This window comes from Pteronotus mesoamericanus, unplaced genomic scaffold (assembly GCF_021234165.1).
Source record: "Pteronotus mesoamericanus isolate MK-2021 breed Mesoamerican mustached bat unplaced genomic scaffold, CSHL_Meso_final contig_25, whole genome shotgun sequence".
Classification (NCBI taxonomy): domain Eukaryota; kingdom Metazoa; phylum Chordata; class Mammalia; order Chiroptera; family Mormoopidae; genus Pteronotus; species Pteronotus mesoamericanus.
In genome coordinates this window covers 40,595,213-40,883,570 of record NW_026555105.1, presented here as the reverse complement: position 1 = coordinate 40,883,570, position 288,358 = coordinate 40,595,213, and the positions used below count along the sequence as shown (strand labels likewise).

General features: G+C 39.0%; 3 protein-coding genes and 1 pseudogene across 4 annotated transcripts; 2 read left to right on the top strand and 2 right to left on the bottom strand.

The window, feature by feature from the left end:
- The first annotated feature begins 51,995 nt into the window (after positions 1-51,995).
- On the top strand, positions 51,996-53,773 carry NKX2-2 (NK2 homeobox 2). Its single transcript, XM_054573527.1, has 2 exons — positions 51,996-52,254; positions 53,211-53,773. The coding sequence occupies exons 1-2, from the start codon at positions 51,996-51,998 to the stop codon at positions 53,771-53,773; spliced, it is 822 nt and encodes a 273-aa protein (XP_054429502.1).
- Positions 53,774-86,496: 32,723 nt separating this feature from the next.
- LOC129070986 (60S ribosomal protein L6-like) lies at positions 86,497-87,382 on the bottom strand (annotated as a pseudogene).
- Positions 87,383-167,195: 79,813 nt separating this feature from the next.
- Positions 167,196-168,574, top strand: NKX2-4 (NK2 homeobox 4). The gene is made up of 2 exons (XM_054573526.1): positions 167,196-167,646; positions 167,900-168,574. The coding sequence occupies exons 1-2, from the start codon at positions 167,196-167,198 to the stop codon at positions 168,517-168,519; spliced, it is 1,071 nt and encodes a 356-aa protein (XP_054429501.1). The 3' UTR covers positions 168,520-168,574.
- A 6,478-nt stretch (positions 168,575-175,052) lies between these two features.
- Positions 175,053-276,940, bottom strand: XRN2 (5'-3' exoribonuclease 2). Of its 2 annotated transcripts, XM_054574138.1 has the most exons (30): positions 276,768-276,940; positions 255,989-256,116; positions 255,800-255,911; positions 253,609-253,720; positions 252,069-252,127; positions 251,903-251,992; positions 248,949-249,021; positions 248,759-248,809; positions 248,120-248,277; positions 243,724-243,798; positions 243,504-243,637; positions 243,347-243,404; positions 243,156-243,263; positions 238,748-238,792; positions 232,251-232,382; positions 228,332-228,450; positions 226,135-226,270; positions 224,801-224,908; positions 224,608-224,697; positions 223,878-223,950; positions 218,277-218,360; positions 217,239-217,336; positions 216,532-216,611; positions 215,225-215,281; positions 204,879-204,947; positions 204,646-204,777; positions 202,231-202,358; positions 182,986-183,049; positions 177,701-177,839; positions 175,053-175,592 (listed from the first exon to the last, which is right to left on the bottom strand). In XM_054574138.1, exons 1-30 carry the CDS (start codon positions 276,840-276,842, stop codon positions 175,527-175,529), a joined length of 2,853 nt encoding a protein of 950 aa, XP_054430113.1. In that variant the 5' UTR covers positions 276,843-276,940; the 3' UTR covers positions 175,053-175,526. The 2 variants fall into 2 exon arrangements, with proteins under 2 accessions (XP_054430113.1, XP_054430114.1); XM_054574139.1 differs by lacking the exon at positions 243,156-243,263.
- Between the last annotated feature and the right edge of the window lie 11,418 nt (positions 276,941-288,358).

Below are 288,358 nucleotides of genomic sequence, written 5' to 3'. Positions count from 1 at the left end.
ACCCTGGAAAAGGACATAGAAACTATCAAGAAGACACAAGAGGATATGAAGAATACCATTTCGGAATTGAAGAACACAGTAGAAGGAATACGCAGCAGGCTGGATGAAGCCGAAGATTGAATTAGGGAGATGGAGGACATGGTAGAAAAAAGCTCCCAGAAAGAACAAGAAATGGAAACATGGCTCAAAAAGAATGAAGATGCATTGAGGGAAATGCAGGACAACCTGAAATGCAATATCTGTATAATAGGGATACCAGAAGGAGAAGAAGAGGAGCAAGGAATAGAGAACCTCCTCGAAAAAGTAATGATGGAAAATTTGCCTAATGTGAGGAGAGAAAGGCTCTCATGGATCCAGGACGCACAGAGGACCCCACTCAAGAGGGACTCAAGTAGGTCCACTTCAAGACACATCATCATTAAAATCGCAAATGTCAAAGACAAAGAGAGAATCCTCAAGGCAGCAAGGGAGAAGGAGAAAGTAACATTCAAGGGGGCCCCGATATGCCTAGGAGCTGACTTCTCAACAGAAACACTACAAGCCAGAAGGGAATGGCAACAAATATTCCAAGCCATGAAAAGCAAGGGCCTACAGCCAAGGCTGCTCTACCCAGCTAGGCTCTCCATTAAAATAGAAGGGTAAATACGGAGTTTCCCAGACAAGAGAAGACTAAAAGAATACATCTCTACCAAACCAGCACTCTGAGATACGCTAAGGGGACTGGTTTAAGCAGATGAAGGAAAAGAATGAGACAGAGAGGAACACAGGTATATAGAGAAAAGATGAGTAAGTTTCTATCAGTAATATCTCTCAGTGTGAATGGACTAAATGCCCCAATCAAAAGACACAGGGTAGCTGAATGGATAAGAAAACATGACCCACACATATGCTGCCTACAAGAGACCCACCGCAGAGCAAGAGACCTACACAGATTGAAAGTAAAGGGATGGAAAATAATATTCCAAGAAAATGGGCATGAGAAAAGCCTGGCGTTGCCATACTTGTATCAGACAAAGTAGGTTTCAAAACAAAGGCCATAAAGAGAGACCCAGAGGGACACTTTATCATACCTAAAGAAGACCCTATGAAGAGGACATCTACATTGTAAACTTATATGCTCCCAATGTAGGAGCCCCCAAGTTTATAAGGAAATTGTTGGATGACTTCAAAAAAGATATAACAACAACACACTGATAGTAGGATATTTCAACACCCCACTGTCAAAAATGGACAGATCTTCCAAACAAAACATTAATAAACATATCGTGGCGCTGAATGGCACACTGAATCAAAGAGACTTAACTGACATATATAGGACCTGACATCCCAAAGAAGAAAAATACACATTCTTTTCAAACGCTCATGGCAGTTTTTCAAAGATGGACCACATGATAACACAAGCAAGCCTCTGCAAATTCAGGAAAATTGAAATAATACCAAACTTTTTCTCAGACCACAAGGCCTTGAAACTCGAAATCAACCTCCAAGAGAAACTTCAAAAACTTGCAAACTCTCGGAGACTGAACAGTACACTATTAAACAATGAATGGGTTAATAATGAGATAAGAGAAGAGATCAAGCAATTTCTGGAAACAAATGAAAATGAACAGACAACTGTCCAAAACCTATGGGACACAGCAAAGGCGGTCCTGAGAGGGAAGTTCATAGCAATACAGGCTTACCTAAAAAAGATAGAAACATTTCAAATAAAAGACCTAACACTACAAGTTCAGGAAGTGGAGAAACAACAGCAAACAAATCCCAGAGCAAGCAGAAGGAAGGAAATAGTCAAGAGTAGAGCAGAACTGAATGACATAGAGACAAAAAGAACAATTCAGAGGATCAAGCAATCCAGAAGCTGGTTCTTTGAAAAGATAAATAAAATTGACAAGCCTTTAAGAAGACTCATCAAGAAAAAAAAGGAGAGGACCCAAATTAATAATACCAGAAATGAAAGAGGAGAAATAACAACGGATACCACAGAAATACAAATGATCATCAGAATCTACTATGAACAATTATATGCCAAGAAATTTGAAAATCTTGATGAAATAGACAAATTTTTAGAAAAGTATAATCTTCCAACACTGTAGGAGGAAGAAACAGAAAGCTTGAACAGACCGATAATAGCTGGGGAAATTGAAGCAGTAATCAAGAAACTCCCAGCACAGAAAAGCCCAGGGCCAGACGGTTTCCCAGGAGAATTTTACAAACATTTAAAGAAGAGCTAACCCCTGTCCTTCTCAGACTATTCCAAAAAATCCAAGAGGAGGGAAGACTCCCAGACTCTTTCTATGAGGCCAGCATCACTCTGATCCCAAAACCAGATAAAGACCCTACGAAGAAAGAAAACTGTCGGCCCATTTCACTGATGAACATATATGCTAAAATCCTCAACAAATTAATGGCACACTGCATCCAGCAATACATTCAAAAGATTATCCACCACGATCAAGTGGGATTCATCCCAGGCATGCAGGGATGGCTCAATATACGCAAATCAGTAAAAGTGATATATCACATAAATAAAAGAAAAGACAAAAACCACATGATCATCTCAATAGATGCAGAAAAAGCATTCAATAAGGTACAGCACCCATTTATGATCAAAACACTCAGCAAAATGGGAATAAATGGGGCATTCCTCAACATAAAAGGCCATATATGAAAAACCTACAGCCAATATCATACTCAACGGCCAAAAACTGAAAGCTTTCCCACTAAGATCGGGAACACGCCAAGGATGTCCGCTCTCACTGCTTCTTTTCAACATCATATTGGAAGTCCTAGCCACAGTGGTCAGACAAGAGAAAGAGATAAAAGGCATCCAAATAGGAAAGGAGGAAGTAAAGCTATCATTGTTTGCAGATGACATGATAGTGTACAAAGAGAACCCTGTAGACTCTACCAAAAAACTCCTCAACCTAATAAGTGAATTGGGCAAAACTGCAGGATACAAAGTCAACATTCAGAAATCAAAGGTTTTTTGTACACCAGCAATGCAATAGAAGAAGAAGAAATCAGAAAAAAAATACCATTCGATATAGCAAGAAGAAAAATAAAGTACCTAGGCATAAATTTAACCAAAGACGTAAAAGACCTGTATGCAGAAAACTATACAACATTGAAAAAAGAAATTAAGGAAGCCACAAATAAATGGAAGCACATACCGTGCTCATGGATGGGAAGAATTAATATCATCAAAATGTCCATACTACCCAAAGCAATTTATAGATTCAACAGAATCCCTATTAAGATACCAATGACGTATTTCAGAGATAGAACAGACATTTCAAAAATTTATATGGAACCATAAATGACCCCTAATAGCCGCAGCAATTTTGAGAAAGAAACACAAAGTGGGAGGGATCACAATACCGGACATCAAACTACAAAACAACCATACTCAAAACAATCTGGTACTGGCACAAGACAGACCCATAGACCAGTGGAACAGAATAGAAAGCCCAGAAATAAGCCCAGGTCTCTATGGGCATCTAATATTTGACAAAGGGGGCAGAAGCATAAAATGGAGCAATAACAGCCTCTTCAACAAATGGTGTTGAGAGAGCTGGATGGCTACATGCAAAAAATTGAAATTGGATCATCAGCTGACACCATACACAAAAATAAACTCAAGATGGATAAAAGACTTAAATATAAGTCACAACACCATCACAGTCCTAGAGGAGAAAATTGGCAGGAAACTCTCAGATATCCCACGCAGCAATTTTTTCACTCATATGTCTCCTAAAGCAAGGGACATAAAGGAAAGAATAAACAAGTGGGACCTCATCAAAATAAGAAGCTTCTGCATGGCAAAAGAAAACATCAGCAAAAAGAAAAGGGAGCCAACCGTATGGGAAAATATATTTGCTAATGATACATCAAATAGAGGTTTGATCTCCAAGATATATAAAGAACTCACTCGACTCCACTCCAAGAAGACAAATGATCCAATCAAAAAATGGGCAATGGACCTGAGCAGATGCTTTCCTAAGGAGGAGATACAGAGGGCCCAGAGGCATTTGAAAGGATGCTGAGCATCACTAGCCATCAGAGAAATGCAGATCAAAACCACCATGAGGTACCACCTCACACCCGTCAGAATGGCCATCTTAAACAGATCAACAAACAACAGGTGCTGGTGATGCTGTGGAGAAAAGGGAACCCTAATACCTGTTGGTGGAAATGCAGACTGGTGCAGCAACTATGGAAAGCAGTGTGGAATTTCCTCAGAAAGCTGAAAATGGAACTGCCTTTTGATCCAGTGATTCCCCTGCTGGGACTATAGCCTAAGAACACCAAAACGCCAATACAAAAGAATCTATGCACCCCAATGTTCATAGCAGTACAATTTACCATAGCCAAGTGTTGGAAGGAACCTAAATGCCCATCAGTAGATGATGGATCAAAAAGTATGGTACATATACACAATGGAATACTACGCAGCAGAAAGAAAAAAGAACTACTTAACTTCGCGACAGCTTGGATGGAACTGGAGAGCATCATGCTAAGCGAAATAAGCCGGGGGGGGGAAGACAAATGCCATATGATCTAACCTATAAGCGGAACCTAACCAACAATGCAAAGATACAAGGAAAATATGACCAGCTACACTGAAAGGAAAAGAAATCAACAGAGACAAGAGGGAAGGGGGGCCAGGGAAAAGGAAGGGAAGGGGAAAGTCAAGGAACATATAGCAAGGACTCATGGACAAAGCCAAAGGGGAAGAGCTGAGGGAGGGAAGGAGGGAGGGGGCAGGGGAATGTGGTGGGGGGGCGGAGGCAGAGACAAATGTATTTAAAAAGTAAATAAATTTTAAAAATAAATAAATAAATAAATAAATAAATAAAATGAAAGGCAAAATAAGGAGTTTTCCAGACCAAAAAAAAAAGAAAAAGGCTAAAAAAATACACCTCCACCAAACCAGCATTTCAAGGGGTGTTAAAGGGACTGCTTTACGAAGATGGAGAGAGAGAGAGTGAGTGAGAGAGAAACACAAGAACAAAGGGAAAAATGGCAATGAATAAATACCTGTCAATAATAACCTTAAATGTAACTGAATTCAATGCTCCAATCAAAAGACAGAGTACATGTATAAAAGACACATGGACAAAGCCAAAGAGGGTAGGTTTGAGCGTGGGAGGAGGGGAAGTGGGGAGTGGATGGGGAAGAGTTATGGAGGAAAAATGAGACAACTCTAATTGAATAACAATTAAAAAAACGACATAGGTTAGCTGACTGGATAAGAAAACATGACCCACATATATGCTGTTTACAAGAGACCCACCACAGAACAAAAGTTCTACACAGACTAAAAGTGAGGGAATAGAAAAAATTATTCCAAGCAAAAGGACATGAAAAAGAGCTGGGGTAGCAATACTTACACCAGAAAAAGACAGATTTCAAAACAAAGGTCATAAAAAAAGATACAAAGGATGATACTATATAATACTTAAGGGAACAATCCATCAAGGAGCTATAACCCTTATAAAAATATATGTACCCAACATAGGAGCACCAAAATATGTAAGGAAAACCTTGGAAGATCTCAAGAAAGATATTGACAGCAACACACCCACAGTAGGGGATTTTAATGCCCCATTGTCAACAATGGATAGATCTTCCCAGCAAAGAATCAACAAGGGCCCTGGCTGGTGTGGCTCAGTGGACTGAGGGCCCACCTGCAAACCAAAGAGTAACCACCTCAATTCCCAGTCTAGGACACATGATGACTGGATGCAGGCCAGGTTGACAGTAGGGAACACGTGAGAGGCAACTACACATTGATATTTCTCTCCCTCTCTTTCCCCCTCCTTTCCTCTCTCAAAAAGATAAATAAATAAGATCTCTTAAAAACAAAAAAGAATCAATGAGGATATTGTGGCATTGAACAACACTCTAGGTCAAGTGGAATTAATTAATACATAGAGGATATTTCAACCTAAAGAAGCAAAAAATACAGTCTTTTCAAATGCACATGCAACATTTTGAAAGATAGACCACATGGTAGCTCACAGAGCAAGCCTCAACAAATTAAAGAAAATTGAAATCATATCAAGCATTATCTCAGATCACAATGCCTTAAAACCAGAAATCAACTTTAAGGAAAAAACTCAAAAACACTCAAATTCATGGAGACTGAATAATATGCTATTAAACAGTGACGGGGTTAACAATGATATCAAGGATGAAGTCAAAAAGTCTCTGGAAACAAATGAAAATGAATACACAACAGCTCAAAACCTATGGGATACAGCAAAGACTGTCCTGATAGGGAAGTTCATAGAATACAGGCCTACATAAAAAAGATAGAAACATTTCAAATAAATAACCTAACCCTGCATCAACAAGAACTGCAGCAACAACAAAGAACAGGGCTCAAAGTGAGTAGGAAAAAAAGGAATAATCAAGATCAGAGCAGAATTAAATGACACAAAGATTAAAAAGAACAATTCAAAGAATCAATAAATCCAAGAGCTGGTTCTTTGAAGAGATAAACAAAATTGACAAGCCTTTAACCAAGCTAATCAAGAAAAAAAGAGAGAAGACTCAAACAAATTAAATCAGAAATGAAAAAGGAGAGATTACAACCAATACCAGAGAACGATGAAGGATTGTAAGAAATTACTATGAACAACTATATGCCAAGAAATTTGACACCCTGGATGAAATGGACAACTTTCTAGAAATATATAATCTTCCAAAACTGAATCAAGAAGAAACAAAAAGCCTGAATATACCACTAACAATTAATGAAATTGAAGCAGTAATCACAAAACTCTTGGCACACAAAAGCCCTGGACCAGATGGCTTCACAGGCAAAATTTACCAAACATTTAGGGAAGAGTCAAATCCTATCCTCAAACTATTCCAAAATATTCAAGAAGAGGAAAGATGCCCAAACTGTTTTTATGAGGCTAGTATTATCTTATTCCAAAACCAGGTAAAGACACAACAAAGAAAGAAAACTACAGGCCAACACTGTTGATGAACAGAGATGCGAAAATCCTCAACAAAATACTGGCAAGCTGCAGCCAGTAATACATTAAAAAGATCATACACCATGATCAAGTGGGATTCATCCCAGGGATGCAAAAATGGTATAATATTCACAAATCAATAAAAGTAATACATTGCATAAACAAAATGAAAGACAAAAATCACATGATCATATCAATAGATGTAGAAAAAGCATTTGATAAGGTACAGCATCCATTTATGATAAAAAAAAAAACACTCAGCAAAGTGAGAATAGAGGGAGCATACCTCCACATAATAAAGGCCATATATGAAAAATCTACAGCCAACATCATACTCAAAAACTAAAATCTCTCCCTCTAAGATCAGGAACACAACAAGGATGTCCACTTTCACCACTTCTATTCAACGTAGTATTGAAAGTTCAAGCCACAGTGATCAGAGAAGAAAAAGAAATAAAAAGCATCCAAATTGGAAAGAATGAAATAAAACTGTCACTATTTGCAGATGAGATGAGAGTGTACATAGAAAACCCTATAGGTGCCACCAAAAAACTACTCGACCTAATAAGTGAATTTGTCAAAATAGTGGATACAAAGTCAATATTCAGAAATTTAAAACATTTTTGTACACCAAAAATGAATATCAGAAACAGAAACTAGGGGGAAAAAAATACCATTCGATATAGCAACAAGAAAAATAAAGTACCTAGGAATAAACTTAACCAAGGAGGTAAAAGACTTGTACTTGGAAAACTGCAGAAAACTGAAGAAAGAAATTAAGGATGATACGAACAAATGGAAACATACATTGTGTTAATAGATGGGAAGAATCAACATCATTAAAATGTCCATATTATACAAAGTAATCAAATCCTATCCTTCAGATTCATTGAAACACCTATTAAAATACCAATGACATATTTCACAGAAATAGAACAAATATATCAAAAATTTATATGGAAATAAATGACCCCAAATAGCCACAACAATCTTGAGAGAGAAGAACAAAGTAGGAGGGATTACAATACCTGATATCGAACTATACAACAAGGCCACTGTAATCAAAACAGTCTGGTACTGACATAAGAACAGACACATAGATCAATGGAACCAAATAGAGAGCCCAGAAATAAACCCATGTCACTATGATCAATTAATATCTGAAAAAGGCAGGAACATAAAATGGAGTAAAAATAACTTTCAACAAATGGTGCTGGGAGATCTGGAATGAGACATGTAAAAAAATGAAACTAGACCACCAACTTACACCATACGCCAGAATAAACTCAAAATGGATAAAACACTTAAACATAAGCTGTGACACCATAAAAGTCTTAACGGAAAACATAGGCAGTAAAATTTCAGATTCCCATGCAGCAATATTTTTGCCAATACATCCTGTAGGGAAAAGAAAATAAAGGAAAGAATAAACAAGTGGGACTACATTACCTCTAAAAGTTTATGTATGGCTAAGGAAAACATCACCAAATTGAAAAGGGAACCAATCGTATGGGAAAATATATTTGCCAACTCTACCACGGACATGAGTTTGATCTCCAAAATATATGAAAAACTCATATGACTCAATACCAGGAAAACAAACCATCTAATTAAAAAATGGGCAAAGAACCTGAACAGACACTTCTCCAAGCAGGACATACAGAGGGCCTAAATACATATGAAAGGATGCTCAACATCATTAGCCATCAGAGAGATGCAAATGAAAACCATGATGAGATACCACCTCATGGTTAGAATAGCCATGATTAACAAATCAACAAACAACAAGTGCTAGGAAGGATGCAGAGAAAAGGGAACCCTAGTACACTGTCAGTGAGAATGGAGACTGGCGCAGCCACTGTGGAAAACAGAGTGGAATTTCCTAAAAAATCTAAAAATGGAACTGCCTTTTGAGTCAGTGATCCCACTGCTGGGATTATACCCCAAGAATCCTGAAACAACAATTCAAAAGAACCTATGCACCCCAATGTTCATAGCAGCATTATTTACAATAGCCAAGTGCTGGAAGCAGCATAAGTGCCCATAGGTAAATGAGTGGATCAAAAAACTGTGGTACAATTACACAATGGAATATTATGCAGCAGAAAGAAGGGACTCCTACCCTTCACAATAGCATGGATGGAACTAGAGGATATTATACTAAGTGAAATGAGCAGGCAGAAAAAGGCAAATACCTTAGGATATCACCTATAACAGGAACCTAGTGAACAAAACAAACAAATGAGCAAAATAGAACCAGAGACATGGAAACAAAGAACAGACTGGCAGGGACCAGAGGAGGCATCAGGAGGAAGGGAGGAAAGAAGGGGAATGGTCTAGTTAAAGAACAAGTATAAATAATCCATGGACATGGTCAGCAGGGTGGGGATAAACTGTAGAAACAGGTGGGCAGGTCAGGGGAGAACAAGGGGGGGAAATTCAATCAACTGTAATAGAACAATAATAATAAAAAAAATGGAGAGACATACAAAGATCTTTAAGATATATTAATAAGTTTAAAATAGACAAAGTGATGATGTTATAAGCTATAATGTATAAAATATTATATAGGTATAATAGATGTGAATATATGTTCATAATAAGTATGTATAAATGTAAACCCAGCACTATCTATATGGGATTTTATGTAAATTAGAAAAGCCATTCTGTTCAAAGCACTCTACTTCCACCTTTTGGGGGAAATGTCACAATAAATTTAATAATCTGAATAGAAAAGTGCATTTTTCTTTTAAGACTATTTGGGAAGTGGTATCCTAAACAACAGTCATGGCTTCTTTAAGAAGTGATATCCTAAATGATAGTCATGGTTCAATGAAGCTTTAATTGAGTAGAACTAAACTAATCAGAACCCCAGTCAATTTCAACATGCCACCCCTTAAAGAAATGTGGCAGTCCATCAAAGGGATGGACTTGCTCGAATAAGGAATAAAGAATCACTTCCCCCACTCCAAGAAGGGAGTTCAGATTGCTCCCTAGTATTAGAACACAGTCTAACTGCCCACAATATTTGTCTTCCAAAATTGTACAACTCCAGAAATTTCAAGATCCTAGGATACACTAAAATTATCAATTATCTTTAGTATACTATAATGACTTTGGAAGATGGACAAATATTTTCTAGAAATACTTCCAACTACAGATTGAAACCAAAAAATTGTATTAGCTCTAAATTAAATTTTAATTGTTATAACCATAAAACCTGATTCCTCAAGGATTTGTTATTATATAAATTTTTACTATTAAGGTATTATTGGCTAGAAGTGAATAAAATAAATATTTGGTCCAAAATACCAATAATTATTTATAGTGTGGGTTTAAAAAAACATTTTTAAAAGGTTTGAACATTTTAAAAAGTAGTTGGTGTTGGCAAACTTCCTACCATCTTTCTTCAGAATAGTCAATAAGTGGGCTTCAAAGATTCATAATTCATTAACCACCACAGAGTGTTCTCCCCTGCCCTCATTGTCTCACACGAAATCTCAGATTCTTCTGCTATCATTTTCAAAACCAGTATGTATTAACCACCCAGAGGAAAAGGCCATGGGTACACATTTCAATATTTATCAGCCTTTGCTGTTGGAACATCTCGTCACTACACATCCTTCATGTTGCCACAAAACAAATTTCTTTTCCTTCTGATCACATCAGAGGTGGAAAGCCAAGTCCCACTCTTCCTGCTGGTGGTCTTTCATATACTTGAAAATCATTAATAAGTCTCTTTCTCCCCCAGGAAATAAATGCTTGTCATAATAAGGGGAACAAGGGTACATTTTACATTTTCTGTGTATGCTCAAGAGTATAAGATGGGAAGAGTAACCCAGCTCCACCCTCCATAACAGAAGTAAGAGGCATCTGTCATGTCCAGCTGGAATGAATAGTGCTGGATGTTCGCCTGGACAAACAGTCCCTGTAAATCCCAAGGGACATTCTGCATATGCATCCTTTTGAGGTTTATCAATATTGATGGTGTGTTTACAAAGTCTCTCTTTCCACCTGTAGTCTGCCATATATAAACACTTCTGCGATCCTAAGTGTGGGCTTTCCAGAAAGCAGTATATCTAGTTTTCTCCTTATACATAGCAAACATTCATTGCTGCCATGAAGAGGCCCAGGGAAGGAAGTACAAGACTATCATCATACGTTTTCCACATGAAAACCTTGGCACTTCACCTAAACAATCTTCCAGTTCTGCAGACCTGGAACAAGAGAAAAAGCATGTTCAACATCTGGCTACAGATAACTCCTCTGCTCTAACAATGAAGTGGTATTTCCCACAGGATGGAAACACATGCTCAGGAGAATAAACAAACCTCTGAATGCTATCTGTAACAGCTCCATCTGCTGGTTCCCAGATAATGTTACAGGTCTGACAGGTGGACATCGATCATATTGATCCAATAATAAACAGTGCATTATAATAGAAGTCTTGTCATTTTTCTTCTCAATTCATCCAGAACTGCTCCTGCCCCAGACACCAAGCAGCATACACAAACAGCAATTGAGGATGCTAAAATAAAGCATAAGGATTGTTTTGGAAAACAGTCTTGATAGAGAACTCTCCAGAATAAAGGATATGACAAAGGGACGGTGCGGTCCTTACTACCCTTTTTGTGGTGTTAAACAATACACTTTCCTATTTTGTTGCTTGGGTTTTCCTCACCAAGATGAAAGTAGTGATACTTGCAACTTAGGTCCAAGTGATGGTAAAAGGATTCTGTAATCCTCTGTAGCGGGGCCGTGCTGGATATGCTGAAAGCACCTGAAAGTCATAAGTCATAAAAACATCAAGGCACTATAATTGCATCTTAATATTAACTGGTAGTTATTGGGAAGGCCTAAAGTCTCTGATTAACTCAGTGAGAATTAGATGTCTGGAGACATAAAGTTAGGTACTTCAATATTTAAAAATAGGGGTGAGAAAAAAGATGTGACAGGGAGATAGTAGGCAGAGTTCAAATATCCAAAATCTATAGTTGCTTCATCATGAGGAAGAATAGTCCTCGGTAACTTGCTTATTTTTCCTAAGCTATTTAATACATCTATGCCCATTTTCCTAATGAGATTATTATTCTAAATTATTTTCACTCATTTAAAAGTCATATATCTCTAGCACGAAAAAAGATAAAGTACCTAGGGATAAATTTAACCAAAGACACAAAAGACCTGTATGCAGAAAACTATACAACATTGAAAAAAGAAATTAAGGAAGACACAAATAAATGGAAGCATATACCGTGCTCATGGATTGGAAGAATTAATATCCTCAAAATGTCCATACTACCAAAAGCAATTTATAGATTCAACGCAATCCCTATTAAGATACCAATGACGTATTTCACAGAAATAGAACAGACATTTCAAAAATTTATATGGAACCATAAACGACCTCGAATAGCTGCAGCAATTTTGAGAAAGAAACACAAAGTAGGAGGGATCACAATACCGGACATCAAACTGTACTACAAAGCCACTATACTCAAAACAATCTGGTACTGGCACAAGAACAGACCCATAGACCAGTGGAACAGAATAGAAAGCCCAGAAATAAGCCCAGGTCTCTATGGACATCTAATATTTGACAAAGGGGGCAGAAGCATAAAATGGAGCAATAACAGCCTCTTCAACAAATGGTGTTGGGAGAGCTGGATGGCTACATGCAAAAAATTGAAATTGGATCATCAGCTGACACCATACACAAAAATAAACTCAAGATGGATAAAAGACTTAAATATAAGTCGCAACACCATCAAAGTCCTAGAGGAGAACATTGGCAGGAAACTCTCAGATATCCCACGCAGCAATTTTTTCACTGATATGTCTCCTAAAGCAAGGGACATAAAGGAAAGAATAAATAAGTGGGACCTCATCAAAATAAGAAGCTTCTGCACGGCTAAAGAAAACATCAGCAAAATGAAAAGGGAGCCAACCATTTGGGAAAATATATTTGCTAATGATACATCAGATAGAGGTTTGATCTCCAAGATATACAAAGAACTCACTCGACTTTACTCCAAGAAGACAAACGATCCAATCAAAAAATGGGCAAAGGACCTGGGCAGATGCTTTTCTAAGGAGGAGATACAGAGGGCCCAGAGGCATTTGAAAGGATGCTCTGCATCACTAGCCATTAGAGAAATGCAGATCAAAACCACCATGAGGTACCACCTCACACCGGTCAGAATGGCCATCATAAACAGATCCACAAACAACAGGTGCTGGCGAGGCTGTGGAGAAAAGGGAACTCTAGTCCACTGTTGGTGGGAATGCAGACTGGTGCAGCCACTATGGAAAGCAGTGTGGAATTTCCTCAGAAAGCTGAAAATGGAACTGCCTTTTGATCCAGCGATTCCCCTGCTGGGACTATACCCTGAGAACACCAAAACGCCAATACAAAAGAACCTATGCACCCCAATGTTCATAGCAGCACAATTTACAATAGCCAAGTGTTGGAAGCAACCTAAATGCCCATCAGTAGATGATTGGATCAAAAAATTATGGTACATATACACAATGGAATACTACGTAGCAGAAAGAAAAAAGAAGTACTAAACTTCGCAACAGCATGGATGGAACTGGAGAGCATCATGCTAAGCGAAATAAGCCAGGGGGCGAAAGACAAATACCATATGATATCACCTATAAGCGGAACCTAACCAAGAATGCAAAGAAGCAAGGCAAATATGGCCAGCAACACTGAAAGGAAAAGAAATCAACAGAGACAAGAGGGAAGGGGGGGCAGGGAAAGGGAAGGGAAGGGGAAAGTCAAGGAACATATAGCAAGGACTCATGGACAAAACCAAAGGGGAAGAGCTGAGGGAGGGAAGGTGGGAGGGGGCAAGGGAAAGGGGGGGGGAAGGCAGAGACAAATGTATTTAAAAAGTAAATAAATTAATAAAAAAAAAAAATAAATAAATAAAAGGGAAAAAAAAAATAAAAGTCATATATCTCAAAAAAAATCATATACTATACCTTGAACAGCAAATGCCCTTCATCAACTGCACACCCAACCCCAAGGCCTTTCTACTCAGAGTGAAGCACTAGAATTAGATTAAATTTTGGCATAACAGGGCATGGCTTGGGACTTTGGGACTTCTGTGATCTTCATCACTCCCACCCTAAACCCATCCTAAATGTTGCAAGTTGAATTGTGTCTTTTATGAAAGAAGATATGCTAAGATCATAACTAGAGAATGTGACTGTATTAGATAAGGTCTTTAGAGAGCTAATCACATTAAATGAGATCATTAGGATGGGCCTTAATCCAATATTATTAGTGTTCTTATAAAAAGAGGAAATTTGGAAACTTGGGAGTACAGGCACACATAGAACACAATGTGAAGAGATACATGGAGAAGACAGCCATCCACAAGCCAAGGAGAGAGGACTGGAAGAGATCCTTCTCTAAAACCCTTTGAAGGAATCAACCCCACTGACACCCTGATTTTGGACTTGTAGTCTCCAAAACTGTGAAACAAACTTTTATTGTTTTAGTTACCCATTTTGTGATATTTGTTACTGCAGCCCTTGCCAACTAATACACCAAGTAAACATATAGCCAATGCAAAAACAAGCTTTAATTGATTGATTGATTGACTGACTGATTGATTGTTTGAATAATTTTAGGAGAAATGCATCATTCTATTCCCTCTGTGAATGAGAAAATGGTCATGCCATTTCCACTGAAGCACAATCCTCATGATATAAAAAGTTCATATGCAAACAATTTTAAACCTTAAGCCCAACAAGATTTATAAATTCTCAGACAATCTTTATTTTTTTAATTTTTTTAAAAATTATTTATTTATCTTTAGAGACAGGGGAAGAGGGGGAGAAAGAGAGGGAGAGAAACATCTATTTATGGTTGTCTCTTCCTCACTCCCCATTGGGGACCTGGCCCACAACCCAAGCATGTGTCCTGACTGGGAATCGAACCAACAACTATTTGGTTTGCAGACCAGCACTCAATCCACTGAGCCACACCAGCCAGAGCTCAGATGATTTTTAAATTGACCAGAGAAAAAAGGAAATGTTTTCTTCATTGCCAAGTCCTTTATCAAATTCACTTTCATTATGCTTCTCATTGAAATTGAAAACTGTCAAGGAATCACTGAGATTTATGATGAGCTTTTTTTCCCCCAACATCAACATCTACATGGGTTAAAATCTGACAACCATAATCTAGATGACAATTTTGTGATTGAGTCTGAAAGTAATTTATTCTTCCTCCACTGCTGTAATTGCTCAGACCCTATTATTTATTTTACTTTGATATCAACCATGGTACCTTTTTCCCCAAAAGATCACCCAAAGAGCTAAACTCACCAAAATCAGATAAATATTGACTCCTAAAAAAAAAAAAAAAAAACCTTGGAGAGCTTGAAAGCAAACTTGTAATTCAGCCAATGGACTGACTATCACCTATGGAAAGCTGCTCAGGATGAGAAAGTATAACCTAGTATAATTTCTTACCTTTATTCCCCTATTCCTAACATGTTAACATGTCAGAGAACCAGAGACCATGTACCCAGAATAATTAGAGGAAATGCCAATTCACTCACTCTCTGTGTCTTGTTCTAAACTGTTTTGCTTGCAATATTGCAGTGAGGGCAAATACCATCTAGGACAATCAAAGCCAGTTGTTTCTTATTCAAGTAGTACTAAGATAGTAACTTCCTTACTGCCTTCCTTACTGTCTTTGGGAGTGGGAACCTCATCACCCCCAAAAAGGATAAAATACAAAGAAGTGAGTGGGAGTGTGGACTATGATCCATGCGGTAGGGGAGATAAGGAGTTAACCCAGGGTGATAAGAACTGCCCCCATCTAACCACTGGATTTGATTCAACCAAGTCTTACTCTTGCCTAGTGGTCCCCTATACATTAAAAAAAAAAAATACATGTAACAGGGAAAATAGATACACACACACAAAGACAGAGAACAAGATGACAACTAAGGGGCAAGGGAGAGGTTAGAGCATGGAGGGACTGAGCAAAAAAGAAAAAGGACTCATGGGCATGGACAACAGTGTGGTGATTGTAGGGTGAGAGGCAGTATAAGGGGACAAAATGGTAATGGAAAAAAATACAATAAAAATTTTTCTTTACAAAATACACAATGGATACTTGTAAGATGGCAGAGGAGTGAACGGGAGTCATGCTGACCCCCTCCCAAGACCAAACTGGAATTGCGACTAAATAGTGGAGAAATCACCTGGAAAACAATGGAACAATAGAGAGAGAGGAGCCTTGGAGCCGCGGACAGACAGTGGATTCAACTCTCAAACATCCCAACAGGTGAGAAGTGCGGTAGAGTCTCAAGAGGGTGGGCTGGGCATCCACAGGCACCAGCACCAGAGGGACATTGAAACAGCCACTTAGATCCCTCTGAGAAGAACAGGGTCTGAACCATAAACAGGGACCCCTAGACTACAGCAGCTGAAATTAGGAAAACACGCAGACAAAACGCAACCCCAAAAAGCTTAGGGGCGCTCTCTGCCAGGCAGGCAGCTGGAGATGCAAAGAGACATTTAAAGGGCCAACACAATAATTTGCAGTGGCAGCTGCCTTCCTTGATCTCTGGGTAAAGGTGGCAGGAGAGTGGGCTGGTACCTGAGGAAATATTGGTGAGGAAAACTTTTTGAAGAGAACAGAGATGGTGGCCAGGAGAGCCCCGGCTATAACTCACCTCCCACTCTGCAGCTACCATCTCGCTCAAGCATAAGAGAATCAATTAAGCTGCCTTTTGTGTGCTCCGCACACAGCTTGTATGCATGTGGGCTAGAGTATGAGTGCAGACTAGCTGGAGGAAATAGAGGATCCCTGGCCAAAGGGGACACACAGCTGCATAGAGACCCTTGAGGAGATACTGGAGACAGGATTAATGGGAGAGTCCCGGACCTGACTTCTTCCCATTTCCCTAGTCTCCACTTTGCATGGGCAGGCCACGACCCCAAAGGGCCAAAAGTGGGGAAAGCACACAGTGGAAGACCCTAAAGTGACCAGTGACAAGGGCGCATGCACGAGGTCGGGGGAGTACACCCCAGGCGTGGGCTCACCCACCGACAAGCATGCCCAAGGAGCTGGCATGAGAGTGCAGAGCGATCCACAGAAATAGTGGATCCCTGGCCAAAGCAGTCACAGAGCTGCCCACAGACCCTTGGGGACAGGCTGGAGACAGGATTAACCAGAGAGTCCCAGAGCTGACTTCCTCCCATTTCTGTAGTCTTCATTTTGTGTGGGCAGGTCATGCCACCAAAGAACCAAAAGCAGGAAAAGCACAAAATAGAAGACCCTAAAGTGACCACTGCCAGGGCGCGCTCCATGTGCAAGCGCCAGACCAGTGCATGAGGTTGGGAGAATAAGCCCCCCGACCCGACCCCGGGCTGGGGCAAGTGCATGTGCCCAGGCAGGCAGGGGATCCTGCCAGGCCAGGAAGCGTGCTCGAGGAGCTGGCGTGAGAGTGCAGAGCGAACCACAGAAATAGTGGATCCCAGGTTGAACGGGTCACACAGCTGCCCAAGCAGGAGTCAGACACATACAGTAGATTCATGGAAGACTCAAAAAAAGGACCCAAGGTCAGATAAGGTAAACAACTGACATCATCAGAGGCTGACGCAGAAAGAAAAGAACAAATAAATAAAAAAATAAAACACCTGCTACTACCATAGAATTATAATCCACAAAGTCAGGAAATCTAGATGGATCAATTGAGGCAGAAGCAAAAATAAATAAATAAATAAATAAATAATGGACTCTCACAGAAATGGGAAGAAAAAGAAGTTCCCCCCAAATGAGTGGAAAAGGGGAATCCCCACAGAGAGAGCTAAATGAAATAGAGGCAACGGAACTATCAGATATTGAAATTCAAAACAATGGCTCTAAGGAAGCTCAATGAGCTCAGCCAGCTCAAAGAGAACTATGAGAACCTGCAGAGAAACTATCAGGATCTTACAGCAAACTATATCAGCCTGGAAAAGGACATAGAAACTATCAAGAAGACACAAGAGAATATGAAGACTACCATTTCTGAATTGAAGAACACAGTAGAAGGAATCCAAAGCAGGCTAGATGAAGACGAGGATCGAACCAGTGAGATGGAGGATAAGGTAGAAAAAAGCTCCCAGAAAGAACAAGAAATGGAAAAAAGAATCAAAAAGAATGAAGAGGCTTTTAGGAAAATGTGGGACAACCTGAAACACAATAATATCTGCAAAATAGGAATACCAGAAGGAGAAGAAGAGGAGCAAAGGATGGAGAACCTCCTCAAAAAAGTAATTATGGAAAATTTCCCCAATTTGAGAAGAGAAAAAGTCTCATGGATCCAGGAGGCACAGAGGGCCCCACTCAAGAGGGACCCAAGGAGGCCCACTCCAAGACACATCATCATTAAAATGGCAAATGTCAAAGAAAAAGAGAGAATCCTCAAGGCAGCAAGGGAGAAGGAGAAAGTAAAATACAAGGGGGCCCCCGATACCAGTAAGAGCTGACTTCTCAACAAAAAGATTACAAACCAGAAGGGAATGGCAACAAATATTCCAAGTAATGAAAAGCGAGGGCCTACAACCAAAGCGGCTCTACCCAGCAAGGCTCTCAATAATATAGAAGGGGGAATAAAAGTTTCCCAGACAAAAGAAGGCTAAAAGAATATACCTCCACCAAACAGCACTACAAGATGCTAAAGGCACTGATTAAGAAGATGAAGAAAAAGAGTGAGAAAGAGAGGATCACAGATGCAAAGGGAAAAATGAATAAATACCTATCAATAATAACTTTCAGTGTAAATGGACTAAATGTCCCAATCAAAAGACACAGGATAGCTGAATGGATAAGAAAACATGACCCACACATATGCTGCCTACAAGAGACGCACCTCAGAGCAAAAGACCTACACAGATTGAACATAATGGAATGGAATAAAATATTCCAAGCAAATGGGCAAGAGAAAAAAACAGTAGTGGCAGTACTTAGACAAAATAGATTTCAAAACAAAGGCCATAAAAAGAGACCCAGAGGGACACTTTATAATACTTAAAGGAAGACTCTATCAAGAAGACATAAACATTGTAAATTTATACACATCCAACATAGAGGCACCCAAGTATATAAGGAAAATGTTGGAGGACTTCAAAAAAGATATAGACAGCAACACACTGATAGTCTGGGATTTCAACACCCCACTGTCAAAAATGGACAGATCTTCCAAACAAAACATCAATAAGGATATTGTAGAGCTGAATGATGCACTGAATCAAGTAGTCTTAACAGACAAACATAGAACCTTACATCCCAAAGAAGAAAAATGCACATTCTTTTCAAAGTCTCAAGGAAGTTTTTCAAAGAGACACCACATGATAGGACACAAAGCAAGCTTCAGCAAATTCAGGAAAACTGAAATACTACGAAGCTTTTTCTCGGATCAGAAGGGCTTGAAAATGGAAATCAACCTCAAATAGAAACTTCAAAAATTTGCAAACTCATGGAGACTGAACAGTAGACTATTAACCAGTGAATGGGTCAATACTGAGATAAAAGAAGAAATCAAAAAATTTCTTTAAACCAATGAAAATGAACAGACACAGTCCAAAACCTATGGGACACAGCAAAGGCAGTCCTGAGAGGAAAGTTCATAGCAATACAGGCTTACCTAAAAAGATAGAAACATTTCAAATAAAAGCCCTAACACTACAAGTTCAAGAACTGGAGAAACAACAAATAACTCCCAGAGCAAGTAGAAAGACAGAAATAGTCAAGATTAGAGCAGAACTGAATGACATAGAGACCAAGAGAATAATTCAAAGGATCAACCAATCCAGGAGCTTGTTGTTTGAAAAGATAAATTAAATCGACACGGCCTTAAGCAGACTCATCAAGAATAAAAGGGAGAGGACCCAAATTAATAATATCAGAAATGAAAGAGGAGAAATAACAACTGATACTACAGAAATACAAAGGATTCTCAGAAACTACTATGAACAATTATATGCCAAGAAATTTGAAAACCTGGATGAAATGGACACATTTCTAGAAAAGTATAATCTTCCAACACTGAAGGAAGAAGAAACAGAAAGCTTGAACAGACCGATAACAGCTGGGGAAATTAACAGTAATCAAGAGAACTCCCGGCACACAAAAGCCCAGGGCCAGATTCACAGGAGAATTTTACAAAACATTTAAGGAAGTGCTAACCCCTGTCCTTCTCAGACTATTCCAAAAAATCCAAGAGGAGGGAAAACTCTCACTCTTTTTATGAGGCCAGCATCACCCTAACCCCTAAATCAGATAAAGACCCTACAAAGAAAGAAAACTACAGGCCAATTTCACTGATGAACATAGATGCTAAAATCCTCAAGAAAATATTGGCAAACCGCATCAAGCAATACATTCAAAAGATTATCCACCACGATCAAGTGGGATTCATCCCAAGCATGCAGGGATGGTTCATTATACACAAGTCAATAAACATAATACATCACATAAAAAAAGGAAAGACAAAAACCACATGATCATCTCGATAGACGCAGAAAAAGCATTCTATAAGATACAGCACCCATTTATGATCGAAACACTCAGGAAAATGGGAATAAATGGAGGATTTCTCAATGTAATAAAGGCCATATATGAAACACCTACAGCCAACATCATACTCAATGGGAAAACACTAAAAGCTTTCCCACTAAGATTGGGAAAACGACAAGGATGTTCGCTTTCACCACTTCTCTTCAACATTGTAGTGGAAGTCCTAGCCACAGTGGTCACACAAGAAAAAGAAATAAAAGGCATCCAAATAGGTAAGGAGGAAGTAAAACAATCATTGTTTGCAGATGACATGATAGTGTACATAGAAAACCCGGTATACTCTACCAAAAGACTCCTCAACCTAATAACTGAGTTTGGCAACACAGCAGGATACAAAGTCAACATTCAGAAATCAAAGGCATTTTTGTACACCAGCAATGATAATAGAAGAAGAAGAAATCAGAAAAAATATGCCATTCAATATAGCAGCCAGAACAATAAAGTACCTAGGAATAAATTTAATCTGTATGCAGAAAACTATACAACATTGAAGAAAGAAATTAAGGAAGACACAAATAAATGGAAGCATACATCGTGCTCATGGATTGAAAGAATAATATCATCAAAATGTCCACACTACCCTAAGCAATTTATAGATTCAATGCAATCCCTATTAAGATACCAGTGACATATTTCACAGAAATAGAACAGACATTTCAAAAATTTATATGGAACCACAAACAACCCCAAATAGTCACAGCAATTTTGAGAAAGGAACACAAAATAGGAGGGATCACAACACTGGACATCAAATTATACTACAAAGCCACTATACTCAAAACAGTCTGGTACTGGAACAAGAATAGATCCATAGACCAGTGGAAGAGTATAGAAAGCCCAGAAATAAGCTCAGGTCTCAATGGGCATCTAATATTTAACAAAGGGGGCAGATGCATAAAATGGAACAATAACAGCCTCTTCAACTAATGTTTTGGGAGAGCTGGACAGCTACATGCAAAAAATTGAAATTGGATCATCAGCTGACACCATACACAAAAATAAACTCAAGATGGATAAAAGACTTAAATATAAGTCACAACACCATCAAAGTCCTAGAGGAGAACATTGGCAGGAAACTCAGATATCCCACGCAGAAATTTTCTCACCGATATGTCTCCTAAAGCAAGGGACATAAAGGAAAGAATAAACAAGTGGGACCTCATCAAAATAAGAAGCTTCTGCATGGCAAAAGAAAACATCAGCAAAACGAAAAGGGAGCCAACCTTATGGGAAAATATATTTGCTAATGATACATCAGATAGAGGTTTGATCTCCAAGATATATAAAGAACTCACTCGACTCCACTCCAAGAAGACAAACGATCCAATCAAAAAATGGCCAAAGGGCCTGGGCAGACGCTTTTCCAAGGAAGAGTTACAGAGGGCCCAGAGACACTTGAAAGGATGCTCAGCATCACTAGCCATCAGAGAAATGCAGATCAAAACCACCATGAGATACCACCTCCCATCGGTCAGAATGGCCATCATAAAGAGGTCAACAAATAACAGGTGCTGGCTGTGGAGAAAAGGGAACCCTAGTACACTGTTGGTGGGAATGCAGACTGGTGCAGCCATTGTGGAAGGCCATGTAGAATTTCCTCAAAAAGCTAAAAATGGAACTGCCTTTTGATCCATTGATTCCTCTGCTGTGACTATACACTAAGAATCCCAAAACGCCAATTCAAAAGAATCTATGCACCCCAATGTTCATAGCAGCACAATTAACAATAGTCAGGTGTTGGAAGCAACCTAAATGCTCATCAGAAGATGATTGAATCAAAAAATTATGGTACATTTACACAATGGAATACTACGCAGCAGAAAGACAAAAAGACAGCACACTTCGCGGCAGCATGGATGAAACTAGAGAGCATCATGCTAAGCGAAATAAGACAGGGGACAAAAGACAAATACCATATGATCTCACCTATAAACGGAACCTAACCAGCAATACAAAGATGCAAGGAAAATAAGACCAGCAACACTGAAAGGAAAAGAAACCAACAGAGACAAGAGGGAGGGGTGGGCGGGGGGAAAAAGAAGGGAAGGGGAAAGTCAAGGAACTATAGCAAGGACTCATGGACAAAACCAAAGGGGAAGGATTGAGGGAGGGAGTGGGGACAGGGAAAGGGAAAGTGGTGAGGGGAAGGCAGAGACAAATGTATTTGAAAAACAAGTCAGAATTTAACTCTTAAAAAAATAAATAAAAAATATACACAATGGAGACAAACCCTCCAACCAGAAACCAAAGAATCACACTTAGCTACATTTAAAATGCAGTACTCCTCTAAACTGATGTTACCTGAAAGTGACATGATTTTCCATCTCTAACTTCCAGAGTCTTCTGCTGCATCCTTTCAACCGGAAAGCAATAAAACCATCCATGAGTCCATTGTTTATCTAGTCTTGAATGCCGCCAGTCAAGACAGAGTCCTTCCATTGCTACCAGTAAAACGGACTATGAATCAAAAAGAAAGGAAATATTATAAAGGGAAATAATTAAAAGAAAAAGGAATGGATGATGCCCTGGCTGGTGTGGCTCAGTGGATTGAGTGCCGGCTTGCAAACCATTGAGGTCACCAGTTGGATTCCCAGTCAGGGCACATGCCTGGATTGCGGACCAGGTTCCCGTGGTGGGGATTGTGAGAGGCAACCATACATTGATATTTCTCCCCTTCTCTTTCTCCCTCCCTTCCCCTCTCTCTAAAAAAATTAATAAATAGAATCATTTTTAAAAAAGAAAAAGGAATGGATGAGAAAAACCAAGAAAGCACCCTTCTAGGAAAGGAATCATTGTCTAAAATATCTCTAGCTGCCACCCAGTGGCAAAGTCCTGTGACTTTGGGGTTAGGTAAATCTAGATTAAGCAGAGCTAATACTGATAGTAACTAAAGCAAGAAGTTATAGAGTGTCTACTATGCTCCAGGCACTAGCAAACTCTGCACTTTATTTATATTATATTATCTCATCTCATCCTCAAGACACTCAGAGAAGGTTCTGTTATGAGCTCCATTTTACACAAGAGGAAAATGAGGCTCAAAGAGGTTATGTTATTTCCTGAGGTTATAAGAAAGAGAAGAGATTTAGGCCCATGCACTCTGACTTGGGAATCTGTGTGTAATGTCTTTAAACATCAGTTTCCTTATCTTTAAAATAAAAGTAATATTTGATATTCCCTAACTCATGGGAAGTTGTAAAAATTAAGTAAAATGATACATATAAGGAGCCTTGGAACAGTGAGAGGGACATAGTAAGTGTATAACAAAATACATACTGCCAATATCCAATCCCCTACACTGGCTAGAAGTTAAATGGTAACCACTCAATATGGCCTAAATTTGTAGTTGATTTCCATTTCGTAGCGCTCATAATTCTCTTCCAAAACTTAGCTCACTATTAACCATGGCTCATCTCACATTTGCATGGTTCTTGGAATCTAATATCCCTATTTGGAAAGAACACAGTCATATGACCTTTAAAATGTTGTCAGTCCTCCTAATTCATTCAGAGAATAGAGACTGAGACCAACATTGTTTCAAAGTACAATGCAAGGGATAATTAAAGATTTAGGGACCCATAAAAAAAAAGACTTAGGGGTCTTGTCCATTCAGCCTCCCAAGGACTAATTTTGCACTCCAAACTCAAAACAAGTTCCTAATCTTCCTCCCAACCACAAATAACTAGGTATTTTTATGGGCTACAAAATGTCTTGGTCAAATGGATTTTTCTCATAGGAAGTGCATCCAATGTCTGATTCAAAAGTATGAATTATAATGAAGAGTATTTACCAAGAATGTCACAGTGAATGTCCAGGTCAATGTTAGGAAACAGGAAGAGCAAGATTTGGAGCAGAGGACAAGGCATTGAGTACCATTGTGTGACTGTAACTGCTCAGAAACTTCAATCAATACTTTCCACAAACACTCTTGGATTTGGAGCAGAATTTCCAACATCAGTTAATCAGTGGGTATGATGATTAATTTTATGTGTCAGATTGGCTGGGTCACAGCTCACATATGTGGGCAAACATTATTCTGGATGTTTCTTTGAAGATGTTTTTGATTGAAATTAACATTTAAATTAGTGGGATTTCAGTAAAGCAGATTACCTTCCATAATATGGGTGGGTTTCACCATTCAGTTGAAAGATTGAGTGAAAAAAAAAGATGGGTATTCCTCCCATAAGCAAGAAGGAATTCTCTAGCCTGATGGTCTTCAGACTTGAACTGCAACATTGAACTTGAACTGCTGGCCCATAGCAGATTTGCCAGCCTCTGTAATCACATGGGCCAGTTTCTTAAAATCAATCTCTTTTGTTTTGTCTTATTTTAATGGTACAATACTTGATAAACATTCCATATGTTAATTGTTTTTAATCTGTAACACATTTGAGCACCCTGGAAATGTGAAATAAGAGCTTTTTTGAGGTTGGTGATGAGCCATTCATTGTTGGTTGGAAATGTAAACAGAAGTCTTTTGTGATAATTAGAGTTCCTGAGAACCACTAAGAATTGCTAATTCCATAGGTTCATGAGCTCTTCTGTCTTTCATCATTTTCTATGTTTGACTTTTCCCTTATCACTTTCTATTGCATTGCTCTGCACTGACCAATTGGGATAATTTGAGCATCAAAAGAATGGTGTTAATTGATTGTAACATAGTACACATTTTTAATTTTATGAGCCCATGATGAGGGCTCAGGGAAAGGAAACTGTGAAGAAAAATACCAGCAAGTCATGAGGAATGAACAGCAGAATTCAGGCAATGCATGCTAGAAACCACGTGATGAAAATTTATTGGAGGATATGGGGGGGAGGATATGTGCACAGTGACAAAGAATATTGAAACAATGTCAAAGCATTGCTTACACCTCCAATTACTTACTAATTATTTACTAATTCACATGGGATGATCTAGCAGTTACCACCTTAACCAAATGATCAAACTCAGATTCATTAATAGGGGTAGATTTGTTTCTTAATGAGATATCATGTGACATATCACACATGTGGCATTCCTATCATGAATGTGTAGCACAGGCCAATGCAGACTCTAGACATAACATCCAGCTTGTGACTATGCAGGGGTTAGAGGAGCAAGGGCAATCAAACCAGGAGAAAACAGTTTGGCAAATCCCGAAGTGGGAGAGTATTCTGCAAATGGTCTGGGTTCTCAAAAGTAAATGCCAAAAAGGAGAGAAGGAATGCAGGCAGGCAGGAAGGAAAGAAGGAAAGAAGGAAGTAAGGAGGGCAGCAAGGACAGTCATGGTTATAAAGTAATAGAATATGGACATAAAAAAAATCAACAAAATAATAATAATGAAATGTAGCAGTGCAGTGAATAAACTTTAAGTAGGTTCTGGGTCTGGAAAAAATTAACTGCCTATAAAAATACATCTCGAGGGGTAAAACTGAGAGATTTGAATAAGGAATGAATATCAGATAAATTAAGGAATTATTGGTAATTTTCTAAAGTGTGATAATAGTGTGTAATTATGTTAAAGAATTTCTAAAAGAAGGCACATGCTGAAATATTCAGTGGGGAAATATGATTTCTACAATCTTAATACCAAATACTTTAATAAAAAGAATATGCATTTATATATAGTGATAAAGCATATGTGACAAAAGTTAACAACTGTTGAATCCAAGTAGAGGGTATACAAATGTTCATTCTACTATTCTTTCAACTTTTCTATGTGTTTGAAAATACTCAAAATAAAAATTGGAAAAATGAAAAACAACTTTTAGGATCACTTGTCTTCCCCCAACTCCTCCATCCCCTCCTAGCTTATACCCCAGCATCTTCTAGCCCAGATGAAAAAACAAATGTTTTTGATTGCTTTAGTTTTTCTTTAATTTTCTTTTTTTTTTAGTTTATAAATCATATTTATTCTATTATGGTTGTCTTTTTTACCCCTTTACCCCCCTCTATCCATGCCTCCCCACTCCCCCCACTCCCAGAGTCAATTCCGACTCTGTTGTCCAAATCCATGGGTCATTCATACATGTTATTTGTCTCATCCCTTCCCCTTCTTTCTACCATTGTCCTCTTTCCCCTCCCCTCTGGGCACTTTCAGTTTGCTCCATGTCTCCGTGCCTGTGGTTTATTTTGTTTGTTAGTTTATTTTGTTGAATAGAGTCCACTTATAGGTGAGATCATATGGTATTTGTCTTTCATCAACTGGCTTATTTCAATTAGCTTAATATTCTAAAGTTCCATCCATGTTGTTGCAAAAGGTAAAAGTTCCATCTCTCTCTCTTTCTTCCTTAAATGCAGATTGATTTTATTTATTTTTTAAATGTCAAAGTTAATTATAAAATACTTAGAAAATATTTAAACCATTATAAAGTCTCAGCAATTAAACCAACATGACACCTGCACACAAATAATCATGTAGATCAATGAAATATAATGAGTATTCTACAGACAAATGCATATATCTGACAATGTAATATATGATTAAGTTGATATTTCAAATCAATAGGGAAAATAAGGCTTATTCAACAAATAAGGTGCATGGACCACTTTTTACTTGAAATAAAACAAATATAGAACCCTATTTCACACATTATACAAGAAATATTCAGGTGAGTTAAAAATCAATATGTAGAATTTAAGGAGATTTAGAAGAAAATAGAACTAATATTTTTCATGGCTTGAAGTAAAATATTCAAACTCAGAAGCTATAAAGTAAATATTGACAATATGACGATATTAAACATTTAATTATATAGTAATATACATATTAAAAAACTAAAGAAAAGGAATAGAAAAGAAAAATATTTGCAACACACCTAAAACATGATTAACATGTTTTCTTTCTTTTTTGTTTGTTTGTTTTTTTAGGGAAAAAAGTTCTACAAACATTTAATCGATAAATGGATAAAAATACCAAAAAGTCTTTTTTGTTTTGTTTTGTTTTGTTTTGTTTTTTTAATTTATTTATTTTTAAATACATTTGTCTCTGCCTCACCACCCACCACTTTCCCTTGCCCCTCCCTCCTTCCCTCCCTCAGCTCTTCCCCTTTGTTTTTTTTCATGAGTCCTTGCTATATGTTCCTTGACTTTCCCCTTCCCTCCCCTTTCCCTGCTCCCCCCCCCTTCCCTCTTGTCTCTGTTGATTTCTTTTCCTTTCAGTGTTGCTGGACTTATTTTCCTTACATCTTTGCATTATTGGTTAGATTCCGCTTATAGGTGAGATCATATGCTATTTGTCTTTCGCCCCCTGGCTTATTTCGCTTAGCATGATGCTCTCCAGTTCCATCCATGCTCTCGCGAAGTTTAGTAGTTCTTTTTTTCTTTCTGCTGCGTACTATTCCATTGTGTATATGTACCATCATTTTTTGATCCAATCATCTACTGATGGGAATTTAGGTTGCTTCCAACACTTGGCTATTGTAAACTGTGCTGCTATGAACATTGGGGTGCATAGGTTCTTTTGTATTGGCGTTTTGGTGTTCTCAGGGTATAGTCCCAGCAGGGGAATCACTGGATCAAACGGCAGTTCCATTTTCAGCTTTCTGAGGAAATTCCACACTGCTTTCCATAGTGGCTGCACCAGTCTGCATTCCCACCAGCAGTGTACTAGCGTTCCCTTTTCTCCACAGCCCCGCCAGCACCTGTTGTTTGTTGATCTGTTTATGATGGCCATTCTGACGGGTGTGAGGTGGTACCTCATGGTGGTTTTGATCTGCATTTCTCTGATGGCTAGTGATGCTGAGCATCCTTTCAAATGCCTCTGAGCCCTCTGTATCTCCTCCTTAGAAAAGCATCTGCCCAGGTCCTTTGCCCATTTTTTGATTGGATCGTTTGTCTTCTTGGCGTGGAGTCGAGTGAGTTCTTTATATATCTTGGAGATCAAACCTCTATCTGATGTATCATTAGCAAATATATTTTCCCATACGGTTGGCTCCCTTTTCATTTGCTGATGCTTTCTTTAGCCATGCAGAAGCTTCTTATTTTGATGAGGTCCCACTTGTTTATTCTTTCCTTTATGTCCCTTGCTTTAGGAGACATATCGGTGAAAAAATTGCTGCGTGGGATATCTGAGAGTTTCCTGCCAATGTTTTCCTCTAGGACTTTGATGGTGTTGTGACTTATATTTAAGTCTTTTATCCATCTTGAGTTTATTTTTGTGTATGGTGTCAGCTGATGATCCAATTTCAATTTTTTGCATGTAGCCGTCCAGCTCTCCCAACACCATTTGTTGAAGAGGCTGTTATTGCTCCATTTTATGCTTCTGCCCCCTTTGACAAATATTAGATGCCCATAAAGACCTGGGCTTATTTCTGGGCTTTCTATTCTGTTCCACTGGTCTATGGGTCTGTCTTGTGCCAGTACCAGATTGTTTTGAATATGCTGGCTTTGTAGTAGAGTTTGATGTCCGGTATTGTGATCCCTCCTACATTGTGTTTCTTTCTCAAAATTGCTGCGGCTATTCGGGGTCGTTTATAGTTCCATATAAATTTTTGAAATGTCTGTTCTATTTCTGTGAAATACATCATTGGTATCTTAATAGGGATTGCATTGAATCTATAAATCGCTTTGGGTAGTATGGACATTTTGAGGATATTAATTCTTCCAATCCATGAGCACGGTATATGCTTCCATTTATTTGTGGCTTCCTTAATTTCTTTTTTCAATGTTGTATAGTTTTCTGCGTACAGGTCTTTTACCTCTTTGGTTAAATTGATGCCTAGGTACTTTTTTTTTCTTGCTATATCTAATGGTATTTTTTTCCTGATTTCTTCTTCTTCTATTGCATTGCTGGTTTACAAAAACGCTTTTGATTTCTGAATGTTGACTTTCTATCCTGCTGTTTTGCCAAATTCACTTATTAGGTTGAGGAGTTTTGTGGTAGAGTCTACAGGTTTCTCTATGTACACTATCATGTCATCTGCAAACAATGATAGTTTTACTTTCCTCCTTTCCTATTTGGATACCTTTTATCTCTTTCTCTTGTCTGACCACTGTGGCTAGGACTTCCAATACAAAGTTGAAAAGAAGCGGTGAGAGTGGACATCCTTGGCGTGTTCCCGATCTTAGTGGGAAAGCTTTCAGTTTTTGGCCGTTGAGTATGATATTGGCTGAAGGTTTTTCATATATGGCCTTTATTACGTTGAGGAATGCCCCATTTGTTCCCATTTTGCTGAGTGTTTTGATCATAAATGGGTGCTGTACCTTATCAAATGCTTTTTCTGCATCTATCGAGATGATCATGTGGTTTTTGTCTTTTCTTTTATATATGTGAAGTATCACGTTTACTGATTTGCGTATATTTAAGCATCCCTGCATGCCTAGGATGAATGCCACTTGATTGTGGTGGATAATCTTTTGAATGTATTGCTGGATGCAGTGTGCCAATATTTTGTTCAGGATTTTAGCATCTATGTTCATCGGTGAAACTGGCCTGTAGTTTTCTTTCTTTCTAGGGTCTTTATCTCGTTTTGGGATCAGGGAGATGCTGGCCTCATAGAAGGAGTCTGGGAGTCTTCCCTCCTCTTGGATTTTTTGGAATAGTCTGAGAAGGACAGGGGTTAGCTCTTCCTTAAATGTTTTGTAAAATTCTCCTGGGAAACCGTCTGGCCCTGGGCTTTTGTGTGCCGGGAGTTTCTTGATTACCGCTTCAATTTCCCCAGATGTTATCGGTCTGTTCAAGCTTTCTGTTTCTTCCTCCTCAGTGTTGGAAGATTATACTTTTCTAAAAACTTGTCCATTTCATCAAGATTTTCAAATTTCTTGGCATATAATTGTTCATAGTAGATTCTGATGATCATTTGTATTTCTGTGGTATCCGTTGTTATTTCTCCTCTTTCATTTCTGATATTATTACTTTGGGTCCTCTCCCTTTTTTTCTTGATGAGTCTGCTTAAAGGCTTGTCAATTTTATTTATCTTTTCAAAGAACCAGCTTCTGGATTGGTTGAATCTCTGAATTGTTCTTTTCTTCTCTGTGTTATTCAGTTCTGCTCTAATCTTGACTATTTCCTTCCTTCTACTGGCTCTGGGATTTATTTGTTGTTGTTTCTCCAGTTCTTGAAGTTGTAGTGTTCGATCCTGTATTTGAAATGTTTCTATCTTTTTTAGGTAAGCCTGTATTGCTATGAACTTCCCTCTCAAGACCGCCTTTGCTGTGTCCCATAGGTTTTGGACAGTTGTCTGTTCATTTTCATTTGTTTCCAGAAATTTTTTGATCTCTTCTCTTATCTCATTATTGACCCATTCATTGTTTAATAGTGTACTGTTCAGTCTCCGAGAGTTTGCAAGTTTTTGAAGTTTCTCTTGGAGGTTGATTTCGAGTTTCAAGGCGTTGTGGTCTGAGAAAAAGTTTGGTATTATTTCAATTTTCCTGAATTTGCTGAGGCTTGTTTTGTGTCCTATCATGTGGTCCATCTTTGAAAAACTGCCATGAGCATTTGAAAAGAATGTGTATTTTTCTTCTTTGGGATGTAAGGTTCTATATATGTCAGTTAAGTCTCTTTGATTCAGTGTGCCATTCAGCACCACGATATGTTTATTAATGTTTTGTTTGGAAGATCTGTCCCTTTTTGACAGCGGGGTGTTGAAATCCCCTACTATCAGTGTGTTGCTGTCTATATCATTTTTGAAGTCATCCAACAATTTCCTTATAAACTTGGGGGCTCCTATATTGGGAGCATATAAGTTTACATGTAGATATCCTCTTCATAGGGTCTTCTTTAAGTATGATAAAGTGTCCCTCTGGGTCTCTCTTTATGGCCTTTGTTTTGAAATCTACTTTGTCTGATACAAGTATGGCAACGCCAGGCTTTTTCTCATGCCCATTTGCTTGGAATATTATTTTCCATCCCTTTACTTTCAATCTGTGTAGGTCTTTTACTCTGAGGTGGGTCTCTTGTAGGCAGCATATGTGTGGGTCATGTTTTCTTATCCATTCAGGTGCCCTGTGTCTTTTGATTGGGGCATTTAGTCCATTCTCATTGAGAGATATTACTGATAGAAACTTACTCATCTTTTCTCTATGTACCTGTGTTCCTCTCTGTCTCATTCTTTTCCTTCATCTGCTTAAACCAGTCCCCTTAGCATATCTTGGAGTGCTGGTTTGGTAGAGAAGTATTCTTTTAGCCTTCTTTTGTCTGGGAAACTCCGTATTTCTCCTTCTATTTTAATGGAGAGCCTAGCTGGGTAGAGCATCCTTGGCTGTAGGCCCTTCCTTTTCATGGCTTGGAATATTTGTTGCCATTCCCTTCTGGCTTGTAGTGTTTCTGTTGAGAAGTCAGCTCCTAGGCGTACTGAGGCCCCGTTGTATGTTACTTTCTCCTTCTCCCTTGCTGTCTTGAGGATTCTCTCTTTGTCTTTGATATTTTCCATTTTAATGATGATGTGACTTGGAGTTGACCTCCTTGAGTCCTCTTGAGTGGGGTCCTATGTGCCTCCTGGTACCATGAGAGCCTTTCTCTCCTCAAAGTAGGGAAATTTTCCATCATTACTTTTTCGAGGAGGTTCTCTATTCCTTGCTCTTCTTTCTCCTTCTGGTATCCCTATTATACGGATATTATTGCGTTTCAGGTTTTCCTGCATTTCCCTAAATGCCTCTTCATTCTTTTTGAGCCGTTTTTCCATTTCTTGTTCTTCTGGGAGCTTTTTTCTACCTTGTCCTCCATCTCACTGATTCGATCCTCGGCTTCATCCAGCCTGCTGCGGATTCCTTCTACTGTGTTCTTCAATTCAGAAGTGGTATTCTTCATATCCTCTTGTGTCTTCTTGATAGTTTCTATGTCCTTTTCCAGGCTGATATAGTTTGCTGTAAGATCCTGATAGTTTCTCTCCGGTTTCTCATAGTTCTCTTTGAGCTGGCTGAGCTCATTGAGCTTCCTTAGAACCATTGTTTTGAATTCCATATCTGATAGTTCCCTTGTCTCTATTTCATTTAGCTCTCTTTGTGGGGAGTCCCGTTTCCACTCATTTGAGGGGAACTTCTTTTTCTTCCCATTTTGTGAGAGTCTGTTAAGTATTTTTGTCCTTTACTTTTCTTTCTGGGCTTGCCTCTGATGATGTCAGTTGTTGACCGTATAGGGCCTTGGGTTGTTTGTTTGAGCCTTTCAGGAGTCTAATGCCTGTGTCTGACTCCTGCTTGGAGCAGCTCTGTGACCCCTTCGGTCAGGGCTGGGGTGTTTTTTGGGATCTCTCTGCACTCTCATGCAGGTTGCTTGAGCGGGCTTCCAGCGCGGCAGGATCCCCTACCTGCCTGGGCTTGCCTGTGCTTGCCCCAGACCAGGGGGCTTATTCGGGACTTCGCATACTCATCTGGCCCTCTGGCCTGCGAGCTCCATGGCACTGGTCAGTTTAGGGTCTTCTATTGTGTATTTTCTCTGCTTTTGGCTCTTTGGGTGCGTTTTCCTGCCCTCATCAAATGGGGACTATGGAAATGGGAGGAAATCAGCTCTAGGACTCTCCGGTTATTCCTGTTTCTGGTCTCTCCTCCAGGGACTCTGGGCAGCTCTACTAATTTTGTGGACTGCTCCGCAATCGCGGCGGGCAGGTCAATTTACACCTGCCCTTGCTTTTCTGCGCACTCCCTCCAGGCCGTATTGGTGCCAGTTTGTGTGAGGCCTTGCTGGCCGGTGCAAGCGTTCGCCAGCCCACGTGGGTCACACACACGCTCGCCAACCCTCGCCGGTCACTCGGCGCAAGTGTGCGCGCCTGTTCTGGGTGTTTTGGGGGTGTCTGTGGGTGCTTTTCGGCTTTTGGCTCTTTGGGGGTGTGGCCTCTTCTCGCACAATGGAGACTACGGCAAGGAGAAGGAGTCGGGACTCCCCAGTTCCTCCTCCCTTTCTTTCCACAATGCCTCCGTTTCTAGTCTCCCGTCAGGGGACTCTGGGCACTTCTGTGACCCCTTCGGCCAAGGATCCACCCCCTGTGCGGACTGCGTTTCAATTGCAGGCAGTCTGGTTCTTGCACGCCCTGCTTCTGCCTCTTTGGGGTCGTGCCTTTCCAACCCACAATGGAGACTACCAAACGGGGAGGGAGTCGGGACTCCCCGGTTCCTCCTCCAGTTCTTTCCCCAACGCCTCCATCTACAGTCTCTCCTCAAGGCTCTCCCAGCCAGTCTGCACTCAGCCCCCCAGCTCATACACTTACAAGCTGTGTGCAGAGCGCACAAAAGGCAGGTTAATTGATTCCCTTATGCCTGAGCGAGATGGTAGCTGCAGAGTGGGAAGTGTGTTATCACCCGGGCTCCACTGGCCGCCGTGTCAGTTCTCTTCACAAAGTTTTCCTCACCATTGTTTTCCTAGGCACCAGGACACCCTGCTGCCGCCTCTACCCAGCGATCAAGGAGGGTGGCTGCCGCTGCAACTTTTGTGTTTGCCCTTTAAATGTCTTTTTGCATCCCCAGACACCTGTCTCTGGCAGAGAGCGCCCCTAAGCTTTTCCAGGTTGTGTTTTGTCTGTATTTTCTTGGCTTTAGCTGCTGTAGTTTAGGGGTTCCTGTTTATGATTAGGACCCCGTTCTTCTCAGGGGGAGCTAACTGGCCATTTCAATGTCCCTCTGGTGCCAGTGCCTGTGGGCACCCAGCCCACCCTCTCGAGCCTCCACCGCAATTCTCACCCGTTGGGATGTGTGAGAGTAGAATCCACTGTCCGCGCACCAAGGCTCCTCTCCCACTATCACTCCACTGCTTTCCAGGTGATTACTCCGTTATTTAGTTGCAATTCCAGTTTGGTTTTCGGAGGAGGTCAGCGTGACTCCCATTCTATCCTCCGCCATCTTCTCTCTCTTGTCCCAAAAAGTCTTTTAAAGCTTTTTTTTAAATAATAGAAATAGGCAAGAATTATACTAAAACAGGATTAGTTTCAACAAATAGTAAAGGAATAATTAAAATAACATCATTGTCACAATCAGATTAATGAGTATTAAAAATATTGGTAATATCGAGTATTGGCAGCTCTGAAAGGAACTGGGTATTCATAGAAACTTTTTCTTTATCTTAAAACAGTCCCTTTAGCATATTTTGCAGTGCTGATTTGGTGAAGGTGTATTCTTTCAGCCTTCTTTTGCCTTGGAAACTCCTTATTTTGCCTTCCATTTTAATTGAGAGCCTTGCTGGGTAGACCAGTCTTGGTTGCAGGCCTTTGCTTTTCATTCCTTGGAATATTTCTTGCCATTCTCTCTGGCTTGCAGTGTATCTGTTAAGAAGTCAACTGCTAGCTGTATCGGGGCTCCCTTGTATGTTACTACCTCTTTCTCCCTTACTGCCTTTTGGATTCTGTTTGTCTTTGATATTTGCCATTTTAATGATGATGTGTCTTGGAGTGGGCCTCATTGTTTACTCTTGAATGTGACCCTCTGTGTTTCCTGGACTTGTGTGACTTTTTCTCTCCTCCACTTAGGGAAGTTTTCCATCACGACTTTTTCAAATAGGTTCTCTATCCTATCCTCATCCTCTTCTCCTTCTGGTATCCCTATTATATGGATATTATTATGTTTCAGGTTGTCCTGCATTTCCCTCAATGCCTCTTCAGTCTTTTCGAGTCTTTTTTCATTTCTTGCTCTTTCAGGAAGCTTTTTTCTACCTTGGCCTCCAGCACACTGATTTGATCCTCAGCTTCTTTTAGTCTGCTTTTGATTCCTTCTACAGTGTTCTTCATTTCAGAAATTGTATTCTTCATTTCCTCTTGCCTCTTATTGATAGTTTCTATGGCCTTTTTCATGCTAATATAGTTTTCAATTCGTTCCTCATAGTTTCCCTGTAGTTTTTGGTAATTCTCTCTGAGCTCACTGAGCTCACTGAGCTCATTGAGCTTCCTTAGAACCATTGTTTGGAACTCAATATCTGATAGTTTACTTGCCTCTATTTCATTTAGTTCTCTTTCTGGGGAGTCCTCCTTTCCCTTTGAGTGGGGCGTATTTCTTTGTCTTCCTATTATTTGTGAGATTCTTCTCTTTTGCTTCTGCTTCTTAAGTTGATCTGTCTTGATTTCCTGACTTTGTGACGTGAACTTCTATGGTTGGAGACCACTGTTTTACTTTATGGATCTGCCCCTGATAATGTCAGAAGTCATCCCTGACTGATGTTAGGTAGTCTGTTCGAGATGTCCAGGAATCTACTCTTTTTGGCTGTCTCCTTCAGCTGTTAATCTATTCACTCTGCACTCAGCAGGCTGACTTAGACAGCTCAGGGTGGGACAGAGTCCCTCCTGGGGGCAGGGTTATTGGGTCCTCTCTAGATGCAGCTTATGGGGGAGGAGTCAGCACTGGAATCCCACCAGCTACTCCATTCTCTCCCCAAAGCCTCCATCTTCATTCTCTCCTCAGGTGTCTCCAGACCACTCTTCACCCACTTTAGAGAGGGATCTACTATCTGTGGCTGCCACTCTGCACTCAGCAGGCTGCTTAGACAGCACAGGGTGGGGTGGAATCCCAGCTGGGGGCGGGGCTATTGGGTCCTTTGACGCTGGTTTTGCTCAGGGGGAGTGGTCTCTGCCTGAGCAAGATGGCTGCTGCCACATGGGAGCTGAGTCAACACCAAGATCCTGCTGGCTACTCTCCCAGTTCTCTCCCCAAAGCCTCCTTCCCTGGTCTCTCCCCAGCTGTCTCTAGCCCACCCTGCCCCTGTCTTTGCCAGAGACCAGAGTAAGTGACTGCAAATAAAAATTTATGAGTTGGCCCTTTAAACAGTTCTTTGCATCTCCAACTGCCTGTCTCTGGCAGAGAGCAACCCTGCAGCTTTTTGCAGCTCGCTGCTTTCTGTGTACTTTTTGGGCTCTGGTGCTGTGGGCTAGAGATCCCCACTTTTGGTTTAGACCCTGCTCTTCTCAGGGTGATCCAACTGGCCATTTCAGTATCCTTCTGGTGCTGTCGCCTGTGGGTGCCCTGCCCACCTTCTCAGGTCTGTACTGCACTCCTTACCAGTTAGATCGTGCTAAAGCCAGTTCTTCTGTCTCTGAAGTTACAAGGCTCCTCTCTCCCTATTGTTCAGTTGTTTGTTCCAGGTGATTTCTCCACAATTTAGTAGTAATTCCAGGTTGATCCTGGGAGGAGGTCAGTGTGACTCCCACTCACTCCTCCACCATCTTGATTCTCCTGATTGTTTTAAACAGCTTTATTGAAATATAATTCACATACCATGCGATTCACTTGATTTATTGCATACAATTCAATGGCTTTTAGTATGTTCATGGAGTTGTGCAACCATCAGCACAATCATTTTTAAAACATCTTCATTACCCCAGAAAGAAGTCTCCTACTCTTTTTTTAATTGTAAAATTGTGTATATTCATTGTAAAATTTTTAAATATAGAAAAACATAAGCCATAAACAAAAAGGTCCACAATCCCACCAACCTGGTAATACTTGCTGTTAACATTTTGAGGTAGTTCTTTTATTTTTTATGAATAGATACAATTATTTTTAAATGGAGCCATGATATAATGCTTCTTTTTTTTTCCCCCCATACTATTTCAGGTATGACTCTTCCCTTTTTCGTTTTCTTCCTTTATTTATTTATTTTTAAATACATTTGTCTCTGCCTTCCCCCCCACCACTTTCCCTTGCCCCCTCCCTCCTTCCCTCCCTCAGCTCTTCCCCTTTGGTTTTGTCCATGAGTCCTTGCTATATGTTCCTTGACTTTCCCCTTCCCTTCCCTTTCCCTGCCCGCCCCTCCCTCCTTCCCTCTTGTCTCTGTTGATTTCTTTTCCTTTCAGTGTTGCTGGACTTATTTTCCTTGCATCTTTGTATTGTTGGTTAGGTTCCGCTTATAGGTGAGGTCATATGGTATTTGTCTTTCGCCCCCTGGCTTATTTCGCTTAGCATGATGCTCTCCAGTTCCATCCGTGTTGTCGCAAAGGTTAGTAGTTCTTTTTTCCTTTCTGCTGCGTAGTATTCCATTATGTATATGTACCATGATTTTTTGATCCAATCATCTACTGATGGGCACTTAGGTTGCTTCCAACACTTGGCTATTGTAAATTGTGCTGCTATGAACACTGGGGTGCATAGGTTCTTTTGTATTGGCGTTTTGGTGTTCTTAGGGAATAGTCCCAGCAGGAGAATCGCTGGATCAAAGGCAGTTCCATTTTCAGCTTTTTGAGGAAATTCCACACCGCCTTCCACAGTGGCTATACCAGTCTGCATTCCCACCAACAGTGTACTAGGGTTCCCTTTTCTCCACAGCCTCACCAGCACCTGTTGTTTGTTGATCTGTTTATGATGGCCATTCTGGCCTTTTACTCTTACTACATCACTTCCCAGCCTCCTCATGGTCCCAAACCCTAGGCAATCACTAATCTAGTTTCTAGCTCTAGATGCATTTCTTGAAGATTTGACACATATTGCCAAATTCCTTAGCTGCTGCCAACATTTTAACCAAATGATGTGTGTCCTGCTGTGTTTGTTCACCCTGATACTCTGCAGGAGATAAGAGGAAGCTATTATCTTTTTTAGCCTCTAGGGGTCCAAGAGCCTCATAACACCATGCTGTCTGCCTTCTGGCTCTGCTAAAGGAGGCACTGGAGGGAAAGATGCAGGTCTTCTTTCAGATATGTGAGATTAGCTCAGTGGACCCTTTCACTGGTTGAGGACACTGGAAGGGACATTGTCCATCTGCGGGATCCCCCATGCACTTCATTTTGCATTCTGATGATATTCTCAGATGCACAAAGCTTCCTTAAAGCCCACTATTGTCAGGGGTGGTGGGCAGTGGCTTTCCTTCTAGTCCATCTCAGATCTTACCTCCACATACAGCCACTCTAGCCACTATGTGTGATGTGGAGGTAAAGCTTGAACAAGGTGCCTGCCATCTTTGACTGGACTGCATAGAGACCCAAGCAGCTGTAAGGAGGGAGGAACTCTCTCTGTGGAAATGACTATATAGCTCTTCTCAAGACAATGCAATTATTTCCTGGCTTGCTTCAAATCAATCTAAAGTTTGTGTTTGTTTTCTTTGTTTGTTTGTTTGTTTGTTTGTTTGTTTTAATTGACTTTTACTTGTAAGTACCAAGAACTGCTCACTCACCAAGGGGAACAATGTAAGCACCTCACAGCTGACATAACCTTTAGAGAACTTCCTGGAGGAAGGTTTTTCCAACCAGGACTAAAAATTCATAAATTGTGAGTCCATGGGTCAGACAGAAATGTCTCTGAAGTAATGATAACATAAATGACTATGAAGCTAAGAAAAGACACTGCATGAAATTTGTTTATTTCTAAAGATGCTTAAGTGTATCAAGTTTAGCACTTGATTGCTAGATAAGCCCAAAGAGAGGACACATAATTTGTGTTAAATCATTGTATTTCATTTAAATCCTGCTTCTAACTGCATCTCCTTTGTGATGGATTATTATCCAAGTAGGTAGCCTGGTACATTTACTGTTTTTAAGTAGAGTTTTCTTAATAGGGAAAGATACAGAGACTGACTTGATATACTATTTGCTTCACATCTCTCAATTTCCCACTCCAAGACTACCATATGTGGACTCTCTAAGCTCATTGTTTTCATCTCTTTTCACTGCATAGCAGATATAGGTGATATTGACAGCAAAAATGCATGAACCTTTCTACAGAGCTCTTGTTAGATAAAGACACCCATTCCTATGAGGGCTACATATGTGAATGTTTACCTCCCAATCCCCTTGTCCAATTTTGGGCATGAAGCAATATTTTCACCCAAGGAAGCTATTCATTCGTGATCCCAGAATTTACACTTAGAGGTGATGTAAACCCAAAAGTACACTCTAGATTTTTTTTTTCATCACAGTGGTAGTTTTCCAAGATAAACAATTCCTTCAGTCTTGCTCTAGATCTGTCTTCAGTAACTAAAGACTTCTGAGAGCTCACTTTAAGACCCAGGATAGACTTCCAGTCAAGATGGAGATGTAGGTAGACACGCTTCACCTCATCATGCAAACCATAGAAAGAATTACAATTAGATCTCAAAACAAATAACACCCAGGACCATCAGAAAATCAAGCTGTATGGAAGTCCAACAACCAAGGACTTAAAGAACCCACATTTATCCAGAGGGGCAGGAGGCGTGGAGTTGCAGAGGCAGGCAAGGAGGCACCAAGAGGCAGAACCAGTAGAACAGACAATCCCACATTCACATATGGTGGATAAAGTTTGGGAGGGATATTGTGGGAACGTGTGACCCCAGACTCAGGCCAGACCACACAGTCCACGGTTTCAGCTCCAAGAAGATAAATCCCCATAACTTCTGGCTGTAAAAACCAGTGGGGGTTGGGGCAGTGGAATAAACAGCTGGGTTTTCAGGAGACTCCATTTACAGGGCCCCCATGGATTTAGAACATACATAAACCCATCCACTGTGGAATTTACCACAAGGTCAACAGCTGGAAGGGTACCAGTGCATACAGGAAGTGAGTGAAGTGACTGGAAATGGGAAGAGTGCCAGGCAAACCTCCAGAAGCCAGGCAGCAGCCCTGACCCTATCAAGCCCTCATACTACACAGAGCCACAAATCAGTGAAGTGGATTGTCCCTCCCTGGTGATTACCTAAGGTTCCCCCCACACACAATTTACAGGTGCCTTTTCTACAACAGGCCAAGCTACTAAGACAGGGAGTCAAGGCAATTCTACCTAATGCACAGAAACAAACACAAGGAGGCTGCCAAATTGAGGAGACAAAGAAATATGGCCCAAATGAAAGAACAGAACAAAACCCCAGAAAAAGAACTAAACAAAACGGAGATAACCAACCTATCAGATGCAGAGTTCATAACACTGGTGAACAGGAAGCTCAAAGAACTCCTTGAGTATGGCAACAACATAAAGAAAGAAATGAACATTACACTAAATGAAATAAAAATCTAAAGGGAATCATCAGTGGAGGGGAAGAAGCTGAGATTCAGACTAATGATTTGGAACATAAGAAATAAGCATTCAATCTGAACAGCAAGAAGAAAAAATAATTTTTTTAAATGAGGATAGTATAAGGACCCTCTGGGACACCTCCAAACATACCAACATCTGAATCATAGGAATGCCAGAAGGAGAAGAGGAAGAGCAAGAAACTGAAAACTTATTTGAAAAAATAATGAAAGAAAACCTGCATAATTTGGTGAAAGAAGTAGATATACAAGTCTAGGAAGCAAAGAGAGTCCCAAACAAGTTGGACTCAAAGAGGACTGCACCAAGACACATTGTAGTTAAAATGCCAAAAGTTAAAGATGAAGGGAGAATCTTAAAAGCAGCAAGAGAATAGCAGAGAGTTACCTACAAAGGAGTTCCCATAAGATTATCAACTGATTTCTCAAAAGAAACTTTGCAAGCAAGAAGGGGCTGGCAAGAAACGTTCAAAGTCATGAAAAGCAAGGACCTACAACCTAGACTACTCTAGCCAACAAAGCTGTCATTTAGAATAGAAGGGCAGGTTAAGTGCTTCCCAAACAAGTTAAAGCTAAAGGAATTCATCACCACCAAACCATTATTACATGAAATATTAAAAGGACTTATTTAAGAAAAAGAAGACCAAAACTATGAACATTAAAATGGCAAAAAAAAAAAAAAAAACACACACACACACTACCAACAACTGATTCTAAAAAAACAAAGTAAGCAAACAACAAGAACAGGAACAGAATCATAGATATGGAGATAATATGAAGGGTTATCAGTTGGGAGGGGGAAAAGGGAGAATGGGGAAAAGGTCAGGATTCAGAAGCATAATTGGTAGGTACAAAATAGACAGGGAGATGTTAAGAACAGTATGGGAAATGTAGAAACCAAAGAACTTATATGCACGACCTATGGATATGAATTAAGAGGGTGGGATTGCTAGAAAGAATGGGGATACTGGGCAGAGGGGGGCAAAAGGGAAAAATTGGGACAACTGTAATTTTTCAGTTACAGGATAGCAGTCCTGGAGAGGCATTGTTTGTGCTTAGCACTTAAGGTTCACTTTATAGTTCTCTTTTATACCTGTTGAACAGGTGACTTCTTCTTACCTCTACCTGTATCCATTCTCCCCTTCTTTTCCCACCCACTTTCAACAGCGACATTTTTCCACTCCTAAATGTGGCATAAGGACAGTTATCCAGTAATCACAAACCCACGATAACTTGTAATAGTGAAATCAAATGCTTATGTTTTTCCCTGCAGTAGGGTAACATTTTTCATCTCTTATTTTCTTTGACCAGATAGAAGATGTCATTCAGGGAACCCCAGGTGTTTTGAAGATGAAAAGGAAGGTAGGGGGCCTGTCTCAGTGCTTATTAACCACAGAGAGCATTTGGTTCACTTCAAGAAATACTAAAATAATGGCACAAGAGAGACGATAACTCTTAATGAATTCATGGAGTAAAGTGTGAGGTGACCAGTTTGGGGACATGCAGTCCAGAGGCCGCCTTCCTTCTGGAGGAGGAAAATAAAGCAACTGTTTTCTATTACTACACAATATTTACCTCCCTTTCCTAAAATACACCAGGCTGCTGGGATTTCATGTCCAATGCCAGGATTGTCTCTGTGTGCCTTGGCTGCCATTGGATTTAATAAGGTGCTTGAAATGTGGCACTGGAGTCCAGAGTCAGGCTTGAGGTAGAAATAGTCTCAGCTCCCTCAGCCAGGTTAACTGTTGCACTGCCATCTCTGCCTCGCCTCCCCCAAAACATACCCCACACCAGGGTCAAGAGGCCCACACCCTCAAATCCCACCCATTAGCAGGCTTGACCATCTTCAGCTTTCAAATGCTACCTTTCCTGCTCACACCAAAGTCTCACGGAACACAACAACCACCTGGAAAATAAAACAGCCTCCCCGGCCCTGAGAAAGAAAGGAAACAGAAAAGCGACCGAAATAAATCACAAAGGCTGCCTCTAATCCTGGACAGGTGGCACCTTGGCATAAGTACACTGAAATCACTTTCTTTCTGGGCTGCCAAGAGCTGATTCCCTTTCCCAGAAAAACCAACACACCTCAATCTGGAGGGAGAGTGTGCTGGAGGAGAACCCTGGAGCCCGGGGCGAGAGGTCTGTGACCTCCCGCGAAGTCGTGCTATCGGCTCGGATCGGTGGCGTATCTTGTGTAAACTCAGTTTCACACATAAATAGCGTGCCACATCTGGCCCTTCGGTTTTATGGCGTTTTAGCGACCAAGTAATTTATAGATGGCGACCTTGTTAACCAGCAGCCCGGGCTCCCTAGAAGCTGCCACGTCCAAGGCTTGGCTGGGGACGGAGGAGGGGCGAGGGAGAGACCCGGGTCTCAGATCTCCAGCTCAGAAGGGTGTTACTGAGAGCGAATCCACCCGCCTATTTGGGGGTTGGGGCCCTCGCAAGGTGGCAACCCCCTCCCCCAAGCTGGCCATGTGGCAGCTGAAAGAGCCATCGAAGCCCAAGTGTGTTTGCGCTCATACCCAATTTATTACCTCTGAACATATGGCCAATATTTTGACTCACGTCAGTCGGGCAAGAAAAACAAACAGAGATCGCTCGGCGCTGGGGAGCGGCCCCTTTTGCTGGGGCTGAGCTGCTGCTTGGCCAGGGCCGAGAGGGTGGGGCCGCAAAGCTGGGCGCTGGGGCCTGAAGGGGGGCGCTCGCCCGCCGCGCAGAGCCGCGCCGCGCGACAGCCCGAGCACCGCTACCCAGCAGTCTAGCCAGCGGCTAGAAAAAAAAGAACGGGGATCTTCGCGCTCTCGGAGCCCGGTCCTCGCGGCGTAGCGTCGCTCCAGGTGAGCCTCCAGCTCCAGCGCGTAGACGGGTGGCCTGCGAGACACAGGGAACCCGGCTGGCCAGGAGCCGCGAAGGAGCCGAGCATCGCCACTGGCTGTCAGGCATGGACCTTCGGCTCTTCCTGCCCGCGCCCCCCACCCCCACCCCGCGGGTCTATGCCGCCGCCGAGACCGCAACGTGCTCCGGGCACTGCCCAAGCGGCGAGCCAGGGGAGAGGACAGTCTCGGGCACGGCCGTCCCCACTAAGCTGTGTAAGGGCGATTCGGTTCGGGGTCCCCGCGAGACAGTTTGAGCTCCCCTCGCTCCTTTGGCTCCAACTCTGCTCCCTCTCCAAGCCGCGGAACCCCGAAGCAGCAAGTAGGCAAAGCTAGACGTCTAAAGTCCTCAGCGGACTTCGCTGGTCCCGACAAGGGTCACTTGGGAAGGAGTGGGTCCCGCATGCAGAGCCCGCAGACTGGAAAAGTTTTACCTGCCGCAGAGGCCAGGTGCCTGGCCGCTGCTCACTTTCCAGCACTACTAGAGGAGCCAGACTGCCCGGGGCTGCTGGGCAGACTTGAGGGGCTGAGAGAAGGGAAAGGGGGTTGGGGGGGAAGAGGCTGCCGGGACCGCTGCGGTCCTCCAAGGCCCGCCTGGAGAGCGCGCAGTGGGGGAGGGGCGCCATGGAAAGGGTTCGGGTAGGTGCAGGGCTAGATAAAGACGCGCCTGGAAATGCGGCGGGGCTGGGCTATAGCCGCAGCGCGGGGGAGCTGGAGGTGGAGCGGGCGCGAGGAGTGCCTTGCCAGCTGCCTCTCCGTTGCTGGGTGCCGGATTTTCCTTGGCTGCCCGTTTCGCTGTTAGGAAGGGACCTGATCTGCACCCACCTTTGTCCGGTAAGTCACGCCCTCTACGTCGTGGGGGGGACTAACGATTGGGGGTTCAGGCAGAGGCAGAAGTCCCTAAGGTAATTTGGAAATGGCACGTAGTGGAGAAAAGGATTCTTTCCAGGTGGAACTGGGCCATGAGGTGGGGGACTGTGAGAAGGAGGAAGGACCAGGGCCAGGGCCAGAGCAGCGGTCGCGGGTCCCTGGGGAGGCAGCTCCAGTTTGGACTTTGAGGGGGTAAGTGTCGCCCGGGCCGCGCCAGGAACCGGACAGTTCTCGTTTGCGTCAGTAGAGATCGCCAGAGGATCAGAAATAAGCCTCTATGGGGTCAGCTGAGGTGCTGATCTCCGGGGAGCGACCCCTCTTCTCCAACCACCCCACCCCCCAAACACACACGCGCGCGCGGAGCCACTTTGATAGCACTTGGGGCGGGAGGTGTTTGCGTCTGAAGGAAGGTTGTAAACCTCTGGAGCTCAGATTGGACAAGTAAGAGGGAGATCCCCCAGGAAGCCCCTCTCCTCTTGTCCCAGGACCCTCGTGGGTCTGTTCCTTGTCCTTCCAGGCCCCAGCCCTTCCCACTGCAGGCGGAGAGCGCGGCTTCCCGGTGCCGGCAATGACTGCATTTCATTCACATCAGCCCGCTGGGCCAGCTTTGCGTGCTGAATTTTAACCTGTTAGGAGAGGCCGCTTGTTTTTCGAAGTCCTGTGGTACCGAGTTTGTCACGTGTTAAGAAGTAAATTCAGATAAGAATGTGCTTTCATCGCCATGTTTCCTTGAGAAACCCAAATCTCTGGTTTTGAAATCGCCCTTGTGGGGGAAGGTAGGGCTTGGCTGGACGAACGTTCCTGAAGGCTACATTGAGGATGCGTAATCTCATTGTAACATATTTAATCACTAAGAATGAAGCAAGGGTTTTGCCCGGGGGTAGAGGGGGAGTGGCTTTCGGTTCCCCCAATAAATCGTTGACAGTGGATTGTCTGGGACAGGCTCATTTGGCCCAAGGGAAGCTTAGATGTGCGTTTTAAAAGAAAATGCTGGAGGGAGACTGGTTCCATTTTGTAGCGCGCCCCGAGCCACGTTTCCTGTTCAGTTTAACATCCATGAAAGTTAAAGGGCTTTTCTCGCCTTTTATTTTATCGGATACATTTTCAAAGATCTCATTAAAGTGCATTTATCAAAGTCCTAACATTTGTCCGCGGGGGGTCTTACGCCCACGCAATGAGGTTGATTAATAAAAAGAGAAATCCTAATTTCTATTATAATTTATATCCTCGGGAGATATCTGCCTTTTTAAAGGCTGATAACTGGAGAAATGTGTATTTCACCGATTGAAAAAAGAGGAGGTAGCTAACTCAGATGCCTGCGTCCTGAACCCACAATTAACTGCACAGGGCTTCAGGCGCTCAATCCCAGTTCCCTCCATGGCTTCACAGAGTCCCTGGATCCCCAAGGAAGAGAGTTAGAGAAGGGGCCTTTTCCCTAGACACAGAATCAGAGCTTCATCTCTGGGTCTGAAAAACTTACCTGCCCAATACCTTCTTTGTGACATGGCAGGACTGTTCTCCTGGGAGACACCCACTTATTCTTTTTCTCCTGGGGCAATTGTAAGGATTAACACAGTATGCGCCAAAGAAAGAAAATACTCATATTTATCTTGAACACAAACTGGACTGAGATTTCCTTTCCCTTCACACTAGCCCTTACTTTCAGATTCATCTGTCCATTGGGCTGTGGGTCTCTTCTGCCCAGACCCTATCTTGTTCCGGCCTATTCAAGTTGCACATGGACTTTGAGCCTCTTCAAACCAGTGGCTCCACTCTGTTGCCCCAGAGGCTGCAGGGACTTCCAGGGACCTCAGCTTTCTTCTCCCAGGGGCAGAAGACAATGCCAGTTGGTGCCTGGACCCACCGGAGACAAGCCCAACTTTCAGTTTTCTGGTTATGAAGGGTTCCTGGTTAGGGTGGTACCCTGGGCCACACTCTTCGACTTCTTTCATTGGAGATGCCAGAGCTGACATCCCTGCTTCTTGCAGCATTTACTCCCCCACCTAAAGTTGAATACGCCTTTTGGGCCATTTTGGTGGTGCACATCTCAAAGGTGAGCCTCTTTACTGCCAGGCACAGGGACAAGACTGGGCAATGTTTTCCTTCCCCATTGATTTCGAGTGCATGCCACGCTCCGATCTCGAATCCAAGATAAAATAAACCTTCCCCCCTTTGATAAAACCTTTGTGTCCTAGCCGCTAATCCTCGATGGAGCAGGAAGGTGCAACATGCTTTGTTTCGGGAGTGAATGAAGACAGACGCTTGCACCTTGGCGCTAACCAGACAATAAACTAATCCACTTGAAGGCTGTTATCTGAGATGGGATGTGCGTCGGTAAGGGGGGGGAGGGGATGAGAGCTCAGTCTCACACTGTACGAGAAATGGAGTTTCTTTTCAACCTCTTTTCATTCAAAAAAAAAAAAAGGCAAAGGCGAACAAGAAGAAAGAAAGGAAACGAAGTGATGAAGTCAAACAAATTAGTGTTTCCAAATAAAGGGAAAAGACCTTGTATTTTTAATTATTGGAAGTGCTTTTGTGGGTGGGGAGGGCAAGGGGTGCCGCCTAGGGCTGTCCAAGCTTTAGGCTCCTCAAGGCCACCCCCCTTTAGAGCCAAGGTACTACTCCCCCACCCCCAGGCCATTTCCTGTGCTAAACTCCACTGGAGGGCTCACCTACCCAGCAAGCTTTCACCAGCCTGAAAAGGGAAGCATGTGAGCAGAACGCCTCCCAGTTGGCCCTGAAGCTCAGACGGAGGAGGAGAGATAGGGGTTGGGGATGTATTCAGACCAACTTCATCCCACCGAGCCAGGTTCCTAGGCACGGGGTGTGCCCAGGCCTACTCTCACTTTCCAAAAGTGTCTTCCTTTCTGCCTCATTCGCTGCTGTTTATGCCTCGCCCTTCCACCAACAGGGGGCATAAAGCCCGGGTGTGGGAAAGTGAGGAATTGGGAATGCGGGGCACACCAGGGCAGCCCCCAGGCTCCGGAGCTCCGAAAAGGCTCTCATGTTTGAGCTACCTGGGAAAGTAAACAGGTAAACACTGAGCCGACTTGGAGGGCCACTTGTCCTCGAGTGGGAACACTTAGCCTGTGTACATTCACCTCCCCTCCTGGGCCTCCGTCGTTTGTTCAGTGCCCCTGCCGCCCTCTCCAGCCGCCTATGCTTCAGTATCTTTGGAGCCCTGAAAGGCAAAAAAACACAGTTTTTGTGGCCTGAGGGAGCCTCCCAAAAGACTTTCTTTCTCCCCCCTCCCACCTCCCCTCGGGGCCTGCAACTCCCTTTGCTCCCATCCTACACCTGGGAAGGAATACAGAGCTCGAAATTTGTAAGGAAACTGGAGCCCCAACGCTGGGAATAAAGACCAGGGGCATGGGGCCTCTGACTGCTCAGGTGACCCTGGCAAGGGTGATAGGTGGAGTTCACACACTAAAGAGACCCAAGCCTGTCTCCCTGCGGCCTAGATCATACCGTCATCGAACTTCCAGCCCCAGTCTTAATTTCGTCCCCAAGTTTGCCACAGACAAACTCAGAGCTGAGCGTTCACTAGCTCCCCTAATGCCAGCCAAGAGCCCAAAGCCCATACCCAGACCTGATGGAACTGGAGGATGTTGTCTTCTCCCTACCAGATGGAACCTGGAAAGAATGTACTAAAGAATTTGAGATGGGCAGACTAGATCATATCCAAGTAGAGCAGAAACTATAGTGCAAGGGGACACTGATATGTTCAGAAATGACACAGTGGGGATGGCAGGTGCTCTGGACAAGGGGTAGGGGCGCAGGACTGGGTTCTCTCAGCCTGCTTGGGTGTGCCGAATCTCGCTAAACCGAAGATCCGGGGATGTGGTGCTGACAGGAACCTCTTGGGAAGTCCTCGGAATGCAATCCCCTGCTTAATTTGTGTGGAAAGGTGTGTTTGGTGCCTGGACCTCTCTCTTCTGGCTGCAGGAAATCCAGAAGGCCCTGGAGCGTGCTTTGGGCACCGGACCGGCCCTCAGCCGACAGCTGGTCCCGACCCACCTCCCAGCGTCCACAGCCTACTCCTGGGGGACTTGCATTTTATGATCTTCTTTTAACAAGCCGAGTTTCTCTCCCTTCAATTATGAGCCTCCCTACGGCCTTCCTGCACCATTTCAATTATATATCTCAGCGCTTTGGAAGCGGATGCAGGAACTGCAGGGGCGAAGAAGCGTTGGGGAAAGTGAACTCTTGAAGCCCCGGGAGAGAAACACTGAATGCAGCGGATCCGACAAGGCGCCAAGTGCAGCATCAGGATGCAAGGCAGAGGCTACCTCCAGCTCTCTCCTTGCCGCACTGTCTCACAGCCAAGAGAAGAAAAAAAGGACGAGGGCACAGGCTGGATCAGGGTTATTAGGGAGCATACATCCAGGCGACGGCCTGTGCGGGAAAGAGAAGTGTGGCCCTGAAAGTGCTCCCGGAAGGGGAACATGCGGCCTGCAGCAAGGAAGGTCTTGAATTGGTTGAGGCCAAGGAGTAGGTGAAGGTGGTGGTGAAGGAGCCCTCCTTTTCAAGGCTCCATTGTCAGCACTCCCTCTCCAGGATCAATTCCCATGAGCCAGGATTGCCACAGGAAACGGTTGTCTCTCAGGTACTCTGAGGTACAGCCTCCTAAGTGGGGGCTTGATCAACAGTGGTAGTGCTGATTAGATCCAAGGAAAAATGCCCACTACGTTGGAGGGAAGGGAAGGAAAAGCTGGGAACTAAATGGAACCTGGTGGTTCCAAGGTGAAGAAATGAGCAGACTCCCTGGAAGGCGTTGTGGAGGCGGGGGAGGGGAGGTGACTCCTCTTCCCAGTGATGGCTCAGAGGATGTGTAATAGGGACACCTCTCACCAAAAGGCCATTTTCCAGGCAACCGAAGAACTGACCTGGCCCTTCCCCAGTCCTGGAGCCTGCTCTGGTCATCAAGAGACAACCTTCCCTCCACCCACCCCCACCCCCAGGACAGAGGAGTAAGAGGAGGAACAGTACGAGAATCTTTCTGCAGCTTGGATTGAAGAACTTTTTTCTGGTGAGTTATTTATTCAGCAGCTGAGTAACAATGGCTGGGGCAGGCCCACCCACCCCTGATTCCAACTCCCTCCCCCAACTCCTGAAGAACCAACTTCCCTCCTCCGACTGGACAGGGCAGAGAGCTCCCACGTGAAAGTGGGGGAAGGGGAGACAAGGAGGAAGGACATTGAGAAAGATTGGAGAAAGAAAAAAAGCATGAAAAGTAATGGGTTCGAGGAACACGATTCAAAACAGTTCTAATTCTTTTGGGGGAGGAAGGAAGGAGGGGGAACACAGCAAAGAAAAAGTAGGGAGAGAAAAAGAGGAATGGGGAGCGCCGACATGAAGGGGTTTCCTTAATATTGTGGACGGATTCAGAAATGAATGAAGAGATAGTCCATTGAAAAGGGTTGAATGCCATGACAACTAGGAACAACCTTAGATTTATTCCAAACAGTTAGGACACATTGAAAGAGAGCGTCAATCATGTATTATTTCACCACTGAAATAAATGCAAAAACCGAGCCGGAACAAAGGCTTCCAACGGGAGCGGGACATTTGTCTACATTTCGCTCATTGTCCGCAGCTTAGCAATCGGTTTGTATTTGTGTTTGCCGGGGTCCGACCACCCAGGACGCGCCAACGAGGAGCTCGCTCTAACCTGGGCCTTTGTCACCCACGTCACATACTAGAGGAGAAGCAGCGCGGGCTGAAGACACCAAGCGGCGCAGGCAGAGGCACCCTCGCCCGGAGCTGGCAACCCAGTGGCGACAGGGGCGCAGCAGCAACCGCAGGTGCACGGGAGAAGGACGCGGAGCCCTCAAGTTCAGCAGGGCGGGTGCTGGGGCGGCTGGGGCTACGGGTTGAGGGAGGCAAGACACGGACTCCAGCGCGCGGCCTTGTCTAGTCCCTCTTGCCTCCAGGCAAAGCTCCTTCCTGGAGCTCTGTAGGATGTGGACACACACTAGGTAACAACCGCCCCCCAGCATTCCCCCAAAACTGGACGGAGGTGCAAGAAATGCGACACCAAAGAAGAGGTGCTGTACCAGGAAAGTTCTGTTCCGAGGCTGGCGAGAGGTTGGGAACTTTACCCTCACCTAACGAGAATGGGGAGCCTGAATCGCGTACTCGGAATGCGTCCTTGGGGCATCCAAAAGGAGACAAAATTAAAGGACTCGCTTGAAAGATAAAAACGCATCATTATCCGCCTGACCTGAGACCCCCATCTCTGCGGCTTTCGGTGTCCTCACCCAATCTGGAGACAGGGCCTCTGGTCCCCCATTCCCTGGTTCCACCACCTCCACTCCCTTTCCGCTCTCCACCACTGCTGGAGGCCGAAGAGGGAGGGGCTGGAGAGAGTGACATAATAGGGGGTAGGAAGGTTGCAGCGCAGTCTGCCTTACCCCCTCCCATGCGGAGAACAAGGCCAGCGGATCCCCCTGGCTTCGCGGCCCGGGTCCCAACCCCGCCTAAGTTAGAATACCCCACCCCCACCCCACAGAAGCCCTCCTGGGGCCACTGGCAAAGCCGCAAGTGAACTGCGCAGCCCTCCGCCGGCGCAAAGAGATGGAGAGGGAGGCGGAGTGAGGGAAATAAATAAGTCTTTAGCAAATAAAGGGTGTGCGTAGGGGGGGTGTCGCCTGGAGGTGGCCTCTGCCAGCCCCAGCCGATCCCTCTTCTCAGTTTCGGGCGCTTTCGGCGTTAACTAGAATCAATTAGTTGCCTTGTCATTTCTAATACTCATCCTTAAGCCTCAACCAAAATATTGACCTAGGAGGCTTACAGAAGTTGGGCTATTGCCATTTGAACCGGATCTTGTTTAGGGAGCCACGAGCGATGGGAAGGAGAGATTTCCGCGGCTCAGCCTGAGCCTCCTCCCCTTTTTCCAAAGGCTCCACAAATTGCCAATTTTCCGGCTTGCTGGGGGCGGGTGCACAGGGGTGGGGAGATAGGAACCTGTGAACGTTATGAGGATTTTTTTTCCTCCTCCTGGTTTCTGTTTTGTTTTTTCTCCCTCCCCCGCTTTTTTAAAGATGCAATTCGTTAAAACGGCTCTTTCAAGTGCGTGCACTCGCGAGCGACGCGGTGGTCCTTTGTATGTAAATACTGGGTTAAAAAAAAAAAAAAAAAGGTTCGCCCGGTCTTTGCAATTAATTGACACGTTACACCTCTCATCTTGCTCTAGAGGGCCGTTGGCTGGGAGCGTGGAGCTCCCCAAAACCCACAATTTCAAATCTACAAATACTGTCTTCATCCACTTGACTTCCAAGACCCGCCCACACGTGTCCAATCTTTGGGTTTTAATGTCTTACTCCCCCCTTTTTTCCACCCTTCTCTCGCTCCCTCACTCGCTCCCCCTCCCTCCCTCCTTCTCTGTTTCCCTCCCTCTCTTTCTCCCCCCTTCTCCCCCTCTTCCCAGGTTCGCGAGTGGAGCCCAGCCTTATATGGACTGATCGCTGAGGCAATGGCCCATTTTATCCTGCCACCAGCCGCTACCGCGCGCCCAGCGGCCGCCGGAGCCTGAGCTGACGCCGCCTTGGCACCCCTCCTGGAGTTACAAACTAGGGCCCGGCACTCAGGCCACCCAGCTCCCTGAGTCCATTTCCGCGTCCTTTCAGAGAAGACACAGGCGCTGCGTTGGGCTTTTTCTCCTCCCCTTCTCCAGAGTTTTTTTCTCTTTTTTAAAATAATTATATCAGTAGTTAAAGCCCATCCCCCGTATCCCCTCCCCTCCCCCAACCCCTCCCCCCAGTATCCCCTCCCCGTCCCACCTGAGGAGAGCCAAGAATTGACCAAGTGAAGCTACAACTTTGAGGCATAAATTCTGGGGTCCCGAGCCATGTCGCTGACCAACACAAAGACGGGGTTTTCGGTCAAGGATATCTTGGACCTGCCGGACACCAACGATGAGGAAGGCTCTGTGGCCGAAGGGCCGGAGGAAGAGAGCGAGGGACCAGAGCCCGCCAAGAGGGCCGGGCCGCTGGGGCAGGGCGCCCTGGACACAGTGCAGAGCCTGCCCCTGAAGAATCCTTTCTACGACAGCAGCGACAACCCATATACGCGCTGGCTGGCCAGCACCGAGGGCCTCCAGTATTCCCGTAAGTAGCGAAACTTGGCTGTCTTGGTCGTGGCCGCCTCTACTCCGGCGGCAGCAGCGTTGGACGCAGTGGGGAGGAAGGGGAAGAAGCCGTTGAAGCCCGGATCCCTCACCCTGCGCTTCTGCAAAGATTTTTAACACTTGTTTAGGATGGTTTAACTCTTCTCTTCAAGCGCTTCTAGTCCTGTAAAAGGACTTGGTCTCGGATATTTTTTTTCAAAGAGAAATTAAGAAGAGCAGGGGAGGGGAATATCTCCCAAGGCAGGTGGATACCTCTCAAGGCAGGTTACAGAAGTCAACCGAGACTGATGGCTCCTGCTGTAGCCGCACCCCCCCCCCCGCCACCCCTACCCTTACCCATACAACCGAGAGAGTGTGGCCAAGAGCAGTGGAGCAAGACAGCAAGCCTCAGGGTCCGAGGGTGGGAGAGGTTTCTGGTGGTTCAGGTATAAATAGTTCACCCTGCCTCCCGACCGAACACAGAGGATGCTTTGTGTGGGGCGGAAGGTGTGGGAAAAGTCCAAAAACAAAAAAGAAAGCCCCCCAAAACCTGCCTTAAGTGATCGAGCCGATCAATGCCCGGATTGTGGGTTGTTTTTTGTTTTTTGTTTTTTTAAATCTGCCCACGTCTCTCCGGAAAGAAAATTGCTTAAGGGGGCAGGATCCCTTAACCCGCGATGATCTAGGCACGCCACTCCTTCCAATATGCACCCAGACTGTGCAAACCCCTAGAAGCACAAGCCCCGAATCCCCACTCCTGCTGCTTCTCCCCTTTCGCCTGGTGGACGTCGATGGTTCGTCAGGCGTGGAGCAGGGAGAGTAGGGGGGCAAGGCGAAGGCAGTGGGGTCTGGCTGCGGTGCGCGGAGGGCCTAGGGCGCAAGGAGGATCCGGGTGCGCAGGGTTTGGCCCATCCGCGCGTTGCCTCCAGGAGCCTGATGTGCTTCTCTCTTCCGCAGTTCACGGGCTGGCGGCCGGGGCGGCGCCCCAGGACTCGAGCTCCAAGTCTCCGGAGCCTTCGGCGGACGAGTCACCGGACAATGACAAGGAAACCCCGGGCGGCGGGGGGGACGCGGGCAAAAAGCGGAAGCGGCGGGTGCTCTTCTCTAAAGCGCAAACCTACGAGCTGGAGCGGCGCTTCCGGCAGCAGCGATACCTGTCCGCGCCAGAGCGCGAGCACCTGGCCAGCCTCATCCGCCTCACACCCACGCAAGTTAAGATATGGTTCCAGAACCACCGATACAAGATGAAGCGCGCCCGGGCCGAGAAAGGTATGGAGGTGACGCCCCTGCCCTCGCCACGCCGCGTGGCAGTGCCTGTTTTGGTCAGGGACGGCAAACCGTGCCACGCGCTCAAAGCCCAGGACTTGGCAGCCGCCACCTTCCAGGCGGGCATCCCCTTTTCGGCTTACAGCGCTCAGTCTCTGCAGCACATGCAGTACAACGCCCAGTACAGCTCGGCTGGCACTCCCCAGTACCCGACAGCACACCCCCTGGTCCAGGCCCAGCAATGGACTTGGTGAGCGCCGCCCCTCTGAAACTGGTGGCCCCCGGCCCAAGCTCCACCCCGGCGGCGGCAGCGGCGGCGGCGGCGAGGACTTGGTCCTTAAGGTGGTGGTGGTGGTGGTGGTGGTGGTTGTTATTATTATTATTATTATCGTGGAGTCTAGTTGACTCGGCTCCATTGAGGAGGCCCCGGGAAGTTGCCTGCGCCTCCTTGGAGTGGCAGATTCCATCCACCTTGCTCTGCCCCGTCCGTCTCTGCTTTTGAACCTTTGGAGAGGGCTGAACTATAAGTGGTGTTTACAGAATGTTTTTGCGCAGCTTCCCTTCTTTGCCTCTCCCCGGGGGGGCGGGGGGGAGGGGACCAAATCGTCCCAACGTTAACGTCCTAACTCGGGAAGGAGAAAAGGACCAGCTCCCCTTCCCCTCCCCCTGCTTTTGTGAATTTTGTAAAATATGTTTGTCAGTAGCGATATTGTCAACCGTCCTCTTCTAAAGCAAGTGGAGAACACTTTAAAATACAGAGAATTTTTCTCCTTTTTATAAGAAAATGCTAAATATTTATGGCCATGTAAACTTTCCGACAACTGGTGGTAGATTTCGCTTTTCGTTGTAAATATTGGTGGTGATTGTTGCCAAAATGACCTTCGTTCGAGATGGACCTGTTCTCCCCAAAGGCCCAACTCCTTTCTCTGTGGTTTGTTTTGGTTTGCTTATGTTCGGTTACCTCTGTTTCCTTATTTTCTTTTTTATTTTGTTCAGTGTAAACATTTCTCAAATATAAAAAAGGAAAAATGTATAGGCGTGAAGCCCCATGCCCCATCGTCTGAGTCCTGAGCCCTGGAACTTGGAGCTCAGTGGTTCCCCGAGGTTCCCTAAGAGCGCCGGGCGCTGAAAGCTTTCGATTTTTTTTTAAATAAGAATTTTAATAAAAATCCTGTGTTTAAAAAAACAAGCCCGGCCTTCCCGTTTGTCATACTTTGTTGCCCTGCGTCGGGCCTAGGCTTTGGACAAGGCCCCGGGCCAAACCACTTGCAGCTCTCTTACCCATGCCTCTCCTCTGGGCGTGAAACGAGACTAGGGTTGCCCTGGACTCAGGAGAGCTCCCCGACCAGCGTGACCCGGGAGGGAGGTTAGGGCTCCGCATCGCTGACCCTTGGCCAGGGAGCGAGCAGTTGGCCTCAAGCCTGCGAGCTGTCGACCCGAAACCCAGGGTCGCCCACCTTCACCGGTCCCTCTCTCTCGGCCTCGTGTGCTGTATGAATCCGGGGCGGCGGCGTTCTGGCTTTGGCAGAAAAAGTGACTTTAGAGAAAGCAAAGGCGAGGGAGCAAGCCCCCCTTGCTCGCCCAAATCTACGAGTGGCTCCTTCAGGCGGAGAAGCTGTTGAAGCCACTACACTCGATGACTTTCACTTTGTTGCATTTGATTTACCTCGCGCTAAGAAGTCCAGGGGCGGGGGCGGGGAGGGGGTGCGGTGGCGCTGAGGCTGAGACTGGTCCGCTTTCTCTCTATTCCCCACCCCCTTTTCAAAATCCGCGGACCTGAGGCGGCCTAGGAGGCTGCTCCTAGATCTGGGCTCAGGGGCGGGTTGTGGGTTTTGAGAAGCTCTAGGCTTTGGCTTTAAAGAGGGGCGCCGGGGTGGCAGTGGGTGCTGTTCCTTCTGTTGGCAATTTGGCCTGTAAGAGTCAGGGAGCGGCAGTCAGTGACAATTCAAGCTAACGGAGGCTCCCTCCTCCTTTCCGCACCCAACCTTTCCGGGGGTCCATTCCCCTGCCATGGGACGGGATCTTCATCTTCGATATCTCCTAGCATTTGGCTGCGTGCAGTCCCCCAGACCACCTTTTTGGCGTGAAGCCGGGTGGATTGTTTGCTGAAAAGTAGGGGGTTTGAAGATGGGGTGGTGAGTTCCGACCTCCAAAGCTGGGGTTAGAGTAGCGTGAAGTGAGAAAACAGCCCCCAGGTTCCGCCAAGGGAGGGCGCGATGGTCCTTTTCTGGTAGACAGCTGATTCTATCCCACCCTTGTTGCAGGGAGATCGCCTTAGCAGATACTGGTGCACTCTTGCCCACTCGGGGGAGCGTCTCTGGGGTCGTGCGGACTTGGGAGAAGGGGGCGTCTCTCTCTCCTATTTTACATAGGTTTCTGAAAATACCCGGGGTTCTGTAGCTCAAAGACAAACGGGCGCTCAGAGACGTCTCCTTATTGAAAGTCTGCCCCATTAGGAAAGTGTACCTCTCCTTCCTTCCCCAGCTTTACTTTTGCAGACGGATGGGGCAGGGGTGGGGATGGATAGGGATGGGGGAGCCGGCGAGGAGGCTGAGCAAAAAGAGCGGTCCCAGCTGACTTTATCCCTCCCCCTAGTTGATGGTCAGATTTAATTCAATATCTAAAGCAAACATGAATATCCGTGTGACCAAATCTACGCATCAATAGCTCTCAGCGTTGCACACCAAGGGAGGTGATTGCACGTTATTCCCAAGTTGTGCACTAGCCCTGGATAATTGAGGGCTCGGGTGTGTTTCTAATACGCTCCTAAATGTTCTTTCCCATCTCCAGGCTCATATGGGTTCATCCAAGTTTTCCTACATGCTGAAAAGTCTCCTTTTGTTCCCCACACTAGTTTGGAAACTGTTCTTGCTCTTTGTAAATGCCAACAGAATTCACCCCTAGTTGCTTGTTGTACAATAATCCAAAGCCCAATTTGTCCTGATACCAACCACTCAGCATCCCACTCATAACTTCCCTGTAACCTAAGAATCCACTGGGAGGGGAGGGAGAGCTCAGAGCCTCTTGGAGTGGATTTGTCAGGAGACCTGAGGCACAGCCCCCAAGACTACATTCTTCGCCCAGGGCTGCAGGGGCCAAGATGGATCATTGGAACTCCCAGGCTTCCAGGAAGGAGAAGGTGTGGAAAGTCCAAATTCTCGCAGGTTTCCACTGTGTGTGCGTTTCGGGCAGTGGCCAAGCCCGCAAGCCAGCAGTCTGGGTGTGCGCTAAGCGGCAGGGAGGTGGACCCGGCGCCCGCCTCTCTCTGTCCTCGGATCCCCCTGGAGTCAATAAAAGCGCCCGCGGAGCCCTGTGTGGCCCTAACCCCAGTGCCCTGGGAGCGCACCCGGCGCCGGGTCCGTTTAGGCAGTCTATCTTCGCCCAATCTACAATGGAACGCACAAAACGGCACAATGGGAGAGCTGGGAGCTGGGGATGTTAGAGGCGTGCATATTAAAAAAGGACAGAGAATGGATCTCAGGGGACCGAGAGAGGGAAAGAGGGAGAAGGGGCCCACCCTCCCACCCTCCCCCCATCCACCCAGCACCATTCAGCGCGCTTATCGCGGGCAGTGAATCCCGGAGTCAGGCAGAAGTCTCCTTGGGGTTTTGTTGGGCCTGTCACTGGGTCCCTTTGTCATCCTCGGGCTCCATGCTGGATTCCATATGGCCAGCTGGGCCGAGGGAGCGCGAGGAGGGATCCGCACAAAACCCAAATTGTGTCCGGCTTTCAAACCCTTTATTGTTGTCTGTGAAAGGAAGACGCATTAAAAATTCGTGCTATATCTATTGGGGAGGAGGTTGGAGGAGGGGAAAAAAGCCACCCCTGTCTTTGATGGATTCAGAGCGCGCTTGCCCCGCCTAGGCCCCGTGACACACTGAAAGCTAGGTCTCTCTGCTTTTCTCCCCTCCCCCCACTCCCTCACCCCCCCACTCCCTTATCGGCTGTAACTCTAGTGCTCAGGTCTTCAGTGTTTTGGCTCACTGCGCGCATTTTACTTGCTCAGGTTCGTCGGAGCTGGCAGCTAGGCTGCTTTTGCCTGGGAGCCCAGCGTCGAAGCCTTAGGACTATGCCGGGCTCAGAAGGAAATTGGTTGTCCAGGGCCTGGGGAATGCTCCTCGCTCTTGGGCCTCTCGGCTCTAGTGTAGATGAAAATCCAGTCTCCTGGTTCCTGTTCCGGTCTCATCCTGAGGCTCAGGCGCACTAGGCTTTGCACGCATTTCAGGAAAGGGTTGGAGAAGCCAACGTGCCCTCAGTCCTGGGCCTAGTTGGATCTCGGACCTAGCTGGTTCTGAGCCACGTAGGCTTCGCCCCATTCGGATACCACCCTCATGTCATTCTAATTATGTGCAGAGATCCGTCTGGCATCTTGGTGTGATGGAAAACCAGTTCAGAAACTTCTTTTACCATCCCATCTTCCCTCGTCACTCCATGTTAAAGGAGAGAGGGACTTCCTCTTGATGTTTCCTGCATTGCTTTGTTAGCAAAATTCAGTAACAGCGAGGTAGAGCAAAGCTTCCAAGGAATTTGCCCGTTTTTGCCTCACCTAAACAGTCTGATTTAGCAAGGGGCAGTGGGAGATCTCTTCAGCCATGTGTCTCCCCAATAACTGGGTTGAACACTCCCATAAGCAACCCCAAACAAAAAATATGTGGTAAACAGAGTTTTTGCTAAGCGCTGTGGAAATAAAAACAGAACCCACAGGAATCTTCCTTTGGGCAAAAAGACTCAGACGTAAGGAGCACACAGAGATAGTGGGAATTACAGCTAATCCAAAATTTGAGCACTCCTTCTTTTCCTAATTAGTACTACTGTCATATTTAGTAGAATCAAATGACTGGAAAAGAGTAGGAACTCCCTTCTCAACACTCCCCACCATACCCCAGCCAGGAAAAATCACTTATCTTTCTTACCTATTGACCGTTAAGCTTAGCTGAGACCTGGTGTGGATTGCTTGAGCCTTTTCAAGAGCCTGGTCACTGAAAAGCTAATCCAATATTTACCGAACATAAGGACAGTTCTCAGACATATTTATTAAAGCCTATATCTAAGTGATTACTTGGACTGAAGACATAGGCCAGGGGAGAGGCCTCCAGAGAACCCAGATCCTTCCCAGGTGGGGTCTCCCCACCCAAAACTAGGAAACCACGTACAAACTTGTGAAATGCTGAGGTTCCCTTCCCATGCTTAAGTGGCATGTGGATTAGATATTGTGTTGGCCGGTATTCCAGGAAATATGTACTTGTGGCTTCCTGAGAGGCCAGGCGCAATGACACTCTAAACTGTGTCGATATATCATCTTTTTATCCAGGATCTTCAAATAAACTCCAGATCCCCCCAGCTCATTATAACCGCCGCTATCTCTCTACGGAAGCGATCTGAGTTTTATTGCTTTCACCAACATCCCAACTCATTCTTTTCTCTCCCCCTCCCGCCCCCCGCCCCGCTCCTCTACACCCTTCCCTCCCACCCTGTTTTTTAAAGGCTTTAATTTTCTTTTTCCTCCTGGGGCACCGTTGTTAATAAAAAGACGAATAGGTCTCGGCGCCGCCACCCGAACGAGTGAGAAAATGCAGGCCCGCGCGCGGACCCTGTGTCCCGCAGACTCACAGCTTCGGGCAAGAGAAACTTCGTGGCCCACTCGCCGCCGCCAGGAGGCGCCGGAGCTCCACGCTGCGGCCGCGTCTCTGCGGTCCCAAGCCGAATTAGAGCTCTCAAGTCCGATGGCGGCGGGATCCGCCAGCGTCCCATCGGCCTACCGGTGCACGCGAGGCTTGGAAAGTGCGCGTCGAAAGGGGCTATCTGCACTTAGGGACACTTTTTCCTTGCTTGTAACTTTCCCCCATCCTTCTTCCACCACCGGCGTCCCACCTCCTGTCTCTACCCCAGCTTCTTTCAGGACAGTGAACTCATCTAGTGGGCGGGGCGCGTGCTTGTTACGAGGAGGGTTCCACAAGGGCCACCAGGGTGCGGCCTCCGCGATCTGAAATGATTACCACGAACCTATGAATTCCTGTGGGGTGAATGCAGGATGGGCAGTTCTACAAGGTTGCGGTGAGTCCAGTTGGTTCAGAGAGCCAGAGAATGATGCAGAAGCCTTCTGATTTTGGTTAGGGGGAAAAGGAGGAGAGTATTAGGAGGACGAGTAGGGGCTACAGCTACTCCTGCTCATCACCAATCCCAATAAATTGCATATGCCGCTGAAAAGCGCAAAAAAAAAAAAAAAAAAAAAAAAAAAACCGCTTTGCGGCGTCGCGCCTTTCCCTGGCCACAGGCGAGTAATGCAATGGCGCCATCTGGTCACCGGGAGGAGACGACACGCCGACACCGGCTTTGGGGTCTGGACGATGCAGAAGAGAAACGCCCCCTGCCCCCCACCCCAGCTGTGATTACCTTGTATTGTGGCCTTGACTGGCGCGCAGGGGTATCCGAGTGTGGAAAGGAGACTGGATTGTAGATGTCTCTTATCTCCACCCCCGCCATATTGCCTTTATGAGAGGATGGTTCTGGGCAGCGGACCAGAAACCGAAAGGGTTAAATGTCTGCGTCTGTCACTCTCAACTGTGGCCAGAAATTCCAGCCTTTTCGTGGATGCACGAGGTGGAACTACCTACCATCAAAGGCATTCGTGGCTGCAAACGTTGGTCCCTACACATTTTTTAATTCTATTTTACTGATTATGCTATTACAGTTGTCCTGATTTTTCCCCTTGTGCACCCCTCCATCCAGTACCCCCCTTTTCCTCAGGCAATCCCCCATCCCTTCACTTTCTTAAGCACCCCCCAAGCAGATCGATGTCACGTTAAGAATTCTGCGGTGTCCAAGTTGTCCGCCGGGTGGCGCGATTGGATAAGAAAAGACTTCCCCTCAGACACCGCCCTAGATGGTGGAGTGCAACTCCAACACGTGCAGGATTTGAGATGTCTAAATGAGGTGTCCTTCACACCAGAGCTGTGGTGGTGGTGGTGGTGGTGGTGTGTGTAGGCAGGTGTTGTCCACTTATTTTGGAAAAGGAAGAACACGTTGTTAAGTGTTAATTCTAGAACAATGTAAAACTCCCTGCTTTTGAACTTGGCGCCTAGAATGTGATGGAAAAGACTAACGTTATCCACCCCAGCCCAATCCCTTTCTCCCCCTCCCCCGTTCTCAGGATGCTGATATTGACACTTGTGTAACGGCCACCACCACAATCAAGACATAGAACATTTCCATCACCCCAAAATGTTCCCTCTTGCCAGAATACATATAGGTATCAAGTGAAAACTGTTTTTTAAAAATCCCATGTTTTCTTTTTCCTTATTTTCCCCTATGGTATTTTGCCTTTGTTTATTATTTATTCAGAGAAACCCAAAATTATCTGCCATCAGCCCCCGTATCTAAGGACAATGACCACCATTATCATTTATTGAATATCCACTATGTCCAGGCACCTGTAGGCACTTCTTATACATCCTCTTATCTGATTGTCACACCAAATCAGTTCTTCAATGAATGAGGGAACTGAGTCTCAGAGAAGTTAAGCACCAGCTTGTATGAACAAGGAAGCATTCTTACAAATAGTAAGTCCAGAGAGTAGAGGTGGGATTTACAAGAGAAGAAAGAAGGGGTGGAGAACAAAGACTTCCTCCTGTTCTTCAGAAGGCAGCTGGGTGGCAGGCTTCTCCACAGAGCAGGACTCTGTCAGTTCCCATTAGCAGGAAACCTCAAGTTCCAGCCAGGCTGGTCTGGGCCACGGCCCCTTGACTTATTCCAAGAAGCCAGTGCAATATCCCCCCACCCCCTCCATGGGATACTATGTGAAGGGGAACAGGCCCAGGGGCCCATCTGAGGAGAATACTCCATCTGTTCTCACTCCTGAGCCTGTGGCCCGCCATCTCTTTGGTGACAAAAGCAAGTTCCCTCTACCCCTGCAATGATTAAGAGTACAAGAAAAATAGATTTTAATTACCAGTTGATCATATGTCTTTAAATAATTACCTTTATTTTACCTAAGGTGGAGGAAACAGAAAATAAGTTAAGATTCTTTTGAGTATAGCTCTATGCTCCCTAATCTGAGAGATTTACAATAATCTACTTAAGTATTTAATTTCGGGTGTCTTCATGTTTCTTTAACTCCACTAGCAACAACATAAAAGAATGGCCTAAGCACAAACCAATGTAAAAAGGTGGGGGGAGAGTTGGATTTATGAGGTGAAACCAAAAGAATTTGATTTTTGTGTGTTTGATATGGAATCAGACACCTAATAGGCAGACCACAATGTCCAGTCCACCACTTCACAAGGTCAGTTCCTCCAAGCATGAAAAGATGCACCTCTGGATAGGAGGAAGTGTTCATTGCAGACAGCAGCCCACAACCCCTGGGTATTCCGTGTTCCCACATGTGTCTACGGCTGCCTCCTGTCAGCACTTGCAAGTGGCTGGCTAAGGAGGAAGCAGGAGGGCTTGAGACCTCTGGGACAGTTTGCAAGTGCTGGGAAGTTCATGGTTTTCAACCAATTTCAGGTAAGGTTGATGGATAAATACTGTAGCTTCCTTGCATCAGGTGAAACAACGGGGAGACATGTTCTTTTCCATCCTCTAGAGGTCTCCAGTTGCCTTCAGTGGCAATCTGCTCATTAACACACCCTATGTTGGCTTCTTGCCCTTCCTTGTCTCACTTCTCTACTTCTTTGTTGGTCCTTCCTGGGATCATCTCCTTATTAACTACTTGTATACAAATGTGTCTCAGGATCTGTTCCTGGGGGCACCCAAACTGAGAGACACTTGAGATCTCACTTCTTTCTTCATCCTAGACCTGATGTTGATCTCTCAGATGTCACCCATGACCTAATGGCCTATCCAAGGGCCCCTTTCCCCATGTGTTCCTTGGAAATGTCCACCATTCATACATCTCTCTGTTCAAATTAGAGTTTGGGGTGGCAAGGAATGAGTGAGTCCTGGCAACTGTGTGACTTGGAACATGAAGACTGACCAGCCAGTCACTCTGGCTTCTCTTGGTTAAGCCTGGGAAGTACAGCTGGGAAGTACAGCTGCTCATAGATCCAGAACTATGGCTCTCATTTCCTCAGGATCCAGCATGAGGCCAGTGACTTGGTATTTCCCCATCAGAAAGGAGCTCCCAGCTTCTCTGAGCACCAGCTTCTCTGAGCACAGCTCACATTCCTACTTCCCAAGAGGGAAAACATAATTGGATCAGGCAGGAACTCTACAGTTGACAGAATCCCACTGGTCAGGTTCTGGGTCCCAAACACCTGATGAACAGTTGGCTTCCCTAAAGTCCAACCTCTATGGTGACTTCTGTCTTGGGAATTCAGCACAGTCACATGGTGTGGCATCCATGTGCAGAGGTTATGGGGATGGGGTGTTATAAACTGAATTGTGTCTCCCCAAATTCATATGTTATAGCCCCAACCCCTAGTACCTTAGCATGTAACTGTATTTGCAGACAGGGTCTTTGAAGGGGTAATTTTTAAAATGAGGTCATTAGAGACTGGAGTCCTTATGAGAAGAGAAAATTGGAACATCAGCACACATAGAGAGAAGACCACGTGGGGACACAGCAAGAAGACAGGCACCTACAAGCAAAGGTGGGTCTTTAGAAGAAACCAGCCCTGCTGACATCTTGTTGTCAAACTTTAGCCTCCAGACTGTGAAAAAACATGCCTGTTGCTTCCTCCCTTCTGTCTCTGGTACTTTGCTACAGCAGCCCAAGCAGACTCACACACAGAGGCACTAAAGAGTCCCATAGCCTATTGAATTTCATTCAGTCTCAGACTTTTGTATCTTGAATCCCACATTGTCCTCTTGTCAAGATTGAAATAACCATTTCCCAAGTTCCTGATCTAACAGAACCTGTTCTCCCTCCCTGCATGGAGAGAAACAATGTGTTTCTTTAGGACACTGGTAGACTAGAGGGATGTCAAGCTAACATTCCCTTGAGCCTTTTAGTGATTGACGGCTGCATTGCCCAGAGTCCACCTAACTCCAGGTTTATTCATAGACACAGTATTCTAATTTGCAACTTCATAGGCCTTACAGGACCACAGGGTGTGCATGGAAAAGCTGCTATCAGCCAGAGAGCTTTAGTCAGAGTCTTAATGAGATGCAAGAAAGAGGCTATAAGAACAGATGTGAATCCCTAAGTAAAGGTGGACTCCAGGGCCAACAGTTTTGTCCACAAATTCTCTTAGATGTAGGCAAGAATATATCCCTGCCCAGGGAAGGAGCTCAAAACCTAAGTCGAAACCAGCAAGGGGAGAGGTTGGGATGGTTTGAAGCAAAGACAAGCTCCCTCTATATGCCTGGTCCTTCTAAGGCAGATTTCTAGTAGGTGAGTTGCATTTATTTTTGTCTCCCCAGAGCCTGGGTCAAAGTTGCTCAGACTTTGGGGCACAAATGAATCACTTAGTATTTTGATAAAATTCTAATTCAGTGGACCTGAGACTCTGAATTTCTAACAAGCTCCCAGGGGCTGCCACTGCTATCTTTGGGGTAGTGAGGGCCTAGATGAAACTTCATATGTCTTGCTAAAGATGACCCTGTTAAATTGCCAATAGAAAGTCTGCCTGCTAGAATTATGGCCAACCCAGAACAAGGGCAGGCAGTTTTCTAAAGGTCTTTGAATCATTTGGGAAATAAATAATCAAGAGCCATATAAGTAAAAAGCAATCCAAAATATAAGTTGACTATTCGAGCTAGAAGAAATCTTAGCATCCCGAAATCTTACCTCTGAAATTTTTCAAATGAGAAAACTGAGATACCAAGAGAGAAATGGCTGCCCAGGTCACACAGCCAGGTGGCTCACAGCAGAGACAGGGGACTCGAAGCTGGGTCCCTGCCAGCAACACACTTCCTCTGCACCGTGATATCTTGCTTGAGACACATAGCGAAAAGTCAACTTACGTACTTTCAAAATTAAGACAATGTGACTATAATAAATTTTTACTAAGTACAAACCATGAAAAGAAGCCTATACCAAAAATTGTAAAATGGCCTGGATCACGTGCAATCTTAGACAAGTTACTTGTGCTCTCTGAGGTTGTTTCCCCACTGGTTAAAAAATTTTAAAGTATATACCTGTCCTTCCTAATTCTAAGGGCATCACAAGGAAGTAGTGCATATGTCAAATCATTTGAAAATTCTGGAGCTGAAGTCCCCATAGGAATCCATTCACACACACCTTTGCATGGCGCAGGACTTGGGTGAGATCAGGGAGCTAGGTGTCAAACACTCAGAATGAAAGAGGACAGAGGGTGTTGGAAGAGTAAAGGAGAACATTGGGGGGACAAGCTCAGGCTAGGCTCTGGAGTGAAGGGTGAACAAGATAAAGAAGTCCTTGAGATGGCCTGTCCAGCGGATATTTCTGTGGTGAGAAAAATATCCTGTGTCTGTGCTCTCCAGTATGGTGAGAGCCACATGGAGCTATCAAGCTCTGAAAACGTGGTCAGTGTGACTGCTGAACAGATTTTTAGATTTTATTTCATTCTTACCAACTTCAATTTAAAACACCATGTGTGACAAGTGACTCCAATATTGGACAGGGAACATCTAGATCATACCCAATCTTTGTGTGGAGCTGTAAAAGAAAAAATTGGAGTTAGCCCTTCTTACCACCGATAAAATATGAATCAACATCATTGCAATTAACCACCATTCACAGCTCTTGAACTGTTTTTATGAAACCTTCAGATCACTCTGAAATAAAGAGCTGCAGTGGCAAATGTTGGGAAATGATGTGGGCGTGGGGATGTATATTTATCCTTTTATACACTCCTTCTGCACTCAATTACAAATGCCTCAGACTAGATAAAACTTCATAAAAAAAATAGAAAGGTTTTTATTTTTAAAGAATTAGGAGTCTTGTTTGATTCTTGACTATGTATCTGGCTGGACTGAGGTTGGGTAGGGGTGGGAGAAATGCCTTATTTCTCAGCCACCTCCCGTGGGCTCTTAATCTCTTTGTGTACCAAAGATCCCTTTAACAATCTGGAAAATCCTATAGAACACTTCTCAGAAGAATGAATTTTGGTTATAAAAGAAAGTAAGTTGAAATATAATCCTACTTCTTAGGGATGAGAAACTACAGATTAAGAGCTCCTTAATTTCAGCAGAGAGACTGAGTCTTCTTAGCCACCATTGTCCTCTTTCCCACCAGCTGCCCCCTTTGCCAACTCAGGGAAGGAGGACAAGACCAACCAGGACTTGCCTTCTTTTTTTAAAAAAAATCATTTTTTTAATTGTTATTCTATTACAGTTCTCTCAATTTTTCCCCCTTTGCTCTCCTCTGCCCATCCCATCCCCCACTCCCACAGTCAATTCCCACTCTGTTGTCCATGTCCGTGGGTCATTCACACATGTTCTTTGTCTAGTCCCTTCCCCTTCTTTCCACCATTGTCCTCTTTCCCCATCCCCTCTGGTCTCTTTCAGTCTGTTCCATGTTTCCATGTCTGTGGTTCTATTTTGTTTATTTTGTTCACTAGATTTCACTTATAGGTGAGATCATATGGTATTTGTCTTTAACTGACTGGCTTATTTCATTTAGCGTAACATTCTCCAATTCCATCCACGCTGTAGCAAAAGGCAGGAGTTCTTTCTTTCTGCTGTGTAGTATTCCACTGTGTAACTGTACCACAGTTTTTTGATCCACCCATTTACTGATGGGAACTTAGGCTGTTTCCAGCATTATTGTAAACAGCACTACTATGAACATAAGGGTGCATAAGTTCTTTTGAATTGGTGACTCAGGATTCCCAGCAGAAGAATCACACTGGGTCAAAGGAAGTTCCATTTTTAGTTTTTTAAGGAAATTCTATACTGTTGTCCACAATGGCTGCACCAGTCTTCATTCACACCAACAGTACACTAGGGTTCCCTTTTCTCCACATCCTTGCCAGCATTTGTTGTTTGTTGATGTATTAAGTAGCCATTCTGATAGGTGTGAAACCTCTCATCTCAATGTGGCTTTAATTTGCATCTCTCTGATGACTAGTGATGTTAAGCACCTTTTCACATGTCTATGGGCCATCTGTATGTCCTCCTTGGAAAAGTGTCTATTCAGATACTTTGCCCATTTTTTTTAATTGGATTGTTTGTCTTCCTGGTATTGAGGACTTGCCTTCTTCTCTTGAAGGCCAAGGACTGCCTTCTGTGTTAGGGGAAAGAGTCTGAAGTCACCAGTACCTAATAAGTCATGGTGAGACAGTAGAAGAACAACACTGCTCTGAGGCAGAATTTTGGTTTTAAGGAGCCTGTGGTCTCCAGCTTTTATTCCACCTTAACCCTTCCCAATTCCTATTTTACTGCTTTCTGCAGACATAATGAAATTTTGTAAAATTAGGCATGATATCAGCAACAGGAGAAAGTAACAAGGCAAACTGAAATACCACTCTTGATGCAAACACCCTTTTAAAGATTACCACCCTGATTCTTTGCAATTAGGCACAGCAATTATGAATGCTGTTGTCAAGTGTCCCCCAGACCTGCCGAATGAAATGAAAGGCTCTAATGGAGACTTGGGCAATGTGGTTGGAGAGGCTTCATGTGCAGGGGGATGCTGAAATAATTATTGCAGCTGAGTTAATTAATCAAATGAAACGGGATGAAAATTCATCTTGCAGCAGTAATCCAGAGCATTTGAATGCAAAGGGTGGAAAATAAACAAGACAATCCGTTATTTTCTGAATCCTTACTTTTAATGACTGTAAGTTGGAGATCATGCTCTGATTGAATTCAACTGTGTGGTTGAAAAGTAAGAGAAGTCCATGTTAATAAACCCTTAGATAATGATTCCTGAATAATAAACTGGTAATATTACATCTGACAGAAATTTTTCCAATCTTAGATTATTTTCCTTTTTGTTCCCCCAGTATTTATAGTATTCAGATTTATGCTACAATATAATGTTAATGGATTCTGATAAAGCTGGCCTTAGAAGCAAAATTATTTTTTTAAAACAGAACCATATAAATTTAACAGGTCTTCAGATTTTACAAGACATGAAAGTTATTCAAATATTTTAATGTATTTTAGCAATGTTTACAATGAAGTTGTTTGTGGCTGTGTCAGTACTAGAAACCTACTTTTACATGAAATATCAACACTTTAGAGCTCTCTGCTGAAAATTTCAAAAAAGTCTGTTTTTAAAATGTATCATGGGTCAACGCCTCTTAATAAAAGTAACACAATATGCCATACCATCTTGTACACAATTCAAGTTTCTAATAAGCTTCAAAATATGTGTTCTTTCTGAGTAAATAAACAATTTAAATTCAGCATGAATAACCATAAGAACCAAAAACAGACATGACCAAATATGGTATCTGTGGGACTAGGACAAGGATATTTTATGTTTTCATTTTGTACCATCTACAGTATACCATTTGAATGTATATTACTACATACACAATAACTCCAGCAATAATAGCTAAAAGTTTTATTTTTCAAATATACAGTTGAGCATAAAAATATAAGGCACTAATTTGAGACAAAATTCTCAAGCTATTCCAAATGATTTTTTATGTGAATAAAAATTCTTACCTTACATGCCCTGGCTGGTGTGACTTAGTGGATTGAGCTCTGGCCTGTGGATCAAAGGGTTGCTGGTTTGATTCCTGGTCAGGCACATACAGCCAAGAGGCTGCCATGTGAGAGGCAGCTGATTGATGTGTACCTCACACATTGATGTTTCTTTCCTTCTCTTTCTCCCTCTTTTCCTCTATCTCTAAAAGTAAATAAAATAAAATAAAATAAAATAATTCTTCCCTTTTATAAGACTTCAGAAAATTCAGGATACTGCTAACTAAACTTATCCACTTCATTGGATTTTTGGTTCTTAATGATTTCAAACTCACTAAAGACCATTCTGCAATTTAATACACCCTTCAAAAATTATAGCTAACATGTCTTAGATAAAATTCAGGAAAACTCACCCTTTTCTTTCTTTAATGGGCACAATCCTTTTTTCCCCCCCAAGATCAGGATGTGGTCTCCAGCTTTACTGAAAGCAAAGCAGTGCTCCCTCCTCCTGCTCTTCCAGGTGCCTCCCTGGACTTCACTGCACAGGTCTTATGTAATATTTTACTTCTCCCTGCCCCCACATTTATAGCGCTGAACCCACTTCTTTCCCAGCCCATCGTACCTGGAGTCCAGGCCTTTACCATTGACCATAGTCTGCTTTGTTGAAGATAAGAAGACCCACCTAACAACTCCACTCCTAGAATCAAATATGTTCAAAGCACCTAAAACAAGGCCTCTCTGCAAGGGATGTTAAACATAGGGTCATTTCCGTTGGTATTTTTCCTATTATTATCATCAGGATTATTGTCTGAATGCTGAGTGCTGATTTAAAGTCCCAGCTCTGTGATCAACTAATCTGTGTTTAGGTCACACTTACTCTCTTCACACAACCTGATGGTTGCCAGATGGGGAGGAGTTGGAAAGACGGGTGAAGGGATTAAAAAGTACAAATTGGCAGTTACAAAAACAGTCATGGGAGTATAAAGTACAGTATAGGGTATATAGTGAATAATGCTGTAATAACTGCCTATGGTGTCGGATGGTTACTAGACTTACCAAGGTGATCTTTTCATAATTTATACAAGTATTTAATCACTATGTTGTACATTTGAAACTGTATGTTGTATGTCAGCTGTAATTGAAAATAAAAAGAATTATTAAAAAATTTTTCTACCTCTTTTTTCTTGTTCTAAAGGATGGGGATAATCGTGACCTAGTCCCCAGGAACAGTGGGTAGATGAAATGTGATTATGCATACAAAGCCTTTAGCATGGTCCTGGTTGAGTAATGTCAGATCATTTTATTAGCTACCAGCTGGTCTTTAGTTTCTTCCCTAGTTCTGACTGGATCTACGTGTTGTTTGAAATAAACTGTCATAAATGTAATTTTGTACATTTTTGCTTTAAAAAACAGCTCCTCACTGTCCCTACCATAAAATTCCAAGTTTTGTGCATCTTGGCCTAGGAAACTGTCCCCATTTGCATGTTCACTGACTTTCCATCCTTCTATCTTAGCCCAAGAAGTTTTTTTTTAAATCTACCCCAAAGTCGTCTCCTTTTTCCTGCCCTGATACCCAGTTTCTAGATTTTTGGGGGACTGGTGGTGGGGCTTGCTCCTTTGCATTCACTCCACTGACTCAGTCAATGACTCAGGACAGGGTCTCCAAGTCTCACTCCCATCAGCTAGTCAATGTTTGATATTGCTGCTCAAACAAAATGAGAAAAAGCTTTCAAACCACAAAGTGTGGTGGAAATTGAAAATGTTAATTGAAATGTCACTTTTTAGATTATTAATCATCACCTTGATGAAAGAACTCTGAAGTGCATCAATGACTCCAGCAGGTGATCTTTCTTCCTGGCATTTGTCACTTAATGAATTTTAAAGGTTTAGCCTGTGAGAGGTCTAGTTTAATATGAATTCAAGGAATAGGCTATGCTTAGTTCTTCTGGAGGAATTATTAGGGGGAAAAATACACTCTTTAAAAAGTTCTAGTCCAATTTTTGAAAAGTAAAGAAGTTTCTCAAATAAAAGTGCACACATTTTCCAGTCTCCTCCAATGTCAGTACAGGAGTACTCTAAAAATCTTGTAAACAGGTTATGACAGCCTTGTTTATCTGGCTTTCTGGAGTTAAGACAGGTTTAACCAAAGAATATACCACTAAGTCCCCTACTGTGCTTTCAAAAAGTCAGGATTTGGGATATTCTGTGAAAAGATGTTAGTTGAACAAATATAAATTTCTTTTCCCTATAGCTGTAATTACATTTGGCAATATACCAGTGCAAGTTTTCTTTCACTGAATCAAACAATGACACATTTTGTCATCGGGGAAAGCTTTACTTTTCTGGTGTTTCAATTGTTCTCTTAAGGTGGGACGAATCTGTTTTGAATAGTTCTATATTATAGTTTCTGAAGCAATTTTATGGCTTAACATCTGCAAGCCAATGAAACCTGCCAAAGCAACTATATTTGGAGACTTCCAGTTCAAAATAACACTTTTAATTATCTTTATCTTAAATTTGTGTTTTGAAATTATTTTAGACTTTCAAAAATAGTCTGGAGAGTTTTCACCTGCCCCTGGCCCAGATTCCCCTAAGGTTAACTTATTACATACTCATAAACCAAGAAATTAACAGTGGGACAATACTCCTAATTACATAGTTCATATGAATTTCACCAATTTTCCCACTTATGTCACTTATGTCCTTTTTCTGGTCCAGGACCCATTCTAGGATCCCACTTTCCATTTAGTTGTCATGTCAGCCTAGTCACCTACTATCTGGGCAGTTCCTTAGTCTTTCCTTGTCCTTCATGACCATGAAGTGTTTAAAGGATACTCATCAGTTACTTTGTATATGTCGTTCTATTTACTTAATATTTGTTTGTTTGTTTTAGAGTGAGGGGAAGGAAGAGAGAAAGAGAGGGGGAGAAACGTCGATGTAAGAGTGAAACATCTATCAGTTGCCTCTCGAACATGCCTTGACCAGGGACTGAACCCACAACCCAGGCATGTGCCCTGACCAGGAATCAAACCAGTGACCGCAGTGGATTGAGCACCAGCCTGCAGATCAAAAGATCACTGATTCAATTCCACATCAGGGCACATGCCTGGGTTGTGGGCCAAGTCTCCAGTAGGGGGCATGAAAGAGACAAACAATCACTGTTTCTCTCGCATATCATTTTTCTCTCCCTCTCTTTCTCCTTCCTTTTCCCTCTATCTAAAAATAAATAAATAAAATATTTAAAAAAGAAAGAAGCCCAGATGTAAGAACATATAGCATCTAGACTCTCATACACAGCTGATAGGAGGGTTGATGGGTAAGCCCACTTTGAAAACTGTTCAGTGGTGTTTATTAAAGCTACTACTCCAATCCTATTTCCCAGTAATTTAACTTAAAGGTGTAAAGGTTTGTTTATATCTACTAGCATACATGTGTTAACATATTCATAATAGCCAAGTACTAGAAAGACTCAAATGTCCATCAACGAATAAATTATGGTATATTCATACTATAGAATACAACACAGCAAAAAAAAAAAAAAAACAAAAACCAGAAAACTACTGATGTAAACTATAACATGGATAAATCTCAAAATTATTAAGTTGAGTAAAAGAAGCCAGATACAGAAGAACACATACTGTATGCTTCCATTTATATGAAGTTCGGAAGTAGGCAAAAAGAAGGGGAAGTGTCAAGTCAAGGTACATGTATAAAGGACCCATGGACAAAGCCAAAGTGGGGTAGGACTGAGGGTGGGAGGTGGGTGTGGGTGGGGCAGGGAAAGTGGTGGCGGGAAAATGGAGACAAATGTATTTGAACAATAAAAAAAGAAGTAGGCAAAAAAGAATCTATAATGATAGAAGTCAGAGCAGTGGCTACATCTGGTTGAGGGGGCAGTATGAACTGGAAAGGGATGTACCTTTTAGGGTAATGGAAATGTTCCCTATATGGAAATGAGTGGTGATTACATATGGATGTTTGCATATATAAAACTTCATGGAGCTGTACATGTGATATTATGCACTATATTTTAGTCATAGTTTAATAGAAAGGAAGTTAGGAAGAAAAAAGAGAGAGAATGAGAGTAGTGGGGGTGGAGTATAGAGGGAGGGACCAAGAGAGGAAGAAAAAATGAGAAAGAAAGAAAAAAACAAATCCAGGAATGTGTCCTCGCTTTACTCCTAGGGCTGTTAGTGGCAGATCCAGCAGTCCACATCCTTAGTAAGGAGTAAGGTAGTAAAAGAAGAATTAATTTGAGAACAAGAATTTATAAAGCTACTATAAAAGCACTGAGCCTCACAAATACCTCCAATGGTAATGGCAGGTCTAAAACAGGGGTGTCATCTACTGAGTGGCCAGAAAAAGAAAAGAAATTTTTATTCATTATCCCTATACCACCACTTGCAAGTCATACTCGGTGTCTGTGAGTGAAAGAGGTTTTGGCTTTGCAGTAACAGTGCTCTTTAATGTTGCGTCAAATACCTGAAAGAGATACCATGAGCACATTTTCTGCTGCTGCTGCTGCTGCTGCTGCTGCTGCTGCTTCAGAGGCTCAGAAGCAATATGGAAGCACAGCAATAAGGATTCAGTTCACCTGGGAATGACAGAAAATTCCAAAGAACAGTAGCTTATCTCAGAAATTTCTTATCTCTCTCACAAAATAAACTGAAGTCATACAGTCAAAGAATGGCCGGGCAGCTCTGCAAAGTCATCGGGACCTCATGCTCTCTGAGGTTCTCTGTTCTACTATCCCTCTAATGACCCTTGGTCTCGGGAACCAAAATAGTGAGTGGAGGCCCAGCCATCACATCCATGTTTCAGGGTAGCTGGCAATGTAAGGAAAAAAAGGAGAATGTGCCTCTGCCCTGAGGACTATCACACAACACTCTATTTTCAACTTGTTGGCCCAAACCTAGTCACACAGCCACACTGAGCTGGGAAGTTGGGAAATGTAGCCTTATAGTGGATCATGTTTATTCTGAATAAAACTGAGCTTCTTTTATAAAGGAAGAAGGAAAGAAGAGGTTTGTAAGTAGGCAGAAAGCAATCTTTCACAGCAGCCAATATATATGTTTACAATACATTTTTCCTCCACAATACATAATGTTATCTCTTAATAGAGTTAGCTATATTTTAAAACACTTTGTGGCTTTCCATATTTGGAAAAGATGCTTATGGCTGTTTTGCACTTTGTAGAGTTGAAATTAAGCGACTATTTTGATAACAGTATTGAGAAAATAACTGATTTTTATACTCAAAAAATCTTAAAGACCAAATAATGCAGAGTAATATTCAATTTTATTAGTGAATTATAGATAGTTGTATCTGTATCTCAAAGAACAAGATACCCCACTCAGCTTATGTGAACTAGGGATTAAGAATAAAGGGCAGCCCTTGCCGGGTAGCTCAGTTGGTTAGAGCATCATCCTGATACACCAAGGTTTCAAGTTGGATCTACGGTCAGCGCATGTGCAGGAGACAATCGATGAATGCAAAAATGGGTGGAACAACAAATCAATGTCTCTCTTCTCTCTCTCTTTTTCTCCCTCTTTTTTTTCTCTTTCTCTTCCTCTCAATAGCTAAACAATCAATCAATCAATAAAAAAGAATAAGGGGCAAATGAGGGAGGCTAAATTCCCTGTCATTATTTCCCCGCTTTTAGAAAGAAATTTTACCATCTCCCTGTAGCACTTTTCAGAAAAAAAATTTTTTTAAAGAAAAAAACTTGTAAGCTGATTAAGAACCAAGGCCACCTCATTTCCATTTATTTGGAGCCAGTGAAACTCAAGAGCCACAAAACCCTTTCATTCCCTCACATGCTCAGGGAAATGTAGCTTTGAGATGATGATCTTGTTCCTATGGTCATGCCTATTACTTTAAATAGAACCCACTATTCTTTTCATGACTCATATCACATTTAATAAAAGCTTAAATAAGAGATCTGGTGCTTTTTCCCTTCAAGAAAGCAGTCCTTGGTTTGGAGCAGGCTTAGGTTTGGTTGTTGTTTACATTTCAGTAGTGGTTTATTTATGATTCTCCTGTTATGCCTATTCTAAACTCTACTATTGTTTAAGCAAATTTACTTTCAACTCCCTACTGAGTTCACCAAAGACAAGTAATCCTCCTGCAATGGCAAGGCTGAAGATTAAGGCACCCTGGGTAATTAAGCACATCCCAAGGTTCAGCTAGTATGCTGCAATTTATACTAATTGCAGCCATTTAAAAGGTTCTACAGCATACACCCCAGCTTTAAAAAGGATTTGTGTTCTTCATTAGCATCCCTGTATCAGGCTAGGATGCTGGGTCACATTCCACGGTCAGGCTGTGTTGCAGCATTATGAGATTAGGGCTGCGAACATCACCCTTCTGCCACTAGTGCAACTGTCTAGTCCTTGGCCCCTTCAAGCAGCTGTGGTGGCTTTTGAGGGAAAGCTGGAGTGGGTGCCAGTAAGGAAGTGGAAACAACAAGGCCTGATGAATGTTGTTATGAAATTTGAAGTTGGGAGTTCAATTTTGAATCAGGGCCCAAAATGGTTACAATGAACATAACTTTCAGGATCTCCAATTCGATTTTTTTTAAAAGCAGCCTATAAGTGTGGTAGCAATGTGACATATTAGTTAACTATTGCTGCATAATAAACACTCTCCAAAAATTCTCAGGAGCATGCAATAATAAGCACTTACTTTGTTCACCAATCTGCATGTCTGGATATCCACCAGTCTAGCCTGGGTTTGGCAAGGCTGACTCAGCTCTGCTCGACTCTCCTGTTCCACCTGGAACTGGCAGATTAGCCTAGGCATTTCCTTCTCATGCTGATAACAGAGGCGAAAGAACTAGTCCACAAGAGCTGTCCAAGCTTTTGCTTGTGTCTTATCTACCAACATCCCACTTACCAAAGCAAGTCATTTGGCTGTAATCAGGGATTAGGATTAGGGTTAGGGTTAGGATTAGAGTTAAGATTAGAGTATATGGAGCACTGCAAAGTTACAAGGCAAAGGACACAGATCTAGAAAGGGATAAAGAATTTAATGCAAGATATCAGATGAGACAAATGGACTTGGAAATACACTGTTGATTAATGATGAAGAAAGAAAATGAGCCTTGGCTGGTATGGCTCAGTGGATTGAGCACTGGACTGTGGAGCAAAAGGTTTCAAGTTTGATTCCCAGTCAGGGCACATGCCTGGGTTGCGGGCCGGGTCCCCAGTGGGGAGCACGCGAGAGACAACCACACACTGATGTTTCTCTCCTTCTCTTTCTCCCTTCCCTCCCCTCTCTCTGAAAATAATAGATAAATAAAATGTTTAAAAATATGGATGATAGATAGATAGATAGATAGATAGATAGATGAAAGATAGATAGCTTTAAAAAACAGAAAAGAAAAAAAATGAGTCGGTGAACAATTATGTCCCACACAGACCTGTTGGTACAAATGGGAATGTTGTCTGAACAAAGCTTTGGTGTGAGAACTTGTAACTGACAGATTAATGGGTATGTTTGTCCTTTTGCAGGTGGTGCTTTAAGGCTCAGTTTCTTGGTGTGTAGCTTTCTTCTGTATTACCACTCTCAAATTTGGAGCATCTTATAAAACACCAAGTAGAGATGGCAAGTTGGCTCTGAGGAGGTTATAAGCTGTCCTTAACATTGATTTATGGAGGCTCTGATTTCAGAGGTTAACAAAGATTTGCTTTGGGTTTATGTGCTGTTTTCTGGTCATCTTGAACAGACAAATAAATGCGTAGCCTGCTTGGCTCAAGCCTTTTATGGGTAGGTGCAGCTGGATGAAAATCAGCTACAAAGGAGATCTGGGTGTTACCACTAATGGTGACTTTGTGTAACAGATGTTGCCTACATATTAGAAAAGTCTGCTTAATTTGTCTCTTGCAAACATGAAGCCTCTTAAAACTATTATGTACTAAACATTGTCTTGAAAATTCCATTCTTTTGTAACACAGTCCTCCAGGAAGAGCAGCAGTTTAGAATTAAAAGAATAAAAGAGACTCAAATGAAGAAATACTACGTCCTTTTTGCATGCATCTACATTTGCATCCATCATGATTTCAGTGAAGAGAGAAACCCGCCCCCCCCCCCGCCCGCCAAAAGAACATTCTGTTATTGGGAAGGGAAAATATACGCATTAAAAACAGAAGTCTAAATGAATAGGTACTGAGCAAGTGACGAAAAATTAGGGCAGAAATGGGGTTTTGCCTCCTATCATTTGCAAGCAAGCATCCCCATTGACTTTATTGCCTATGAGCAGAGTGGGTGACAGTGTTAGAAATCTTGCATACAATGCTAGGAAAGCGATTTCATCCCACTCACCATCTGGTCAGCTCAGCTTGATTTTCAAGCAAAAGATTAATCATTTGTGAGGTACATTAAGCCCCAGATTTTCACACTGCACCCCCCCCCATACACCGCTGTGATAGTCCTATACATATATCTCTACCTACCCTTCTCTCTTCAAATATGTATATATTCTATTTTTATTTTGGGGCATCCTGCATATCACCAAACAAATGGCTTCCACCTTTCCTCAATGAATAATACAAGTGTTCAAGACCATTAAAAAATGCTGCAAATTGTGGAACTGTGCATTGGTATAATTACTTTGAAAAGAAATATGTCAATTTTATCAAGAAATAAAGACTTCAACACTGTCCCCCAAAACTCCGCTTCTGGGAATCTACTCAAATAACTCAAGACAATAAAAAAGCACATCACAAAAATACATTCTTTTCATAGCAGAAATGGCATTTTTATAATAAAACTGGAAGCAAACCCAAATGTTACTTGAGGTTATATTTAAATAAATTATTATTTCTACCTTCTTATTTTTTAAATTAATTTATATCTTTTTTTTAATTTTTCAAATACATTTGTCTCTATCCGCCACCATTTTCCCCTGCCCCACCCACACCCATTTCCCCCACTCAATCCTTCCCCACCTTGGCTGCGTCCATGTGTCATTCAGAGCTGTTCCTTGATCTGACTCTTCCCGTTCCCCTCCACACTACCCCCGTCACTCCCCTCCCTGTCTGTTTCTTCTTCCTATCAATGTTGCTGATCATATTTTCCTTGCTGGCTTGTTTTGCTGATTAGGTTCCACTATTAGGTGAGATCGTATGGTATTTGTCTTTATCACCTGGCTTATTTTGCATAGCATAATCCTGTCCAGTTCCATCCATGCCATCGTGAAGGGTAGTAGCTCTTTCTTTCTGCTGCATATTATTCCATTGTGTAAATGTACCATAGTTTTTTGATCCACTCATTTACTGATGGGCACTTAGGCAGCTTCCAGCACTTCGCTATTCCAAATTGTGCTGCTATGGACATTGGGGTGCATAGGTTCTTTTGAATTGGTGTTTCAGGCCCCTTAGGGTATAATCCCAGCAGTGGAATTGCAGGTCCAAAAGGAAATTCCATTTTTAGATTTTTAAGGAAATTCCAAACCATTTTAGACAGTGACTGCACCACTCTGCATTCCCACCAACAGTGTACTAGGGTTCCCTTTTCTCCACAACTTTGCCAGCACCTATTGTTTGTTGATTTGTTTGTGATGGCCATTCTGACTGGTGTGAAGTGGTATCTCATTGTAGTTTTAATTTGCATTTCTCTGATGGCTAGTGATGCTGAGCATCCTTTCAAATGTCTCTGGGCCCTGTGTATGTCCTCCTTGGAGAAGTGTCTGTTCAGGCCCTTTACCCATTTTTTAATTGGATTGTTTGTCTTCCTGGAAAGGAATCATGTGAGTTCTTTATACATTTTGAATATCAAACCGCTGTCTGAGGTATCATTGGGAAATATATTTTCCCATACAGCTGGCTCCCTTTTCATTTTGCTGATGTTTTCTTTAGCAGTGCAGAGCTTCTTATTTTGATGAAGTCTCATTTCTTTATTTTTTCCTTTATGTCCCTTGCTCTGGGGACATATCCATGAAAATATTGCCATATGGAATATCAAGAGATTCCTGCCAATGTTCTACTCTAGGACATTTATGGTGTCGTGACTTATATGTAAGTCTTTTATCTATCTTGAACTTATTTTTGTGTATGCTGTCAGTTGATGATCAATTTCAATTTTTTGCATGTACTTGTACAAGATCTTCCACCACCATTTGTTGAAGAGGCGATTGTTGCTCCATTTTATGCATATGCCCCCTTTGTCGAATATTAATTGACCACAGAGACATGGGTTTATTTCTGGGCTTTAAACTCTGTTCCACTGGTCTATGGGTCTGTTCTTCTGCCAGTACCAGATTGTTTTGAGTATAGTGGCTTTGTAATATAGTGTGCTCTCCGGTATTGTGATCCCTCCTACTTTGTTTTTCTTTCTCAAAATTGCTGAGGCTATTCAGGGTCGTTTATGGTTCCATATAAATTTTTGAAATGTCTCTTCTATTTCTGTGAAATATGTTATTGGTATCTTAATAGGGATTGCTTTGAATCTATCAATTGCTTTGGGTAGTGTGGACATTTTGATGATGTTAATTCTTCCAATCCATGAACACAGTATATGCTTCCATTTATTTGTGTCTTTCTTAATTTCTTTCTTCAGTGTTGTGTACTCTTCTGCATACAGGTCTTTTACCCCCTTGGTTAAATTAATTCCTAGGTACTTTATTTTTCTTATTACTATAGCAAATGGAATTTTTTCCTCATTTCTGCTTCTGATATTTCATTGTCAGTGTACAAAAAAGCCTTCAATTTCTGAATATTGACCTTGTATCCTGCTATTTTGCCAAATTCACTTACTAGGTGAAGTAGTTTTTTGGTGGAGTCTATAGGGTTTTCCATGTACAATAGCATGTCATCTGCAAACAATAATAGATTTACTTCTTCCTTTCCAATTTCGATTCCTTTTATTTCTTTTTCTTTTTTTTGAAATTTTATTTTAATTTATTTTTTCAAATACATTTCTCTCTGACTCCCGCCACCACTTTCCCTTGCCCCCTCCCTCCTCCCCTCCCTCAGCTATTCCCCTTTGGTTTTGTCCATGAGTCCTTGCTATATGTTCCTTGACTTTCCCCTTCCCTTCCTTTTCCCCGCCCCCACTCCCTCCTTCCCTCTTTTCTCTGTTGATTTCTTTTCCTTTCAGTGTTGCTAGTCATATTTTCCTTGTATCTTTGTATTGTTGGTTAGGATCTACTTATAGGTGAGATCATAAAGTATTGGTCTTTAGCCCCCTGGCTTATTTCGCTTAGCATAATGCTCTCCAGTTCCATCCATGCTGTTGAGAAGTTTACTAGTTCTTTTTTCCTTTGTGCTGCGTAGTATTCCATTGTGTATGTGTACCATGATTTTTAGGTCCAATCAGCTACTGATGGGCATTTAGGTTGCTTCCAACACTTGGCTATTGAAAATTGTGCTGCAATGAACATTGGGGTGCATAGGTTCTTTTCTATTGGCATTCTGGTGTTCTTAGGGTATATCCCAACAGGGGAATCACTGGATCAAAAGGCAATTCCATTTTCGGCTTTTTGAGGAAATTCCACACTGCTTTCCACAGTGGCTGCACAGGGGAATGCACAGTCTGCATTCCCACCAAGAGTGTACTAGGGTTCCCTTTTCTCCACAATCTCACCAGCACTTGTTGTTTGTTGATCTGTTTATGGTGGCCATTCTAACCACCTCATGGTGGTTTTGATCTGCATTTCTCTGATGGCTAGTGATGCTGAGCATCATTTCAAATCCCTCTGGGCCCTCTGTATCTCCTCCTTGGAAAAGCGTCTGCCCAGGTCCTTTGCCCACTTTTTGATTGCATCGTTTGTCGTCTTGAGGTGGAGTCAAGTGAGTTTTTATATATCTTGGAGATCGAATCTCTATCCGATGTATCATTAGCGAATATATTTTCCCATAGGGTTGGCTCCCTTTTCATTTTGCTGATGTTTTCTTTCGCCGTGCAGAAGCTTCTTATTTTGATGAGGTCCCACTTGTTTATTCTTTCCTTTATGTCCCTTGCTTTAGGAGACATATCGGTGAAAAAATTGCTGCGTGGGATATCTGAGTTTCCTGCCAATGTTCTCCTCTGGGACTTTGACGGTATTGTGACTTATATTTAAGTCTTTTATCCACCTTGAGTTTATTTTTGTGTATGGTGTCAGCTGATGATCCAATTTCAATTTTTTGTATGTAGCCGTCCAGCTCTCCCAACACCATTTGTTGAAGACGCTGTTATTGCTCCATTTTATGCTTCTGCCCCCTTTGTCAAATATTAGATGTCCATAGAGACCTGGGCTTATTTCTGGGCTTTCTATTCTGTTCCACTGGTGTATGGGTCTGTTCTTGTGCCAGTACCAGATTGTTTTGAGTATAGTGGCTTTGTAGTAGAGTTTGATGTCCGGCATTGTGATCCCTCCTACTTTGTGTTTCTTTCTCAAAATTGCTGAGGCTATTCAAGGTCGTTTATGGTTCCATATAAATTTTTGAAATGTCTGTTCTATTTCTGTGAAATACGTCATTGGTATCTTAATAGGGATTGCGTTGAATCTATAAATTGCTTTGGGTAGTATGGACATTTTGATGATATTAATTCTTCCAATCCATGAGCACGGTATATGCTTCCGTTTATTTGTGTCTTCCTTAATTTCTTCTTTCAATGTTGTATAGTTTTCTGCATACAGGTCTTTTACGCCCTTGGTTAAATTAATTCCTAGGTACTTTATTTTTCTTCTTGCTATATCGAATGGTATCTTTGTTTCTGATTTCTTCCTCTTCTATTGCATTGCTGGTGTACAAAAATGCCCTTGATTTCTGAATGTTGACTTTGTATCCTGCTGTTTTGCCAAATTCACTTATTAGATTGAGGAGTTTTTTGGTAGAGTCTACAGTGTTCTCTATATACACTATCATGTCATCTGCAAACAATGATAGCTTTATTTCCTCCTTTCCTATTTGCATGCCTTTTATCTCTTTCACTTGTCTGACCGCTGTGGCTAGGACTTCCAATAAGATGTTGAAAAGAAGCAGTGAGAGCGGACATCCTTGTCATGTTCCCAATCTTAGTGGGAAAGCTTTCAGTTTTTGCCCGTTGAGTATGATATTGGCTGTAGGCTTTTCATATATGACCTTTATTACGTTGAGGAATGCCCCATTTCGTCCCATTTTGCTGAGTGTTTTGATCATAAATGGGTGCTGTACATTATCGAATGCTTTTTCTGCATCTATCGAGGTGATCATGTGGTTTTTGTCTTTTCTTTTATTTATGTGATGTATCACGTTTACTGATTTGCGTATATTGAACCATCCCTGCATGCCTGGGATGAATCCCACTTGATCGTGGTGGATAATCTTTTGAATGTATTGCTGGATGCGGTTTGCCAATATTTTGTTGAGGATTTTAGCATCTATGTTCATCAGTGAAATTGGCCTGTAGTTTTCTTTCTTTGTAGGGTCTTTATCTGGTTTTGGGATCAGGGTGATGCTGGCCTCACAGAAAGAATCTGGGAGTCTCTCCTCCTCTTGGATTTTTTGGAATAGTCTGAAAAGGACAGGGATTAGCTCCTCCTTAAATGTTTTGTAAAATTCTTCTATGAAACCGTCCTGTCCTGGGCTTTTGTGTGCTGGGAGTTTCTTGGTTACTGCTTCAATTTCCCCAGCTGTTATCAGTCTGTTCAAGCTTTCTGTTTCTTCCTCCTTCAGTGTTGGAAGATTATACTTTTCTAAAAATTTGTCCATTTCATCAAGATTTTCAAATTTGTTGGCATATAATTGTCCAAAGTAGTTTCTGACAATCCTTTGTATTTCTCAGTTTTATTTCTCCTCTCTCATTTCTGATATTATTAATTTGGGTCCTCTCCCCTTTTTTCTTCATAAGTTTGCTTAAAGGCTTTTCAATTTTATTTATCTTTTCAAAGAACCAGCTTCTGGATTGGTTGATCCTCTCAATTGTTCTTTTGGTCTCTATGTTATTCAGTTCTGCTCTAATCTTGACTATTTCCTTCCTTCTACTTGCTCTGGGATATATTTGTTGTTGTTTTTCAAGTTCTTGAAAATGTGTTTTAAGGTCTTTTATTTGAAATGTTTCTATCTTTTTTAGGTGGGCCTGTATTTCTATGAACTTCCCTCTCAGGACTGCCTTTGCTGTGTCCCCTAGGTTTTGGACTGTTTTCTGTCATTTTCATTTGTTTCCAGCAATTTTTTGATTTCTTCTCATATCTCATAATTGACCCATTTATTGTTTAATAGTGTACTGTTCAGTCTCCATGAGTTTGCAAGTTTTTGAAGTTTCTCTTGGAGGTTGATTTCAAGTTTCAAGCCCTTGTAGTACAAGAAAAAGTTTGGTATTATTTCAATTTTCCTGAATGTGCTGAGGGTTGCTTTGTGTCCTATCATGTGGTCTATCTTTGAAAAACTGCCATGAGCATTTGAAAAGAATATGTATTTTTCTTCTTTGGGATGTAAGGTTCTATATAGGTCAGTTAAGTCTCTTTGATTCAGTGTGTCATTCAGTGCCACAATATGTTTATTAATGTTTTGTTTTGGAAGATCTGTCCATTTTTGACAGTGGGGTGTTGAAATCCCCTACTATCAGTGTGTTGCTGTCTATATCTTTTTTGAAGTCATCCATCAATTTCCTTATAAACATGGGGGCTCCTATATTGGGAGAATATAAGTTTACAATGTTGATGTCTTCTTGATAGATTCTTCCTCTCAGTATTATAAGGTGGCCCTCTGGGTCTCTCTTTATGGCCTTTGTTTTGAATCTAATTTGTCTGATACAAGTATGGCAATCCCAGCCTTTTTCTCATTCCCATTTGCTTGGAATATTTTTTTCCATCCTTTTACTTTCAATCTGTGTAGGTCTCTTGCTCTGAGGTGGGTCTCTTGTATGCAGCATATGTGTGGGTCATGTCGTCTTATCCATTCAGCTACCCTGTGTCTTTTGATTGGGGCATTTAGTCCATTCACACTGAGAGATATTACTGATAGAAACTTACTCATCTTTTCGCTTTGTACCTGTGTTCCTCTCTCTCTCACTTTTTCCCTTCATCTGCTTAAACCAATCCCCTTAGCATATCTTGGAGTGCTGGTTTGGTATAGTTGTATTCTTTTAGTCTTCTCTTGTTTGGGAAACTCTGCATTTCCCTTCTATTTTAATGGAGAGCTTAGCTGGGTAGAGCAGCCTTGGCTGTAGGCCCTTCCTTTTCATGGCTTGAAATATTTGTTGCCATTCCCTTCTGGCTTGTAGTGTTTCTGTTGAGAAGTCAGCTTCTAGCCGTATTTGGGCTCCCTTGTATGTTACTTTCTCCTTCTCCCTTGCTGCTTTGAGGATTCTCTCTTTGTCTTTGACATTTGCCATTTTAATGATGATGTGCCTTGGAGTGGACCTCTTTGACTCCTCTTGAGTGGGGTCCTCTGTGCCTTCTGGATCCATGAGAGCCTTTGTCTCCTCAAATTAGAGAAATTTTCCATCATTACTTTTTCAAGGAGGTTCTCTATCCCTTGCTCCTCTTCTTCTTCTTCTGGTATCCCTATTACATGGATATTATTGCATTTCAGGTTGTCCTGCATTTCCCTAAATGCCTTTTCAGTCTTTTTGAGTCTTTTTTCCATTTCGTGTTCTTTCTGGGAGCTTCTTTCTACCTTATCCTCCATCTCACTGATTCGATCCTCGGCTTCATCCAGCCTGCTTTGGATTCCTTCTACTGTGTTCTTCAATTCAGAAATGGTATTCTTCATATCCTCTTGTGTCTTCTTGATAGTTTTATGTCCTTTTCCAGGCTGATATAGTTTGCTGTAACATCCTGATAGTTTCTCTGCAGTTTCTCATAGTTCTCTTTGAGCTGGCTGAGCTCATTGACCTTCCTTAGAACCATTGTTTTGAATTCAGTATCTGAGAGTTCCCTTGCCTCTATTTCTTTTAGCTCTCTCTGTGGGGAGTCCCCGTTTCCACTCATTTGGGGGGAACTTCTTTTTCTTCCCATTTTTGTGAGAGTCTGTTAAGTATCTTTGTCCTTTACTTTTCTTTCTGGGCCTGCCTCTGATGATGTCAGTTGTTGACCCTGTAGGACCTAGGGTCGTTTGTTGGAGCCTTCCAAGAGTCTAATGTCTGTGTCTGACTCCTGCTTGGAGCAGCTCTGTGACCCCTTCAGTCAGCACTGGGCTATTTTTTGGGATCTCTCTTCACTCGGGCTCCTTGAGCATGCTCCCAGCGCAGCAGGATCCCCTGCCTGCCTGGGCTCGCATGTGCTTGCCGCAGACCAGGGGGCTTATTCACGACCTCGTGTACTCATCTGGCCCCCCTGGCCAGCGAGCTCCACGGCACTGGGCAATTTAGGGTCTTCTATTGTGTATTTTCCCACTTTTGGCTCTTTGGGTGCGTTGCTTGCCCTCGCCAAATGGGGACTACGGAAATGGGAGGAAGTCAGCTCCAGGACTCTCGGGTTAATCCTGTCTCTGGTCTCTCCTCCAGGGACTCTGGGCAGCTCTACTAATTTTGTGGGCCGCTCCGCAATCTCCGGTGGGTGCATCAATTTACGCCTGCCCTAGCTACTTTGTGCACTCCCTACCAGGCCGTATAGGTGCCAATCTGTGGGAGGCCTTGCCAGCCGGTGCAAGCGTTCGTAAGCCCTCGCGGGTCACACACACGCTCGACAACCCTCGCCAGTCACCCGGTGCAAGTGTGCACGCCTGCACTGGGTGTTTTTGTGGATTCTATGTGTGCTTTTTGGCTCTTGGTCTTTGGGGGTGTGGCCTCTTCCCGCGCAATGGAGACAACAGCAAGGAGAAGGAGTCGGGACTCCCCGGTTCCTCCTCCCGTTCTTTCCCCAATGCCTCTGTCTCCAGTCTCTCCTCAAGGCTCTCCCAGCCAGTCTGCACTCAGCCCCGCAGCTCACACGCTTACAAGCTGTGTGTGGAGCGCACAAAAGGCAGGTTAATTGATTCCCTTATGCCTGAGCGAGATGGTAGCTGCAGAGTGGGAGGCGTGCCATCACCCAGGCTCCACCGGCCGCCGTGTCAGTTCTCCTCACAAAGTTTTCCTCACCGTTCTTTTCCCAGGCACCAGCCCACCCCACTGTCGCCTCTACCCAGAGATCAAGGAGGGTGGCTGCCACTGCAACTTTTGTGTTTGCCCTTTAAATGTGTCTTTACATCCCCAGCCACCTGTCTCTGGCAGAGAGTGCTCCTAAGCTTTTCGGGGTTGCGTTTTGTCTGTATTTTCTTGGTTTTATCTGCTGTAGTTTAGGGGTCCCTGTTTATGATTCAGACCCCGTTCTTCTCGAGGGAAGCTAACTGGCTGTTTCAATGTCCTCTGTTGCCAGTGCCCGTGGGCACCAAGCCCACCGTCTCGAGCCTCGACTGCACTTCTCACCTGTTGGGATGTGTGAGAGTCAAATCCACTGTCCACGGCACCAAGGCTCCTCTCCCACTATCACTCCACTGCTTTCCAGGTGATTACTTCACTATTTAGTTGCAATTCCAGTTTGGTCTTTGGAGTAGGTCAGCGTGACTCCCATTCACTCCTCCGCCATCTTCTCTCTGGGATTTTTCCTTCTATTTATTTTTCTTGTCTGACCACTGTGGCTACACATTCCAATACTATGTTGAATAGTATTAGTGAAAGCAGACATCCTTGTTGTGTTCCCGATCCAGTGGGAAAGCTTTCAGTTTTTGCTCATTGAGTATGATGTTGGCTGTAGGTTTTTGATATGTGGCCTTTATTACATTAAGGTATGCCCCCATTTTTCCCATTTTGCTGAGTGTTTTGATCATAAACCGGTGCTGTACCTTATCGAATGCTTTTTCTGCATCTATCGAGATGATCATGTGATTTTTTCTTTTCCTGTATTTATGTGATGTATTACATTTATTGATTTGCATATATTGAACCATCCTTGCTCCATGGTATGAATCCCACCTGATCATGATGAATGATCTTTTTAAGATATCTCTGGATGCCGTTTGCCAATATTTTGTTGAGGATTTTAGCATCTATGTTCATCAGCGAAATTAGCCTGTAGTTTTCTTTCTTTGTAGGATCTTTATCTGGTTTTGGGTAGAGTGACGCTGGCCTCATGAAAAGAATCTGGGAGTCATCGCTCATCTTGGGTTTTTTGGAATAGTCTGAGGACAGAGGTTATCTCTTCCTGAAATGCTTTGTAAAATTCTCCTGTGAAACTGTGCAGTCCAGGGTTTTTATGTGCTCGGAGTATTTTTATTACTGCTTCAATTTCCCCAGCTGTTATTGGTCTGTTCAGGCTTTCTTCTTCTTCTTCATTCAGTGTTGGAAGATTATACTTTTTTAGAAATTTGTCCATTTCATTGAGGTTTTCAAATTTCTTGGCATATAATTGTTCATAGTAGATTCTGACAACCCTTTGTATTTCTGTGGTATCAGTTGTTATTTCTCCTCTTTCATTTTTGATATTATTTATTTGGATCCTCTCCCTTTTTTTTCTTGATGCGTCTGCTTAAAGACTTGTCGGTTTTATTTTATTTATTTTTTTTAACAGATCAGTTGTTTAATTAGGTTTCTCAAAAGAAATTTGGGACTTCATTTTGTGAGGATAAAGCCCATTTGTGAGAGCAAACACAAGCGGAGGTAGCCCTGGAGCTGAGGGACAGCTTTGATTTTTGGCAGAATTTGTGAGTCCACAGCTTTCTGATCAACCTTGTGTTGCTCTGTAATCTTGTATTTCTCCTTCTCGTTGTCGAAGATCTCCTGGTGCCTGGGCTTGCGCAGCTTCTTCTTGAAGTAAGCATCAGTGAGATGCTTGGCGATTTTCACACCACTGATATCAATTTTGGTGGAGGTGGCAATGACAAATTTCTGGTGTGTTCTATGCAGAGGAACTCGATTAAGGGCCAGAGGTCCATCACAAGTAGCAAGCCACTGCTCAGTTGCTTCAGGAAAACCACCCTCTTGCCTCTGTGGCACCCAGTGAAGATGATGAGAATGGTCCCGGGATTGATGCTGGCCCGCAGTTTTCTCACATGCTGACTGAAGGGCTTCTTGCCATGGCTCAACAGCTTTCGAGGCACATCTTCAGTAGGATAGTATCTAGGCATTTTGCGAAGTTTAACCACTCGGGTACCACTATTCTTTTCACCAACTGGCTTTGTGACAGTAACCATAACTTTCCCCTTTTTCTTTTCAATCCTGGATTTAGCTGCGGAATACTTCCTCTTGTACATGGCCTTTCAGGAATACATGGCTGACTGGGAATACCTGCCAATTCCTCTGACTAGGACAGGGTTTCGGCTGCAGTGGGGCTTCCCCTTCTTAGGCGTCTTGGCCTTAAGGTTACCCTTCTTAACCTTGCCACCAGCATCAGCCTTCTTGGCTTCAGGTTTCTTCTCCTTGGTATCCGGCTTCTCAGTTTTTTCACCCGCCATGTTGCAAGATGGGAAAAACTTGTCGGTTTTATTTATCTTTCCAAAGAACCAGCTCCTGGACTGGTTGATCCTTTGAATTGTTCTTTTTGTCTCTATGTCATTCAATTCTGCTCTGATCTTGATTATTTCCTTCATCCTACTTGCTCTGGGGTTTATTTGTTGTTGTTTCTCCAGTTCTTTAAGCTGTAGGGTTAGGCCATTTATTTGAAATGTTTCTATCTTTTTTAGGTAAGCCTGTATTGCTATGAACTTTCTTCTCAGGGCCTTTTCTGTGTCCCATAGGTTTTGGACTGTTGTATGTTCTTTTTCATTTGTATCCAAAAACTTTTTTATTTCTTCTCTTTTCTCATTATTGACCCATTCATTGTTTAATACTGTGCTATTCAGTCTCCATGAGTTTGAATTTTTTTGAGGTTTTTCCTTGAGGTTGGTTTCTAGTTTCAAGCCTTTGTGGTCCGAGAAAATGTTTGGTATTATTTCAATTTTACTGAATTTGTTAAGGCTTCTTTTGTGTCCTATCATGTGGTCTGTCTTTGAAAAAGTTCCATGCACATTTGAAAATAATGTGTATTTTGCTTCTCTGGGTTGAAAGTTTCTATATATGTCAGTTAAGTCCATTTGATATAATGCATCATTCAGTTCCACAATATCCTTGTTAGTGTTTGGAAGATCTATCCATTTTTTACAGTGGGGTGTTAAAATCCCATACTATCAGTGTGTTGCTATCTATGTCTTTCTTGAAGTCTTCCAAGATTTCCCATATATATTTGGGTGCTCCTATGTTGGGTGCGTATAGGTTTACGATATTCATGTCTTCTTGATGGATTCCCTCTGGGTCTCTTTTTATGGCCTTTGTTTTGAAATCTACTTTGTCTGATATTCTGCTACCCTGCTGTTTTTCCCTGTCCATTTGCTTGGAATATTTTTTTCCATCCCTTTACTTTCAATCTGTGTAGGTCTTTTGTTCTGAGATGGGTCTCTTGTAGGCAGCATATGTGTGGGTCATGTTTTCTTATCCATTCAGCTACCCTATGCCTTTTGATTGGGGCATTTAGTCCATTTACATTAACAGTTATTATTGATAGGAACTTATACATTTTTTCTCTTTGTACCTGTGTTCTTCTTTTCTCACTCATTTTCTTCATCTTCTTAAAGTAGTGCCTTTAGTATATCTTGTAGTGCTGCTTTGGCGGAGATGTAGTCTTTTAGCCCTCTTTTGTTTGGGAAACTCCTTATTTCACCTTCCATTTTAATTGAGAGCCTTGCTGGGTAGAGCAGTCTTGGTTGCAGGCCTTTGCTTTTCATTCCTTGGAATATTTCTTGCCATTCCCTTCTGGCTTGTAGTGTTTCTGTTGAGAAGTGAACGGCTAGCCATATTGGGGCTCCCTTGTATGTTACTACTTCTTTCTACCTTGCTTGCTTTAGGATTCTCTGTTTGTTTTTGATATTTGCCATTTTAATGATGATGTGTCTTGGAGTGGGCATCTTTGGAATGGGGCCGTCTGTGCTTCCTAGACTTGTGAGAATTTTTCTCTCCTCCAACTAAGGAGTTTTCCATCATTACTTTTTTTAAAAAGTTCTGTATCCCTTGCTCCTCTTCTCCTTCTGGTATCCCTATTATACAAATATTATTATGTTTCAGGTTGTCCTGCATTTCCCTCAGTGCCTCTTCATTCTTTTTGAGTCTTTTTTCCATTTCTTGCTCTTTCTGGGAGCTCTTTTCTATGTTGTCCTCCAGCTCGCTGATTCGATCCTCTCCTTCATCTAGCCTGCTTTTGATTCCTTCTACTGTGTTCTTCATTTCAGAAATGGTATTCTTCTTTTCCTCTTGCATCTTATTTATAGTTTCTATGTCCTTTTTCATGCTTATATAGTTTGCAGTAAGTTCCTTATAGTTTCCCTGTAGTTTCTCATAGTTCTCTTTTAGCTCACTGAGCTCATTGAGATTCCTTAGAACCATTGTTTTGAATTCAATATCTGATAGTTTATTTGTGTCTATTTAATTTAGTTCTCTCTGTGGGGATTCCTCCCTTCCCCTCATTTGGGGGAGGTGTTTGTTTTCCTTTCCATTATTTGTGAGAGTCTTTTTCTTTCTTTCTTTTTTTCTTTTTTTTTTTTTTTTGCTTCTGCTTCTTAAATTGATCAGTCTTGATTTCCTGACTTTGTGGGTTAAACTTCTATGGTAGTCGGCAGGTCTTTTTTTTTCTTCTTTTCTTTCTGGGTCTGCCTCTAATGATGTCAGCTGTCAACCCTGTCTGACCTTAGGCAGTCTGTCTGAGACTTCCAGGAATCTACTGTCTGTGTCTGTCTCCTACAATTGTTAATCTAGTCACTCTGCCCTCAGCTGTCAGGCTTAGGCACCTCAGGGCGGGGCAATGCATCCTGAGGGCAGGTCTATCATGTCTTTACAGGCTGCTGCCACTCAGGGGAGTGGTCTGCCTGAGCAAGACGGAAACTGTGGAATGGGGAAGGAGTCAGCACCAGGATCCCCCTGGCTACTCCCTTAGTTCTCTTCCCAACACCTCCATCTCCAGTCTCTCCTCAAGAGTCTCTAGGCAGCTCTGTGTCACCTTTAGCCAGGGGTCTACTATCTCTGTGGGCCACTCTGCACTCAGTACCAAGACCCACAGACAACTCCTGTCTGGGCCGGACTGTCCTGAGGGCAGGAGTATTGTTTCCTTTCCCGCAGCTGCCTCTTTGGGGCGTGGGCTGCCTGCGCAAGATGGAGACTAAGGAATCCCCAGCTACTCCATCAGTTCTCTCCCCAATGCCTCTGTATCCAGGCTCTCCTCAAGGGTCTCTTGGCAGCTCTGTGTCCCCTTTGGCCAGGGATCTACTATCTCTGCTGACTGCACTGCACTCAGCACCCAGGCCTGTGCGCAACTCCTGGGTGAAGTGTCCTGAGGGCAAGGGTATTGTTTCCTTTATGCCTGAGCAAGATGGAAGCTGCGGAGTGGGAGGTGAGTCATCACCAGAGCCCTGCTGGCCACCATCTCAGTTCTCTACCCAAAGCTTTCCTCACCAATCTTTCCTCAGTCTCCACCCACTCTGCTCCTGCCTCTGCGCAGAGACCAAGGAAGGTGGTTGCCACTGCAAATTTTTGTGTTGGCCCCTTAAATATCTCTTTGCATCTCTAGACACCTGTCTCTGGCAGAGAGCACCACTATGCTTTTCACAGTTGTCTTTTGTCTGTGTGCTTTTTCATGTTCAGATGTTGTAGTCTAGAGGTCCCTGCTTATGATTCAGACCCTGTTCTTCTTAGGGAGAGCCAACTGGCCACTTCAATGTCCCTCTGGTGCTGGTGCTTGTGAGCACCCAGCCTACCCTCTTGAGCCTCCATCACACTTTTCACTCGTTAGGATGTGGAAAAGTCGATTCCACTGTCTGTCGGAGGCACCAAGGCTCCTCTCTCGCTATTGTTCTGTTGTTTTCCAGGTGATTTCCCCACAATTTAGTTGCAATTCCAGCTTGGTCCTGGGAGGAGGTCAGTGTGACTTCCACTCACTTCTCTGCCATATTCTCTCCTCTGTTCTTTATTTCAATATCTCTGGTCATATTTTGCTTCTTTGTTTGTTTTTTTGATTAGGAACTTCATGAAAATAAAATGCTTCTGCATAGCTAAAGAAAACATCAGCAAATTGAAAAATAAAACAACCATATGGGAAAATATATTTGCCAATGATACCTCAGACAAGGGTCTGATGTCCAAAATAAATAAAGAACTCATACAACTCCAATTCAGGAAGACAAAAAGCCCAATTAAAAAATGGGCAAAGGACCTGAACAGACACTTCTCCAAGGAGGACATACACAAGGCCCAAAGACATTTGAAAGGATGCTAAGCATCACTAGCCATCAGAGAGATGCAAATTAAAAACACAATGACATATCACTTCACACCAGTCAGAATAGCCATCATAAACAAATCTACAAACAAAAGTGCTGGTGAGGTTGTGGAGAAAAGGGAACCCTAGTACATCGTTGGTGGGGATGCAGACTGGTCCAGCCACTGTGGAAAGCAGTATGGAATTTCCTCAAAAAACTAAAGATGGAATTGCCTTTTGACCCAGCAATTCCATTACTGGGATAATACTCTAAGAATCCTGAAACACCAATTCAAAAGAAACTATGTTCCCCAATGTTCATAGCAGCATAGTTTGCAATAGCCAAGTGCTGGAAGCAGCCTAAGTGCCCATCAGTAAATGAGTGGATGAAAAAATTATGGTACATTTACTCAATGGAATACTACACAGCAGAAAGAAAGGAGTTCCTACCCTTCATGACGGCATGAATGGAACTGGAGAGCATGAATGCTAAGTAAAATAATCTAGATGGTGAAAGACAAATACAATATGATCTCACCTGTAAGTGGAACCTACTTGCTCATTTTGAATGTGACGACCACACAGTACACATGCTCACTCAATGGCATCTACCACTCCCACTGACTAGTACAGTGAAGTCATTTTCACACCTGTGCATGCCAGCCCACTCTCCTTCTGTTGCCAGGTCACACTGATGTGGTGCAAACCATTCTCGTTATACTAACAATGGTTGTAATTTTTCCTGACAGGCCTTGTATATTCAGGTACTGATCTGAGATCTCTCTTTTTATGTAGGCATTTATTGATGGAAATTTCCCTCTGAACACTGTTTTTGCAGCATCCTTTAAGTTTTGGGATATTTTATATTTGTTTTCATTTATCTTTAACTATTTTCTAGTTACTTTTATAATGTATTCTTTAACCCAATGGATAATTATGTGGTGCTTAATATGTATATATATTTTCCAGTTTTCCTTCTAACTTCATTCCATTATGTTCAGAAAATGTTCTTCTTTCAAACTAGATTTAAAAAAAAAAAAAGATAGGGCAAGGGAAGGAGAAAGAAAGGGAGAATACATTGATGTGAGAAAGAAATACTGATTGGCTGCCCCTCACATGCATCCCAACCAGGGACTAAACCTGCAACCCAGGCATGTGCCCTGATTGGAAATTGAACTGGTGACATTTTGCCCTGCAGGATGACATGCAACTTGTCATGAAGGGTATTTCAAATGCATTGGAGAAGAACGTGTATTCTTCTGTTATTAGAATAGTGTTTTAGGTCTGATTGGTCTATAGTGTTGGTCAAACACTCTGTGTCATTTATCTTTTGACTACATATTCTCTCCATTATTAAAGTGGGGTACTAAAGTCTCAAATTATTACTGCAGAACTGTCTATTACTCTCTTTAATTCCGTCAGTGTTTGCTTTATTTATTCTTTGTGCCCTGTTGTCATATGTTCTTGATGAATTGACCATTTTATTACTATATATTATTCTTTTTGTCACTTATAACACATTTTGACTTAAAGTTTAAGCTGTTGGAAATTAGTATAACCACCCTAGCTTTCTTTTGGTTACTATTTGCATAGAATATCTTTTTATCAATCCTTTCAGTTTCAAGCTATTCGTGTCTTTCAGTATAAAGTGAGTCTCTTGAAGATAGTATATTGCTGGTCCATTTTTTTAAAGTTTCTTCTGCCATCTCTGTCTTTTTCATAGACAGTTTAATTTATTTACATGTAAACTAATTACTAATAAGAAAGAACTTCTGTCATTTTGTTATTTTATTTCTGTGTGTCATACTTTTTTTCTTTTCTTTTTTCCTCCATTCTTGCCATCTTTTTTGTTTATTTGATTTTTTTGTAGTATAACATTTTATTCCCTTATTTTCTTTTCTTAGTGCTTACAATGGGCTTACAGTTAAAATCCTAAAATTAGAATACTCTAGTTTAAATTGATACCAACATACTTTCTATAACATACACATACCCTGTTCCTATAGACCTCTATTCCCCACCTTTAATGTTGTTGTCATACATTTTATCTTAAGCATTGTGTGCCTATTAACATAGATTTATAATTATTTTTATATATTGGTATTTCACATAATGTAGCAAATAAAAAGAGGAGTTACAAACCAGAAGTACAATAATACTGGCTTCTATATTTATCTATGCAGTTACTTTTTTAAAAGATTTTATTTATTATTTTTAGAGAAGGGAAGGGAGGGAGAAAGAGAGGGAGAGAAACATCAATGTGTGGTTGCATCTGGAGCACCCCCTACTGGGTATCTGGCCTGCAACCTAGGCATGTGCCCAATACTGGGAATCAACTGGTGACCTTTTGGTTCTCAGGGTAGTACTCAATCCACTGAGCCACACCAACTAAGGCTACCATTGTAGTTACTTTTATTACAATTATTTTAAGTTACTGCCAAATGTCTTTTCATTTCAGTCCAAAGGACTTCCTTTAGCACTGCTTGCAGGATAGGTCTCCTAGCAAAAACTCCCCCAGCTTTTAATTTTTCTCTCACTTTTGAAGGATAATTTTGCCAGATAGAGAATTCTTGGTTGGCATTTTGTCCTTTTTGCCCTCTAACTACATCACACTCCCTTCTGGTCTTCATGATTTCTAATGAGAAGTCTGCTGATTGTCTGACTGAGGATACCTTTTATGGGATGAGTTGCTTTAATCTTATTATTTTCAAAATTCTATCTTTGTCCTTGGCTTTTGATAATTTGATTATAATGTGTCTTGATGTGGATCTCCGCACTTAACATCCTTGGGGTTCATTGAGCTTTTAGAAGGCATAGATTTATGTCTTTTTAAAATCAAATTTGAACTTTTTTTAAAAAATATTCTTTCTGGTCCCTTTTCTCTATTATCTCCATCTGTGAGTTATATCATGACTATATTAGTTTACTTATTTGATAACGTCTCACATGTCTCTTAGGCTTTGTTCATTTTTTTCATTCTATTTTCTTATGTCATACTGGATAAATTCAGTTGATTTTTCTTACAGTTTATTGACTCTGTCTTCTGCTAGTTAGACTTCCTACTGGAAACCTCAAGGGAATTTGTCATTTCTGTTATTGTACTATTAAACTTCAGTCTCTTTGGTTCCTTTTTATAATTTTTCTTTTTTATTGAGATTCTCTATTTGTTCAAACATTGTTCTCCTGGTTTTAACTCATTGAATTTATATTTTAATAAATTTTCCAAGGGATTTTAATGTGTAGTGAGTTTGGAGCACTCCTGATTTAGAAAACCCTGTGTATTCCCTGCTGCAAAAAACATACCATTGGAGTTTCTGGAAGCTGGAAATAAGGAAGCTAAGAGGTGAAGTTTCAAGGCTTTCAAATAATTTTTTTTGGAGAAGATTATGCTTGCTTTATCTTTTTCTTTACTTTCTCTTTTTGCATTTGAGTTTAACCAAAGTTTTTTTTTAATTTCAGTATTTTAATTAATATTTTATTATTAATGGAATAACTGGAAAACACTTCAGTAATCGTTGGCTGTGTCACTGTTTTTGACAGCCTTCCTAATTTTGTACTCAAGAGAAAAATAATATCTCATGTTGTCTCTTTTGCATGATTAATAGAAAAAAGTCATTCATCATCCCTTGACTCTTAATATGCAATGAGGTTAAGGAAATCAATCAGTATTCTTATTCTTTCATAATGATTGAACCTGACAAAAAAGAAGTCCTCAACCAGAAGATGAAATTTGCCAGTAATGTGAGTGTTTGTTCTATGCAGACTACACAAAGCTGTTTTTATTTAAAATTAATTCCATTATTTTTTAAAATGTTAAATAATCACTGCTTATGTTTATATGCTACCATTTTTCTTAACCAGAGACTTTAATTGGCAGGCTCATATTTACTAAAAAATTCTCCAAACTACAATTATCTTTTTATAGCCCTAGATGAGATCCTACTGGAGATGAAACTAGATCTAGCCATGGTGCCCCTCTTTTCTACTCAACAATCTCATCACTAAACTCTCCCCATTAACTAGTTGTGGTGGGGCTCTTCCACTCAAAGTCATATAATCTGCAAAATTGTTGGGCAGTACATAGAGTGACATAATCCACATTTTGTGCTTTATTCACTGAGGGTTGCTTTTTAGCATCAAAGTAAAAAGTGCAGATTTTGGTCACAAGTCCACATAGCCCTGCCACTTCTTAGTTGTATAACTTTCATAATTACTTACCTTCTCATAGCCTTAACTATAAAATAAGAAAAAGTAAGACCATATGACTCACTAAATAGTTGGAGTCAAATTATAAAATACCCATAGACAGTGAAAACTATCCATTTTATACTACAAGCACTGAATGAATGATAGCCCCATTTGAAAACTAAATAAATACTATCTACCTGAAGAAGCTGTCTTTAACACCAGGCTTGATAAAGATGGCAGAAGAATTTTTGTGTGACTGAACCTGAGTACACATTCAGAGTAAATGAGAATTTTTTTTTCTTCTGTAGCCCATAAACTAGCCAAGCTTTGTGTTTGGTTCTCAACACTTAGCTTCATGGAATTGCTAGTGTGTGTGTGTGTGTGTGTGTGTGTGTGTGTGTATGTTACTGGGCCAAATGTTTCCAGGCAATACAGAGGCTAAGTTTCACTGTACAGTTTTGTTTTGGCTGAACACAGCTAATGTTGAGGAAAGATTTTGTTTTGTTTTGCTTTGTTTTTCCTTTGGGGGCTGAATAAAGAAGTTTGGGAATTTTTTCTCAACTATGGTATTTGTCTTGTTTCTATTACGAATTTTCAGGTGAGATGACAGGTCTCTGACAAGGTAATATATGGCTGGTGATGGTGGAAAATAAGGACTTGAACAGCCAACACTCTGATATTAAAACCCACTGCCTTTCCACTTTAAGGAGACTGCCTGGTTTGGAAAATGCAGAGCAACAGTGCTGTAGGATGGTCAAGGAAGGCCCAGTTCCAAATGTCTTGGGTCCAAAAGACTCCCAAAGGCTTGTACAGCTCAGGGAATGGTGGGACCGGGGGAGAAATAGACCTCCTAGAACATTCCTAAGATTTCTGTCAGCCAATTTGATGGAGCCTTACTTAGATTTACCTAAAGGAGAGAAATTTTTAATTTAACATCTTTTGTCCCTCATTGTTATGCCCCCTTCTTTTATCTTGCACACACCTTAAAGTGAATGAAGCCTAAAATTTCTTTACCATCAACATGGTCCACAGGGAAGAAAAAAAGAAAAAATTTCCCCCAAACATTTAGTGACATTGTAGAACATTCTGGCAATTTTGAGAGTTAGATGGTGGTGGGTACTGGAAGACCATGCAGACTAACCTCAACCAGGCATTTCTGTCTCTCCCCAAAATTCTTCTCCTATCCCACACCGAGTTTTTCTTCATTGCTCCTCCTTTCTCATATCTGATCTGGTCAGTGAAGAATGAGTCCTGCTTCATTTTCTCTGAACCAAGGTTCACTTAAAGGGCTCAGTGACTGAACAAACTCTGCCACATGTGTTCCATCTCCTGACTCCTTACATTTCTCCAGGTTTTCTGGGTGATATAGTTGTCTCTGACTTAAATATTAACTTGACCATCAGCTGCTAAATTGTTAAATAAATGTGCAGGTTTGACAATATTTTCAAAAGAATTTATTTTTTAGAAAAGTTTTAGGCTCAAAGCCAAATTAATAATGAAGTTACAGAGGTTTTCCTACCTATCCCGACACATGAATAGCCTTACCTTCATTATCAAAGTCGCCTAGCAGAGTGGTACATTTGTTATAATTGCTGAACCTATATTGACACATCATATTGCAAAAGACCATAATTTATATTAGGGTTCACTGTTTGGTGTTGTACATTCTATGGATTTAAACAAGAAGGTAATGACATGTATCCATCACTACAGCATCATACTGAGTATTTTCACCAGCCTCAAAATTCGGTGTGTTCCTCCTTCTCTTCCATAACCCCTGGCAACTACTGTTATATATTTTTAATATTTTATTTATTTGTTTTTACAGAGGGGAAAGGAGGGAGAAAGAGAGGGAGAGAAATATCAATGTGTGGTTGCCTCTCGTGGACCCCGTACTGGTGACCTGGCCTGCAACCCAGGCATGTGCCCTATACTGGAAATCAAACTGGTGACCTTTTGATTCACTGGCCAGCACTCAATCCACTGAGCTATACCAGCCATAACTGATAGTTTTATGTCTTTTTTGTTTTGCCTCTTTTAGAATACTACATGGTTGAAATCATACAGCATGTAACCTTTTCACATTGGCTCCATTTCTTTCTGTAAAATGTCTTTAGGATCCTGTGTCTTTTAGGGTTTGATAGGTCATTTATTTTTAGCACAAAATAATACGCCATTGTCTGAATATATCACATTTTATTCATTTGTTTACCTAATGAAGGACATCTTAGTTGTTTCCAAGTTTTGGCAATTATGAATAAAGTTGCCATAAATTTTAATGTGCAGAATTTTATGTGGACATAGGTTTTCAGTGCCTTTATGTAAGTATCAAAGAGTGCAGTTACTGGATAGCATTGCAGAAGTGTGTTTAGTTTTGTCTAACTATCTTCCAAAGAGACTGTGCCATTTTGTATGCCCACCAGCAGTGAATGAGAGTTCTTGTTGCTTCATATCCTCCTAATATTTGAAGTTCTCAGTGTGCCAGATTTTGTCCCTTTTAATAGGTATGTAGTGATATGCTACTGTTATTTTAATTTGCATTTTTCTGATGACATATGATGTAGAGCATCATTTTGTATGTTTATTTATTATTCATATATCTTCTTTTATAAGGTACCTGATAAAATCCCTGGCTAATTTTAAAATCAGATTGTACGTTTTCTTTTTTTTAATTAATTAATTAATTTCAAATACATTTGTCTCAGCCTACCCCCCACCACTTTCCCTTGCCCCCTCCCTCCTTCCCTCCCTCAGCTCTTCCCCTTTGGTTTTGTCCATGAGTCCTTGCTATACGTTCCTTGACTTTCCGCTTCCCTTCCTTTTCCCCATCCCCCCTCCCTCCTTCCCTCTTGTCTCTGTTGGTTTCTTTTCCTTTCAGTGTTGCTGGTCTTATTTTCCTTGCATCTTTGTATTGCTGGTTAGGTTCCACTTATAGGTGAGATCATATGATATTTGTCTTTCATTCCTTGGCTTATTTTGTTTAGCAAAATACTCTCCAGTTCCATCCATGCTGTCACAAAGTTTAGCACTTCTTTTTTTCTTTCTGCTACATAGTATTCCATTGTGTAAATGTACCATACTTTTTTGATCCAATCATCTACTGATGGACACTTAGGTTGCTTCCAACACTTGGCTATTGTAAATTGTGCTGCTATGAACACTGAGGTGCATAAGTTCTTTTGAATTGGTGTTTTGGGATTCTTAGGGTATAGTCCCAGCATGGGAATCACTGGATCAAAAGGCAGTTCCATTTTCAGCTTTTTGAGAAAATTCCACACCGCCTTCCACAGTGGCTGCACCAGTCTGCATTCCCACCAACAGTGTACAAGGGTTCCCTTTTCTCCACAGCCTCGTCAGCACCTGTTGTTTGCTGATCTCTTTAGGATGGCCATTCTGACTGGTGTGACGTGGTACCTCATGGTGGTTTTGATCTGCATTTCTCTGATGGCTAGTGATGCTCAGCATCCTTTCAAATGCTTCTGGGCCCTCTATATCTCCTTCTTGGAAAAGCATCTGCCCAGGTCCTTTGCCCATTTTTTGATTGGATCGTTTGTCTTCTTGGAGTGGAGTCAAGTGAGTTTTTATATATCTTGGAGATCGAATCTCTATCCGATGTATCATTAGCGAATATATTTTCCCATAGGGTTGGCTCCCTTTTCATTTTGCTGATGTTTTCTTTCACCATGCAGAAGCTTCTTATTTTGATGAGGTCCCACTTATTTATTCTTTCCTTTATGTCCCTTGCTTTAGAAGATATATCAGTGAAAAAATTGCTGCGTGGAATATCTGAGAACAATAAAGTACCTAGGAATAGATTTAACCAAAGAGGTAAAAGACCTGTATGCAGAAAACTATACAACATTGAGGAAAGAAATTAAGGAAGACACAAATAAATGGAAGCATATACTGTGCTCATGGATTGGAAGAATTAATATCCTCAAAATGTCCTTATTACCCAAAGCAATTTATAGATTCAATGCAATCCTTATTAAGATATCAATGACATATTTCACAGAAATAGAACAGACATTTCAAAAATTTACATGGAACCATAAATGACCCCGAATGGCCACAGCAATTTTGAGAAAGAAACACAAAGTAGGAGGGATCACAATACCAGACATCAAACTCTACTACAAAGCCACTATACTCAAAACAATCTGGTACTGGCACAAGAGCAGACCCATACACCAGTGGAACAGAATAGAAAGCCCAGAAATAAGCCCAGGTCTATATGGGCAACTAATTTGACAAAGGGGGCATATGCATAAAATGGAGCAATAATAGCCTCTTCAACAAATGGTGTTGGGAGAGCTGGACGGCTACATACAAAAAATTGAAATTGGATCATCAGCTGACACCATACACAAAAATAAACTCAAGATGGATAAAATACTTAAATATAAGTTGCAACACCATCAAAGCCCTAGAGGAGAACATTGTCAGGAAACTCTCAAATATCCCACACAGCAATTTTTTCACCAATATGTCTCCTAAACCAAGGGACATAAAGGAAAGAATAAATAAGTGGGACCTCATCAAAATAAGAAGCTTCTGCATGGCGAAAGAAAACACCAAAATGCCAATACAAAAGAACCTATGCACCCCAATGTTCATAGCAGCAAAATTTACAATAGCCAAGTGTTGGAAGCAATGTAAGTGTCCATCAGTAGATGATTGGATCAAAAAATCAAGGTACATATACACAATGGAATACTATGCAGCAGAAAGGAAAAAAGAACTACTAAACTTCGCGACAGCATGGATGGAACTGGAGAGCATTATGCTAAGTGAAATAAGCCAGGGGGTGAAAGACAAATACCATATGATCTCACCTATAAGCGGAACCTAACCAACAGTACAAAGATGCAAGGAAAATATGACCAGCAACACTGAAAGGAAAAGAAATCAACAGAGACAAGAGGGAAGGAGGGAGGGGCGGGCAGGGAAAGGGAAGGGAAGGGGAAAGTCAAGGAACATATAGCAACGACTCATGGACAAAACCAAAGGGGAAGAGCTGAGGGAGGGAAGGAGGGAGGGGGCAAGGGAAAGTGGTGGGGGGGAGGCAGAGACAAATGTATTTAAAAATAATAAAGAAAGAAAGAAAGAAAATAAGAAAACATCAGCAAAATGAAAAGGGAGCCAACCCTATGGGAAAATATATTCGCTAATGATACATCAGATAGAGATTCGATCTCCAAAATATATAAAGAACTCACTTGACTCCACTCCAGGACGACAAACAATCCAATCAAAAAGTGGGCAAAGGACCTGGGCAGACGCTTTCCCAAGGAGGAGATACAGAGGGCCCAGAGGCATTTGAAAGGATGCTGAGCATCACTAGCCATCAGAGAAATGCAGATCAAAACCACCATGAGGTATCACCTCACATCAGTCAGAATGGCCATCATAAACAGATCAAAAAAACTTTTCTTTAAAAAAATTATAGAAATAGACAAGAAATATACCAAAACAGGATTAGTTTCAACAAATAATAAAGGAACAATTAAAATAAAATCATTGTCACAATCAGATTAATGAGTATTAAAAATATTGGTAATATCAAGAATTGCGAACTCTGAAAAGAACTGGGTATTCATAGAAACTTTTTCTTCATCTTAAAGCAGTCCCTTTAGCATATTTTGCAGTGCTGGTTTGGTGGAGGTGTATTCTCTTACCCTTCTTTTGTCTGGGAAACTCTTTATTTGGCCTTCCATTTTAATTGAGAGCCTTGCTGGGTAGAGCAGTCTTGGTGTGGCAGGCCTTAGCTTTTCATGATTTGGAATATTTGTTGCCTTCCCTTCTGGCTTGCAGTGTTTCTGCTGAGAAGTCAGCTGCTAGCTGTATTGGGGTTCCCTTATATGTTACCACCTCTTTCTCCCTTGCTTGCTTTAGGATTCTGTTTGTCTTTGATATTTGCCATTTTAATGATGATGTGTCATGGTGTGGGCCTCATTGTGTTCCTCTTGAATGGGATCCTCTGTGCTTCCTGGGCTTGTGTGACTTTTTCTCTCCTCCACTTAGGGAAGTTTTCCATCATTACTTTCTCAAACAGGCTCTCTATCCCTTCCTCATCCTCTTCTCTTTCTGGTATACCTATTATGCAGATATTATTATGTTTCAGGTTGTCCTGCATTTCCCTAAATGCCTCTTCATTCTTTTTGAACGGTTTTTCATTTTCTTGCTCTTTCTGGGAGCCTTCTTCTACCTTGTCCTCCAATTTGCTGATCGTTCCTCGGCTTCACCTAGCCTGCTTTTGATTCCTTCTACTGTGTTCTTCAATTCAGATATTGTATTCTTCATGTCCTCTTGTCTCTTATTGATAGTTTCTATGGCCTTTTTCATGCTGATATAGTTTTCAGTAAGTTCCTCATAGTTTCCCTGTAGTTTTTGGTAATTCTCTCTGAGCTCACTCAGCTCATTGAGCTTCCTTAGAACCGTTGTTTAACTTAATATCTGACAGTTTACTTGCCTCTATTTCATTTAGTTCTCTTTCTGGGGATTCCTCCTTTCCCTTCGAGTGGGGCATATTTCTTTGTCTTCCCATTATTTGTGAAGTTCTTCTCTTTTGCTTCTGCTTCTTAAATTGATCTGTTTTGATTTCCTGACTTTGTGGTGTGAACTTCTATGGTTGGAGACCACTGTTTTTACTTTCTGGATCTGCCTCTGATGATGTCAGATGTTGACTCTGCCTGACCTTAGGCAGTTTGTTCAAGACTTCCGGTAATCTACTGTTTGTGGCTGTCTCCCTCAGCTGTTAATCTATTCTCTCTGCACTCAGTAGGCCACCTTACACAGCTCAGGGCGGGGCGGAGTCCCTCCTGGGGGCAGGGTTATTGGGTCCTCACACTCTGCTGCGTATGGGGGAGGGATCCGCACTGGGATCCCACCAGCTACTCTCTCTGTTCTTTCCACAAAGCCTCCATCCCCAGTCTCTCCTCAGATGTCTCCAGACCTCTCTGTGGCTCCTTTAGCCAGGGATCTATTGTCTGTGGCTGCCACTCTGCACTCAGCAGGCAGCTTAGACAGCACAGGGCAGGGTGGAATTCCACCAGGGGATGGGGCTATTTGTTCCTTTGATGCTGGTGCTGCTCAGGGGGAGTGTTCTCTGCCAGACCAAGATGACTGCTGATGCATGGGGGATGAGTCAGCACTGAGATCCTGCTAGGAACTCTCTCAGTTCTCTCCCCAAAGCCTCCTTCCCCAGTCTCTCCTCAGGTTTCTCCAGCCCACTCTGTTCCCGCCTTTTCTGGAGACCAGGGTAAGTGGCTGCAAATAAAAATTTTGCATTGGCCCTTTAAACAGTTCTTTGCGACCCCAGCTGCCTGTCTCTGGCACAGAACAACCCTGCTGCTTTTCGCAGCTGGCAGTTTTCTGTGTACCTTTTGGGCTCTGGTGCTGTGGGCTAGAGATCCCTGCTTTTGATTTAGACCCTGCTCTTCTCAGGGTGATCCAACTGGCCATTTCAATATTCTACTGGTTCTGCTGCCCTTGGACACCCGCCTGCCCTCTCAGGTCTGTACTGCACTCCTTACCAGTTAGATTGCACTAAAGCGGATTCTTCTGTCTCTGAGGTTACAAGGCTCCTCTCTCACTATTGTTCACTTGTTTATTCCAGGTGATTTCTTCTCAATTTAGTTTTAATTCCAGGTTGGTCCTGGGAGGAGGTCAGTGTGTCTTCCACTCACTCTTCCACCATCTTTATTCTACTAATTCCCTTTTTCTAATTAACATAATTAAAGGTCATGGACCACATACCTCTCCACTGGGGATTTAAGAGCACTGGATTCTCCCAACACTTCAACTTAGGGAAGGTTTTTTAAAATTATCAATGTAAAAAAGTCAGACTAGGGAATTTCATCATTAAAGAGGTCAGAATCAAAACTTTGTAAAAAGATTTTTGACCACAGAAAGATATCATTATTACACTCAAACTTCACCTGAAAACCTGATTAACTGTCTGGTAAGCAAAAAGTATTTTAAGTGGTCATAATGTGACTGAATGTAATTATGATTTTATTCCAAAGATTATTGTATACAACAGATTTTGATTATTTTTGACCCTATGGAAACATTTAGAATAAGATGCTAATATCTGTGTTTTAGACCTGCAGTTAATTACATTCACATAGTTTAATGAACCTTCTGTGTGTGTATCTCTTTCAGAAAGGAATACATTTCTTTCAGTACAATTCTATGTTTAGTTAACTATTTGCTCATGTAAAATAGAGCAAAAAAATGCTAAAGTTTCAGAAACAAGTCAAATATCTATCATACATAGAAAAATATGCATACACTCAAGTTATTTCATTATACAAAAATCACAAAATTGATCAGACTATTTGGTTCATCTATCTTTCTTTAACTCTGGCAAATATCAAATAAAAATATTTGTACACATATGGTTATAAATTTACAGTAACTTGCAAATAGATTAGCTTATTTGGTCATGAAGTTTTTGTTCACTCAACATTATTCAGGAAGCAAAGTCACCAAAAATGATCAGAGTAATTTTCTTTGCATGCAGGATTGTTTCTTTATAATTTATTTTCTTGCTCTAGGTATGTGGTCAAGATGTTTTACAATACTGTGTTACATGTATAAGAAAATACATGCATGAAAATAAATTAAAAAAAGCTTGCCAGTTAGATTTTATGAAGTAATGATTGCTGTTGTCGTTTAGCACTGTGAAATTTTTGATAGAATAACATTTTACATTTGATAACTGTCAAAACCGGGTATTTCTGTTTATGACTTTTGCAAGACTCAGAATTCAGATGAAATTAAAGATTTTGTAATGCTAAACTTATTATTTTATCTCAATTTTAAACAGATGGCCAAGTAAAAATTTGGGTTTGTGGTGTTTCAGGTGGTGGTTTTCCTATCATGATTTTCCTAGCATATACTTCCTACCTTCTTTGGTAAGTACTAATTATTCATTTATACTCCATGTGTTTATAGGTATCATGTTACACTAAAAGGAGTCAGGACCATTGACCATTATAACAGAATACTTGAACACACAAATAAACAGCAAAATTGTTGAATAGTTGGAATGGTAAAAAAAATAGTGAAAGACTGAATGAGTTCCCACTAAGACTGGAAGCAAGGCCAGGATGTCTCTTTTCATCACCTCTATTCAGTATTGGGCTAGAAGTCCTAATCTTTGCTGTAGGGCAAGAAAATGAAATAAAAGGCACAGAGATTGAAGAAGAAGAAATAAAATTGTCTGTATTAACAGATAGGATCATATGCCCCATGTGATGGGGCAAAAGTAGGTTTAGAGTTGTGAGTGCATGCAACACAATTTATTCTTATATTATTATTAATTAATTATTGTATTATTTTCCATATAAACAACTGCAAACCTGCCTTTGCTCCACCCTGTATGTAAAAATTCAAAAACAATCCACAAAAAACTACTAGAACTAATAAATACATTTCACAAGATCACAGGATAAAAGGTTATATGCAAAATTCAATTGTATTTCATACACTAAAAATAATAAATGAAAATATATCATTTACAATAGCAACAAAACCATAAAATACTTAAAGATAAATTTAAGTCTATGCAATATGTATACATTGAAAATCCTAAAATATTACTGATAGAAATTAGAGAAGACCTAAGTGTTTATGAACAGGAAAACTCAATATTGTCAGGATGAGAATTCTCCACAAACAAATATATAGATTCAATATACTTCCAGTCAAAATTCCAGTAAACTGTTTTGTTGAAATTGAGTGTATTTGTTGAATAACCCTAAACTCTTTGCAATTTTATAAACCCATCCTGGACCTGTTTGAAATCAGTTCTGTATCATCAATGATGTGAAATGCAGTCAAAGAAAAATGGGTAATATTTATAATCTACCAACCAGACATCTCCACTCAGACTATTGCCTGGTTTGGTATACTTTTCTTCTTTTATTGTATATCTGGCCCTTCAAATTTTTTCTCAGAGAGACCTACTGACACCTGAATCTCACTTGGTTAAGGGAAGGAAAAAATAATGCTATAAGGAACTGGTAGTTTGTACCAAAAAAAAATTGAAATAAATTCAGAACATTTGGCTACAAAATTAAAAGTAAATGTAAAAAAATTATTATATAATGTATAGTTTACCACAATAAAAATAAATAATGGGAAAATTTTTATTTAACATCTCAAAAATCTATAAATAAAAATAAAATCACACCACCACTTTTTCAAAATTATTAGAATATATAATGTAAAAATATGCCAATTATTTGGATCTAAAACTTAGTAATACAAAAACAGAAATATGGGGAAAAGGAATGGAATGATATTATGCCAAATCTCTTGCTTAATATAAGATTTCAATATATAGCAATTTCCTCTTGTTCTTGAAGATTATAGAAATAAAGGTTAAACATTGCTTCTGGAAAATATAAAGGTAATTATTAGCAGAATTTAAAACAGGATATATGTCTTTTGGATCACTGAAAATGAATGCAATACACACTGTATACATGCAGAACCAACTACAAAAAGCAAAAGAAAAAAAGGGGAAAAAACCAGAAAACACAAACAACAGAAGACAAGACATACCATTAAAATAATTACAATAATAATTAAAACACATTAAAAGATAAATTCCCTAATTTAGTAACAATAATGTGGGGTAAGTGTCACCAAGGAACATGTATAAAGGACCCATGGACAAACCGAAAGGGGGTAGGATTGAGAGTGGGAGGTGGGAGTTGGTGGAGCAGGGGAGGGGGAAAAGGGGGAAGGTGGAATGGAGACAACTATACTTGAACAACAATAAAAAAAAATGTGAGATCAAAAAGGCCAAAATATCAGGCCGATATCTATCAGGTTCAAAGAATAAAAAATCAGGAGTATGATATTAGAATTTAAGGCAAAATATTAAATGGGCAAAGAGCATTAGAGCAGATAAAATAGCATAATTCAAAATGGACTAGTTTCATGAACCTGTACTTTCTGATAGAATTGCATCAAAACATACAAAAGTTTCATATTTATATCTTACATTTGCAAGAATAAATTTACCAAACTTTTACATGAGCAGGGTCAGGACGGGAGCAGGAAGAAGTCTTTCAATGACTCTCCCTCTATCTTTGGCAGATAAAGTAGACAAAGGTAATTCTCTTAGGTCAGTTTTCCTGGAAACAGACTCTGAGACAGAAGTTGCATGAGAGAGGTTTATTGGGGAATACTGTCAGAAATAATTCCTGTAAGGGGATGGCAGAAACAGGATTGGCACAGGAGGATTTGAACTATCTTGCAGGCACAACAAAGGCCTTGGCAGATTCCGGAAAGAATCCTAGAGCTGCAATGGCCCCTCAAAAAATTTCCCCATTGAGGCAGAAAAGGCAGACTTTGCATTCTTGTATCTATCAACCAGTCATTGGCTGCAGATTGCTTCCATGAAGGGGGCTTAACTTTGGGCAAGAGAGCTCCCTTCAGCTATCTCTAGCCATCCTATCTCAAAAAAGGGAGGGAAAAAAAACCTGAGAAACACTTGTAAAGTTCATAGGCAGAGACACAGGCTCACCAAAAGACTGAGACCTAATGATAGAACTATAGAAAGCTTCCCCTCCCCTCATGCCTCACCACCACGTTACTAAAGCCCTGTGTGTAGCAGTTCCTTTTACCTCGTACGTTATGTATGGCTATCAAGAAAAAACTACAGGGCATGCCAAAAGGCAAAAACAAACAAACAAACAAACCCCAAAACAGAAAACACACACAACTTGAAGAGACAAAGCAAGCATCAGAATCAGACATGGCAAGGATATTGAAATGATAAAACCGGGAATTTAAAACAACTATGATTAATATGCTAAAGGCTCTAATAAATAAAGTAGACAGTGTGAAAAGAAAAAAGATGGGCAATGTAAGCAGAAAGATGGAAAACCTAATTAAAAAAAATAAATGCTGGAGATAAAAAACAGTTACCAGAAATAAAGAATGCTTTTGAGGGGCCAACTAATAGACTGGACATAACTCAGGAAAGAATCTCTGATCTAGAGTAACATCAATAGAATTCTTGAAAACCAAAAAGCAAAGAGAAGACTAAAAATATAATAATAAAACAGAACAGGATATGCAAGGACAGTGGAACAACTAAAAAAGATATAACATATGTGTAATGGGAATGCCAGAAGGAAAAGAAAGACAGGAACACAAAATCTTGAAACAATGACTGAGAGTTTCCCCAAATTCATGTCATGCCAAACCACAGTTCCAGGAAGCTCAGAGGACACGAAGCAGGATAAACGAAAAAACAAAACATAAAAACACCAATACCTCTGCATATCATATTCAAACTTAAGACAATCAAATATTATTTTTAAAAATTGTGAAAGAAGGCAGAAGAAAATAAAAGCACCTTACCTACCGAGGAACAAAGAAATACATTTGACTTCTCAGAAACCATGCAAGTCAGAAGTAGAATGGGAAGAAAGAAAGAAAAAGAGAAAGAGGAAGGAAGGAAGGAAGGGAGGGAGGGAGAGAGGTAGAAAGTGGAGTGAAATATTTAAAGTATTGGGAGAAAAGAAAACACCAATATAGACTTCTGAACCCTGCAAAATTATCCTTCAAAAGTGAAGGAAAAAATAAAGATTTTTATCAGACAAAAAAAAATGAGGAAATTTATTGACAGTAGACCTGACTTGCAAGAAATGTTAAAAAGAAGTTCCTTAGGAGAAAAATAATATAAGCAGAAACTTAGATCTACATAAAAGAGGAAGAGCATCGAGAAAGAAATAAGTGAAGATAAAATAAAATTTTTGTTTTACTTGTTCTTAATTGATCTAACACATATGGTTTGTTCAAAATAATAGCTACAATGTATCTGATTATATATTGATTCTATTATATATTGATTATATTGCAATATTATAGATACATATACTGATTTATGTTTATATGTAAGTAAAATAAATGACAACAATGATACAAGGAATAGGAGAGAGGAATTAGGATTATTTTGTAGTTATAAGGTACTCACATGACCTGTGAAGTGGTATAGTGTCATTAAAAGTGGACTTGAATTAGTTGTAAAAGTACATTGCAAACTCTAGGGCAACCTAAAAAAGTTTACAGAAAGAAAAGAGCTATAACTGATATTCTAAGAAGAGAAAAGAAAATCATATAAAATGCTCAATTAAAACCACAAAAGAAAAAGAAAAATAGGAACAAAGAACAAGGACAACATATAAAACAGTAAAAAATGTGGTACATATTAATACAACTATACCAATTATCACTTTGAATATCAGTGGTGTAAATGAACTAATTAAAAGACAGACTGTCAGAATAAGTCAAAAACTGCATCCAATTATATGGGTTTGTATAGGGGAAAAGCCCACCTTAAATATAAATATATATAGAATAAAAGTAAATGAATGGTAACATCAATAAAAAAGAAAGCAAGAAAAGCTATATTAATCTTAGAGCATTTTCAAAGTAAGGGATGGTTATCAGTGATAAAAAGGGAAATTACATAATGATAAAGGGATCAATGCTCCAAGAAAACATAACAATCCTTTTTAAGTTTTATTAAATTTAATGGGGTGATACCAGTTAATAAAATTATACAGATTTCAGGTGTACAATTTTATAAGACATAACACTTCTTAACATCTAACAACTGAGCATCAAATTACATGAGGACAAAACTGATAGAACTGCAAGGAGAAACAGATGACCCACTCTCATAGATACTTCAACACCAGTCTATTAGACACAGAGAGATACAGCAGACAGAAATCACTAAGGGTGTAGCTGAATTTAACAACATGATCAATTAACTGTATATAATTGACATTTATGTACTACTTCTCAAACAACAGTAGAATACATGTTTTTCTCAAGCTCACATTTCAACAGTTATCAAGACAGACCACATTCTGGGCCATAAAAAACGTAATGTAACAAATTTAAAAGATTAAAAAACATACAATGTCTACTTTCAGACTATAGTAGAATTAAATTAGAATTCAATAAACAGAAAAATAAACCAAAAAAATCCCAAAATACATGGAGATTAAACAATATACTTCTAAATAAAACATGGGTGAAAAATACAAAGAGAAATTTAAAATATTTTTAACTAAATGAAAATGAAAACACCACTTATCAAAATGTATGAGATGCAGGGAAAGCAATGCTTACATGGAAACTGATAGCATTAAATGCATAATTCCAATAATAAAATTAGCCATGGAATGTAATGTACAGCATAAGGAATGAACTCAGTAACATTGTAATAACTGTGCGTGGTGAAAGAATGGTTACTAGACTTATTGTGGTCATCACTTTATAAGGCACATAAATGTTGGATCACTATATTGTACACCTGAAACTAATATAATACTGTATGTCAATTATAATTTTAAAATAAAAATATATTTTAAAAAAAGAAAAAAGGTCTAAAGTGAATAATCTAAGTTTTCACCTTAGGAAAATAAAAATGAGCAAATTAAATCTAAAATAAGCAAGGAAAAGAAAAGAAGAATTAGAGCAGAAATCAGTAAAATTCAAAACAGGAAATCAATAGAGAAAATCAACAAAACTAAAAACTGGAGCTATTAAAAGATTAATGAAATCAATAAATTTCTAGCAAGAATAAGAGAAAAGAGAGGACACAAATTACTAATATGAATGGCAGAAAGAAGGGGAAGGGGCAAGCAAAGGAACATGAATGGAGAATTCATGGGCATGGGCAATAGGGAGGGACTAACTGTGGAAGTGGGGAGGACAGAGTAGGAGAGAACAATGGGAAAAAGGTGGGAACTGTAACTGAATAACAATAAAAAATTAAATATCAAAAAAATGAAAGAAGAAACATCACTATAGATACCATGGAAATTAAAGAGTAATAAGGAAATAATACTATGAACCACTTCATGACCACAAATTTGATAACCTAAAATTGGTGAAATGGACCAATTCCTTGAAAGACACCCTTTGCCAAAAAGCAGACAGAATGATATACATTATCTGAATAGGCCCACATATACATTAAAGAAGGTGAATCAATAATTAATAAACTTCTAAAACAGAAAGCACTAGGTTCAGGTGCGTTCACTGGTGAATTATAGCAAATATTTAAAGAAGAAATTACACCAATTCTCTATAATCTCTCTCAAAGGATAGAAGCAGCAAGATTTCTTCTTGACTACAGTTAACCTAATATGAAAACCCAATAAATACATTACAAGAAAACTAAAAACTCATATCTCTATGAATGTGGAAGTAAAAATCCTCAACAAAATATTAGCAAGTCAAATCCAAAAAAAAAGTATAAAAAGAATTATACAACACGACCAAGTGGATTTTATCCCCAAATGAAAGGCTGCTCCTACAAGGCTAGCATTGTCCAAATTCCAAAACCAGATAAGGACACTACAAAGAAATGAAATTAGGGAGAGAAGATGGCGGAGGAGTGAATGGGAGTCACGCTGACCTCCTCCCAACCAAACTGGAATTGCAACTAAATAGTGGAGTAATCACCTGGAAAGCAGTGCAGTGATAGCGGGAGAGGAGCCTTGGTGCCGCGGGCAGTGGATTTGACTCTCACACATCCCAACGGGTGAGAATTGTGGTGGACGCTCGAGAGGGTGGGCTGGGTGCCCACGGGCACTGGCACCAGAGGGACATTGAAACGGCTAGTTAGCTTCCCCTGAGAAGAATGGGGTCTGAATCATAAACAGGGACCTCTAAACTACAGCAGCTAAAGCCAAGAAAATACAGACAAAACGCAACCCGGAAAAGCTTAGGGGCGCTCTCTGCCAGAGACAGGTGGCTGGGGATGCAAAGAGACATTTAAAGGGCAAACGCAAAAGTTGCAGTGGCAGCCACCCTCCTTGATCTCTGGATAGAGGCGGCAGTGGGCTGGGCTGGTGCCTGGGAAAAGAACGGTGAGGAAAACTTTGTGAGGAGAACTGACACGGTGGCCGGTGGAGCCCGGGTGATGGCATGCCGCCCACTCTGCAGCTACCATCTCGCCAGGCATATGGGAATCAATTAACCTGCCTTTTGTGAGCTCCACACACAGCTTGTAAGTGTGTGAGCTGGGGGGCTGAGTGCAGACTGGCTGGGAGAGACTTGAGGAGAGACTGGAGACAGAGGTGTAGGGGAAAGAAAGGGAGGAGGAACCGGGGAGTCCCAACTCCTTCTCCTTGCCGTAGTCTCCATTGGAAGGGAAGAGGCCACACCCCCAAAGAGCCAAAAGCCGAAAAGCACAGATAGAATCCCCAAAAACACCCAGTGCAGGCGCTCACACTTGTGCCAGGTGACCTGCGAGGGTTGGCGAGCGTTGGCGAGCGTCTGTGTAACCCGCACAGGCTTACGAACGCTTGCACCGGCCGGAAAGGCCTCCCACACATTGGCACCTATACGGCCTGCAAGGAAGTGCACAGAGAGGCAACAGCAGGCATAAATTGACCCGCCCGACCCCATGGCAGACCAGCCCACAAAATTAGTAGAGCTGCCCAGAGTCCCTGGAGGAGAGACCAGAGACAGGATTAACCGGAGAGTCCTGGAGCTGACTTCCTCCCATTTCCGTAGTCCCCATTTGGCGAGGGCAAGCAACGCACCCAAAGAGCCAAAAGCAGGGAAAATACACAATAGAAGACCCTAAACTGACCAGTGCCGCGGAGCTGGCCGGCCAGGAGGCCAGATGAGTATGCAAGGTCGCGAATAAGCCCCCTGGTGTGGGGCAAGCACATGTGAGCCCAGGCAGGCAGGGGATCCTGCTGCCCTGGGAGCGCGCTCAAGGAGCCTGCATGAGAGTGCACAGAGATCCCAAAAAATACCCCAGCCCTGACCGAAAGGGTCAGAGAGCTGCTCCAAGCAGGAGTCAGACACAGGCATTAGACTCCTGGAAGGCTCCAACAAACAACCCTAGGTCCTATAGGGTCAACAACTGACATCATCAGAGGTAGGCCCAGAAAGAAAAGTAAAGGACAAAGATACTTAACAGACTCTCACAAAATGGGAAGAAAAAGAAGTTCCCCTCAAATGAGTGGAAAAGGGGACTCCCCACAGAGAGAGCTAAAAGAAATAGAGGCAAGGGAACTCTCAGATACTGAATTCAAAACAATGGTTCTAAGGAAGCTCAATGAGCTCAGCCAGCTCAAAGAGAACTATGAGAAACTGCAGAGAAACTATCAGGATGTTACAGCAAAATATATCAGCCTGGAAAAGGACATAGAAACTATCAAGAAGACACAAAAGGATATGAAGAATACCATTTCTGAATTGAAGAACACAGTAGAAGGAATCCAAAGCAGGGTGCATGAACCCAGGATTGAATCAGTGAGATGGAGGACAAGGTAGAAAGAAGCTCCCAGAAAGAGCAAGAAATGGAAAAACGGCTCAAAAAGAATGAAGAGGCATTTAGGGAAATGCAGGACAACCTGAAATGCAATAATATCCATGTAATAGGGATACCAGAAGGAGAAGAAGAGGAGCAAGGGATAGAGAACCTCCTCGAAAAAGTAATGATGGAAAATTTCCCTAATGTGAGGAGAGAAAGGCTCTCATGGATCCAGGAGGCACAGAGGACCACACCCAAGAGGGATTGAAAGAGGTCCACTCCAAGACACATCATCATTAAAATGGCAAATGTCAAAGACAGAGAGAATCCTCAAGGCAGCAAGGGAGAAGGAGAAAGTAACATACAACGGGGCCCCAGTACGCCTAGGAGCTGACTTCTCAACAGAAACACTACAAGCCAGAAGGGAATGGCAACAAATATTCTAAGCCATGAAAAGCAAGGGCCTACAGCCAAGGCTGCTCTACCCAGCTAGGCTCTCCATTAAAATAGAAGGGGAAATACAGAGTTTTCCAGACAAGAGAAGACTAAAGGAATATATCTCTACCAAACCAGCACTCCATGATATGCTAAGGGGACTGGTTTAAGCAGGTGAAGGGAAAGAATGAGAGAGAGAGGAACAAAGGTACAAAGAGAAAAGATGCGTAAGTTTCTATCAGTAATATCTCTCAATGTGAATGGACTAAATGCCCCAATCAAAAGACACAGAGTAGCTGAATGGATAAGAAAACATGACCCACACATATGCTACCTACAAAAGACCCACCTCAGAGCAAGAGACCTACACAGATTAAAAGTAAAGGAATGGAAAAAATATTCCAAGCAAATGGGCATGAGAAAAAGGCCCGGGTTGCCACACTTGTATCAGAAAAAGTAGATTTCAAAACAAAGGCCATAAAGAGAGACCCAGAGGGGCACTTTATCATAGTTAAAGGAAGAATCTATCAAGGAGACATCAACATTGTAAATTGTATGCTCCCAATATAGGAGCCCCAAGTTTATAAGGAAATTGTTGGATGACTTCAAAAAAGATATAGACAGCAACACACTGATAGTAGGGGATTTCAACACCCCACTGTCAAGAATGGACAGATCTTCCAAACAAAACATTAATAAACATATCGTGGCGCTGAATGACACACTGAATCAAAGAGACTTAACTGACATATATAGAACCTTACATCCCAAAGAAGAAAAATACACATTCTTTTCAAATGCTCATGGCAGTTTTTCAAAGATAGACCACATGATAGGACACAAAGCAAGGCTCAGCAAATTCAGGAACATTGAAATAATACCAAACTTTTTCTCGGACCACAAGGCCTTGAAACTCGAAATGAACCTCAAAGAGAAACTTCAAAAACTTGCAAACTCATGGAGACTGAACAGTACACTATTAAACAATGAATGGGTTAATAATGAGATAAGAGAAGAAATCAAAAAATTTCTGGAAACAAATGAAAATGAACAGACAACAATCCAAAACCTATGGGACACAGCAAAGTCAGTCCTGAGAGGGAAGTTCATAGCAATACAGGCTTACCTAAAAAAGATAGAAACATTTCAAATAAAAGACCTAACACTACAACTTCAAGAACTGGAGAAACAACAACAAATAAATCCCAGAGCAAGTAGAAGGAAGGAAATAGTCAAGATCAGAGCAGAACTGAATAACACAGAGACAAAAAGAACAATTTAGAGGATCAACCAATCCAGAAGCTGGTTCTTTGAAAAGATAAATAAAATTGACAAGCCTTTAAGCAGACTCATCAAGAAAAAAAGAAAGAGGACCCAAATTAATAATATCAGAAATGAAAGAGGAAAAATAACAACTGATACCATAGAAATACAAATGATCATCAGAAACTATTATAAACAATTATATGCCAAGAAATTTGAAAATCTTGATGAAATGGACAAATTTTTAGAAAAGTATTATCTTCCAACACTGAAGGAGGAAGAAACAGAAAGCTTGAACAGACTGATAACAGCTGGGGAAATTGAAGCAGTAATCAAGAAATACCCGCACACAAAAGCCCAGGGCCAGACGGTTTCCCAGGAGAATTTCACAAAACATTTAAGGAAGGGCTAACCCCTGTCCTTCTCATACTATTCCAAAAAATCCAAGAGGAGGGAAGACTCCCAGACTCTTTCTATGAGGCCAGCATCACTCTGATCCCAAAACCAGATAAAGACCCTACAAAGAAAGAAAACTGCGGGCCAATTTTGCTGATGAACATAGATGCTAAAATCCTCAACAAAATATTGGCAAACCGCATCCAGCAATACATTCAAAAGATTATCCACCACGATCAAGTGGGATTCATCCCAGGGATGCAGGGATGGTTCAATATACACAAATCAGTAAACGTGATACATCACATAAATAAAAGAAAAGACAAAAACCACATAATCATCTCGATAGATGCAGAAAAAGCATTTGATAAGGTACAGCTCCCATTTATGATCAATACACTGAGCAAAATGGGAATAAATGGGGCATTCCTCAATGTAATAAAGGTCATATATGAAAAACCTACAGCCAAAATCATACTCTACGGGCAAAAACTGAAAGCTTTCCCACTAAGATTGGGAACACGACAAGGATGTCTGCTCTCACTGCCTCTTTTCAACATTGTATTGGAAGTCCTAGCCACAGCGGTCAGAAAAGAAAAGAAATAAAAGGCATCCAAATAGGAAAGGAGGAAGTAAAGCTATCATTTTTGCAGATGACATGATAGTGTACATTGAGAACCCTGCAGACTCTACCAAAAAACTCCTCAACCTAATAAGTGAATTTGGCAAAACAGCAGGATACAAAGTCAACATTCAGAAATCAAAGGCATTTTTGTACACCAGCAATGAAATAGAAGAAGAAGAAATCAGAAAAAAAGATACCATTTGATATAGCAAGAAGAAAAATAAAGTACCCAGGAATTAATTTAACCAAAGACGTAAAAGACTTGTATGCAGAAAACTATATAACATTGAAAAAAGAAATTAAGGAAGACACAAATAAATGGAAGCATATACCGTGCTCATGGATTGGAAGAATTAATATCATCAAAATGTCCATACTACCCAAAGCAATTTATAGATTCAACGCAATCCCTATTAAGAGACCAATGACGTATTTCACAGAAATAGAACAGACATTTCAAAAATTTATATGGAATGATAAACGACCCTGAATTGCCTCAGCAATTTTGAGAAAGAAACACAAAGTAGGAGGGATCACAATACCGGACATCAAACTCTACTACAAAGCCACTATACTCAAAACAATCTGGTACTGGCACAAGAATAGACCCATAGACCAGTGGAACAGAATAGAAAGCCCAGAAATAAGCTCAGGTCTCTATGGGCATCTAATATTTGACAAAGGGGGTATATGCATAAAATGGAGCAATAATAGCCTCTTCAACAAATGGTGTTGGGAGAGCTGGATGGCTACATGCAAAAAATTGAAACTGGATCATCAGCTGACACCATACACAAAAATAAACTCAAGGTGGATAAAAGACTTAAATATAAGTCACAACACCATCAAAGTCCTAGAAGAGAACATTGGCAGGAAACTCTCAGATATCCCACGCAGCAATTTTTTCACTGATATCTCTCCTAAAGCAAGGGATATAAAGGAAAAAAGAAACAAGTGGGACCTCATCAAAATAAGCAGCTTCTGCATGGTGAAAGAAAACATCAGCAAAATGAAAAGGGAGCCAACCCTATGGGAAAATATATTCGCTAATGATACATCAGATAGAGGTTTGATCTCCAAGATATATAAAGAACTCACTCGACTCCATGCCAAGAAGACAAATGATCCAATCAAAAAATTGGCAAAGGACCTGGGCAGATGTTTTTCCAAGGAGGAGATACAGAGGGCCCAGAGGGATTTGAAATGATGCTCAGCATCACTAGCCATCAGAGAAATGCAGATCAAAACCACCATGAGGTACCACCTCACACCGGTCAGAATGGCCATCATAAACAGATCAACAAGCAACAGGTGCTGGCGAGGCTGTGGAGAAAAGGGAACCCTAGTACACTGTTGGTGGGAATGCAGACTGGTGCAGCCACTGTGGAAGGCGGTGTCGAATTTCCTCAAAAAGCTGAAAATGGAACTGCCTTTTGATCCGGTGATTCCCCTGTTGGGACTATACCCTAAGAACACCAAAACGCCAATACAAAAGAACCTATGCACCCCAATGTTCATAGCAGCATAATTGACAATAGCCAAGTGTTGGAAGCAACCTAAGTGTCCATCAGTAGATGATTGGATCAAAAAATCAAGGTACATATACACAATGGAATACTACGCAGCACAAAGGAAAAAAGAACTACTAAACTTCGCGACAGCATGGATGGAACTGGCAGCATTATGCTAAGCGAAATAATCCAGGGGGCGAAAGACAAATACCATATGATCTCACCTATAAGTGGAACCTAACCAACAATACAAAGATGCAAGGAAAATATGACCAGCAACACTGAAAGAAAAGAAATCAACAGAGGCAACAGGGACGGTGGGGAGGGGCAGGCAGGGAAAAGGAAGGGAAGGGGAAAGTCAAGGAACATATAGCAAGGACTCATGGACAAAACCAAAGGGGAAGAGCTGAGGGAGGGAAGGAGGGTGGGGGCAAGGGAAAGTGGTGGCGGGGGAGGCAGAGACAAATGTATTTAAAAATAAAGAAAGAAAGAAAGAAATGCTTGGAAAAAAAAAAAAGAAGTACAAATAGGTAGTTACAGAACAGCCATGGGGATGAAAAGTACACTATAGGAAATGGAGTAGCCAAGGAACTTATGTGTGTGACCCATGGACATGAGCAAGGTATGGAGATTTACTTAGGGAGTGGGTGGTGCTGGGTGGAGGGAGGCCAAGGGGGAAAAGCCAGAGCAACTGTAATAGCATAATCAATAAAATATAACTTAAATAAATAAAACTTAAAAATAAAACAAAAGAAAAAAAAAGAAATGAAATTATAGGTCAATATCCCTGATGAATATAGATATGTTTTAATTTGGGGGATTTTTTTTTAGAGAGAGGGTAGAAGGGAGAAAAAGAGGATGAGGAACTTTCATGTGAGAGATAAGCATCATTTGGTTGTTTTCCACTCTCATCCCAGGGGAACCCAGCCATGTGCCCCAGTTGGGAATTGATCCTTCAACATTTGGGTTCATGGGATGATGCCCAAGTAACTGAGCAACACCATCTGGGACTGATTAACATATATAGTAAGTCCTCAACAAAATATTAGCAAACTGAATCCAGCAATACATTAAAAAGTTCACACACCATGATCAAGTGGGATTTATTCCAGGGATGCAAGGTTGGTACGATATACACAAATCAATAAACATGGTACATCTCTAAACAAAATCAAAGATTAAAATCACATGATCATAGCAATAGATGCAGAAAGAGAATTAGATAAAATACACCACCCATTTATGATAAAAACTCTCAACCCAGTGGTAATAGAGGGAAACTACATCAACATATTAACAAAGGCCATGTATGACAAACCCATAGCTTACATCATACTCAATGGACAAAAATAAAAGCATTTCCCTTAAGATCAGGAACAAGACAGGGATGTCTGCTTTTACTACCCTTATTAAACATAGTACTTGAAATCCTAACATAGCAATCAGACAAGAAAAAACTAAAAGACATCCAAATTGGGAAGAAAGTAAAACTGTCATTATTTGCAGATGGTGTGATACTCTATATAAAGAACTACAAAGAGTCCACCAAAAAACTGCTAGAACTGATAAATGAATTCAGTAAAGCAGCAGGATACTAAATTGATATCCAGAAATCAGTTGCATAGAAAATACCAATAATGAATTATCAGAAAGGGAAACTAAGAAAACAATCCCATTTACAACTCCATCAAACAAAATACCTAGAAATAAACTTAAGGATATAAAAATCTGTGCTTGGAAAATTATAAAACACTGAAGAAAGAAATTGAAGAAGATGAAAATAAGTCTAAGCATACACTGTGTCCATGGATAGGAAGAATTAACCTCATTAAAATGTCCATACTACCCAAAGCAATCTAGAGATTCAATGCAATTTCTATCAATATACCAAAAATTTATTTCACAAAATTAGAACAAATACTCCAAAAATTTATAGTAAACTACCAAAGACTCCAAATAGTCACAGAAATCTTGAGAAAGAAGAACAAAGTTGGAGAAACCATGCTACCTGATAATAGGTCATAGCAATCAAAACAGCATGGCACTGAAATAAAATGACACAGAGCAATAGAACAGAATAGAGATCCCAGAGATAAACCCCTGCCTTTATGGTCAATTAATTTGACAAAAGAGGCAAAAACATATGATGGGGAAAAGATAGTCTATTCAATAAATGATGTTGAGAAAATTGGACAGATATGTGCAAAAAAAAAAAAACAACTAGACCATCTTCATATACTATACACAGGAGTAAACTCAAAATAGATTATTTAAATTAAGACTTGAAACTATAAAAATCCTTTCTAGGCAGTAAAATCTTGGACATATCTTATAGCAATATTTTTCCTGATGTGTCTCCTTTGGCAAGGGAAACAAAAGAAAAAATAAGCCAATAGGACTATATCAAACTAAAAAGTTATTGCACAGCAAAGGAAACCATCAACAAAATTAAAAGACAACACACTGAATGGAAGAACATAGTCTCTGATACATTTGATAAGGGGTTAATATCCCAAATTTATAAAGAACTTATACAATTCAACACTAAAGAAAATCCAATTTAAAAATGGGCAATGGGCCTGAATAGACACTTCTACAAAGAGGAAATACAGATGGCCAAAAGACATATTAAAAGAAGCTCAACATCACTAATCATTGGAGAAATGCAAATTGAAACCATAATGAGGTATCACCTCCCCCCATCAGGATGGCTATTATCAATAAATCAACAAATGCCTGGGCTGGGTGGCTCAGTTGGTTGGAGCGTCATCCCTTACACCAAAAGATTGTGGGTTCAATTCTGGTTGGAGTGCATATGGGAAGCAATCAATTAATGTTTCTCTCTCACATCCCCCACCCTGCCGCTTGTCTCTCTGTCTCTAAAAGACAATAAACATATTCTCTTTAAAAAACCTAAAGGTTGTTTTGACCCAGTGATCTTCTGGGAATGTATCCTAAGAATCCCAAAACACAAATTTGAAAGAATATATGCACCCCTGTGTTCACAGCACTGTTATTTACAATATCCAAGATCTGGAAACAGCCCAACTGTCCATCAATATATAATAGGATAAAAAAGCTGTAGTACATTTACACAATTAAATACTACACAGCTATAGAAAAGAATGAAATCTTACCTTTTGTAACAGCATGGATGGACCTGGAGAGTGTTATGCTAGGTGAAATAAGTCAGTCAGAGAAAAACACATGTCATATGATTTCTATCTCACAAAATATAAACAGACTCATAGATACAGAAAACAGACTGATAGCTGTTAGAAGGATGGGAGGTTGGAGGCTGGGCAAAAAAGGTGAAAGGATTAAGAAAAAAAACCTCATAGACACAGGCAACAGTATGGTGATTGCTAGAGGGAAAGGGGTGTGTGGGGATGTAGAAGAGAATAAAATAGTGATAAAGGATGATAAAAGGAGACTTGATTTTGGGTGGGGAACACACAATAGAATATACAGATGATGTATTATAGAATTCTACACCTGAAACCTATATAATTTAATTAACCAATGTCACCCCAGTAACTTCAATAAATTTTTTTTTAGTGTGAGGTGTATAAATTTACTTTCGAAGAACTTAAGACAGCTTAATATGAAATGAATTCAAGAAGCAGCAGCTTTTTGGTTAAGCAGAGTTTTCCTCAACAACCTTTTTTATATATAATCTTTATTTTATTTATTTCCACTACCAATTCATCGACTTATACACCTTTCCACCCCAGCAATCACCTCACTGTTGTCCATGTCCGTGAGTCCTTTTACTTTTCTGCTCAATCCTTCTATCCTCTAAGCCCTCCCACTAGCTGTCATCTGTTCTCCATCAACAAGTCTGTCTCTCTTTTGTTTGTTAGTTCAGTTTGTTCATTAGATTCCACATATAAGTGAAATCATATTGTATTTGTCTTTCTCTCACTGGCTTATTTCTCTTTGCGTAATGTTCTCATGTCCATCTATACCACAGCAAAGGGTAAAATTTTCTTTTAACAACCGAGTAGAATTCCATTGTGCAAGTGTCCCATAATTGTTTTACCTACTTATCTACTGATGGACACTTGGGACTGCTTCCATATCTTGGGGACTGTAGATAATGCTGCAATGAATATAGGGCTGCTTATGCTCTTTCCAATTAGTGTTTGGGATTCCTTCAGATATAGTCACAGAAGTGGGATCGCTGGTTATAAAGGCAGATCCATTTTTAATTTTTTGAGAAATATCCATACTGCTTTCCACAGTGGCTGCACCAGTCTGCATGCCCACCAACAGTGCAAAAATGTTTCCCCTTCTCCACATCCTCGCCAGCACTTGTTGTTTGTTAATTTATTGATGATAGCCATTCTGAGAGGTGTGAGATGACATCTCATTGTGGTTTTACTTGCATTTCCCTGATGATTAGTGATGTTGAGCATCTTTTCACATGTCTATTGGCCATCTGTATGTCCTCTTTGGAGAAGGGTCTATTCAAGTTCTTTGCCCATTTTTATTTTATTTATTTTATATTTAAGACATGTTTGTTTTATTACAGTTGCCTCAATTTCCCCCTCTTTGCCTTTCTCCACTTATCCCACCCCACCCCCCTCTCCCACAGTCAATTCCCACTCTGTTGTCCATGTCCATGGGTCATTCATACATGTTCTTTCTTTAATCCCTTCTTCTTCCTTCAACCATTGTCCCCCTTCCCCATCGCCTCTGGTCACTTTCAGTCTGCTCCATGTTTCCATGCCTGTAGTTTGTTTTGTTTGTTAATTTATTTTGTTAAATAGATTCCACTTATAGGTGAGATCATATGGTATTTGTCTTTCACTGACTGGATTATTTCACTTAGCATAATATTCTCCAGTTCCATTTATGTTGTCATAAAAGGTAGGAGTTCTCTTTCTTTCTTTCTTTTTTATTTAATGCAGACTGATTTTATTTATTTGTTTGTTTAAATGTTAAGATCCATGATAAAATATGAAAAAATTTAAATCCATTATAAAGTCTCATCAATTAAAACAACATGACAACAGCACAGAAATAATCAAGTAGATCAGTGAAATAAAAGGAGCATTTTAGAAACAAACGTATATATCTGTCTAACAATGTAATATATGATTAAATTGACATTTCAGGTCAATGGGAAAAATCAGGCTTATTCAACAAATAAGGTGCATGGAACACTATTACTTGAAATAAAACAAATATAGAGCCCTATTTCACACATTATAAAATATATTCAGATGAGTTAAAAATCAATATGTAAAATCTAAGGAGTTTTAGGAAAAATACAAAATAATATATTTCCTATCCTGAGGTAACATATTCAAACCCAGAAGCTATAAAGTAAAATATTGACAATATGACTGTATTAAACATTTAAGACTATATAGTAACATACAGATAAAAATAAGTTAAAGGAGAAGTAATAAAATAGGAAAGTATTTGCAACACATCTAAAATGGGTTAATAGGTATGTTATTTTTTAGGGAAAAATTCTACAAACCTTTAATCAATAAATGGATAAAGAATACCAAAAAGCCATTTAAAGCTTTTTAAAAATAATGGAAATAAGCAAGAAATATACAAAGACAGGTTAGGTTTCAATAAATAATAAAGGAACAACTGAAATAACATATCATTGTCACAATCAGATTATTAAGTATTAAAAATATTCGTATTATCCAGTATTGGCAACTGTGAAAGGAACTGAGTATTCATAGACTTTTTCTTCATCTTCTTCAAGCACTCCCTCCAGCTATATTGCAATGCTGGTTTGCTGGAGGTGTATTCTTTTAGCCTTCTTTTGTCTGGGAATCACCTTATTTCATCTTCCATTTTAATTGAGAGCCTTGCTGGATAGAGCAGTCTTGGTTGCAGGCCTTTGTTTTTTATTCCTTGGAATATTTGTTGCCATTCCCTTCTGGCTTGCAGTGTTTCTGTTGAGAAGTCAGCTGCTAGCCATATTGGGGCTCCCTTGTATGTTACTACCTCTTTCTTCCTTGCTTGCTTTAGGTAGAAAGAGGTAGTAACATACCTTTAGGTAGGGGGATTCTCTGTTTGTCTTTGATATTTGCCATTTTAATGATGATGTGTCGTGGTGTGGGCCTCATTGGGTTCCTCTTGAATGGGACCCTCCATGCTTCCTGGACTTGCGTGACTTTTTCTCTCCTCCACTTAGGGAAGTTTTCCGTCATTACTTTTGAAACAGGTTTTCTATCCCTTGCTCCTCTTCTCTTTCCGGTATCCCTATTATATGGATATTACTATGTTTCAGGTTGTCCTGCATTTCCCTAAATGTTTCTTCATTCTTTTTTTGAGTCTTTTTTCATTTTCTTGCTCTTTCTGGGAGCTTTTTTTCTACCTTATCCTCCAGCTCACTCATTCGTTCCTCGGCTTCATCTAGCCTGTTTTTGATTCCTTCTACTGTGTTTTTCAACTCAGAAATTGTATTCTTCATTTCCTCTTGCCTCTTATTTGTAATTTCTATGTCCTTTTTCATGCTGATATAGTTTGCAGTAAATTCCTTGTAGTTTCCCTGGAGTTTTTGGTAATTCTCTCTGAGCTCACTGAGCTCATTGAGCTTCCTTAGAACTGTTGTTTGGAACCTAGTATCTGATAGTTTATTTGCCTCTATTTCACTTGGTTCTCTTTCTGGGGATTCTTCCTTTCCCTTTGACTAGAGGGTGTTTCATTGTCTTCCCATTATTTGTGAGACTCTTCTTTTTTTGCTTCTGCTTGTTAAGGAGATGTGTCTTGATTTCCTGACTTTGTGGTATGAACTTCTATGGGAGGAGACCACTGCTTTTACTTTCTGGATCTACCTCTGATGATGTCAGATGTTAACCCTGACAAGACTTCCAGGAGTCTACTGTCTGTGGCTGTCTCTTTTGGTTGTGAATCTCGTCATTCTGCACTCAGCAGTCAGGCTTAGACACCACAGCGTGAGGCAGAGTCCCTCCTGGGAGTGGGGTTATTGGGTCCTCTCAAGCTGCTGCTGCTCAGGGGAGTGGTCTTCCTGAGCCAAATGCCTGCAGCTGTATGAGGGAGGAGTCAGCACCAGGATCCCACTGGCTTCTCTCTCAGTTTTCTCCCCAGAGCCTCCTTCCCCAGCCTCTCCTCAAGCATCTCTGGCCCACTGTGCCTCTGCCGTTGCTGGAGACCAGGGTAAGTGGCTGCAAACAAAAATTTATGTGTTGGCCCTTTAAAAGGCTCTTTCCATCTCCAGACACCTATCTCTGGCAGAGAGCAACCCTGCTGCTTTTCACAACTGGTTGTTATCTGTGTACTTTTTGCACTCTGGTGTTATAGGCTAGAGATCCTTACTTATGGTTTAGACCACACTCATCTCAGGGGGATCCAACTGTCCATTTCAATATCCTTCTGGTGCTGCTGCCTGTGGGTGTCCCACCCACCTTCTCAAGTCTCTACTGCACTCCTTACCAGTTAGGTTGTGCTAAAGCTGATTCTTCTTTCTGTTCGAAGTTATAAGGCTCCTCTTTCATTGTTGTTCAGTTGTTTGTTCCAGGTGATTCCTCCACAATTTAGTTATAATACAGGATTGGTCCTGGGAAGAGGTCAGTGCGACTTCCATTCACTCCTCCGCCATCTTGGTTTTTCTATTCATAGATATTTTATTCTTTTTGAAGCAATTGTGAATGGGACTGTTTTCTTTATTTCTCTTTCTGTTAGTTCATCATTGGCATATTAAAATGTAATTGATTCCTGAATATTAATTTTCTATACTGCTATTTTGCCAAGTAGTTCTAGGCAAATAGTTCCAGTAGTTTCCTGTTGGAATCTTTGGGGTTCTCTATGTACAGTGTCCTGTTATCTGCAATTAAAGACAGTTTTACTTCTTCCCTTTTATTTCTTCTTCTTGTCTGATTGCTGTGGCTAGAACAGTACTATACTGAGTAAGAGAAGTGAAAGCAGATATGCATATCTTATTCCCAATCCTAAGGGTGACACTTGTAGATTTTGCCCATTGATTATGATGCTGGCAGTGGATTTGTCATACATGGACCTTATTATATTTAGGTATGTTCCCTCTATTCCCAGTTTGCTGAGAGTTTTTATCATAAATCAGTGCTGGACTTTATCAAATGCTTTTTCTGCATCTACTGATATAATCATGTGGTTTTTATCCTCCATTTTGTTTATGTGGTGAATCACATTTATTGATTCATGAATGTTGTACCATTCTTACAGTCCCAGAATAAATCCCCCTTGATCACAGTGTATGATCTTTTTGATGCATTGCTGTATTTTGTTTGCTAATATTTTATTGAGGATTTTAGTATGTATGTTCATCACTGATATTGGCCTATAATTTTCTTTCTTTGTAGTGTCTTTATTTTGCTTTGGAATTAGAATAATGCTGGCCTTGTAAAATGAGTTTGGGACCCTTCCCTTCTCTTGAATTTTATGAAATAGTTTGAGAAGGAGAGGTGTTAGTTCTTCTCAGAATGTTTGGTAAAATTTACCTGTGAAGCCATCTGGTCCAGGGCTTCTGTTTGTTGGGGGTTTTCTTTTATTACTGTTTCAATTTAGTTAGGTGAAATCTGTCTATTCAGATTGTCTGATTCTTCCTGATTGATTTTTGAAAGATTGTATGTTTCTAGGAATTTATTCATTTTGTCCACATTGTCCAGTTTGTTGGCATATATTTGTTCACAATATTTTCTTACAATCCTTTGTATTTCTTTGGTGTCAGTGGTTATTTATCCTCTTTCATTCTGATTTTATTTATTTGGGTCCTTTCTCCTTTTTTTCATGATGAGTCTGGTTATAGGTTTGTCAATCTTGTTTATCTTTTCAAAGAACTAGCTCTTGGATTCATTGATATTTTGTATCATTTTTTGACTCTATTTTATTTATTTCTTCTCTGATCTTAACGATCCCCTTCCTTCTCCTCAAATTGGGCTTTGTTTGTTGTTCCTTTTCAAGTTCTTTTAACTGTGAAGTTAGATTGTTTATTTGAGCTTTTACTTACTTTTTGAGTTAGACCTGTAATGCTATGAATTTCCCTTTTAGGATTGCTTTCCCACTGTCCCACAGATTTTGGATGGTTGTGTCCTCATTTTCATTTGTTTCAAGGTATCTTTTCACTTCTTTTGATCTCATTGTTGACCCATTCATTGTTTAATAACGTTATTTAGCTTCCATGTCTTTGCATGTTTTTCAGTATTCTTCTTGTGGTTGATTTCTAGTTTCATAGCATTGTGGTCAGAGAATACGCTTGATATGATTTCAATCTTAATTTTATTGAGACTTGTTTTGTGTCTTAGCATGTGCTCTATCCTAGAAAATGTTCCATGTGCACTTGAAAAGTATATATATTCTGCTGTTTTGAAGATATCAATTATATCTATTTGATCTAGTGTGTCAGTTAAGGTCTTATCTCCTTGTTGATTTTCTTCCTGGAAGAGTTATCCATTGAGGTCAATGGGGTGTTAAAATTCCCAGCCATGACTATATTTCTGTTGATCTCTCCCTTTATGTCCATCAAGATTTGCTTTACATATTTAGGTCCTCCTATGTTGGTTGCATAAATTTTTACTAGGGTTATATCCTCTTGTTGGATTGTTCTCTTTATCATTATGTAGTGTCTTCTTTGTCTCTTACTATAGTCTTTGTTTTAAAGTCTATTTTGTCAAATATAGGTACCACTACCCAAGTGTTTTTCTTCTCCATTTGCATGAAATATTTTTTTTCAACCCATTACTTTTAGTTTGTGTGTATCTTTCAATTTGAGATGGATCTCTTGGGGGAAGCATATATATATAGATCTTGTTTTCTTATCCATTTGGCTACTCTGTCTTTTAACTGGAGCACTTAAGCCATTTACATTTAAGGTGATTATTGATAGATATGTATGTAATACAATTTTATTGTTAGACTCTTTTCATCTGGTTTTTTTTCCTTTCTCTGTTTCTTCTTCTTAAAGCAACCCCTTTAAAATTTCTTACAGTATTGGTTTGGTGTTAACAAACTCCTTTCACTTTTTCTTGTCTGGGAAGCTCTTTATTTCTCCTTCACTTTTAAATGATTAGCCTCGCTGGGTAAAGTAATATTAGTTATGTGTCCTTGCTTTTCACCACCTTGAATATTTCACTCCACTCCCTCCTGGCCTGAAATTTTCTGTTGAGATATCAGATGACAGTCTAATTGGTGCTCCCATGTATGCAACTACCTGCTTTTCTATTGTGGCTGTTAGGATTCTCTCCTTATCTTTCAGCCTTGTCATGTTAAATATGATGTATCTCAGTGTAGGCTTCTTTGGGGCCAACTTGTTTGTCACTCTCTGCACTTCTTGGATTTATGCAACTTTTTCCTTCACCAGATTAGGAAATTTTTCAGTTATTATTTCTTCAAGTAGGTTCTCTATCCCTTGCTGACTCTCTTCCCTTTCTAGTATTCCCATCATGTGGATATTGTTATGCCCAATATTGTCCAAGCTGTTTCTTAAAAATTCTCATTTTTCAAACTTTTTTTCTTTTTGCTGCTCTGCCTGATTTTTTTCTACCCTGTCTTTTAAAACACAGATGTGGGGAGAGAGATTAAGATAGCGGAGGAGTGAATGAGAGTCATGCTGACCTCCTCCCAAGACAAAACTGGAATTGCGACTAAATAGTGGAGTAATCACCTGGAAAACAATGGACCGATAGTGGGAGAGGAGCGTTGGAACCGCGGACAATGGATTCGACTCACACATCTCAACAGGTGAGAAGTGCGGTGAGGCTCCAGAGGGTGGGCTGGGTGCTGATGGGCACTACCACCAGAGGGACATTGAAACGGCCAGTTAGCTTCCCCCGAGAAGAACGGGGTCTGAATCATAAACAGGGACCCCTAAACTACAGCAGATAAAACCAAGAAAATACAGACAAAATGCAACCCTGAAAAGCTTAGGGGCACTCTCTGCCAGAGACAGGTGGCTGGGGATGCAAAGAGACATTTAAAGGGCTAACACAAAAATTGCCATGGCAGCCACCCTCCTTGATCTCTGGGTAGAGGCGGCAGCAGGATGGGCTGGTGCCTGGGAAAAGACTGGTGAGGAAAACTTTGTGAAGAGAACTGACAGGGCAGCCGGTGGAGCCCTGGTGATAATGCACCTCCCACTGTGCAGCTACCATCTGGCTCAGGCATAACGGAACCAATTAACCTGCCTTTTGTGCGCTCCGCACATAGCTTGTGCATGTGAGCTGGGGGGCTGAGTGCAGACTGGCTGGGAGAGCTTTGAGGAAAGACTGGAGACAGAGGCATTGGGGAAAGAATGGTAGGAGGAACCGGGGAGTCCTGACTCCCTCCCCATTCTGTAGTCTCCATAATGGGTTGGAAAGGCGCGACCCCAAAGAGGCAGAAGTCCGGCACGCACGAACCAGACTGTCTACGATGGAAACGCAGTCTGCACAGGGGGTGGATCCTTGGCTGAAGGGGTCACGGAACTGCCCGGAGACCCCTGAGGAGGGACTGGAAACAGAGGCCTTGGGAAAAGAACGGGAGGAAGAACCGGGGAGTCCCGAGTCCTTCTCCTTGCTGTATTCTCCATTGCGTGGGAAGAGGCCACACACCAAAAGAGACAAAAGCCAAAAACCACACATAGACACCCAAAACCACCCAGTGCAGGTGCGCACACTTGGGCCGAGTGGCCGATGAGGGTTGGCGAGGGTGTGTGTGACCCGCGCAGGCTGGCGAACGCTTGCACAGGCTGGCAAGGCCTCCCACAGATTGGCACCGATATGGCCTGTGAAGGAGTGCACAAAGCGGCAAGGGCAGGCATAAATTGACCCGCCTGGCCCACGATTGAGGAGTGGCTCACAGAATTAGTAGATCCCGAGCAGAAGGGGTCACAGAGCTGCCCAGAGTCCCTGGAGGAGAGACCAGAGACAGGATTAACCCGAGAGTCCTGGAGCTGACTTCCTCCCATTTCTGTAGTCCCCATTTGGCGAGGGCAAGCAACACACCCAAAGAGCCAAAAGCAGGGAAAACACACAATAGAAGACCCTAAACTGACCAGTGCCTGGGAGCTCGCTGGCCAGGGGCGCCAGATGAGTACACGAGGTGGCGAATAAGCCCCCTGGTCTGGGGCAAGCACATGTGAGCCCAGGCAGGCGGGGGTGGGGGGGTCCTGCCTCGCTGGGAAGCGCACTCAAGGAGCCGGTGTGAGAGTATAGAGCGATCCCAAAATAGAGTCCATCCCTGACGAAGGGGTCACAGAGCTGCCCCAAGCAGGAGTCAGACACAGGCATTAGACTCCTGGAAGGCTCCAACAAACAACCCAAGGTCATATAGGGCCAACAACTGACATCATCAGAGGCAGGACCAGAAGAAAAGTAAAGGGAAAAATAAATAAATAAATAAACAAATAAATAAACAAATAAAAAGACCCACAACTACCATAGAAGTTTAATCTACAAAGTCAGGGAATCTAGACAGCCCAATTGCAGCAGAAGCAAAAATAAATAAATAAATAAATAAGTAAATTTCTGAACAGACTCTGACAAAAATGGGAAGAAAAAGAAGTTCCCCTCAAATGAGTGGAAAAGGGGACTCCCCACAGAGAGAGTTAAATGAAATAGAGGCAAGGGAACTCTCAGATACTGAATTCAAAACAATGGTTCTAAGGAAGCTCAATGAGCTCAGCCAGCTCAAAGAGAACTATGAGAAACTGCAGAGAAACTATCAGGATCTTACAGCAAACTATATCAGCCTGGAAAAGGACATAAAATTATCAAGAAGACACAAGAGGATATGAAGAATACCATTTCTGAATTGAAGAACACAGTAGAAGGAATCCAAAGCAGGGTGGATGAACCCAGGATTGAATCAGTGAGATGGAGGACAAGGTAGAAAGAAGCTCCCAGAAAGAGCAAGAAATGGAAAAACGGCTCAAAAAGAATGAAGAGGCATTTAGGGAAATGCAGGACAACCTGAAATGCAATAATATCTGTATAATAGGGATACCAGAAGTAGAAGAAGAGGAGCAAGGGATAGAGAACCTCCTTGAAAAAGTAATGATGGAAAACTTCCCTAATTTGAGGAGAGAAAGGCTCTCATGGATCCAGGAGGCACAGAGGACCCCACTCAAGAGGGACTCAAAGAGGTCCAACCAAGACACATCATCATTAAAATGGCAACTATCAAAGACAAAGAGAGAATCCTCAAAGCAGCAAGGGAGAAGGAGAAAGGAACATACAAGGGGGCCCCGATACACCTAGGAGCTGACTTCTCAACAGAAACACTACAAGCCAGAAGGGAATGGCAACAAATATTCCAAGCCATGAAAAGCAAGGGCCTACAGCCAAGGCTGCTCTACCCAGCTAGGCTCTCCATTAAAATAGAAGGGCAAATACAGAGTTTTCCAGACAAGAGAAGACTAAAAGAATACATCTCTACCAAACCAGCACTCCATGATATGCTAAGGGGACTGGTTTAAGCAGGTGAAGAGAAAGAATGAGACAGAGAGGAACACAGGTACAAAGAGAAAAGATGAGTAAGTTTCTATCAGTAATATCTCTCAACATGAAAGGACTAAATGCCTCAATCAAAAGACACAGGGTGGCTGAATGGATAAGAAAACATGACCCACACATATGCTGCCTACAAGAGACCCAGCATCAGGGCCAGCATCACCCTGATCCTGAAACCAGATAAAGACCCTACAAAGAAAGAAAACTACAGGCCAATTTTGCTGATGGACATAGATACTAAAATCCTCAACAAAATATTGGCAAACCACATCCAGCAATATATTAAAAAGATTATCCAAAACAATCAAGTAGGATTCATCCCAGGGATACAGGGATGTTTCAATATACGCAAGTCAATAAACATAATACATCACATAAACAAAAGAAAAGACAATAACCACAAATTCATCTTGATAGATGCAGAAAAAGCATTTGATAAGGTACAGCACGCATTTATGATCAAAACACTCAGAAAAATGGGAATAAACGGGGCATTCCTCAACGTAATAAAGGCCATATATGAAAAACCTACAGCCAACATCATACTCAACAGGCAAAAACTAATAGCTTTCCCACTAAGATCGGGAGCACGACAAGGATGTCCCCTTTCACCACTTCTTTTCAACATCATATTGGAAGTCCTAGCTTAGCTGTCAGAAAAGAAAAGAAATAAAAGGCATCCAAATAGGAAAGGAGGAAGTAAAGCTATCATTTTTGCAGATGACATGATAGTGTACATTGAGAACCCTGCAGACGCTACCAAAAAACTCCTCAACCTAATAAGTGAATTTGGCAAAACAGCAGGATACAAAGTCAACATTCAGAAATCAAAGGCATTTTTGTACACCAGCGATGAAATAGAAGAAGAAGAAATCAGAAAAAAAGATACCATTCGATATAGCAAGAAGAAAAATAAAGTACCTAGGAATTAATTTAACCAAAGACATAAAAAAGCTGCAGAAAACTATACAACTTTGAAGAAAGAAATTAAGGAAGACACAAATAAATGGAAGCATATACCATGCTCATGGATTGGAAGAATTAATATCATCAAAATGTCCATACTACCCAAAGCAATTTATAGATTCAGTGCAATCCCTATTAAGATACCAATAACATATTTCACAGAAATAGAAGAGACATTTCAAAAATTTATATGGAACCATAAATGACCCCGAATAGCCTCAGCAATTTTGAGAAAGAAACACAAAGTAGGAGGGATCACAATACCAGACATCAAACTCTACTACAAAGCCACTATACTCAAAACAATCTGGTACTGGCACAAGAACAGACCCATAGACCAGTGGAACAGAATAGGAAGCCGAGAAATAAGCCCAGGTCTGTATGGGCATCTGATATTTGACAAAGGGGGCATATGCATAAAATGGAGCAATAACAGCCTCTTCAACAAATGGTGTTGGGAGAGCTGGACGGCTACATACAAAAAATTGAAATTGGATCATCAGCTGACACCATACACAAAAATAAACTCAAGATGGATAAAAGACTTAAATATAAGTCGCAACACCATCAAAGTCCTAGAGGAGAACATTGGCAGGAAACTCTCAGATATCCCACGCAGCAATTTTTTCACTGATATGTCTCCTAAAGCAAGGGACATAAAGGAAAGAATCAACAAGTGGGACCTCATCAAAATAAGAAACTTCTGCACGGCAAAAGAAAACATCAGCAAAATGAAAAGGTAGCTAACTCTATGGGAAAATATATTCGCTAATGATACATCAGATAGAAGTTTGATCTCCAAGATATATAAAGAACTCACTTGACTCCACTCCAAGAAGACAAACGATCCAATCAAAAAATGGGCGAAGGACCTGAACATATGGTTTTCTAAGGAAGAGATACAGAGGGTCCAGAGACATTTGAAAGGATGCTGAGCATCACTAGCCATCATAGAAATGCATATCAAAACCACCATGAGGTACCACCTCACACCGGTCAGAATGGCCATCATAAACAGATCAACAAACAACAGGTGCTGGCAAGGCTGTGGAGAAAAGGGAACCCTAGTACACTGTTTGTGGGAAGCAGCATGGTGCAGCCATTGTGGAAAGCAGTGTGGAATTTCCTCAAAAAGCTGAAAATGGAACTGCCTTTTGATCCAGTGATTCCCCTGTTGGGACTGTACCCTAAGAGTCCCAAAACGCCAATATAAAAGAACCTATGCACCGCAGTGTTCATACCAGCACAATTTACAGTTGCCAAGTGTTGGAAGCAACCTAAATGCCCATCAGTAGATTATTGGATCAAAAAAGTATGGTACATTTACACAATGGAATACTATGCAGCAGAAAGAAAAAAAGAACTACTAAACTTCGCGACAGCATGGATGGAACTGGAGAGCATTATGCTAAGCGAAATAAGCCAGGGGGCGAAAGACAAGTACCCCATGATCTCATCTATAAGCGGAATCTAACCAACAAGACAAAGATGCAAGGAAAATAAGACCCGCAACACTGAAAGGAAAAGAAACCAACAGAGACAAGTGGGAAGGAGGGTCGGTGGGGCGCGGAAAAGGAAGGGATGGGGAAAGTCAAGGAAAATATAGCAAGGACTCATGGAAAAAACCAAGGGGAAAGAGTTGAGGGAGGAAAGAAGGGAAGGAGGGAGGGAGGGAGGGGGCAAGGGAAAGTGGTGGGGGATAGGCAGAGACAAATGTATTTGAAAACATAAATTAATTAATTAAAAAAAAAGAAATCTTTGTCTAATTCAGAATCACAAACAGTTTCTCCTTTTTTTCCTTCTAGAAGCTTTGTTAGAAACACAGTTTTGGCTGCGTGTCACAAGGAAAGCTAAGTTTGTGAAACAGGTGCAAAATGGAGAGTGGTTTATTCAGGTGCTGCCTACTGGGAGAATGGTGGACTCCCATCTCAAAGATCATCCCCGTTTCTGCTCAAGACCTTGGTTCTTATGGGGATAGCAAAATGAGGGCTGTTTTTTCTATCCAATTATCTTGTTAGCTTTTGGTGACCTCAAGTCCTGTCCATTCCTCTTTCTAGCTTTTGGTATATTCAGTGTAAGAACCTTCCCCTGCACAATTCTGGTTAATGGAGGAGATTCCCTTGTTCTCTCTGTCTAGGGTATCAGGGTCAATGGAAAGTTGGGCTGTAGGACCCACTGTCAGAAATCCTAGAGATGTTGCCATCCTCAGCCCGACTTCCAACACTGGACACGGTGCTCCATCCCCTATACCCAGGGATGCTGGTTGAAGTCTGTGAGGTACTCCTGGATCCCTGCTGGCTTCTGTCTCTGTGAAGCTCCTGCATGGCCTGCCCCTCTGAAGTTCGAACCTTGCTACCGGCTGCCTGCTTTCCAACTGTCTACTATAATGGTTTTGTAGTTTAAGTTTTACATTTATTTATTTATTTTGCATGTTATGTATTGATTTTTATATAGAGTGCAAGGTACAGATCGAAGTTCATTTTATTACATGAGACTGCCCACTTGTTCTAACACCATTTGTTGAAACAACTATCCTTTCTCCATTGAATTGCCTTTGCATTTTTGTCAAAAATTAATTGATTATATATGTGTGGGCCTATTTCTGGACTTCTCATTCTATTCCATTGATCTATGTGTCCATCTTTTCACTAAAATCACAGTCTTTATTACTGTTGCTTTATAAGTCTTGAAACAGGTAATGTGAATCCTTCCACCTTTTTTTTTTTGTAAAACATCTTGGCTTTTCTACATCTTTTGCCATTCCCTATAAATGTTTAGAGTCATCTTGTCAATTTCTATAAATAGTTCTGGATTTTGATTGAAATTGTATTGTATGAATATGGGGAGAAGTGACATCTTAGCCATACTGAATCTTCCAATGAGCATGATATATCTCTCCATTTCTTTACATATTTAATTTCTCTCATTAGTGCTTTATGGTTTTAAGCACACAGATCTTGCACATATTTTGTTAGATTTGTATTTAAATATTTCTTTTTTGGTGTTTTTGTAAATGATACCTTTAAAAATATCAACTTATAATTTTCATTTGTAGTATAGAAATATAATTGTTACTTCCATATTGACCTTGAATCCTATGATCTTACTAAACTCACTTATCAATTCTAGTAGCTTTTTTAAATTAGTAAGGTATAACTGACATATATTGTATTAGTTTTAGGTGTATAACATAATGATTTGATAAATGTATTAATGGTGAAATGATTATCATAATGTTAGTTAACATTGATCACCACACATACTTTTTTTTCTTGTGATGAGAATTTTTAAGATATACTCTTCTAGCAACTTTCATCATGCTGTATATTAGTTCCCCAAAACTTATTTATCTCATAACTGGAAGTTTTATACCTTTTGAACATTTTCTTCCATCTTACCAACTTCCCATTACCTCTGGAAATCACTGATCTGTTCTTTCTATCTATGAATTTGCTTTTTGTTTTTGGTTTTTTAGATCTCATATAAGTGAGATCATAAAGTATTTGTCTTTCTCTTTCTGACTTATTTCTCTTAGGATAATGCCCTCAAGGTCCATTCATGGTGTCACAAATTTCCTTCTTTTTTGTGGCCGAATAATACTCCTTTGTATCACATTCTTCTATCCAGTTACTATCAATGGACACTTAGATGGTTTTCATGTCTTGGCTATTATAAATAATACTGCAATAAAAATGGGGGTGTAGATATACTTTTAAGATAGTGCCTTTGTTTCCTTTGGACAGATACCCAGAAGTGGAATTGCTGTTTCATATGGAAGTTATATTTTTAATTTTTTGGAGACCCTCCATTCCATTTTCCTTAGTTGCTGCACCAACTTATACTCCTACCAACCATGCCACAAGGATCCCCTTTTCTTCATATCCTCACCAATACTTGATATTTCTTGTCTTTTTGATAATATCAATTCTAACAGGTGTGAGGTGACATTTCATTGTGATTTTGATTGCATTTCCCTGATAATTACTTATGTTAAGCACTTTTTGATGTACCTGTTAGCCATTTGTATATTTGCTTTGGAAAAATATCTATTCAGAGAGGCCCTCTGCCCATTTTTAAATCAGATTGTTTATTTTTTCTATTGAGTTGTATGAGTTTCTTTATATATTTTGGATATTTACTCCTTGTAATATATACAATTTGCAAACATTTCCTCCTAATCCATAGTTTTCTAGTAGCTTTACTGAGGATATCTTGAGATTTTCTACAAACATAATTAAGTAGTCTGCAAATAGACACAGTTTTATTTATTTTTTGTAAGACACAGGCATTTCTTTTTCTTGCCTTATTGCACTGTTTGGGATCTCCACTACAATGTTGAATAGGAGTAGTAAGAGTACACTTTCTTGCTTTGTTCCCAATATTAGGTAAAAATCATGCAATCTTATCAAGTTTGATGTTAGCTGTAATTTTTTTTTTTTGTATATATGCCTTCTCAGGTTGAGGAAGTTCCCTTTTACTTCTAGTTTTCTGAGAGGTTTTTTTTTAATGGACATTTAATGGACAATGAATGAACACTGAATTTTGTCAAATTCTCTTTCTGCATCTATTGAAGTGATTATGTGCTTTTTCTTCTTTCTACTGTTAATCTAATGAGTTAATTACATTAATTAATTATTGAATATTCAACTAGCCTGCTTTGTCATGAGTTATTACAAGGATTGAAAAGGAAGAATTAAAACTATCCTTTACCACAGACAATATAATTGTATGTGTAGAAAGTTCAAGATAATCTACAAATAAATTTTTAAAATCAGTGTATTTAACAAAATTTCTGTATTTAAAGTATTTTATTCAGCTATATTTCTATAAACAAGAAATGATTAGAAAATAAAGACATTTAAATATTCCTATACAATAATATTTTAAAAATCATTTTCCTCAAAATAAATCTACCAAAATATGTATAAGATCTTTACACAGTAAACCATAAAACATTAATTCAGACAAACAAATGGAGAGACAAACCATGTTTATGGATTGGAAAACACACATAACAAATAAGTCAATTCTTCCAAGTTATGTAAAGTGATTTATATGTAAAATTGCTTCTGTTCCAAACGAAATCCCCAAACCACTCTTGTAGAAAAATGAGAAAGTGATTCTAAAATTTATATGGAAATGTATAGGACCAACAAGAGCCAAGACAATCCTGAAGAACAGCATAATAGGAAATCTTAATTAGTTATCAAAACTTATTATAATATTACAGTAAATAAGATAGCATGGTACTAGTATGTGGAAATACAAATGGGCTAATGGCACAGATCAGAATCCATAGAGACCCAAGCCTAGATATGTGACAAAGGAGACAATGCAAAAAAGTGAAGAAAGGGTGGTCTTTCCATGGTTAATTTTTACAAATCTTTGTTCTAGTATTTGTCATGCTGCATTATAAATGAGAGTATAATCTATCTGGTACAGAAGCTGGATTTTACTCATATTCCATAACACCAGCTGTTAAAAGAAGTTCTGGTACATTCTATGTGCTCAATAAATGTTGACATCATATTCAAATGAATGACTAAAGTGCTAAGGAGAGACTAGGAAGCCACATGTGTCAGGGGTTTCTATGTTTTTTCACTAATTGGTAACAATGCAGTGATAAATGGGAATAAGAGAAACAGGATCCCACATCATCTGGTGCTCTCTAAGCATATTTGACCTGTTAACACTACCACTACTGCCATCACTAAAGAGAATATGACTGCCTCTTCTCACTTTCACACACAAACTTCAGACTGCATAGCCCTTCTGTGACTTCTTTTCCTTTCTAGATTAACCAATTTTACCTTTAAAAAGAGACACTGGAGTGGAAGGGCAGGGAAAGAGAGCATAAGGAGTGAAATTTGCTCTTCATCTCAGCCCTAGCCCAACAGAAATATTGACTTTGTATTTGTCACAAGACATATGAAACAAGGTGTTCCAAAGAATGAAGAAGGCCCATAATAGTCAACTCTATCTTTTCAGACAAGAAATTAATTATCGTAATTCTTTTCTGTATGATTTAGCACCACATACAAAACCCATCTTTCAACCTCACTGTGAAACACAATACCCAGTAGGTTCCAAAACACAGAAACAATTGTTGAGGAAGAAACAGAATTAAAAGTAAGCAATTTCAAAAATACCATTTAGGTTAAAATAAAGCACTTAGCCAAGTTTAAAGGAAAATCAATGTGAAAGTATTGTTACATATTGAGGTGGGGAGTCTTTTATATTTTAGATTATTAATTTGTAAGTTATCAGTTGTATTAGGGTTCCCCAGAGAAAAAATACACACACACACACACACACAGATAGTTTCATCTACATATAGATATAGATATATGGTATGGAATTCCAACAAGCAGAAAAAATTGAATAAAAAATTTATGCAGTGAAAGAAACGAGTAATAATTCATAAAAAAAGCAAATTATTTGTACATTCAATGAAAACCTGTGTAGGAAGAACAGATCAAAGGATTAAAAAAGATGTAGTAGTATAAAAATAAGAGGGCAGAATAAAGCTCTTTAAAAATAAATAACTACAAGTGAGATTTATGACTCAAGAGGCTGGTATATGATAAGCTTTTACAGAATGCAAAATTTAATCATATAACATAGCATTAAGGGGTGAAAAAATGAGCAGTATTTGTTTCTTTGGTTTCCCAACCAATCATTCAGGCCTTGGAAGTTAGTATTGAACATGAAACCCAAGTTATCTCAGAACTAAATATGTTCACAAAAATATATGTAACTAACCTTAGTCGAAGAAACCACGAGAATCAAATGGACACTTATACTCTCAACAAAAGTAAGAATATGTAAAAAATTAATGCTCCACTATGTCAGTTTGTACTGATTACAGAAAATCTGAAAAGCAAGCAGCCAAGGGCAGTAAACACATATAAATTACTTTTGCTGCCTAAAGAGAGAAAACACAATTACTGACAATGATGAAATGATTTCAGGAAGAAATGAGAAAATCACATATCAACAAATAGAATTTTCACAAAGGAAAATAGCCACAGTTTATCCAAGTTTTGATACTCAGCATTCTAGAAATAAATACATTTCTGACACCTGATTCATAGGACATTAGTAACTAACTCACCGTATAATGGAAAAACTCAGGACTGAGGCATTATTGCTACAGGACTATAAAAGGTCATGTATGCCCATGTGGCTGAGGAAGTCATTTAAAACCTGTCTCAACACAAATATCTGGTCTAACAAGGAGGCCAAGGTTAGGTGTGGTAAATACCCACATAATGATTATATGGAGTTCCTGACACAAGAATTATTATTTTTTAAGGTGTTTGATTGGTTGGTTCTCTTTGTCTATTAGCAACTCCATAAACACCTTTGGCATAAACTAGCATATTGAGGGAGTGAAGTCTTCAATATCCTGGGTGCTCCTACCTTTCAACACTTCTAGGAACCTAACGATATATAAATGTTCCTGTTCAGTGGTTGGCAGTTATAATAAGGAATCTGACTGTTATCACCTTTTAAGCCACACCCCTCCCTCTGCTCCTTTTCTCCATATCTGGGCAAGCTGGTAAGAAAGCTTGGGTGTTCCCTCCTTTGACATCAGAGGAAGATTCAAACTGGGCAAGTCCCTGCCCACACATAGGAATCCTCTATATTGATCCACCTTGACCATAAGAAGTATTGCTGGACTCTTTTCCTCACTCTCTCAAGCCACTTCAGACCTCCCTGGATGCCTGCCTGGCTTTCTCCAGAGACATCTATTATGTACATAATGAATCTTTCCACAATCTCTTGGTGTGTACATGGCATCATCAATCTATCTATACATCTGAAACAAAGCTTAAGAGAGTATCCATTCTGTTTCTCAGAGTGACTACAACAGTAGTTAATAACATTGCTTAGTCAGTCTTGTTTCTCCTTATACAGAAAAATCTAGGCTAATTGGTTAGTAGCCTAGAAATTACAAAGCTGATTATGTATTTAGTCAAGGCTGGAAACAAAAGATTTGTTCAACTTAATAACAAGAGAATCATAGGTTCTACTTTTCATTGAACTATGAAATATGTGGGCACTTGGGTAAACAACTGTGTAGACACAACCAACGTTATGAAACTGGGCTCTTGGTTCTATTCAACTTCTACAGTGGTCATAGATTCTATTTCAACAGACACATCAAGAAGTGATTTCATATTACTCTATCCCATTCAGAATGGGAGAAGTCATCCTATAATATTCCTTCCCTTAATAAAACAGATTCTCCATGCTTAGAAGATTTTTAAAAACCACTGGAAGCAGTAAATACATTTAACTATTTTCATAATCTTTGAATGGGAAAAGAGTGAAAAACCAGAAGCCACCATGGAAAATACCAACACATTTGACTACATAAAAATTTTAATATCCATTTGGCAAAATTCACCAGAATCAAAATTACTTATTTTTCTGTGTGCAATGCATGCTTTTTGCCAAAATTTTTGAGGGAAAAATAAGGACATGAATTATACATGGGTAGTACCTGAAATACGTCTTATCTGTTCTTGTGTTTTGTAATTATTTGTTACATAAAATTTCTTGTACCATGGCATGTTCAAAAATACATTCTATATTCCTTTATAATACAAAAATAAGTATTTAAATATAATAACTAAATAATTGAATTAAAAATTAAAATAAAAGATTTTTTTCCTTGAAATGTTGGGCCAAAAATGTGGGTGTGTATCACACATGGGAGTGCATTATACATGGCTAAATACAAGTAAATGACAAACAACAAACTGGGGGAAATACTGCAATATACATACAAAACAAATAGTTAATGTCTTTACTATATAAAAAGCTCTTACAAATCCATACAGGAAAGGTGAACACTACAGTGAAAAGGAGATATAAACAGGAAACTTACAGGAAAACCCAAATGACTATTAATTACATGAAATGATACTCAACCCCACTAATACTCAAAGAAATGAAAACTGGAGCAATAAAATACTATGTTTTCCCTGGTATAGGTATGGCCTAAGATAGATAAAAAAGAATGATAAAGCCCAATGCTGGTAAAAGTGTAGGGAAAAGGTGATTCATACATACTACTGGTGAGAGCCTAAATGGTGCTGCTTTTCTAAAGGGTAGTGTGTAGCAAAATATAAACTCCATCAATTCCCCTTATACGAATACAGCTGAAGTAAATAATTGTTCAGGTGTACAAAGATGTACAATACAGATGTTCATGGGACTGTTGTTCACACTATGTGAAAATTCGAGCAATGTTAATATCAGTCAGTAAGGTCTGGTGAAGTAAACCATTCTATAACTATACAATGAAATCTCAGCTAACATGGAAGATGCCAGAAACTTAGGAATAAATAAACAAAGAAGACTACAGTCTTTGTAAACAACCTCAGGTAGGTTTTTGGGGTTTTTTTTTAATTACATAAAAGAATCCAGGAGACTACATACCAAGTGTTTAAAAGGCTGACTCTGCAAGTCACACCTTAGAAAAGAGGGCAAAATGGAGACATGACCAAAGGCCCTCAGATCATTTGCACAGGTGTCTCCCTAAAAAACTGAAATTTGAAAAGCAACTGGAATAATGAAAGCTGCAGGTAAAATCAGCTTCTCCTCTGGCCCCAGCTGGCTGCTGCTCCAATGGTTGGATCATTAAAGGTACAGAGAGATGTCCTCCAATTAATAGCCATCCCTATAAATAAGATACCATCAGCACAGTCAGCGGACCCAGAAGTCTTTGAATCCATTTTCTAAGCACCACACAGCTAGTTATTCCCTCAAGGAAAGGAAGATGAAAGAGCACAATGTAACACTGGGTTGAGGTGGGACAGTGTTAGAAAGTGGTGAGGAACTCTCTAACCCCCAAGGTTGGCTTAATGAGTTATACTCTGACCTAGACAGAGGGAATGGTAACAAGGACTTCTCATTTTATCAGGGAGGAAGGGAAATGACATGAAGAAAAGGGCAATGGCTTGCATTCTGGGAGCTGTGAAAGGGTATTGGGGCATAGGCCCTTTGAAGGCACACTCTGCAAACTGTCAATTGGAAAAGAGGGAGCCACGGCTATGACAAGCAGGAAATCCCACAGTATAGTGACAGCAACCTACTGCAACCCTGAGCAGGTGCAGTGAATGTCCCTATCTTTAATCCCAACTGCAACTTTCTGGAATCTAGTGTTCAGCTCTGTGCATGGCACAGAGTGGGAAGTAGCAGTGATCTGTGAGAGACCATGCTCAAACAGCAAATATTTCCAAGGCTGCCAAAAGCTAATCCAGTAGTAGTTAGAGAATAAGAGTCACTGGGGAAGAGAACAGAATAGACCAGTGTTGTCTGGGTCACAGTGGAAAATCTTCCCTTCTCATTTCTCTCCCTTCCATAACCATGGCTATCCACAGGAATGAATGACTAATTTAGAACTGAAGACCCTAGAGGTATAGGGAAGAGCACAATTTTTAGTGGTGGTGCTCCATCCCTTACTCCCTCTAGCCCATCCATCCCAACAATAGAGACAAAATCTACCTACATCTAAAGCTGGACCTGGAGAGAGAGTGAGTACTTTAGACACAGAACACCTAGTGGAATATCAAAGGAACTAAAGAGGCCTTGCTTTGGATGAAGGCAAGGGAGAAGACGGGGTTCCCCCAGTCTTGAAATACACTCTGCAACTTAAACTCAGGCCAAACAAGGTGAAGTTAGACAAAAACAAAGAGAAATTTATTAGGAGTTCAGGGAAAGAAACATCTCAACTTTCTTAGTAATGTTTTATTCTTGAATAATTTTAATATTGAAACAGATTTTCTAGAAAACAGAAAGTAATTATGAAACTAGAGACAGCCAATTTGCATAAATGGTTTCATTGTGAACCTGAAGTATTTTTACATGACAGGTTTAAACATGTCAACTTTTTTATTTCATTATAACTGCAACATAATTAGTTCCAGAATATAGGTACCAAGGTGTTAATCCAAATGTAAGCTCTGAATATTAGCTTTGAAATATAAATGTCAATTAGTTATGGTTGCCTAAGACATTTTTAAAGCTAAAAATAATACACACATATAGAGCTTTGCTTTGTACTTTTTTGGCATGTCACAGATTAAGTAAGTAGAGAGATGATGCTGGCAGTGTTAGGTCTTAACCACACTAATGAATTTTAAATTTGTGAGAATTATAGACATATAGATCAATGAAACAGAAGAGAGATCTCAGGAATTTTAGATATAAACATATATGGTGAATTAATTTTCCACAAAACAAAAAGCCAATTCAACAACTGGTTCTAGAATAAGTGGATATTCACTTGCAAATGGAAGGAGAGAAAGGAACTTAAAAAATAAAATAAGGTCAAGATGGTCACATAGGCAGACATAGCTCACCTTTTTGCACAACACATCAAAATTACAACTAAAATATAGAACAAACTATTGAACAAGAGCAGGAGAGGAGCCTTGTAACCTTGGAGACAGAAGAATCAGCTTTAGCACAATCTAACTGGTAAGGAGTGCAGTAGATACCTGAGAAGGTGGGCGGGGCACCCACAGGCGGCAGCACCAGAAGGATGTAGAAATGCCCAGTTGGATCCCCCTGGGATAGTGGGGTGTAAACCAAAAGTGGGGATCTCTAGCCGACAGCACCAGAGCCCAAAAAATGCACAGAAAACAGCCAGCTGAAAAGGCGGCTGGGTTGCTCTCTGCCAGAGACCGGCGGCTATAGACTCAAAGAACCATTTAAAGGGCCAATGCATAAATTTTTATTTGCAGCCACTTACCCTGGTCTCTGGCAAAGTTGGGGGCAAGGTGGGCTAGAGACACCTGAGGAGATACTGGGGAAGGAGACTTTGGGGAGAGAACTGGGAGAGTAGCCGGCAGGATCCCAGTGCTGACTCATGCCCCTTGCAGCAGCAGCCACCTTGCTCAGGCAGAGACCACTCCCCCTGAGTGGCACCAGCATCAAAGGATCCAATAGCCCCACCCCCAGGTGGGATTCCACCCTGCGCTGTGCTGTCTAAGCTGTTTGCTGAGTGCAGAGTGGCAGCGATAGACAATAGATCCCTGGCTAAAGGTGGGGCAGAGATGACAGGTGACGCTTGAGGAGAGACTGGGGACGGAGGTTTTGGGGAGAGAACTGAGAGGGTAGCTGGAGGGATCCCAGCATGGACTCCTCCCGCGTATGGTAGCAGCGTGAGTGGACCAAATAACCCCACTCCCAGGAGGGACTCTGCCCCACCCTGAACTGTCTAAGGCGGCCTGCTGAGTGCAGAGTGAATAGATTAACAGCTGAAAGAGACAGCCACAAATAGTAGCTTATTAGAAGTCTCGAGCAGACTGCCTAAAGTCAGATAGGGTCAACATCTGACATCATCAGAGGAAGATCCAGAAAGTAAAATAAACAGCAGTCTCCAATCATAGAAGTTCACACCACAAAGTCAGGAATTCAAGACAGATCAATTTAAGAAGCAGAAGCAAAAAAGAAGAATCTCACAAATAATGGGAAGACAAAGAAATACCCCCCACTCAAAGGGAAAGGAGGAATCCCCACAAAGAGAACTAAATGAAATAGAAGCAAGTAAACTATCAGATATTGAGTTCCAAACAACAATTCTAAGGGAGCTCAGTGAGCGCAGAGAGAATTACAAAAAACTTCAGGGAAACTATGAGGAACTTACTGAAAACTATATCAGCATGAAAAAGGACATAGAAACTATCAATAAGAGACAAGAGGAAATTAAGAATACAATTTCTGAGTTGAAAAACACAGTAGAAGGAATCAAAAGCAGGCTAGATGAATCTGAGAACTGAATAAGCGAGCTGGAGGATAAGGTAGAAAAAAGCTCCCAGAAAGAGCAAGAAAATGAAAAAAGGCTCAAAAAGAATGAAGAGGCATTGAGAGAAATGTAGGACAACCTGAAACATAATAATATCTGTATAATAGGGATACCAGAAGAAGAAGAAGAGAATGAGAAAGGGATAGAGAACCTGTTTGAAAAAGTAATGATGGAAAACTTCCCTAATTGGAGGAGAGAAAAAGTCACACAAGCCCAGGAAGCACAGAGGGTCCCATTCAAGAGGAACCCAATGAGGCCCACTCCAAGACACATCATCATTAAAATGGCAAATATCAAAGACAAACAGAGAATCTTAAAGCAAGCAAGGGAGAAAGAGGTAGTAACGTATAAGGGTGTATAAGGGTATAACGTATACCAGAGGGAAAGGACAAGGGGCAGGTACTAAAAGGTAAAGGGGTTAAAATATATTGTGACAGAAGGAGATTTGACTTTGGATGATAAACACGCAATACCATATACAGATGGTGTATTATAGAATTGCACACTTGAAATCTATGTAATTTTATTAATTAATGTCATGCCAATAAATTTAATTTAAAAAGACATGTTAAAAACAGGTAATCCTAACAGTCAGAGAGCCATGTTTAAAAAGTAAAAATTTCATTGAGCAAGATGGCAGAGGAGTGAATGGAAGTCACACTAACCTCTTTCCAGGACCAATCTAGAACTACAACTAAATTGTGGATAAATAACCCAAAACAAACAACTGAACAATAGTGAGAGAGAAGTCTTATAACCTTGGACAGACAGAAGAATCAGCTTCAGCACAATATCACTGCCATTTACTCTGGGTTCCAGCAAAGGTGGGAGCAGAGTGGGCTGGAGATGCCTGAGAAGGAACTGCAGATGGAGGCTTTGGGGAGAGAACTGAGAGAGTAGACACCAGGATCCTGGTGCTGAGTCATCCCCCATACTGCAGCAGCCATCCTGCTCAGACAGGCCACTCCCCTCCAAGAAGCAGCAGCCTGAGGGAAAATAATAGCCCTGACCCCAGGAGGGGTTCTGCCTCACCCTGTGGGGTTTAAACCTGACTGTTGAATGCAAAGTGTCTAGATTAACAACTAAAGGAGACAGCCACAGACAGTAGATCCCTGGAAGTCTTGAACAGACTGCCTAAGGTCAGAAGGGGTCAAGATATGACATCACCAAAGGTGGATCCAGAAAGAAAAAACAGTGGTAAATACTAGAGGCTACCAAAATGAATCTCACTGTGGTCTTCTCCATGATTTGGGATATTTTCTTTTCTACAGTCTTTTAACATTCATTTCATGTCTATCAAGTTTGTGCATATTTCACCTTCTTCATTCCCTTTTTTATTCATATATAAGTTTTACTTTCCTCACATTGCTCCAACTCCCAACTCTTCTTAGTGCTCCTCCATCTGCCCTCTCAAAATCATTTTTATTTCAGTAGGTCATCTCACTCTTCTTTCTTATAATAGTCTTAATATTTTTACACTTTTATTAATACTGGTTCATTTGCTGTTGATAATGGGACTGTGGGGGGGAGTTATTTTTGCAGATGTGAGTATGTTTCCTGGGCTTTGTGGTTTTGTTCTGGCAGCACCTGCAAACAGCATACAAGACGTGGTGGGTGGAGTGACCCTCAGTCAACCAAGGGGAGGGAAGGATCCATGAAGGAGTGACCCAATGACAATCAAAACCCAAGTACATCCAGAAAGCCATCATAAACAGCATAAAGAGAATCCCAAGAGCATCAAGTTCAGGAGATCAAGGAGACTGCGTCACTGAATCTCACAGGTCTTCTGCCATAGAAGATCACACCATGAAGTTAGAGAGTCAAAACAGATCATTTTAAGAAGCAAAAGCAAAAAAAGTGTCTCACAGTAATGGGAAAACACAGAAACACTCCCCAATTGAAGGGAAAGAAGGAATCCCTAGAAAGAGAAATAGATGAAATAGAGGCAAGTAAACTATCAGATATTGAGTTCCAAACAAGGGTCCTAGGAAAGCTCAATGAGCTCAGGGAGCTCAGAGAGAATTACCAAAAACTACAGGGAAACTATGAGGAACTTACTGAAAACTATATCAGCATGAAAAAGGACATAAAAACTCTCAATAAGAGACAAGAGGAAATGAAGAATACAATATCTGAATTGAAGAACACAGTAGAAGGAATCGAAAGCAGGCTAGATGAAACTGAGGAACGGATCAGCAAGCTAGAGGATAAGGTAGAAAAAAGCTCCCAAAAAGAGCGAGAAAAGGAAAAAAACTCAAAAATAATGAAAAGGGATTAAAGGAACTGCAGGACAACATGAAACATAATATTATCTGTATCATAAGGATATCAGAAGAAGAAGAGGAGCAAGGGATAGAGAACCTGTTTGAAAAAGTAATGATGGAAAACTTCCCTAATTGGAGGAGAGAAAAAGTCACACAAGACCAGGAAGCACAGAGAGTCCCATTCAAGAAGAACCCAATGAGGCCCACTCCAAGACATGTCATAATTAAAATTCAAAGACAAAGAGAGAATCATAAAGGCAGCAAAGGAGAAACAGGAAGTAACATACAAGGAAGCTCTGATAACACTAGCAGGTGACTTCTAAACAGAAACACTACAAGCACAAGGGACTGGCAAGAAATATTCCAAGTAATGAAAAGCAAAGACAGCAACCAAGACTGTTCTACCCAGCAAGGCTCTCAATTAAAATGAAAGGCAAAATAAGGAGTTTTCCAGACAAAAGAAGTCTAAAAGAATACACCTCCACCAAACCAGCATTGTAGGATATGCTAAAGGGACTGCTTTGAAAAGATGAAAAAAAAAATAAAGAGTGAGAGAGAGAGGAACACAGGTACAAAGCTGGTAAAATGGCAATTAATAAGTACCCATCAATAATAACCTTAGCCCTGGCTCATGTGTATTTGTGGATTGAGCACAGGCCTGCGAAACAAAGGGTCGCAGATTTGATTCCCATTTGGGGCACAAGCCTTGGTTGCAGGCCAGTCCCCCAGCTGGGGGCACGCAAGAAGCAACCAAACAATGATACTTCTCTTCCTCTCTTTCTTCCTGCCTTTCTCTAAAAATAAATAAAATGAAATCTTTCAAAAATATATTTTAAAAAAACCATAAATGTAAATAGATTAAATGCTCAAGTCAAAAGACATAGTATAAGGGAGAGGGGGTGGGGGGAAAGGAAGGGAAGGGGAAAGTCAAGGAACATATAGCAAGGTCTCATGGATAAAACCAAAGGGAAAAGGTTGAGGGAGGGAGGGGAGAGGAGGCAAGGGAATGTGGTGGGGGGAAGGCAGAGACAAATGTATTTGAAAAAATAAATTAAAAAAATTTTAAAAAAGAATTTTTATCTATAAAAAAAAAAGACATAGGATAGCTGAATGGATTAGAAAACATGACCTGCATATATGCTGACTACAAGAGACCCACCTCAGAACAAAAGATCTACACATATTGAAAGTGAAAGGTTGGAAAAAGATATTCCAAGCACATGGATAGGAAAAAAAAAGCCAGGATAGCAATACTTATATCAGACAAATAGACTTCAAAACAAAGGCCACAAAAGACTTATTTCAAAAGCCACAAAAGGACACTTCATAACATGCAAGGGAAGAATCCACAGCAAGAAGACATAAACATTATGAACATATATGCATATATGCACCCAACATAGGAGCATCCAAATATATAAGACAAATCTTGGAGGACTTCAGGAAAGATGTAGATACAGCACATTGTTAGTAGGGGGTTTTAACAACCCCCTGTCAACAACAGATAGATCTTCCAAACAAGATATCAAGAGGGATATTGTGGAACTAAATGATGCATTAGATCGAATGGACTTAACTGATATATATAAAACTTTTCATCAGAAAGAAGAAACATACACATTGTTCTCAAATCAACATGGAACATTTTCAAAGATAGACCCCATGATAGGACACAAAACAAGCCTCAACAAATTCAAGAAAATTGAAATCATAACAAGCATTTTCTCAGACTACAAGGGCTTGAAACTAGAAACCAACCTCAAGGAAAAAACTCAAAAACATTCAAACTCATGGAGATTGAATAACACGCTACTAAACAATGAATGAGTCAATAATGAGATCAATGAAGAAATAAAAAACTTTCTGGAAACAAATGAAAATGAACACACAACAGTCTAAAACCTATGGGACACAGCAAAGGCAATCCTACCTAAAAAAGGCAGAAACTTTTCAAATAAACAGCCTAACCCTGAATCTACAAGAACTGTAGGAATAACAACAAAGTCCAGAACGAGTAGAAAAAAGGAAATAATCAAGGTTAGAGCAGAATTAAATGGCATAGAGACTAAAAGAACAATTCAAAAGGTCAACAAATCCAGAAGCTGGTTCTTTGAAAAGATAAACAAAATCAACAAGCCTTAAACCAGACTCATCAAGAAAAAAAAGGAAAAGGACCCAAATAAATAATATCAGAAATGAAAGAGGAGAGATTACAACTGATACCACAGAAATACAAAGGACTATAAGAAATTACTATGAACAACTACATGCCAAGAAATTTGAAAACCTGGGTGAAATGGATAAATTCCTAGGAGCATGTAATCTTCCAAAATTGAATCAAGAAAAAGACAAATACCATATGATCTCACCTATAAGCAGAACCTAACCAACAATACAAAGATGCAAGGAAAATAAGACCAGCAACACTGAAAGGAAAAGAAATCAACAGAGACAAGAGGGAAGGAGGGAGGGGGGCGGGGAAAAGGAAGGGAAGGGGAAAGTCAAGGAACATATAGCAAGGACTCATGGACAAAACCAAAGGGGAAGAGCTGAGGGAGGGAAGGAGGGAGGGGGCAAGGGAAAGTGGTGGGGGGAGGCAGAGACAAATGTGTTTCAAAAAATAAATTAAAATAAAATTAAAAAAAATAAAGAACCAAAAAAATAAAAAGAAAAGAAAAGAAAAAGAAAGCCTGAGCAGACTGATAACAGCTAGTGAAATTGAAGCAGTAATCAAAAAGTTCCTGGCACAAAAAAGCCCTGGACCAGATGGTTTCATAGAATTTTACAAAATATTTAAGGAAGAGCTAACCCCTATCCTTCTCAGACTATTCCAAAAATCGAAGAAAGAAAGAAGACCTCCAAACTCTTTTTATGAGGCCAGCATCATCCTAATCCCAAAACCAGGTAAAGACACAACAAAGAAAGAAAAACACAGGCCAATATCACTGATGAACATAGATGCTAAAATCCTCAACAAAATATTGGCAAACCACATCCAGCAATACATTAAAAAGATCATCCACCATGATCAAGTGGGATTCATCCCAGGGATGCATGGATGGTTCAATATTTGCAAATTAATAAACATAACATATCACATAAACAAAAGGAAAGACAAAAACCACATGATCATCTCAACAGATGCAGAAAAAGCATTTTATAAAGTACAGCATCCCTTTAAGATAAAAACACTCAGCAAAGTGGGAGTAGAGGGAGCATACCTCAACATAATAAAGGCCATATATTAAAAACCTGCAGCCGACATCATACTCAATAGACAAAAAGTAAAAGCTTTCCCACTAAGATTGGGAACAAGACAAAGGTGTCCACTTTCACCACTTCTATTCACATAGTATTGGAAGTCCTAGCCACAGTGATCAGACAAGAAAAAGAAATAAAAGCCATCCAAATTGGAAAGAAGGAAGTAAAACTGTCATTGTTTGCAGATGACATTATAGTGTCCATAGAAAACCCTATAGACTTCACTAAAAACTACTTGACCTAATAAGTGAATTTGGCAAAACAGTGGGATACAAAGTTGATATTCAGAATCAAAAGCATTTTTGTATACCAGCAATGAAGTATCAGAAAGAGAAATCAGGAAAAAATACCATTTTTTCTAGCAACAACAAAAATAAAGCACCTAGGAATAAACCTAACCAAGGAGGTAAAAAACTTGTACTCAGAAAACTACACAATGCTGAAGAGAGAAATTAAGTAAGACACAAATAACTGGAAACATCTACCATGTTCATGGATTAGAAGAATTAACATCATCAAAATGTCCATACTACCCAAAGCAATTTATAGATTCAACACAATCCCTATTAAAATACCAATGACATGTTTCACAGATATGGAAAAAAATATTTCCAAAATTTATATGGAATTATAAATGACCCCAAAAAACTGCAGCAATTTTGAGAAAGAAGAACAAAGAAGGGGGGATCACAATACCTAACCTTGAACTATATTACAAGGCCACTGTAATTAAAACAATCTATTACTGTCACAAGAAAAGCTACATAGATCAATGAAACAGAATGGAGAGCCCAGAAATAAACCTATGATTCTATGGCCAATCAATATTTGACAAAAGGGGCATAAGCATAAAATGGAGTAAACAGGGCCTCTTCAATAAATGGTGTTGGGAGATCTGGACAGCTACATTCAAGAAAATGAAGCTTGACCACCACCTTACACCATACACAAAAATAAACTCAAGATGGATAAAAGACTTAAATATAAGTTGTGACACCATAAAATTCTTAGAGGAGAATACAGGCAGGAAAATCTCAGATATCCACACAGCAATATTGTCACTGATATGTCCCCTAGAGAGAGGGACATAAAGAAAAGAATAAATAAATGGGATTTCATCAAAATAAGAAGCTTCTGCAAGACTGAAGAAAATATCAGCAAAATGAAAAGGGAACCAACTGTATTGGGGAATATATTTGTCAATGGCGCCTCGGACAAGGATTTGATCTCCAAAATAGATAGAGAACTCACACAACCCCACCCCAGGAAGACAAACAATCCAGTTAAAAAATGGGCAAAGGGCCTGAACGGACACTTCTCCAAGGAGGACAATCACAGGGTCCGAAAACATGAAAGGATGCTCAGCATCACTATCCATCAGAGAAATGCAAATTAAAGCCACAGTGAGGTACCACTTCACACCAGTCAGAATGGCAATCATAAACAAATCAATAAACAACAAGTGCTGGCAAGGTTGTGGAGAAAAGGGAACCCTAGTGTACTGTTGGAGGGAATGCAGACTGGTGCAATCACTTTGGAAAACTATGGAATTTACTCAAAAAACTAAAAATGGAACTGCCTTTAGACCCAGCAATTCCACTGCTGGGATTATACCCTAGGAGTCCCGAAACACCAATTCAAAAGAATCTACGCACCCCAATGTTCATAGCAGCACAATTTACAATAGCCAAGTGCTGGAAGCAACCTAAGTGCCCAACAGTAAATGAGTGGATCAAAAAACTATGGTACATTTACACAATGGAATACTACACAGCAGAAAGAAAGGAGGAGTTCCTACCCTTCATGACAACATGAATGGAACTGGAGAGCATTGTGCTAAGTAAAATAAGCCAGGGAGTGAAAGACAAATATGATATGACCTCACCTATAAGTGGAACATATAAGTAAGCAAAAAAAAAAAAGAACCAAAAACAGGGAAATAAAGAAGAAACTGACAGTAACCAGAGGGGAGACAGGATGGGGATAACAGAGGAAAGAAGGAGACGGGTCATCATGGAACATGTATAAAGGACCCATAGACAATGCCTAAGGAGGATAGGATTGTGGATGGCAGGTGGGTGGGGGCAGGGCCGGGGAAAATGGTTGTGGAAATGGAGACAACTGTGCTTGAACATCAATAAAAATAAATAAATAAATAGATAAATAAATAAATAAATAAAATTTTTAAAAGATCAAATCATCAAACTAACAGATTGATAACTCTAGAAATATTATAACTGGCAACTTTATAAGGTCTTTGCATTTTTGTGCTAAAAAATTAATTGGCTTATTTTATATAATATTTATGTATCTTGTTTCTAAATGAATAGAAGAGAGGCTGCTAGTTCTTATCTAGATTATGTTTCAAACTCTATATTGTACAGCTTGATTTTCAATAAGTTAACAGTTAATTTGAATAAACTTAATTTTTTTTCTCTTTTAACGCTACATTTAATAAATAAATAAATAAATAAAAGTGAAATTTCCTCCCTTTACTTCCCCCTATTCCTGCTCCCTCAGAGTAGAGTTTTATAATGGTTTGGTGTAACTTCTCTCAAATAATTTTCTACACATAAACAGACTGGTAAAAGTCTAAGTATATATTTAAATACATGATTCTCTCTCTCTCTCTCTCCCCCCTCTTTTACAAAATGAGATCATATTGTATAGTTTTATAACTTGCAAAATCATTTATATCTTTTCATGGCTATGAATGTTGCTGAATGCAGCTTTTCCTCTCTCTTTTCAGTCACTGCATAGATTTTCTTATTGATGAGAATTCAGATAATTTATAATATTACAAATTGTACAGCTATCAGGAATCGATATACAGGGTGGGGCAAAAGTAGCTTTAAAGTTGTTCATGTGGAAAATAATACATTAATTAATAATTAAAAATAAACTCTGTGTTTCACACACTTAAAACTGTAAAATGGCTTTTGCCCCACCCTGGGTGAGCAAAAGTGGTTTACAGTTGTTCATATGGAAAAAGACAAATAACACAAAATTTAATAAATAATACAAGAATAAACTGTAAATCAACTTTTGCCATCCCTTTATATGTGTGTATGTATGTGAATATATGTACCTCCAAGTATTTTTGCAGGATATAGTTCTAGAGATGAATTTGATAGATCAGAGAGTATGTACATTTAATATTTTTCAGGCCATAAACACTATGTTACTTGCCACTCTCATCAACAATGTACCCTTATGGTGCTGTTCTCCAACTTTAGATAGAATGTAAATCTTTCTGGGGGATTGGAATGGCTTCTCATGGTTGTTTTAATTTGCAAGTCCATAATATTATTGAGGAATGAATGCTTTCTCAGGGGATGATAAACCATTTGTGTTATTTCTCTGTGAATTATCCATTCTCTACTGGTTTGTTTGAAGGGCCTTTTATAACAGCAATATCAATCCTTTGCATATATGTTACACACATTTTCCCCAGTCATATGACTTTTACCCTTGCTTGTGATACATTTTGTTTCATAGAATGTGAAGTCCTATGGAATCAAATATCTAATGTTTTCTAGGACCAAGTCAGTGCCCATCATTCTACACAGGTGGAAAGCAGCTCGAAGAGGTTCAAATCACTTGCCCAATTGTATATTCTTAGCTAATATTAGAGTTAGCATTAGAATCCAGCTCTTTCCACATAATGCTCACCAACAGACAAAATAACAAAAAAATGATAAATTCAATTGATAAATGTAATCATAATAGAAATTAAGTTAGAGAGAGTTAAAAAGGACTAGAGTAGCTGGGAAAATATGGAAGAGAGAGACTTTAATCTGATCTTGGAGCATAGTACATAAATTGTTGGGAGGATAAGAACAAAGGCAGAAGGTAGGACTATACTTGGAGTGACCATGGGATATTAAGACCAGCTTAACTGAGTAACAACATGTATCCTGGAAGTAGAATGCTTAGAAAATAGTCTTCCACAGAGAGATGTTACTGAAGCCATAAGAACAATAGGTTTTTGGAAAATACTGGCTCTTTACTTCCCTTAAGCCATGCGACCAATAGAGAGAGGAGCTGGTGGTAAGGTGTCCAGTGGACCCGGGAAGAGAAGTGGCACAGTAACTACACTTCTTCCTGTTGGATATTCTGAAAAAGTGAAGAGGAGAGAGTGTTCTGACTGCAAACAGCTTGAGATCTACCAATGAAAAGTTTGAGATCTACTGTTGATCCGAATAGCAAGGACTGAGTTTTGAACATCATTGACTGTGAGGGGCAAGAAAAGGAAGGGGAGTCAGTATAGGAATCACAGAATCAGCATGAGGTCAGAAGGAAAGTAGTATCAAAAACCAAGAACATTTTCCAGAAGGCAAAGTCAAAGAAAAGGTACTAGATGAAATTTATTGGATTTAACAACAGAGTTTTAGTGGCAATATTTTATTTTCTTTATCCTGCCCCTCCCTCCAGTTGAAAAATATCCTCTATTCTCTATCCACCTCCTTTCAAACACATACATACCTTGAACCCAACAGTTCTAATGGTAGCTGTCTATCATAGAACTGTAGCCATGGTGGGTGATCAGTCCTTTCTAGGATTACCATAATGGTAATCAGTCCTTTCTAGGATTAGAGTAGGAGTCACTCTCTAAGGAGGAAACCATAGAATGTGAGGCTCATAAGCTGTTGCTAGCCTGTTTTTGCCACATAGAGGAAACAGGTCTGCAGTAGAAGAAACACCACCAACATGCAGAAGTGTCAGGGGTGTCCTCATGACATTTGTGTTTCTGGTTCCATTTGTCCCTGACACCCAGCGGCATGCTTATCCTTCTCTGGTCTAGGAGACCAACCCCAGTATCACTTAAATAAATTCCCCTCTTCACAAAAGCTACTTCAAATTATATTCCTGTAGTCTGCAATCAAAAATAGTTGTAAATAATACAATATGGGTTTGAGTGTAAAATAATGGCATGAATTTCTACATGGGATTGTATATTTTTAACTTAACAGGACTAACACTTCTAAAGAGGAATAAGGGAGAGAGATTTATATATGGTAGCTCCTTGGTTTCTAGACCTATCTATTCTATCTCTTGAATATCTTTCATATCTGTCCTCCATGTCCATGGCTGCGGCTTTAGTTAAAGCTTTCACTCTTGCATGTATTTTTATAATATCTTCCTAATTGACTGTCCTGCCTCCAACATTTGTACTCCTGAATTCATTCTCTGTACTGATGCCAGTATGACTCTCCAAAACACAAAAAGCTAGTCTTACTCTCTGAGGATAAAGTCCAAGTTATTTAGCATGGTATACAAGGCTCTTCATGATCCTCCTGCCAAATCTTCCAGCACCACTTTTCACTAATTCCCAATTTGTGTCTTATGCTCCAGGCACATGTAGCCACTTGCCATTCCTTGCATACTCAATGCTTTCTTGGGCTTGGCACATGGTAAACATTCACTAAATGTTCATTGGCCTCAATTCTTTCTGTGCCTTTGAACATGCTCATCCATCTGGAATACCCTTCTAACCTTCTAACACTTATCTATAAAATTCATCCCATATATCACTCCAGCTAGATCACCTTGGTCCTCTACTACCCACTTCTTCTCCTCAGACTGAATTAGGTGCACTTCCTTTGTACTTCCGTAGTCCCTCATGCATAACTACTGTAGCACTTTTTAAAATTATTGTAATTTTTAAAATAATTGTAAATATTGGCTCACTTCTCTCACTCATCCTCCCCCTTCCTTGTTCCCTAGGAGGGCTTCATTGAGAACAGAGCCAATCCTGTCTTTTTTCTCTGTATCTATAGCATGGCATGTTGTGGGCAGTACACAAATGCTTATTGGATGAGGGAACTGAGCAGGTAGAGCACATATTCCTTTAGGTGTTTTCTCCAAGGCCTAAAAGTCACTCCATCTGTAGGTAGATTCTGCAGTTGTTAGTTTAGCAGCCAAACAATGCTGGAATAAACTTATATGCAACTTATATGTAAACTAGTTACAGAGATGTCCTTTAATAGCATGCAATATGATAAATATTAAAGAGCTCCCATCAGGATTTTCAAAGACATAATCTTCAAGATATTTCTAACTTGGCATGGGACTTTCTAAAGGTAAATTATCTGCATGAGAAACTTTTCTGTTTGGTTGATTCCAGAATTATCCAGTTTATTTTCTTCCAAAAGTAAAGGAAAGCTACTTCCTTTATGCCTGAAGATTCATAGTTTCCCAAAAGGAAAGATAATATTATTCAACATTTTGGATTTATAATGTTATGGAGAAAGATGAGATTTAATGAAGGGAAGGTGTCAGGGGATAGTAAGAGGAAGACTCAGCTCTCAAAGGAAAAAATCTCTCTCTCCACAAGTCCAGGTCCATCATTACAGCTACCTCCTTTGATATATCATGGGTCAGCAAGCTCTGCAATAAAACATGATAATATTTTAGGAAATAAATCCTTTTTTTTCTCAGAAAGCAGTGGAAGGAAAAAAAGCAGTAAATAAAGCAAACATTTTATGGAACAGCAATGATAGGTTTCATCTATTTCTTAAACCTTTTTAATATAGCCTTCACATTTTTACAGATCAGAAAGCTGAGATTCCAAAGGTTAAATAAAAGATGCCATCAAATTTTACAGTTTAGTAAAGTAGGATTCAACTGACATTTTTTTGAATTTGTTTTTAATTATAGTTTACATTCAATATTATTTTATATTAGTTTTCAACTTGTTTTCATTCTAAAGCATAATTGCTTTTTACTATGCTGTATTCCTCTAAAAGTAACAAGGATAAAAATGTAAATATATTAGAGTCCTAAGCTAAAATTTCTAGCTTGAATGCTTAGTTAAGTGGTTGTATTTCTTGGTTTTCTTTTTTTTTAAACAAGCAATAGTACATTAGTAAATAGAAGAATATTAAAGAGACACTAATGTATGTGTGTCCAACTAAACTTGACTGGTAAAAAAAATTAACGACTATCTATTAGTGAGATATGGGGGGAGAAGGGGGGTACATCATACACTGCTGACATGTAAATAATTGATACAGTCTTTTTGCAAACCTCTAATAAAACAAACAATATACTTGCTCTTTGATTGAATTTTACTTCTACCAACCTATCCTGCAGAAATGTGTGTACTGGTACATAAATATCTGTGTGTATGTTCACTGAAGCACTGATTGCTAAGAGAAAGATAAAGGAAGAGAGAGAGGAAGAGAGAAGAGAAAGAAACATAGGGGAAGGAAAGGAAATGAAAGGAAAGGAAGGGCCTATACTCACTAATAGAGGACTGATTAAATAACTACACACTTCTATATTATTTTAAATTGTTTTACAAATAACATATTTATCTATTACTTCAGTAATATTGAGCTGATATCAATAATTAATGCTTATGACCTACAAATAAAAATATAATTCATTATAACCTGAGAAATTATGTTAGTTTTTCAAAGGAAATTACTTCTTAAAAAATATTTTTTTTTATTCTTAGAGAAAGGGGAAGGGATGGGGAAAGAGAGGAAGAGAAACATCTCTTGCTTGTCTCTCTCACACCAGTGACCAGGCCTGTGACCAAGCAGGAACCAAACCAGTGACCTCTGGCTTTGCTGCACCATGCCCAACCAACTAAGCTACACTGGTCAGGGCTTTAAGGAAATTATTTTACCACCATAGTACCTATAGAAAAGAACACTTTTTATCACTGCTCCATTAACTCATAACCACTTGAAACTCCCAAATTTTCTGGTGTACTTATAAAGAAAGTGTATGCAAAACAAACATCCAGTTGAATATTAAGTTTGTAAACTTTGGTCTAGATAGACATCAAAATTGTCTGACAATGTAAGAATAGTCTTATTTATAATAACTACTCAAATATCACTTAAATCCTGATCTATCAACCTTGTAGAGATGCAGGAAAGCAGTATGTATAAACGAGATCTCTTACTCCCTTTTAGAATATTTTTTCACTTGAAATCACCATGTTGGTCACACTTTAAGTACTCTTCTATTGTACTATTAAATAAGATCAATATATAAATCTGATCAATGTACCTCGTACATTAGTAAAAGATTAATAACTGTTAGTGGTGTTAGCTTTATCTCTACCTTACAAATGGTATATATTCTAAAAAGTTCATTAGTAAGTCAACTATGTAGAATTATTATTTAAAATGGCATGCATTTTCCCAGATAGACACAGATATTCATATACATTCACATGCATATATAAACATATATACATATGTACATATACTTTTAAATAATATATAACTAAGATGCATATGTATATACAATTTTTCAAGCGTGTGAATGCCAAGAATAAACTTCCTCTCTCTGGTATCAAAGAGGCTCCCTAACCAATTTTCTAAAGCACTCAGGATACCCTGAAGCATATAGTAATCACTTGATAAATTCTTGGTTTGTAGAATTGTATACAGTCATTCCAGATTTTTCCATTCTGGGGGATTTTTTTGTATGAAAAGAAGGAAACAAGTAGAATAACATGATAATAATACAGTATCTTTTTTTTATATTTAGACAGCATTATGGGAAGGGACTACTCTTTTAGTTTGGCATCAAAGGACGGAACAAGGACTGATACCTGCAAATTACAGTGATATATTTAACCTCAGTATAAGAATTTTCTAATAACCAGACTGTAAAATAATGTGGTGGTTTTTATAAAGTCTTCTCTGAAATGTATGTAGTTTGTTTCTGTAATATAAGAAAGCTATATACCCAGACCATATTATTTTGCTTCCATCCCTCAGAGTTAACTTCATTGAGCTGTTTTGGTATTGAGGTTTTACACTTTTTCAGGAATGGCCACTATATTGAGCCAACTTTAGGAAATAACTTCATCTGCTATAGAATTTTACATTCAGTGCTCACTATGAGAAGCCCACCCCCAACCCCATGAAAAATTTCTTTTAGAGCCAAGTTTTAGGAAAACTTCTTTCTCCCAAGGAATCGGGGGTGTTTCTCTTTCTAATTTAGAGTCAAGTCTGAAGTTCAATTATAGGAACTTGGTAGGCTTTGTGGTTTGTATAGTTTATGGTTTTTTTCCCCATTTCTTAACTTTCTACTCTTTTATAAAATCCTTATTTATGAAATCCTGATTCTTACTAAGAGTTTAAAGTACACAAATTCACCTATTTATAAACTACCTCATAGCCTTTATGAATCAAGGTTGAGGAAGATTAAATGTATAATTAAGCTTTTCTTTTTGCTCCATATAATTAATTCCTCATGAGTCTGTAGGTCAAAATATCTATATGAGAGAGATACAACTTACTTCTTTGAACACAAGGAAATGTGGCAATCTGTATGTAGAAAGCTAAGAACAATTCATGATTAGATTCTCTTGGGTATCAAAAGTGTTTGATTTTCCTAAGTATTTACCTATATTCATTTATTGGCTATGTAGCTCATCACAACCACATATAGAATATTGAATATCCAGAAGAGTCTTCATTTCCTTTTTTGAAATAGGTAGAGATAGACAGTCCAATATGTTCATTTACAGCCCATGACCAAATAATCTCTTTATGCCACATAAATATTTTTTTTTCCATGAGCAAAGCACTTAACAACACTTGCACGTACTAAACCTAGGTTTTTGTGAAAATGATTTCAGAGGGCACTGGAAACCACAGCTTCATTTCCATCAACCTTTTAATCTCTGCAAATTGTTGATAAGAGCTGCAATGGTAGCTCAATCATATATGCACTATTGATTATCCTAAAGAAATACTGCATTTAAGAAAGTCAGCTGTAGAAGAAATCATCATACACATAAGACTATTTATAGAAAAATAAAACTTCCTATGTATAATAGTTTCCACTCAGATCTTTCAGAGTACTTTGTTTCTTATAGTAAGCATATAAAGCATAAAGAAAACATATTAAAACAATTATGTTGCAAAGTATTCCATTATCTAATTCCTAGAACAACTTATGCATAATATTCAACCTTAATATACCCTTTGGAGTTCAAGATTTACTTATCCCATTAAAAAATAAAATATTGTTTAAATATTAAATTCAATTTCAAATCTCTCTTTTTACTGTGCAACTTATTTTTATTTTTTTAATTTAATTTAATTTTTTCAAATACATTTGTCTCTGCCTACCCCCCACCACTTTCCCTTGCCCCCTCCCTCCTTCCCTCCCTCAGCTCTTCCCCTTTGGTTTTGTCCATGAGTCCTTGCTATATGTTCCTTGACTTTCCCCTTCCCTTCCTTTTCCCCGCCCCCCCTCCCTCCTTCCCTCTTGTCTCTGTTGATTTCTTTTCCTTTCAGTGTTGCTGGTCTTATTTTCCTTGCATCTTTGTATTGTTGGTTAGGTTCCGCTTATAGGTGAGATCATATGGTATTTGTCTTTCGCCTCCTGGCTTATTTCACTTAGCATAATGCTCTCCAGTTCCATCCATGCTGTCGCGAAGTTTAGTAGTTCTTTTTTTCTTTCTGCTGCATAGTATTCCATTGTGTATATGTACCATAACTTTTTGATCCAATCATCTACTGATGGGCATTTAGGTTGCTTTTTGAAAATCTTTCACTCATTGAGGTTTGCCATTTATTCTCATGGTTAATTTTATTTTAAAATTTATTTTGGTTATATATACTTTTTATTTTGGAAGGGGTGATCTCCAATAGCATATATTTATTTCATTAGATAATTATATTTTTATCAATAAAAGACATACTGTATACCAATGGTAAGCTGCTTTCATTCAAGCTGGTACTAAATTTCTCAAGCAATTCTTATTTCTCTAGCTTGGCAATTTTTGCTCAATTCTAATAGTTTGTGGTTTACATGACTTTTGTGAAATTTCCATTATTTCCAAAAGCAAAACAAAACAAAACAAAAAACAGTTGGGATCACCCTTTCAGTATGACTCCTACATAATTCCTTATACAGTGACAAAATCAAACTTATCTTTTAAATTCAGAACTTCATTTTCAAGAACTTAATAAACACTAGATACTGATGAGTGAGATTCCATTATTAGTTTACTTCACAAACTGGATATTTTGGAGTAATTATTAGTAATATTCAAGTCCTCTTGACATGCTTGTTGTGGTTTAAGACTCATTAGGTCTTGTTTTTAAGGAAACATTATGAGGCAACTTTTATCAGTCAGGTTCTCCTTATGACACTATGTCTATATAAAGTAGATTAATGAAGTTATTTCACTTTAAGCTTTTTAATGCAAAATATTGAATCAGCAATTAAATTTATTAAAATCTACCAAAACTGATATTACTTTATGAGGTGTACACTAGCCAGCTGCTCCAAGTACAAATATCTGTCAAATATCTCCGTCAATGTTAGCATTGCACAGAATAAAGGATAAAATTGGGCAAATTATTCTCTAATTAAATTATTGTAACAGTTCTTTCCTTTCAAATGTATATAGTAAAACTTTAGTAATAAATGCCACAGCCCTGACAGTTGTTCTCAGTTTTCGTTTTTTTAATGCACATTTGACTTTATTTCAAGTGGTTGGGTTGGGGGGAGACAATGACTTCTAAATGACAACTTTTTAGTCAAATTTCAGTGAATTAATGTCTATGAAGCTGATCTGAATGCTCAGAAAGAATAACACAAGAGGCCCTGACCAGTGTGGCTCAGTTAGTTGCACATCGTCCTGGGAAGCAAAAAAGGTCATTGGTTCAATTCACAGTAGGGGCACATGCATGGGTGGCAGCTTCAGTCCCCAGTCAGAATGCATGTGAGAGATAACTGATCAATGTTTCTCTCTCACATCAATGTTTCTCTTCCTCTCTCCCTTTCTTCCCCTCTCCTCACACTGGTCAGAATGGTCACCGTTAACAAATCAACAAACAAGTGCTGGTGAGAATGTGGAGAAACTGGAAGGAACCCTAGTGCAGTGTTGGTGGGAATGCAGACTGATACAGCCACTGTGAAAAACAGTATGGAATTTCTTCAAAAAACTAAAAATGGAACTGTCTTTTGATCCCAGCGATTCCACTGCTAGGATTATACCCCAAGAATCCTGAAACACCAGTTCAAAATAACCTATGCATCCGCATGTTCATAGCAGCATTATTTATAATAGCCAAGTGCGGGAAACAGCCTAAGTGCCTATCAGTAAATGAGTGTATCAAAAAACCATGGTTCATTGACAAAATGGAATACTATGCAGCAGAAAGAAGGAACTGCTGTCCTTCACAACAGCATGGATGTAGCTTAAGAGTATTATGCTAAGTGAAATAAGCCAGGCAGCGAAAGACAAATACCATGTGATGTCACTTGTAAGTGGAACCTAATGAAAGAACTCAAAAGGTCAAAATAAAAGAATCAAAAGGGGGTTTGATTCCCTATCATGGCACATGCCTGGGTTGCAGGCCAGGACCGGGTCCCCCATTGGGAACATGTGAGAGGCAACTGATTGATATTCCTCTCCCTCGCTTTCTCCCTCCCTAACCCTCTCTCTAAAAATAAATAAATAAAATTGTTTAAAAAATAAATACAACAAATAATTTATCAAACTATCAAAAATTGGAGTTTCTCCTTCAAGTAAGTGATAGCAATGAAAATAACTCAATTACCTGATTCAAACGTAAAGACTGATATCAAATTAATTTGCAAATGGAAGGTGTTACACTTTTAATGGAAACTGTGGGAGAGAAAGATACTTTACATTAAGTTAACTGAACCTTGTAGATATGGAAAAATTGAGAACATGTGAGAAAAATTTAGAAAAGTACCTATTTCTTTTTAAGCAACATGTATTCACTCTAATCAGATATGTGTAGAGATACGGTAGAACTTTTAGAATGAGTAGCTCCTCATACAGAATAATAAATAGAAGTATGGTTTTGCTTATAATGCAAGGAATTTTTTCCTGTAAACATTTAAATGACATTCCAAAACATTTAAAAATGTCAACTATATTGCTCAATAGGAATGGTAATTTATTCTAAAATGTTTTAAACTTTCTGTGTAAGCAAGATAGATAAGTAAACTTGTTTTCCCATGTCATGTATTTTATTACTCTACAAAATAATTTTAAAAACAAAAGTTAGGTCCTGGCCAGGTAGTCCAGGTGGTTAGAGCATCAACCCAATGTGCCAAGATTATGGTTTTGATCCCTGATGAGGGAACATACAGGAACCAACCAATGAATACATAAATAAGTGAAACAAATCAATCTCTCTCTCTCCTCCCCCACTTTCTTTCTTTCTAAAAATCAATACATAAAAAAATAAGTAAACACAAAAATTAAATTTCTAGCACAAGCTCACAATCCTAGGGTGAAAGAGTTGTAATATACTAGGTAATTTTCATAGTTTTACGTCCCTGGTATAGCCTAGTGTTATTCTTTATCATGACTTTAAAAACTAGTATTACATCTGGACCATAGAAAGGGAGGCTTCTAGTTTTTATTTTTTAGAAATCACATAATTGAACTCATTATTATGACTTCAACAACAATAATGTCTTTAACATCTACTCCCATTCATTCTCACATTGCGCTAATAATGTTAATTTAAAAGAAATTCATTGGTCAAAAACTATTTTCAATCTAAAATATTTGAATCTCAGGAGAGTATGACTTAAAAAATTTTTATGACTTAAATTACAAGGAAAACATTGTATTTTGTGAAGAAAATATGAGAGGATTACTGTCACATAGAAATAAAGTCATAAATACAAGTGAGAAATTATCATAAGATATTCAAAATAATTGAAGTGAATGTTAAAACAAAATGTTTCTAGGAGGACTGTAAAAAATAAAAGCTAGATTTTAGAAACTGGTGAAATTAGCAAAAATTCTAAAAATAATTAAACTATGTTTCATTTCTATAGCAGTTTTGTTTTTTCTTTATAACCTTAAAACTTGCTATAAAACACTAGTATCCTGACATATTTACTTTAAAAATTTTTATTTATAGATTTTTGAGAGGGAGAGGAAGGGAGAGAGAGAGGGAACAACATTGGTTTTGTTGTTCCACTTATTTATGCATTCATTTGTTGAGGTGACATATTTATTTATTCCCAACTGCAGAGATGATAATTCAAAACTACTCCCACAAAATGAAAATTTTATTAATCAGCTTACACAACTGTCTTAAACTAATCACAAATATATTAAGTCTCATTTCTAAGAAGTACTTATCTTCTTTAGCATCAAGCAGGAAGTTGTCTTTTCAAACACTGTTTTTATAAAGAAATTTGTTACACATTAGAAATGTTTACGCCCCTAGAAAAAACAGTATTTCCCATTAAGTACTGTCTGGATATGTCAGAAATTTACTCAGCATTCCTCAGGTCCCTTTCTTTGTACTTTTGGCAACAGCAAAACCCAAATCTAGGGAAGGCAGAAATTTTTTGCCAAGTATCTTTGGCTCTAAGGTTAACTAACACATCAGACATTTTCAACAAATACCATATTTTTGTCAGAAAACCAAGAAAGCCTGCTGAATTTTTGTGTCCATGAAAATTTTCTGTATCCGCCACAGCCCATTTATTAAGTGTAAACTATATATTTTTAAAAAGGTAACAAACAATATAGAACATGCTACCCCTTGTGTGTAAAATGGTATAGGACATCCCAGAAGAAACAGGTAATGGTGCCTCTGAAGATGGAAGCTTTTCACTGAACTCTCTTTAACAGTATTTGCTTTTTATTTTCTGATTGGCAACATTTTTTTTAAGGAAAGAAAATATTCCTAAAATACATTTCCCTTGAAATCCAATTTAGTTGGTAGTATTTAAGTATGTACTGAGTATAAATTTCCATGCATAATTTAGGCAGACAATAATATGATTAAATATATTTGATGAAATTCTTTAATGGAATATTAAATGGATTTTAATTTGTGTCTGTACATAAATGTACATATGCACCCTCCAAACTACATTTATTTTCAGAATCATCTACACACATCCAAACAGTACAGCATGGAAGTATATAATTTCTGGAATGAGACACAAATAGTTGATAGGAAGAAATGTTAAAGATTGTGGATTTTTTTTTAAAACTGCTCATCAGTGAAGGAGTACTATTGAGAGTATCAAGTTCCTAAGTAGTCAGAAAGTGACTCTCTGCAGAGAGCCTCCAGATATGATAAAGCGCTCTTTTATTAAAAGACAGGAACATTCCAGATGTAAATGTACCTGTAACAGGACCAAATCATGTTGAAAAACAAAATAAGCAACAATTGTGGTATAACCACTTACATGAACTGCTATCCCAAAGTTCTATTATTAAAAAATTACACAGGATAAAATGGATAGCCTGAAAACAGTAAATAATAATTGTCTGGGGGAAAGAACTGTAACTGTAAACATGCTTTCAATTTGGATAACATCAATAAGAAGATACTTATCATTAGGTTCATTTCTGAAACATGTTTGAACTTGAAAAATAAAATATAATGGTTTGCAAGTGACTTCCATATCCACATATAACAACTATTTTTACTTATCCTGTGTCTCTAAGGAAAGTTTAAAATGAAATAATTTCTACTACTTTTTATTTATGTTAACACAAGTAAACAATACTAATTTAAACCAAAACTTAAAACTCAAACTACAGTTTTCAGGATTCCAGCAACCACTTAAATATACATGTAAATGCTTCTTTGTATATCACTAATTTTTAAAAAAGTAGGTATTCCAGTGCAGGTGAGAATGAATAATTAGCCCAAGCGTTTTGAGTTCATGAAAGACCTGTAAAAGTAGCATCATGTTAAAACTGATGCAATATTAATTTTGCTAAGTCAATAACTGATGACTGCAAACAATTTATGTAATCTTGTGTTTTGTTCTTTTAGTATTTTAAAGTACTGTACACACTTGCCTTGTTGATACTTTCTTCCCATAGGTGACCATATTAGTTCCATGCCCACAACCCAAGGGCAGATTCTTTGCAGAAGTACCAAGAAAAATGAAACAATGTTTAAAACAATAAAAGCAAAATCTCACAGGACATTCCCACCAAAGCGTTGAAATAAAACAGGAAAAGGAATAGGTCATACTGTCTTGTCTTCAAGACATGTACTGTTAGGTTAAACTGAAATGATTTGCACACATCCTTTTCTTCTTTCTTAAACAATAAAATCTTCTTTAGAAAGCACTTTCCTTGTTCTTCTTTCTCCTACCCTACTCTCCAGAAAAAACTTAAAAATTGCATTGTCATTTCCCTTTTATCATAATTTTAACTGTAAGATTATTGTCAACATTTAGCCATTACGTTTTTCACACTCATTTGTTGTGTTCAGCATTTGGTGGAGAGTTCACAGTATCTAAATTCTTTGCTATGCAGGTAAGTTTGCAAATCAAAGGATGATAGTTTGTTTTTTTAAAAGAAACTACCATTTTCGTTTTTCTTAAGAGAAACCGCCATTTTCACCTAATTACTGCATCCATTTCATATTCCCTCCTTGAACAAGTTATATTTTTCCGACAACAAAAGGCCCGTTTCAAACAGCTAGAAATACTTGTATTTGGGGCTTTTTTTCCCTCTTCTTTTTGATCAGGTTGGCGATAGGAGACTAACCCTTAAGAGGGGAGGGGGAGAGAGAGAGAGAGATTGAGCGAGCGAGAGAAATGAAAGAAAACGGTCAAGAACTTTACAGGTGCAGATTGAACGTGTAGTATTTTAACAAATAAAAGTTACTCTCTTTCCCTTAACTAACCTCAACTTCCATCCCCACAAAGTAAAAACAGAATACTTACAAGTCAGCATTTGTGTATTTGTGTCTCTGTGCTTTCTTCTCTCTTCTTTAGATTTGGATACTTTGAGCTAATTTAGAAGTGCTCGTTTGGTTGCCCACAAAATGATGCTTAAGAGTCTAAAGATGCATAAATTAGGAGACGTACAATGGCAAAGAACGGTCATTGTACCTCTTCTCTTTATACGCTCTTAGGGTTGGACCCAAGAGGTTTTGTGTTTTTTTTTTTTTAAACACTTTAGATGTTTGAACGAGTGAGGGGCGGGTAGCTGGAGACGACGAAGCGAGCCCTGCACGCCCCCCACCCCAACACCACATTTCCCACCCACAATTATATTGGATTTTGCTACGAAGTCACTTTGGGAAAAATAGGAGTCTGGAACGGAAAAGCTCTCAGCCCTTCTCGTCAAGCCTAGACGCCGGCCTCGGAGTTTCTAATTCTGGTGCTTGAGGGCTGGGGTGGCTGCCGGGGGCAGAGGAGGGAGCATGGAGTCTGCAAAGAGGGGTGATCTTGTCAAGAAACACACAACTGTCTCCTTTACCATTTTTGCCTCCGTTGTGGAGAGGGGGGTGCGAGAGAAAAAAATGCCAATGACCATTGTTTGCTCGTTTGGGATGTTGCTCCGCCCCCCGAGTCTGTCGTAAACCTGGCGCGGGACTGAAATAAACCCCAGATCCGCAGCTCTCGGGGCTCGCAGCGCCTCCGACTCCTCCTCGCAGGCGCTGCGGCGCGGCTGAGGTGGCGGCGACAAGTGGCCGCCGCATCCCGCCCGCGCCCTTCCCGGGCCCCCCTCCCCGGCGGCCCGGTGAGCCATGTCGTTGAGCCCCAAGCACACGACGCCCTTCTCAGTGTCCGACATCCTGAGCCCCATCGAGGAGACCTACAAGAAGTTCAGCGGCACCATGGACGGCGCGCCCCCCGGCTTGGGGGCGCCCCTGGGGGCCGCGGCGGCCGCTGCCTATCGCGCGCCGCCCGGGACCTCCTCGCAGGGGGCGGCCGTGGCGGGGGTGCAGCCCCACAGCCTGGCTGGGCACAACGCGGCGGCCGCGGCGGCCGCGGCAGCGGCGGCGGCGGCAGCGGCAGCCACCTACCACATGTCCCCAGGCGTCTCGCAGTTCCCGCCCGGCGCCATGGGAGGCTATTGCAACGGCGGCCTGGGCAACATGGGCGAGCTGCCCGCCTACCCCGACAGCATGCGGGGCGGCGCGGCCGCCGCGGCCACCGGCTGGTACGGAGCCAATCCGGACCCGCGCTACTCGTCAAGTGAGCGGGGCCAGGAGCGCGGGACCGAGGGCAGGCGGACGGCGCGGGCTCTTTCTGCCACAGGGCGGGGCGCGGGGGTGCCTGTGTCCAGGCGCGCGTGGGGCTCCGGCCCGGGGCGCGCGGGATATCCCGGGACACGGCTGGGGGCGGGCGAGGGGTGCTGGAACCCAGGCTAGGTCCCACCGGCGTCGCGATCGCCGCGGTGGGAAGCAGGCCTCGCGCTCACCAGGCTTCCCCATTCGGCCCTCCCCAGTTTCCAGGTTCATGGGGCCATCCGCGGGCGTGAACGTGGCCGGCATGGGGTCGCTGACGGGCATCGCAGACGCCGCGAAGTCCTTGGCGCCCTTGCACGCAGCGGCGGCAGCACCGCGCAGGAAGCGCCGCGTGCTCTTCTCGCAAGCGCAGGTCTATGAGCTGGAGCGACGCTTCAAGCAGCAGAAGTACCTGTCGGCGCCCGAGCGCGAGCACTTGGCTAGCATGATCCACCTGACGCCTACTCAGGTCAAGATATGGTTCCAGAACCACCGCTACAAAATGAAGCGGCAGGCCAAAGACAAGGCAGCGCAGCAGCTGCAGCCGGAGAGCGGCCTGGCCCCGCCGCCGCCGCCGCCGCCGCCTTCCCCGCGGCGCGTGGCCGTGCCAGTGCTGGTCAAGGATGGCAAGCCGTGCCAGAACGGCGCCGGCACGCCGACGCCCGGCCAGGCCGGCCCGCAGCCACCGGCCCCGACGTCCGCACCCGAACTGGAGGAGCTGTCGCCCAGCCCGCCGGCGCTGCACGGCCCGGGAAGTGGGCTGGCGGCCCTGGACGCGGCCGCGGGGGACTACGGCGGCGGAGTGCTCGGCGCCAACCTGCTCTATGGCAGGACGTGGTGACCGCGCAGGTGCCCTGGTGCGGGGTCCTGCCTGAGACCTGAAGAGTTTGCAAAAAACCTGCGAGAATGGATAGAGGAAACGTATCCAAACTGACTTGGTGTATGCGGCTATCAAAACGAACAAACGGGCCACGGAGAGGGGCAAGCTCTGAACCTCTTTGTTGGGGGCAGGAGATAGTAACAGCCCCAGGACCAAATAGTGTAACATACCAAAAGGTTTTGAAGTGGTGATTTCCTCCTAGAAGTTCCAAATTTTGAGAAAAGCTGGCTGAGTCTACATTCATCATGTTCCTAACCAAAGCTCTCAGAGTTTTACATGTTGGAAACTTTATTGGTGTTTGTAGCTCTAAAAATCAACCCAGCTTTAACAATGAATCGGAATTTACCTTGAGAGATTCATTTTCGAAGAGCATCCTCCCCGCCCCCGAAGTGCAATTTCATTGATGGTTGATTGAAAGTAAATTGGTGGATCATGCACATAGCACCATTTATTGCAGAGGAATTATTGCCATTTAGGTAATAGAGAAATGGAATAAAAATAATCAAGATACTGCTTATATGGGTTGATAGAGCTTTTTACGTTTATGTTTTGATCATTATTTAGCAAATGAGTGTATATTACCGTAAAAGAGGACCACTCCACCATGCAATACATCATGAAAAAGAAAGGTTGTAAACTACTTTTATATGGAATCTGGTCTCCCAAAATCAACCGATAAAATAAATACAGCCATTTCTGTGTAGACATGTCATTTACTCTCTCTAAGGTATTTGCTTGTCTGATTTTGAATACCTTAATAATATACTAGAACATTCAAGCAAAATTGCTAAAATTGATGTCAATTAACCTATATTTCAAAGTATGTCAAGAAGGAAGAGAATAGGTGATTTATTGAATTGTAGTCAGGATGTAGAGAGTAAGTAACAAAAATTTTTATAATTTTTCCATCATAGAACTTAAGAGGGGTGGCACACTGTTTTTGTTGTTTTATTGTAAAAATAACATATTTACTCTTTAACATGCCAATTTATATTTCCTATGTTTCAAATGGATATTTAAATATAACAAAAGAAACTTAAGTACTTTTTTGTCAAAGTCAAGTGGCCATTTCTTTTTCACTAAATTATATAGGTATTGTTTTGTTTTGTTATTTATAATAGTTGGCACAATTGACAACAAGGCTCAGTTTACCTATAATTGAAATAACTGGTGTTGGGGTAAAAATACTAAAAGAAAGCTAAAAAATACATGCAGTTATAAAAATTAATGAAAATTAAAGACATAATATGGATAAAGCATGATTTATAAATGATCAAAACAGTTACCAGAGACCCTAACCCTCTTCTACATGTGAAAAATTAGAGTTTAAAGTTGAAACATTTTATTTCACTTCATTCTTTGGATTTGTTTCTAAATGTGCAAAGTGAATCCTTAGAAAGGTGTTTTAGAAGTTAAACTTGCATTTTCTCTTAACTATATTTTACATAGTAAGTAATAATAAATTCCAGGCACTTTCACAGAGAAACAAACAAACAAACAAACACTACCACAGCAAGGGAATCAGCCTTTATCAAGGGGCTGTGAATGCATTTTTGGAAAATAAGAACTCATTTTTAAAACATTTTACATAAAAATAATTTGAACAAAAAAGTAGTATGAAATGGTGCAATACACACACACAAAATCATCCCAATTTGGGTTTTTGCGTATTGATGGAATTGACTTTCAAAATGTTAAACAAGCAAGCATAACTATTACTGATGTACCAAATTTCAAAATGCTGTTTTTATTGATTTGATTCTCTCATAGTAAGTAGTACCAGAATTAAAAAATTTTACTTCTAGAAAACATGTTCCAAAAGTCCACATGGCTTGATATATATATAAAGAGAGAGAAATCTATATATGTAGATATATAATCGACCCAACACTTAAGAACAATAACAGTTTATGGACTAAGGGCTCCAAGTAACATATTTTTAAAAAAATATTCATGGACAGTTTTTTACTTTATAATTTATTTCTGGAAAAAATAATCCCTTAAACTAAGTGAACTTGGTACCTAAAGGATCATTAAGAATAAAGAGCCTCTTTATACAGTATTTTCTGAAAGTATATTTGGTACAGACATATCTTTTTCCTTTCAGCATTTTTTTAAGCAGTAAAAGACCGAAGCCAGAAATAGTTGCTGCCAGAGGTATGAACATTTTACACCCAAAAACTGTTTGTGTGCACATCCTAAAATTAGAATAAGGTTTGATTCTTGAAACATGAAAATTAAAAAATGTTTTTAGTACAGAATTCCACATTCTGATTAACACAAAACACCACCTTCTTTTTCCTTTGCAATCAGTGCTTTGCCGATCTTTTGTAAAACACAAATAGCCAGGCTAGGTGAAATTCGTTAACTAGAAAGGAGAAGTGTCTTCACAACCAGGAAGGAGAGTTGGCACATGGTTCGAGTGAAACAAAGCCCCCTCCAAGTGTAGCAGAGGCCACAGCCAAACTCGTTTTCAGAAATGCTAACTGCAGATGGGACATTTTCCTAAATGTTTTGGGGTTTTACGACAATCTAGTTTATCTTTTCTAATTGAGACACAGGAACCAAAATCCAGAATCAAAATTGCGGAGAAGGCCAGCAGGGATTTCAGGTACCTTTCTGTAATCTGTGTTGGGATGTAAGTTGAAGTATTGTGTGTGTGAGCGTGCAGTGTTGATGTAAACAGGAAGGGTGTTTTGTATATGGAAGGGTGGGATGTAATCCAGTTGTCTTCTACTTAAGGCTTTGCTTAGAACAAGTAGTCAATCAGACTTTAACAACTGATGTGTTCAAACTCATTCTGCTAGCGACTGTTTACTTTTAATTTAAAGCAAATCAGGCTCAATTCTGTTCACTAAATGCAAGCACCTTCCAAACATTTGCTGCATTGCTGCATTGAATGCTGATGATTTAGAAAGACTCTTAAATTTGTGGACAATAACCACACGAAGACCCAAAGATTGTGTTATTTAGATACGAATTTGTGCATAAAATGATGAATTATATGGTGGCAATACAAATTTCAGATACAGTTCAAAGCATGAATGATATTGCCAAACTGTTTAACACAACACTAACATGGATAAAACCCAGTACTTTAACTAGTTTGGTTCCGTTTTTTAATATTGCTACTTGCTATGCTCAAACCCAATGAGACAGGGAATAAGGAGAGATTTTATTAAGAAAATAAATAGCCTTTTACTGCTAGTGAAAACTGATGAGTGGATTTAAAGACTATACTCAGATGGAGAACTGCATCAACATCTGGTCAGGAAATGGCTCTCGCCAGTGTGTATTGAGATTACTTTGTAATTTTAAGATCACTTTTTAAAAATTATTTTAAGTTAGGAGGTAATGAAAGCTTCTGGGAGAGGATTTTTGGTTTCATTTATTTTTGATTTTGAAGGTTTACCTGCAATTGAATGAAATGTTTGTTTTAAATTTGATGTTACCTCATTTCAGCAATTGTTTGGGTGACTTCTCTAATAAGAGTTTAACCACTAATTTATGTAACTCTAAGTTGTGCAAACTATTTTGCAGTAGTGAATAGCTCTATTCCCATTTCATACATAAAAATCAAAGCATGTTCTCTCTTGGCCTCATTCCATTAATACGGTATAAGGGAAACAAGCAACACAAGTATTAAATTTGACCCTGAGTGGAGGGAATGGGCCTCTTATTTTAGTAGTTTGTTGGCTTCTTTCTCTGGTTAGAATTAGTAGAGGTAAATCACCAGGAATAGTCCGGTGGGATCTCAGCTCCACGACCTTCTGGAGTGGGCAGAAAGAAGCGTCCGACAAGCACGATGGAGCCAGGCATCCACTCTGCCGGCTAGGAAAGGAGAATCTTAGTGGACTCTTCGGAGAATGTCTGCATTTCAGATTTAAAGCATAGCTAAATCGGGTTATATTCAGACTCAGAACTAAAAACATCAGCCTTGGAAGGAAGAACAATTTCCGCTCTTTCCTTTCAGGTGCTTTCTTGCAGGGAGTTGAGATGATGAAACTGGTTAGACTGAGAAGCTGAGGCGCTGCGTCCGCGACCGAGGGATGCTGCTGCAATGTTCTGACTTGGACTTCATGGCGGCGGGAACACAGGACCACCCCGAGGGTTGGAGATCTGAGCTTTCGCGCGCTCACCGTGCTTCACAGCTGCAGCTCACAGGGCTCTTTGGGCTGCGGCGGGATGCCGGACGGGCGGGGCAACCTAGCGAGGAACGGGAGCAGGGCTCAGGACACATGCCTCACGTGCACCGAGGGACGAGAGCTCCCCCTGCCCCCCGGGCTGGGACCACAGATCCAGGACCTTGCTTCTGAAGAGTTGCACCTCTGTCCCCGCCACAGCAGCCCCACGGCTTCCCAGCACCACCAGCGTCTCGCTGAGAAGCCCCCTCGCCCCCGGAACGTTGACTCGGTCGAGGTGCACAAGACCTCCTATGGGCCCAAAGGAAAACGCGAGCTCAGGACCCCAAGCCCCACCTCGGCCTGCCGCCTCCACCTATACACCCCCCTCACCGCACTAAAGTCAACCTACCAGTCATTACACCTAATTTGCCTTTGTAGCATTAAATGTCTATTTAATAGTCATTTGCAGATGGCTTTGTACTTTATATGCATTACTTCACTTGATCTTTAAAGGGAAGACCATTGCTCGGTGAGGGCCCTTAGCGCCACAATAAAGTCAGGCCGGTTCCAGATTCTGAGATTTTCAAGAATCTTAAAAGGACCCTGAAAAACTTTGCCCCCCTAAAGATAATATAATGGAGTACAGTTAATTATTTAAAATTGGCCCGTTAACTCTTATCTATATCTGAATGTGGAAGAGGATATTTATAGTTTTAAACATTCCCTTTAAAGTTCTCAAAAGCTGCCCTGAGTAGTGCAGCTCAGTGGGTTGGGCTTTGTCCTGCAAAGTGAAATGTGGCAGGTTCCATTCCCATTCAGAGCAAATACCACCCCCCCCCCCTCCACACCCTTCAGCTCCGGGCACATAGGAGAGGTAACCCATCAATCTTTCTCTTTCACATTGATGTTTCTCTCCCTCTCTTTCAGAATAAATAAATAAAATCTTAAAAAAAAAAATAAAGTTCTCAAAACCTTTCACTTGTTGAAATAAAGGATATTTTCTGGAACACTCAAAGGTAGGGACAATTTGGAAAGAGATGGGAAGTAGAATAAGGAGAGAAGGAAGCAAGGGTGAAGTAACTGAGGAGACCGGAAGTAAGGGATCAGCTACCTGACAGATGTCCTTAAGGGCACACTGCCTGTTAGAGGGAATCCAACATCTTAACTTTTCCATCAGGCTCTTTGCTTGAGCATCTTCAAAACACTTTAAACATTAATTTTCAAAGTTAAATTGAACAGTTACATGTAATTGTGGAAAAGCCAAGTCAAAAGTAGTTAGTTTACAGACTCATTCATGATAACTTAAAACAATACTAAGCTAAACCAAAACTAAAGATTTGAGAAAATATAGGATCGGTAGAAGTATGGGCTTTGGGTACCTATACACAGTAAGACATTTACTTAAGCTCCTTTGGAATATTCAATACCTGATTTAGGTGGCTATATATACATTTTTAATATTTGTAAGAGAAATTAGAGAAATGTAACAGAAGACATTATCATCATTTTAACATACTGTGAAAATAATACACAATGGTTGTGTTAATTCCCAGTGGAGAGACTGTCTCAACAATAAAGGACCCTGCCCTATTTACCTATCACCAGCAATGAACTCAATAGCTTCAAAATAAGTGTACCCTCTAAGATTAAAAGTGGGATTCCTCCTCCCTACTGCCCCCGTGCCCCCACACCCCCCGCATAGAGTAAGATTAACAAATGTGACTTAGTTGAATATTGCAGCAAATTGTCCTAAGTCAGAAGGTCAAAGAGAAATCTTGTTTTACAATCTTAGGCTAGATAAAAATGGAAACAAGGCAGCAAGTCTTTATAATGTATCTAAATTTGTTTTCTCAATCAAATGAAAACACATATAAAAGTGCTGTGTGTGAACTCCAAGCATAAATTTAAGGAATTACAGTGTGCTTAGTAGCAAGGGAAAAAAATGACTACAAATTGAAATCGATTATGAACTCTCTCTCTCTCACACACACACACACGCGCGCGCGCGCGCGCTAAGAATCACAGACTATTTACCTATGAATTTCACTTTCCAACCTTTCTTAAAAATTTTAAAAAGTCCTAAAACTGATACAGGAGTCTACATGAAATTTGTAAAATGTAAACAATTTAGTCTCATAAAGATTTTATAGTTAGCCAAATCAGTAGCTGGCAGACACACTAATGTATGGGTTGGTTGGATGGTCTTGCTGAGTGTATCATCTTTACATCTACTTCTTTACTGATTTCCTTTTGACATCTAATTGTAGAAATGAAATGTTTTCTGAAAAACTGATTTAAAAAACTACTATGCTTGAACAAGATTTTCAAAATTGAAACACTGTAAAAGAATAAGAACACAAGAGACCAAAGTTTTTTGTTTGTTTTTTACTAAAGTCCATAAATTCCCATAAGACAATTACATTAATGAAATGTTTCCAAAGAAATACTGAACAATATATACTCTAGTTGGCTGAGGGTTCCAGCTCAAGAGTTCATACCTAATTCTTGTGCATTAAAAATCAGCATGGATCATAGATGATCTAGAATATACTGTGTTTTGAAATCCACAGCTGGTTTGATTTTTAACCATAATGAAAAACCAGTATTCCTATTCTATCAAAGTGTTTTACAAGCAACAATAAATTCAGATCCACTGTATTATGCAACACACATCTTTGGAAAGCAACATAAAACAGTGAGATCATATCAGTAGAAATATACAGTTAAAAGAAATACACAAAGTACTGTAGTTTTCTTAAAAACTACTACTTGAGAAAGAAGTCTTTTCACAAATAGCATAAAACTGTAGAATGATGAAAGCATTTGGGAACACTTTATAAAAGTCTAATTCCAGCTGTATCTTCCTGAGGGTGGTGGCAGAGGGTATTTCCTTCCTTCTCTGGGATATCCCTGAAAATAAGCAAATGAAAGAGTTTATTTTCTAGATTAATACCCCTGCAAAGAAATTTAATTCTTCATCTCTATGGAAAAATACACCATAAAGAAGGTAAATATATCTTAAAGATATAGCACATGGAAAGTCTCCATAAATACACAGGTGCTTTTGGTCTGTGCATTTATGTAACAAAGCTTGCGACAAAGTGGGACATTACTAATAGCACAAATGTTATTACTGACAACTAACCAAACAAGGCTTAACAAAAGCAATTTAAAAATTCCTTAAAATCCATACAAATAAAGTATATTGTTAAATGTTTTGTTTAAAACCCTCGAAATTCTCAACCTCCTCTACCACCCCTGACAGGCCATATTGTTGGTAAGGTGCCCACAACATCTTTAGACACATTTACACAAGCAAAGTTAATTTGATTTACCAAGGCAAGAGGTCCATTTAGAGCTCACTAACTATTAATTTTAGGGATTTTTTTTGTAGCTATAAATAACAGAGCATTAAATTAGGTTATTATATAATCAGTTACTAGTGACATCATAACATATCCTAGTATGCATGCAAATAACATTTCTGTAGACTATTCAAATACACATTATAGGCTAAGGTCCTGTTTAGTCATATAAAATTCACTGAAAATATAGTGAAGTCACAATTATATTGTTTTTAACAATGAACTGCTACCATTTAATAATACTTCAATGATTGTGATTTAATAAAAATCAGTGTAAAAGAGACTGAGAAAAAGAAATGGTAGTTCCAAAAGGTCCTAAATGAATTATAAATTTACCAAGTGGTTTTGTCCCTAAGTGATTAAGAATTTCACATCCTGTCACAGTTTGAATGCTCCTTCAAAGGGAAGATCTTCTCCTCTGAAGGAGGTCGGAGAGACAATGAACTGGGGTCAGAATTACAGAAGTTCCCAGCTTTGCCGTCAAACTGCAAGTATTTTAGGGGTCAGTTACTGACTGGGAAAATAAGGTGACTGGCTTAAAATTCTCCAAGATGTCATCATTTCAGTAATATTCATTATTGAGATTGCCTAATATCATTGACTCTAATAGTATAAAGAGCCTCAATCTACAATATGATAAAGTTTTCAAAGTAAAATTCTATGAACTAAGTCTAATAAACTAACAAAACTCTTTTTCTCAAAAGACAATTAAGATGATTATTTCCTTGTAAAGTGAACAGAGACTTGTATGACTACACTAAAAAAATATAAAAATGACTTTTTCTTAGCTATCAGAATAAGGGACACATAGTAAGATCCTGAGTTACAAAATTAATATTGGAAACACTGCAAAAGACATGTAGGCAACACCAAGTAAACCATTTAAAACCGCTTCACATCACCACAGGTGACAAACTCCACCCACACCATACACTCTGAATCACAGCATTCTGATCATGTTCTCTGGCAAGGATTTGATTCAAGAGCATGTTAATACTGGACAGGGCATCAAATGGCTGGGAGACAAAGGGAATGAAGCAAATAGACCTCGGTCTTTAATGTTGCTAACTGCATTCTATAAAGAAAAAGAAATGAAGCTTACATCTACTAAAGAAATTATTATAGTCATTCAATGTATAGCTGTTTAAATTTGGTAGAAAAATACATGGGAACATTTTTTCTTTTTTAACGAAGAAGAGACTTTCTTCCATAGGAAGAGCTATCAGATAAATCAAGACAGAAAACTTCTAAGATAAATAAAGATAACAATTGAAAAGGTAGATTCCTGCTTTCATCTTCTAGGAAATTATCATCTATTTTAGAGGTCTAGTTGGTAGTAAAACAAAAAGCAATATCCTTAAAAGGTAAACAATGTATTTTGGTAACAGGCTACATTTGCACTAAATGTCACTGACTGCTATGATAAGAAGGGCTTTTGGTCTGGAAATTGTTCAGCATCTTCAAGGTATGATCTATTTAGTGAGGCAGATACTCAACCAATACGTATTTTTAACGAGGGCTCCAAATTCGGTTGAGCTACTCTATTAACATCTTATCCAGAAATGTTTTTACAAAAATATGGAGTCTCGAGAGGCATGGCTAAATACAAAGTGAGCAGTTTGCTTTTCATCCCACAGCCCACACCATTATCACCTGTCTCCCTCCACGATCATCGCGTCTGGGTGGATAGCCGCCAGGCCCAGCTAGCATCTGGTACTGGTTTGGCTGGAAGGCTGTATTTTGGTTTTGGAGCATTCGGTTCCATGGCAGCAGAGGTTCAGCCCCAACACCTCTGTGGAAAAGCATCATGTGTGCATTAGAGGTCAAGCATGTTATACAGCCCACAGCCTAAAACTGGAAGGTACCATATCTAAACTTTAGGAAAATCCAATTTTGCTGCATTCGTCATATGGGATCTATAGAATCAAAGTAGCCTTTGTAATCACACATAGCCAATGTAGTCTAATGTTTCATGAAGTATCAGCATTTTTTAAAAAGGGTGTTTAAAATTCAATTAATTCAGACAGACCTGACTTTAAAGAATATTTTGTTCATTTTCAATTGTGAGATTTCCTTTTTAGTCACATAAAGATTTGGACCAAGATTTCCAACTTGGCTACATTTAAGATGCTATCCAAAGAGTAAACATGTACAACGCAGGAGAATGAGGCTTTATTTTTAAAAATGTCCAGACTCATTCTTGGAGTCTATTCTTTCTAGTTAATTGCAGGTTGCAAATGAATTCTTACTGCTGAGTATTCTGAATCTAGGGTAGGGAACTTGGCTGTTTTTTCCCATCCATTATTCTGCTCAATATGTCAGAAGGTCTGATCGGGAGGAAACCTTTTCAAGTCCTATTGATGCAGCTCTCAATTGACCACGGTGACCTAGCAACATGAGCACTAATTGGTATGGGCTGACTGGCATTTGGTGTACAGTTTACATGGGAACACAGATTCAACAGCTATTATAACCCAGTTTGCTGGCCCAGATTACTAGTCAAAAGAAATGTTTTAATTGTCTTCAAGTGCCTATTTTAACTTTGCAGATACAAAGCAACAGGTATGAAGTATGAAATCATAATTTAAAACTGTCATATAATATAGCAAAGACTTTCAAAAGGCAATCACCATTTAAAACGTAACTTTCTCTGTGAGGCATTTTATTCAACTTTGATTTTATAGAATAGTCACTACAAATAATAAACAAAAGCAAAATTCTCCAATTTATTTTCAAATTAGAAGCTTTGGGGACATTAAAGATGTTAGGAGGAATTACAATAAAACTTTAAATTTGCTAAAGCACTGATGAGCTGTAATTAGCTATAATTGTATCAGCATATGAACTTCACCTCTTGGGTTTTAGGGGAAAAAAGCCCAAAGTTGGGCTCATTGGATAAATGTATTCTTCTCAAAGCTATTCAAGCCTGAATCCATCCTCTCTGCCCCCAATCACCTCCCTTCACTTGGGATTGCCTTTTTTTTTTTTTTTTTTTAAAAACACTGAAGATGATTATTTCTGTGTGATGGCTTGCAGAACAGCTTTCCGAAGAACTCTTAAAAGGCCAATGCTATTCTTCACAGTTAGCAGTAAACCAAAGCTCTAATAATGTAATGCTGTAAGTAAATCAAAATTTAAAAAATCTACATTTCAGAAAGAATGTGCATATATTCAGGACCTTTAATTATTTTTCGGGTTCATTATGAACATAAATATAGTTTAGCAAAAATGCCTCATCTGTTTAGCAATAATAGTTCTGTATGCAGAGACAGGAACGGTCTCTTCCGGTCTCTGCAGGAGTGAGGGGTGAAGACTTCTGTTGTGATGCTCATAAAAACTGGGCCATTAATACAAAACCCACACACCAAAAATGCATCTCATACATTGTATTAACTGTGATTTTTTTTTTCAGTTTTAAAACTCAATTAAGTTACAGATAAATCTGCTAGTAAAAAAATATACATTATAAGTGTAATTTTACATAATTTTATGTCTTAAAGATAGGTTAGGAACAAAGCCATAGTTTAAAAACACGTTCTCTTTTTTGTTTAAAATAATTGTTTAAGCCCTGGCTGGTGAGGCTCAGTGGATTGAGCTCCAGACTGAGAACAAAATGGTCATCGGTTTGATTCCCAGTCAGGGCACATGCTTGGGTTATGGCCAAGACTCCCCAGTTGGGGGTGTGCAAGAGGCAACTGATTAGGTTATTTCTCACACATTGGTGTGTTTCTCTCTTTCTCCCTCCTCTTCTCTCTCTAAAAATAAATAAAATTTTTAAAAAGATGATTAACATGTTTTTGACAAAGATAATTGTCATAAAATAATCTAATTAAAATTAAACAGGAAGAACAGAGACGGGAATTACTATTTTTTGCCCTTCACTGGCATAAAGGTTTTTTATTTTCTACAAGTTTATCATATTTCTATACTATTATATTAATTTGTAAATGTTTACAAACCAAAATTTGCCTTGGAAAATACATTTTAAATAAGGGATGGAAGTGTTGGGGTTAACACATTTACCTTTTAAAAATTAGCAACTACTGATTGAAGCAACTAATTTGAGGCATTTGGCATCATGGAGAGCAAGAATCCATGAAGAATCCATAGCAATTCTTAACTATCTAAATTACTGCTTTGGAAAGTAGCTGGCGATGTGAAGTAATGGCTCCAATTTGGATGATTTTGTTTTCTATACCTATTGCAAATCAGTTTTAAAAGATTTTCCATGACTAACTGAGCTACTAAAGACTAAATGGCTACTTTGAATATGGCCAGAAAAAAAGCCTCCACTGGCAAGAACATAAAAAAATGGGGCAGGACTCAAGTGATGCCAAGTGCTGACTTCTCTGCATATATTAACACTAGGTTGTTTTTGCATGGAGAGGCAAGGGTTGTGTGTGTGTGTGTTCCTGTTGTATTTTTTAAAAAATATTTTATTTATTTTATTTTTAGAGAGAGGGGAAGGGAGAGAGAGGGAGAGAAACATCAATGTGTGGTGGCCTCTCATGTACCTCCTACTGGGGACCCAGCCGCAAGCCAGACATGTGCCCCAACTGGGAATTGAAGGGGCAACCCTTTGGTTCACCGGCCAGCACTCCATCCACAGAGCCACAACAGCTGGGCTCCTGTTGTATTTTTAAGTAAAATGAATATACAAATTATAAATACTATCTAATAATAGCTACTTAAAAAAAGTGTAGTTTAGAAAAAAAGGTACACTAAAAATTTTCCTTTCAATAGGATTCTTAACCAAACATTCCAAATAGCGTAGTGACAAAAGTACTGAAATAAGGATCAATAATACCTGGTTCTAATAAGAATTCTACTATTTACTAGTTGTGACATCTTAGTAAAGTCATATTGACTATGACTATATTGTCTTCCCTATGTCTTATAAGGCTGGAATGATTAGAATGGCAAGTGCTCCCAAAATGACTGATGTACTGTATTTAATGATAGGCTAATGAAGTTTAGGATAGTTGAATTCAAACTTTCTTTATGAATCAATGGTTTACTTCTTAAATGACCATGATTTAAGACATAAGACAGAATTCTATTATGCTCACATTAAACAGATTTTTGTTTAAAAGCATGATTTTAAGTTTCTGACTAAAACTAAACCAAAAATGCCTCATAAAACTTGTACCTAATATGCTGAGTTCACAAAGTCAGTCAGGGTAATATCAATACTTGACTGAGGCAGAAAAAAAGAAAAATATGACGGACATCAGGACAATGGTGAAAATCTTAGAAAAAATTTTAATGTGTAGAGGAAAGGAAACCTAATGGGAAAGAAAGTATGCCTCAGAAGTGGAAGTAGATCCTTTACATCCTTTAAGTCCCTTGTGTCTTTACTATAAGATTATGCTCAAGATAAGTATTCTGATAAGTTTTGTTCAAGGGAAAACTTTCTTAGTAAAGAATGGTACAGAAGAAAGACCTTAAGTAAGCTACTGAAATTCTCTATGCCTTTGTTTTCTCATTTGTAAAAATAACACCTTTAAAGGGTTGCTAGGAGGAATAAGTGAAGTCATGTCTATGCACATTAGCACAGTGCTGACACATTGTAAGCAGATGATAAATGTTAGCAATTATTAATAATATGGAAAAGAGGAAAGCAACAAAGTGGAGAAACCAAGTCTTAAAATCAAACCTGACAAAAACAATTCAGAAAGATTGTTTTTTAAAAATAGATCAGCTCTTACGTGATAATATGTAATGTAGAAAAAAAATGTACCCTTTACTCATTTAATTTGTTTGGTAAATGGTGCAACTGAGGACTTGAAGTAGTACACCCAGTGTGCTTTGAGCAATTATACTGAAAACAAAATAGAGGCATTAAGAGTTGTCTTACACTTAAAATGCAGCTTGCAATAAACAGTGACACTATTAATAAACAATTAAATAACATGTTTTCTTTTATCTTTTTGAAAGTCTCTTATCTTTGGAGATTCTAAAGAACAGGTTTTCTTAAAGGGGGTGCAACATTTATAACCCTTTTCATAACAACGCTTTAGATGTGAACAGACCAGACTGCTAAAAATGCTAGTGGATAAGGAACAAAACAGATTAAAACTACGAAGGCAAAGAAGGAAACCTTACTATGATGGGGCTTAATTCATTTTAGTACTAACTGAGGTGGCAAAACCAGCATGAAATGGTAGATTTTAGAGGGGTCCTTTAAAAAATTATTCTACAGATGTTAATATAATTATTCATAACATGCCTAGCTGTCTTGTTGTGTAGAGACCAAATGACTTAGAAGCTCACAACTTATCAATGAAAGAACACATGTCAAACATCCCTTGTTATTAAACCATGTCACATTCGCCCTAGTCCGTGGTACTTATTAGACTGCAGATCCCATAATCCTCTTCTGAGTCCCTTCTGCGTTTAATTCAGTTCAGTCTTAAGTAGTTAAAGAAACTGTTTTCAGTGGCAACTAATAACTACTGACCTACAGTGACACTACCATACAATAGGCTTGTCAGCCCTGAAGAAGTTGTACCAAAGAAGCTGATTAGAGCTTCAAGAGGTTTGTAGCAAGAATCAATGGTTGGTCTGTACTAATACTGTGTTGCCGGCACAGAAATGATAAAAGTGGAACACCATTAGTTATGCCTCATTAAGCTGTACAACCCTTCCAAAAAGAAATTTGTTTAGCCATACCAAAACCTAATACAATTTTAAGCTCTCTGTGTTGCATTTTTCAGGGCACCTCAAAAGCAGCAATAAAGTAAAGGCCAAGAACCAAGAAAAGTAGGAAAGTATATAAACATGAGCCTTTTACTTCAGTGTGTTAACCATCTATTTTCCTAAAGGACAGGCACAAGAGAAACTGTTTAGAGGGAAGAAAGTATACTTCAAACAGAAAGCACAAATCTTAAATGTTGATGTGGAAAAATATTTTGAAGTGCTGTTTGCTTTATTATTACCTGTCAAATCTTTGTTGCTGGAAGAGGGGAGGAGGCCCTCGCCAGGAATCCTGGGGCCTCATATCTGGAAAATAAACAGGGAAGAGTTAAACAGGAGTTGGGGGTGGGGTGGGGGGTGTGTGTGTGTGTATAATAAGTAATCACTATTCAGTTACCCACATATGTTACAATTAAAATCTTGCAAAAAGTTGAGACAATATAAACTAAATAAACTAATTAATTAAACGAATAATTATACAGACTAGAAATGTAAAAAGATACAAAACCAAGAGGGTCAGTAAGTTTGTTCATTTAATTATTTTTCCTTTGGTAATGAAACAGTTTTAGTAACCTTGGTCATTAAACTCACACATTTCATTTTTCCCTCTTCCCTCTCTCTCCCCCCACCCCACGTATATTTTTACATTTATATTTTAAATGCTGTGCTAAAGGAAGGGAATTACATTTATCCCATAAATACAAACTTAACATATAATAACATTAGTAACAGACACCCTGAAATATTCTCCCTAAATGTGTTAATTTGAAAGGAACCCTGACTTACCTAGTTATCATAACATAAACCAGAGACTATACAATCTCTCCAACACAGGCCAGAAAGACTTGTTAATAAGGGGACCACCCACTTTTCTACTGTTTTCTGATAGTCAAATCTCTTCCCCTAACACAAAGCTGAACTGGCAACATCTTACTATAAGAAACAATGAAATGTCTACTGCTTCACTATATAAACAGGATTAAAGGAACACTCCACAACACTGGTCAGCAGGGGAGTTTAGTAGCTCAGCAGGTTGGTATCAACCAACTACTACCCAGGTCTCTAGTCTTGCAGTCACCTCAGCCACCCTTCAGCCAGGTCTGTGTGTGACCTAATTAAAACAGCTGGTACCAGGAGTTGTCTTATGATTTTACTGTGTGAGGACAGTAACCTCCTCCAGACTCCTGAGACCAAGGAAAATAAGGCTTACCATAATGTATTCAGGCTCACATTTTAATGGAAACACAAACTAGAAACATGCTTTTCAAAATTACTTTTTTAAAGGAAAGAAAAAAATGGAAGCTTATGGCTGGTTAGAATCCTGCTCCACCTCCCACCCCCCAATTGCAATCTGGGTTTACTTAAAACAAAAAGGAAAGAAAGAAAAGTGAAATTGTGTTTTAAGAAGCTCCAACAAAGGAGGATATGGAACAAGTAAAGCACCTGGCTGCTCTCTGCCCCTGGGCTTCTTCCCACCTCAACTCAGCTGACAATGCTAGACTGAATCAAGTTTCCTGGATGGACAAGCTACCCCCTGGGGGGAGCAGCTGTAACAAGTGATATCTGCAGCTCCATAGCCGGCTGCCCCTAGGTCTGTGGCAGCCAAACTCATGAGGTGTCGTCCTTGGAAAGGAACAGGTTAGCCTTCACCATCATTATTCCAAGAAGAATCCCATTCTAAATTCAAGGAGAGATGGCACATCTAGTTGATTTATTAAGACCCCCTTTAAAAAAATCTCTTAAAAACCAAACTAACAGCAGTCTAATTAAGAAACAATGCTGAGGAGGTTGCACAGTGGTCATTACATATTCTAAACCTGGTTGGAAGCTCAGGAAGCTAATCACACAATCCACAGAAAATAGGGCAAGATGGGTCACTACTCTGGGTCCAGAAGAACTTCTGAATCAATACTACTATCAGAAAGTCATAGTTAGAGGAGGTAAAACCAGAAATTTTTAGAAGACAGCCATTGTTTTAATGTGTGGTTTATTTCTATGGAAAATCTCAAGATACATTTAACACATTATATAATTTTCAATGAGAAAGCAATCTATGGAAAGCAAAAATCAACACTTAGGTTACTTTTTCTGATTATTACTTTGTTAAACCTGAAGTCTATTCATCTATTCAGATTATGCACAAAAATTAGGTTAGTGAAAATTGGTTAAAATGTTACCAGAAGTAGTTTAGTGTGTTACATACACAAAATTAGCTAATGTAATAAAAGTCAAAAGAAATAAAGTGAATTTCATTCAGACTCCTGTCTAGTGATGTATTACACATCCCAGAATTATTGCGGTCAGTCTGAAAAACATGCCTTCTTTTACCATTAAGACTTAATTCCCTGATTCCGGTTCCATAGTGTCTCTTTATATATGGTAGTGCCAAAGAATATATAGTCTCCATGGTACTGACAGAAGTTTGCATACTGGACCACTAATAAATTTAATTAAAAAAAGATAACATAGTTAAGAAAAGCCCTCACAAATACTTATCTTAATGTTTTATGAAAAAATAAATGCAGAAAAAAAACTTGTACATTTTCTCCTAGGAACAGTACAGATAGAGGGAGTATCATCATCATCAAGTATACATATTCATTAGATTCAAATATGCTAAATGTTAGATTAAGCACACCAATATTCCTAAGTAGAATTGGAACATAAGGTTCATTAAGTATAAATGCTTTTTGGAGAAGGGGAACCCTCCGACAGTCTACCTGTACACCTACAAGTACTCAGAAATATGGCAAAAGTTCCCATTCCATCACTTCTAGTATGTCAGGTACTTCCTACTCTATGGTGCTCTTACTATTTCTCACCTCCAGAATGATTTTTTTTTCCACACATAGACTCAGCACATGCAGAAATTATAGCTTTTTGTTAAAGCCTAATCAGATTTTGCAAGATTTTAAAAACTGTGTCATGCAATTATTAAAACATCTCCTGCTTTCAATCCAAAAGAAGAAAAATAAAGAGGATCAAAGGCAAACTTCAAGGCAACCCTCAAACAAATCTTTTCATGTGGCCCTGAGGAAAAAAAAAATAGACCTGAAGTAGTCAAAAAGAAGAAAATTTCCTGGTTGATAAGTAATAAAGTTGAAGGTAAAATAAACTTATCACTCATTTATATGGCTTTAATAGAAGATCCATTTGAGAGGCAGAAAAAATTCTGAGATGGTGAATTGCATTTCAGAAAGGTATAGGCAGGAGAGGAAAAATGACAATTAATTTTTACTCTTGTCTTTAAAAAAGTATCCCTTTCTTAGAGCGTCTAAGGCCACACAAACCAAGGCTTTGCCAATAACTCAAGTGACAATTTACATAATCAGTGTGGCAATCACTGAAAACATTCCATGTTTACTAATCAAAAATTCCATGTTGTACTGATCAATAATCACATTTCAAATGGGGCTAATTGACAAGTTTACTTACTGAAATTAAGAGAAGTGACATATCAGGTTCTCTGGGTTGTAGAAATGAAATGCTTTATTCACACTGAGTATACAGGGCTGCACTTTTGACTCCAAGAAGTTATTAGTAACTAGACAATTATTCATTAGCCAAAACATGACACATCAAAGATAAATCAAAGACCAACAGTAGGAAACACCTAGAGCAGACACTTGACAGTTGGGAGTTTCACCAAATGGCCATTCTTGATTGTAATACTGCACCATATAAAGAAAATAGGTATGAAACAAAAAATATTTTAAAAGAGTGATGAAATGGTTTTATGTCAATTTTACTAAAACAAACTATTTCTGACCATACATTAAAGTTCAAAATTCTATAAAAAGAAAACCAGGTCTTTTTGTATCATTTAATATTTCCATAGTACTTACTATTTGTCAGGTACTGTTTCAAGTCCTTAATAACTTAAACTCATTTATTGTGAATATTCTATGAGATGGGTATTCTCTGTACTATTTTAGAAATGAGGAAACTTGAGTACTGACAAAAAACTGCCTGAGATCACAAGGCTTTTACAGGACAAAGTGAAAGTCACAGGATAAGTTCTCTTAACTACTCCTCAATACAATATTCTACTCCAAGTTTCACATGCACTTGTGCTGTTGGCTGAGATGATTCTTCATGTTATTTTATTTCAGAACCAGAGGAGAACCATCTCAATCAGGAGGCTCAGAAGCTTTAGGTTTTGCAAGGCAGGATTAGGGATTTGAAAACTTTCAACTTTCCCAGAGTGTAGAATTAACATAATGATATTAATTATGTAATAACACAGGAAAGAAAAATAAACACATTTAACAAATGCTTAACTACACTTTGGTAGTAAGCATCTTGACAAACACAGATTCATGTGGTGAGAAAAAGATCTTGGTTAAAATATTGGAAATCACTGTCCTTTTTAAAAGGGTAATATTACCCCAAAAGACTGAGCATTAAAAAAACCCCATAAATATAAGGGATCAGATAAAAATGACAAGATATAGAAAGAAAGGTGGGGATTAGTCTGTCTGCATAAATATGAAATCTAGAAGTTACAATAAACCATAAAATAAATATGCCACAAAGGTCTTACTGACAGTAAACTAAAGAAAACAAAAGTCAAATCATATGTTGACCTACATACAAAGAGTATCAGGGGAAAAAGAATCACAGAACGTGGGGTTTCCTTTTTTGATAGCATTTTCTGGGCTTATCATACAACTGTGCTCATTTACTATCCAGCAATAACCATTCTAGATTAGGCCAATTATTTATCCAACACATCTCTTAAAAAGGTTATTAGGGGATAGTGATATGCATGATGTGATTACCTTCTAGGAAGTAACCTCACAACCCCAAGTTTTCTAGGTTCTCTTATAACCAAAGGCAATTAAAATTCATTAACCTATCCAAATTCTTCATGAACTTTCACATTTCTGGCTTATACTTAGGTAGTTACTAATTCTTTCTCTCTAACCATCTCTCTTGAGCAAGTATCAGACCCATATTTACCTCCTGGCAAATGACTTCAACGTCCTCTAGAAAAATCAGATTCATTATATTCCTGCATATTCCTTCACCCTCCTGGGCTTCCAAATTCTAAAGCCCAGGAGTCCATAGTGCACAGGTGGGCATCTTCAATCGTCTCTCTCCCTCATTTATCACATTCAATTATCCAGCTCTCAGTTCCTCCTCTTTCCCCCTCTCCACTTTGCCACAGGTCACCTCTGACTTTCTTTCTGTCTCCCTAACTAGAACTACCACCAAGTCTTTTCCATAACCAACTGAGTTGCGGTTCTAGAAAAATGATGTAACTGTGCATGCTTCTACTTAAAAAGAGCTTTAAAAAGCTTACAAATAAAAACTGACACACACAAATTAATAAATCAGCAAGGGACAAGAATAGTCAATTCATGAAAGAAAAGCTGGTTAGTAAAAAGGTATCAGAGCAGCAATTTAAAAAAAGTCATAACTTAAACACAATCCTTTGCTTATCAAATTAGCAACCATTAAAAAAAAAATGGTAACACCTGATATTGGTGGGAGTTAGGATATTAGAAATTTTCATCTGCTGCTATAGGAAATATAAATTGGTATACTCTTATCGAGAGGTTAATATAATGATATTAATCAAAAGTCCAGAAATTCAGTATCTTTTCACAGAGACACTATTTGTAGAAATTCAGCTTACAGCTAAATAGTTAAAAAATATTTTAAGATTATTAGAAGATGCATATATGTTTAAAAACTAAGCAATATACTACTAAATGATCCATGGGTATATACTTTTTTTAAAAAAATTTCATTTATTTCATTTTTAGAGAGATGGGAAAGGAGGGAGAAGCAAGAGAGAGAAACATCAATGTGTGATTGCCTCTCATGCACCCCCTACTGGGGGACCTGGCCTGCAACCCAGCATGTGCCTTGAATGGGAATTGAACAGGTGACCCTTTGGTTCACAGGCTGGCACTCAATCCACTGAACGACACCAGCCAGGGCCGTGGGTATATAATTTTTAAAAATGGAAATCAAATATATGAACTGAATGACAATGAATGTATGACACAAAACAAAACAAATATATGACATAAAGCTAAAGTCAAATTTATAACACTCAAGGGCATATATAGATAAGAAAGACTGCAAATAAATTACCTAAGTTTCCATCTCCAAAAATCAGAAAAAGAATAGCTATTTAATTCCAAAGAAACTAGAAGGGAATAATGAAGACAAAAGCAGAAATCAGTATAAAACATACAATGGGAGAAAAAAACCCATGAAGCTAGAAATTATTTCAATGAAAAAATGAAACACTAAAACAATACTGTTAAATAGGCCCTAACAACATTAATCAAGAAGAGGGACAGTATACATTACCACTATCAGGAATTTAATTTTAAAGTCCTATAGTCATTAAAAAGATATTCAGAGTATATCATGAGATAACAGAGGCAAGAATATACAATGAATTAAAGACAGCCTCTTCAATAAATGGTGTTGGGAAAACTCAACAGATATGTGCAAAAAAATGAAACTGGTCCATTTTCGTATAATACAAAAATAAACTCAAAATGGAATAAAGACTTATTGGGTTGGCCAACTGGTTTTTTTCTATATGATGGCTCTACTGCTTAGCTGTCTTTAACTTCATTGAAACAATTTTTGTTAGATTGTATTGTGACAGCGTGCATTAAAAAAAAAAAATTACCAAAACTGTCGAATTTTTGTGCAGCTATTTAAATATTGAAGATGGAAGAAAATAAGCAACATTTTCAGCATATCATGCTTTATTATTTCAAAAGAGGTAAAAACACAACTGAAACACAAAAAGATTTGTGCAGTATATGGAGAAGGTGCTGTGACTGGTGGAATGTGTCAAAAGTGGTTTGTGAAGTTTCTTGGTACTATTGACACTTTGGCCAAATAATTCTTTGCTGTGGAGCTGTATTATGTATTGGTAGATGTTTAGCAGCAGCTCTGGCTCTATCCACTAGAAGCTAATAGTGGGAGATAGTCGACATACTCCAAATCAATATACCCAAATCAATAAAAATTATTGAGGAAAATGAAAGATGTCTTTTATTTTATGGAAAAAACGTAACGGCCTTTTTGGCCAACCCAATACATTTAAGACCTGAAATCACAAAACTCCTACAAGAAAACATAGGCAGCCAACTCTTTGATATCAATCTTAGTGGTATTTTGTTTTGGATCATGTCTCCCTTAGCAAGAGAAACAAAAGTAAAAACAAACACATGGGACAACATTAAACTTAAAAAGTTTTTGCACAACAAAATACACTATCAACAAAAGGAAAAGAACACCTATTGAATGAAGGAAGATACTTGCCAATGATTCCTACAATAAAGGATTAGTACCCAAAATATATAAGGAACTCATAAAACTTTATACTAAAAACAATGTGATTAAAAAATGGGCAGAGTAACTGAACAGACATTTTTCCAAAGAGCACATGCAGATGGCTAACAGACATATAAAAAGATGTTCAATTACACTAATCATCAGAGAAATGCAAGTTTCTTGGTACTATTGACACTTTGGCCAAATAATTCTTTGCTGTAGAGCTGTCTTATGTATTGGTAGATGTTTAGCAGCAGCTCTGGCCTCTATCACTAGAAGCTAATAGTGGGAGATAGCCGACATACTCCAAATCAATATACCCAAATCAATAAAAATTATTGAGGAAAATGAAAGATGTCTTTTATTTTATGGAAAAAACATAATGGCCTTTTTGGCCAACCCGATACATTTAAGACCTGAAATCACAAAACTCCTACAAGTATCACCTCCTACCTATCAAAATGACTACCATTAATAAATCAAAAAACAAGTGCTGGTGAAGATGTGGAGAAAAGCGAACCCTCATGCATTGCTGGTGGGACTGCATATTGGTGGAGACACTATGGAAAATAATATGGAGATTCCTCTAAAAATTAAAACACTATAATGAAGGTATGGAAGCAACCCAACTATCCATTGAAGGACGACTGAATTAAGATGTGGCACATATATACAATTGTATATTACTTGGCCCATAAAAAAGAATGACCAGCCCTAGCTGGTGTGGCTCAGTGGACTGAGGACCAGCCTGCAAACCAAAGGGTTGCCAGTTCAATTCCCAGTGTAGGCACATGCCTGGGTGGCAGGCCAGGTCCCCAGCAGGGGGTGTGTGAAATGCAACTACACATTGATGTTTCTCTCCCTCTCTTCCCCTCTCCAAAAATAAATAAATGGAATCTTTAAAAAAAAGAGAGAGAATGACCATTACAGCATGGATGGAATGAGAAGGTATTAGGCTGAAGACAAAAACCATATGATTTCACTTGTATGTGAAATCTAAAGAAAAACAAAACAGAAATAAAGTCGTGGAAACAGAACTGATGGTTTGCAGATGAAAGGAGGGGTTGGGGGTAGGTGTAAAAGGTAAAGGTGAAACACAAATTGGCTGTTAGGTGGATGCAAGATATACCATAGAGAATATATTCAATATCATTATAATAACTATGGATGGTGACAGGTGGGATTACTTTGTAAAGTATATAAATACTTAATCACATGTTGTAAACTTGAAACTGATATATGTATGTCAACTGTAACTGAAAATTTAAAAAAATGCAAAGTAAAAAAACATAAAAAAATAAAAGAAATCGAACATCAAAACAAGAATGTATTGTGAACAACTTCTGGCAATAAATTTGAAATTTTGATTAAAAAAAAAAAAAAAAAGGCAGGGGCCACTTACCAAACCAACACAGAAAGTGACCAACACAGAAAGTGACCAACCCCCCCCCCCCCAAAGGACCTATATGCACTTAAGAATTTGAATCTATAATTAAAAACTTTTCATGAAGAAACTGCTAGGCCCAAATGGCTTCATCGCTGATTTCTTCTAAAAGCTAAGACATGGTCCTGGCTGACGTAGCTCAGTGGATTGAGTGCCAGCCTGCGAACCAAAGGGTCACTGGTTCGATTCCCAATCTAGGGCACATGCCTGTGTTGCAGGCCAGGTCCCAAGAAGAGGATGTGCTAGAGGCAACCACACATTGATGTTTCTCTTCTTCTCTTTCTCCCTTCCTTCCCCTCTCTAAAAATAAATAAATAAAATCTTAAAACAAAACCCTAAGACGTAACAATCTCACAATAACGCTTACAGAAAACAGAAATGTGGGAAATACTTTCTAACTTGTTTTATGAAGCCAGAAAGTGTGAAAAAAGGAAAGTTAAAAGCTATTCTTTCTCATACTAACACGGATGAAAAAGTACCCCACAATATATTGAAACACAGAACATAGTGATGTGTAAAAAAGAAAAATATTATCACACTGTAACAGGGTAGGTCAGAGCATAGGTCCCACGAAAATAGGGAACCCCCCTACCACCTACCCGAAAGGCAGGAGGGTGGGCAAGGGCACCAATGGAGCAGAAGGCACAGGTTTAAGGTATATTGCATAATAAAGGCAGATGAAACTGTGGCTTCCTGAAGAGACTGCAGAAGAAGGCTGCTGCCCAGGGCAAAATGTAAGCAAACTATAACATGACTGTGAGAATGTGGGCTGGCAGGGTCACTCTTGATGTGGAGCTTGGGAGAGGGGAAGCTCATAGAGCGTCTGCTGTGGGCTGTGGGAACAGATGCCAAACCCACGACAAACAGATACATGCGTGCCTGTGCATTGCTGGGAAACTTTTGCCCTTACTAAAAACAGCAACCAAAGGAGGGTCAAAGACAGTGGGGAGCTGAAAAAAATGGTGGACATTGGTGCACCTGGATGCACCCACTGGCTTCCTATGCACATGGGATTTCAGGAGGGCCTTCTCTTAAAAAGCAAAGGCATGCAGGCTCTCTCACTTGCACTCTTGGTATGGGTGCTTGGTATGGAGAAGTTATTCTCTTGCTTTGGAGCGAGGTGCAAGCTCACCCTCTGAGCTTTTGGCTTTTTGGACGTCCTGGGCCTCCAGCCCTGCTCCCCACATGGACGGGAGCACTTGAAAACCAGGAGATGCCAGGCTCACTAGTGGCTTAGACCACAAAGAGGATGAGAACCCACTCCTGAAGGTAAGGTCCCATGCAGGGACATGTGCCTCCCTGGGCTCCAGCATCTGGGACACCATGGTCCATCCAATGTAGCATGGCACATGGTTTCTGGACTGCTACATGGGGATTGAAAACAGCGCACCCCAGATCCTGAAAGAGAGACCTGTTGTGAGAGGATGGTGACTCTGAAACCTACAAGTGCATATTCCAAAGAGGATGGAGATCTGTTTGCATCACTGGCTTAAGGACAGGTAAGAAAATGGGGGAACTTCTGGGCATGGTTTTGGCTTGTAGCCTTTTAGGGAGCAAGAGAAGTTCTGGGTCTCATGGAAGAGAAGGGCTCAGAGCAAGTGTTCTCAGCAACCCCCAAGGTTGGATCCCTGTTAATAAAGACCTGTTTCCTTCAACACAAATCGTTGGGGTATGTGGCTCAAAGGTGCCAAGTGGCTGAGCCCCAGTTTGCTTGGTTACTACATTAAATTAGGCTGACCCCAGGAATGCCATGTTGGTTTAACAGTTGAAAATTAATCCATGTAATTTATCATGATAACAAGAAAGGTTAAAAAAAAACAACCCTGCTATCATCTCTAAAGACGGAGGAAAAGCATTTGATAAAATCCAATCAAAAGCAACTAGAAACAAAAAGCCTCAACTTAATAGACATTATCTATGAAGAAAAAAACTATAACAAACATCATATTTAATGGTGAACTATTACAAGTTTTTTTTCCTTAAGAGTGAGAACAAACAAGTATGTTCAATTATACTAGAGGTCCTACTCAGTGCAATAAAACAAAAAGACCAAAAGATGTTAAGAACAGAAAATAATTAGTAAAAGAGGTCATTGTTTGTAGATGACACAATTGAGGAGGCAAAAAAATCTAAAAGAACATACATAAAAATTTCAGAATAAATGAATTTAGTAAGGTTGTAGATATAAAGTCAAAAATTAACTCTACTTCTACATACAAGCAACTGGAAATGGCATTTAAAAGATAATATTATTGCCAAAATACAAAAACAGCATAAATATAGGATTTTTTTCTTTTTGTTCTCAGTTTTTTTGTGATTTCAAGACAGAGAAAAACTGCTGTTAAAAGAGCACAAAAAATTCCCACATGCCCTTCACCCACATTACCCAAATGTTCATTACATGCCACCAAATAAAGTTAAAAGTCAAGTTATCAAGTGGAAAATGATATTTCCAATAAAAAAAATCTAATAACCAGAATATAAAACTGCTCCTACAAAGCAAAAAGAAGACAAACCCCACCCTCTCGGCCCAACAGAAACATTGACAAAAGTCTAAAGCAGGCACACCACACATACAAAGATATACAAGTAGTCAATAAACAGGAAAGAAACCTCAACTAAGTAATGAAGAAGATCATTAAAACGTCAGTGAGATATCATTGCCTTATAGTAGAATGGCTGAAAGTAGAAAGACTGACAATACCAAGGGTTGAAGAGAAGGTGGAGCAATCAGAATTTTGCTACACTGCAGTAGGAATGTAAATAAGTAAAAACTGAATGTAATTTGGGAATCGTGTCTGGCATTTTTATTCACTAAAACTGAGCGTGCACATAACCCTAACTTTGCAATTCTACTGCTAGGTACATACCCATCAAAAATGTTTACACCTGTGCACCAAAAACATGAGAATTTCAAAGCAGTACTATTCCAGCAGCTGCAAAGTGAGAACAAACCCAAACATTCCAACTAGAGAAATAAATGGTGACACGGTCATATGATAAAACACTGTAAGCAATGAGAAAGAATGAACTATTATTGCAAGCAACAACATGGATAAATCTCAGAAACAAAACACTGAACAAAAGGGGGCAAATTTTAAGAAGGATGCCCTGGCTGGTGTGGCTCAGTGGATTGAGTGCCAGCCTGCAAACCAAAGGATCACTGATTGAATTCCCAGTCAGTGCACATGCATGGGTTGAAGACCAGGTCCCCAGTAAGGGGCACACAAGAGGCAACCACACACTGATGTTTCTCTCCTTCTCTTTAAAAATAAATAAATAAAATCTAAAACCTAAAAATAAAAAAATAAAGAGGGTAATAGTATAAGAGTCTATTAGATAAAGTTAAAAAAAAAAAGCAGACATCTACTCTATGGTACTGAAGTCAGGATAATGGTTGCTTTAATGGGTTGGGGTAGTATTTGAGAGAGGACACAATGGGGGCACTTCTTGGGTATTGGTAATTCCATATTTCTTGTTAAAAGTGGTGGTTACTTGAGTATATTCATTTCATAAAAGTTAATCAAACTGTATACTTATTATCTGGCATCCTGTGATTATTATATTTCAATAAAAAGTGTATGTAACAATACATGTATAATAATCCAATTCTCAAAACTGCATATATGAAGCCTATTAAAAAAAAACTACTTAATTACAAGTGGTTTTCTTTTTTAAGTTTGTTATATATCACATTTTATTTAATTAACATATAGTGCAGCTGTAACATGCATTTTAAATATTGCTAAAAATATTTTTAAAAATCAGCCTCTCCATGATTATAATCTGTTCCAATAAATACTCCCAGACTAATTTTATATCAGTTATTCTAAGCTTAAAACCATCTCTACTTGCCCTGTACTTCAAACTCATTATTTTCTCTCAGCCCAGAGTATCCTAATCCCCCCCTTCAATTTAAATATCACATTCTTGCTGATTTTCTTCTGTACACATTTTTATTCCTCCCATCCCCAACTCCTTTGAAAGATGTTAAATATAATTAGAGTATCGGCATTAATTATTGGGGACTAAATGTTTACAAGTCACCAGGCAGAGAGGGCCACTTGCTTTAAGTTAATCCTTACTGTATGGAACATATTTCCTATTTTTTTAATAATAGTTAAAATAAAGAGATTCTAACTGAAAGAGAACCTAATCAAAATTTCTTTTTAAGTATAAAAAATTACATCTAATAAGCGATATAACAATGGCAAAAGAGGAGTCAAAGTAATAAAAGAGGAGGACCCCACCATTTGAAATAAAATGGCCAGATGATGACAAGACTTGTTTGTTTCAGATGATGACAAGAGTTGTTTGTTTCCAAAGATGGCAAAAACAAACAAAAACAAAAAAACAAAAAACAAACAAACCCCAAAACCTCCTAGAATTGCAGGCTCCTAAAGGCATGAAATGCTTTATCTCTGGTGTGATCTTCATAAATTGAAGAACTTTCTGACTTCTTTATCTTATTGTTGAAGCAGGATCCCACATGCTGGAAGGGGACCTCAAATCAAGCACTCTAAATTACATGAATTTCCACAATGAACTGATTTTCCTGAGAAAATCACGGGCTTTTACAAATTCTCACATAGGCCTATGATACCCTAAAAGTTAAGAACCACTGATAAAGGACACATTTCCCAAATGTGTGTGGTATGCCTACCACAGGGGGTACTCAAGATGATTTTCTAGGAGTTGAAGAAACTTAGAGGCCATGAAACTTATCTTCATACCTATATTTATTTTTATATTTGAAAAAAATACAACAAGCACACCAAATCCATAATGTCATAGTATTGATGTAATTTTTAAAAACTAATTTCAGTTAAAAATTTTTCCAAGGATTTAAGTAGGTAGCTATTTAGGTGTTATCTAGATAGACTATGGCAGCAGGGCTCCCAGCTACTGGACATTAGGAAACATGAAATGGAAGGAAACTGCTTAACGAAGAATATATGCTTTTGCCTTTGCTAATCAGATCTCTTTCCAGTCCTCTCAGTTTACTCAATGCAATAACCTCAGAAATTCCTCATGACTGTCATCTTGAGAAATAGTGGCTAAACTAACCCACAGGGATTATACCTAGCTGTAGCATTTTGCATTTCAATTTCCCTTCCTATTTGGAAGCTGTAATGACATTATGGATAGAAGTAAATATCAAAGAGCCATAAGAAAAAAGAAACTGATTAGAATATGTCAATAAATAGCTGGCTCTAACAATAATCTGGATAAGCTTTCATCATTTACTGATAAAATCTCAGGGAATAGATAGCTTTAAAAGTGATTAGGCCATTCACTTGTAAGTGTTATGGCTGGACACATATTCTATATATACATACATACATATATATACAAAGGGCTATCACCTGATTTCTCAGCAGAAACTTTGCAGGTCAGAGGGAAATAACACTATATATTCCAAGTGGTGAAAGGGTAGAAACCTGTAGCCGAGAGTATCCTAACCAGCAGGATTATCATTCAGAATTGAAAGAGAAAGCATTTCCTAGACAAGCAAAAGCTAAAGGAGTTCATCATCACTAAATCTGAATTTCAAGAACTGTTAAAGGGACTTCTTTCAGCAAAAAAAGGGAAAGGGCAAAACTTAAAGAAAATATAGGAAAGGAAAATGTCTCATTAATAAAGGTAAACATCTAATAAATGTAGTGGATCGACCAAAATTACAAAGCTAGTACCAAGGTTAAAAGACAAAAGTAATAAGATCATGTGTAACTACAGTAATAAATTAAGACACACACACACACACACACACACACACACACACACAGAGAGAGAGAGAGAGAGAGAGAGAAAGAGAGAGAGAGAGAGAGAGAGACAGAAAATATGATGCCAAAAACAAATTTGGTAAGGACGGTGAGTAAAAAATGTAGTGCTTCTAGAACAAACAATAAACCTTTAACAGATACACAAAAATATGAAGAAAAAGGAACCAAAACAAATCATTCAGAAAGTCTTCAATATATAAGAGAGCAAGAGAAGAAGAAACAGAGAACTACAAAACAACCAGCGAACAATTAAAGTAAACACCTATAGTAATTACATTAAATGTAAGTGGACTAAATGCTCCAATGAAAAAGCATAGGGTTGCTGAATGGATTAAAAAAAAAAAGATACTTGCATATGTGGCCTACAAGAGACTGACTTCAGATTGAGAGATGCACATAGACTGAAAGTGAAGAGATGAAAAAAGATATTTCATGCAAACAAAACAAAAAGAAAGCTAGGGTAGCAACACTCCTATCAGACAAAATAGCTTTAAAATGAAGACTGTAACCAGAAACAAAGAAGGGCATTACATAATAATAAAGGGATCAATCCAATAAGAAGATATAATACTTGTAAACATCTAAGTACCAAAGTAGGATAACTGAAACATAAAAAACAAGTATTAGCAGATATAAGAGAGAGACCAGTAGTAAAACAATAATAGGGGCCTTTAACACTCAATTTATATCTATGAAAAGATCATCCAGACAGAAAAATCAACAGGGAAAGAGTGGCTTTCACATTTCCAGAAAGAACATTCCTCCCCAAAAAAGCACAATATACATTTAAATATACATGAAGCCTTTTCCAAGATAGACTTCGTTAGGGCACAACACACATCTCAGTAAACTTAAGAAGTCTGAAATCATATCAACTAGCTTCTCTGATAGCAACAGTATGAAACTAGATATCAATTACAAGAATAAAACTGGAAAAACAAAAACATGTGGAGGCTAAACAAAATGCTACCAAACAATGAATGGATTAATGAATAAATCAAAGAAAAAATTTAAAAATATATTGAGACAAACCAACATAGAAACACAATAATCCAAAATCTTTGGGACACAGCAAAAGTGGTTCTAAGAGAGAAATTCATTATGAAACAGGCTTTCTGCAAGAAACAAGAAAAATCTCAAATAAACAATCTAACCATACATCTAAAGAAACTAAAAAAATAAGATGAAAGTCTGAGATGAGTAGAAGGATGGAAATAATAAAAATCAGAGCAGAAATAGAGACTAAAAAAAAAAAAAAAATACAAAAGACCAATGAAATTGAGAGTGGTTTTGAAAAGCTAAACAACATAGATAAATCTTGAGCCACACTCATCAAGGAAAAAAGGGGGCCTAAATAAATAAGAAATCAGAATCGACAATTAAAATCATAGAAAGGATTATAAGAGAACATTGCATAACAACAAATTAGACAATCTGGAAGAAATGGGTAAATTTCTAGAAACATAATCTTCCAAGACTGAATCAAGGAGAAACATAAAATCTGAACAGACTGGTTACTAGAAACAAAACTGAATTAATAACCAAAAACTCTCACCAAACAAAAGTCCAGAATCAAATGGCTTCACAGGTAAATTCTACCAAACACTGAAAGAAGGGTAGCCTTCTCAAGCTATTTCAAAAAATGGAAGAGGAAAAGCTTCCAAACTCATTCTATAAGATCAGCATTACTCTGATACCAAAACCAGAAAAAGAAACTACGAAAAGAGAAAATTACAAGCAAATATCCTCAATCAACACTGATTCAAAAATCTGCCACAAAATATTAGAAAAGCAAAATCAGCAATACATTAAAAAGATCATACACCATGATGAAGTGGGATTTATTCCAGAAATAGGACAATTCAATATCCACAAATCAACATGATATACTACATAAACAAAATAAAGGATAAAATCATATTATCATCCCAACAGATGCAGAAAAAGCATCTGCTAAAATTCAACGCCCATTTATGATAAAAACTCTCAACAAAGTGGATATGAAGCAACATACCTCACCATAATAATAAAGGCCAACTATAACAAACCCATAGCTAACAAAATTCTCAATGGTAAAAAGCTGAAAGGTGTTTTTCTCTATGATCAGTAACAAGACAAGGATGCCTGCTTTCACCACTCTTATTCAACATAATATGGCAGTTCTAGCCACAGCAATCAGGTCTACCTCTCCACTATTAAAACTAATAAATGAATTCAGTGAAGTTTCAAGATACAAAATTAATATTCAAAAATCTGTTGTGTTTCTATATACTATTAACAATCTATTAGAAAAAAAATCAAGAAAACAATCTCATTTATAACTGATTAGAAAAACATATATCAAGGGAAAAAAACCCAAACCATGGCTGGTGTGACTCAATGGACTGAATGCCAGCCTTCGAAGCAAAGGGTCACAGGTTCAATGTCCAGTCAGGGCACATGCCTGGGTTGCTGACCAGGTCCCCAGTAGGGGGTGCGTGAGAGGCAACAACACATTGATGTTTCTCTCTCTCCCTCCCTTTCCCTCTCTCTAAATATAAAATAAATAAAATTTTTAAAAAACAAAAAAAGTTCCTATTATCCAAAGTAACCTACAGATTCAATGCAATCCTATTAAAATAACAATGACATTTTTCACAGAACTAGAACAGGTAATTCTAAAAGTTACATGGAATCACAATAAACAACAAATGGCCAAAGCCATCTTGAGAAAGAAGAACAAGGTTGGAGGTATCACACTCACTGATTTCAAACCATGTTATAAAGCTACAGTAACAAAGAACAATGTGGTGCTGGCACAAAAACTCACACATAGATCAATGGAACAGAATAGAGGGCCTAGAAATAAAGAGACAATTATGTGATCAATTAGTCTACAACAAAGGGGCCAAGAATACACAAATAGGAAAAGAGAGTCTCTTCAATAAATTGTCTTGAGAAAACTAGACAGATACATACACATGCAACTAGATCACCTTCTACCATCATACTAAAAAATGGACACAAAATGGATTTAAGACTTAAACCTAAGACCTAAAACCATAAAAACTCCTAGAAGAAAACACAGGCAGTAAACTCTGACATCAGTCTCATCATTTTTTTTTTTTTTTGATATTTCTCCTTAGGCAAAGGCAACAAAAGCAAAAGTAAACAAATGGAGCTACATCAAACTAAAAAGCTTTTGCACAGCAAAGGAAACCATCAAGACAAAAAGGAATTATCTACTGAATGAGAGAAGATATCTACAAATGACTGACCCTATGAGGGATCAATATCCAAAATATATAAAGAATTCCACAAAAACCAAACAATCCAAAGAGGACAAAGAGATGGCCAATAGGCACAATAAAAGATATTCAAATCACAAATCATCAGGGAAATGAAGATCAAAGTCACATCTATCAGAATGACTACTATCAAAAACTGTAATACTATCAAAAACTATTATCAAAAAAACAGTAAGTGGTGATGAGGATGTGGAAAAAGGGGAATCATTATGTATTGTTGGTGGGATTGTAAACTAGAGCAGCCACTGTGGAATTCCTCAAAATATTAAAAATAGAGCTATTGTACAGTCCAGCAATTCCACTTCTGGGTATTTGATTAAAATGAAAATAATTCAAAAAGATATGTGCACTCCTAAGTTCATTGAGACATTGTTTACAATAGCCAGGGTATAAAAGCAATCTAGGTCTATCAATAGATGAATAGATAAAAAGGATGTGACACACACAATGAATGATGCTCAGCCATATAAAAGAACAAAATCTTGCCATTTGTGACAACATGAATTAGGCTTTGAGAGTATTATGTTAAGTGACATAAGATAGACAAAGACAAATACTGTATGATTTCACTTAGATGTGTAATCTAAAAAACAAAGCAAACATAACAAAACAGAAAAAAACTCATAGATAAAAGAACAATCTGATGGTTGCCAGAAAAGTGAGGGGTGGGGAGAAATGGACAGGAAAGGAAAAGAAATTAAGATGTACAAACTCTTTTAGCTGTAAGTCACAGGAATGTAATGTACAACATAGGTAACAGAGCCCTCTTTTTTTTTAAATTTAATTTTTATGAAAGAGTCCAAAGATTCAGAAAAATATTAAAATATCATACTTAGATTTAACAAATGCTAGCATTTGCCGCACTTTCTTCCCCTGCCGTTCTGACATTGTCTGGTTAGGTAGCAACCAGACAAACAGGAGTGGAGAAGAAAGGGCTTCATGAAGAAAGTGGTTTTGAAAATCTGTTATGTGAATTAGACTTCCTTGATAAAGGAGCACAACCATTGAACTCAAAAATAACCATTAAATGGGGATACAATTTAAATTTAATGCAAAATCTATGAAGCTTAACATTAACTATTTTGTCCCTTTCCCACAGCAATCCAAATGCCATGTAATTACTTCCATGGTTATGACTTCTGAAGCACTTCTGTCCACAAAACAAGTTATAAAGGGTCAAGAAAAGACTAAGGCCTTCTCAGAACCAAAGGGTTAAAGATATATTCCTATCTAAAGCAATGCCTGGCTTTATCTTTGGTGGCTCAAAGATACAGTTGTTCAAGAAAGGGATATGGTTGGTTGTCCTTCAATTAAGTGGTTGTTAATTATGTATCTACTGAATGCAATTTAATTGCCCTACTACTTGTATTAATGGAATAAATAGCAATGCATTCCACATATTCCTTTTTGCATATGTTAACTCAAAAGAAGATTTATAAATGAAAATAAATCCAAATTCATATATTCAATTAACTATCCGTACACAGTAAAAATATCTGAAGACTGCATGAAGTACTCTCTTAGCGTTCTTCTAAATTATATGTTTTTAAGTCCACTATTTTTGCATGGATACAAAAAATCATTTTAGCAACTAATATTAGAAACCACCTTTGGTGTAATATTTAATTCAGCATGTAAAATAACCAATTAGTAAAAACTTACTTGACATAAGCTTTGGAATCTGAGCTTGTCCTCTCAACAGCGGCCTGTATATGTTACCCTGGTAAGTCACGGGTGGTGGTGCAGCATTGCTATAAACACCAGTTCCTGAGCCTCTCGGCATAACATGACTGTAAAAGGATCCACACAATAAGAAATAAAACAATTATATCTAGATATATTCACCATATTACAGCTGACACAAATTAAACAAGTGCTAGTGGCTATCTCTTTACTACTAGATCTGATTAAGATAATGCAAATTTCAAAGATTACTAACAAAGTTCAAAATGGCACCTGATATTAATGGTGACAGTAAATGTTCATTTCTCACACCAAGATTCTTAATGGATAATCATTTAAATATTTACTAAGTATTCTAAGTGAGCCTATTTTTCTTTTTTTGCATTGTATTTCAGTTTTGTCCTAAAGGACGCATACTACTGTTATCACTGTTCAAATGTCTCTTGGTATCTAGGGGATTTGATCCGGACCCCTTAGGGATACCAAAATCCAAGGCGTCCCTTAAATAAAATGGTGTAATATTTGTTACATAATCTGTATTTGTATATATGGTATAGCAGTCTATGTATAAAATCACTTCATTCACATAGATTCAGTATAGCACTCAGCATACAGCAAATTTAAGTTTTGCTTTTTGGAACTTTTGGAGATTTTTTCCCCCACAATATATGTATTTTTAAAATTCTCACCTGACGTTATGTTTACTGATTTTATTTAAAGAGAGAGGGAGAGAGAAAGAAACATTGATATGATAGGGAAACACTGACTTGTTGCCTCCTGTATGCACCCCAACCAGGGATGGAATCTACAACCCATGTATGTGTCCTCACTGGGGATCAAACCCGCCACCCTTTGGTGTATGGGACAAGGGTCCAACCAACTGAGCCAATTTGGCCAGGGCTCCCCACAGTATATTTGGTCCAGGGTTGGTTGACTCCATGAATATGAAACCTGTAGATACAGAGGGCCAACTATATATACCACTACTCTTTATCATGCTATTTTTAACTTACTATATCAAACATTTCCCTCTATCTTTCATAGTGTTCACATTTTGTAATATGTATAACTACAGACTACAATGTTTATGTCTCATATTTTACTAAACAATTACTCTTATATAGTACTAGTATTACATATATCAATGCTTTAGAGAAGGTTAGACAGGTAACTTTATGCTCCTCCAAAATTATTTTCTCAGGATAAATTCCAAGAATTCGAAATTTGGATCAAACTTAAGAGTCTCTTCAGAACTTGTAACTCCATTGGGAGGTACTTCTATGTTGTTTTAGCAAACAGTTAAAATAATACAAAAAGATATCTTAAGAATATTTTACATTGTATTTCTCTTACTATTAGGAATAAAGACTTCCAAAACAACCAATGACAAAGCTAACGTTTCCACAGCATTGAGGAACTATCCTAAGCACCTGATAGACATTAGCTCACTTAATCCTCACTACAAGTTCATGAGGTAGGTATAATAATTATTCCCATTTTACACACAGGAAACAGAGGTATAGAGCACTTCAGTAAGTTGTACAAAAACATCAAGTGGTAGAAAATGCATTTGAATACAGGCACTTATGAGCCAAAACCCATGCTCTTAACTACTATGCCACACTCACTCTCTCTTACTAACACTGTATAAAGTACATGCTGCTAATAACCTAATGCCTAAATCCAATTTGAATATTTAGGTTTTCCTACGAATTGGATATATCTATTTATGAGTTATCATTATTAATTCATAAACAGTAGCTCATTAATATTACCCCCAGTCTGTTGTTCTTTTAATCCCGGCTGTTTACGTGTTATTGTTTCAAAGTCCCCTCTCTCTACATAGTTTTTCCTGTAGCTAGGAAAAAGACAAAATAGCTAACAACAGCAAAGGATAAAAAATAACTCAGAAATTCCCTGCAGGGGAAATACAAATTACCAGTAGACATATCAAGAGACTCAATCTAACTAATGGGCAAAGGAATAAAAATTCAAGGAACAATGAGACATCAATGTTCGAATAGTGGTTAAGAAAAAGTCTAGAAGACAGGTGGTTTCATGGACTAATGTACTGGCTAACACTTTCAAAGGATTAATTCAGCTAAAATTTTCTTGATAATAAATAAAATGTTTCCTTCTCTTGAAATAACTGTCAGAAAGATAGAAAAATTTTAAGAGGAAACAAGGGAATTTGCAACAACAATAAAGTGATACATAAACCAAAGAAAGAGCAGTGAATTTTAAAAACAGAAGAAAACAGGAAGTATAAAAGTCATTAAAATATATGAAAAAAATTGTATTTAATAATTTCTTAAGTATCTGTGGTATAAATACTAATTTAATGGATGGTTCAGAAAAAGCAAAATACACCAAGGACAGAAAGCTATCACTCACCCCAAAGTCCTGAATGCTGCCTGATCCAGGTGGACAGGACGCCGGTCCCGATTAAAGCCAAGCTGGGGCTTCCACTGCCGTCCGTTGCTGGATTTTTCCCAGTCGCTAGGTTTCAGTACTGGTGCTGGTTTTCTGACCATTTGAAAATATGGAAGTTACAAGGATTAATGTTGTTCATTAAAAATATATATATATAGGTAGTAGTTTATATTTTATAACTGCATTGTTGTTACCTTGCTCCCGGAAGCATTACAGCTTTAAAAATGTAATCTTCAGCAAACTGTGGGTCTTTAAAATTAATACTAGAAAAGAACAATACACAATTTAATAATAAAATTTAGCCTGACTTAACCATCATATAAACTGAGATACTTTTCATGTTTAAACAGAATAACTAAAATTCAAAAGTCTTCTCAAAATATTATTTTGGTCAATAAATATCTTCCTCACCAAACTGCTGCTAACTCCTAGTACATAGCCTCATGTAACTTTCTGTGGGAAGAGCCATGTTCTAGCTAACTGTGGGTGATCACAGATATATGATAGGCATTGCCTCAATTCTCAAGAAATTCTAATATAATATTAGAAGCAGGTTGAAAAGGTTTACAATAATACCAAGAAAACACCTTTCATTTTGTTCAGTCTCTGGCAAAGCCTCTCCCTCTAGCATTGTAGGGAAAACCACCTCTTTGTAATAAGGAAAAGATGTAAACATCAATATAAACAGTTACAAAATCAAAACTTATACACAAATAATCTGTGTGTGGCCAGGGGCAGGGGGGAGAACAGTAAACTTTCCACATGAACCATATATCCTGCTCTACCATGAGTTTGAAAACTTCACAAAGACTTATTTTATAAGGATGTGCATTCAGACTTTAATAACAAGCTGGCGGAAACTTCCTCTCAGGTTGTATCTATCCCAAAGTTTGGTAAGTACAGTCTTCCTTCTGACACAGCAAAGCCTCTCTAGGACTCTGTATATGTGTCTGATGTATATTTAAGGACGCTCATAACATCAGTATTCATAATGTAGAAAAACTAAATCCTAAGTTCATGAAAAACAGTAGACTGGTTACAGAAACTATGGTTCTTCCTAAAAATCAAATACTTATGTGTTAAACATTTTAGTAATAGAATAATTACATGGGAAAAATATATAAAAGATCAGACATATATTTACCAAAAGGTCACGAGTGATGTTCTCTGTACAATCAACCATCTTTTTCCTTCTCTGTTCCTTTTTATATTTTCCAAAATTCCTCCAATGATTACAAATTACAGTTTAAAAAGGTTTCAATGAATTGGTTGACATTTTAGATATCTAACTTTTATTCTCTTCAAATACTGCATTTTAAATTATTATGGCCCACCTGCTATAGTGAAGTTTTCCTTACAGTAGCATTTAACTGTATATTTTAAGTACACAAAAACAGCTTCATTGATAATAAAAGTGTTATGAACAACACTTCATTTACTCAATCTGTACCTGTTACAACTCACTTTTTACTAACAACTGTCTTTATCTCAAATGTTCTCTACTGGGCAAGGTGACTTAGTCAGGGCAGGTCAAGACAGGCAGTGTTAAAGTTTTAAGAGGGTAATAGAGAAAACAATAGTTAAGTATTTGGGCTCATTAGTGCTTTGCAAATACAAAGTAAAGAGAGAAATTTGGTAATAAAGCAAAATTTGCAACTAAAGTGTCTCAAAGCAGTTATGTGTGTCAGCAAGACTTTTCAGCAGTTTACCAAACTTTTAGGGTGCCCACTGCATTATATGATCTCATAGTGGGAGGGGCAGTACAAACATATCAACCCTGCCTTCTCTTCTAATAAAGAAAACAAGAAATATTTAATAAGATTTATAAGGGATAAAGTGGAAGAGGTAACAATACACACAGAAAAGATGCTGAGTCAAAGCATGTGCATACACACACCTACCACACACAAGGCTCTGTGAGTGTGGGTTAAAAGTATGTGTGGAAAGTGGTGGAGTAAGCGGATTCTTTTACCTGGGACTAAGGAAAACACCATTATCTAAAAGATTATGGTTACAGGACAGCAGAAGAAATAATGGAACAAAGACACAGAAAGGGGTCCCATGACCAAGGAGTTACTCAGTTTTATTGGAGCAGCCTTCTTAATGGAGATCTGGGAAAGAAGTAAGCCCTCAAAAAATGATTTGAATGACTACATTCTCTATTCTCCCAAGGAAGATATGTAACTAGTATCATTCTAGAGGCACAGGACACAAACTGATAAATTACATGCAACAAATGCTTTAAGTTCTCAGACTTAATTCTCAGGTGGGGCCCCAGCTGTGAAGGGCTGAACTGGAGTGCTGAAGTATGTGAACAGAAGCAGGCAGTAAGACAGGATGGTTGAACTGGGATACTGTTGTGAAGGGCTTATTCTCACCACAGCATAAAGCCACTTCGAGATGTTAGTAAGGAGAGTAAAAGCAATCAAAAATGCAATTCAGAAAGAAGCACCCAGTAGCAGTGTGTAAGAGAAGAGGGGGAGAGAACCAAAATGAGCTTCAACATGTGCTTGAGGTGGAAATGTTGGGCAAGCAAAAGAAATGGCAGGGTTGGCAATGAAATTAAGAGCACATTCAAGTAAGGGTTCAAGATGAAGATCTGCAAGTCGTGCATAGAAAAGAGCTGAAACTATGAAAATAAAGGAGACAGCCAGAGTAACAAGCTCCCAGGGAGAAGAGATAATCCTGGGGTCACAGAAATAATTTTTTCTGAAGGACAATGATTATAACAAGAACTTTAATAAGATAGTTGAAACTAATGTTTGGGAAACAAATCCATTTATTTCTCTAATATAAGCAATTCACTGAATGTCAATTATTCCTCAATAAAATTGTTTTAAAAATTCCGTTATTCATGCTCATGCTCCAAAAGGAGAAATATTTCCAAGCTAATAGGAAAACAATCTCCATATCTCCCTTAGATTCCCTCAGAACCATATTCTATAGAATGACTTCTATTTTGAATATGATACAAACCATTAGGAGTATCTAAAAGTAAGTTTGGAGTTCCCTGCTAAAAGAACAAGGGACATAATTAATGATCTCAAAGATTAAAGCATTCTTTTCTATTGGATCTTGGAGAACAATTTGAAGACTTACTCTCTCCTAAAATGACTTAAACTTTCACTGGTTAAGAGATTTTTAGTATTTTAATTTGTCCCCAAAACTATATACTTAGAACTATTATTGCTTTTAGAAATAACAAAATAAATAACAAGAGCAGTAAGAGCACAACTCAAACATTCTTTTCCAGTGTGATAATATAAGCCACAACTTAAAACAAACCTCCTAAAAAGTGGAAGAGATAGACTAGGTAGGAACCCATTTAGCAAAATCCAAAGGGTAACTCTCATCTCAAACTTTGGAAGTTCCGTCATTTTTCAGATTTATGTAATTCAAATTCATATAGGTAAAGGATCAAAAATAATATAAATAATTTTATTATAATAAAGTATAGAAATAAAAAATACTGGAAATCATAAAGTAGAAACAATACAATTTACTCACTGACAAATTTCTACCACCAGAAACAAAAGTAATTAATTATAGAGAGTTTATCAGGGGAGGGATAACACTAAGACAGAAGGGCTCTCAGGGAAGAAATGAGCTAAAAGAATGGACTATGGATTCTTTTGGCTGCCCAGCTGAGGTAAGAGAATTGTTTTTTGGCTTATATTGTTTCATATAATTTGGAAAAGCGGAGAAATATTTTTAACCATTTCTTCCATGTGGAATAATGCTGACATACCCAGCATAAGGTTCTCTATCCACCAGACCAGCTATGACCTAGTAGCAGCAGCATAAAGGATCCCTTCCTTAGCAGATAACTTCCCTATTATTTTAATCACCTGTCTTCATAAAAACACCAAGGACAAAATAAATATAAATTCCAAACCAAAGCATGGTTGAAAGTAAGGAAACTGAACAGTGCTTTTATGTGTACCACAAGCAGCTCTTTAAAACAGTTTGTAAGAAGAAAATACTGTACTCTCGATAGAAAAGGAACAGAATGTATACTGCCTTTTTCCAATTCACTTCACTTGAAAAATTATCCTTAGAAATGCTCTTTTAAGCACTATTATTGTTTGAGAGTGCTAGCACACTTCACAAAGAAAGCAGAAAACTCCAAATATCAAGTTTAATTTTCACTCTACCTTTCCCTGGCACATTCCATAATTAATGCTAAATCAGCATACCAATGCAAACTGTTTTTTGCATTGGAAACTTTGATTCATACTTGACATTTTAAAAACACTTGAAGAGTTTATAGGACTTAAGACATCTTTTCTGATATTCTATGAGAAGAAGTTAACCAGTTCAGTGTTCTATGAAGTATTACAGGCAAAGTTAAACCCTCCCAAGTGTTTTCAACCATTAAATCTGTTACTAATTGCATGTATGCCACTTCTTTCAGGCTTTGTATTTCAAGTTATCTGTCTGTCAACCACAGTCATTACAATCAACTACAGTAATGGTTACATTAAAAAAAACCCCAACAAACCCATCTTCACACATTTGTGTTTTTAAAAATCTACTTGAAGAGATAAAACAGTCTACACCTTGTCTGATCCATCCAAAGGTGAATACAAAGTTTGAGAAACACTCATCTGAAGAAGTATGGGCTCTTAGAAGACTTCAGTAAACACTAGTTCCAACACTATGAGCTTTTACTTAAGTTGAGAATTATGCTAAAACCTGGCAATGATCCTGATAAAAAGAATAATAAAGATAATATAAATTATAGATTACCTTTTAGAAGAGAAATAATGGAGGGTAGTCTACAAATCCATTTATAGCATTCCAAACTATGGGAGGAAGGCACAAAGATAAATGGGATACTGAAAGAATCAGTGTGGGCAAGGAGGAGGTGTCCTTGAGGAACTGTGGGAATTCAGGCACAGAACTATAGCTCTGCTAAATTATAGACAGACCTTGAAAAAGCAAGAGTGTAATTCTATCAGCATTAGAGAGTAATCAAAGATTTCTAAAGGGCGATAAGAATAAAGGTCTCAGATTACATACCAATAGACTCAGTGGGAAGAAAGATGGAATCAAACAAATCAACTTGGAGATCACTACAGTAATCCAGGAGGAGAGTACAAAACAGGCTTATTGGGATGCCCTGGCTGCTGTGGCTCAGTGGATTGAGTGCGGGCCTGTGAATAGAAGGGTTGTTGGTTCGATCCCCAGTCAGGGCACATGTCTGGGTTTTGCATGCAAGAGGCAACTGATTTATGTATCTCTCACACATTTCTCTCCCTCTCTTTTTCACTCCCTTCCCCTGTCTCTAAAAGTATATAAATAAAATCTAAACAAGCAAGGAGTGATGGAAAGTGAGAGGCTAATGCATATCATGAGCTCCTAAGTTTCGGCAACTGGGAAAATGGGATGTCCATGGGCCAAAAGGAAAAATCAGCCAGAGGGGCAAAGGAACACTGAGTCTGAGGTAAACAAAGGTGTGTATGTGTGTATGTACTGGTCTGAAGAAATGGAAAACTGAACCAGGAAACTAACTTTTCTGTAATTTAAAATCATATGCAGAATTTATATATTTAAAGTTTACAAAGAATTACCCTAGAAATAAATATGTCTAAGCAAATTACAATGGTGGAGGAAGATCAAGATGAGTTAAATTAAGGGAGATAGCTCAATTCACTAAAAGGTAAGCTACTAATAAGTTGAATGATTTATGAAAACCAACTTGGAAAAAAAAAATCTAAACCACAGCTAACTATATTTTCTTACCAGGTTCTTCTATGAGTTTTAAGGCACTTCAATAATCTCTATAATAAACTTTCTCAACACTATAGATAACACCTAATATGATGGGAAGAACTCACCTAAACTTGAAGACACAACTTTTCAAAAAGAGAATGGGAAAATAATGCCAGGAGTCAAAATAGAAAAAAATTACTGACAACTGGCACTGGAGGCTGCATTTTCAAATTTAAGTTTATATTTTTTCTTATGTTAACATTTTATTTTACTGATTATGCTATTACAGTTGTCTCAGTTTTTTCCCCTTTCCCCATCCACCCAGCACCCCTCATACCCTCAGGCAAATCACCACCATTGTTCATGTCCACAGGTCATGCATACAGGTTCTTCGGCTACTCCATTTCCGATACTGTACTTTATATTCCGATGACTATTCTGTAACTATCTATTTGTACTTCTTAATTCCCTCACCTCTTCACCCATTCCACCATATCCCCCTCTAATCTGCAACCATCAAAACTCTCTCTGTATCCGTGATTCTATCTCTGTTCTTGTTTGCTTAGTTTGTTTTTTAGATTCAGTTGTTTACAGGTATTCACATATTGCCATTTTACCGTTTATAGTTTGGATCTTATTTTTCTTAAGTAAGTTCCTTAGACATTTCATAAAATAATGGTTTGATGATGAACTCCTTTAGCTTTTTCTTGTCTGGGAAGTTCTTCATCTGCCCTTCAATTCTAAATATCTTTGCTGGGCAGAGCAATCTTGGCTACAGGTCCCTGCTTTTCATGACTTCGAATATTTCTGGCCAAACCTTTCTAGTCTGCAAAGTTTCTTTTGAGAAATCAGCTGACAGTCTGATGGAAATTCTCCTATAGGTAACTACCTTATTTTGCCATGTATAATATGCTCCTGCGTATAATGCGCACATGTTTTGGCCCAAACTTTCAGGAAAGAAAATCTTGTTTTAATTTTTAATTCAATTATTTATTTATTTATATTTAGAAACAAAACCGATGATCACAGTCCAGGGTATTATTTTATATATGGATATTGTTAATGCTTTCTAGAGTTACATTTTTAATACATAAGCATAAGTAAAAGAATTAAAAATATTTATGTAGATATGGAATTAGTACTACGCATGTTTAATGTGCGTCCTTATCTTTCCCTCAAAAATTTGGGCAAAAAAGTGCACATTATACACGGCAAAATATGGTAACTGCTTTTCTCTTGTTGCTTTCAAGACTCTCTCTAATCTTTAACCTTTGGCATTTTAATTATGATGTGTCTTGGCATGGGCCTCTGTGTCCATCTTGTCCGGGACTCTGTGCTTCCTGGACTTGCATGTCTATTTCCTTCACCAAATTAGGGATGTTTCTTCCATTTTTTTTTTTCAAAAAGATTTCCAATTTCTTGTTCTTTCTCTTCTCCTTCTGGTATCCCGATGATGCAAATGTTGGAACACTTGAAGTTGTCCCAGATGCTGCTTATTCTATACTTACATTTTTGGATTCTCTCTTCTTCTTGTTGTTATGATTGATTTTTGCTTCCTTATGTTTCAAATCATTGATTTGATTCTTGGCTTCTTCCACTCTATTGTTGTTTCTTGTATATTGTACTTTATTTCAATTAGTGTATTCTTCATTTCCGAATGGATCTTTTTTATACTGCTGAGGTCCTCACTAAGTTCCTTGAACATCCTTATAACCAGTATTTTGAGCCCTGAATCTGAGAGATTGCTTATTTCAATTGTTTAGTTTTCTCTCTCCTTTTTTTTTTTTTTTTTTTGAGTTTTGATCTGTTCTTTCATTTGGGCCATGTTTCTTTGTCTCCTTGTTTTGGCAGCCTCCTTGTGTTTGTTTATATGTATTTAGGTAGGGCTGCTATGACTCCCTGTCTCGGTAGCGAGACCTAATATAGTAGGCATTCCATACGATCCAGTGGCACAGTCTCCCCTATCACCCAAGCTGGGTACCTGAGGTGTGCCCTTTATGTGACTGAGTACACTCTCCTCTTGTAGTTGAACACTGACTGTTGTTGGCATGTTGATGGGAGGGATATACTCAGGCCAGTGGCTGCAAGGACTGGCTGGGACCACTGACCACCAGTCTCTGTTCTTCATGGAGGATCAGCTATTCAGGGGGCAGGGTGGTACTGCTCCTACATGGTCTGCAGCTATCCACTGGGTACGCAGGCTCTGGATTTTCCAAGGTCAGCTCCCACCAGTGTTTTGCTTAGGGTCACCCTGCCAGAGCTATACAGCAGTCTGAGATGGCTGCTACTTGTGCTGGGCTTGGAGACTTCCAGGTGAAGCCAAGCTGTTAATTTAGGCTGGTGAATTTAGGATAGTGCCATGCCTGGGGCCACTGAGAGAGAGGTAAGGGGGCAGGGGGCAGGGGACTGGGGGCTGGGAGCTGGGGGCTGGCTGCAGTAGGCAGCTGCTCCTTTGACAGGACTTAGTAAGGTCTGAAGCATGAGTTAAGACCAGCCATTCATATGGAAAAGGAGGTTGTGTAGGCCTATAAATTGGGTGGGAAAGGGTGTCTGGGGATCTCAAGGGTGGGGCAAACAATGTTAGCCAGGTTGATGGAATTTCAGATACAGCACCCTCCTGCTGGCTCTGTGGCTCTGTGGGGGGAGGATTCCAAAAACAGACAATGGCTTCTGCCCTCTTTTCTGTGTGGGAGAAAGCTGTTCCCTAGCGCTTGCCTTGATTCCAGACACTTCAGTTTCTCCCTGTATACCACTGGTGCCTTAAGCTGCTACCCCAGTGGTGGAGCTCAGAGGTAGTTAGTCTGAGTAAATTCTGTGTGTGGGTTAGAAGGAACTGCTTGGGACTCCAAAATTTTCTTCTAGTAACTCAATCCCCACCGGTTTTTGCCAGAAATTATGGGGACTTATTTTCCTAGCACTGGAACCCTGGGCTGGGGGGGTCTGGTATGGGGCTGGGACTCCTTGCTCGCAAGATAATGATCCTGAATTTTTATGCACCATACGTGGATGTGGGACCAACCCGTTCCGCCTCTGTAGCCCTCCTACCAGTCTGCATGGATGTGGTTTATTTAATTCTGTAGTTGTCAGATCTGACTGTTCTGAGTGATGGTTTGTCTTTATTTTAGTTGTAATTTTGTTGTGGTTGTGCAAGGAGGCGAACCATGTTTACCTATGCCACCACCTTGACCAGATATCAGATTTAGGTATATAAAGCAAATACAATACCAGGATACACAACAAGACCTGAAACAAACCCAAAACTGCAGTAAACTCAATCTTGTCCTCAACATTACCCCTCAAAGACAACACTAAAAATTACCTCATAATGTAAAGGTTAACTTTGGTTTCAGGAATCTCTAGGATATTAACTCAATTAAATCAATTTTATTTTGAAGTTATTTTCAACATATACCTGAATAAGCACCTGGATCTGACACTTGCTTTATAAATTTAATAATCTCGTAAACACAGTACATAACAAATAACTAAAGGCCTTTTCAGGATCAAAAACAACCAACCACCAACACCATATAATCAAAAACTCTGGGATTTGTCAATTTTATAACTCTTCCCTTGGTCAATATTTTCTATCCTCCTAATTAGAAAGTTAAGTAGAATTAATTATTCTAGAGGGCTGGGGAGGAAGGCCGTAGAAAAATGCACAAAAATTGAGGAACACAAGCAAACATGTGACAATCCAAAGACAGAGCTGGTAGGATTAACTGGCCTGAAGCACTGCAGCAAGCCAGAGACCCCAAGGGTTAATACACAGTGTCCACACCGGATCTGTGGGAGCCAGACTGTTTCTAATGGGCATGGGGGTATGGCTTACAATTCTAAACTCTACCCTCAACAAAAGAGCTCAAGGACAAAGAGCCAGGACAAATTATGTGTATAGATAAACACAAGTAACTAATCTAGGAAGATATTCCAATTCACAATGGTTTTCTTTAAATAAAAGTCTTTCTAGTATACAACAGCTGCTATCTATATCCATGAAAACAGGAACATAAACATGCTTATACTTCACAATGAGCAATCTAAGTAAAATCTAAAATATTTCCTGAGAGTGAGAGAAATAATAAGAGTGGGAAAGGAGGATTCAGGAATAGCTTTAACAAAACCCCTTTATTTACTAGAATGTGTTTGCCTTATTCTCCTCTAAAGACTGAAGAAAATAACAAACCCTGCCAACAAGATTAGTAATTATATATAATAATTTTACAAATGAGCAGTAAATTTGTCAGCCTGTATTCTAAATAGTCATATTACATTTTACATAATTTGCTGTCACCATGGAAGAAATAAAGTATATTTAAGTTTTCCAGAAAGCAGAAATTAAGAGTTTACAGTAATTACTGATTGGAATCACCAAAGTTTATTCTATTTCATCTTAACCAAAATAAAGTATACAATAGTTTACTTTTTAAGTTCTGCAGGGCCACAATTATAATTAAAATGATTTGTTATTTTTAAACTGAAGCTGTATGGGCCTTTCGTGTGCAGAGCTCTGTTTGCTACTATAGAGCAAACTATCCCCAGAAACTCCTACTTTCTACTTCCCACTTTCCTAATCTGGGAAGAATTAGAGGTTGTCAGGGGAAACCAGAAAGCAGAGAAGCAAGCTTGTTAAATCAGTAACCTTAACAATATACGTAATTTAAAGTCAAGAGGCTCTGCTCTGAAGTCTGCAACACACAAACTTCTCTAATCTCAAAGCATTGGTGGAATAAAAGCTGCCATTTCATTGTGAATCAGAAATCTTCTTAATCTTATTTGCAAGCTCAGAGCTGTATTCTGAATGCCATGAATTTTGGAAACTTACCTGATTGCAGTGTTCTGTGTTAGATCCTGTAACATGGGAACAGGAGAACATACTATTCTAAGGAAAAACAAGAGAAGCAGCACCTATTTGTAAAGTATAACTTTTTAGATACATAGATATTGTTATGTTTTCTAGGCTTTAAGAAAGAGAAATCATTAAAAAACACCAACAAAAACTATATAATAATTTAAATCTCTGAAATAGGATTGTGTCTGTCTAATCTGTAATCTCATTAACATAAAACAATTGTGGGCAAAGGACTTATCAGAATTTGTAAAGAATACCTATGGTACAAACCAAAAGGGGAGTGGAGAAACGGATCAATGAACAGAAAAATAGAACAGGTCTTTTATATAAAAGAGGAAAAACAAATATATAGCCTCATTCTCATTAGTTATCACAGAATTGCAACTCTAAACCACAACGAGATGCCAAAAAGTATCCATCAGATGACAAAAATTAAGGTTGTGATAATTCCAAGGTTTCTGCAAGAACAGAGAATAACAAGAGCTCTCATAAACTGCTGTTGAGATTATAAAATAGGTCATCACTTTGGAAGACCACCCAAGAATATTTAGAAAAAAATAAAGATACATATACTCTATAGCCAGCAAACTTTATTCCTGGATATACACCTTTGAACAGCAGCTCTCAAGCTCTGACCTCAGAACCCTTCAAACTCTTAAAAACTGAAGGTCCCAAAGATTTTTTATCTTGGTTTTATCTGTCAATATTTACCTATTAAAAAATGAAACAAAGAAATTAAAAAATTACTAATTTAAAGATACCAATAATACACCTATTGCATGTTAAGTTAAATAACATTTTAAATAAAAACAACTATTTTACAAAGCAAAACAAAATAAATGAGAACATTATTGTTTTACATTTTTGAAAACTTCTTTACTATCTATCTTAATAGCTGGATTCTCTTACATGCTTCTGATTCAATTTCTTGAGATTATCATGCTACATTTAGCCTCTGGAAAACTACATTGCGTGCTCAAGAGAGAAAGAGTGAGAATGGTAAATAACACCATAATGTCTTAGTATTATTATGAAAATAATTTTGACCTTGAGGCTTTCCTGAAAGGGTTTTAGGGACTCCCTGGGCTCCCTACACAAAGTGACACAGCAATTATTTCAAAGAGCTGGGCTTTGACCCCAAGGTTTTTTTTTAGCCTAACAGATTTCCTGTTGTTTTGTTTCCTCACTATTAATAGAAAATAAAACATTTAGGTAACAAGGTAAAAATGCTAACTAAACTTCGTCCCAGTCACTCCAATTATACACAAATGAATGCTTACTGATCTGGAAGAATGGCTTCTTCATCCAAAGAAAACTTTCCTTGAATCCCATGACACAGTTCAGGTGGTAAATCCACTGGCTGTGAATAAATGCATTCCTGATTATATACCCCAAAAAGACAGAAAGCAGGGACTCCAACATATACTTGTACACCAAAATCACAAGTAGCATTATTCTTAACAGCCAAAAGATGGAAACAACTCAAGTTCCCATCAACAGACGAATGGATGAACAAAATGTGGTATATACATATAACGGATATTCAGCCATAAAAGGAATAAAATTCTTGCCATGTGCTACAACCTGCATTAACCTTGAAAACATGCCAAACAAAATGAGTCAGACACACACAAAAAGTACTGTATAATTCCATTTATGTGAGGTATCAAGGACAAATAAATTCACAGAAACAGAAAGTAAAAGAGAGGTTCAGAGGCTGGAAAGTGAAGAACGGGGAGGCATTGTTTATTATTGTTGTTTAATGGGTATAGAGTTTCTGATTGGAAAAATGAAAATGTTTTGGAAGTGGATACTGGTGATGGTTGCACAATATTGTGTATGGTCTTAATGCGACCGAACTATACACTTAAAATGGTTAAAGTGGTAAATTTTGTTTATATTTTACCAAAATCTTAAAAATGCATTTGATTAATTAACTAAATAAATATAGTCTAAAAACACTTCATGATTGAAAAAGAGAACATACCTCTGTGGAGCCTGTCTGGTATAGCTCTACAATGAAGTCATGGAGTGGGTGATGTTTCCCAACAAATAAGACATCACTTCCAAGACTGTTTCTTTTAGCTATGAGGAAAGTAAGAAAAGAATAAAGAACGAACAATTACATCTGCAAGAGTGATATTTATGAGAATGAAATAAGAAGCATCTAAATTTTAAAAGCTTAATTATGAGTTTACAAAAAATATTTTAAAAGCAACAAGACCTGTATATGTGATCCCTATAGAAAATAAAATTTTGACAATAAGGTTTCAAAAATCAATGACTAAGAAAAATTATCACTAAAAAATACTAAATATAGCATTGCAAGATAAGAGACCAAGTTTTCATAGTTATACAAAACTCAAGTTTTTACTACAAGAAATAAACATTCCCTAAGGAAACACAAATTGTATCATCTAAGGTTACATTAATTATAACCTTTAAGAAAGGTTATTCTAAGGATGGTTGATAGAGAAATTACTTTTATAGGTTTATTTTACTGATACTGAATAAATTTTCCAGTAGAGCTCAGCTGGGCAAGTTCCCTATACTCTGAACTGTCAGTTGTATGACAAAATACTGCTTGTTGTGCATAACATTTCAAAGTTAGCACTCTTGACAGCAAATACTTTTGTTTCAACCTAACCTTTTAAGCAAGATCTCTGTTATTTAGGGGAGATGATGCAGAAAAGGGAGAGGAAGGAAATTAATAATACCTCCCTAACACACAAAAATTCTTTTGTGAGTACATGTCACATAAGAATCAAAAAGTTAAAGGGTATTCTTAAAGTGGTGCTTCTTATAAATTTAACAAACATGGTAACTTAAAAATTTTTAATTACTATTTAATTTATGGGTAGTACGTTTTAAGAAGTTAACTTTTCTTATAAAGACCTAAAATAAATTATTATGTCCCATTTAAGAGAAATTTGACAAATGAAAAAAACGGGTCAAATTTTACAAGAAAATGTAAAGTCTGTATTACACAGACTAAATGTTGACCAAGTGAAAGCATAACTCTTACTCTCTTCTGGAGTGAGGTCTGGGTATACCTCTTCTAGGGCAGCTCGCAGCCTTCGCTCGTCCACAAATGGCAACAGAGCAACACCTGGAGAAAACACATGCACACCACTCACCCTAGCTGTTAGGATCTTCTAAATTCCAACTTATCATCAGTCCACCAATAAACATTTCTAGTAGAGTATCCCTCCTTATATCAAGACATTTTGAAACTGAACTCTATTTAGACAAAATTAAGGTGTAAACACTTTCTACATGGTGGTAAATGCAAAGATTCTTTATATTTTCCATCCTTAAAATGGCTCATATGGAAAGCCATATTTGTTGAATCTTAACTCTTTGATGATAAAACTTTTTAATTAAATGAACAAGTGGCCACCTGGACATCAGTCTATGTTCTGTCCTGCCTTACAAGGATGTTCTTGAGCAAGTCAATTAATCTTTCAATGACTTGAGGTTATCCTTTCATTTTTCTAGGACCTGGTTTCTTCTTTTGCAAAAAAATATCATACAGTGCCTTGGTTGGGTGGCTTAGTTGGTTGGAGCATTGTCCCATACACCACAAGGTTGTCTGTTTGATTCCCAGATAGGGAGCATACAGGAGCAACCGATGGATGCCTCTCTTTCTCCTCCCCTGCAACCCTCAAAAAAAAAAAAAAAAAAAAAAAATCACACAACTAAATACTCTTTTCAACTAGAATACTTGAAATGTCTCTTTTAGCTCTAAAATTGCATAGTATTCTGTTTACATTTTAAAACCTAATAATTTATATATAAAACATTTTAGAGACTTGCTTAAATAACTGGGGAGGAGGCCGAATTGAAGAATAGCAGAGGTTCATTTTCAGGCTGAAAATTATCCTCGAAAGTGTGCTACAATTAAGGTCATTGTTTTATTTGAACATACATCCATGATTTTCAAAAAGCACACTAGTAATACAGTATCTACTGCTAGAAAAATACACAGTTATTGACGTTATTTATGTTCTCCTGTATACAGTATAAATATTATTTTGACTAAATAAAAATTTTAAGATAAGTAGTAAAGAGAAATGTTAAATACAGCTAAATAATTTTGAAACCATTGTCACACAAAACTTCTGTATTTGTTATTATTGCCTAAAAAATGATAATGAAAGATTTCCAAAGTTGTCTGTAATTATTTAGCTACCATATTTTTAAGCTTATAAAACATACTCAATTTTACTACCTAGAAGAATACTTTTTTAAAGCTAAAATGAAACTAAGTTTTAATGTGAATTTTGAAGGGTCTAGAACATGATCTCAAGGATATAACCACCTATGGAAAAAAACGTAGGGAGTTGTTCAAGTTTTATTTAATCATATACTTAAGAAAATTTATATCATGAAAAACTATGACATTATCTATCTTTTATTACTACCTACCAGATAAAGGGTCTAAACAATTTATCAGACTTTCCTACAGTATCAACACTAGAAGCTAACTCTAAACAGTAAGCAACTTGCAGTGCTAATGACAGCAATGTTACTATGTTACTAAGAGGTCAGCCCTATTGGCCAGGGTAGGAAGGAATACCTTACACCCAGATGTGATAATGGTAGTGCTTGAGAAGGAGCTGACAGTAAAAATTACAGTAACAGCCACTTTTTGTCTTAGCAATTATCTCCTATGTTACGTGCATTAGCTCATTTAACACTCTCAATAACCAATAGGCAGCCCCAAGTAAGGTATACACAGTGGTCAGAGTCTATTGGTTCAGATCTTTGTTTTGCCACTATTTAACTGGTCTAATTACTTAAATTCTCTGTTCATATATAAAACACACAGCATTTGAAATGACTGTGCTATATTCCTCTTATACATACTAAGCAAATATTAAGAAAACACACTGTTGTTAAATATAATGTTGGTAAGTACACATGTTCAATAAATGTTGAAAATGTACTCATACAATTCATCTATCATTTTAAGATGTATTCAACTTAGGCAAGAATTATTTTTAATGAGTTTTAAAGATATATATGGAGAAATTATTACATCTCCTAATAGTACTAAATTTTACCTCAAGAAAGATGCATTCTTGCTAGAGTCTAATAAAAATATTTAAATAAGCTATTATATAAAAATATAAAAACATTAAAAGTCTGAATTTAAAACCATCCTAAAATTCATCTGGAATCTCAAGGGATCCTAAATAGCCAAAACAATCTTGGAAAATAAAAATAACCTCCTGATTAAAAATGGTACAGTAATTAATTAGTATGATATTGCCTAAAGGACTAATTAAAATAGTATGGTACTGGCATAAGGATAGACATATTGACCAACATAAGGAAAGAGCCCAGGAATAAACCCTCACTATATATAGTCACATGATTTTCAACAAGGGGGCCAAGACCATTCAACAGGGAAAAGGCAGTCTTTTCAATAAATGGTACTGGGAAAATGGATGTAGAAGAATAAAGTTAAACCCTTACCTTACACCATATATCAAAATCAATTCAAAATGAATCAAAGATCTAAATGTTAAGAACTAGAACTATAAAACTCTTAGAAGAAAACATTTAATGTCAGAGAGAGTAAGCTTCATGACATTAAATTTAGCAATAATTTCTTGAATATGATACCAAAAGCAGAAACAACTACAAAATAGTCCAATAAAAACCAAACTTCATTAACATTGCAAACTGTTATGCATCTAAGAACACTACCAACAGAGTGAAGGAACAACACACAGAATATGAGAAAATATATGCATGTCATATAAGAGACTAGTATCCAGAACACATAAAGTATCCCTACTATACAACATCAAAAACCCAATTCAAAAACAGGCAAAGGACTTGAATAAACATTTTTCCAAAGAAGATATAGAAACAGGCAATAAGTACATGGGAAAAAAATGCTCAATATCAATTGTCATTAAGGAAATGAACATCAAAAATAGTGAGTTACCACTTCTTACTCATTAGGATGATTATTATTTAAAAAAACAGGAACTAACAAATGTTGGTGAGGATGTGGAGAAACTGTAACTATTGTGCATTGTGTTACTTTTCCTCCTGAGCATTTATACTATAATACAGTGATACTATCAGAAAATAATCTGCATACTTACATATTTATTTAACGAACTCATGAAAAGTCTAATTTAAAGCATAAATATATGTATGTATATTTTTATTTTACTACCTTCCACTCTCCTATCACCCCCTTTTCACCATAAAGCATGTTCAAAAGCCACCTAATACCCCAACCATTTGTATGTAACAAAATATGACCACAGAGCAAAACACTTAACCCTATTCTGTTGGAAACCGCCCTGTCTTGTTTCAGTGACTGTAGCCTTGCTGATAGGTTAAAAAGGCCCCAAGGCTGGAGCTGAGCAAGGAAGCCTTTGGAAAATAGGCCACTGAGGAGACAAAACCTGTCCCCCTGGAAGAGGCACAGCCCCTGCCTCCCTCACATCACCCTGCTTGATCCTGGAGGATGGCTGGTTAGTCAGTGACAGGTAAGACCCCTCGATGGCAGGGGCAACCTAAGACAGGCACAGTTGCATGGGGGTTATCAGGGAAGGACCTGGGGGACATGGAGAAGGGGCAAAAGACCCTCACCCCTCGGCTCTGTCATGGCCAGAGTCCTCATTCTATCTGTCTCCTTATCTCTTGGCTGCTCTGCACCCTGTCAGTGAAACAATACTACAGGCAGGTACAGCTCTGATCTGGATCAGGTGGTTCTCAAGGACAATTAGACCTAGAAAAGGAATGCATTAAATCCTATGAAACTTACTTTGCTAAGAATGCCCTAGAGTTAATGAGTACTTTTGTTTGGGGTTGAGCTTAGAATGTGATCAGTTTCCCAGGTTTCAGGGCTGAATGGACGCCACCTTGTCTATCAGACCCTGACCTGAGGCAAATCTCTGTGTTCCTTCAATCATTGCCTTTTGACATTGATTGATGAGTTTTGCATGCATGCTGTGTACCCCTGTGCATATTGTTCTCAATAAAAGCCACTTCGAGAGAGGGGTTCTGAACATTCACCACTAGAGGGGGAATCGCCATCCCCTTTTCCTGGCAGACCAAGAAGAAGAGTCTTGAACAACTTACTTTATTTACCTCCATCCGCAGCGACCTGGGGGAACTCTGCATAGGACACAGTAGCCACCCCCCACCATTCAATGGGTTGTATTTCCCATTATCATTCTATTAGAGTAATATGAAATTTCTGTTACTACATAAACAAAAAGTCAACCCTAAAAATCTCAAAAAATAATGATTTTCAGTTGTAAATTATTATTTAGCTCCTTTTGCCTCACACCTCTCTTTGAGTGATTTTACTGGTCATCCATATCACAGGGAATAATCAAGGAAAAAGAGAAAACATTATTTTACCAAAATGTTTATTATCCTAGAAAAACACTGGGGGAGGGGAATGACCCAAAAAACCCTGGAATTTATTTATAAAAGTTGTGTATTTATTCTTACATGCTTAAACTTCAGTCACCTTCAAAGTACTCTCCATCTGATGCAATAAACCTATGGAGATGTTTTTTCCACTGCTAAAAAACAGTTTTTGGACTCATCAGTTTTGATACCTTTTAGTGCTTCTGCTGGTTTTTTGTTTCACCTCTTCCACATCAGCAAAACATTTCCCTTTGAGGACGTTTTCATCCAGGGAAACAAAAACAGTCCCTTGGGGCAAGATCAGGCAAATAGGAAGGGTGGGAAACAGAGTTCATGCCATCTTTGGTCAAAAACTGGACACTTAGCATGGTGTGGGAAGGTGTGCTCGTAAATCACCCATCATGAAATCGGCAAACATTTTGAGTCTTGAAAGAAATTCAATGAAGCTGTATGCAGCCTCTCACAACAATGCCAGCTGGTAAACTGATACAGATGGGTTCCTAAAACACTCACCTAGTGGGGGGAAGCCTGTACTACAAGGGGCTCACCCTCCAGAAAACAATTGTTTTTTTTGGGGGGGGGGTTCCCCTCAGACACAGTGGAAGAAATGGTTAAAATGATTTTGCTGAAAGGGGCACTGGTACAAAACAATACTTGGTTTACTATGTGAGAGACTCTCTATTGTGTTTTACAATCAGTCATTATCACACACTGTTGAGTGGTAAATAGCATCTTGAATTTAATACTAATTTTATATTGCCATTCTTACAAAATCTGTGAACAGAAGGAATGAGAAAAGAATAATAAATTTTAAGTTATGATTAACGTCAAGTATTTAAACTAAGCTTCGAATACATTTTTCAAAAGTTTTCATGGAGTTCCAGTCAATTTCCACAGACACTCACTTGCAGCAACCTAACAAGGTGTCAATGAGCTGCTAACTGGAATGAGCAAGTCCCAAGTCCCGTAACTGAATCAAATGAGACAAAAGATATGATGACTAATCTATTTCAACCCATTTTATTGTTTATCAGACTATTACTATTAAAATTACTATTAATCATTGCTAATCCCAGTTTAAATAAAAAATACTAAATTTTAACATAATTCTTAAAATATTTCTTTTATAAAAATTCTTTCATCCCACAAATCATGTTTGCTCAGTTTTACCAACAAGTTAAAATTATTTTATCAAAAAGAAACAGTGTCTAAATTTTACCTTGCCATGCATATTTCTTCCCATTCAAATCAATAGCAAAATCTTCAGGGTAGAAGTCAATTATACTAGAATCCTATATCAGGGAGAAAAGTAAAGATTCAAAACAAAAGCTACATGTTCTGTTACACAGAATTTGATAAAAATTTGTTCAAGTTATCAAGCCTGATGAGAAACTGAGGTTTCATTTCATCTAAAAACTGTTAAGATACAGGGTCATTAATCTCAGGTCTAGTAAAAAAAAAAAAAAAAAAAAAAAAAATTAAATGATGGGAGGAAAAAAGGCATTATTATAGAATTGTAAAGCTGACAACCATGGAACCAAGACAGTGAGAGAGAAGTTTACTGACTAATAATTCCTACTTCTTGGCTTGACCTCATTCTTTCTAGCTAGCACACAAAACAAGCTCAGAGGTGATTTCAGATAGGTCAGTATTCGGAGCTCTTGTAGCCACCATACAGGGCTGGAACAAGTGAAAACAGGCTGATAACAGAACAACTTGTCATAAGAATTCCTCCAAAAACACAAATCAATTGATTTATGGGGTAGGGTACTGATGACAAAGAATGTAGGGGGAAAAAGTAGTAAAAAATGTAGAGTAGAACCCAAATGCTTTTACTCTGTTTCTTTATTTCACTCTCTCAACTGAGATGCAAAAACAACTGTGACTAATGTTAATAAAACATATGACAAAAACCCAGTTATCAATACTCTCCAAATACTAAGACTCACTGGATCACTCATGAGCTTCCGCCATGATGGAGGTAGAAAGTTACCACTTGCAGCTGGAAAAACTCCCATAAGTTGTTCCAGTGGTTTAAACTTCAAGGAAGAAAAAAAATTAAGGTAAGTTTAGGTTAAGACATAAAATTTTTATCTAAGCCAAAATTCTATGAATTTAATGGCTCTAAAGAATCAAACCTACCGGTTTAGTGCCCTTCTCAAAATCAGAAGGCATGTCTGCAATACCTTCAAAGTCTGAAGCAAATGGTGCATAATGGAATGGATAATACCACTTCCAGGAAGCACAGCCCTACAATCATTAAAAACAAAAACAAAAATCTGTGTTAATAATCATCACAGCATAAAGACAAATATTAGACTATTAACCTACAATAGTCTATTGATAAAACACACAACTTCTAATATATAATCCATTATTAATGTTTTCCACAAGTCCTAAATGTTGTTTGGATTAAATCTGAAGTTTATGCAAAGCATCTTTAATAATCAATCAACACCAAACTACATTTACAGACACAATTTTATTGAGATTTTTATCCTTAAAATGTGTTTCATGACATTTTTCTACAACTCTATAGCTGCCATTATCAAATATAATGAAGAGCAGCAGTTGCAGATGACCCTGGGTCTATAAAGATGAGTAAGAGACATCACTAAAACAGAGACTGAGAGTAAAACAGCCAAAAGTTTCATTTTGCAATTCCCTATTATATTTTCATGAGACAAAATGAAATTATGTCTCTTTACTATAAAAATATTTCAGTAAACTCATCAAAAAGAAAACAAAAGCAAGTGATAGTCACAGAAAAGAGGAGTCTTCCTGATATGTGTCATGACTCTGTGCACAGAGAATTAAAATCTTAAGGGTAGGAGTAAAATATGAAATTAGAATATTTTATAATCAATACTGTATTCCTGTTTAGTGCATTAAATGAATTTCTACTTACTAGGAAACTTCATCTATTCCCAGGTCACAGCAAAGCTAACTTGGTTCGCTATCTGCACCAGGTATCATCTAACAATGTTATATCCTCTGTATGTTTACTTAGTCTCTCACCAGCCTGACATCTCAGTTACCAAAGGCTTTAACTCAGAGATTACTCCAGGTAGAATGCACTTCATGTAACATCACTGCATTACATGGAGGAAATGAAATCATTCAAATTCCTTTCAAATTGTTACTAGCATCTTCCATTCTATTAGTTAATCAGTTATTTCTTTATTCCAATTTAAAAAACACCAAATTTTAATTATATGAAAGACAAAGTATACTCAACCGCACAATTTAATGATGAAATTCTTTAACAACAAAAATTAGCTTTGTTTATATGTTAACATGTAAAGGGCTTTACAAACAAGTATTATTTAAGGTAATGAACTTCTAATTAAGGAACTTAAAAAAAGGGAGTCTGGGTTTAATTTCAGAATATAGCTCATTAATACACATTAATATAGAAATTGCTACCTTCCTAAAATGATTAGCTGGAGATTTAGAGGAAAATATTCTTTTTATACCTGGTAGTAATATCGAAGAACCCAGCAGAGCCCTTCAACATAAGACTGTACGACTTTACGACGAAATTTCTCATCAGCCGCATCAACATCAAATTTGTTCTTGTAGTACCGCTGCTTCCAACCAGCTTCCCAGAGCCTAAAAAACAGTCAAAGCCAGTTTATGTAGAACACATTTTCAATAACTGCCTACCAATTTACCACCCAAATCAACTTACATTTAGTATCCAGGTGAAACATAAATGAGTTAAACAGTAATGCTAATACAATTTCACTTAGTTATTTCTAAAAAGTCCACTTTCACAATATTTATTATGAACTTAAAGATAAACATCAAAAACCAAAACACAACCTAGTAAGTTCACTATAAAACTACATTTTAAAAAAAGAATAACCATTTTTTAAACTACTTTAATAATACTTGTTTGCTTAAATTTTCATACAGTTTTACATTTTTTGATTGTGGAACAATTCTAAAACTACACTTTAAGATTCAAATACTAAAGATATTTTATATTGGTAAAATTCCTTGGTTTGTTAAAACATTTAAAATATACAAAAAAAGTCAAAATGCTTTTTAAAAAGTAATTTGCACAATTCAGTTTTTAAAAGGTAAAACATGGCTTATAAAAAAATAATCTAGGAACCAAGCAGAAATTATGTGTACATCTACTCTACCCTTGGGCCTCCTTATCCCTCTTTGAGATAGGAGTTGCTGTTGGCTTAAGGTATATATGTGTGTAAACAGAGAAGTGAGTTAATCAATTCACTAAATTATCACTAATCACAAAGAATAAAATGTGAAGAACCCCATTTTCATCCAAAGTATATGTTTTTTTAAGTACTCGTTTCTCATTCTCAAAAACATTTTAATGTATTATTGAAGGTAGAAAAGGAGGCAAAGATCACTTAAATAAAGAAACATCAAGATAGATCAAGATCAAGAACCTTCCCCATTAAAGGGCTATTTTTGACTATGCACCAAATCTTACAAAGTACTTGCAGTTGTGTTTCAGAATACACCATACCAATTTTAATGTCTCTCTCTCTCTCACACACACACACACACGCGCGCGTGCGCGATTCACAAAACATCAAGCAGGAGAAATATCTACTATCCATAATGTGCATTAGCACTGTTATACAGAAAATATTAATAAAATAAATGATTAAAAACCTCAAACATTTTTTGATACAAGCATTTCTACCTTGATTATCCTCAGCAACAGGATTAAATAATAAGGTACTAAATAAATCAAGTTAACTATTAAGCTGGTATTCATTGATCATAATGGCTACATGGTGTAACAAAAAGCACTCTAAAAGGGAAGTCCAGAATTATAAAATCAGAGAATAAACACCCAGAATCAATCATCAAAGAACATTTAGGAAAATGCAGTACCACACATTACAATTGTGAGGTTTCTAATTATAAATACAAACACACCAACTGTGTCCTATAAAAGTAGCACGAGCTGTGGGCCACTATTGTCTGTTTAACTCTGACATATGTCATTTTGCTAAATTCATAGTGAGTTACAATTATTGAGATCATTGGTTTTTTTGTATTTGGAGCCCAGGCTTCAAACCTAGATTTTATTCCACAAGAGGCTGTTATATATACTATTGTTACATAGTAACCAAAAACTTCTGAATAAATTAAGTAATCGAAGTTTTCTATTTTAAATTTTAAATATACAGTTAGCTAAAGGGAAAATTCTCTCCATGAAATACAATTGTGCACATGCAAGTTTGTGGTTTTTAAAAATATACGTATTTATCTCTTAACCAAATGGATTTAGCATATTTCATTTCGAAGAATAACCTTTTCAAAAGAGAAGATTAAAACTATATTAAGTATCCAAGCTGTAACTGAACTTTCTGGGTTAAGCAACTTCAAAATTTAATCTCAAAACTGTAACATGATCTAAAACACCTTATGATCTAGTGCCTGGCCTCAGAGGGAAAAATGGTTTTGGAGGACGAAAACCTACACGCATACTAATATAGATACTTAACAGCTATAGCTACATCTCACTGAAATTTACTGACTATTCTAACCCTCAACATTAATTATTAGTGGATAAAACATCACAGGCAAGCATCTGAAGGCACTACTGCTCTAAACTAAATAGCATTAATTAGACCGCATCTATTTCAGCAATTTGCTAACAAAGTGCTATGAAAAAAATGGCTTCACCTCACATTATCCTCTGGCTCAGGTTCACTGTCACTGTCCTCTGCTTTTCGCTTAATTCCTCCTAACGGAGACGGGGAACCATCAGAAGCGAAACTTGTATTAGGAGATACTGAAGGACTCTGCAGACAATTGCAACATTACAGAGCAAGGATTTAATTATTCACTTCACATAAGACGTTACATCAAACTTTTATTACCACCATGTTTCATGATACCACATTTTTAAAAAAGCAATCACATAAATATGGTAAATATATTTAGAAAGTACAAAGGCTGATCTTGGCCTACTCCATCTCCCTGCAATCAAGTAATATGCTACTAAGCTTCTTATACTTCCACTCAAAAAAGACCATTGTAAGGGTGAAAACTTTTTCAAAAGAAAATTTTAATTTTATACATTTAAAATTATAGGACTTGAGTATTTTTTCCTTTGGTGGTTCCCTCAAGTCACAAATTCACGATCACTTTCCATCAGTTTGTTAGAGCACCATCTTGACACACCAAGGTTGTAGGTTTGATCCCTGATCAGGGCACATAAAAGAATGAACCAATGAATGCAAGTGGAACAACAAATCAAGATCTCTCTTCCTGCAACCCCCTTCCTCACTCTCTAAAAATCAATAAAAAATAATTTAAAAAACAATGTATTATCGTCCCTCTGTACCTAACTCAATGAACATAGTAGCACCCTAAAGTATTTTAATATTTAATTGAAAAATTAAAATCTTCTGAAACCTTAGTTTTATGTTAAATGACCAGAAAAGGTTTTCATGGTAAAAGTTCCTTCTATTATTCACAGTATATTAGGTATTTTGAGTAAATTAAATTATTTTTAAATTGAGAGCTGAGGTAGCTCTTTTAATACTATAATTAAAACCTTAGCATAAACATAGTTCACGCCATAGGCCAAGGGAAGTTACAACAAAGTAAAATTATATTTCACAGAGCTTATGACACTTTTCCTTTTAAAACATGTAATATCAGTTTCACCATGAGACTATATGGCCAATACTGTCAAAAAATAAACACTAATTAAAATAAACCCAAGAAGGAACTGTTACACTTATAAAATGAGATGGGTAATTTTAGTCAAACAGATCTAAGCTTGAAACAGCAAGTCTCATCTTTACTGACTACATGGCCCTGGGCATTCATTTAACCTGTCAGTCTCTGCTTCAAATGGAGATAGATGATAATGTTCTCTCTCTTTACAGGTCATTGCAAGGATTAAATAAAATAGTATGTGTGAAAGATGAATAATATACTGCCTGACTGGTACGAGGTAGTTAACCATTGAGTAAGTTGTCATTTTTCTAAAAAATTGATATTAGAGAGGGGAAGAGGGAGAGAGGTAGACAGGGAGAGAAGGAGATGGTACAGAGAGGGAGAGACACACACACACACACACATACACACACATACCCACCAAGAGGGAAGGAGAGGGAGAGAAACATTGATTTGTTGTTCCACTCAAGTATTCATTTATTGATTCTTGTATGTGCCCTGACTGGGGATCAAACCAGAAACCTTTCCGTACTGGGATGACACTCTAACCAATTGAACTACCAGGTCAGGGCTCATCACCATTCTTGTTTTTTTTCTCCTTTTATCCTCACCCAAGGACTTTTTTTTTCATTGCTTTTAGAGAGACAGGAAGGAAGAGGGAGAAACACCAATGAGAGAGAGAAGAATCAATTGGTTCCCTCCTGTACATGCTTGGACAAGAGATCATACATTCCCAGATTGGGACTCAAACCCACAACCTTTTGGTTATGGAACGATGCTCCAGCCAACTACTCCACACTGGCCAGGGCTCATCATTATTTTTTAAACACAACACTAATCCATTTAGATCAAATAATGAGAGTGATGTTCTTACCAACTAAGTACAGAGCAGTTATCATAAAAAGTAAACTTTCCCAAATTGACAAACATATAAACTCTAAATACCAAAAATAATATTACCTTCAAGGAAAAAAAGAAGGTATTTGTTCTTCAATACTAGTCTACTATTCTCCTCTCTGCTCCATCTCTTCCAATAAAAGTATTCTTTCCTGAACATACCAGATTCATGCCACTTCACATTTCGTTTTTTAAAAAAGATTTTATTTATTTATTTTTGGAGACGGGGAAAGGGCAGGAGAGAAACATCAACACACAATCTATAGGCTGCCTGTCAACGCCCCCAGCTGAGGACCTGGCCCGCAACCCAGGCATGTGCCCTGATCAGGAATGGAACTGGTAACCTTCTGGTTCTCAGGCCAATGCTCAATCTACTGAGCCACACCAGCCAAGGCTCACAGTTTCTTTGAAAATACTATTTTTGCAATCAAACTTAGTACTAAGACTGGCCACAGATATAATGAAACCACAATTCAGAATGGAACATTTAAAAACAGTTATATAAAATAAATAAATAAAAACATTTATGAGGAAACAAAAGCTATATAGTAGAACACTAACAATGTGGACCATCAGTAGATACTTGTTAACTAACATTTAGAAAAAATAAAACATAACCTTGAAGGCTTCCTTTAAAATTAACTTCATAATTTTAAATGAATTTTATAATTTTCCTTTATGATTTCCCTAAATTTGGAACATTCTAGATGAAAATCCCTGTATGCAGAGACTCCAAAAGAAATAATTGTGTCAAGAGGAATTAAGACAGGATCAAAAAGCAACCTAATCATCAATCTCCCCATTCCTATTCCCACGGCAGACATTACTCAACAGTGGGTCTACTCCTGGAAAGTCTGAATTTAGTATTAGAATCTTTCACAAAGCATAGCTGGCAAAGTTTAAAACTACTTGCCTCTCTGAGATTAAGAGAAAAGTATTCTATTATCAACATGCTGTTTGAGAATACTTGTTGCTCTCATTTCTATTCTGAGGGGACTATTATCACTATCATGTTAAATGATGGACATCCATTTTTTCTCTTCTACTCAAGTGTCTCATTGCAATCCCTTTCACTGATCCTCCACATCCCACTCTATTAATGTTGTAAGGAATAAGACAATAAAAATCAAACAGAATAAAAACACAACAGAAATCTAGGCTGCTTCTTGGAAGAGGTACGAAATCTCAGTTCTCAAATTCCAAATCTAAAGTCCCTAAAAAAGTTCTAAGTGTGAATTTATGGCAATACAAATCCAATCAGTCTCGTGATACGGCCAAACTTCTGCATATAGGATTGTCCTGTGATACAGGATTTAGCATCAATACAATAACTATCAATAAAATTTAAACATCCAAACTTATTCCATTTCCTCGGGTATACCATAGCAATTGTTTGCATACTATCTTGCCTCCCTCTATAACACACACTCTATCACTCATGCCAATAAACCTGAAATAAGCAGTAACTTTATTTGCTGACTGTGAATTATTGGTTGATGGTCTATTCCCTCACCCCTGTTGCTGCCCCATCATGTGCTGAGCTCATGGTCTGTTAGCACTATTAGAAGAAGCTGAGTTGGAGAGTGAGAGTTTAGGCAGTCAAGAGTACCTATATTTGACAAATGAGGAATATTATTCTGCAAAATGACCATCACTGATCCCTGGAAGGAAAGGGAAAATAGTATAACCCACCCTCCTTTCTTGCCCCAGCTAAGAGATATTTGCATGGCTACATCCTACTTCTAGCAGCATCACCATCTTGTACCTTTGGCCCATTTGCATTACAGAATCACTTAGCTATATGCATATATATTAACATATATTTTCTTTCTTTCACATCATTTAGATATTTTCATATTAATAAAAATGAATTTAACAAAATTAAAAATATTTCAAGGCAAAAGAAATTGAAAAAACTATAAAGCAACTCCCTGCTAAGTAATAAAATTCACACACAGCTGCAAAGAGCATCTGATATTCATCACTCTTCAATGACACATAAAAGTCAGTCACTTACAGAGTTATTCTGCATCCTCATTTCATAGGCTGCTTGTCTCGGGTTACTGGCTAATTGAGAACTCGGTGAATTTCTTGAACCCAAGGCATGAGGGGTTAATATTCCACCAGGAGTGAAAGCTGGTTGATCTCTCTAACATAAAAGGAAATAAATGTAGAAACTAATATTAAATCACAGCACAGATGACCGGAAGAGGACAACAAAATAAGAGTCCCCATTGTAAGCACTTAAAAGATGAAAATGCATTTCCGTTAACATTACAGGGTTATTGACACTAATTTGATTGTAACTTACTCTGTAAACAATAATCTGTAACATTTGTTACTGTGCTCTAAAAGTATATATAAATCAATGTTATGTATACAGAAAAATCTATTGAAGACTCATTAGGCTATTCAATTCTGTTGACTTCAAATTTCAGAACACACAGAAGACATAATTTTAGGCAAATAAGTTTAACTATTAAGGTAAAAAATGAGTCAAGAGTTTGATTTATACTTAGGAATATAATTTTTATTTACTCTTCAACTTGCTACAATTTAACTTTATTTAATTAGAACTATGCTTAAAGCTAAAACAGGTAGCAGTCATGGCTGACTGATAAAAGACAGATCTTTAAAACAGATATTGACCAAAAGAAAATAATTATATATTAAGACAGAAAATAAACACGCTCTTCCCAATCTAAGTGATTTTGAACCTACATGCAATAATAAGTAACTCTACTTTTCTCCCTTCTACGTTCCTGAAGTTGCTCAATTCCAATGAAATACAGTGACAAAATGCAGTCCCTAAACTCCCTCAGATTAAAATTTAGTAAGGGAGGAAAATCAAGATGGTAGAGGAGTGAGTGGAAGTTACACTGACCTCCTCCCAGGACCAATCAAGAATCACAACTAAACTGTAGAGAAATCACCTGGAACAAACAACTGAACAATAGCAAGAGAGGAGTCTTATAACCTCAAAGACAGAGGAATCAGCTTTAGTGCAATCTAACTGGTAAGGAGTGCAGTAGAGACTCCAGAAGGCAGGCAGTAGAGACTCCACGGCAGAACCAGAAGGATACCAAAAGGGCCAGTGTGATCCCCCTGAGAAGAATGGCGTCTAAACCAAAAGTAGGGATCTCCAGCCTAGAGCACCAGAGCCCAAAGAGTACACAGAAACAGCCAGCTATAAAAAGTGGCAGGGTTGCTCTCTGCCAGAGACAGGTGGCTGGAGACGCAAAGAGCCCTTTAAAGGGCCAACACATAAACTTTTATTTATAGCCACTTACCCTGGTCTCTGGCAAAGGCGGGTCAGAGTGGGCTAGAGATGTTTGAGAGGAGTCTGGGGAAGGAGGCTTTGGGGAGAGAATTGAGAGAGTAGCCAGTGGGATTATCAGTGCTGACTCATCCCCCATGCGGCAGCAGCCATCTTGCTCAGGCAGAGACCACTCCCCCTGAGCGGCAGCAAAAACAGGGGATGCAATAACCTCGTCCCCAGATAGGATTCTGCCCTGCTATCTAAGCCAGCCTGCTGAGTGCAGAGTGACTAGATTAACAGCTGAAGGAGACAGCCACAGGCAGTAGATTCCTGGAAGTCTCAAACAGACTGCCTAAGATCAGAGAGGGACAACAATATCTGACATCATCAGAGGCAGATCCAGAAAGTAAAAATAGCAGTCTCCTACCATAAAAGTTTACACCACAAAGTCATGAAATCAAGACAGATCCATTTAAGAAGCAGAGGCAAAAAAGAAGAGTCTCACAAATATTGAGAAGACAAAGAAATACCCGCCCCGTCGAAGGGAAAGGAGGAATCCTCAGAAAGAGAACTAAATGATATAGAAGCAATTAAACTATCAGATATTGAGTTTCAAACAACGGCTATAAGGAAGTTCAATGAGCTCAGTGAGCTTAGAGACAATTACAAAAAAACTACAGGGAAACTACGGAAGAACTTACTGCAAACTTTATCAGCATGAAAAAGGACATAGAAACTATAAATAAGAGAGAAAGAGGAAATGAAGAATACAATTTCTGAATTGAAGAACACAGTAGAAGTAATCAAAGCAGGCTAGATGAAGCCAAGGATCGAATCAGCGAGCTGGGAGTCAAGGTAGAAAAAAGCTCCCAGAAACAGCAAGAAAATGAAAAGCCTCAAAAAGAATGAGGAGGCATTTAGGACAACCTGAAACGTAGTAATACCTGTGTAATAGGGATACCAGAAGGAGAAGAAGAGGAGCAAGGGATAGAAAACCTTTTAGAAAAAGTAATGATGGAACACTTCCCTAATTGGAGGAGAGAAAAAGTCACACAAGTTCAGGAAGCACAGACGGCCCCATTCAAGAGGAACACACCGAGGCCCACTCCAAGACACATCCTCATTAAAATGGCAAATATCAAAGACAAACATAGAATCTGAAAGGCAGCAAGGTAGAAAGAGGTAGTAACATATAAGGGAGCCCCGATATGGCTAGCAGCTGACTTCTCAAAAGAAACACTGCAAGCCAGAAGGGAGGGCAAGAAATATTCCAAGTCATGAAAAGCAAAGGCCTGTAACCAAGAATTCTCTATCCAGCAAGGCTCTCAATTAAAATGGAAGGCAATATAAGGAGTTTCCCAGACAAAAGAAGGGTAAAAGAATACACCTCCACCAAACCAGCCCTGCAAAATATGCTAAAGAGACTGCTTTAAGATGAAAAAAAAGTTTCTATGGATATCTAGTTCCTTTCACAGTTGCCAATACTGGATATTACCAATATTTTTTAATGCATATTAATCTGATTGTGACAATGAAGTGTTATTTTAATTGTTCCTTTATTATTTGTTGAAACAATCTGTTTTCTGGCCTAGATTATTTTCAAAAGCTTTAAATGACTTTTTGGTATGCTTTATTCATTTATTGATAAAAGGTTTGTAGAATTTTTTTCCCTAAAGAAAGAACTATTAACCCTTTTTTAGATGTGTGGCAAATACTTTCCTATTCTATTACTTGTCCTTTAACTTTTTTAATATGTATATTGCTGTACAGTCTTAAACGTTTAATATAGTCATATTGTCAATATTTTACTTTTTAACTTCTGGGTTTGAATATTTTATTTCTGGGTAAGAAAAATATTAGTTTGTATTTTCTCCTAAAACTTCTCAGATTCTACATATTGACTTTTAACTCACCTGAATATTTCTTGTATAATGTGTGAAACAGGGCTCTATATTTGTTTTATTTCAAGTAATAGTGATCCGTGCACCTTATTTGTAGAATAAGCGCTATTTTACCCATTGATTTGAAATATCAATGTAAGCATATATTACATTGTTAGACAGATAAAGATGTTTGTCTCTACAATGCCCATTATATTTCATTGATCTTCTTGATTATTTCTGTGCTGGTGTTATGTTGGTTTAATCGCTGAGACTTTATAATGGTTTTAAAATTTTTAATATTTTATAATTTGACATTTAAAAAGGTAAATAAAATGAATCTGCATTAAAGAAAGAAAGAAAGAAAAAAAATAACGAACTCTTACCTTTTGCGACAATACGGATGGGACTGGAGAATATTATGCTAAGTGAAATAAGCCAGTTGGTGAAAGACAAATACCAAATGATCTCACCTATCAGTGGAATCTATTCAACAAAATAAACTAAGGAACAAAATGAACCCAGGCATGGAAACAAGGAGCAGGCTGAAAGTGACCAGAGGGGATGGGGAAAGAGGACAATGGTGGAAAGAAGGGGAAGGGACTAGACAAAGACCATGTATGAATGCCACATGGTCATGGCCAACAGAGTGGGAATTGACTGTGGGAGCTAGGGGTGGGGCTGGGATGGGTGGAGGGGAGTAAAGGAGTAAAAATCGAGACAACTGTAATAGAATAAACATGACAAAATTAAAAATAAAATAAAATCTAGTAAGAAAGACAAGAATAACAAGAACTAAAGAAGTAACTATAAAGCATGCAATTAAAACAAATATCACAAGCAGCACCAGAGTTAAAAGAAAAAAACTCAACCTAGACTACAACAGGGAGACTTTGTGGAAAAGGTAATACATGAGGGAGTTGTGAAGTCAAAAATCCATTTGGAGGTACCAGATGAAAGTGATGCTCTGAGTCTGGAGAGATGTGTATAAAAGGTCTATTTATGTGCAAAAGGCAGGGAAAAAAACCCTGGGAAGCTAGAATTCCATGAGATCCTAGTGTGCTCTGTATGCCAGATGAAGACAAAACTGTACTCTGATGGGAGTAAGGAGTCAATAGTGATTTCCACAGAGAAATAACAAAGTTTCAAGTGTCATGTTCTGGGAAGACTAACCTGACAAAGATGTAAACAGTGTAATAACTTTCAAGAGGATAGAAAGGGTTAACTGTTTTTACTTAAATCAGGGTCAGGGTTAAAATCATGACCTGACTAGTATAAAAAATTCAAATAGCTAAGTGCCATCTATTCCCTCCTGCCCATCAAGTGTATCACTTCAGATGCCAGACCAGAATAAGGACTTCTCTAAAATCAATACTGGGACTTCCAGTCAAGATGGCAGTATTAGTAAACACAGCTCACCTCCTCCCACAGCAACATCAAAACAACTAACCTTTAGAACCATCACTCAGAACCATCAGAAATCAAAGTGAATAGAAGTCCTACAACTATAGAATTAATGAAGACACCACATCAAGACTGGTAGGAGGGGCAGATACCCAAAACAAGCTAGTCCCACACTCATGTGTGGCAGATAAAAATCGTGAGGGATATCACAACAGTGAAGCGTTGCAGCCCCACATCAAGCACCCCAGCCCAGGGTTCCAGTGCCAGGAAGAGAAGTCTCCATACCTTCAGTCTGTAAAAACCAGCCGGGATTGAGGCTATAGAAGAAACTTCTGGAGTCCCAGGAAGTTCCTCTCAAAGGTTCCTCTGAACCTTGGAAGTATCCTCTGAGCTCCATCAAGAGGCAGCAGATTGAAAGGCATCAAAGACATACTGGGAGGAAATGAACTGTCCAGCATCAGGGAAAGGCTGTGGGGGGCGGTGTACTGTGAGTACCTATCTTGGGTGACAGACGGGATGTGCCACTGGACCGTATAGTATACCTACTACATAAGGCCACTCTACCGAGCCTGGGAGACAAAGCAGGTCTACCTAATACACAGAAACAAACACAGGCAGGCTGCCAAAATAAGGAGACAAAGAAACATGGCCCAAATAAAACAGAACAAAACTTCAGAAAAAGAACTAAACAAAATGGAGACAAGTAACTTAATAGATGAAGAGTTCCAAGCATTGGATACAGGGATGCTCAATGAACTTAGTGAGAACCTCAACAGCATAAAAAAGATCCAGTCAGAAACAAAGGATACACTACATGAAATACAGAACAATTTACAGAGAATCAATAGTAGAGTGGATGAAGCCCAAGATCAAATTGGCATTTGGAATATAGGAAGCAAAAGAAAAAAACAGCCAATCAGGAGAGCAAGAAGAAAAAAGAATCCCCCAAAATGAGGAGGGTATAAGGCGCCTCTTGGACAACTTCAAACATACCAACATTTGCATTATGGGGGACCAGAAAGAGAAGAAAAAGAGCAAGAAATTGGAAATCTATTTGAAAAAAAGACATACCTTACTTAACTTGGTGAAGAAAATAGAAAAACAAGACCAAGAAGCACAGAGTGTCCCAAACAGGATTAAATAAAAAAGGCCCATACCAAGACACAATATAATTAAAATGAGCCCATCAGACTCAGCTGATTTCTCAAAAGAAATTTTGCAGGCTAGAAGGGACTAGCAAGAAATATTCAGAATGACTAAAAGCAAGTACCTAGACCCAAGATTACTCTGCTCAGCAAAGCTATCATTTAGAATTGAAGGGCAGGTAAAGAGCTTTCCAGACAAGAGAAAGCTAAAGGAGTTCATCACCACGAAACCAATTATTATATGAAATGTTAAAGAGTCTTCTTTAAGAAGATGATAAAAAATGTGAATAAAATAGCGATAATACATATCAACAATTGAATCTAAAAAAGTAAACAAACAAGCAGAAGATAAACAGAACCACAGACACAGACGATGTTCTGATCATTGCCAGATGGTGATAGGGAGGGATAGGTGAGAAAGGTGAAGGGAATAAAAAGTATAAATTGGTAGTTACAGAATAGTCATGGGGATATAAGTACTGAATAGGGAATAGAGGAGCCAAAGACATCTACACATGACCCATGAACATGAATAACGGTGTGGGGATTGCCTGAGGGAGTCAGGGGGGCTGGGTGGAAGAGGGGCAAAGTGAGAAAAATTGAGACAACTGTAATAGCATTAGCAATAAAATGTAATTTTTAAAAATAAAATAAAATAAAATAAACATTTGCATTCTTTCTCCAAGTAGGAAGGCAGCTTGGTGAATACAATGTCCCTACTCAACTCCTACTGGATAATGAATAAAAAGCTAATTGTAATAAACTACTTCCTCCCAAACTATAAAGTTATGCTGTAGCAAATCTTATGAAATTAATTAAAACTCACCTTCATTCTCTTTCTTTTTTCTTTCTGTCGTCTTCTAAAACTGTCCTAAAAGTATAAAATCCACATATTCTGTCAAATAATTACACAAAAATGTAAGAGTTAAACATTATCAGGAATGATTTAGGAGACAAAGTTTTAAAGGAAGGCCTCAGAAACCTAGGTACATAATTAAACTAGGTAATGGGCTATATGTTTAAAGTGCTGCTTACCAGAACTTTAGATGGGTAAAAAACATTCTGTATTGAGCTTAGATACAATTTAATTGTTCCTCCAATTTTTTTTTTCCACATAGTGTTTGATATAATTTCACAAAAGAATGATAGACTCATGATAAAGACCACTGGTTTTACCCTGGAGTGAACAGGCTCCCAATATGGAGAAGAAACAAATAAGTAAGGAAACAAAGAATTCTTAAGTTGTAACTGAATTCAGTTAATAATCAAAATGTCAAATCTATTTTGACATGAGAATTTAGTAATGAGCCTTTGTTACGTAGAAAAGGGCTTGACAGTTCCTGACTCTGTAACATCTATGGCATAAGTGGGTAAAGAGAGAAGTGGGTTAGATCTATACAAACATTATTCCCACCACTGGTTCCAAAAAGTCAATCTAATGAAAGGAAGAAAAATTCAGATGTTTGCACTGTTTATCCTGGGCCAATTTAACTCACAGGAAAGGGTCCCGTCTGCACTGACAAGTTTTCAAAATGTAGCCATGGTTTCAACTGCATAGGATTTGGGGTTGATCTTGCTCCCCACTAACTGTTTGGACCATTCAAAGGTCTTCTTTACACCAGAAAGCACTTCTCTTATGCCCAAGATTCAGTGACTGGAAGGCACTGAAATGACAGCTAAGGTGGCCATGGCTGCAGCTGTGGCCTAAAACAGGGCCAGCTGGTACTGTACTGTCATCCTACTAGCTTCATTTCTATACCTTTCCATCAGTACTGCTAAATGCCCATATGTGTTAACAAAATCTGAACAGTGACCGACTACCTTAAACCCTCCTAAGATATGAAAACCACCAATTTCTTTAATCAAGCTTTTACCTCGACCTTTAATTAAACTTCTCTTACCTAAGTCACCAATGACTTACAAACTGCAAATTCCATCACTCAGTTCTTAATTCTTATCTGACCATGACTCTTTCCTTTTTGAGTCATACTCTTCACTTGGCTTCCAGGACACTACACTCACCTGCTTTTCCTCTTTCACTCTTGCTGCTTGCTCTCACTCCTCAACTCTCAACCTCTTAATGCTGGTGTTCATCTGAGCCCAATACTTGGACCTCGACACTTCTCTACTCTCATGGGAGTAAATCACCTAGCCTCAAGGCTTCAAACACCATCTATATGTATATGGTTATGACTGTCCAACAAGGATCTCTCCCCACTCAGTATCTCTAAAGTGGAATCCCCAACCTCAGATTTGCACTTCCCAGGCTTCCTCACCACAGTTGCTCAGACCATTTTTCAATTGCTCAGACAAAATGCGTTGGAATCATTCTTCATAGCTTTCTTTCTCTCACACCTAGCACTTAGGTCATTAGCCAATCTCATTGGTTCTATCTTCAAAACATGCAGAATCCAACTATCTCTCATCAACTCCATTACAGCTATACTAGCTTCTTTGGACTTGACTTACTACTACTTCTCTCTTTGTCTCCATACTAACTGGGCTCACTTCTCCTAAATGGGCTTACTGCCTCTGTCTTTGCTTCCATATAGTGAGTTTAATGTAACAGCTAGTGACTCTTTTATGGTATGTATCAGTTCTTGTCACTTTCGTAGTCAAAACCCTCTGAAATGAAAGTTAACGTCCTTATAATGACCTATAGGATCCTACCAGATCTGGCCCTCCATCATCTTTCTGACTTCTATTACCTTCCTTTTGTTTCCCCTGTTCTTGCCATACTGGCTCCTTGCTGTTCTGTGAACATCTAGGTATGCTCCTGCTCCAGGGCCCTTCCAGTGGCTATTTCCTCTATATGAAATGCTCTTCCTGTAAACATCTCATATCCTTCACATCCTTCAGGTCTTCATACAAAGTCATCTTGTCAGTGTGGTCCTCTCTAGTCACCTTTTCTAGAACTGCAAACTACCTATCACCACCTTTCCAGATATTTCCTCACCTGCTTTAATTTTCTCCATGGCTTTTATCACTAAGACATTACGCAATTTACTTAAGTTTTTGTATTTATCAACCATCTCCTCCAGAAAGATGCCAGCTCTGTGATGTTAGGAATTTTTGTGTTTTTGTTTTGGTTTGTTTTGTTCTTGTTGTATCATAACACTCAGAAAACCATCTGGCACATGATAATACTTAATAAATATTTGTTGAATAAATAAACAATTTTTGCAAGATAAAAGGCAAACCTCAAAGCTCATAAAATAAAAAGCATCACATATCTGAACTAGTTCCTTAATTTTAGTAACAAATATTGAATGTATTCCTCCTCTACTATCTATTTTGCTGGTTACTATTTCTAGGGGTGGTAGTCACACATAAGCAAAACAGGTTCATCTGGGTGCTATCAACTCCTCTGGAAATCTGTCAAAAGTGGACACACTTTTCAGGAAAGCACATATGACCATAGAGTTTTATATTGAATTTCTGAGGTTTCATAATCCCACCCTCATCCATGCTCAACCATGTTGATGGACGTCATATGGTGTCAGATACCAAAAAGATCCATAGTTTTAAAATGCCCTGTTTGCCAGGCCATCTGAAAATCATTATTACCTAAATCTGAAGTACTCTTGTATCTAACAAACCCTGTACCGCCTGCTCTAATGCCAAATACGATGAATATTTAATAGTATATAGTCTACCAAAGCTACATAAAAGGACTATTCTAACAAGAGGTTTTTACACCAAGTAGTAAACACTAAATATATTTTTTCCTTAAGCATAAATGGTAGCAGGTCAAGTGGAGCCACTATAATTGTTGAAGACTTAGTTAAAAATGGCCATTCTGGAAGACATTTGATATCCCAGACAAAATTGGTTCTGTTATTTGAATTTTACATGTGAAAAATTCTTGCCATCAAAAAGATTATCAAATATGAATGGCTTTGGAAGGAATGCTAACAGTCCACTCACTCTTTTACTTAAAATGTTACTGAAAGCTCTAAAATAACAAAGTTGAAGAAAATGGAAATCTTATATGATACAGTGACATGTTTGAATCTGTTAGGAAATCATGAAACAAGGTAGCAATTTTATGTTGCTATTTGCTCAAAATAGCCATGTGACCATTTATAAATTTAGTTTCCAAAAGGATTTCCTTTACTTTCTAAGAAGTTACTACTATTTGTTCATTTTACCCACTGCTTACCTCCCTTGCCACTCCCCCACAATTACTCTCCAACCCACTCAGTCCCCGGGCTGCTGCCCCCACTAACTTCCCAGGGCCTCTGAACCCCTTGCTGAAGACCAGGGACCTGTCCATATAGTTCTGACACCTCAGGCTTCCCCTCTCTTCAGGTATTTCCTCCCATCTCTCTAGAACTGGCTCCTCATTCTCCTTATCTAGAAATGTCCATCCATGCTTCTCCTTGAGGTTTCTGTTGGAGGCACTTTGACTCCACATAAGCTCCCAGAGATTTCAAGTTCACACTCATGACTTGAAGTACCTTCCAGCTGCTAATGGTTCTCAAATATCCTTTTAAAAAACTTCTGTTCTGAGCATTACACATGGCTATCAAATTGCTTCCCAGACTTTCCCCCTTTCAAGTGTCCTGAGTGCTTGAGGTGCCCCTAAAACTGAGTTATCTCCAAAGTGAAACTCAATTTCTCCCTTGTCATCACCCTAACCTGTTCCACCTCAGTACTTGCTATCTCAGTGAATGGCATCAGCAAACTTCCAACTACCTAAGTCAAAACCTGGACTTCTCACCTGTCCTCGCCTTATCAGATATAATCAATTTCTAAGCTTGGTTACTTTATTTTCTTCTTTTATGCTTAAATTTCTTACTCAAGGCTGCAACCATCTGCTTTAGCTAATTCAATCCAACATATACATGGTTACACTCTATTACCAGAGTTCCTAGCTCTTAACCTGTCTCCAGAGAGTAAATATTTCCTGCAAATATGGCAGCTACTAACTCAATCCTAGCATTCTTGTAGCTTCGTTTTACATCCTATTGATTAGAAAAGCATTTCAATTTATATCTTAATTAAGATCATGAAGAGAGAAAAAAAAATTCACACAGTGTGCAATATAGTTCCACACAGCAAGCATCATGACCTTTATAAAATTAAAGCACTGACCACTAAAGATTACACTGATGTTTGATACACTATAATGATATAACAATGCACTCAAAGGGGTTAAAAGTACAATCACAGGATCATCATAGCCTATTAGAGACAGGAGCAATTTAGCTACTGCAATAGAAACACTTTACCTCATCATCCTTTCTCTTTTTAAAAATGCTATCCTCAACTTCACCAACTGCTAACATGATCATCTGTACTCTTTGCAGATTGACATAACCACTTTCTGTAAGGTAACCCTGTAAGTGATAAAATACATGTAAAATGACCTTCTTGTAAAAGCAAATACTTCTGTTTTGAAATTATTCAAGAATTAACTTACCCCAGTTTTATGTACCACATTTTTGTATATGTTAACCAAACGGTCAATTGCACCTTCCCTGTAACCAAGAAACAAACATTATACATTAGGAAGATTATGCAGTGTAAAGGCAATGAGGCTAAAGCAGTAGTCTGAAAACCGAAAGAAACACACATACCTAATCTCTAATGATGGTAGATGAGGAAGAAAGTCATTTCCTACAAAGAAGCACATGAAGACCCAGTCATCAATGCTCCGCTCAACATCAAATGTGAATGGTAGGCTGGCCATGGTGAGCTCTCTTTCCAAATACTACAACCAAAAAAGAACACTGCCATTAAAACTATTAAAAGGCACCTTGTTTTAGAGTGCTGATTCCAATGATTATAGCTACATACCTCACGAAGAACATTAAGGCGAAGGAAGATAAACTCTCCCTCTGTGCAAGGAAGACTATCTGCAAGTTCATCGTGCTACAAGAAAGGGAGTAAAGATTAAACAAATCTATTCTAAACCCTGTAAGTTTCTCAACCAAATAAATATGGATTTTCCTAAAGCAAGATCCACTTTAATATAATTTTTAAATAAAAGAACTCACCAAACCCATTTTTTATTTTTAAAAATAAAATTATACAGTCACACATTAGGAGGAAGCAAATTTTTTTTGTTTGTTTTTGTTTTTTTGAAAAGGAAACAGTAAATATTTTAGCCTGTGGGGGTCACACTATGGTCTCTGTTGCATATTTTTTTTAATGTTTTATTTTGTTTTGACAATCCATTGAATATGTAAAAATCATTCTAGGGTCATAGGCCAAATCCAGAGAGCTGTAGTTTGCCAACCCCTGTAAATTCCTGGATCTTTCTCTGTAAAGAGGTATTTGTTACCTGCTCTTTTTCACTCAACATGTCTTTTTTTAAAAAATAGTCTTTATTATATTTTCTCCATTATCATTTCGTCCCCTTATATATCCCTCCCCTCAGCAAACTTGGCATGCCTTTTAAAAAGGTTCAATAATCTTGAAACAGATAGAAACTCCTTTAAAGGGGAATGGATATAATCAAGTAACCCAAAATAGAAACTACGTGTTATTTAAAAGTTAATATGTTCAATATCAACTTAAATATTTAAAACAAAAAATGTAATATATTTGACTTGTAGTTCCTTTTAAGAAGAATAACCACTGAAACAAATAACATCTACAAATAAATCATATGCAATAGGCATTATTACCTATAAGATCGATGGCTCAAGATATGTTAGAAAACGTGGAAATAAAAAGAGCGTGCATGCTTTTGAATGTTTGTTTACATTTAAAATTATCCTGGCTGGTGTGGCTCAGTGGACCGAGTGCCAGCCTGCAAACCAAAGGGTCACCGGTTTGACTCCCAGTCAGAGCACATGCCTGGGTTCTGGGCCAGGTCCCCAGTAGCGGGTACAGAAGAGGCAAGCACACACTGATGTGTCTTGCCGTCTCCTCCTCCTTCCCTTCTCCTCTCTCTAAAAATAAATAAAATCTTTAAAAAAAAACTTTAAAATCATATGACCATATAAATAGATGCAGAAAGAGCATTTGACAAAATCCAGCATTGATTTATAATAAAAATTCTCAGCAAAGTGAGAACAGTGGGAACATACCTCAATATAATGAAGGGCATATATAACAAACTCAAAGCTAACATCACACTCAACAGGAAAAAACTAAAACTGTTCTCCGTAAGATTAGGTTGTCCACTTTCACCACTTACATTCAACATAGGTACTGAAAATCCTAGCCATAGCAATCAAACAAGGGGGAAAAAAAGGCATTCAAATTGGAAAGAAAGAGCTAACACTGTCATTATTTGCAAATGACATGATATTATATATAGAGAACCCAAAAGATTTCACCAAAAAACTACTAGAACTGATGAATTCAGTGAAGTGGGAAAATACAAAAGTAATATTCAGAAATTGATTGCATTTTTATACAATGATGAACTACCACAAACAGAAATGAAGAAAACAATACCATCTACAACTGCATCAAAAAAAAAAATTAAATACCTAAGAATAAATTTGACCAAGGAGGTAAAAGACCTATACTCAGAAAATTATAAGACACTGAAGAAAGAAGCTGAAGAAGACACAAATAAATGGAACATTTACCGTGCTGATCAAGAGGAAGAGTTAACATCGTTAAAATGTCCATACTACCCAATGCAATCTATAAATTCAATGTAATCTGTATCAAAATACCAATGGTATTTTTCACAGAACTAGAACAAATAGTCCTAAAATCTATATGGAATCATAAAAGACCACAAATAACCACAGCAATCTTGAAAAAGAAAAATAAAGTTGGAGGTATCACTCTACCTGATATCAAGCTATACTACAAGGCTACAGTAATAGAAACAACATTGTACTGGCATAAAAAGACACACAGAGTAATAGATCAGAATAGAGAGCCCAGAAATAACCCCATGCCTACATGGTCAATTAACATATGATAAAAAAGGCAAGAACATACAATAGGGTAAAGACAGTCTATTCAATAAGCAGTCTTGTAAAAAATTGGGACAGATACATGCAAAAGAAAAAACGAAAAAACAAAAAACCAGACCACCTTCTTAGACCATATATAAAAATAATCTCTCAAAATGGATTAGAGACTTAAATGTAAGATTCAAGACCACAGAAATCCTTTAAAAAGATCCTATTAAGAACACATAGGCAGTAAACATTTTCACATATCCCTAATATTTTTTTCTGATATATCTCCTTGGGAAAGGAAAACAAAAGAAACAATAAACAAATGAGACTACACCAAACTAAAAAAGTTTTTGCACAGCAAAGGAAACCATCAACAAAATAAAAAGGACCTACTGAATGGGGGGGGATGGTATCTGCCAATGATATTGATACATCTCATAAGAAGTTAATATCTAAAATTTATAAAGAACTCAGACAACTCAACAGCAAAAAAAAAAAAAAATCCAATTAAACAATGGGCAGAGGACCTGAACAGAAACTTCTCCAAAGAAGACATACGTACAGATGGCCAGCAGACATATGAAAAGATGCTCAATGTCCCTAATTGTCAGAGAAATGCAAATTAAAAGCACAATGACAGATCACCTCCCACGTGTCAGAAAGCCTATCATCAGTAAATCCATGACAGTGTCGGTAATGATGTGGGGAAAAGGAAACCCACATGCACAGTTTGTGAAACTGAAAATTGGTGCAGCCACTTTGGAAAGCAATATGGAGGTTCCTCAAAAAGTTAAAAAGAGAACTACCTTATGACTCACCATTACACTCCTGGGTATGTATCTGAAGAAATCCAAAACAATAATTGAAAAGAACATATGCACCTGCGTTCACTGCACCATTATTTACAATAGGTAAGATGTGGAAGCAACCCAAGTGTCCATCAACAGACAACTGGATAAAGAAGAAGTGCTACCTATATACTGTACAATACTCGGCCACAAAAATAAAATAATAAAATAAACTCTTACCATTTGCTACAACATGGATGGACGACCTACAGGATATTTTGCTCAGTGAAATAAGTCAGAGAAAAACAAATACTGTATGATTTTACTTATATGTGGAATCTAAAGAACAAAATAAACAAACAAAACATAAACAGTCCTGGGTGATGTGGCTCAGTGGATGGCGCACCGGCCTGCAAATCAAAACTATGCCAGTTCAATTCCTAGTCAGGGCACATGCCTGGGCTGTGGGCCAGGTACCTGGTTGGGGGCGTGCGAGAGGCAACCAATCAATGTATCTCTCCCGCATCAATGTTTCTCTCCCTCTCTTTCTCCCTCCTTTCCCCTCTCTATAAACAAAACCTTTTTGAAAAAATTAAAAAAACAAAACAAAACAGAAACAGACTCAGATACAGAGAACAAACTGAAGGTTGCCAAATGGAATTGGGGATTGGAGGTGTGGGTGAAAAAGGTAAGAAATTAAGAAGTACAAATTGGCTCCTACAGAATTGTCGGGGATGGAAAGTACAATGTAGACTATATAGCTAATAATATTGCAATAACTATGTATGGTGCCAGGTGGGTACTAGAATAATCTGGGGGATCAGTTCATAAATTATATAATTGCCTACCTACTATGCTGCATACGTGAAACCAATATAAAATAATATTGAAATGTCAACTGTAATGAAAAAAAAAAGTGAAAAACACTCTTGTTAAATAAAGAGATTTAAAGAGTTTGTTTATTTATTTTTAGAGAATGGGGATGGGAGGGAGTGAGGGAAACATCAACCTGTGGTTGCCTCCCGCACACCCCCTACTGGGGACGTGGCCCGCAACCCAGGCATGTGCCCTGACTGGCAATCGAACCATCAACCCTTTGCTTCACAGGCTAGCACTCAATCCATTGAGCTACACCAGCCAAGGCAAAATTAAGAGATTTAAAAGATATCTCTGTGAGGAGCAATGGAGCAGTAGGTAAAAATCTAATCAACCATAGTCTTTTTCTGTCCATTCGAAAAACAAAGAAACTGAATATACTTATTTCCATTAAACTGTGCACTTACAATGGTTAACACTGTATTTTTTTTACAATAAAAAACACACAGGAGCGGCAAAAGTAGGTTTACAGTTGTGAGTGCGTGAAACAGTTTATTCTTGTATTATTATAATCTTAACCTTATAGTCTCTTTCCATATGAACTATAAACCTATTTTTGCCAATTCCTACATAGTATATTTTATCACAATACAAAAGTAGAATAAAAAAATAAATAAAACAATTTTAAATGAGGCAACTACCACCTCAAACTCTTACCTTTCCCATCTTTTCTCTTGGCAGACCTTCACAGTCTTTGACTTCATGTCCAAACTGATTACAAAGACCACATGGTTTGGGTTTGTTTGGTTTGAATTCTTCTCTAATAATGGTAAAGTTGGGTTCGTGTGTAGCAAGGCCGAGCATGATGAGATCAGCTATCAACAACGACAAAATACGTAACTGTGAGCACTTTTCTGAGAAGATCCTTACCATAATGGAAGGCACAGGACATTACGAAAAAAACAAGGCACCAGCACAAATGAAAGTCCAAGGGAGCACACAGACAGGTGGCTAAGCCAAAAAGCCAAACAACTCCTTGTAGTTTTCAGCCAACAGGATGTCCTCCAGATAGATACATGGTCCTAGGAGTCAGACTACAATTCAGGATACAACACTTGGGAAATTTTCTATTTTAAAGGTACGTGAAACAATATTAAGGTTTTAATGTAAAAACAGATTAAACACAGGTAAATTAATCACAGACTAACAAACTCAAAACTAGCTCCCTCTCAAACATAAAATAGGCATGGCATTTTAGAATTTCTAGGCAACCATGAATAATCCATTACTACACACAAACCCATCAAGTTGCTATGGTTTAATCAAAGACAATCAAATCCCAAAAAAGAAACTTACCATCTGCTCCACATAAACAGTGATGAGTGTTTGGGTCATGGTTAGGCTGGGCTAAAGAGGGGGGAAACATGTATTATATAAATATGTTTTATACCACAGGAATATCACATTTTATCAAACATTTTCTACATAATGGTGTATCTTTCTTCCTAATAGAATATATAATCAAATATTTATGAGTGAGCTTTACCTCTTTGTCTTCTAATGTAATCCATGATTTTATGTTCTCCTTCACCAGGAGCACTAGCATCAGATAAAATAACCTATAAAAAACCATTTTTAACACTTTTAGCTCATTCACAATTTATAGCACAAAACTTAACAGAACTGAGTATCTTAAAAATAAATTGAAATACCTGTATTAAGATAGTCTTATTAATTGGAAACCTTTCTTAATAAGATGTGTATGTATGTTAAGCATCCAAACTATTTCACTGATTAACTTACTACATGAAATAGCAAAAATGTAACATTTGGGTCAAACTTAGTCCTTAGAATATCTGATCAGTTTACAAGTTTTCATTACTCTCATTACTTTTCAAAGATGTAGTACCAAACCATGTAAGACCAGGGAGTAATCGATAAAAGATACCTATTAAATACAATTTGCCATATCTAATTAATAGGGAGAAAAAAGCTTATAAATATAAAATTACATAAAAGCTTATTTACATTTTACTTAAATATTTAGGAGAACATAGCCATTCTTGAAACGTAGATCCAGAAATTTAATATCCTATCATTTGATTCTAATACATTTTCATTTAAAAATTACTTTCAGGACTTCTGGCCAAGATGGAGGCATAGGTAGATATACTTTACTTCCTCATACAACCAAAATAAGGACAACAACCATTTTAAAAACAAAAAGCCACCATAACTGCCAGAAAACTGGACTGTGTACAAGTCCAACAACCAAGCAGTTAAAGAAGAAACATTCATCCAGACTGGTAGGAGGGGCGTAGATGGGCAGCTGGGACCAGCTGGTGGGCCTGCTGGTGGGGCTGCTGGTGGGCCAGGCAATCCCACTTTCGCCTGCTGATAAACCGGAGGAACAAGTAGGGAGTGAGACAGACCGTGCAACCCAGGGTTCCAGTGCAGGGAAATAAAGCCTCAAAACCTCTGGCTGTAAAAATCTGTGGAGGTTTGGTGGCAGGAGAAACTCTCAGTCTCACAGGAGAGCCTGTAGGAGGGACCCACAGGAATGTGGAATTTACACAAACACACCCAGGAATCAGCACTGGAAGAGGCCAATTACTTTGTGGGTAGCAGGGGAAGTGACAGAAAGCAGGAAAGAGCCATGCAAGTGCCATTGTTCCCTTTCTCACCCCTCCCCCATACGCAGCACCACAATGCAGTGAAGTGGGTTGCCCTGCCCAGATGAACACCTAAGGTTCCACCCTTTGCAACGTAACAGGCGTGCTGAGACAAAGAAATATGGCCCAAATGAAAAAGCAGATCAAAACTCAAGAAAAAAAACTAAGCAACAAGGAGATAGCCAACTATCAGATGGATAGTTCAAAACACTGGTAATCAAGATGCTCAGAGAAATGACTAAGTACAGACACAAAATAAAGGAAGAAGTTAAGGCTATACAAAATGAAAAAAAGAAACATAGACAGGGAACCAACAGCGAAGGGAAGGAAACTGGGACTCAAATCAAAGATTTGGAGCAGAAGGAAGAAATAAACATTCGACCTGAAGAGAGAGGAAACAAGAATTCAAAAAAAAAAACAAGGAGAGGCTTATGAACCTCTGGGACAACTTTAAATGTTCCACCATCCAAATCATAGGGGTGCCAGAAGGAGAAGAGGAAGAGCAAGAAATTGATAACTAATTTGAAAAAATAATGGAGAACTTCCCCAACCTGGCCAAGGAAACAGACTTCTAGAAGTCCAGGAAGCTCAGAGTCCCAAAGAAGTTGGACCCAAGGAAACACACACCAAGGCACATCAAAATTATATTACCCAAGATTAAAGATAAGGAGAGAATCTTAAAAGCAGCAAGAGAAAAGGAGACAGTTACCTACAATGGAGTTCCCATGAGACTATCAGCTGATTTCTCAAAATAAACCTTACAGGCAAGAAGGCGCTGGCAAGAAGTATTCAAAGTGATGAAAGAGAAGGACCTACATCCCAGATTACTCTATCCAGCAAAGCTATCATTTAGAATGGAAGGGCAGATAAAGTGCTTCCCAGATAAGGTCAAGTTAAAGGAGTTCATCATCACCAAGCCCTTATTATATGAAATATTAAAGGGACTTATCTAAGAAAAAGAAGAAGATCAAAACTATGAACAGTAAAATGACAACAGACTCACACCTAACAACAGATCCTAAAAAACAAAAACAAAATAGAACAGCAACAGAGTCACAGAAATGGAGATCACATGGAGGGTTATGAGCGGGGAGGAGGAGGATGGAGAATGGGAGAAAAGGCACAGGGAATAAGAAGCATAGATGGTAGGTACAAAACAGACAGGGGGAGGTTAAGAAGAATATAGGAAGTGGAGAAACCACAGAACTTATATGTACGAGACTCATGGACATGAGGGAATGATAGAGGGAAGAGGGTTACAGGGGGAGGGGGATAAAGGAGAGAAAGATAACTAGGACTACTGTAATAGCATAATCAACAAAATATACTAAAAAAATTACTTTCAAGTATACATACATACATACACATATATTTTTAAAATTTAAGTCCCACCCTGGCTGATATGGCTCAGTTGACTGAGTGTAGGCCTGTGAAGCAAAGGTGGTTCGATTCCCAGTCAGGGCACATGCCTGGGTTGTGGGCCAGTCCCCAGTAAGGGCATGTGACAGGTAACCACACACTGATGTTTCTCTCCCTCTCTCCTTCTCCTTCCCTTCTCCTCTAAAAATAAATAAAATCTTTAAAAAAAAATAAAATAAAAATTTAAGTCCCATTTTATGGCTTCATAGTGATAATAACAGGACAAAATTGACATTGAGAGAAAATTCTGCTGTCTATAAAATTGGATCATGTAAGGCATCCCATTTCCAATAACCCTGGAAACTAGCATTTTATGTGGGGAAGAAAGGACAAGTAATATCAGTCATACCAAAGTACGGCCTCAAATGATTACCCTAATCTTTCTGAAGTACCAAAATGTAAAACTTACTGTCAAATTTTTCCACCCAGGGTCATTATTTAAACGATCAGCTATGTAATAGCGAAGACATTTAGCAAGATTGTCCATGAACTCAGTTCCCTAAAATGAAACAAGAAAATAAATTAACCTATCACTTAAGAGTTAGCAAGAGGTATAAAAGTATAAGACTACTTACTGGTGTAATACAGTTGCTATCAAATCTTTCTTTTATTTCTTCTGCAGGAAGAAAGCCACCTAAAGAAAAAGAGACAATGTTTTGTTCTCTCCCAAAAAACCAAGTAAATTACTCAATATTGAGCCAGAACAGTAACAGAAAGTTTAAATACAAAGAAGAAGTATTGTCGCCTGAGGAACAATGTTCTCCCACATGGGAGAACAAAATAAGATTCCCCCCCTCAAATTTAATTTAAGCTTTAACATGACTGTCAAACAATATATGGTACACAAAAGATACTATATTGTTACATAAAAATATTAAAATGCTGACCTTCTTCCTAATGCCCTCTGCAGCAGAACACATACACACATGGGGTTAGGGGTTTTAATTCTGGTAAGTTATTAGGATAAAGGTACCTTAGTAAAACAAAATTACAATGCTGAGTTTATCACATCTTTATATAAGAAATAAAACTGGCAACTAGATGGCAATAAAAATCCTTTAAAATTGTATTTTTTCCTCTGTATTACTGATTAGCTTCTCCTAAGGACACAAATATATTTCATAATATCTTCAAGAAAGAAGACATCTTTAAAATCAAAGACAATCTGCTATAAATACAAACAGCTTTTAGAGCATTAAGTACAAGCTGCAGCTAAATGTAATGATACACTTGCATAATTCCAGCAAATTAAAGTAACATAAAAATTCATCGTAACTGCAGTCCTGAGCTGACTATGCTATGGTATCTTTCTTTTCAACTGGCAAATGCAGTATCTCCAGCCAATAAATTATGGCTTTCCTTGTCTATCATACTACATTGTCTTACGTAACAAAATAACAAACAAATCATCCATGCAACAACCATGCCCTGTCTCACACACAGGGGTCTTGGCAGAGAACCAGTCCCAGTGGGCATCAGGACCCCTGACCTTCCTCCTTGCTGAGACTTATTCAATTCCTACGTATATACTCATCAGAAATTTCAAGGCTTTGGGGAACTACAAAAATGACTGCACTCCATTCTACACCCCACATGGAAAAACCTTGGGTACCTCATTGCCTCAGCAAGTGGTGGCATCAACCTATATTGAAAGTGAAAGCCTGTAAATATGGATCACATCATCCCAGGCCTACTCATGTAGACCTCTGAGTTCTTATGGGAAGCAGTAAGCAAGCCAAAAGGCTGATCTGAGGAAAATCTTTACAGAAATGTAGCTTTCTAACAGCCCTATAGAAATAAGAAGCACTCAATGATGCATAAAACTTAGCTTAAGAGGTAACCTGAAAGGGACTGACAATGTGCTCTCCCTATCAGAATTCCCTCCTTTTATTTCCAAGTTTCCCTTTGAGTATAGTGCAGAAATGAACAAGCTTAATAACTGGAGCGAAGGGTTCCATGAACTACTTTTCTTCAACAGTAAACATAAATTTTCCTTGGATATTCTGGAACCCTAATTAAATTAAACCTTTGCCTACTCATAAGAAAAAGCTACCACCCACCCTCTCCCTTTCTTCATACATCCTATAAAAAGTCCAACTTCACCATATTCTTTACCTTTTGCCAGTATTTCTTCCCTGACACGCTGCTTCTCTACTGCTGCTTCCATTCCTTCTTTTGATGCTCTGAACCTCCTAGAACGCTGTTGATTCATTTTAGCACGTGGTGCCTGAAAACATGTATTTCATATTCAAATAATACTATTCAAAATATTCACAATTATTTTGAATCAGCTGTTCTTTTTTTGAAAGAACAGAAGCACTTTTTATTTTATTTTTGTTACCTTTTTTATACTTTTATTTTTTTAAATTTATAAATCATGTTTATTCTATAGATGTCTCAATTTTTTAACCCTTTACCCCTACCCACCCCCCCCTCCAACAGGCAATTCCCACTCTGTTGTCCATGTCCATGGATCATTCATACATGTTCTTTGTGAATCAGCTGTTCTTATAAAAATAGTACACTAAGATGGAAAAGGCTAATATGCCTAACAATCCTTTCATAATAGACAACAGACTCTGAGAACTTAAATTTGGACCAAAAACCCAAAAGCTGAGCTCAGATAGAAAAACATCCTATGAAGCCATAGTACTTAATACTGCAGTGTCCACAAACTAGTATCAGCTCCACTGGGTTATGGTTTCCCAATAAGGAAAGCTCATTTTACTCAAAGACCAAGCCAGCAGGGTATTTTCTGAGTAGTTTGTACACAACCAGAATCAGGGAGACCTTCTCTATGTCCAAGCCTAAAAAGAAGGATGGTCTCCAAATGGGATTTACAATGCCCCATAAAAGCAACAGAAAAAGCAAAAGAAAATTATGTCTTGATCTGTAAGACATCATGGCATTTCTGTTTTGTATTTCCCACAGTGAGGTTCATAATTACTATGGTCACTACAAGAAGATATCGCAGTTAAAAAGGAAACAAGGTTTTAACTGGAAGTACTTTTAAATCACTCTGACCAAATGCAATTCAAATCATCAAATAAGCCTGAGTGAAGTGAACTGGAGTGTAAGATTCTGAAATTATTGAACCGAGTTCTGGGGTGGAAAAGGACTTTGCAGTATCCTGCCCACATGTATAAATTATTTCATATTCTCTTTAAATAGTTCCCATTCCTGTAAAATGAGATTGCCTAATCTCCTTCAAGGACCAAGTTCTATCATCAACATTTCTATCTTAATAAGAAATGTCTTACAGACATGTGCATGTACAACTGCACACAAATATGCATGTTTTATACTTGACCTAGCACACTAAAGTTAAAGATTTTCTACAAGATATTTAGCTAAACGTGAATTGAAATATGCTCCAAATACGACATATTCCTGTTTCCTTTATTCTTTACTCCACTTAAACTACAGCTTAACAAGTTATCAGGTAGCTAAGATTTTTCACTGAGTAAATAGAACCTCACAGAAAAAAATCTTGTTGGAACCAAAGCTTTCTGGATTTACAAAATCATTCCATTAGCCACTAGGATTACTAAATATAAAAGAAAAAATCTATTTGCATATGGCTAAATAAACTTAGGGTGATGATTTACCTTAATTTTCCTTGAACCCTGATATGTAGTTTGCTGGTTATTTATAAACTAACTGACTTGGTATTGTTATCCAAGGTCAGTAAGTTATTCCTCTCTTAAGTCATTTTGATGACTCTTCACTGCCTATAGGATAAAATCAAAACTTCTGGGTGTGGCAGGCAAGGTGTTTTCAAGCCACTGTTCTGCTTTCCTTTCCAATCTGAAACAGCTGTAGCTGCCAAAATGTGTCGGTGTGGTCAAAAGCATGGCACATCTGGGATTATTTGGAAGGCCCTTCTTGCGCATGTCTGTCCCATCCATACCCTCCACTGCCCACCAACCTCTAATTATTTTTTATTCTTTCAGAAATGGGACAGAAGTCACCTCCTTTCTATTTCCTAAGTTCCTGAGTAGTACTGACTCTCTCTTCCCTCTATACCCTGCTTGTGTTATTTAGTGCCTATGAAGTCCATTAACTGGTAACTAACCTCACCCCTTAGTGGCTTACCCTTCAAAAGCAAACACAATCATCAACATCCCCGGCATCTCACAGTACCAGGCACAAAACAGGCACAGAAAAATGTTTGAAGGACTGAAGGATGAGGCTTTCTCAAATTGACCAGAGTCAACATTTTTCATTATTTAGCTTATTTGCATTGTGAACACTGGGAACACAGCAAAAACAAAAAATAAAGGATTCTAATTATTTTAGTACTCACCACTCCATCTATTGCCATGTAGAGAAGTCGTCTTGGTCTTACAATATTGAAAAGTCTGTCAATGTACTCAAAAATTGCAACCATCATTTCATCTTCATTTTTTGGTGCTGGTCTATAATAACAAGCAAACAATGTAACATTGTATTCCTTTGTAACTTGTGATATAAGTGACAAAAATGGATTACGTACTTGTCTTCAGGGTGAGTACAGGGATGGATGATTCCATTCATATCCAAATACAGATTATCAAACTCCACATCATTTGGATTAGGTTTACTGGCATCAACAGGAATCTTTACACCATTGCATTCTTTTGGCTAAGGAAGAGATTAATTAATAGTAGTTTGATTGTTCAAGTGTTCACATCCTAGGCTCAGTATGAAGCTGTTTCACTTCTGAATTGGACTGTAAGATAAAGTTATTTTACTCCTTAGAACAAACTGAAGCAGATTATTTCATCTATAGAAAGCAACAGGTTCCAATGCAACAAATTAATCTTAATTACATGGGAAGTATTTATCAAATTCTCAACTCACTCAGTTGTCCAAGTTAGAAACCAAGGGAATCATCTTAGAACTCTTTTCCCTCGCCATCCATTACCATTAAGTCCTATCAGTTTAATCTGCAAAATGCCTCTCCATGTCCTCTCATTCCCAATACCATTACCAACACCCGAGTATCATCTCTTACCTGAAAGATTGTAACAGTCTTTTATGGACTGCCCTACCTCTAAACTCTCCTATCTCCAGCCCACAATCTATGCTGTCAGTTTTCCTTCTAAAATACAAATGTGGCTGGTCTTAATCTTGCCTATTTTTTCCAATGATTTCCATAGCAGGTGTACACCAATGAGCCTGGTCGCTTACTAGTCTCCTGTCCTGCCACAACATTGATTGGGCCCACCTTACCTCTTTTAAGTTCCTGGAAAATGCTCTTTCATCTTTCAGTGCGCCTGCACACTTTCTCCTTCCCTGCCAACCTCCATTTCCTAAAATCTTTCCTATTTTCCAGGGTCTCGACTGAGCTCCAATCTCACGTTATAACACTTTGTATACATCATTTCGAAAACTAAAAGCTCTTCTGCATTTCCTCACAATTATAATTACTTTATCATTCTAATCCAACCACACTGAGTTCTTCAAAAGGTAAGGATTCTGCCTTACTTACTCCTAGAGGCACACTTATATTTTTGTAGTGAACATCACCTTTGTCTTTTTATTCCAGAGTTTCCACAAGTGATAAGAATACGAGATGAGACTTTTACTATTACAAACAGTAGAATTCATTTTTAAAAAATAAGTTCCCCCATATATCTATGAAGCATCATTTGTAATAGCCCCCCCAAAAGTGAACAATTTAAAAGCTCATCATGGCCCTGGCCAGGTGGCTCAGCGGGTTGGAGCACCATAGACCAGAGGGTGCAGGTCTGATTCCCATTCAGGGCACATACCTATGTTACTGATTCGATCCTTGGTCAAGGCGCATAGGGGAAACAACCAATCAGTGTTCCTCGCTCATGTCAATGTTTCTCTTCCCCACCCCCTGCCTATTCTCCTCTCTAAAAATCAATTAATGTATCCGCAGGTGAGGATAAATAAATGCCCATTATGTACATACCACATCATGTATGGATCGACCTCAAAAACACCTGCTAGGTGAAAGCTAGTCACAAGAGACCATAAAAGATTCCAGTTATATAATCCAGAAGACAAATCCAGAAATAAAAATATACTGGCTTCAATCTGAAGGTAGGGGAAGGGTGAGGGAGACAGGAAGTGACTGAAAATGGGTACAAAATTTCTTTTAGAAGTGATAAAAATGTTCTAAAATTAAATAATAATAAATGTACAACTCTGTATATATACTAAAAACCACTGAATTTTGTACTTTCAATGGGTGAACTCTGTGATACATACATTATATCTCAATAAAGTTAAAAAATAAAAATAAGGCCCTTGCTGCGTGTGGCTCAGTGGATTGAGTGCTGGCCTGTGAACCAAATGGTCACCGGTTCAATTCCCAGTCAGGGCTCATGCCTGGGTTATGGGACAGGTCCCCGGTAGTGGGTGTGCAAGAGGCAACCACACATTGATGTTTCTCTCCTTCTCTTTCTCCCTTCCCCTGTCTAAAAATAAATAAATAAAATAAACATAAGAGGTCAACTTAACTAGCAAGAAAAGAGCCCAATAAATGTATTAATAGGCTGTGGTATCTTCACATACTGGAATGCCAGACACAAGTTAAGATTCAAAGAAATAGAGCAGGATAATCACAAATATATTGCTGAGCCAAAAGAGCAAGCTGCAAAGTAAAATATACACAGTATACCACACTGAGAAAATATAATATAGACAAAACAATATTAGGTATTGTCCAGGGATGAATACATATGCAATGAAAGCATAGAAAAAAGCAAGGGATAAATACCAATATCAGGGCAGTGGTTATCTTTGAGAGGGATAGGAATGAAATTGGGCTTTAATTTATATTTAAAATTGGAAGTAAAGGATATCAAAAGAGATTTAAAGCAGAACAGGATTCTACACATACATGTTGTGAATCAGGAAAAAAGGGCTTGATCAGAAGCAGTGAATGGAAGTATATATTGTCTAACCACTATGCTGTATATCTGAAACTAATACATAGTAATACTGAATGTAAAGTGTAAATGAAAAATAAAATTTAAGATTAAAAAAAGTGGTGAATGGAATTAAGTGGTAAGTAAAGCAGGAGGTCAACTTTGAGGGAGTCTATAGAAGAAGATAACCTGATGACCCCCCAAACAGAAACAAACTATGAAGGCAAGGGGCTCTCTAACTCTCCGTCTAACCTCCACATTCTAAACTCCACATTTTCCCTTCTCCTCCACCAAGCAGACACCTATTCAGGAGAGTTGAGACCCATTTTCTTTATGCTCCTTATCAAGCCAGTTAATAAATATTTTAGTCTTGTTAAGACTTTTTTCTTTCATTTAAATAAATTTATTTCTTGTAACTCTGTTCTGTTTAGGTTACGTTGTTTTTGTTCAGTTATAAGAACAATCTTTAGAGGATAATGGATTATTGGCTAGCTTAATGGACTGAATAGGAAAGTGTAAAATGTAAAACGTCAGGGAACATACATTCAGAGGTAGGGAAGTTCGTTCACTGAGCCTAAACAGGCTAGTCTGCTGAACACAATCTCCTCAGTAAAAGCATGAAGATTCTACTAACTGATACACAGGGTTTTCTCATTCAAATAAAAGTAGATATACCAACTAACCTAGAAGCTAGCTGAAATGCATAAAAGAAATTTACAATAACGCCTATCTGCCTTTGTAATGTGCAAGCAGTCATAATACGAACATGAATGAATATGGCTCTGTTGCAATAAAACTTTGTTTATAAAAACAGGAGGTCAATGGGTTGCTAACTCTGCCCCAGTGGCTAGTGCAGCACTAGGCATATTATAACTCTTCAATTAATATTGAATACCTGCATGAGAACTTCTACTACACAGAGAGCAGAGCATGGAGAAAAAGAGGGCAAGGTGGGTCCTAATTTTTAAAAAAAAGAAAAAGAGCTCCCGACACCCCCAATTAGAAAACTAAACATATTTTTCTTGCAGAAGTACTATAGATGTATTCAACACATTAATTACGTAAATCCAGAAATTCTTTCCTTAAGAGAAGATTTTGATGTTAACAAAGGAACTCACTCAAGAGCCCTGCCAAAAACAATGCTAGTGTGTCTGAGATAAGGAGAGATCTTTAATCAATCAAAGGGCAGCTAAAAGAAAAGCCACTCTGAAACCTAAAACCAACTCATTTCAAGTAACTTTTTCATTATCTTTTGGGTTTTCCAGATAATAAATTGAGCAGCTTTCCCCTTCTACCCCAAGACCACAAAACTAAAAACAAACATACCCACAACTGCGTTAGGTGTGCTAGAAAACCAGAACCCTCTGTGACTTGAAATGTGCAAAGCTCGTAGGTAGATCTGACAAGATGGAGCAAAGCCTAAAATATGCAGAGAGGAGCTCTGCTGCCAAGAAGCAAGGACTCAAGGGACAGCCTCTAGATAATCCATTAGCACCAGCAGCAAGAACAGCCAGGTGAGTCACCCCTGTATTCCCCCCTCTCCTCTCACCCTCTGGGGCTCCACATGGACAAGGTAACTTGAGATAGGTGTTCCCAGAGAATAAGGGTGCTTGAGTATGAAGGTCAGTGAAGTACTTTGGCTGACTGACTAGCAGTTCCCCAGAGGAACAGAAAACACATCTACCCAGAAGCTTGGAGGTCAAGGTAGTTTTGCCAAGTAGATGTCCAATCTTCCTCCACGTCATGGAAAAAGGGAGGATATATGTATCCCAAATCGGCAGTTGGGAAATTTCCTATTTGTGCTAAAAATAAATAAAAGAAAAAAAGAAAAAGCCAAAGGATCAAGATAAAGAAGGTACATAAAAAAAGTAAAGATGGGTACAAATATACAAATAGTTAGTCTGTATAAAACAAAAACAAAAACTACTACACAGGTTTTGAAGTAAACTCCCAAAATGAATTTCATACCTACCTACTGTTCCAATCAACATTAAAAGGCTTTCTGGCTCCTCAGATATAGGCAGAACCACTACTGTTTACTAATAGCTAAGTAGATGTATTTTTGTTTAATAACATTAGAAAAAGGTTCCACTGAAATGAGAGTTTCCATTGTTAAATCAAATTCCAAACTATACAACGTGGTTTTAGAGTTTCCTTGAATCTAACCTTCCACCTTAACACACTAGAAAAATAAGAGCAAACTAAACCAAAAGCAAGCAGAAGGAAGGAAACAATAAATATTAGAATGGGAATTAATAAAAGAGGTAACAACAAAAACAATAAAGAAAAAAATTTATGAAACCAAAAGCTGGTTCTTTGGAAAGATTGACAAACCTTTGGTCAATATAACCAAGAAAAAGAAAATTCAAATTACTACAATCAGAAACAAAAGAAAGAAAATTACTGCCACCTTAGAGAAAAAGATTAAAAAAAATAATAATATACCAACAAATAAATGATGTATTTATTTGATGAAATGAACAAATTACTAGAAAGACAAACTACAGAATCAAGAGATAATTTATGAGATGTGAAATGACTGAATCAGTAATCAAAAAGCCACCCACAATAAAAGCCTAGGTGGTTTCACCACAAAATCAAACCAAACATTTAAGAAGAATGAACACCAATTCTTCACAAATCTTCCAAAAAACAGAAGAAACACTTTCCAACACATATGAGTCCAGTATTACCCTGATATCAAAACCAGACAAAGATCTAGCAAGGAAATAAAATTACAGATTATCATCTCTGAAGAACATGGATATAAAATTCCTCAAAAAAAAATACTACCAAACTGAATCCAGCAATATATATAAAAAATTATACACCATGACCAAGTGGGATTTATTCCAGGGAAGCAAAGCTGGTTTAACATCCAAAAATTAATTAATGTAATTTATCAGATGAATAGAATGAAAAACAAAAGCTGCATGCCCGTCTCAAAGGATGTACAAAAAGCATTTAATGACACCCAACACCCTTTCATGGTAAGGAAAAAAAAACACTCATAAACTATGAATAGAAGGGAAGTTCCTCACTATAAAGGGCATCTACAAAACAAACAAAACCCCAGTTCACATCATACTTAATGACATAGTGGATGATTTCCCTTTTAAGATCAAGTGTAAGACAAGGATGTCCACTGTTGCTATTTCTATTGTAATCTGTAGTGAAAGTTCTAATCAGGGCAATTAGTAAAAAAGAGAGAGAGAAAAGAAAGGAAAGGCATCATATTGCAAACAAGGAAGTAAAACTATCTCTATTTTCCATAACATGATCTTTATGTAAGAAATCCTAAGGAATTCACTAAAAAAAAAAAAAATTAGAAGTTTTTAAAGGTTGCAGCATTCAAGATGAGTATTTAATTTCTTGCAGTGAACAATCCAAAAAATAAAATTAAGAAAGTTTCATTCACAACAGTATCCAAAATAGTAATAAATTATTAAAATAATTAACCAAAAAAATGAAAATTCAGAATTTCCTCAAAAAGCTAAACATGGAACTGCTTTTTGACCCAGCAATTCCAGGGCTGAGATTATACCCTAAGAATCCCAAAACACAAATTCAAGTGAACCTATGCACCTCAATGTTCATAGCAGCACAATTTACAATAGCCAAGTGTTGGAAGCAACCTTAATGCCCATCAATAAATGAATGGATCAAAAAACTATGGCATATTTACACAGTGGAATATACACAGCATAAAGAAAGAGCTACCACCCTTTGCAACAGCATGGATAGAACCTGAGAGCATTATGCTAAGCGAAATAAGCCAGGGGGCGAAAGACAAATACCATATGCTCTCACCTATAAGGGGAACCTAACCAACAAAATAAGCAAGATAACCAGCAACATTGAAAGAAAAAAACAAACCAACAATGAGAGAGGAGGTGGGAGGTGGGAAGTGGGTAACAGGGAAAAAAAGGGGAAGGGTCAAATCAAGGAACATGTATAAAGGACCCATGGACAAAGGCAAAGAGGGTTAAGGATTGAGGGTAGGAGGTGGGGGTGGGTGGGGCAGGGGAAAGTGGTGGCAAGAAAATGGAGATAAATGTATTTGAACAATAAAAAAATGTATTTTTAAAAAAACCTCAAAGGAAACAAAAAGCACTAAACAATGAGGAGATCAGATGCAGAGTTCAAACCACTGGTAATCGGGATGCTCACAGAAATGATTGAGTATGGTGGTAACATAGAAGAAAAAGTGAAGGCTATGCAATCTTAAAGAAAGAAAAATATACAGGGAACCAACAGTGAAGGTAAGGAAACTGGGACTCAAATCAAAGATTTGGAATAGAAAGAAGAAATAAACATTCAATCAGAACAGAAAGAAGAAACAAGGATTCAAAAAAATGAGGAGAGGCTTAGCAACCTCTAGGACAATTTTAAATTTTCCAACATCTGAATCACAGGGGTGCCGGAAGAAGAAGAAGAGCAAGAAACTGAAAACTTATTTGAAAACATAATGAAGGAAAGTTCCCCCATGTGACAAAGGAAACAGACTTCCAGGAAGTCAAGGAAGCTCAGAGAGTCTCAAAGAAGTTGGACCTAAGGAAGCACATACCAAGGAACATCATAATTACATTACCCAAGATCAAAGGTAAGGAGAGAATCTTAAAAGCAGCAAGAGCAAAGGAGACAGTTACCTACAAAAGTGTTCCCATAAGACTATCAGTTCATTTCTCAAAAGAAAACTTACAGGCAGGAAGAGGCTGGAAAGATGTATTTATTGGAAGTCATGAAAGGCAAGGACCTACATCCAAGATTACTCTATCCAGCAAGCTATCATTTAGAATGGAAGAGCAGATAAACTGCTTGCCAGACTAGGTAAAGTTAATATGAAATGTTAAAGGGACTTAATCTAAGAAAAAGAAGATCCAAATTATGAACAGTAAAATAATAACGAACTCACAACTATCAACAACTGAACCTAAAACAAAAATGAAAACAAAAACAAACTAAGCAAACAACTAGATTAGGAACAGAATCATAGAAATGGAAATCACCTGGGGGGTTATCAGCAGCAAGAGGCAGTTGAAAAACGGGGGAAAGGTACAGGGAATAAAAAGTATAGATGATAGGTACAAAATAGACAGGGAGTTTAGTATAGGGAATGAAGAACTGAAAGAACTTACATGTATGATCCATGGTCATGAACTAAGGGTGGGGGTGGGTAATGCTGGTGGGAGGGGAGATGCAGGGTGGAGGGGACTAACAAACAGGAGAAAAAAATGAGACAACTGTAATATCATAACAAATAAAATATGCTAAAAAATAAAATAAAAATAGGCAAACTATCTGAAAAGACTATTCTCCAAAGATATACAAATGGACAATAAGCACATGAAAAGACGCTCAGTATCATTAGCCACTAGAGAAATGTAAATCAAAACCAGAATGAAACAGCACTTCACACCCACCAAGATGGCTAAAAATTAGGGGTGAGATAAGGAGTGTCAACAATTATGTGGAGAAACTGGACCCCTCAAACACAGCTAGTGGGAATGTAAAGCGTTGCAGCCACTTTGGAAAATAGTCTGGCAATTCCTTAAATAATTAAACATACAGTTGCCATGTTATCTAGAGATTCCACCCCTAGGTCTATATATACCCAATAAAATGAAAACATTTCTTTAAAATGAAAACTGTTCTTTACAGTTGAGGAGAGCATGTCCACACACAAACTTGTACATGTAGCAGCACTGCTTGTAATAGTCAAAAGGTAAAACGACTGAAATGTCCAGGGGCACACAAATGGGTAAACAAAATGTGGTATATACATACAGTGAAACATTATTTGGTCATTAAAAAAATGACGTACTGATAGAGGCGCAACATAAATATAACTTGAAAACCTAGTATTTTCAAATGAAAGAAGTCAGCTCCCTAACCATACTCTATATGATTTCATTCATATGAAAGCCAGAGGCAGAAAGTAAATTAGTGGTTTCTTAGGGACAGAGAAAAAGTGAGAGCAGGGAATAAAGGAATGGTAGCTGAAGGGTACAGTTTTCTTTTTGAGGTGATGAAAATGTTCAAAATCGACTGGTGATTGTTGCATACATCTGTGAATACATGAAAAAACAATGAATTATAGACTTTAAATGGGGGAACTGTATGGTATATAAACCATATCTCAATCAATAAAACCGTCCAAAAAATACAGTAGCCAGCTCAAAAAAAATATCATATTGAAGAAAATTAAATGCAGAGTCAGGGACCAACCCCTGCCCCCAATTCATAATTATCCCCTCTGCCCTCAGAGCAGTGCCTGTCATTTAAAAAGTGTATTTGGTGAAACAGAAGGAAGAGAGATGGGGAAAAAAAACAGTTTAGGACACCAGGATTTCACTATATGAAAACAATTCTATACTACACGATGTTACCTAGAGTTAGATACAAACATATCTTTACTTTTACCAGGATATATAAACTACTGAAAATTAACCTACCAAATAAAATTCTAAAATATCAAGTGCTTCTGTGCAAGGTACGGTTAAGCGGCACTTAAATGGCATTAAGACTTAATCCACATACCCATACTATGTAGTATTCAATGTACATAGAGCTGATCTTCATTTTTCACAATTTCTGAATCTGCTAATTCACCTACTCACTATAATTTTTATAACCCCCAAATCAACAATTATGGCTCTCTCAAGGTCACTTGCAAACACAGGCAGAACTGTAAAATATCTACACCTACATTCCCAGCTGAGGTCAAACAAAGTGACACTCCGCCTTATTTCAGCTTTCATACAGAGATAACCAGAACACAGAGACGATAGGGAGCAATGTAGTATAATGCAAGAAATTCCAGTTCTGTAGCATTGAGGAGAGCTTAAGTCATTTTCCCAAGGTCAGTAAACTAACGTATGGATTGTACAAGCCAAGGACACAAAGTGAAGAAACTGATGGGTGAATGAGTACTTTTCAAGGACTCTTTTTTAGAGTCCTTAAAAAGCTAAGAGAGAGAAAAGAGAAAAGGAGGGGGGTGGGAGATGGGTAGGGAGAGAGAAAGAAAGAAAGGTAAAATGGGATCATTAAAAAAATACTCAATACAAAAGAAGCAGAATTGGAAAATGGAAACAAAGAAGAGATGAGAGACACAGATAACACACAGTAAGATGAAAGATTTCGATCTAACCATAATAATTACATTAAATGTAAATGTTCTAAATGTCCCAATTACAAGGCACAGACTGGGAAAAGTATGGCAGTTCCCCCAAAAAGTAAACACAGAATTATCATATGATCCAGCAATTCCACTCGTAGGCATATACCCAAAAGAAATGAAAGAAAGGTGGCCAGCCATAGGTATATACCCAAAGCAGTGATCTGTTGTTCATAGTGGCATTATTCACAACAGCTAAAAGGTAAAAATAACCAAGTGTCCAAACAAAATGTGATATATACAAGGGATATTATTTAGCCTTAAAAGGGAATGAAATTCTGAAACATGCTAAACATGGATGAATCCTGAAAACATGCTAAGTGAAGTAGGCCCGAAGAAAATGACAAATATTACATGATTCCACTTATATGAGGTACTTAGAATAAGAAAATTCATAACGGGAGAAAGTAGGGGGGAAGGGTGAACAAGGAATTATTGCTTAATGGATACAAGGTTTTATATTTGGGATGAATGAAAAAGTTCTAGAAATGAATAGCATTTATACATACTGTGAATGTAATTAATGCCACTGAATTTTACATTTAAAAATAGTTAAAATGATAATTTTTATATAATGTATATATTGCCACAATGAAAAAAAGGGCAGAGATCATCAAACTGGACATTTGAAAAAGCAAAATTCAACTGTTACGTTGCCTACAAAAAACAAACAAACCCCACTCAATTTAGCCCTGGTCAGGTCGCTCATTTCTTTGGAGCATCATCCCATATACCAAAAGGTTGAGAGTCTGATCCACAGTTAGGTCAGATACCTAAGTTATGGGTTCACTCTCTGGTTGGGGCATACACAGGAGGCAACTGACTGATGTTTTCCTTCCTATCTCCCTCCCTCTCTCTGTGAAATCAATAAAATAACTTCAGACAAAGTTTTTTTTGTTGTTGTTTTTAAATCCACTCATCAAGACTTACACAGGCTAAAAATAAAAGAATTGAAACAGACCATGCTAACACTAGTCAAAAGACCTGGCTATACTAATATTGGACAAAGTAAATCTCAGAGGAAAGAGTGCCAGGGATAAAGTCATTTTATAATGACAAAGGAGTTTATTCGTCAAGAAAACAACATTCCTAAGTGTTCGTACACCTAATGAAAGAGCTTCAAAATGCAAGGAGCAAAAATGAATGGAATTGAAAGAATAGACAAATTCAAAAAATTATGATAGAATTCCACACTTCTATCAATAATTGACAGAACAAGGAGACAGAAAATCACTAAGTCTTGTTGTTCATGCCTTCCATATCCTATCAACCAGCATAAAGACATAGAACATTCCACCCAACAACAGCTGAACTTGTACATTTTTCAAGTAAAAACGAGACATTTACCAAGACCATATTCTGGACCATAAAACAAATCAGAAAAGGTTGAAAAAGATTCATATTATGCAAAGTATATTCTCTGACAAAGGAAATAAATTAGATACCAATCACAGAAAAAATGTCTGGAAAAGCCCCCAAATATGTGAAAATTAACACTCTTAAATAACCAAGGTGCCAAAGAAGTCAAAGGGGATATTAGAATGTATTTGTTACTGAATGAAAATGAAAACACAGCATGTCAATATTTGTGGCATGTAGCTGCAACAGTACCTAAAAAGCAGTTTATGGTAGTCCATACCTGTATTAGAGAAGCAATGTACCAAAGCAATGACTTCTATTTCCAGCTTAAGAAACACAAACTAAACTCAAAGTTTGCATAAGAAATAAGTAATAAAAATAACAGCAGAAATCATAAAATAGAAAACAGAAAAAGAGAGAAAAATCAGTGAAATCAAAAGCCAGTTCTTTCACAGAAGTCTAGCCAGACTGACTGATAGTGGAAAACAATATACATAACACAAGAGAAAAGACAAAATTAGTATCAGGAATGAGACAGGTGACATCACTACATTTTCTATCACTAGTAAAAGGATAAGAAATAATGTGAACTACTTTACATCAACAAATTTGACTACTTCAGTAAAACTGACATATTGTATCTTCACCATGTATAATGGACACCTACATTTTTGGCCAAACATTCAGGAAAACATTCAGGAAAAATGTCTTTCACTTTAATTTTTCAATTCAATTATTTATTTATGTATATTTACAAACAAAACCAATTATTATATTCCAGGGTATTATTTTGCATACAGATATCATTACTACTTTCTAGAGTTACACTTTTAACACATAAGCATAAATAACAAATTTTAAAACATTTATATAGATAAGAATTAGTACTACCCATGTGTAATGTGCATCCTTATTTTTCCCTCAAATCTGAGCAAAGAATTGTGCATTATACACGGCAAAATACAGCAATCTGTAGAAGACCTAAACTACAAAAGGTCATTCAAAAAGACACATATAATCTGAATAGCTTTAAGTCTACTAAAAAATTGAATTGTAGCTAAAAACCTTCCTCCAAAACTTCAGATTCAGATGGCTTCACTAGTGAATTCTACTAATATTTAAGGAAGAAATAATATCAATTTCACACAAACTTTCAAAATTCTTGAAGAGGATATACACCCCAGAACTCAGTTTGGGCCAACATTACTCTAATACCAAAAGTAGAAAAAGACATTTTAAGAGCACTATAAACAGATATCCTTTCTGACCATAAATGTAAAAACTCTAAAGAAAACTTTATCAAATTTAATCCAATAGCATAAAAAAAAAATACACCATGTGGGATTTACCCAAGGAATGCAATGTGAGCTTAACATTTTAAAATCCATGTAATTCACCATATTAAAAAAACTAAAAACAGAAATCACAGGATGAACTAAAATTATAAAACATCTTTAGGAAAAAAGAAAATCTTAGTAACCTTGACTTTGGCAAATATTAATGCAACACAAAAAGCTGGAATATAAAAGAAAAAATAAGCCAGACTTTATTAATTTTTTTTGCTCTGGCTGGTGTGGGTCAGTGGACTGAGTACCGGCCTGCAAACGAAAGGGTAATCGGTTCAATTCCCAGTCACAGCATATGCCTGGGTCGCAGGCCAGGTCCCCATTGCAGGTAACATGAGAGGCAACCATACATTGATGTTTCTCTCCCTCTCTTTCCCGGTCCCTTCCCCTCTCTCTAAAAAGAAATTTAAAAATTTTTAAAAATCATAATAAAATTATAATTTTTTGCTCTTCTTTTCATGACTAAGAAGTAAAAAAGACAAACCACATATTGAGAAAATATTTGCAAAAGACATATTAATATGCAAGAAAACAACCCAACTTAAAAATGGGCAAAAGATCTGAATAGACACCTCAACTCAAGATATATGGAAGGTAAATAAGCAGCTAAAAAGATGCTCAACATCATCTGTCACTAGGGAAATGTCAATTAAAACTATACCACCACTACACTGGAATGGATAAAACAAAAAAGACTAACCATGCAAAGTGCTGACAATCGGAGCAGCTAGAATCTCAAACACTGCTGGTGGGAATGTAAAATGGCACAACCACTTTGGAAGACAGTCTGGCAAGTATTTCTTTTTAAATAACTAACACCAACCATTCAATTTAAACATTTAACTCTATGGTACTTTCTCTGAAGAAATGAAAGCATAGCCCTGGTTGGTATGGCTCAACTGGCTGGAGCACCATCCCATAAACCAAAAGGTCTTGGGTTCCATTCTCAGTCAGAGCACATACCTAGGTTATAGGTTCCGTCCCCACTTGGGGCATGTGCAAGAGACAACGGATTGATGTTTCTCTCTCACTTGGATGTTTCTCTCCCCCCGCTAAAAAGTCAATAAGCATGTCCTCAGGTGAAGAGAAAACACACTAAAAGAAATGAAATGAAAGCATATGTACACACCAAGACTTGTACACCAGCGTTTATAGTTTGTTTGTTTTTTTCTAATAGCCAAAAACTGGGAAACAATTCAAATTGTTAGGGAACAGTAAGTGGGGTCCTGCTGATACCCTCAAGGCAAAATTCCAGAGGCAAAAAGGTTTGGTGATAAAGGAAAGCAGACTTAATTAAAAAGTTTCAGTTTTGAATAACAGCTTTCCACATGCATTAGTTACATTTCCACATGCATCTCCACATCAATTAAGGCTAAACTCTTTAACACTTGAGTTCCCCTATCATTCCCCCTACTAGTTGTAATTATCTGATTTCTATAGGGTTAGCTTACAAACTAAAACAACATAAGATGCACCCTGGCTAGTGTGGCTCAGTGGATTGAGTGCTGGGCTGCAAAGCAAAGGGTCACCAGTTCAATTCTCTTCATGGCACATGACTGGGTTGAGAGCCAGGTCCCTAGCGTGGAACATGTGAGAGGCAATCACACATTGATGTATCTCTTCCTTTCTTTCTCTCTCCCTTCTCCTTCCTCTAAAAATAAATAAATAAAATCTTAAAACAAAAACACACAATATAAAATGCAAAAGTTACACAATTTTGGAAACTGGCAGGTTCCTGCCTCAGAGCTCCTCCCCTCTATAACACCCAAAGAAGAACCTCTGCCTCTGTCATGCCAGACTGATCCTAGGCTGCACCCAGAGTTCCCATCCAAAATACCATCCATTGGGAAATGCAGGCTGCTGCAGCATAATCATCCAAGCATCCTAGAGAAAGAGCTACCCAGAACCTTTCTTTTACTTCAGCTCTTATAGCCCATTATTCTGTGCATTCTGGAGATATTCAGCTTCTCAGCAAATCCTGTCCTAGGGAGTTTACCATCACCATGGGCAACCTACTCCTATGGCCCCTCCCTAATCCTCCCCACTGATCTGATCAGATCTCTGTATCAAAATGTTCGCCAATCTAGTGAATGAATAAACAAAATTTGAGAAGATGGTGGAGGAGTGAGAGGAAGTCACACTGACCTCCTTCCAGGACCAACCTGGAATTGCAACTAAATTGTGGAAAAATCACCTGGAACAAACAACTGAACAATAGCGAGAGAGGAGTCTTGTACCTAGGAGACAGAAGAATCAGCTTTAGCAAAATCTAACTGGTAAGAAGTGCGGTACATGCTCAAGAAGGCTGGTGAGGCACCCACGGGTGGCAGCACCGGAAGGATATTGAAACAGCCAGCTGGATCCTCCTGAGAAGAGCAAGGTCTAAACCATAAGCAGGGATCTCCAGACTGCAGCACCAGAGCCCAAAAAGTACACAGAAAACAGACAGCTGCGAAAAGCAGCAGGGTTGTTCTCTGCCAGAGGCAGGCGGCTGGAGATGCAAAGAACTGTTCAAAGGGTCAATGCATAAATTTTTACTTGCAGCCACTTACCCTGGTCTCTGGTAAAGGCAGGGGCAGAGTCGGCTAGAGACACCAGAGGAGAATCTGGGGAAGGAGGCTCTGGGGAGAGAACTGAGAGAGAAGCCAGCTGGGATCTCGGTGCTGACTCATCCCCCATTCAGCAGCCATCTTGTTCAGGCACAGACCATTGCCCCTGAGGCAGCAGCGTCATAAGACCCAATAGCCCTGCCCCCAGGAGGGATTCCACCCTACCCTGTGCTGTCTAAGCTGCCTACTGATTGCAGAGTGGCTGCCACAGATAGTAGTAGATCCCTGGCTAAAGGAGGTGCAGAGAGGTCTGGAGACACTGGAGGAGAGACTGGGTATGGAGGCTTTGGGGAGAGAACAGAGAGAACAGCCACAGGATCCCAGTGCTGACTCCTCCCCCATACGGCAGCAGCATGAGAGGACCCAATAACCCCTGCCCTAGGAGGGACTGAGCCCTGCCCTGAGATGTGTAAGGCAGCCTGCTGAGTACATAGTGAGTAGATTAACAGCTGAAGGAGAAAGCCATAGACAGTAGATTCCTGGAAGTCTCGAACAGGCTGCCTAATATCGGACAGGGACGACTTCTGACATTATCAGAGGTCGATCCAGAAAGTAAAAACAGCAGCCTCCTACCATAGATGTGCACACCACAAAGTCATGAAATCAAGACAGATCAACTTAAGAAGCAGAAGCAAAAAAGAACAGTCTCAAATAATGGGAAGACAAAGAAATACCCCCCACTCGAAGGGAAAGGAGGAATCCCCAGAAAGAGAACTAAATGAAATAGAGGCAAGTAAACTATCAGATATTGAGTTCCAAACAATGGTTCTAAGGAAGCTCAATGAGATCAATGAATTCAGTGAGCTCAGAGAGAATTACAAAAAACTACAGGGAAACTGAGGAACTTACTACAAACTATATCAGCACGAAAAAGGACACCGAAACTATCAATAAGAGACCAGAGAAAATGAAGAATACAATTTCTGAATTGAAGAACACAGAAGAAGGAATCAAAAGCAGGCTAGATGAAGCCGAGGATCGAATCAGCGAGCTGGAGGACAAGGTAGAAAAAAGCTCCCAGAAAGATCAAGGAAATGAAAAAAGACTCAAAAAGAATGAAGAGGCATTGAGGGAAATGCAGGACAACCTGAAACCTAATAATATCTGTATAATAGGGATACCAGAAGGAGAAGAGGAGGAAGAGATAGAGAACCTGTTAGAAAAAAGTAATAACATAAAACTTTTGTAATTGGAGGAGAGAGAAAGTCTCACAAGTCCAGGAAGCACAGAGAGTCTCATTCAAGAGGAACCCAATGAGGCCCACTCCAAGACACATCATCTTTAAAATGGCAAATATTAAAGACAGAGAATCCGAAAGCAAGCAAGGGAGAAACAGGTAGTAACATACAACAGGGGTCCCAATGCGGCTAGCAGCTGACTTCTCAACAGAAACACTACAAGCCAGAAGGGAGGACAAGAAATATTCCAAGTCACGAAAATCAAAGGCCTGCAACCAACACTTCTCTACCCAGCAAGGCTCTCAATTAAAATGGAAGGCAAAAATAAGGAGTTTCCCAGACAAAAGAAGGCTAAAAGAATATACCTCCACCAAACCAGCACTGCAAAACATAGTAAAGGAACTGCTTTAAGATGAAGAAAAAGAGTCTACGAATACCCAGTTCCTTTCATAGTTGCCAATACTGGATATTACCAATATTTTTCAATACATACTAATCTGATTATGACAATGATGTGTTATTTTAATTGTTCCTTTATTATTTGTTGAAACTAAACCTGTTTTTGTATATTTCTGGCCTATTTCTATTACTTTTCAAAAGCTTAAAGTGACTTTTTGGTATTCTTTATCCATTTTTTGATTAAATGTTTGTAGAATTTTTTCTCTAAAAAAAACAAAAACCAAAACAAACCATTAACCCTTTTTCAGATGTGTTGCAAATACTTTCCTATTCTATTGTCTTTTAACTTTTCTTATATGTATATTGCTGTACAGTCTTAAATGTTTAATATAGTCATATTGTCAATATTTTACTTTATAGCTTCTGGGTTTGAATATTTTACTTCAGGGTAAGAAAAATATTAGTTTGTATTTTCTCGTAAAACTACTTAGATTCTACATGTTGATTTTTAACTCACCTGAATATTTCTTGCATAATGTGTGAAATAGGGCTCTATATTTGTTTTCTTTCAAGTAACAGTGGTCCATACTCCTTATTTGTTGAATAAGCCTTATTTTACCCATTGATTTGAAATATCAACTTAATCATATATTACATTGTTAGACAGATATATAAACCTTATTTGTTGAATAAGCCTTATTTTACCCATTGATGTGAAACATCAACTTAATCATATATTACATTGTTAGATATATATGTTTGTCTACAGAATGCTCATTATATTTTATTGATCTCCCTGATTATTTCTGTGCTGGTGTCATGTTGGTTTAATTGCTGAGACTTTATAATGGTTTTAAATTTTTTAATATTTTGCAATTAACTTTGACATTTAAAAAATAAATAAAATCAATCTGCATGAAAGAAAGAAACAAAGAAAGAAACAAAGAATGAATCTCCTACCTTCTGCGACAACATGGATGGAACTGGAGAATACTGAGCTAAGTGAAATAAGCCAGTTGATGAAAGACAAATACCATATGATCTCACCTATAAGTGGACTCTATTCAACAAAATAAACTAACGAACAAAATAAACCATACGCATGGAAACATGGACCAGACTGAAAGCAACCAGAGGGGATGGGGAAAGAGGACAATGGTGGAAAGAAGGGAAAGGGACTAGACAACATGTATGTACCCATGGACATGGACAACAGAGTGGGAATTGACTGTGGGAATGGGGGTGGGGGATGGGTGGAGGGGAGTAAAAGGGGAATATTGAGACAAGTGTAATAGAATAAACATGATTTATAAATTTTAAAAAAATGTTTAAAAAATTACAAAAGACTACTCTTAGATTTAACAGCACCATCTATGATAATTTATCTTAGAGAAATAATGAGAATCATGTACACCTCTTTTCATTATGGTGTTACTTATTAGAATAAAAACAACTAATAACAAAAAAACCCCCAAAATTTGATATATGTATAACAGAATATTATTCAAAACCAGAAAGAAATAAACTATTAATATATTTAACAACATGGATGAATTTCAAAATAATTATTCTGAATGGAAGTGAGTCAGGTAAAATACAGAGTAGATATTGTACAATTCCATTTATATAAAATTGTATGAAAGAAAAATTTATCTATAGAGTCAGAAATATATCAGTGGACGGGTTAGTCCACTAGCTAGTCCATAAAGATGGGCTAGTAGGGAACCATAGGAAGAATAATAAAGAGGCAGGGGAATGTTTTAGAGCTGATGTTCCTTATCTTGAGTGTGGTGGTGGTGGTTTCACGGATAACACATGTCAAATGTATTAAATTGTATATTTTAAATATGTACAAAAGGGGAAAAGGAAGAGTTTAGGGAGAAGAGAACAGAGAGGGAAAAGAAAAATCATTCCCCAGACTAGTATCCAGAGTTCAGAGGGGGCAGAGAAAAAAGGAGATTAAAAATACATATATAATAAAGAGCATTCCTTAGAATTGAAGAACACAAGTCTCCAAACTCAGAGTCAGCCAAGTACTAATCAAAAACAAATTTTAATTTTAAATAATGTATACTTAAATAGAAAACCATGAAAACTTCCACTATCAAGGACAAAGATCTTTTAACATTTCAGAAAGAAAAAGAGATCAACTACAAAAGAATGAAACCAGAACACAGAAATTAAAAGCATGTTCTTGACAGTGACATGTATTAGACAAGAGAGCTTAAGTACATTAACTAAACCCTCTGTGTTTCAGTTTTCCCATTAATAATAATAATAAGCACATAGTAGTAGTCATGCTGTTTTTATAGGAATTAATAAATTAATTTGTAAAGTGCCTAGAACATACCTGGTAAGCGGTAAACATACATTAAGTGTTGGTTAAATAAATAAAGCACATTAATATTCAACTTCTCAGTAATAATACTGGATGACAATAGTCAAAAGAAAAATGATTTCAAAGTTTTGAGGGAAACTAATTTTCAAACTCAAACTCTATGACCTAGCTAATGATCATGTGTGTACAAGGGTAGAATGGACTCAGAAAACTGACACCCCACACGCCATTTCTTGGGAATTGAACTGAGAATGAAAACCAAGGAAGAACTTAAGCCCAGAAAGATGATCAGAAAACAGTACCTTCGACTGAGGAATGGAATTTTTTAAAAATATTAAGAAGCAGCTTTCCGACAGACCTAAAAACCGGGTGTGGCAGCAATAGAAATAAGGACCGCAAGAATAAGTCTCTTAGAAAGAGAATGAGAGAATATCTGATAAAATATAGTTTTATCTATGGAAAAGAGAAAGGCAACACCAAGAAAAGGCAAGAGTAGCACAAGAGAAACAATTACAGTACATAACCTGAATTTGCACAAAGACCATAATCAACAATATCATTTTCTCAGCTTGTAACACAAACTTGTACAGCCAAAGCCCTGACAACTTAATATTGGATGTCAACAGGGTAAAAGTACAGCTGACAAGCTGTGGGTGAAGAGTAAGGGTGAGAACTAGAAAAAGTAATACCTAACTTCAGAAAGTAAAAATCAAGATACTTTACATAGAAAATGGAATAAAAAAATAAAAGCATATTACTTAAAGTTATAAAATCTACCAATATAAGAAATAAAGACGTGATTTACTATTATTAGGAGGTTTGCAGGTGAAGCTGGAGTGGGGTGCTGCATAAGTAACCAAAACCTCTTCTGTCATAGCTAGAAAGAATTCAACAGATTCAAATCACTGAATCTGGTATATAATCATGATATTTAGAGATAGAACCAAAACAGTTAAAAGTGGTTATCACTGGAGAGTGAAAATGTGATGAGACTTAATAAAGTTTGATGTAAGTTTTAAACACAAAGGAAACAGGCACTGAATTGAACACTTACTCTTTGAGAAAAATGCACGGAATACTGAGAATGCCATCAAAACTAAGCTTTTGGTTCATTCTTGGGTAGGAGCTAAACAAAACTACTGATCTAACCAATCTATGCAAAAGAAATCACTTCACAGCGACAGACGGGCACTTCCTTCAAACACGAAGGGGTGGGGAGCATGATATGTCCGTGACCCTTCCCAATCCAGAAATCCTAATTAAGAATGCAAAATTGAACTCGGACGAAATTATAGAAACGGTAAATACAAAACTCAAGAATAGACAAGTCTGCATACACATTAGCAAACTAACAACAAAAGTGTAACGTTCAATTGCTCCCAGGAATTTTGAAAATTTCAACAAACATGCTGACCAGCAGCTGGAGTACCTACAAAAGGCAATTATATCTTGGCCCCTAGACGTTCTAAGAAGCTGCTTTCACGGTAGGATTTACCAGCAATAAACAGTATATCACACTAGAAAACAACTTTTCAGGTTTGGCCAGTAAACAACAAAAAGCTCGTCGCGGGGGGATTACTTTACAAGGTCATTAAAGGCTGGGATCAGAGCATCCACGCTTCCCTACCTAGTAAACTCGGCCAACTAAGGTGGCCCGACAGCCTCCGAGGGACCTCGGAAACCCGAAAAGCGCCGAGGAGGGATGAAACAAAGCCGTGGGCGGGGCCTTCCGGTCCAGGGAAAACCAACGGGGAGGGGCAGCCCTCCCGCGAGTTCTGGCCCCGTTCAGCGTTCGCCCCGCCCCGGCCGCTAGCCCGGAACCCCGAATGCGGAGACCGTACTCTACCGCGTGTCTGGCCGCTGCAGCTTCCCGCGGGGCCGACAGGGCGGCGCAGACCCTGGCAGGACCCCCGAGGGGTAGGCCGCGGCCTTGGTGCGCTGGAGATCACGGTTTTAGGGCGGCGGTCACCGGGCTCCCCCTCACCTTCTCTTCCACGCAGTTGACAATGATAGACGGGTACTTGCGGCTAAGCCAGCGAAAGAATGCTGGGACTCCCATAACGGCGACCCAGCTAGAGGCAGCGGCCCGGCCAGTGGACGAACGTAACCGAGAGACGGGCAGGAGCTGCAGGCGCGGGCACTGGCACTTCCTCCCACGTGTGCGCCGGCGACAGGAAGTGATATCACTAGGGCGCCGCCGATTGGGAAGGAGGTTCGAGTGAGCTGAGGCTTCAATCAGGAAGGGCGGTGTCGGGCGCCATCCTGCTGGTTGTTTTTGGAGGTGAGATTCGCTGCGGAGCAGGTAATGAGGTCTGCGGCCAGCCTCATTTGGCACGATCCCTCTTGGTGGTGCCATTGCCGGAGCCCGAGGTCCAGCGCGCCTTCGCCGCCGCTCCCCCAGGATCTCGCTTCCCCAGCCCTCGGACTCCCCGGGGTGGGGATCTCCGCGCTCCGAAAACCTCTGAGGAGCTCTTCCTTGCGGGTTTGGTGACGTCTTTCTCACCCAGCTCAGTTCAGAGTAAAATCAAAGCATCTGAAGTCACTCGTTATTTATATCTCCTGGTTCCTCCCGGTTTTGTACGTACTTGGACTGTCAGAAGGAGTATTTTTCAAGTATTTTGCACTAATGCTAGGTGGGTTACATAAGTAATTCACTTTAGGTGTTAGATGGAAACTTGTAGGCATTTAGCATCTAATTTAGCCTTTCAGCTACATTTATGAGTTTTAAATAATTGCTGATAATAATCTCCAACATTTATTTGAGTGCTTAAAATGTGCTAAAGCGTTGGCTAAAGCAACGGTACCCAAACCCCGGGCTCTGGACTGGTAGCGGTCTGTGGCCTGTTAGGAACCGCTGGGCGGGAAGCTCGCCTAAGCTCCCGTTTCCTGACCGCCTCCGACCCCGCTTGAGCTCCGCCCCTTGACCCCTCATCCCCCAGTGGAAAAACCTGTCCCTCCTCCCAAAAAAGGTTGGGGACGGCTGGGGTAAGGGATTCTCATTTAATAGTCACTTGAGCCTTCTGAGGCGGCTATTATCTTAAGTAATGTGACAAAGCTGAGTTGTAGAAGGGAGTTAAGTCACTTGCATATACACTCAGTTTATACTTCAGTCCAAGTAAAGATCATTTAATCCTTTCTTTTCACTAACAGTATACTTTTATCCTTTGCTTTCTCTTGGCTTCCAATAACACTTTTTCAGCATATAAAAAAAGATCTGGGAGAGGAGGTGTTTACTGTATTTTGCCGTGTGTAATGCGATCCCATATATAATACGCACCCATATTTTTGGCCCAAACTTTCAGGAAAATATTTAATTTTAATTTTTTAATTCAATTCTTATTTATTTATATTTAGATATTTGTTTTTTTGTATTATAAAGCAATTTTAGCATTTACTTTTGAATATATTATGGTACATAAAATTTTATGTAACACAAAACACAAAAATGGATACAAGGTGTCTCAAGTACTGCCCATGTATAATGTGCATCCTTATTTTTCCCTGAAAAATTTGGGCAAAAAGATGCGCATTACACACAGCAAAATACAGTATATCCATTTGCTCAAACCTGGAAGTCTGTCTCCCTGGAATCCCCTCTTTGTTTGACAAATCTTGTTCAATCCTAAAGGCTCACCTCAAGAGGCCGCTGAAAGTATACTACCTGGCATGCAATATTCTTCGCGCCACCCCCCACCTTCTGTGGTCTCATGATACTTTGTTAACATTGCTGGTGTGGTAATTAGAGAAATGGTTAACCCATATTTTACTTAAGAACACCCAAAACTGTTCCAAAGTATTAGGTCTGTAGTGAACTCCCACATTTCCCCATGGAAACAGCCCCTCCTTATCAAGTATTTGTTCCTCCGGGAGGTACTGTGTTTTTACAGGATCATACACACCATAGACAGTTGGTACAGGAATGGGCAGCTGAGCAAGTTGGGCTATGAGAGTCCTTGCCCAGATTTTTGAACTTCAAACTATAAGGAAAGAAATGCGGCCCCTCCCAGGTGGTTGAAAGCTGGAACATAAGAATGGACTTGTTGCCAGTCTGCAATGAGAAGAGGAGATTTAAGTCCCTAGTTCAGTGTTTTTGAGTACAGCCAAATCCCCCTTCCTACAGTTTAGTTGATAAACATGTCCTTTAATTCCATGAGCCAATAGATTCTTTTGCCCTTAGATAGTTTGAGCTAAATTCCTATCCCTTGTGAAGGAAAGAGTCCAAAACCAGTAACAAAATCCGGGGAGTACATAGCTAATTGACCTGGGTACTATATTGCTTTGCATAAAAGAGGTACAAAAATTGGAATTTGGGGCACACAGGAAAGGGGAGGGTGAGGGGGAACCTGAAAGATGCACTAAGTGTTGTAACACCTTCCCTAACTCAATGTTGCCAGTAAAATCTACTAGACTCAGGCCGGGTGTGGGGTTTTTATTGTTGTTTTCCTAGAAATCAAAAAAGAGGGTAAGTCTTATGTTTGGGTCACTATGGTCTAGCACCACAGTGCTGGGCAACATAGCAGAGGTCAAGAAGCAGCAGAGGCCAGGAGAGTTTATAAACATTGGAAATTAGTAGGAATATTAAACCAGGCTTTCAACTTCCACAGCCTGGGGACCAGGAAGTTTTTAAACATTTTTGCCTATACCCCAAGGGGGCAGAGAAAGGCTGCCAGCTGATTCTGGTTTTTTATTAATCTGAAGAATAATATTAAATATATAGAATACAGAAACTAGAATGTTTCTAAACATTCATAAATTCATTTTAAAGCCCTACTGTCGAAAGTATAGTAAGCTTTAAAATTCTTTTCAAAAATTAGCCATTGAATGGCTATCTTTTGGGTTTCACAGTATTTACTATTACTCTCTGGGTTAGTAAGCTTTAACATTCTTTTGTCGTCTTTTGCTCTCTGGATTATGAAGTGAACCCTTTCCATCAGTATTCTTACAAAATTTGTTGTGAATAACCTGATGTATTTTAAATAACTGTGATGGTTAATTTGGTTACTTTTATGTGTCAACCTGACTGGGCCACAGGGTGCTAAGATACTTGTCCAGATTTTTTTCTGGGTCTTTTTATCAGTGTGTTTTTGAGATTAACATTTTAATGAGAAGAGTAAAGCAGATTGTCCACCATAGTTTGTGTGTGTGTGTGTGTGTGTGTGTGTGTGTGTGTGTGTGTGTGAGAGAGAGAGAGAGAGAGAGAGAGAGAGAGAGAGAGAGAGAGAGAGAAGAGAGAAGAGAGAGATAGTGGTGGACAGAGGCTCATCCAATCAGTTGAAGGCATAAATAGAACAAAGACGGACCTCCTCTCTACAAGAAGGAATTCTGTCAGCAGACTGCATCTCTTCCCTGAGTCCCCAGCCTGCCAGTCTACACCATCAGATTTTAGACTAGCCATCCTCCACAAGTTCATGAGCTAATTCCTTAAAGTAAATCAACCCGTCCACCCCATCTGTGTATTTATATATGTAATGTATATGTACCTATACACATATCCTGTTGGTTCTCTGTTAGAACCCTGAATGATATTGGGCAAGATGCTTAACCTCTCTAAACCTTGATTCCTTCACCTTTAAAATGAGGATTATACACTTCTCAGCAAACGTTAGCCATTGAATAGTTATCTGTTGGGTTTCACACTACTTGAGTTGAAGAAACCCCGCAACCTTAGCAGCACGTTCCACGCACAAGGTATTGGACAATTTTATAATCTAGCAAAGCCTCATTTTTCCAGGCCCCACCTAGTGTTAACTTTCTAATATCAACACTGTCTTCATTCTGTTTCCTGCTCATTCCTACCTTGCTGAGTTTATACTGCGAATTCTAATTCTACTCATTCTTTTTTCCCCTCTTCTCCAAAAACCTCTCCAAGCACACAAGCCCAAACTTGGTTCCTGCCCACCCTTGTTTTCCATAGTACACCCTGACTTCTAATATATGGTATTATTTCTTATGTATTTCCCTGTTTCGTTTGTAAACATTCTCTTTCCTCTCATATACAGACATGCCTTGTTTTATTGTTTTTCACTTTATTGCACTTCAGAGATTTTGTGGTTTTTTTTTTTCAAATTTTGGACAAAATCCTCCACCAGTGTAAAGATTATAACTTGTTTTATTGTGATGGTCTGGAACAAAACCTGCAATATCTGCAAGGTATGCCTATATCAGGATAAACTAGGCTTTGTTGCAGTAACAAGTAATGCTTGAAATATCATTAGTTTACCATATCTGAGGTTGTGCAACCCTCCAGTGCTGTCCTCCATGTGTTGATTCAGGGATCCTACTGTTTTCATCCTTTGGTCTGCTAGCTCATCACCTGATCGCGATAGCCACTACTGAAAAGGAAGATAGGACAGGAAGGTTATCTTTTAAGGGCTAGGCTTGGTGGTAGCTTATATTATTTCTGCTTACACCCATTTGACCAAATCTCAGTCACATGGTCCCAACCCAACTGCAAAGGAGATTAAGAAATGTAGTCCCGAGTGCCCAGGAATAGAAAAAGGAAACAGAATTGGTGAACACATAGTATTACTGCCACACTTCTTTTTTTTTTTTTTTAAACAAATAGACATTTATTTTCTCACAGTTCTGCAGGCTGAAACTCCAAGATCAAGGTAGATGCTGGTATGCTCCAATTCTGGTGAAGACTCTTCCTGGCTTACAGACAGCTGCCTTCTCACTGTGTCCTCACATGGCAGAGAGAGAGCTCAGCTCTGGCTGTACCTTCCTCTTATTATTATAAGGACACCAGTTCCATTTGGATCAGGGCTTTACCCTTATGACTTCATTTAACATCAGCCTCCTCCTTACAGGCCCCTTCTCCAACACAGTCATAAGAGGGGGTTGAGGCTTCAACATACAAATTTGGGTGTGACAGAATTCAGTCCACAGCAGATGAGTTAGTCAAACAACTTGTAGCTACTTTATTTTTAGTATTTGATTACAAGTCTGATCTAATCAATCAAGGAGGAAGGGTGTAGTTCTTTGAGCAATCTTTTTTTTTTTTTTTTGGTATATTTTACTGATCATGCTATTGTTGTTGTACCATTTTTTCTCCCCTTTATCCCCCTCTGCCTATACCCCCCTTCCCTCTAGCATTCCCTCATACCCATGGGTAATACATGTAAGTTCTTAGGCTTCTCCATTTCCTATACTATTTTTAACCTCCCCCTGTCTATTTTATACCTACCACTTATGCTTATTATTCCATGTACCTCCGATCCTCCCCAATCCCCTTCCCCTCTGGTCTCCATTTCTGTGATTCTGTCCCTGTTCTAGTTGTTTGCTTAGTTTTTGTTTTTTAGGTTCAGTTGTTCATAGTTGTGAGTTTGTTGTCATTTTGCTGTTCATAATTTTTGATCTTTTCTTCAGTAAGTTCCTTTAACGTTTCATAGGACAAGGGCTTGGTGATCATGAACTCCTTTAACTTGACCTGATCTGGGAAGCACTTTATCTGCCCTTCCATTCTAAATGATAGCTTTGCTGGATAGAATAATCTTGGATGGAGGTCCTTGCCTTCGATGACTTTGAATACTTCTTTCCAGCCCCATCTTGCCTGCAAGATTTCACTTTTTCCTCTATTTTAACATCATAATCATTTCTGTAACCATCTTGATTACCAGTGTTTGGAACTCTGCGTCTGAAAGGTGGGCTATCTCCTCATCACTTAGTACTTTTTCTAGAATTTTGATTTGTTCTTTCATTTGGCCCATATTTCCTTGTCTCATTGCACGTTACATTGTAAGGGGCAGAGTCTTGAGTATTTGCCAGGGCAGAGCAACCTACTTTGATGCGTTGTGGCACTTTATGTGGGGGAGAGGTCAGAGAGGGAACAATGCTGCTTGCTCGGCTCTTGGCTTTCAGTCACTTCCCGTGCTACTCACAAGCAAATTGGGCCCTTCTGGTGCTGATTCCCGGGTGGATGGGTTTGTGTACATTCTGGGCCTCTGGGTCTCTCCAACAGACTATCCTGTGAGGCTGGGAGTTTCTCCCACCACCACAACACCCACAGGGTTTTACAGCCAGAATTTTTGAAGCTTTCTTTTCCCAGGCTAAAGTCTTGGATTGTGCAGTCTGTCTCGCTCTGCAGTTGTTCCTACTGGTTTGTCCGCACACAAATGTGGAATCACTGGCCTGCACCTAGCGCACCCGGTCCTCCAGCTGCTGTCTTGCCTCATCCTCTCTGCCCCGTCTGCCCATCTCTGCCCCTCCTACCAGTCTGGATGAATGTTTCTTCTTTAACTCCTTTGTTGTTGGACTTCTATACAGTTTGATTATCTGGCAATTCTGGTTGTTTTTTGTTTTTAACTTCGTTGTTGTCCTTTGTTTGGTTGTGCAGGGAGGCAAAGTGTATCAGCCTACACCTCCACCTTGACCAGAAGTCTCTCTGAGCATTCATTCCAAAACCTCACCTCTTCTCTGTGCTTTTATTGCAATTAATGTGGAATATAATGACATCATACCCTGATGACAATCTCTTCTCTCATTACTGAAGTTGGTGAATAATAGGGGTTGTTTCTGTTTGGAGTGAGGTGAGATATTTTGGGTTGGGCTTGGTTTCTTTGTTTGGTTTGCCATACTTTTTAATTAAGTTCTAAATCAAATTATTGTTATTAAATATATATATTTAAGGTTCACAGTCTGAGACATATGTTGGACACTAGTAGCATTATGTTATTGCCCTCAAAGAGCCAACCATCAGTAACAGGGATGAGATACACACACAAAGTATGAAATATAGTAAGTCAGTCTGACCAAAAATAAAGAAGTCTTACTGCAGTGTATAATAAAATAAATTGCACAGACAGAAATTGATAGAGACATTTAGAAAAGATGAGAGATCTGGTCATCTAATAGGGCTATTAGCAATAATAAGGAAGAAGCAGAACAACACAGTCTTAAAGTATCAATAATATCTGGTTGGAAATGAGGGTGGAAGGAAACACTTAAGCTCCCTGGAGGCAGGGAACTATTTTTCTTGTGGAATCCAGTATTATCAAATATTTTTATTGAATTCTTAAAGCAGTTATCAACATATACTCCAAGGGGTCGATGAGGTCAAAACGTTTTTCATAATAATATTAAAATATGATTCGGCTTATTGAGAGAGCAGAGAAGATGGCGGAGGACAGAATGGGAGTCACGCCGACCTCGTCCCAAAACCAAACTGGAATTGCAATTAAATAATGGAGTAATCACCTGGAAAGCAGTGGAGCAAGAGTGGGAGAGGAGCCTTGGTGCTGCGGACAGTGGATTCTGCTCTGACACATCCCAACGGGTGAGAAGTGCGGTGGAGACTCAAGAGGCTGGGCTGGGTGCCCATGGGCACTAGCACCAGAGGGACATTGAAACAGCCAGTTAGCTTCCCCCGAGAAGAACGGGGTCTGAATCATAAACAGAAACCCCTACACTACAGCAACTAAAGCCAAGACAATACAGAAAAAATGCAACCCCAAAAAGCGTAGGGCGCTCTCTGCCAGAGACAGTTAGCTGGGGATGCAAAGAGACATTTAAAGGGCAAACGCAAAAGCTGCAGTGACAGCCACCCTCCTTGATCTCTGGGTAGAGGCGGCAGTGGGGTGGGCTGCTGCCTGGGAAAAGAACGGTGAGGAAAACTTTGTGAGGAGAACTGACACGGTGGCCGGTGGAGCGCGGGTGATGGCATGCCGCCCACTCTGCAGCTACCATCTCGCTCAGGCATATGGGAATCAATTAACCTGCCTTTTGTGCGCTCCACACACAGCTTGTAAGTGTGTGAGCTGGGGGGCTGAGTGCAGACTGGCTGGGAGAGACTTGAGGAGAGACTGGAGATGGAGGCGTAGGGGAAAGAAAGGGAGGAGGAACCGGGGAGTCCCAACTCCTTCTCCTTGCCTTAGTCTCCATTGCGTGGGAAGAGGCTACACCCCCAAAGGGCCAAAAGCCGAAAAGCACACATAGAATCCCCAAAAACACCCAGTACAGGCGCTCACACTTGTACCGAGTGACCTGCGAGGGTTGGCGAGCGTGTGTGTAACCCGGACGGGATTACAAACGCTTGCACCGGCCGGAAAGGCCTCCCACACATTGGCACCTATACGGCCTGCAAGGAAGTGCACAGAGCGGCAACGGCAGGCATAAATTGACCCACCCGCCCCCATGGCGGAGCAGCCCACAAAATTAGTAGAGCTGCCCAGAGTCCCTGGAGGAGAGACCAGAAACAGGATTAACCGGAGATTTCTGGAGCTGACTTCCTCCCATTTCCGTAGTCCCCATTTGGCGAAGGCAAGCAACGCACCCAAAGAGCCAAAAGCACGGAAAATACACAATAGAAGACCCTAAACTGACCAGTGCCGCGGAGCTTGCCGGCCAGGGGGCCAGATGAGTACGTGAGGTCGCGAATAAGCCCCCTGCTCTGGGGCAAGCATATGCGAGGCCAGGCAGGCGGGAGATCCAGCCGCGCTCGGAGCACGCTGAAGGAGCCCGCCTGAGAGTATAGAGATCCTAAAAAAATACCCCAGCCCTGACCGAAGGGGTTACAGAGCTGCTCCAAGCAGGAGTCAGACAAGACATTAGACACCTGGAAAGTTCCAACAAACAACCCAAGGTCCTATAGGGTCAACAACTGACATCATCAGAGGCAGGCCCAGAAAGAAAAGTAAAGGACAAAAATACTTAACAGACCTTCATTAAAATGGGAACAAAAAGAAGTTCCCCTCAAATGAGTGGAAAAGGGGACTCCTCACAGAGAGAGCTAAATGAAATAGAGGCAAGGGAACTCTCAGATACTGAATTCAAAACAATGGTTCTAAGGAAGCTCAATGAGCTCAGCCAGCTCAAAGAGAACTATGGGAAACAGCAGAGAAAGTATCAGGATCTTACAGCAAACTATATCAGCCTGGAAAAGGACATAGAAACTATCAAGAAGACACAAGAAGATATGAAGAATACCATTTCTGAATTGAAGAACACAGTAGAAGGAATCCGCAGCAGGCTGGATGAAGCCGAGGATCGAATTAGGGAGATGGAGGATAAGGTAGAAAGAAGCTCCAAGAAAAAAAAAAAAATGGAAAAACGACTCAAAAAGAATGAAGATGCATTTAGGGAAATGCAGGACAACCTGAAACGCAATGATATCCATATAATAGGGAGACCAGAAGGAGAAGAGGAGGAGGAAGGGATAGAGAACCTCCTCGAAAAACTAATGATGGAAAATTTCCCTAATTTGAAGAGAGAAACGCTCTCATGGATCCAGGAGGCACAGAGGACCCCACTCAAGAGGGACTCAAAGAGGTCCAACCAAGACACATCATCAAAATGGCAAAAGTCAAAGACAAAGAGAGAATCCTCAAAGCAGCAAGGGAGAAGGAGAAAGCAACATACAAGGGGGCCCCGATACGCCTAGGAGCTGACTTCTCAACAGAAACACTGCAAGCCAGAAGGGAATGGCAACAAATATTCCAAGTCATGAAAGCAAGGGCCTGCATCCAAGGCTGCTCTACCTGGCTAGGCTCTCCATTAAAATAGAAGGGGAAATACAGAGTTGCCCAGACACGAGAAGACTAGAAGAATACATCTCTACCAAACCAGTACTCCAAGATATGCTAAGGGAACTGGTTTAAGCAGATGAAGGAAAAGAATGAGAGAGAGAGGAACACAGGTACAAAGAAAAAAGATGAGTAAGTTTCTATCAGTCATATCTCTCAATGTGAATGGACTAAATGCCCCAATCAAAAGACACAGGGTAGCTGAATGGATAAGAAAACATGACCCACACATATGCTGCCTACAAGAGACCCACCTCAGAGCAAAAGACCTACACAGATTGAAAGTAAAGGGATGGAAAACAATATTCCAAGCAAATGGACATGAGAAAAAGGCTGGCGTTGCCATACTTGTATCAGACAAAGTAGATTTGAAAGCAAAGGCCATAAAGAGAGACCCAGAGGGGCACTTTATCATACTTAAAGGAAGAATCTATCAAGAAGACATCAACATTGTAAACTTACATGCTCCCAATATACGAACCCCCAAGTTTATAAGGAAATTGATGGATGACTTCAAAAAAGATATAGACAGCAACACACTGATAGTAGGGGATTTCAACACCCCACTGTCAAAAATGGACAGATCTTCCAAACAAAACATTAAGAAGGATAGTGTGGAGCTGAATGACACACTGAATCAAAGAGACTTAACTGACATATATAGAACCTTACATCCCAAAGAAGAAAAATACACATTCTTTTCAAATGCTCATGGCAGTTTTTCAAAGATAGACCACATGATAGGACACAAAGCAAGCCTCAGCAAATTCAGTAAAATTGAAATAATACCAAACATTTTCTCCAACCACAAGGCCTTGAAACTTGAAATTAATCTCCAAGAGAAACTTCAAACACTTGCAAACTCATGGAGACTGAACAGTAGACTATTAAACAATGAATGGGTCAATAATGAGGTAAGGGAGGATATCAAAAAATTTCTGGAAACAAATGAAAATGAACAGACAACAGTCCAAAACCAATGGGACACAGCAAAGGCAGTCCTGAGAGGGAAGTTCATAGCAATACAGGCTTACCTATAAAAGATAGAAACATTTCAAATAAAAGACCTCACACTACAACTTCAAGACTGGAGAAACAACAACAAATAACTCCCAGAGCAAGGAGAAGGAAGGAAATAGTCAAGATTAGAGCAGAACTGAATGACATAGAGACCAAAAGAACAATTCAGAGGATCAACCAATCCAGAAGCTGGTTCTTTGAAAAGATAAATAAAATTGACAAGGCTTTAAGGAGACTCATCAAGAAAAAAAGGGAGAGGAACCAAATTAATAATATCAGAAATGAAAGAGGAGAAATAACAACTGATACCACAGAAATACAAAGGATCGTCAGAAACTACTATGGACAATTATATACCAAGAAATTTGAAAATCTTGATGAAATGGACAAATTTTTAGAAAAGTGTAATCTTCCAACACTGAAGGAGGAAGAAACAGAGAGCCTGAACAGACCGGTAACAGCTGGGGAAATGGAAGCAGTAATCAAGAAACTCCCGGCACACAAAAGCCCAGGGCCAGATGGTTTCACAGGAGAATTTTACAAAACATTTAAGGAAGAGCTAAGCCCTGTCCTTCTCAGACTATTCCAAAAAAACCAAGAGGAGGGAAGACTCCCGGACTCTTTCTATGAGGCCAGCATCTCCCTGATCCCAAAACGAGATAAAGACCCTACAAAGAAAGAAAACTACAGGCCAATTTCGCTGATGAACATAGATGCTAAAATCCTCAACAAAATATTGGCAAACCGCACCCAGCAATACATTAAAAAGATTATCCGCCACGATCAAGTGGGATTCATCCCAGGCATGCAGGGATCATTCAGTATATGCTAATCAGTAAACGTGATACATCACATAAATAAAAGACAAAAACCACATGATCATCTCGATAGATGCAGAAAAAGCATTCGATAAGGAACAGCACACATTTATGATCAAAACACTCACCAAAATGGGAAGAAATGGGGCATTCTTCAACATAATAAAGGCCATATATGAAAAACCTACAGCCAATATCATACTCAACGGGTAAAAACT

What these genes read in the sequence shown, in the direction of transcription:
- NKX2-2 (XM_054573527.1), top strand. Translation starts at nt 51,996, where the DNA reads ATGTCGCTGACCAACACAAAGACGGGGTTTTCGGTCAAGGATATCTTG. An exon ending in CGAGGGCCTCCAGTATTCCC is followed by an intron (nt 52,255 to 53,210) that starts GTAAGTAGCGAA and finishes TCTCTTCCGCAG; the next exon opens with TTCACGGGCTGGCGGCCGGG.
- NKX2-4 (XM_054573526.1), top strand. Translation starts at nt 167,196, where the DNA reads ATGTCGTTGAGCCCCAAGCACACGACGCCCTTCTCAGTGTCCGACATC. An exon ending in GGACCCGCGCTACTCGTCAA is followed by an intron (nt 167,647 to 167,899) that starts GTGAGCGGGGCC and finishes GGCCCTCCCCAG; the next exon opens with TTTCCAGGTTCATGGGGCCA.
- XRN2 (XM_054574138.1), bottom strand. Translation starts at nt 276,842, where the DNA reads ATGGGAGTCCCAGCATTCTTTCGCTGGCTTAGCCGCAAGTACCCGTCT. An exon ending in AAAAAAGAAAGAGAATGAAG is followed by an intron (nt 232,383 to 238,747) that starts GTGAGTTTTAAT and finishes CTTTTATGTTAG; the next exon opens with AGAGATCAACCAGCTTTCAC. An exon ending in GCAGCATTCAGGACTTTGGG is followed by an intron (nt 202,359 to 204,645) that starts GTGAGTGATAGC and finishes ATCCTTTTACAG; the next exon opens with TCATGTTATGCCGAGAGGCT.